Below are 288,358 nucleotides of genomic sequence, written 5' to 3'. Positions count from 1 at the left end.
TTTCACTAAGGCTGACACTTAAGTTCTTGCTGAACTTAACTTTTTTGCAATGGAAGAATCATCAAACATATTGCTGTTAAGCTTATTAGTACAATCACTAGATCTATAAGTTTGGTGATGTTTTACCGTGTGGTAGGTTAGTGTAAGCTCGGCTGTTCGAACTTCCGTCTCTTCACTTGACTGATGTTTCACAAAATAATTTTGTAGAGTTTTACTGCAGCTCGGTGCACTGTATCTGTTAATGTGTTTCTTTGACCTGATGTGATCAACTATGTCGGAACGTCCACCATGACTTATACTAATAAAACAGTTACATACGGAACACTCTGCTTCGTAACCAAAACGACCTTTCTTAATGAAATTCCATTCCTTGGAATAACATCATTGAACTTGCAGGCACGTTTCGGCATTGCGTTTCGCAGTACTGCAGCAATAATACCACTAATATGAGAAAAAACTATTGCAGTTTGTCTGACAAAACATCAACTACTACACTGTTCTGACAATGAGTGTGTGAGTAAGTGGCGCGACAATCGGACGGTTTCATAGCTCTGTTACAATAATACAATTTAGTACTTGTTGGCAAAAGTACCGCTCAAAGCAAATTATTGCCTGAGTGTATCACTACTGATACTGTGATTACTAGTATGGGACAATGGAGGTTTTAGACAAATAAGCTAAAATATATTAATTTCTTGTGTTGTATTTCCTTTAATAAAGCGAAATCCCAAAAATTTGAGAAAGTTTCACGAAATGTATTTAAAAACTGAATTCCGGGACTTTTGAGCGTCCCGAAACAAATTTTCGGGACACCTGGACACAGGGATGAAAACCGGGACAATTCCGGTTTTCAGGGACGTTTGGTCACCCTCAGCAAAAGGAAAGATTTTCAGCACACAGAGACTTATTACAATTATTAGAAATTCAGCAACAGGACTACTTATTTGTCAATAAGAACTTTAATAACGGCATTCCATAACAAGAGAAACAAAAGGTTTGATTCCGATAATGATTTTTATGGACATACTAATAAGAGACATTTTGATAACCAGTGTATTCAGCAACAGCAACAACATCAGAATTTCGACGCCAACAATACCAGTTTCCAGTTGAAATTCTTGCGGCAGCCGCAGCAGCCCGAAAATATTCAACTACAATACGGTCTACAATCTCAACCGAAGGTCAATGTGCCACCGCCCAGCTTTGCCAGTACAGCTCAGTCTAGTAATTTTACGCAACCGCAAGAGAATAACTTCTCCCACAAAAAGCAATGATCGCAGTCACATCGAAACGATCAACAGCAAAGAAATGTTCACCACAAGCATGAAGGGAATAATGAACAATTTAAGCGTAATTTTGGCAACAGCAACTCTCATCACAAACAGCCTCAGCAGTCCCAGTTCACTCCTAATGAATCTAATGTTCGTTTCCATCTGCAGCGGCATTCTGCAGACCAAAGAACCGTACAATACATATAACTGAACCATCACAGCAATCTTCTGTCACCAATCAGCCCACTCGTAATGCATGACTAGAAACTACCGACGCTGTTCAATCGGAAAACGTACATTGTTATTCTGCTACTAATGATACCGTTTAGCAAAACGCCGTAACTGCCAATGACATTAGGGACACCCTATAACAAGAGAGACATCAGACTCAAAAGAATATATCTCATCCCATAGTTGAAAATAAAATTGGCTTGTATTTATTTTCTGCAGTGATAGACTGGTTGACCCATAATGGTGATAAATGAAACAGCATTCCAAAAATGTAGCGCTGATAATACCTGTCCTACGTTTCCACTGGGTAGAACGAAAGTTCGAGGCGCAGTCCCCAACACGGGAGTAGATGTGAAACTGCAAACCCATCTATCTTTTATACTCGATGATCACACATTTTATGCAATTTCTGGATCGTTCCTCTCTTAACAACCGATGTCATACTTCGAATGGATTTCTTTGTCAAACATGACGCTGTTATCAACTTTTCTTTGTATTGAAATCCGATTAGAAACAACTATCTGTCGCTTTTCAGAATTCTTTATCAGCTGCAGAGCGGGACATTAACAGAGTGGAGGTCATTTCAGCATCTAAGAATACTAATTGGCATACAACATCCTTTACAGACACGTATTTCCGTAGTAACAATATCCCTGATGAATTTGATGACGACGTTGTGCAGACGATCAACAGTAAGGTAAATGAATGTAAAGCTTCGACCGACGATGAACGCCAACAGTTACAGAACTATGCTTTTACAGCACTCTGAAGTATTGAACAATGTACCGGGAACCATGCTCAGTTTTGTTTAAGAATTCCAAGTAAATCCGCATGATACATTTAAGGCGAAACATTATTCCTTACCGTTCATCTATAGAGCTCAAGTCAAGCAAGAACTTCAGGCTATGTTAGACCAAGGTATCATTGAACCAGCCGTTAGTCAATATATTAATCCTCTTCACATTGTTACAAGAAAGATGGCTCACTTCGTCTTGTGTTGCATTCACGTCAGATCAGCGAGATCATTATAACTGAAACCGATCGTCCGCAAACGCTGGAAGAGCTCTTGCAAAAATTTCACGAAACGTCAATCTGTTCTACTCTGGGTCTAAAATCTGGATTCTGGCAAATTCAGCTGCATCCTAACTGAGAAAATACATTGCTTTCCTTTGTTTCGGTAATTGCTATCAATTTTGTAAATTGCCCTTTGGTTTAACAATTAGCTCCGCTGCTTTCATCCGTGCGATGCATACTATTCTTCCAAATTAATTAAAAGACAGAATCACCACATACATTGACGACATTCAAATTGCAGAACCTTCGTTGTCGGAACATAATTCTGTTCTTCGCATGCTATTGCAAACTTTTCTTACAGAACGTATTACTGTGAACCTTGTAAAACCTCATTTTGGCAAGACTTCCATTAAATTTCTAGGTCACGTAATTTCGGCATCCCAACAAACTACAAGCCATCTGTGACATTACAGTTCTGTCTACCAAAAAACAACATCGCAACTTCCTCGGTTTGATCAATTTTTTTCGCTGTTTCATACGCTACTCTGCACTATAATCCGATCATCATAAGAATAAACGTGATCTAAACAAACACAAACGCGATAATTGGCCAGAAGCCATAGCACACGTACACTGGTGTTACGATCACGGAAGTTCAAAATGGCTCTGAGCACTGTGGGACTTGACTTCTGAAGTCATCACTTCCCTAGAACTTAGAACTACTTAAATCTAACTAATCTAAGGACATCACACACATCCATGCCCGAGGCAGGATTCGAACCTGCGACTGCAGCGGTCGCGTCGTTCCAGCCTGTAGCGCCTAGACCCGCTCGGCCACTCCGGCCGGCTCATGGAAGTAGGTCCTATTTATATATTAGATATCTTATTACTAAGTTTCGCTAAGATATTCAAATGTATTAACAGCCTTCAACGTTTTTCTTAATCACGCTTTACCTACGTAGTTTTTATTTCAAAAATCGTATACAGTCACAGTCTCTGCAGCGTTGTGCTCCGATTGTCGCGCTGTTAATGCGCAGTATGAAAATAGCTGAGGCTGCTTTCTGTTCCGTAGTGAAACACGCGCGTGGAACACAGTTAAAAAGTGCCGAGAAATAGGCTGTTCTTAACGCTTTTCAGAAATTTCCGGAGGTAATCGGCTTTGAAATTTTCCCAGCATTGTATATAATGCAGTTGATCCGAGAACTCACATTGAATGTGCAGCGCAGTTGGTAGCGTAATGGAACGCGAACCATGTGCAGTTATTCGTGCGTCGGTTCGCATCTCCCCCCTACTTTTCTTTCCTGTATCGAGTACCTCATACAAATGCTGCATTTTTACATTTGTTACTGTACCATTACAATATAGAATATGAACCCAACAGAACTGATCTGGAGCCAAGATACGTTATTTGGCCCGAAAAGTAACAAGACTGTTGAGCCGCCAGCCGTACTGGAACTACCGCACGCTGCTTTTTCACACGTCACTGCCGAACGCTGGAGAGATATAGAACGGCTCGTCATAAAAGGAGAAGAGAAAATGCTGCGCCTGGTTAGCTTCGTGGATTCTGCTGTTGATAAGCTCCTTATCACCGTAAGAGGTGACACTTCCAGAACTGAAATGTATTTATCGAATAAGGAAGGAGCTACCAGCTTATCAGACAACTAACTGTAAGTAATACCTTCAGTGACTTCAATATTTAAATATACGGTGAAATCCTTCAATACTCTCTTACGTTACACATAGCTTGTGCAGAAAAATTACCCTGTGGTCACGTCAGGAATTTTCATCATTCTTGTTTTTAATTACAATAGTACGATAGCTAAAAACGAAAACGTGTTGCGGTTTTCGTCTATTCGTCTAAGGAGCGTATTGTTGGAGATTTGCAGTGTATTATTTCATTCTGCTTAAAAATTAAATGACATTCGAAACTGTATTGCACCTCTGCTCGTCTCTTTGCTCGTGTGAACTGCAGCTGGCCACGTCACTGCAGGCTAGCTGTACCAGCTGACCGGCCAGTGCTGCCCAAGTTACATGCGCCGATAAAGCTGTTTTCCCGTATTATCGCTAAGTCGATGTGCGCGTAACGCACAGTACAAAACGTACCCTTAATGTCGTACTTGACAGTACTCGAGACAGCCTGGCTGCAATCCCATGTGAAACGTAAATCCAATGAGGGTCCAGCAACCGCGGAAGAATACATAGTGCAATGTTTACATCAGGTTTATTCTTATGATGAACGGATTATACAGGGTGAAAAGTATTTAAACCGACAAACTCTGGGAGGCTGTAGGGGACATCAAAACATATAACCTGTCAAGATACGTGATCTTCCCCACCTCGGTGTGGTTCACATTGGTTCACGAGAAAATCGCGAGGAAATCATTACATCAGCAACGTCAAGCACTTCATAGAATAACTTTTGCTTTGGTTCATTTCACGTAGCTAGATAGAAATTTGATGATCACATACCACAACTACTTATTTTTTCGCCGTGCTGCTCTGTATAAATTTTTTTGCTATTTTTCAGGAACTATGTATGATTCTTGCCAAATTGTTTACAGATGTCCGTATTTATTTTGCCAGCTTCCATAAATGCTTATTCTGCTTTACGTACGAGTGTATAAAATAATATGACATAACACAGATTCTCTTTCCTTGACACATTTCCGATGCTTATACAAATTCTATAGGTACCTGGTTTTCACATTTCCTTGATTATTAAGCATTTTGTTAGGTAGCGACGTGCCCAGCAGAGAGAATTTTGCATGTTGGTTCTCTTACTGTAAGCTTAGGCCTTGCATATTTTTCTGTTTTCAGTATGCATGTGCATGAAAACAACAACTGAAAGAGACACCATTTATTTTGACTTGTGTCCAGCGGATCACATCCCTTGGGTGGTCTGACCGCTGCAAACTGTAACTCAAACATTGTTTTTATATAATAAGAATTTGTGTCCCTTTTGTATGTAGCCTCTGTATATCTTACGTTCATTTATTTCTGATTATATTTTGTCTTTACTGACACCATGAAATGTGCCATTTTTTATGGTATGCTGCTCCAGTTTTCCATTATTGCACACCCTAGGGAAACTAGTGCTACTACTGACATTTATGCTATTGTCTGATGAATTATTATTAAATTTGTTGTTAGGTTAGTCACTTTTTCTACTTTAAAATGTTGCTATGTTTAATTTATTCCCAGTCTTGTGCTCTAATTTGATATATCGCATGTACTTGATGATATCAATAGTTTACTTGCTTTCACCTATGCAGATTTCAGAAATCACTGTACTCTGTAACTCATGTTCATTGCATACTCATCCAGTTCGTATATTTTGCAGAACCAATGTACCAAAGTCTCATTGTATCCAAACGAGCCATTATGCTCATAAACTGAAGCACATGGAAGTGCAGGAAACGCAGTACACACAAAGCACAACATAAGCAACTTGCAGGCTTTTATAACCATTTTCCTATTGGTGTACTAAATAAATTAGGCAGATTGCCTATAAAGTTTAGGATTAAGGATATTTTTTCCACTTTTTGTGTTAGGTATAAGAGTATTGTTAGATTATTTACGTAGTGTACATGCCATGCACTGCGCCACATTTTTGGAATAATGATGGAATATTGATGTGTAATGAGTGTTCATGCACTGAGCTGCACTCCAATAATGAGGATTATATTGATATATTGATGAGTTTTCTATAATGATACTGTATGATGTTTATATGTATTTTGTGTATGTTGTGTCCTTTCTAAGAAATCTGTCTTCCCTTGTGTCAAATGATTGGAGGTGTTTGTGGGAGACTCTCACAGCAGCTTTACACCTAGAAAACATTTTTGCACCATTCCTTATGAGATTGGATATGATACTGTGCTCTTATGTCAGCATGCATTACTTATTGTTTTTCAGGTTACTAATCACATTTACAGGTTCCACTAGTTCTGCAATTCATTCGCCTCTTTGCATCTTTATCTCGCGACTTACTGTGCTGTGTTATATTTATATAGTCAGTAAGTAATATTGCACTTAGTACTCCTTCCTGTCTTTATGCTTGCATATACTATAATAACATTTTTCTTTGCTTTAGCCATAGCAGTTCTTGACTCAAGACGAATGACGATTGAATGTTAATCATTTTCCTTACATATAAAGTGCACTGCCCTTATCAATCATTCCCATATTCTTCCCTGTAGATATGCGCATTGTTATAGATATAGGTCATTTAATAGATAATTTTATGAAGCCTTGAGGGCACTACACAACCTATAAATATTGTGTCTTCACTTACATGATACCATACTGTGACTTTATGATTCTATTTGTCTATTATGTATTCATACAAGTCATACAGAGCCGTACTTTTATATAATACTGCTATTTATGCACTTTGTTCTTGTAAAAGCCACGTTGAGTTACATACTCTCATTATGAATTATGCAGAGGCCTCTGAGTGCCATATAAAGTTATAGGTAAATGATATTTTATGATACTTTTTCAGCTTTGATGTTCATGCTATGTAAAATCAGGCCACTGTGAGCCTCAAAGAAGATTTTTCTCACCTTTGTCAACAATTAATTCACAATTACTTCAGCTAATACCACCCATAACACCAGAAAATCGAGACAAACATTCGCAGTGGCATGGTCGAATCTCATCATTGGAAAACAGCGGAAAGCACCGTACACTCGCCTCTTGGGCATAAGATACCACAGGAGAAGGACAAATGTACTCTCCCAAGTGATATTTTGGATGACACTACAACGAGAACTACATAGCATAATTAGTTGTTCACCGGTTGTTTCTTGACTAACATTATTTACTCCTTGGAGCATGATAGTGGACAGTGACAGTGCGGTCCAAAGACATAATGACCATTTGTCATACAGCTAAATTCACGTTGGACGCTGAGCTTAGTTCAGTCAACGTGCAGCGGTTATCATGCCACAGAAATGTGCTAAATAATATGAGGAGCTGTCACTACGACGGATTTCTATCAATCCTGACTTTGATTTTCAAGCAGACAGTGAACATGTTGATACGATGATGTAACAACCACGCTTCTCATTTGACCACTTTCCTCAAAGAGTAGTACCATAAGCTAACAAACGATAGTTACAAATACGCCAATTACAGAAATTCAGTAAATGGGTAATGTAGACTACACTACACAGTATCACCTAGAATTTTCTAATCCATTGAAGATCTATGTACAAATTTATTATAACCTAAATGATCTAGTATAAACACCTATTCTGCAAATGGTTTCACATGACAAATATGGTTAATACCAAGGGATTTTATTAATTTCAAGGTTTAGAGCTGCATTGTGTTCATGTGAGCGATCCTGTTGATTCGAACAGGTCCATTGTAGACAGTGTAGAATTTGTGGCACAGCTCCTTCTGCTTGTTAGATAGACAGAAACTTTTAAAAAACACATTTTGACCAATGCAGAATTCTCACACGCATGCCTTTCTGTCCCAGACATATTTTCGTTTTGCTCCCGCCTCAAGCAGCCTCCTCAGTGCCATGTCAACGATTTGGTTGTGTTGCACTCAGGTTCTCGAGGGGAAGTCTGCGACTTCACGGGTTAGATCTCTGGGTTGCCTGTTCTTGAGAACAGTCATTGGTGCTATCTTAGTGACTCCATGTGGCAACTCATTCATCACGTCCTGGAAGTGGCACAGGAAAACATCCCAGGTGATTGACTGGTTGGTGGGGCTGGAGAGAAGGGGACCAAACTACAGATTCATCAGCCCCTCCCCTGGTGGTGTGTTGTTTCGTGTAGTATATAGGGCAAAGGGTTCCCCGCCTTTTCATTATCCTTTCTGCTGTGCAATGACGATACGGCCGAGGAATTTTACTCATGAGATCCCAACGCATCACTTCGTGATGGCTTTCCATGTCGCTTCCGCAATTAAGAGGACGTCTACGTAAGTGCTGATTTTTTGTTTCAAGAAATACTTTAAGATACTATCAAACCCCCTCATGAAGACAGCTGAGGATACGTTTAACCTGATTCTATCTAAACTAAACCACCTCGCTGCAGGCCGGCCGCGGTGGTCTAGCAGTTCTAGGCGCTCAGTCCGGAGCTGCGCGACTGCTACGGTCGCAGGTTCGAATCCTGCCTCGGGCATGGATGTGTGTGATGTCCTTAAGGTTAGTTAGGTTTAAGTAGTTCTAAGTTCAAGGGGACTGATGACCATAGATGTTAAGTCCCATAGTGCTCAGAGCCATTTGAACCTCGCTGCAACCGATTTACTGGGCTTTCTTGTGCTCTCTGGCAGAGGATATAGTTACATCCTGGTAGTAATGGAACTGATATCTAAGTATGTCACTTTAACCTCCTGAAAAAGGCAGCCACACAGTCAGTGTGCAGAGCCTTCTGCAAAGATTTTCTCACCCAGGTAGATCATGTAGATAGGATTATTTCCGACAATGGATCCAACTTCCGGTCAGAGAGATGGAAAGCTATGTTAAGAAAACACAGGATTAAACCGATATACGCATCCATACGGTATCCTCAATCGTCCCCAGCAGAAAGGATAATGAAAAGCCTGGGAACCCTTTGCCCTATATACTACACGAAACGACACACCACCGGGGGATAAGGAGCTGATGAATCTGTGGTTTGATCCCCTTCTCTCCAACCCAACCAACCAGCCAACCACCTGGGATGTTTTCCTGTGCGACTTCCAGGACGTGATGAACGAGTTGCCCCATGGAGTCACTAAGATAGCACCAATGACTGTTCTCAAGTACAGGCAACCCAGAGATCTAACCCGTGAAGTCGCAGACTTCCCCTCGAGAACCTGAGTGCAACACAACCAAATCGTTGACATGGCACTGAGGAGGCTGCTTGAGGCGGGAGCAAAACGAAAATATGTCTGGGATAGAAAGGCATGCGTGAGGGAATTCTGCATTGGTCAAAATGTGTTTTTTAAACGTTTCTGTCCATCTAACCAGCTCAAGGAGCTGTGCCACAAATTCTACACTATCTACAATGGACCTGTCTGAATCAAAAGGATCGCTCACATGAACACAATGGAACTCAAAACCTTGAAATTAATAAAATCCCTTGGTATTAACCATATTTGTCATGTGAAACCATTTGCAGAATAGGTGTTTATACTAGATCATTTAGGTTATAATAAATTTGTATACAGAACTTAAATGGATTAGCAAATTCTAGGTGCTACTGTGTAGTGTAGTCTACATTACTTGTTTACTGAATTTCTGTAATTGGTGTATTTGTAACTATCGTTTATTAGCTTATGGTACTACTCCTTGAGGAAAGTGGTCAAATGAGAGGCGTGGTTGTTACATCATCATATCAACATGTTCATGTCTGCTTGAAAATCAAAGTCAGGATTGAACAGAAATTCGTCATAGTGACAGCTCCTCATATTAACTGACACCTTTTTGTGGCATGATAACCCCTTCACGTTGATTGAACTAAGCTCAGGGACCAATATGAATTTAGCTGTGTGACAAATGGCCATTATGTCTTTGGACCGCACTGTCACTGTCCACTATCACCCTCTAAGGAGTAAATAATGTTTGTGAAGAAACAACTGGTGAACAACTAACTAAGCTATGTCAATCTCGTTGTAGTGTCTTCCATAATATCACTATGGCTGGTGAGAGTACATTTGTTCTTCTCGCGTGGTATCTTATGCCCAAGAGGCGAGTGTACGGTGCTTTCCGCTGTTTCGCGATGATGAGATTCGACCATGCCATTGGGAATGTTTGTCTCGATTTTCTGGTGTTATGGATGGTATTAGCTGCCCACCCATTAGGTGAGTGGAGACGCTATGTCTGCTGGGATTCTGGGCCATCGCCAGTCGTGCAATGAAGCCTTTGGAAATTTGTGGTAAAGATTTTGGGACCAAACTGCTGAGGTCTTCATTCCCTAGGCTTACGCACTACTTAATCGAACTTAAACTAACTTACGATAAGGACAACACACACACCCATGCCATAGGGAGGACTCGTACTTCGGATGGGGGGAGCCCTGTGGACCGTGACAAGGCACCCTAGACCGCATGGCTACCCTGCGCGGCAATGAAGCCTCTCTAGAGGTCTTGGTTTTTTGCTGATGCCATGAGAGCGCAGTAAGCAACATACATTTTGAGGCTTGAGCATGTACAGAGCGAGTCGCTGTGGTGTGCCGCACTTCAGGTTTAAGAAAAGGAGGGCAGCAGTAAGAGGGCGTCCGTTGGTGAGGATGAGCATCAACCTACATCAGGAACTAATTTACCTCCTTTTTATTGCACCAGCAATCCAACAAGTGGAAATTGGAGGCATGTTTTAGCGTGTAAAGAAATAAGTAAGTGGGACCTAACGACATTTGTAAGTATTAGATGTGTGAATGCTGGAGCAATTGTCATGACACAGAGCTTCCATGCAGATGAATTGGAGCGTGGTTTCAGACCACTTCACTTGGGTGACAAGGCCGCCGAAAGTTCTAAGAACAAGAGGATTATACATAGCATAGTCATAATCTAAGAGTAGAGAGGGCTAAGATGTAAAGGTAGCAGGAGTTGGGTAAAGAAAATTAGTTAACACTAAATGTTGTGTTGAATAAGCATGTTGGGTGAAGAGTGGATACAGTACTGGCCTATCATAGAGATATGCATGGTGGAAAATGGTACTAACATAATTCTCACATACAGAACAGAGACAATACACATCATGTTTTTAAGACAATTGTAATTGTTAAGGTTGTCATGTTTAGTCAATATGATAATACATATTTCTTCTTTTCATTTTTATTACGATCACTCAAGTAACTATATATGTATCCATACTGTATTTATTCAAAGAGATTATCCTTAGGTTTTTGTGCTATTCATAAGAAACTGTTTATACAGTTAGATGTAAAAGCCTTTCACTGGACTATACTATGAGAACTGGGCAGATTTTGGGAGCTGTCAAACTCATAATCGATGCATCCTGTGGGACATCATGAGGGAGCACCTTGCGACCACACAGTAGCTTAAAGAAGAACGCCAGCAGTGGGCGGCCCAGAAACGTACCAAGTGCAGAGCTGGTCATCAGTACTGAATGAATGCCAGGACAGGACAGCTGGGGGTCTCCCTGACACCTTCGTAACCCAACAAGAATGAAAGTGGAGGGGAAGCTGCGCCATGCGCCGCCAATGTCATATATCAGGTAGCTATGAATGGAGGTGACCTTGAAAGGGTACAGTACCGCCCGACATTGAAAATAGGTACAACATTCTTTGTTATTCTTGTCAGAACAACATATTTTTTGTAATAATAACTCAATTTCACTTAATACACCGAAGCCGGATACCAGTGTAGGAAAGAATGACAGTTTATTTATTTAATTGATCACATGTGCACTCCCACAAAATAAATCCGTACATCCAATTTGGTGAGATCTGCGAAATGAATGAATGTATGGTTGTCTGCTAACCACAGATAGTGAATGTGCAATATATGATCATCTTTGAGACGGCCCTTTGGTCACTTTTGGTGGCACCAAAGAGATGAAATTTACCTGAGCTTTGAGCGCCTGAAATGTGGCTGACCAATACGGTAGCATGGTGCTCCCCCAACTTGGCGGAGGTGCGAGATCGGTCATGTTTCAGCACTCTGCCGCTGGATCTTGTGTTGGTAAGACCTGTCTTAGGTGTGCTCTGTAAAGACAAAAGAGAGGATAGAATGGTATGCATGTGGAATACTTAAGAGTAGTTTGGAATAATAATTTCTCTGTTTCAGGAACTTTTGTGGGGAGAATTAAATGTCAGGCAGGTAATATTAAGGGGATCGTAGTAATCTTCGGAAGTGACCAATGGTTACAATGAAACCACGTGTAGCAATAAGTTGAAATACTTCTGAGTGCTAACGTTAAGCTGAATTACTGGCGTGTGTACTATAAGTTGGAAATATTTAAGAAATGGAGTGTGCAGGACTTGAAATTAGAGACGAGTACTTCCACGTGGTGAGTACTGTGTGAGTCTCAATCTGTGTATGAGACAAAGGATAAGGAGAAGTACTCATGCTTGGTATCAGTTGAGGTCTCGCGTGTGTGATGAATATGTTCTTAATATTTCTTTGCGTGTTATGTTTCCGTGTGACGCTTGATTCAAACCAACGAGTTAAAATTTCATAGAGTGGCTATAGGTCCGCCATGTTTGAAGCAAATTGAAGTTCTGGCCGCCATGTTTTCTTTAGTCAAGGCATTCGTCTGCTGTGTCCCGCCCCCTTGTAACTGCATTTGACTTACTTGAAATAGCCCATACTAGCTTTATTTTTTCTAAAACAAGCAATAGACAGCAGTGATTTCAGTGTACACTGACAGCAAAAAGGGATGTTTTTGTCGAAATATGGCTAAACTTTTCGATGTAGATAACACTACAAGACAACTCAAATAAGTCTGTCCATCCGCTATAACGTTACTTGTTGACCATAAATTAAAGCAATAAAAGCAGGTACCACCAGAATATTACGGTGAAACTTCTAAACATGCTGTGGTTAACTATTAGAAACAGTAACGGGCGCAGAAATGCGATATTTTTGTCGCTATTTCAAAGTAAACAGTCAAAGCCTCAAAAACCAGTACACTGTGAACGAGAATTTATTTGAAATATGTGTTACAAGTAGTTAACACAAGGATAGTAATTCAATAACAAAGTCGAAACGTTCTTGGGTGGGGTAATTTCACAAATTTTCGTAAGTAGCTGTATGCCTTGGCAGAATAAAAGTGTAGGGTCAGGGCAAATTTCCTTATTTGCTGAGAATAATTGCATACTTTAGCACTGCACTGAAGTTCCAATAGCTCCTTCAACAAACCAACTACATGTTCACTGTTTAACATATCAGAAACTGAACTACATAGCCTTCTTCTCAAACCAGCAACTGAAGTCTGTAACTGCACTATTCTTCTTTTGTGTCGTACACTAAGTTGCTTCATTTGCTTTATCCGCTTCTTTAGTCGCACATTCTCTGCTTGTACTCTGTTATATTGTGTTTTCAACTTCTTAGGGCTTGGTAGACAGTAATTGTGGTCAGCAGAAACAGATGTGGGTCCGACAGGCACTGAAAGAATGTAGTTACATCATAAGTTTATAACAGAGTTACACCATAAGATTATAATAGAAAGTGTGTAATTCAAAGTAATAAGAACGCAGAGTAAAATTAAATTATTGACTTACTTTGTGCTAGTAATGTCACTGTAATAGCACTATCTTGCAAATTGTCGAAAGATCGCTTTCTGGGTTGTGGTCGTAATACTTTATCTTGCTTTTGTAAATGTGGCGGAAAGTTAAAGATAGTAGGTACTGATTTTGACAAAAGGCGCCTCTGGACATTTGTGTAGTGCATATATTTCTCCTCAAAATGAGCTGAACAGAGGTAACTGGCTGTAGTAGGAAACCAGTTTTCTCGCTTCATATTTATAACCCATCTTTTTGTAATTTCCTTATCTTTTAAAGGAAATCTGTAATCAACGATAAATAAATTACTTCCTGCATTTGTCTTAAACATAATTACAGTTCCAATGCAAATGACTCTTTAATAAACATTAAAAAACGTGTGTCGTATTTCGGTACTAATATACATACTTATAATATGAAGTATTTGTTGTTTTATCGCTGCGATTTGTGCAGTTGAACGCTGAACACACTGCGGGCATGTTGATTTTATATTTTGTAACAAAAAAGTCAACTAGAAAAGTTAAATATTGCGGTAATATCGCAACAGCTGACACACTTCCAACACAAACAACAGTAACGCTTTCCTAATGTTTTTACTAAGGAGAACATGGCGGCCGAGTTAGCGTTGGTTGCCGCTAGGAGCGCTGTAACTAGTATCTCAGCCACTCTATGAAATTTTAACTCGTTGATTCAAGCTATGCATGGGGGCTTAATTAAATAGAAATGCAAATAATTTTAATTTTTTCATTTAGTAGCTGTCTGTTCGGTTACGCAGTCTCGTAACCGGTTGGCCCTGGCTAGTTTTAGTACGCAATCTGACTGCATAGAATAGTAACAAAGAATGAAAGAAAATTTCCGTTAACACAATTAATTAATTAAGTCCCCAGCAACTATAAAACGTACGAAACCAAAGCACAAGTGTAACTGTTCTGTGTGTGGAAGTATGATTCAACGTACACATCAGGCACGGTTCTTCTTCAATAAGACAAGAAATTTTAAACACCATTTATACTGAAGTCATTAAAAAAAATAGAGATACTATAATTGCGCAAGAAAACCAGAATTACAATCTAATACAAGAACACAAGCCAGATGCTTTGTTGACTGAACCTGTAATGACGCATTATTTAAGACCTTGAAATAATGAAAAAAAAGGGAATTTTTTTCCCTTCATATATACTGACGAAAAGCACTCTGATCATTACAATATCTCCATTCGAACAACATCGGCTGTCTAGTACATCAAACAACTGCATAAAACATGGCCTCAAATAATACAGCTATCAATATCCTATCAGCAAGATCTGCACAAGCACTCACTACGACGACATCTCAACAACGACTTGACTCCTACTACTTCTCAACAAGCACTGACTACTGCCACATCTCGACAAGCACTCTCCACCATGACTTCTCGACAAGAACTGCCAGTGGAGGCGGCGGAATAAAACTCTTTGGCGCAATCTCTGGCGCTGTGGCTCAGTGTAGCCTTCCAGGAGTGCTAGTTCTGCAAGGTTCGCAGGAGAGCTTCTGTAAAGTTTGGAAGGTAGGCGACGAGGTACTGGCAGAAGTAAAGCTGTGAGTACCGGGCGTGAGTCGTGCTTCGGTAGCTCAGTTGGTAGAGCACTTGCCTGCAAAAGGCAAAGGTCCCGAGTTCGAGTCTCGGTCGGGCACACAGTTTTAATCTGCCAGGAAGTTTCATATCAGCGCACACTCCGCTGCAGAGTGAAAATCTCATTCCAGTGTGATTAGTGATAGTGAATATTATGGACTGCTGTCTGCACCTGTTCAACATTGCTGGGTGCTACTGATGGAACTGCTTCTACTGAAATGTCACTTGTTGGTGTCTGCACCTGCTTAACATTACTGGGTGCCACTGATGTAACTGCTTCTACTGAAAATGTCACTTTTTGGTGTCTGCACCTGCTCAACATTGCTGGGTGCCATTGGTGGAACTGCTTCTACTGAAATGAAGTCACTTGTGGTGTCTGCACCTACTCAACATTGCTGGGTGCCACTAATGGAACTGTTTCTGCTGAATGATGTCACTTGTTGCTGTCTGCACCTGCTCAACATTGCTGGGTGCCACTGATGCACTGCTTCTCCTGAGATAATGTCACTTGTTGGTGTCTGCACTTGTTCAACATTGCTGGGTGCCACTAATGGAACTGCTTCTACTGATATAATGTCACTTGTTGGTGTCTGCACCTGTTCAATAAAGCTGGGTGCCACTGATGGACTGCTTCTACTGAAAAGATGTCAACTGTTGGCGTCTGCACTTGCTCAACATTGCTGGGTGCCACTGATGGACTGCTTCTACTGAGATAATGTCACTTGTTGGTGTCTGCACCTGTTCAACATTGCTGGGTGCAACTGATGGAACTGCTTCTACTGAAATGATGTCACTTGTTTGGTGTCTGCAACTGTTCAACATTGCTGGGTGCCACTGATGGACTGCTTCTACTGAAATGATGTCACTTGTTGGTGTCTGCACCTGTTTAACATTACTGGGTGCCAATGATGGACGGCTTCTATTGAAATGATGTGACTTGTTGCTGTGTGTACCTGTTCAACATTGCTGGGTGCCACTGATGGAACTGCTTCTAATGAAATAATGTCACTTGTTGGTGTCTGCACTTGTTCAACATTGCTGGGTGCCACTAATGGAACTGCTTCTGCTGAATGATGTCACTTGTTGGTGTCTGCAACTGTTCAACATTGCTGGGTGTCACTAATGGAACTGCTTCTACTGACATAATGTCACTTGTTGGTGTCTGCACCTGTTCAACATTGCTGGGTGCAACTGATGGAACTGCTTCTATTGAAATGATGTCACTTGTCAGTGTCTGCACCTACTCAACATTGCTGGGTGCCACTGCTGGAACTATCAACTACTTGTTTTTTGAATCATTGAAAGCATTTTATGCGAACATTTGTATAAACTGATTTTTTGTGTATTGTGTAAACTATTATGTAAAATCACATGTATGAAAGAATTTGTATTCTTACTGCATTTTATATATTAGGTTATTGAAAGGTCAGTGCAAAGCCAAAATTTTATCTAATTATGTGATATTTACGTATTAATATTATCTTTTATTTTTGTCTGTATTTTTGTGGACGAATTTGGTGGTATTTTCACCACCAATGCTGGCAAAAATACCATCAAATTCTGGCCCATGGAGTAAGAGCACTTGCCCGCGAAAGGTAAAGGTCCCGAGTTCGAGTCTCTGTCGGGCACACAGTTTTAATCTGCCAGGAAGTTTCACTAATCACACTGTTCATCAGAGTTTATCAGCAGAAATTAAACATGTCCAAGTGGCACCAATCATGTAGAAAAAGTGCAAGTAACAGTCCATAATATTCACTATCACTAATCACACAGTTCATCAGCAGAAATTAAACATTTCTAAGTGTCACACATCAATGTTGAACAGGTGCAGGTGTGAACAACAGTTTGAATGCACACACAATTGCTTTTACAAAATTATTATCAATGCTCTTACACTAAACATACAAATTATAATAAACACACAAATGGTATCAGATAATTGTCATGTTAACTATTACAAATACACAAATATCAGTAAACCTATAATATTTATGGGTGTCAGTGCAAGCCACAACAAACAAGTAAAATAATATTTAGGAGATAGGTCGGTACCAATTATTTGGGATTAGGAAGGGAAAACACACAAAACACACTCACTCATCTTTCATCCACATTAAGTGCTACTGTGTAGTTGAATAGTGTTAACTGTGTAAATGCAATTCTGTCAAAATTTGATGTTCAACTTGTGTATCAAGTAGTAGTGGCACAGTGTATAACAGTCAATAATAGTTAGTCAATGTCATAGTCATCATGTCAAGACCAATGTTTGCCAAGCCAAATCAAATGTATGGTTGCTGAACAACTGTCAGTGAGCCAAGATATGCAAATGCTTCCTCTCTCAAAAAAAAGTATATACTGCTTAGTGATTTAACAAAGTGTGTGTGTAGACAATCTTCCTTCTACTTGAGTGTTCTAGTCTGCCATCTTCATCCTCCTTGTTCCATATAAACCAACAAAAAAAATATGCTCCTCACTTACTTTACCTCTTATCCACCAAACATCCAATAATCATCAGCATCACATAATCTCAATACTTCAATAATACCTCTTACGTCGATACATATAAATCTTATCATCAATATCATTTACCTTACCTCTTGTCCACTAAAACTGCAATAATCATCAACTTCACATAATCTCAATACCTCAATAATACCTCTTCAATACGTCGACACATATAAACCTTATTGCAAATATCATTTCACTTCCATAACAACTCTTTCTTATAGTCAGTCTCCTCGAACAAGTACAGATAAAATCCTAATGCAAACTTCATCATCCCATACAATCTGTAGACACAATGTCCACACACAACCTCTGTGTAATCCATCTGACCCATATCTTCTACTCATTATGAATTATAAAATACATTTTGGTTACCTTGTCCATCATTAAATAAAAGAAATGCATACATGACCTCTAACAGCCTTTAGTTTGAATAACTTTCAGTAAGGAAGTACATTTACGGAGTGTGAGTGATCATAATATTTCACAGTGTGTACACCACTTCAAGAATCATGGCAGAAGCAAACATGTGGAGTATTTTTTGTGTGAAGTGTCACTTACTATTTCAATTGCTCACGAAGAATGCAGTGTAATAACTGTCAATGGTCTAACCCTAGTGTTGGTATGTCATGTCGTTAGCTTCCTTTCTATTAGCACAAATTTATACAGCTTCCATAAAACCTCCAGCTCATGTGACTTCTATGAAGTTTCTTGTACTAATGTCGTTCGTCGAATTATAGCAGTTCATTTTCTTATCTTAAAAATATAAGGCACTGAGCGTAAGCAAAACATGCAACAGCGAGTAAGTATACCAGTAGAGAACAGAATGTCAACAAGTGGATGCAGCACAATCCCTACAACGAGGCTCTGCCAAGCGAACAATGATTAATACCATAGTGTAATCTAAACTCTATGTTCGTACACTGTACATCAGCATTGCTATATTCTAAATTGAAGAGTAGTTATGACAACAAAACAGAAATGTGTAAATATGCAATCCATACCCAAAGCAGCAAATATGTATCTTACATAATAAACAGGTCATTAGCATCATATCAGCATAAGCAAATAAATGTTCATATGTAATCTTAATAAGTAAACATGAAGGCGCAAGCAGATAAATCACAAAGTGTAACCTACATACATAACCATATCAGCACAATTAATCAGGTGACAATTATAATTTAAATAAATAAGCACAGCTGGCACATAATTAAAAAAATATGACATCAGTGAAAAGGCAGTGCAGCCAAGCGATGCATAATATATATAAGTAACAACCCTGTTCATTAATCAATCATTGTCAATATCAGTTAACACGAAGTATGAATCACGTAATCGCGAGCAGCAAATTACGTCTAAAGTACGTACCTAAGCGGAAATATGTTTCCTGAAAAATAAACTCAATTAATAGTTACCTTTTTAGTTTATTAGTTTCTTCTTCGAAATTACATTCTTCCTGAAATTTTCTCGATAGCAAGTTCTCTTAACGTAGGACAGACACAGAATTTACCTGAAGTTCTTAAATATTTTATACAACCGCATCCTGAAAAATACTGAACGTTAATAACATATTTTATCAAGTCACTATAGCTTTATACTGAATTTAATCGGAGACTTTAGACTGTGTATTTGTTTACGGCTGTCAGTGCATTCGCACCGAGCGCTCGATCAGCTGTAGGTACGCGTGACGTAAGAAGTAATTGTTTGCGGTCAACGACTGCCTTGTGCGGCGCGCAGACATGACTGTTGCTTTGAGTATATGCCGCCGCCGGAACACGGTGCGGTATCCTTGCATTCTCTGCGTGTTTACATGTAACTGTTAGTTTCTCAAAAGTATGTCATTCCACAAAAATTTTAACGTTCGATATATGATGTATTCCCCTAGAGCGCCGAGATTTAAGAGTTTCTACTTCGACAGTGTTATCATGAATAATTTTGCGAATTCTATATGGACCGTTATAAAGCAGAAAAAATTTGCGACACAAGCCTTTTCCTTTGTGAGACAAACGATGAGACTTAATTAACACCTTCTGACCAACTGACAAGATTCTTAAGCGACCAGGATGTTTAGCTGATTTCTCTCTTCTAGCAGCCACAGATGCAATATTTTGCAGAGCCAGGTTGACAACTTCAGAATGCCGCAGTTTCCGTGAAGGCGGAAAAGGAACGATTTCAGAAATGCGATTTGTCGGTGCTTTGTTTTTTAATATCAGTATAGGTGGTAAAGAAGTTGAATCATTAGGAAGTTCATTCAGAATGTTTTGAGAAATATGAAGATACTGATCCCAAGTTCTGTGATTCTGATGACAATAAAGACGACACAATTTATTGATTTCCTTCATCCATCTCTGTGAAGCGTTAGATTGAGGGTGAAAAAGTGAAATGAAAATTGGTTTAATTTTACGACGCCGTAGAGTACGAAGCCAAATTTTAGAGCGAAACTGTGATCCATTATCTGATATAACCTTATCAATATGACCCACTTCTTTAAGAAAATGTTTGATGAAAGCATTAGATACTGAACGAGCTGTTGCTTTGCGTAATGGTGTAAAACACACATATTTTGATGTCAATTCCACTGCTACGAAAATGTATGCAAAACCATTAGTAGAACGAACCACTGGACCGAACAAATCGACTGCAGCCACGTCTTTTAATTTCGCTAGAATGATAGGAAACAACGGTGCTCTGTGAGAAATAGTTGGCGGCTTAGCCTTTTGACATAATTTGCATTTGGCAAGAACAGATCGGCAATAGTTTTCTGCACTACAACGCCGTTATCTTCTATCTCTTGAAATAAGTGTGCACCTAGGCCTTTGTATGATGAGTCCGTCGCCAAACAAAGATCATTAGATAAATCCGGATGTGTAAGAAGTGGAGCAGCAACTAAAGGATCACGAAGTCGTTCAAATTCTGATTGAGCCTCTTCATCCCAACACCACTTAGAATTTTTTCCAGATAGTTCACATAAACGAGGTGTGGTCAAATTGTCCAATCTAACAAAGCATCTAAGAAAATTACCGACACCAAGGAAACTATGAACATCACGTTTTGTGGTAGGAACAGCATAATTACGAATAGCATCTAGTTTCTCTGGATCAGGAAGAATACCTTCTGTAGAAATAATGTGACCGAGAAATTTCACCTGAGAACGACCAAATTCAGATTTTTCCAAGTTCACAGTAATGCCAACTCTTGCAAAGATACGTAATAATGAATCCAAAATTTTGTTCTGCTCGCTCCAAGAATGTTTAGCAATAAGAATATCGTCAACATATAAAGTAATATTGTCACGTAGATAAACAGGTAAAATTTCGTTTAAACTACGGATGAATGCTGCTGAAGATACAGTAAGTCCAAACGGTAATTTCCGAAATCACTTTTGGGTAAAATAGTCATATCCGGTTATTATTTACTTACTCTCTAGATAGATTGATAGTCGAAGAGTTGTTTTTGACAGATGCAAAGAATAGTAAAAGAGTAGACAGCGGTGCAGAAAACTAAAAGTGAAATAGCACCACTACAGCTCGAGGCCCTATGCACGCTACGACACATATTCACTTAGTGTAGTGAATCCCCTGAGGACTTTAATAACCGCACATAATTTCCAGTTTGTGACTTAGTGGCCAGTTTGGTGGAAGTGCGTACATAAATTGCTCTAACCATGAACATGGATGTATGTCGTTCTTAGAATTGCGAATGATCTTAAATTTCTGAACAGTCAAAAAGTGTTTATAGTCAAAGTTTTCTCCTCGTGGCGACAAAGACCTACCGCTTCTGTCCCAGTCCCAATGTCGATTATTGTCAAGTTCACGCGTCTGGCGCTCTCTTGTTGCATCTCGTAAATGAAATAAATTACTTTCTTCAAACCCCGCTGCTATCGGTGATTCCAAATTTCTTCTGCTGTCTTTTCCAACGATTTCGCTTTCAATATGTTTGACTTGCTTTTGTAATGCCTCAAATTCCCTTTTAACGCGATCATTAAATTTTCCCTGATTTTCAACATGCTTATTTATGTTCTGGTACTCTTCGGTTTCTGCAAATGGCAATGGAGTTGTATCATCTGAATCTCTGTCCCCATTTAAACTAAGACTTGTCAGTTTATCTGAAATCCCCTCAACTCTTTCCGATGAGTCACCTGTTTTTTCTTTCTGTTTATTTACGTCTTCTGTAAGTGTCGCGACTCGGGATTCAGTATTGACACATTTAGTAGTTAACTGTTCACATTGTTGTGTTAGGTTATTTATTCTGTCATTTGGTACGGATTCCTCGATTCTCTCAAATATTTCTTCCTTATCGTGTGCATGTTGTAAATTTAACTCTGACAATTTTTGTACTATCACGTGATCTTTTTCTTCCTGTTCTCTGTCCTGTTCCTCTTGTCTAATTTCTATTGAAATTAAACTATTATTGTGAGCATTCAAAATCGGTTGTACTTCTTCTCTGATTTCTTTCTTTGATTCATCTTTCATGTTTTTGAAACATGTCCCTATTCGTGAGCCTAACCGTGTTACCATTGCTTCCATTTGTGATCCCAAATTTAATATTGCACTAATTAACTGCTCCATATCTTCTGTCGTTAATCTCGTATTCTGAAAATTTTTTGATTGTGAAAGATTTTGAACTGTTTCCGGACTATTTTCCCTGCTTATTAAATTGTTTTCAACTCCATTATTCATCATACTGTTGTCCTGTGTTGGCGAGTTCGCCATGTCAACAATTTCGTCATTCTGACTATCCATCATTTTTGCCTTTTTCATCGACCGCGTAATCATTTACAAAACATACAAAACTCATCACTGTACGAAAATTACACACAATGACTCTTTATCTCCAACAATACCATTTACACGAAATGTTTCCCTCAAACACGATTAACGAACAGTTGAAATAATTGCACTAAATTGTCAAACCTGTAGACAAGACAACAAAAATTAAATTCTGCAAAAAAAATACCATTAGAAGAATGACAATTACCAAATCTATACATGCAATATAGACTACAATTACTAAACTATGAATTATTACAACAATACTACTGTCTGCTATTTATTCAATCAGAAGAATTCCAAGGGACGATCCTGGCAGGATCGCCACGCGCATGGGGGCTTAGTTAAATAGAAATGCAAATAATTTTAATTTTTTGATTTAGTAGTTGTCTGTTCGGTTACGCAGTCTCGTAACCAGTTGGCCCTGACTAGTTTTAGTACGCAATCTGACTGCATAGAATAGCAACAAAGAATGAAAGAAAATTTCCATTAACACAATTAATTAATTAAGTCCCCAGCAACTATAAAACGTACGAAACCAAAGCACAAGTGTAACTGTTCTGTGTGTGGAAGTATGATTCAACGTACACATCAGGCACGGTTCTTCTTCAATAAGACAAGAAATTTTAAATATCATTTATACTGAAGTCATTAAAAAAAATAGAAACACTATAATTGCACAAGAAAACCAGAATTACACTCTAATACAAGAACACAAGCCAGATGCTTTGTTGACTGAACCTGTAATGACGCATTATTTAAGACCTTGAAATAATGAAAAAAAGGGAATTTTTTTCCCTTCATATATATTGACGAAAAGCACTCTGATCATTACAATATCTCCATTCGAACAACATCGGCTGTCTAGCCCATCAAGCAACTGCATAAAACATGGCCTCAAATAGTACAGCTATCAATATCCTATCAGCAAGACCTGCACAAGCACTCACTACGACGACATCTCAACAACGACTTGACTCCTACAACTTCTCAACAAGCACAGACTACTGCCACATCTCGACAAGCACTCTCCACCACGACTTCTCGACAAGAACTGCCAGTGGAGGCGGCGGAATAAAACTCTTTGGCACAATCTCTGGCGCTGTGGCTCAGTGTAGCCACCTTTCAACTATAATACTCTGAGAGTGAAGCAAGGTGAGTCAGCCGTCTATCCAGCAATGCCACTTGGCTTGCATTGCACAGGAAGGCGTGCATATATCCTCCAGAGTTCATAGTAGGAAAGAGAAATTACGAAGTGGGGCAGTGTTGTGTGAAACTGGGATGAATACTAATTGAAGTGGGAAAGCTGAAAGTGATGTAATTGTGACGTTGTGACTATTCCTTGTGTTGTATTCCATGTTGCCAGTGTGGTGTATTTCATGTAATTTAAGTAGCAACATTGGTTCAGATGCAGTGGGTTATGCATGTTCCTTTTTGTACCGCTCATCAGAAGGAAATTTTCGTGATGATGAGTGTGAGAGTCGAAGTGTGAGATATAGCAAAGGATCCACCACCCTATCCAGAAAGTGCACTATAGCATTAGATCATTATGAGACCATAAGATAATCACCAATGTAAAGCCATGCCCACTGGGCAGAATTTCTCATGTGTTATTGTTGTAGGTTATAGAATTTGTGTGTTTAGGTTATAGAATTTATCGGAATAAGTAAGATAGTGAAAAGAGAAAAGATTGGTGGCCTTTTCCTTCGAATAGTATGTTGTCATGATACCCAGAATTTATAATGTGTGCGCCATTCATATTCAGTGCGATTGCCACGTGTTGATCAAAGCCGTTAAATAAGAAAGAAAATGTGGTATTGCCAGTGTGTAGTGAACAGTCAGAGTTGTGTAAGTTACTAATAGTCAGATGTGCATTTCCGTATCCGTTGCGTAATATTCAAACAGGAGAATAATTTGTAATTTAATTGTGATTGCTAGAGCTCATGTTACTTGATAAATAAGAATGAATCCACTCTCTTGGGAGACCACTCACCTTGCAGGCCTGACTTCTTGATCCTGCCAGGATTGTGATGTTAGGGTTTACTGTTAAGATTTTTTTATGGTATTTGTTAATATTTTTACGTATATTGTGATAGCACTAAGAGGTAAAATTTTTTGTTTGCAATTTCTTTCTGTATTGGTGAGGTTCTTTTATTTTTTTATGTAATTCACTGCCACGTCGTCCAAGGCTGGAAGATCGTTGAATAATTTTTTTTTGCGTAATGTCCGTAGTAACTAGGTCGGAGTTGAAAAGTGTAGTCACCATGGAGTAGAGTGACTCTGGGGTGAATGTAGCAGGCGGCATAGTGGGGCAGGAAGTAATTGTCGACCTTGGGTCAATGAGCGAGATCGGCAAACATTCAGAAGAGGCTGAATGGGTCAGCGGACCGCGGCTAGGTGATCCGTTAGGCGGTAGGCTTTGTCCACAATTGGGGGCTTTCCCGACGTCACGGGCGAGCCGGGACTAGGTCATGCATGCAGTGAAAGTGTAGCTACCATTAGCGAAGCTACGGTTTCTCAGGCGAACGAGATGAGCACACTGAAAGTAGCAAATGACAATGTGCTATTGCAGTTTTTACAGAGGATGTATAGAGATAATAAGGGCAGAGATAGGGAGATTAAGGAAAGATTGGAAGCGATGGATAAAGATAATAAGGAAAGATTGGAAGCGATGAATAAAGATAGTAAGGAAAGAGTGGAGGCAATGGATAAGGGAAATAAAGAGGCAATGAGGAAGCTACACTCAGTTATCGATGAGCGTCTGTCTGCAGTTAATAATCGGTTAGATGAGGGGGAGAAGAACTTGGGTGCGTTGAAGCAAGTATGTGACGTCGTGAAAGAAAAAGCCAATAATTTGGAGATACGAATAATTGCAATACAGAGTGATATTACAGAACCTAGGGACGTGTTGCCGGATGAGCGAATCAAAGAGGTAGTGGAGGACTTACTTGCAGATAAACAAGGGGCATTAGACAGTGTGGAAGCTCAAGTCACCCGGCAGGAAGTGGCGCTAAATAAACACAGGGATGAAGTTGCGGAGGTAGTGGTAAGAATGAATACGATTAGCGCAGATGTAGAAAAGATCAGTATAAGAGGCGAAACAGGCTCTGACAGTACGCAGCGAGAGGTTTATGCCGACCAGGAGGAGATACAATCACTATTACAATTTAAAGAGGCACAATTAGAAATAAATAGGAAACATAGGGAAGAACTAGCAAGTTGCAATTAGCGTGCAGTAGCGAAGGTGAAACACCACCAAATAGGTTGCAGAGGGATAGTGAGATAAATTCAAAAAAAGAAAATAGACAGAAAGAGGAAGACGATCTCAGAGAGTTAGAAGAACGGTTGTGTCGGATAAAACAGGTGGCAAACCCAACTGAGTATAGTCCAAGGTCAGAAAACATAAATGTGGAAGAAGAATGTAGGAGGCACTTCGTGTCAGTACAAACATACACTTGTTTTCCGGATCCTGATAACTACCAACATCCATGCCTGTGGCTGTCTCAGTTTCAAGATTCATTACCTTCATCGTGGGGACCGCTCCTCAAAATGAAGTTTGTGTGTAACCATTTGAGGGACGAGGCTAGAGCGAAAATGCAGGAAGTTATTAAAGACTGTAGTAGCTACAAGATATTTTGTGACAAGTTTTTAAATGAATTCTGGTCGAAAAGTAAGCAGGACCAGATTACGCAAAGCATATTGATGAAGCCAAATTGTAACGAAGGTGGTATAAGAGATCCAGTGGCGTGCTATCAGGAAATGCTGAGACGAAATAAGTATTTGGATGTGCCATACGAACCTGGGGAGCTCATTAGGATCTGTATAACGAAGTTGCCAGTGAAATTGCGCAGAGATATAGTGATAGCAGGCAGAGGCTTGGACAATTCCGCGTCATTTCAGCACTTGTTACAGGAACTTGGTAATGAGAGCAACATCGTGAACGGAGGCACGACTCATAGGTCAGACAGAGTCGAGGATAGGAACGGCAGAAACTATCAGAATGACAGGAGAGCATGGAATCCTGGCATTTCATTCTTGTCATAATGGATTGAAGAATAGGAGAAACTAATCCAACATATCAGCCCTTAGCATCTTGCCTTAAAACACATGCAGCTGGCACTGAGAGTTGCCTATGTAGCAGACATACTCTACCGATATGTAGGAATGCAAATACCATACTTCTGATCAGAGAATAAAACACCAGTAATGGCATCTGTTAGGCTGGTCTCTCAGAGCAATATTTGCAAATTTTTATTTGGAACACTAAAGTAAAAGGACTGTTTCCTCAAAAAACCAATTGCTAAAAATGTTATGTAATAATGCCAATGAGTCCAGTTTAATTAGTGCGATTTGACTATTGCAAGTACTTAACACGTAATGTAAAAGGTCAACATTGTGATCTGTATGGCATGGGGTACATTTATACTGCTGTTACAGGTAACATCAGCAATGTGATCGAAGTTTTTAAATTAGATGCCATCTGATCTATAGTACGTCATAGTCGTGGTGACAGTTATAATGAAGTGCTGAGCATGGTTGTACGGAATCTGGTGTTAGGGAAAGAGGCCACTAGCACCAAAGTTTCTAACACTTGTGCTGTACCTTTCTCCCAGCTTGTATATTCTCTGCACACATTTAATTTTCATGTAAGCTCGGATTCATAACTAGTAAATTCTTTACTGTGTATAGTGGACCATTCAGAGTGAGGCGGATTGTCCATGAAGATGCTGTACTGATTGAGACGATCAAGGGAAAACAATTGCGTGGGCTTCATCACATTTCTAACATCAAATTATGGAAACGTTAAGGATAGGTCGAAAGTAGGCAAGTTATGGTAGATAGTCAGTGTACTTATTTGTGGCGTGTAACGTTGTGCAGGATCAAATCGAACATAAGAATTTTCAGGCGGGATGTCAGGAAGGATGACGGACTAGGCTGGTCGAATGAGTCATGAACAGGAGTCGACAGAGTGGTGTATGTACGTATTTTTTGTCATATGAATAAGGATCGAGCAGAAACGACGTGATGATTAATGAGTGGATAAAGATGGTAGATATTGAGAGAAGCGACGTGATAAATAGTAGGTGATAAAGGTGATATTTAAGGAGAGAAGCGATGTGAAGCAGTGTGATTAATAAAGAGAGATTCGACGTGATGAAACAGTGGTAAATAAAGGTGAGTAGAATTAATAATGTGGAGATGTCTTAGATGTATGTTACAGAGAGGCCTGTGTATGCTGCAATCGAGATTGATGCGAATGGCGAAGGAAGACCAGGAAATGATGGAGTGATGGATGGACGGAGAGCCGAAATACGAATGAAGAGATGAGGACAACTGCACAACGTGAAAAGACATAAATGGAGTATGAGATCCAGATGGTGAACGTTGTGGAATACTGACGTAAGATGTAATATAAGTGTTAATCTGATTATTACCATAATATTTGCAATATGGCAAAAAAAATATTTTTTTTGTTGTTGAAGCCTGGTACCAGTATAACTAATCAAAACAGTACCAAGAATGTGTACAGTTATTTTGCAGGATGAATAATTTGTGTATTTTTTGTTCTTAGATGGAATGTCGCAATTCTAAGTTGATATTTAGCAGGATGAATAATCGGTAAAGTGAATGCAGAGGTAAGCCGATGGAGAGAGGTGCCAGAGTGAAGGGACGAATTTGGAGACTGGAATTCTATCTCTGAAACAACTTCATGTGTTATGTGGTTGAGTATAAGGGAGCAAAGGTATGGTATGTGGTCGTGAGTGTGATGGTGTTAAGGTTAGCTGACTTCTAGACCTATTCTGTTGCTGTATTGATGGATTGAATGAGAAGGAAAATGTGATGTCTGGTGAGTGAGAGTCGTAGTGTGATCAATGCGCACACTCCTGTAAAGGGGATGCTACCAATCCATAACTAAAACATTATTATGCTTTATCGTTTGATTTGGATGAACCTCGATGGCAGGTCAGGATATGACATCATGTGGATGGTACATACATGTCCTAGAACTGTTGTAATATATAATAAAAGGTAAAATATGTAAAGAGATACTAATTTCTGTCTGCCACAAGCACAAAGGTGCATTGTATGTTGTAGATTTAGAGTCATCAGTTTCTAAAATGTTTATTGTGTTAGGATGTTAACGTAATTTACTATTTAACATTATGTGGTAGGTAATCGTGAGCTGTATAGAGTGTTTCTTTTTTTTTTTTTGTTAGAACACTTTCAAGGGGTATTAATTTCAGTCTGTCACAAGCACAAAGGTGCGTTGTATATTGTAGTTTTAGAATCAACAGTTTCTAATATGTTCACTGTGATAGGATGTTAAAGTAGTCTACTAACTGATATTGTAATTATGAGCTGTAGAGATTGTTTCTTATTCCTTTTTTTTTTTTTTGGAAACTTTCATGTTTTGTATGAGGGACGATGGGTACAATCAATAGCACAAGTGTGGGCTGTATATAGAAAAGGGATAAATGTTGATGCTGTATGTGTAGAAAACTAGGGTGTATGATTTTATGTTTTTTAGAACAAAGATTCTTTTATTACCAATGTATCTAATAGATCATTCATGTAATCAATGAGTATTTAAATACTGTAAGAATATTCTTTCGTCGGTAATGTTGTGAGATGCACGAAAAGGTCTGACTGATTGGGTGTTGTAGCGCTGAGGTACCCACGCAGAACGCGCCCGTACCTACATAAAAAATGGGGGAGGCCAAGCTGACGTCGCCATGGGAGAGGCGACAGAGCTGCTGCGCTCCCCACTCCACTGCCGGTCAGGGTACACTCCACGCGCTCGCTACAACAAGTCAACGGCCTGGGGCGACACGCACCTAACACTGGCTGCCATTTATAAATTGCACCACCCTTACGACTGGAGACAGTATCTCGCGGAGGCAACAGCGGGTGGTTTTTTCTGCTCAACGGCTCGCGCGGCGGCGGTGCAACGGCAGAATGAACGATGCGCTGCAGAGTCCGGCGGGCATTTCTTAACAGCAACTATTAACTAGTACTGGACTGTGGAGCCGTGAAACAAGATGACTGCTCGTATGTCTCAGTAAGGTGGAAAGTGAAGGACTGGTGTTTCCACGTTGTGAGTGGTGGAAGCCGGCCGAAGTGGCCGTGCGGTTAAAGGCGCTGCAGTCTGGAACCGCAGGACCGCTACGGTCGCAGGTTCGAATCCTGCCTCGGGCATGGATGTTTGTGATGTCCTTAGGTTAGTTAGGTTTAACTAGTTCTAAGTTCTAGGGGACTAATGACCTCAGCAGTTGAATCCCATAGTGCTCAGAGCCATTTGAACCATTTGAGTGGTGGAAAAGATTTTGTCTTTAGCAGACAGGACGACTGTTTTGTCTTGACCACTGCAGTGGGATCCATAAACTTTTGGCAGTGACTTGTTAAGTGTACTTTGTAAATTGCACATGGGACGCTTGCTATACTTAAAGAGAACAGTTGTCGTTTGGTGACTAATTATTGTCTGAACGCCAGAAACGTACAGAAAGGGCAACAACCTCAACGGGTGCGGGGCAAAGTCAGGACATGCGGGGACCAAGCAGCAATCGGTATTGTAATTGTAAACTGTCGAGGCTGCGTTGTTAAAGTACCGGAACTTCAAGCGTTGATAGAAAGCACCGAAGCTGAAATCGTTATAGGTACAGAAAGCTGGCTGAAGCCAGAGATAAATTCTGCCGAAATTTTTACAAAGGAAATTTTTACAGGTACAGGATAGATTGCATGCAACCGGTGGTGGAGTGTTCGTCGCTGTTAGTAGTAGTTTATCCTGTAGTGAAGTAGAAGTGGATAGTTCCTGTGAATTATTATGGGTGGAGGTTACACTCAACAACCGATCTAGGTTAATAATTGGCTCCTTTTACCGACCTCCCGACTCAGCAGCATTAGTGGCAGAACAACTGAGATAAAATTTGGAATACATTTCACATAAATTTTCTCAGCATGTTATAGTCTTAGGTGGAGATTTCAATTTACCAGATATAGACTGGGACACTCAGATGTTTAGGACGGGTGGTAGGGACAGAGCATTGAGTGACATTATACTGAGTGCACTATCCGAAAATTACCTCGAGCAATTAAACAGAGAACCGACTCGTGGAGATAACATCTTGGACCTACTGATAACAAACAGACCCGAACTTTTCGACTCTGTATGTGCAGAACAGGGAATCAGTGATCACAAGGCCGTTGCAGCATTCCTGAATATGGAAGTTAATAGGAATATAAAAAAAGGGAGGAAGGTTTATCTGTTTAGCAAGAGTAATAGAAGGCAGATTTCAGACTACCTAACAGATCAAACCGAAAATTTCTGTTCCGACACTGACAATGTTGAGTGTTTATGGAAAAAGTTCAAGGCAATCGTAAAATGCGTTTTAGACAGGTACGTGCCGAGTAAAACTGTGAGGGACGGGATAAACACACCGTGATACAACAACAAAGTTAGGAAACTACTGCGAAAACAGAGAGAGCTTCACTCTAAGTTTAAACGCAGCCAAAACCTCTCAGACAAACAGAAGCTAAACGATGTCAAAGTTAGCGTAAGGAGGGCTATGTGTGAAGTGTTCAGTGAATACGAAAGTAAAATTCTATGTACCGACTTGACAGAAAATCCTAGGGAGTTCTGGTCTTACGTTAAATCAGTAAATGGCTCGAAACAGCATATCCAGACACTCCGAGATGATGATGGCATTGAAACAGAGGATGACACGCGTGAAGCTGAAATACTAAACACCTTTTTCCAAAGCTGTTTCACAGAGGAAGACCGCACTGCAGTTCCTTCTCTAAATCCTCGTACAAACGAAAAAATGGCTGACATCGAAATAAGTGTCCAAGGAATAGAAAAGCAACTGGAATCACTCAACAGAGGAAAGTCCACTGGACCTGACGGGATACCAATTCGATTCTACACAGAGTACGCGAAAGAACTTGCCCCCCTTCTAACAACCGTGTACCGCAAGTCTCTAGAGGAACGGAAGGTACCAAATGATTGGAAAAGAGCACAGGTAGTCCCAGTCTTCAAGAAGGGTCAGCGAGCAGATTCGCAAAACTAGTCCTATATCTCTGATGTCGATCTGTTGTAGAATTTTAGAACATGTTTTTTGCTCGAGTATCATGTGTTTTTGGAAACCCAGAATCTACTATGTAGGAATCAACATGGATTCCGGAAACAGCGGTCGTGTGAGACCCAACTCGCTTTATTTGTTCATGAGACCCAGAAAATATTAGATACAGGCTCCCAGGTAGATGCTATTTTTCTTGACTTCCGGAAGGCGTTCGATACAGTTCCGCACTGTCGCCTGATAAACAAAGTAAGAGCCTACGGAATATCAGACCAGCTGTGTGGCTGGATTTAAGAGTTTTTAGCAAACAGAACACAGCATGTTGTTATCAATGGAGAGATGTCTACAGACGTTAAAGTAACCTCTGGCGTGCCACAGGGGAGTGTTATGGGACCATTGCTTTTCACAATATATATAAATGACCTTGTAGATAGTGTCGGAAGTTCGATGCGGCTTTTCGCGGATGATGCTGTAGTATACAGAGAAGTTGCAGCATTAGAAAATTGTAGCGAAATGCAGGAAGATCTGCAGCGGATAGGCACTTGGTGTAGGGAGTGGCAACTGACCCTTAACATAGACAAATGTAATGTATTGCGAATACATAGAAAGAAGGATCCTTTATTGTATGATTATATGATAGCGGAACAAACACTGGTAGCAGTTACTTCTGTAAAATATCTGGGAGTATGCGTGCGGAACGATTTGAAGTGGAATTTTCATATAAAATTAATTGTTGGTAAGGCGGGTACCAGGTTGAGATTCATTGGGAGAGTCCTTAGAAAATGTAGTCCATCAACAAAGGAGGTGGCTTACAAAACACTCGTTCAACCTATACTTGAGTATTGCTCATCAGTGTGGGATCTGTACCAGATCGGGTTGACGGAGGAGATAGAGAAGATCCAAAGAAGAGCGGCGCGTTTCGTCACAGGGTTATTTGGTAACCGTGATAGCGTTACGGAGATGTTTAGCAAACTCAAGTGGCAGACTCAAGTGGCCTCTGCAAGAGAGGCACTCTGCATCGCGGTGTAGCTTGCTCGCCAGGTTTCGAGAGGGTGCGTTTCTGGATGAGATATCGAATATATTGCTTCCCCCTACTTATACCTCCCTAGGAGATCACGAATGTAAAATTAGAGAGATTAGAGGGCGCATGGAGGCTTTCAGACAGTCGTTCTTCCCGCGAGCCATACGCGACTGGAACAGGAAAGGGAGGTAATGACAGTGGCACGTAAAGTGCCCTCCGCCACACACCGTTGGGTGGCTTGCGGAGTATAAATGTAGATGTAGATGTAGAACTCAAGTGGGACATTGACATTTGCATTTGTAGTAGGAGACATTTCTTTAATTAGTGCGGGAATAAGTGCTGTTTGTTGGAACTTAAGATTTAATTACACCATGAACTGAAAGGGCAGGACCGTGGATAATAGTAGTTGCAGGGCCATTTCTGGACAACCAGATTCGTGTGGATGGACTATGTGGAGTGACTATGACATTTGTGTTTAATGTGAGATACACTTTAATGTTCAGTGCGTGTTCAAAATGCCGATTTGAGTGACTTACAGACTTTCGTCCGGGTATCCATGGGAGAGCTTTGACACCGAGACAGTGTTTCTAGGAAAACTATCAGCAACTTTTTGACCCCAAGAAAATCACAGAATGAAATGATTCCGTGTGACTCGCAAGCAGGGAATAATGTATTTGTATTTGCAACTGTGTACATTTTTTTATATGTTTTATTCCTGAAGGGACAGCAAGTGTAATTGTATCTCATTAACATAAGTGTTTAGAATAGTTAGTGTGTTTTTTTTGTTTGTTCTGGGTTATCAAGTTCACGTAGCATGTTTATTAGAATATTTGGTACAAGGATGCTTTAATTATTAGCCAGTGGCGTAATACTAACGTAGCGGCTCTTGTTGTATTGGTCAGTAAGATTGTCACAGGAGACAAGAGTTTGCATTGCACAACAAATATCGGAATTAACTCATGCATTTTGATGTCGTGGACAGTAATAATCGGGTTGGAGTGTTGACTGAAGCCCTTATTTTCATTATCACAGTGGTGATATTTCACACTGAAGTGTAACGGAGGCTAGTCGTAATGCAAGTTCTTGTCGTCTAAATATGTAACAACAGAGATATGAGCAGTAGAGTAGAATACGAGAGCTACTGGTGGATTCAAGCACTTATTGCTAACTATTTACTGCGTGTATTGATCAAAGCTGATGGACTGACTAGCTCAGCAGCAGGTATTTGTACTGGTGGACAAGGATAAGGTTAAACTCACAGTCGAGTAGTGGTGGTAATTGCTTAAGTGATGATAGTTAATGAGGTATGACAGACTATATTACGTAACCAGTATGTAACTTGCGGTATATTTCATTGTTTTTTTTTTCCTCAGTTTAATTTCTCGGTAGGTTTGACGAACATTTTAGAGTAATGATATGGAGCCTGACTGTAACTAGTGTACGCAATTTTTTTCTTTTGTTGATTTTGTTTTGTATTTAGACATTGCCGTGTAAAGATTACAACGCAATTTATGAATGTCAGATTACTTGTTCTGTGTTTGGACGGTGAGCTATTTTATGAGTACAATTAGTATTTTTTTTATTTGTTAGAGAATTTGTGAAGTTTGGATTAATCCTAAAAATAACGGAGATCCTGGTAACTAAGCAAATTTTTATCTCACCATTATTTTTTATTTGTATGATGTAATGTTTTATTTGTCATTTGGATTGTTGTAAATTTGTATGAGTACGTTACTCCGGATTGTGGAGAGTACAATAATGCAACAACTGTGTCAATAATTTGGTAAAGTAACAGCATTTGGTCGTCTATTTGAGGTCACCAGGGGCTAATGTCTCCTCCTGGTTATTAGGATGACTTGCTACGTTTGTTCGATTACAGTTTTCTTAAAAAAATGTTCGGAACTACCCTCGCATTGCAAGGATAGTACCGTGCCATTTTTTCTGCATGGGTAGCCGGTGGTGAAAGGGTACAGTACCGCCCGACATTGAAAATAGGTACAACATTCTTCGTTATTCTTGTCAGAACAACATATTTTCTGTAATAATGACGCAATTTCACTTAATACACCGAAGCCGGATACCAGTGTAGGAAAGAATGACAGTTTATTTATTTAACTGATCACATGTGCACTCCCACAAAATAAATCTGTACATCCAATTTGGTGAGATCTGCGAAATGAATGAATGTATGGTTGTCTGCTAACCACAGATAGTGAATGTGCAATATATGATCATCTTTGAGACGGCCCTTTGGTCACCTTTGGTGGAACCAAAGAGATGAAATTTACCTGAGCTTTGAGCGCCTGAAATGTGGCTGACCAATACGGTAGCATGGTGCTCCCCCAACTTGGCGGAGGTGCGAGATCAGTCATGTTTCAGCACTCTGCCACTGGATATTGTGTTGGTAAGACCTGTCTTAGGTGTGCTTCGTAAAGACAGAAGAGTGGATAGAATGGTATGCATGTGGAATACTTAAGAGTAGTTTGGAATAATAATTTCTCTGTTTCAGGAAATTTTGTGGGAGAATTAAATGTCAGGCAGGTAATATTAAGGGGATTGTAGTAATCTTCGGAAGTGACCAATGGTTACAATGAAACCACGTGTAGCAATAAGTTGAAATACTTCTGAGTGCTAACATTAAGCTGAATTACTGGTGTGTGTACTATAAGTTGGAAATATTTAAGAAATGGCGTGTGCAGGACTTGAAATTAGAGACGAGTACTTCCACGTGGTGAGTACTGTGTGAGTCTCAATCTGTGTATGAGACAAAGGATAAGGAGAAGTACTCGTCCTTGGTATCAGTTGAGGTCTCGCGTGTGTGATGAATATGTTCTTAATATTTCTTTGCGTGTTATGTTTCCGTGTGACGCTTGATTCAAACTATAATACTCTGAGAGTGAAGCAAGGTGAGTCAGCCGTCTATCCAGCAACGCCACTTGGCTTGCATTGCACAGGAAGGCGTGCATATATCCTCCAGAGTTCATAGTAGGAAAGAGAAATTACGAAGTGGGGCAGTGTCGTGTGAAACTGGGATGAATATTAATTGAAGTGGGAAAGCTGAAAGTGATGTAATTATAACGTTGTGACTATTCCTTGTGTTGTATTCCATGTTGCCAGTGTGGTGTATTTCATGTAATTTAAGTAGCAGGATAGGTTCAGAGGCAGTGGGTTACGCATGTTCCTTTTTGTACCGCTCGGTCAGGAGGAAATTTTCGTGATGATGAGTGTGAGAGTCGAGGTGTGAGATATAGCAAAAGATCCACCATCCTATCCAGAAAGTGCACTGTAGCGTTAGATCATTACGAGACCATAAGATAATCACCAATGTAAAGCCATGCCCACTGGGCGGAATTTCTCATGTGTTATTGTTGTAGGTTATAGAATTTGTGTGTTTAGGTTATAGAATTTATCGGAATAAATAAGATAGTGAAAAGAAAAAGATTGGTGACCTTTTCCTTCGAATAGTATGTTGTCATGATACCCGAAATTTATAATGTGTGCGCCATTCATATTCAGTGCGATGGCCACGTGTTGATCAAAGCCGTTAAATAAGAAAGTAAATGTGGTATTGCCAGTGCGTAGTGAACAGTCAGAGTTGTGTAAGTTACTAATAGTCAGATGTGCGTTTCCATATCCGTTGCGTAATATTCAACAGGAGAATAATTTGTAACTTAATTGTGATTGCTAGAGCTCATGTTACTTGATAAATAAGAATGAATCCACTCGCTTGGCAGACCACTCATCTTGCAGGCCTGACTGATTGATGCCACAGTATGAGCAAGGCATGTGGGTGCCTCTCAACCTGTTGGAAAAAGATTACCCACCATTGATTTCATGTTACTACTTTGATAGCCTGGCAGACGGCCTGGCGTCGAGTAAATGACATCCAGCAGCAACCACCCACCAAGCAGTTGCGAACGGGACTGTTGGACTGAAGGCTTATCCCTGATGTCATGCCAAACCCCCAAAAGACCGGCAGACGAGCCGGCATCACAACAAGTTCTAGAGGGATTCCCAACACGGGCACGCATCTCTACAGATGCGGTGCAGAATCATGTGGCCACAATCTGGGGAGATGCTCCTGCAGTTGTGCACTATGATGGAGATGAGCACTGGCGACTATGGAGAGATCACAAGCTACCCACCTGCGCAGTGAGAGAGAGGAAATCATTACTAAGGGTAATGCAATGCTGCCTCACCACATAATCCAATTGAAGACTGCTCTCTTTCAGCTGCTGGATTGGGAGACAAGGCGGGGGTAGAGCATGCCAGTCTGACAATTGCTAGAAGGCCGAGAAGATGTGAAAAGCCCAGCTGATTTACTGATGCTGCCATGGACCAGATGGGGGACCAGAGCCATAAGCTGCTGATCTTACATCAAGGCCTGAGAGTAGGGCGACCCTCACTCTGACGCAGCCTCACTACACCTTGATGCTCCAGCCAGTCCAGAGACCATTTGTGTGTGTCTGTTTAGTGTCGTGTTCTATCTGTGTGACTTTGTAAATGAAAGTCGTCTCCCCAGGGACCCTTGTGGAGGGAGTGGTAGTATGTTTCATGATATTCTCATGTAATTCTCTATATTTTCTTATGAAACTGGTTTAAGTTTTGATGCAACTGGTCTAGTGAAAATAATTTGTCAAGCATTTATGCATATTCTACTTGAAAAGTGTGATTTTCAAATGTCCTGGAGGTAGAAGAAACAATTTTACACTGCCCTAGGAAATAAGCACAACAAGTGACAATGTTACTTGCTTATTTAGATTTTGAGAATGAGTGTGTTTCCTAAATTACAATTATTGTCGGTTTATGTATTCTCATGTAATTCTGTACATTTTCTGGTGAAACTCATTTAATTTTTGATAAACTACTCTAGTGAAGATAATTTCTCAAGTGTTTGCATAAACTCTACTTGGAAAGTGTGAGTTCCAAGCGCCATGTAGGTAGTAGAAACAATATTACTTTGCCCTAGGAAATAAGCACAACAGATGACACATGTTGCTTGCTTTTTTAGATTTTGAGAATGTCTGCGTTTCTTAAGTTATAAATATTGTCCGTTTATGTATTATGGGTAACAGAATCCTAGTGAATCACGGAGCACGTGTAAATCACGAAGACAGAGAATGGTTCAAAATCCATGGAACTGTACTATGATTAGGGACATTAGTCGTCTCTGGCTTCAGAAATTGAATGAGTGGGTAAAAATACTGCTTGAAAACCTTTTTAACCACTTATTAATTGTTTATCTAAAGGCTGTGGTGTAACAACGACCATAGGATCCACACGAATCATACTACTCTCAGCCATGTTCACGTTGTGGATGTTTTGTAATTATGTATAATAATTATGTGGTATTTACGATTGTTCAAAGAAAAGATCCGGCAGAAAAATACACGAAGACTCGTATTATAGGTTAAGTTAACATTTTAGAGACTTTAACAAGTTAATACGAAATGTTTGGAAGTGGTAGCAGTCAAACAAGGAGGCCGATAACCAGCAGAGTTTGCGCAGCAGCAGTCAGCACTTTGACTGATCAACGACCGAGCAGATGGGCAGTGCTTCCAAGGAGAACAACGACCAGTGCAGTTCGCACATCAGCTGTCAACGACCCAGAAACTGTCATCATACTGAACTCATGTGTGTGACGCGAAGGAGGGCGACAGGGCAATACCTGACCACGCCAGAATAGAGGCGAAAGGAAGAAGGCCAGCATGTGTCTCGACATTGGTCACATTTCTGACCAACGTGAGAAGCATAGACCAACGACCTAAGAATCAGCCACCGCCCTAGAAACTTCACGACATTGGCGAAAACACCTAATAAATACCTCCGACAAACGTGCATGCGGTGGTCCTTTGAGGGGAGAAAGAAGAGACGAAGAAACGTCGCCTGGACGAATGGAGCGATGGTTAGTCAGTGGGTATCATTCTTTGCTGCAACGACTTAGTCGCTACGCTGCTCGAGAGAAGATGATGTCGGTACCGTGCCAGTAGGTCAACGCAGAAGATGCAATCACAGATGTTACCAGAAAGAAGTTCATGTGGTACTTAGTCAGGTGACTGGTGAGGATGAAGGGACTGCGGCCTGATCAAATGAGTCACCTGTGAACCTACAGGTTGATGAACTCTGCCATAAGACGCTGAATCTGAGGGTCGCCGGTACGATTCCAGGACGGGGCAATCCGCACCACGCCGAAGCCGCTTGTTAATAATAAAACGAGCGAATTCACAAGGAGAAGACCGTGCCGCCGTCGCAGTGGGTCACAGGCATGGTAGTGAATGGGTAAACATGCCGCTGGGCGCTCCGCTGAAACACGAGCCGTCACCGCATCAGCATGCTACGATTCCGCGCCGCACCGCTGCCGCGACGAATAGAGAGAGTTAAAACACACTGTATTAATCTGTTTGTTTCTTATGTGTTAATAAATGACTGATAGTGGAACCACCAATGTTTCACTCACACCCACCCCACTGAACCAAGGAAAGAACCCATTCCCCTACCCACAATGGGTAGAATTCCGTCGCAGCATCCCTGAAAAAAATAATGACCCTTGCTCCCCTCTGTCACTGACGCTCAATATCTAAAGTTCAATTCTTTTATCTTGGCGGCTTGCGCATGCCGTCCAGACGCGGGAGATTGCTGCGTTGCCAGTTGCAAACGACGAACGCACCAAGAGAAGCAGCGCCATAGTATAGTATAGTTCGCAAACTTACGTTTAGGGGGGACCGCGCAGTTTATGAAGTAAAGCCCACCACAGCCGCATAAACCCTTTCGCTGCTACAGAGACGTGCTCCCCACATTCACGCTGTGCGCGATTTTGTCATCACCGCACTCTCGCCTGTGCAGACACATGGTGTTCCGACTTCTTTGACACACTTATCATTCGATTTCACAAAAACTATTTGGCCCAAAAATTTGATTTTTACACATCTTCTTGACTGATAACATCCCTCCATAAATGACATAATTTTGTTTCGATGTTCAACGCAGTTATTGTGCAGCATTAAATGTAGTAAACCATTGCACGAAATTTTGAAGAGTTTGCAGAGGTAGAATTCCATAGCATATATTTTCCGTACAGTCGATTTTAGTTGCAACAATGCTGAGAATGATATGTGGACAAGATACCTAAATTTCATATAAAATTTACTGTATAACAATCGCTCATTTAATTTAAGTACCAGATAGGTGTCGTATGTAATACTGAGAAACATTCCGTCATTCGCGACTGTAATAAAACTTTTATTTATTCCGGAGTCATTTCGCATTTTTCTAAAACGTTCTGATTAAAACAAAGTTGGCAAAGTATACAAAACTGAATTGTGGACATAATAAAACATAGAAGCTAAAATATATTGTCAGTGAGGTGCAGTGCGCAAACAATTTGTTTTTGTCACAACGGACAGCAAATACTTTCCAAAAGAAATATTGGAGGACAAAAGTAGAAAAACCGAAAACTTATTATGATTATAATGAAGAGACAAAGCACTAGAAATTTCAAAAAATTACATTCAAACGAATAAAATTCATGAAGTAAGACACTTCGACATTATTTTTAAATACATAAAGTATTAAGCACCAAACAAGGTTTGAACACAGGACCTGTCACTTAGCAGCCCAACACCTTAGCCATTACACTAACACTGCTCGTCCAGGAGGACTTTAAAATATTACGTACAATAGCGCCAAGCACTGTTCGTATGACTGAATTATTCACGTTTCGTCGAAGTACAATAGGAAATAAACAATTACTGCTGTTCTTTATTGCGAAAAAGCGGTTCACGAGAATGATACAAACACCTTTCCTTGCTATCGCCTGAATTAGGAGGCTTATTGCTTGTTTGGTTTAAGTAATTAATAGAAAATGAAGCAACTGGTATAAAGAATGCTTTTTCCAAACTTTCTATAAAAGGAAGTCTGCTATCAAGACATTGTTTTTGTTCAATTGTTTTATTTATGACTGAACGTTTCTAAAACTGAAGACACTCGTCTGTGCTCTGCACTGCAGTCAAGCTCTGGCAAAATTGTTCTCTGTTCATTGGCTGACTGTGTTTTGTGACATCAGATACGCAGAACGAACCTAAACTCGGCCGCCGTCGTAAATGACTCGCATTATAGTGTCACAAAACCCCGACCCACTACAATACATACTTCTTGCAGGCATGTAGCTTAGTGTGAGTGAGTGGTGACCCCTGTGGTGAATGAGATTATGTGATGGTTCTTTTTATGTGCAGTGTTGGTTGCAGAGCCACTGCCCTCACTTATGACATCACAGAGAGATTAAAAACTATCTGATGATTTCCTCTGTTCCATGTCATACTATATCATTTTGAAGTGAGAGACTGTACATGTGAAAATCAACTGTATGTGGGGGCAGTGAGAGACAAGTCACACTCACTATTTTTCAGTATCAAGGGTACTCTTTAAAGTTGATTTTACACCCATGACATCATCTTTGTGAAACAATGGGAAGTTATCAACATGAGCAGGCACTGATGGGAGCATGTACGTTGTTAATGTATATGGGATGTTTATAGTGATTATCCTTCGAATAGTATTTTCTGGAGTTGAGAACACGCAGGCAGTTTGGTCATTTAGCAGTAAATCTTGCAGTGGACGATTGGAGCTTGGAAGCCACATGCAGCTTTTAGGGAAATAAACATTTTTAAGCACTTATTGCGGATAGAATGCTGGTCCCAAGCACTTCTTGCACTGATGTGCAGACAATGCTTTCGGATGAAGAGACGAAAAAACTGCCTACCAGGAGCTAACTGTTTGGTGCCTCCAGCCACAGCAGGGTAGGGGCGCAAGAGAAATTTAGTTCTCAACAGCATTGTAAACGCCCTTTGTGAGCAGGGATCGTAACCAAAAAATTCGCGAGTTTCTGTGTTCACCATGGACTGGACGCTGCTGAGGAGGCCATCAGGTTGTGTCATCCCTCTGACTGCTGAGTTTTTGGGGAGCCTTAGGCCTTCGAAAGAATTTTAGAATGAAACACAATATTTATGGTGGCTCTGAAATGGTCTATGTTGGGACATAAAAGCATTTATCTTTGTTTAACAGAAGCCCCCGGTCGGGCACACTCTTACGTGTGGCCCATTCACATAATGATCTCTGTCTTAAGTGTGTTGTTCGCTTTAGGGCTAAATGGAAAGTGGAAACACGCTGCCTAAAGTGGTTGTGGGAAAAACAAGTTGGGAGCACAATATCTGCTCTCTTTACGCGGGAATTTAGGAGTCAGGTATTGGGGCTGCTTCTCTACAAAAGAGAAGATTATTGTTAACTTTGATTAGGACTGGCGGATGGGTAGAGCAGACAAGTTACAAGTTAGAGGGGAGACATGGAGTTCGTGGATTCTTGTGATTGGCACGAAACACTTGTGGAGGCAGTTGTGTGTGCAGTTGTGGAGTTAAGTGAGGTTTGATGGAAACCGAGGAGTGAAGAAACTGGTTTTCTGATTCAGATTCCATTTTTGAAGGGATTCTGGTCTTGAATTTGTTATGAGTGTGTTGCACTTGGGACACTCATCCTGAGGGTGACTCCACACTGGCATTGATCTTGAGAGGGGGAACCAGTGGTGGGGACTCAGTTGCACCATTAGTTTAGACCTCAGACATCTCAGACAACTCACTGTGCCAAGGGCAATTTTATTTCTGTGAAATCTGCCCCCTTGGCATTTGATCTCCACGTGCACACTGCCATATAACTGAGTCAAACTGGTCTGTGATATGTTGTCAGGGCGTGAACTCATAGTTACCTGTAACCTTTCAAATCATACCGCAGGACCAGTGTAGTCTTATAATATGACGTAAAACAGTCATTGCCTTTTCCCTAATTCCATAGTGTAATAGTTTCTTCAAAAGTAATTCATGGGTGGTTAGATCAAAAGCTTTTCTGAGATGAAGGAACGCACCTGTTTTGTGTTTGAGCACACTATAGATTTCCTCTAAAAACAATATAATGCCCCATTTATTGATCTCTCTTTCCAAAAGCCAAACTGGTGGAGACTCAGGACATAGTTACTTTCCAAGAAAGTAGTAACATGGCCATATACTGATTTATCAACGACTTTTGATATGCTTGATAATTTGGAGACAGGTCTATTGTTGTTGTTTACTTCATTCTGTTCACTTTTTTAAAAATTCTGGGGAACTGACTTGATGATAAGGAGCAGTTTATTATATCTGACAGTGGGTCATAGACCAGATGTCAGATTTGTTTTAAGAGGTAATCATATATACCATCAGAACCTGATGAGTGTTTGTTTGGTTTCTGCCTTATAATACTGCAGATTTCACTCGGTGTGACTGGATCAAGAAAATGTGATTGTGGGAGTACTGATGAATTTGAGTGACAAGTGGGTGCAGGAGTCTTGATTAAAAAAAGAAATCTTGCCACGAATGTTTATGAAATCGTTATTGACTATTTCACATAATTGTTTAGGGTCAGTGATAACATCATTTTTAATGCACATTATTGATTGGGTCTTCCCTTTTTCGCCAGTTGTTTCATTGATCAGTTTCCACATGGCTTTTGATTTATTACATTAGTTGTTGGTGTACTGCTGATTATACGTTTTTTTTCCTTTTTTCCTTACTTTGTTTAAAATCCTTTTAAACTTCCTGGGATAGTTATGGAATAACTCGTTGTATCTAGTTTTACTGTAGGTGTATAGCATCTCTTATTTTTGCAGAAAGTTTATATTCCTGGTGTTAGCCATTTATTATTAAACATTTTTCATATAAATTGTTTAGCTGCAAGTTAGACTGGGAATGCCATTTCACAGAATTGTTGCAAGACATTCATGAATTCATGAACCTTATTGACAATATTACTATCACATTAGATACCCTCCCACTCCTCTTTATGGAGCAGATATGTGAGATGTTTGTGCTGCTTCTATCTGCTTATTTGCATCTGGCATGGTCATACTCAGAATAAGCAGTTGTGATCTGATGTACCATTAGAGATATTGTCTAATCTGCAAACAGGAGACATGTTAGTATTAACAAAAAAATCTATTGCAGAGGAGGTGGTTTTATTTGTTCTAGTGGGTTTGTTGTTTATGTTTTTCATGTATCAACACTGCAACATTTTCACTATTTATCGGGAAGCAGTGGACTGTATAAAGAAATCGATATTAAAGTCTCTGCACAACATAATATGGGATATTTTGAATTCTAATGTTGCAATAATGTGTCTAGTTTGGAGGTGAATACTAGTACATCACCATCAGGTGGCTTTAGATGCATGTATCTAAAAGTTTAAGAGACTGAGTATATACTGTGTCATGTTCAAAATGCTTTTCACAATTCATATGCTTGTTTATAAGTAATGGGTTATATTCTACATTATCTCTAGCAAGTATTAGACAGCCACCTCCCTTTTTGTTAGTTCTACAAAAATGGTCAACCATCTGGAAGCCAGGAAAGGAAAAATAGGCAGCTTCATCATCTTTAAGTTAATGCTCAGTTGTACAAATCAGATGTATAGTGTCTGTGAAACTTTCTAAAAATATTTTTACTTCCAAACTTTCGTTGCTTATGCTCTGCATACTCTGGAAGAACACAAAAATTTTGATTTTTTATGGAAGCACTAGTTTTGGTCTATGGTTTTACTGCTTACAATTACGTATGTTGTTTACGACATGTGATGGGCTGGTCAGTTGAGTCTGTCCTAAAAAAGTTTTGTCATTAGAGTATTTTTGGTAGCCTAACGTTATTTTGTTTGTACTGGATATAAGATGGTGCTTTTTAGTTCTTCAAGCATTTTCTGTGACACAAGTTGCTCTCCAAGACCATTCAAATGGAGCCCATGAGAAGTGCAGAATCTACGAACAATCACACCGATGTGTACGATTCTGACGTTTTTAAAATGTTTGTGCGTAGGCCTACTCCAAAAACGTTTGTTGGCAGCATTAATTTCCTTGTTTATGCAGGTTCAGCGAGATAGGTTATGACAGTGTGGGATGGTCACAAACAGAACGTTTGTCTGAGGCGTATGATCCAGGCCCTTCTTTAACTCCTAGTACGCTATGAGTGTTTCATTTTTTGTATCTCATTAGAGCCGCCAAACAAGGCTACAAAATCGTTTGATGACAACTTACCAATTTCTTCAGAGAGTATATGCATACTTATTTCTGAGAGGGAGGTCCTAGATACAATAAAGCTTCTGGATCTCGCAGCTGATGCTTCATTAACACGAGAGGCAATGGCTATCAGCACGAATCATAAGTTTCCCTAAACGTTCGGACGTCTTCGCTGCGATGTACAATATCTGTGTAACTTTATTTAGACCTGGCTCGAAGCAATTTGATTTTTCAGCAAGTTATTAATACACGTGAATATTTTGTATTGGTTTCTTAAAAGAATATTAGGCATGCCACTTAATACTTTTCTGCAGCCATTAAATTTCCATCTCATCACAGAGTTTCTGTCCGCTTTCAATGATGGATCCACTTTTATGCATCGAAAGTGAAACTTTGCTTCACACGTAATACAGGTCGTGCCGCTTTTTCCTGTTTTCCAAAGCTTTCCACAAACACTACTGAGAAAGCTTTTATTTTCACGACTCCAGGTGTCCATTTCATTCTGCGATATAGGTACTGTTCACTTTATTTAGGTACTGTTCACTTTATTCCTTTGTTCACTTGGTTTGTTACACATAGCATGCAGTTTTACTTCACTATCTGTTTGTTGCTTAAAAGCACTTCATGATTTTTAGTTTTAGATAGATGACCGTGTCAATCGACCCAGTAACGATCTCGTTGGTGCATTCTTTGTTCGTTAGTTTTTGGCGTAATTCGTCAACACATTTCGCACATACCCAGATTTTCTGCTTGGGTTCAGCACTCATGCGGCTACTGTGGTACACTGTCTTGCATTTGAGGCAGACACTTCAGAAAACTGTGTGATTGTGATGTTGCTTGAGGGCAAAATTGCCAAATAAAGGGCTAAAAAGAGACAACAAATATGTGAAATGTTCGGTGCTGTAACGTTCTGGGATTTCAGTCTTAAAATAATCATAAATATTATGTGTTAAAGTAAAAACAAATCAACGCAGTCTATGTAAGGTGACATTCTATCGAGTAATCTGAGAAGTAAGAAAGTATATAGAATGAAATGTTTAACAATTCCATAGACCGACTTTGGTAATGGACTACTTCAGAAGATTCGAAAAAAACACATCACCGTAATTATTTATTCATTACAGTAAGATACGAATCAGATTATATATAAGATAAAACAAGCTAAATGGCTGCTTTGTGGCCTTCTGGGTATCGTAATTACACTCCAGTAATTAAGTGAATAAAGAAACATTTTCTGTTCGTTTTCGAACATCACTCTATACAATAAAGTACATTTATAAAGTCACATTCGTTCTTAAAGATTTTTACCCAAAGGGTCTGTCTTCTAGGAACTTAACCAAATTTGTAATTCATTTAAAAGGCCTCCGGAAGCAGACTACTTCAGGCTTATTTTACTGGTTACCCCCAAATTTTAATTTTGAATGGATGATACAAAAGCACGTTTGTTATCATGAGAGGTTAACATGATTAAATTAACACAATTATTTAATAAAACTTCACTCCTCCAAAACATATATCAGAAAACTTACCGTCAAATATCAGCTTAGGTTAACTGGATAAACAACGCAGTCTCAATCATGATAAGTACTGCAACTCCCTTCCTGTTATCAGTGTGACAAAAAGTTTTAAAACTTCCACATACTCGATTCTCCGTTTAACCTTCAAGGAAACAAACAAACGCTTGTTAACTGATAAGCGACCCTAAGACAAAGTCACCAGGGGTTCTTACAAAATTTTAAATAACTTGCTTATTAGGTATACTCAAGGGCTTTCATGGGGTAGTGGCAAGACTTCAGAATTCAGATTTTTTATGTAAATGAGTTGGTTACTTTCGAGACATGTCATGCTATAAAAACTAAAATGAACAAGTGACACAACAAAATTTAGTGTCCAGTTGTAACCTCCCCCTCACTTATCGACCTTAATGACAGTGAAAAATTAAACCGCATGTACCTAATGGAAATTTGGGAAAAGCAATCGTCACCGAAGTTAATCTGTCGGTGAAGATGGAGGTAAGGGTTACTTCTAAATGAAAGGAAAAATGCCAGTGAAACTGGTGGAAATTAATTTTGAAAAGGGGTAAAGTTAATAAAGAGAGTAAATGTGCGGCAATTACATTAACAATTAACTAGTGGTAATTAGATATTTGAGATTTGGGGGAAATTACGGTCGCCAGTCCTAAGGACAATTACTATAGTAACTGAAAAAGAAAGGTTATTACACATATAATTAGCAGTAGAAGGTTGACACGTGTAGTGTGAAAACTGAAAATTTGTCTGAAGTAATAAATTTCGCTACACTCTGACTTAATTTAGCAAAAGAATTAATAAAACCAGAAAATCGAAAGTTAATTTAGTGACTAAAGTTAATAGTGAGCTTTCTTTCTGAAGCACATCGAAATTCAGTAAGATACGGTTAGTCTTGGACTACCTCAACAATCATTTCAAAAGCTACTTGAATCTACGCAATTTAGAAATAAGAGATTTAACTTTGAACTTGAATTAAATGATTCTGAACAATTAACAATAGTAAATTTTAGTACGTACCAAGCTGAGCTGCAGTCACAGGTAAGCTAAAATACGGTAACAAAACTCGCACTCTTAATTTGTGCTTGGGTAATCTAAATATTGTAGCCAGCTGTGAATACCTTAACTGAACTTTGAAATTAAAGCAGTGAAATCGAATGATGCTGGCGTTTGAATTTCAACGACACTCGGGTTCATTCCGGAAAAGGAAGGGACCCTGCTTGGTAATGCATTTGTGACAATGAGCAACAAAGGTTCATGCTACGTTGCTGTAATTTTGTGATTTGAACAGTTTGAAAAGCTGAGGTCTGCCATACAGTTCTAAAACTTTACGTGCTTTCAGTCTTCCTTGTTGGTTGATTGAAGGTTTGAAGCCATCGATCGAGGAGGTGGCGACAGTCACTCATTGTCGGCCGTCGCTGTTGCAGAAGCTGGATGTTGGCGCGCCTTCTTCTCGACACGGTCACCAGGCGAAACGGGCTCTTGATGTGCGCCAGCTAATGCTTCCCGTCCGCGACACCGTGTCAGAAACAATCATAGCAAGTCGAGCGCAATTACATGCTGCCCAACCCCGAAAGCGCGGCAACTCGCGGAAGCGTCACACAACACACCTGCTCCACTGCACTACTCCAGCAAGACTCCCCCTCTGCCCGCGCTCCACGCGACAGAGTTAACACTACCAAAGATCCTAAACACTTTGGTTCTCCACACGACCTATCGATGTATTCGTTCGATAGCATAGTTTTCCCTAGGCAAGACCCAGCGTAAAAATACAAATAATATTTGCAAAACAAACCAATTATACATCGACATAAATGCATAAATATATATACAAATAGTAAAACAATTACAATAAAGAGACAGAAATGTCATATTTTCAGGTGACAAAATAAGGAAAAAATTTATAGTACAATAGATGGAAACAGGAGGATATGCATTTCTGGCGTTACACAGTCACTCATGGGCGAGACTGTAGCTGAAACAGTAGCAAAGCGAAAGCAGAAAGGCTTAACTTTCTTTTCCAGTGTTCCTTTACAGAGCAAAACCAAGGGGTATTGCCCCAACTTAATTCTCGTACCACTTAAAAGGTGAATGAAATAGATATTAGTGTCACAGGCACTGAGAAACAGCTGAAATCGTTAAAACTGAACAAAGCCCCAGGGCCTGATGGTATCCCCATAAGATTCTACACCTAATTCTCGACTCAGTTAGCACTTCTGTTAACTATGCTCTATCGCAGGTCCCTTGAACAAACAGCCGTACCCAGTAATTGGAAGAACAACAAAGGTGGCAGAAGTGATCCACAAAACTACCGTCCAATATGCCTGGCATCCGTTTGTTTTAGAATCTTAGAACTTATTCTGAGCTCAAACATAATGACGTTCATGTTAACCCCAACTCACATTTTTTCTCACTTGACGTTCTAAAAGACATGGATCAAGACAGTCAGGTAGGTACAATATTCCTAGATTTCTGAAAAGTATCTGACTGAGTATCATACCCACGCTTATTATCAGAAATACAGTCATATTGGTTTTGAGGCGAAATATGTGACTGGATCGATGATTTCTACGTTGGGAGGACGCAGCAAGTTATCTTGGATGGAGAGACAACGACAGATGTAAAAGTAACACCGGTTGTACCCCAGGGAAGTGTGGGGGTTCCCTTGCTGTTCAGGTTGTGTATTAATGATCTTGCAACCATTATTAACAGTAACTTCAGATTTTCCGCAGACGATGCAGTTATCTACAACTCAAGTACAGTCTGAACGAGACTGTACACATACTCAGTCACACCTTGACGAGATTTAAAAGTAGTGCAATGACTGGCAGCTTGCTTTAAATGTTCAAGAATATAAAACTGCGCAGTTCGGAATCAACGAGTCACAACCGGAATCAGTAAACCCAAACAAATACCTGCGTGTAATGGAACGATCACAAAGGCTCAATCGTGGGTAAAGCAGGTAGCAGTTCAGTTTATTGGTTGAATAACAAGGAAATGCAATCAGCCTTTAAGGGAAATAGCTTACAAATCACTCATGTTGATCCATCCTAGAATATTGCTCAAGTGCGTGGGAGCCGTACCAAACAGGTCAAGCAGGGGATATTGAATGTATACAGAGAACGGAAGCAAGAATGGTCACAGGTTCGTTTGACTCGCGAAAGTGTTTCACCCTATGTTGAAAGAACTGATCTGGCAGACTCTTGAAGATAGTTTCAGTCTAACCCAAGAAAATCTGCTAGCAAAGTTACAAGAACCGGCTTTAAATAATGACTCTAGGAATATACTATAACCCCCTACATATCGCTCCCACAGGGATTGTGGGGATAAGATTTGATTAATTACAGCTCGCACAGAGGCATTTAAACAATCATTTTTCTCCCGCTCCATACGCGAATATAAAGGGAAAAGGCTCTAAAAACTGGTACAGTAGGACATACCCTCAGCCATGCATTTCAAAGTGCTTTGCAGATTATGGGTCTGGATGCAGAAGTGGAAAACAATTCACAGAAAATTGACAGTCATGAACAGTAAAAACTCTGTATGGTCGGAGGGGGGGGGGGAGGGTGTGATGGGGGAAATACACCTATTACTTGCCCTTGCTGACGGCACAGATTAGAAATATCTATTGATTGAGCATTCTGATGCGCAGAATGAGGATTCATTCAACAACATCTCCTGCGGCTCAAGTCACGTGATTTTGTGACGGCGCATTTTAGCCAGTATAGTGCTTAGAGTATTTGGAGTGTTATTACTTCTGTGCAACAAAAAGATCACCTTCGGAAGCACCGCGAAACTTTGCATACACGTTTTACAGACATCTTGACAATTTCATGCCTGGAACTGGATTTGGCTTAAGAATGTGAAGAGCAATGGCATTCTGCTTGTACGTGGACGCGAAAATTCAAACTCTCAAACATAAAGCTGTAGGCGTATTAGAGACGTATTGTCAAACCCTTCTGAGACTGAACAATACACTGAATGATCGGGTTAATGCAATTGAGAAGAACTAAACGGTTTAACTGAAGGGGCGATAGCTGTCATTGAGAAAGGGACATTGTACGAACGGGTTAACGCAATTGGAAAGAAAATAGGCAACTTAACTGAAGGTAAAATAGCTGTTACCGAGAAGAGGGAGCACTATAAGAGGAAGAAGAGCCGATATATAAAACCTCACGCTGCACAGAAGTCCGATTAGTATACACCGAGATGTCGACTAAGCATAAAGTCGTCGAGGCACGGAAGGTCGTTCGCGAGAAGTTACGGCTGCTGAGGTTAGGGCATTTGATGCGGGAGCAGACACTGCGAGAAACCTTCAAACCAGTTACTGAATCTCTGGATCAACTCTCAGCGAAATTCTTCAAGACGACGATGACGCTATTGCCAATTTCATTAACCATCGCAGCGACACTAGGATAGACAAAACATTCGGTGTTAGTGGTGAGAAACCATACATGTTGGGCTCACGGCCTATAACTTTAAATGAAAAAACGATGGAGACCGGCGATAAACAATTTCAAAGAACATCCGGTGTACTGAGCCTCATTTTCTTATGACACACAAAAACTGTAAATTATTCGCCTAAAGATCTGGAAATGTATCGTGAAATATTGCTTTTAACTGAGCTGCATAGGAATGCAAAAAGTCGAAGCAATATGAAATACAAATCCATTATAAGACCTATTTTGGATGGTGAAAAAATAGAGTGCTGATTGTATTGACACTCAGCATAAAAGAATGAGCAATTGACTCCCGCAGTATATACAGGGTGATCTATTGATCGTGACCGGGCTAAATATCTCACGAAATAAGCGTCAAATGAAAAAACTACAAAGAACGAAACTTGTCTAGTTTGAAGGAGGAAAGCAGATGGCGCTATGGTTGGCCCGCTGGATGGCGCTGCCATGGGTCAAACGGATATCAACATCGTTTTTTAAAATAGGAACTCTAGTACCTTCCGCCGCGGAAGTTGAACACGCGCCAGAACAAATGGACGTGGTCAGCCCATAGAGGGCTCCGCCTCCGCGGCGGCTATTCCGCGCAGCGGCTCTCGCACAGCGAGGGCGCCACCACCGACGCCACATGCAGACAGCGGCCAATAGCCGCTCCCTCCGGTTTCGTATATAGGGGACCCACTCTGCCCTAGTCCACCACTATCTATATCCACCCCGCAGCTCCTCTCCCCTTTGACTTCATTTCCCATGTTGACCGTACCTTCTCCACCTATGTGATCTCTGCTGACCTCAACATCCACAGCCGTGACCCTGCCACCCTTCGGCGGTGGCATTAGTTCCTTGCCACCCTCCATGGTGACCTTGTTCCTCTCCCACAGCACACCCGTCCTGAAAGTATCTCCACCCCCAATGTTATCCTCACTTCCCCCAACCTCCTTGGTCGCATTGCCATTGATGTCCTCGATCCCGTTGGTAGTGACCATCTCCCTGTCCTCACCATCTCCTCTACCCGTCCCGCCGCTGCAGCCATCCACCCAGCTGCCCCTCCAAAGTCTGTCCATGACTACCACCGTGCCAATTGGGGTGCCTACCGGGAATCCATTGCCTTACAGGTCGAAAGCCACCCCCTCACCTTTCACCACACTGAGGACATCACTCATGCCTGTTCCTCCCTTCAGAAGACCATCACTGACGCTGTGGAAGCTCATGTCCCTACCAAACTCATCCACCCTCACCGCCCTACGCTTCCTCCATAGGCTGTCCTTCTTCTGCATGAATCCCGCAGGCTCTACGCTCCTTCCTCCACACTCATGACCAGGATACTCTCACCCGCCACCAGCAATTACAGCGACATATCTGGAACCTCCTTACAGCAAAGAAACGCTGGGACTGGCGCCAGACATGCACACGCCTCAACTCCACCCTCCCTGTCAACTCCTCCAAGTACTGGTCAGCCTTCCACCGCCTTACTGGTAGCCATCTCACCTATCCGAGGTCTTCTCCATTCCTGATGATCCCCATTTTGATTGCTCCCTCTTCCCCACCGTCCTTGACCGCACTGACACCTCTGTCCCCCCGCTCGCCCCTAGCTTCCAGTTCTTGGATCGGTTACCCCCCTCAGACATCAACACTCCCATCACCACGCAAGACATCACACTCGTCCTCCACTCCAAACGCAACACCGCCCCTGGTCATGATGGCGTCGCCTACCGTCACCTCAAGGAATCCCCTCCATCCTTCCTGTCTGTCCTTGCTACCCTGTACAATGTCCTCCTCTCCACTGGATTTTACCCTGACCTGTGGAAGACTTCCCGTGTCCTGCTGTTCCCTAAACCTAACAAACCCCCCTCTGCTACCTCTTCCTATCGTCCAATCTGCCTCACCTCTGTGTTCAGTAAGGTCTTTGAGGCCATCCTCTCTCGCCGTATTCACCACCACCTTAACCACCACCGCCTCCCTCCTCTTACCCAATGTGGCTTCCGGCCTTCCTTCTCTGCCGACGACCAGCTCCTTAACCTTACCAATCTTCTTTCCCTCCAACTTAACTCCCGTCGCTCCGCTATCTTTGTTTCCCTTGATCTCCAGAACGCCTATGACTGTGTCTGGCACCCCGGGCTCCTCTTCAAACTCCAGACCTATGCTCTCCCCATCAACTTCGTCCGTCTCGTTGCTTCCTTCCTCTCCCATCGTCCCTTCTATGTGACTATCCACAATTCCAACTCCCGTACTTTCTACCCCTCTGCCGGCGTGCCCCAAGGTTCTGTCCTTTCCCCTCTCCTCTATCTCCTGTACACTGCTGATATGCCCAAACCTCCCCCTCCTGTTCATCTTCTCCAGTTCGCTGATGTCACCGCCTTCCTAGCCTTTTATCCTACCCTTCAACGGTCCCAACGTACCCTCCAAACCCACCTTGACCAATTCACCACTTGGTGCAACCAGTGGTTCCTCAGTGTTAATCTCTCCAAGACCCAGGTGATCATCATAGGCCACACCACCTGCTCCTTCCGCCTCTATAATTTCTACCTCACCATTTATGGCGTACTATAGCAGTCCTATCCACGTCACTCTTACCTTGGCCTCACACTCGACCGCCACCTCACCTGGACTCCCCATCTCCTTACCATCCGAAACAAAGCTCACAACCGCCTCTGCCTCCTCAAACTCCTGTCTGGCCAGATGTGGGGTCTGCATCCTTCCACCATCCCTCACACCTACAAATCCATGATCTGCCCTATCCTTTGTTATGCCAGTGTCGCTTGGATTTCCGCCCCTCCCCGGTTCTATAAAGCCCTCCAAATCCTTGAACGCCATGCACTCCGCCTCGCATTCTGCATCCGCCTTCCGTCCCCCACATGCATCCTCTATGACCTCACCCCCTTTCCCCACTTTCTCCTTTTCCTTGAACACATCCGCACACTATATATTGTCCACCGCCTTGATTCCCCTCCCCCCCTGGTGTCTCCCTTCCTCTCCTCCCCCAACCAGTTGCTGCGCCTTTACCGTTGTGTCCCTCCCTCTCTACATCTCCACACCCTCCATCTCCTGTCCCAACACAACTTCCACCATCTACCCCTCCCGGATGATGAGCTTCGCCCTAACATCTACCCTTCCTACCAACTCTAACCCCCTCTTCCTGCCTCCTCCTCAGGGCTCCCTCTCCTCCCCCTCCCTCCTTCTGAGAGGCTTTCCCCTCCTACTCCCCCTCCATCTCTTGTGCCTTCTTTTCAGTGTCTCTGCGCTCCCTCCTAGGTCTTCCCTTTTCCTCTCCCGCCCCACGTGTCTCCTGCCTCTTCGTGAACCCACGGTTGCCCCTCCTCTCCTCATCCCACCGCTTCCCCAGCTGCCCCATGCTCTTCCCTCCTTTTCCCTCTGCAGGTCCCACCTGGTAGTTTTATTCTTCGTCGTGTGTGCTCCAAGTGGGTTTTAAGTGTGTTGTTTCGGAGTGTTTTTAATACTGTGGCCAACTTTTAACCTGTGCATGCGCATTCAGTGTCTTCTCTGTGTTTTAAAAATCGCCAACTGTGTTTTTTAACTTTCTGGTGACTTTTTTAACTGTCCCCCATGAACGTCTACATGTAAGTGCATTTTTACCTCCATTTCCTCCCTTTACTCTGTTTTATGTTCCCCTTTTTTATCTCCTTATGTATGTATCATTTTATTCTTGTTTTAGTTGTCGTGTCACTCGGCTGAAGAGCGGCGGATTGTGCCTCTGACAGCCCTCCCCTGCCCATATGGGGCAGGGGAATGAAATCACAATAAAGAAAAAAAATCCTAGTCCAGTCAGTCTGGTACTCGCTCTGGATTACGTTTCTGTCCCGGCGGTACTGCGTTCTCGTCGTTGCTCGTTGTTGACATTTTCCTGGCTCTGGTTCTGAGTGGATTGGTGTTTGGTGTTGTAGTGTTGTGGTTTCCACAAGCCTCCATTGTTTATCTCTTCCTTGTTGTGTTGGTCATAGTCGGTCGTGGTCGGTTGTTGTCAGTTGTCGTTGGTCTGTCGTCCGACTCGTCCTGTGTTTACCCGGTGGTGCGTGCTCCACCACCGGCGGCTTCCCCGCCTGGCGGCTCCGATCCGCAGCCTAAGGCGTTCCTGCAGTTGGTTTTGGTTACAACAGGAACTCCCATTTTTTATTACATATTCATGTAGTACGTAAAGAAATATGAATGTTTTAGTTGGACCACTTTTTTTGCTTTGTGATAGATGGCACTGAAATAGTCACAAACATATGGCTCACAATTTTAGATGAACAGTTGGTAACAGGTAGGTTTTTTAAATTAAAATGTAGAACGTAGGTACGATTGAACATTTTATTTCGGTTGTTCCAATGTGATACATGTACCTTTGTGAACTTACCATTCCTGATAACGCATCACCTGTAAATACCACATTAATGCAGTAAATGCTCAAAATGATGTCCGTCAACCTCAATGCATTTGGCAATACGTGTAACGACATTCCTCTCAACAGCGAGTAGTTCGCCTTCTGTAACGTTCGCACATGCATTGACAATGCGCTGACGCATGTTGTCAGGCATTGTCGCTGGATCACGATAGCAAATATCCTTCAACTTTCCCCACAGAAAGAAATCCGGGGACGTCACATCCGGTGAACGTGCGGGCGATGGTATGGTGCTTCGATGACCAATCCACCTGTCATGAAATATGCTATTCAATACAGCTTCAACCGCACGCGACCTATGTGCCGGACATCCATCATGTTGGAAGTACATCGCCAATCTGTCATGCAGTGAAACATCTTGTAGTAACATCGGTGAACATTCTGTAGGATATTGATAAAATGGGGCCCATTTATCCTTCCTCCCATAGTGCCACACCATACATTAACCCGCCAAGGTAGCTGATGTTCCACTTGTCGCAGCCATTGTGCATTTTTCGTTGCCCAATAGCGCATATTATACCGGTTTACGTTACGGGTGTTGGAGAATGACGGGTCGTCACTAAATAGAACGCGTGCAAAAAATCTGTCATCGTCCCGTAATTTCTCTTGTGCCCAGTGGCAGAACTGTACACGACGTTCAAAGTCGTCGCCATGCAATTCCTGGTGCATAGAAATATGGTACGGGTGCAATCGATGTTGATGTAGCATTCTCAACACCGACGTTTTTGAGATTCCCGATTCTCGAGCAATTTGTCAGCTACTTATGTGCGGATTAGCCGCGACAGCAGCTAAAACACCTGATTCGCATCATCATTTGTTGCAGCTCGTGGTCGACGTTTCACATGTGGCTCAACGCTTCCTGTTTCTTTAAATAACGTAACTATCCGGTGAACGGTCAGCACACTTGGATGATGTCGTCCAGGATACCGAGCAGCGTACATAGCACACGCCCGTTGGGCATTTTGATCACAATAGCCGTAAATCAACACGATATCGACCTTTTCCGCAATTGGTAAACGGTCCGTTTTAACACGGGTAATGTATCACGAAGCAAATACCGTCCGCACTGGCGGAATGTTACGTGATACCACGTACTTATACGTTTGTGACTATTACAGCGCCATTTATCACTAAGCGAAAAAAGTGGTCCAACTAAAACATTCATATTTCTTTACGTACGACACGAATATGTAATAAAAAATTGGGGTTCCTATTTAAAAAAACGCAGTTGATATCCGTTTGACTATGGCAGCGCCATATAGCGGACCAACCATAGCGCCATCTGGTTTCCCCCTTCAAGGCAGACGAGTTAACGCTTTGTAGTTTTTTCGATTGATGCTTATTTCGTGAGATATTTGGCCTGCTCACTATCAATGGACCACCCTGTATGTTACGGCGACCCTAATGAGATAATAGACCGGCCACGACTGGTCATGGCATCAGCTGCCGCTGGCAATACAGCTCATTCGAATGAAGATGTTTCAATAATTTCTGAGCTTAGAGACACAGGCATCATCGAATAAGTATGGAGACTGTAATTCGAGAACTGCACAAACCAGCACGCAAAACATACCCTCGAAGATATGTTATGATTAAGGTTTGTACGACCTGTGGCAGACGGATCTTGGCGACATGAGAGAATATTCACGTGTGAATAACGGATTCAGGTATATTTTAATGGTCATTGGTTCTTTACTCTAAGTATGCCTGGGTATTACCTGTGAAAATGAAAAGAGGGAAGGAAGTCGCGGATGTGTTTGATGGATTGCTGCAGACGGAGACGAATCAAAGCCCAGGCAGATCACGGCGGTGAGTTTTACAATAAATATTTCAAGGCTGTGATGGAGCGGTATGGAATGCATCACTACTCGACGTTCATCCATCTGAAGGCGAGTATCGTGGAACGTCTGAACAGAATAGGGAAAATCCAGATGTGGATGCAATTCAATCTTCGCGGCTCATAGAGATGGATCGATATCCTCCCACAAATAACTGCACAGTTTAATCGAACCAAACATCACACAAAATAAAAATGAGACCAATCGATGTTCGTGATAATCTAGATACGGTACACAATCACACTAAAATGGTAGATCCGAGAAAACAGCAATTTAATGTAGGTGATTTAGTACGTATTTCATAACACAAGACAACATTTGAGGAATCATACATGCCAAATTGGTCAACCGAGATATTCACAGTTTCCAAAGCGCAGAGAACAAATCCTAGAACGTGCCTTTTAAAGGAGAGCAGTGGTACTGAAATTTCAGGACGCTTTTACACACAAGAGTTACAGAAATGCTCGGAACCAGATGTGTATCTCATAGAGACGGTCATACGACGCCGAGGGAATAGAGCTTTGGTTAAATGGCTTGGTTTTCCCGCATCACACAACAACTGGATCGACGCTGACGATTTGTTGTACAACAGGGAGCGCAGACCGCAAGCACGTCAGTAGCATAACATGCCTAATAGGAGACGCATTAGGGGAGGAGGCCATATTCTTGACAAACTACCAGCCGGATTACACATTCCTGTATATAACTACTGTGGACGTGGAACAAAACTTCAAAAGCGATTGACACGCGGTGATAAGGAAATAAATCTATTCTACGAAGCGTGTATGGAATACGACATCGCTTACGCAACAAATAAAGATCGTCACACCGCCGATCTAATTTTAGCTGATAAAGCTAAGGTAATACGTACGAGAAAGGATATTGGTGGTATAGGTCAACGCATTGCAGCATTTACAGTTGAAAAAACTGTGCGTGGTAAAGTTAAGTTGGGTTTGGGTGTGAAGAAGTTCAGTGAAGTTCAGAGGGCTGTACATAAGGCGCTAAGGAAGAAGATGAAAGCCAAAAGCTGTATCCCGAAAGCGTTATATACAGCTAAAAGCGCCCTGAAGCAGAAATGAGTGAGAAATGAGTGGCTGGTGGTGCTGCAGTTATTACCAGGACAGTCAAGAATGCACAAAGCTCTCAGGAGCAACCGCAGGAGGGGGAAAAAAAAACTAGCAGTCCTACCAGACAGGGCACTTGCAAATACAGATCTGCTTAAGTTTGTTACGAAGAAATTCAACATTCCGAGGTGTGTTTATGCGGAATACATTACCGAAGACTATGTGGAAATCAGGAGAACGTGGAATTGTGAATCTGAATGTAGCAGGAGGACCTAGAACTCACTGGGTAGCGTATGTTAAATCTTACTAATTCGACTCATTCGGCGACTTGCAAGCTCCAGAAGAATTACGACGGTACTTCACAGGCAGAAGGCTTGTCTTCTACAATTTTCGATGCTACCAAGACTGTAATACATTCATGTGTGGTCATCTATGCATCATGTTCCTTCTGACTTTTGCGAATGATATGAAAGGCCGGATATTAAGCATCGATTCACCAGTCGACTTTTAGATGCAATGTCGTACACTCTAACATTAAAACAACGATCGTCTGTATTACGTGCGAAATACTTCTCACCAATTGATTTAAGCTTTGGGGATTGGAGCATCACGCTGATTGGACTGGAGGGATACAACACCATCCGAAATATCACAGTGGCTAACAATGAACTGCATCTGGAAATTAATGGTAAAGAAGAAATCGTAGAGAATGAACCTGGTGCATACGATACTGACTATTTAAACGAAGTTTTAAAACAGTCTGAAAAAGGGATTGAGCTCCGTGCACACATCAGTACACTTAAATCTGAAATAAGATCGGTGAATGCTTCGATTGACTTTAAGCAGAAAGGTTGAATAGGCCCACTACTGGGTTTAACAAAGAGATAAGTTTTGAAGACGGATCCTAATAAATTTTACAAATCTGATCAGTGAAAATTCTCCCTGTCAATAAAATTCATGTTGAGTGTAACATTGCAACGAGTTCATATCTCAATGATACGACTGGTTCATTCAATTTACGGATTCTTCCTATCAGCTGGAACAGAGTGTAAGATTGTTGAGACTTCTACCACCGCTATATACCTTCCGATGACAGTTCAGACGTTGGACTACCTGGAGCTGCGTATTGTGGATCAGATTATCCAAATTGTTGATTTTCGTGGTGACGAAATCATTGTACGACTACATCTACAACAAGATTGGCGTAAGGTATAAAACCAGCGCACGCAGCGCTCTGCATAGCACTTAGCAGCAGAACCGCAAGGTGATAACACGTGCGAACTTCGAGTTTCTTAAATGAGTAGGCTTGAAACCTCGCAATGACGTCGTCGCTCAATATATCTCACCCAGTGGAATATGATGAGCGAATCATAAGCAAAGAATACTTCTTGCATAAAACTTGTGCTTCAACGACATTTAACAGGAATGATGAAATTAGGATTGTCATCCAGCATCAAGACGCTTTAACTCTTCCGTGTAAGAGTTTCATATATTTGGATGGGTCCTTTAAGAAAAAGGATGCTAGTCATACTGTAGGATCAAGGCTTACGCGTAATGCTTTGGCATTCCCGTTCCAGGAAATACGTTATGAACTTAATGGCGCAGAGATTGATCTTACACGTAATGTCGGCATAGCATCAACCCTTAATACTCATCTCTCATCATCACCCTCGGATCTGAATGGCTTAGAAAATGCAGGATGGTTCATAGACGAGCCTGTGGGCAGAACAGCAGAAGGGTATCGCCGATTTTCTGCATGCATACCACTAAAAATGCTTATGGGGTACTTTGAGGACATGCAGCGAATTATTATGACTGCTAAACAGGAGCTTATTCTGGTACAGAGCGCAACAGATAGCAACTCATATATTCAAGGAGCTCAAGAGGAGAATCAGACCATCATCAATAAAAATATATAGAAAATGCCGTACATCACTGTGGCAGACAAGAAGCGTTTGAAGCTTTCAAAAGTTCTGAATACCGGTACATATCTGCCATTAACTGTCCGCTTGTGGGAGGTTTTTGAGTACCCGGTGCTACCGACAGAGTGTAGACAAACATTGGCTATTAAAACCTCAGTGCAGCTGGAAACACCAAGATTCTTCATACTTGCATTCCAGACCAATAGAAGGGGGAATTTAGCAAATGATTCCACCATATTTGACAACTGTAATTTGACTAATGCCAGAGTCTACTTGAATTCCGAATTCTATCCGTTTGACAATTTACTGCTACAGTGGGATCGGAATGTATACAGTCTAGCATTTGACATGCATGCAAAATTCCGTGCTTCTTACTATGCAGGTGTTGAAAAGGAAGGATACCTATGCAGTCCACAAAAATTCAAGGAGCTGGCACCAATCATCTTGATAGACTGTTCTAATCAGAATGAGATAATTAAATCAGGACCGATAGATGTACGAATCGAATTTGAATCTTCATCAAATTCCCCAGAACACACTGTAGCATATGCTCTAGTTCTACATGACCGTGTGACTAACTATTTGCCCATTTACTGGTGTTGTGCAGCGTGCTGTATAAATGACCAGGTGCTGTGGCATGCCCAGAGCATTCACAATGACAGCTTGCAGTGTGAACGTCGTTGTCGACATTCAATGTTTCTATGATAATGAGTATAGACAATTCGTATTTAAAGATGTTGCACTCACAGCATGCACAGAAGATGCTGGTATAATAGAGACATTCTCAGCAAGAATTGCATCACCCAGGCCTTTCAAGGATGTGAACTGTGCTAAAACACAGGGGAGTGCAAAGTGACTAACACGTTTCTTTCATAGACTCCACTGGGACGATCCTGGTATACCTTATAATCAAATGATGACGTCACTTCGAATATTAGACCATCCTGAGACCATCATCTACGTCAAAGGCGAGGAGAAGATCACATAGATGCAGCGAATCTTCAAGTTTACATCTATTCAAGACCTGGAATTCTACGGGTGCTCTGCTATCCATAAGCTCAAGAAGAAGAAGATCTGAGAAAATAGTGTTGTGTCTGCTTAGGGGAGAAAATGTAAAATTACTTTTCAGTTGGATGAATGAAAATAAATGAATTTTTTACCTCATATTCTGTGTTTTTCTTTCTTTCTACCTAGCTCCTACTTAGATAGCACGTAGCTTTGCCCAGATCCTATGTCTGTTACTTTGTTCAAGCACACTAGATATAATTTCAGCCATGTTTGCTATATGTCTTTGGAAGCAGAAATGATCACGCGCCACCTGTTCCCAAAAACCTATACGTGCAGCACGATAGGTGAAATCCCATGCAATCATTACATATAGTTTTTTCCCTCCTTCTTAAACATCACCTCCCTCATACTCTAATATCTTGTGCATCTTGCACAGCCTTTATATTCATTTGTAAGGGTAGGGATTTGTGAAATAACATCAAAGACATACGGTAACGAATAACAATTTTTTATTTAGTCATATATACTCATAGTAGTAATACAGCTTTACATCCACAAATCTTGTTGTTTTTACAGTATATAACACCCCAAATATAGAGCCCCTAATGACATCCCTTTTGATAGCAAAAGATATAAATTTAGTTATCCTGACTATGATGGTAGCTACTGGCAACAAAATGTTAACACTATTGAAAGTTTGACTAACAGAAATACTAGGGAATTAACACTAACAGAAATACTAGGGAATTAACAACATATATTCCACAGAAAGAACTAAATGAAGGGCTGTCAGATGATCACTTAATCTACAAAGCATGAATCTCTAAATAAAGAATACAAAATATATGCTTTATGAAGATTAAAACCCAGATGAGATAAAGTGACCAGAGATAACATTTATCCAAGAAAAGAGTTGTAGCCGCATCGAGCTGTAAGTTCGCCGCGACTACAATGGAGATGTTAATTCGCTCTCTTTTAGACGTAGCGATAGAAGCACGTTTATTGACCAATATTAGATTGTTTCACACCGATCTGGAGTTTTAAACTTTTTTAAAACTTTTGTAAGTATCGGCTTGATGTATTAGTCAAAGTTCTGAAGAAAAGTGATAGAACATTGACCGTTTATCCAAACAATGGAACAGATATTATACGTGAGGGAAAAGTAACTCGTGTAGTACTTAATTCTGGGAATTAGCTGTCGTGATCTGTGATCATCACGAACATTGAAGGACACAGCAATATACCACATGCCGACATAAACTCTACAAACAGACTTGAGTAGGAAACATATAAAAGCAATCATGAAGAATTCACAGGTACGCTATGTTGTCGGAAGCTGTGGTAAATGTCAGAATTGCTGATGTAAATCGTAGCTTCAGTTCCCTGAATGACAGATCGGTGTGCTTTCCAGTGCAGTGGTTAAATAATTCAGAAGTGCAAAAACTCAGCTATAACTTTAATACTTCATGTTGTCTACATCACTTAATTGCACTTAATTGTGTAACTGTGAAATAATTATTTTCTTGATAGAAGGCCAAAGCTGAAGATGATTGAGTGACCTTATTAACAGTGAACAGTAATTGAACATTTTGTTACGACACTTTCTGTACGTTATTTAGAGAATACATTATCTCTGGATTTACGATGTAGGAGTTGTTGAATTAGCACCGTAGCAACACATTAACGACACTATAATACTTCACAAATCAACATCCCTGCAGGACTATAATGTGACATCAGCTTGAATGGTGGAACTTAGAATTTGAGATATCATATTATCTAAGTTTGAACATTCATTTGCAGACCAGGCATAAAAACTACTGTTATCAAGTTTTGTGTAAGCTTATAAGCCCGTCGCGAACACGCGAAAGATATTTGGTTTATTGTTTCTGGTACATGATTTCCCTTAAACATACCACAATTACACATCATATCCTAAATACCCTAAAAGAAGAAGCGGGATGAAATCATGGTTGGTAGTCACAATTTATAATTAAGACAATTTCTTGACATCGGTACTCAAATAAACAAACAAATAAACAAATAACAAATTATGCGAACAGAATTACTGACAAACTTCAGAAATTCAAACTCCCATATAGGATTTCGCTCAAAATACATGTAATAAAAAGAATTACCAGTAAAGGGTGACTTAATGACACTTGAACACTATTGCCAAGTAAAGATCCAATTACATAACATGACAGAACCACTTAAATAAAAAACTACAGCAGGAATACTGATCTTTAAAAATAAATGTCCACGTGCTCAGGCGCGTTAGTAAGAAAATTACTAGAAAGAGCTGCACAAGAAACTCAGCAGATGCTATGCAGCTTAAGGTGTAGCCAGTTGCCAATCCGTAATACTTAAGGAAACAGGTTCATATGAACAGGTTACATACAATATATATTTATATATCTACCAGCTTAACCCGCCTTGGCGGAAGGAAGATAAATACTAAACTTTGGAAGGCCATATGTGAACAACTCCCGGTAGTGGCCAGGTTCCTAAAGACTGCCAAGCCTAGACCTCGGATGACATTTCACTCCCCACCATGTACATTCTATCTAGCCCTTTGCGAATTCTCACGGAGGCTCTGAGGGGTGATGGACTTTGGTAAGAGGTCGTTTATACTCCACAAGTTTGATAACGGAGAATTAATGGTATAGGGAAACATTAATGCAACGGGTATCATCTCAGTTGCCTCATGTTTGGCCATATTAAATGCCTGATTGAGCTAGGGCAAGGTGATGTCCCATCTACAAGGTGACCGGCATGGTAGATGGTTAGGGCTCTTTTCAAATTCTGATTAACTTTTTCAGAAAATGACACCTTAGGATAATAAGGCATGGTGGTAATATGTCGAATAACCTGATTGAAACAGAAGGCCTTAAACACACGGGACAGAAAGGCGGGTGCATTGTCACTTACCAATGATTTCGGCGGTCCAAACTGGGACCTTCGACAGTCGCTGGGTGGTGATTTCCGCAGTGACCCCCGAAGTAGGAAGCAGCCATGTAAACTGGGAGAAAGCATCCATGACAACCAAAATGTAACGGTTGCCATTCTTTGTCCAGGGCAACAGTCCAATATAGTTGATAAAAACTTTATCGAGGGGATACTGCTCCTGTTGCGAGAGTAGAAGCCCACGAGACACCTCGGAATCAGGCTCCTCATTTTTGCAGAGATCACACTGCCCAACCAGTCGCCTAACGTCATGAACAAGAGAGGGCCACACAAAATGTTCACAGATCCTGGCAAAGATCTTATGCAGGCCCAAATGGCCGCAAAGAACAGAATCGTGATAATACCGGAAGACCATTGGTACTAACTCAATTGGCAAACACATCCTCCATTGTTGATCGCCACTACCCTCATTACACAGTACCCCTTGTTGGAGGCAATAACCTAGCACCGAAACCACAGCCATGACCCTTTCTCGAATCGGACCACAACATGGGTTCTGTGCCTGCTACTCCTTAAGCCCATCAAACAGGTCAGGAAGGTTGGACAAAATTACTCCAACACTAATGTCCTATTCGCCTTGCTCCTGACCTTCCTGGGAGTCAGGTGTAAACATATGACTCAGAGTATCGGCAATTGCATGAGCAGAGCCTTTAACATGTCTGACTTGAAAACGAAAGGCAGATATACGGACTGCCCAACGTGCAATTCGGCCAGTCTTCTTTGGCGTAGCCAAGACCAACTTAATGCTTGGTTGTCCATCTTTAATACAAATTTTTTATGCTCTAAATAGAAATAAAACTTTTCCAAGACACAAACAACAGCCAGAGTCTCTAATTCGTATACAGAACAGTTGGATTCAGGAACAATCAGTCGCCCTGGGGCATATGCTATAGGTCGCATCTCCCCTTCATGTTCTTGAAGTAAAACTGCCGCTACCCCGGTATGACAGGTGTCGGTCTGTACCACAAACGTACTATTAAAGTCCGGTACAGCCAACAACGGGGGATTAGTAACTGCAGTCTTAATCTGTGCAAAAGTTCACTGCTGATTTTCTCCCCATACAGAAACGCTATTCTTCTTCCAAAGATTATTAAGGGGGCTGCAAGATGGGCGAAATTGGCAATGAATTTACGAAAAAAATTCGCCATGCTAATGAAGCGAGCGACACCTTTCTTATTCCGGGGTGTGGGAAAATCCTGTAAGGCCTTGGTTCTATCCTATTCGATACTTACGCCTTTTGCAGATACCACATGACCTAAGAAAGAACTCTATTGTTTACACAAGGTGATCTTAGATGGTTTGACGATGAGGTCAGCCAAATGCAACCTTAGGAAAACCTGATCCAGGTGAACAAGGTGTTCCTCAAAGGTGTGATGTAGATAACTATGTCATCTAAATAGTTGAAGACACAGGTGAACTTCAAGTCCCCTAAGACCACATCCAACAAACGGGACAACACAGCTGCACCAGTGGCCAACCCAAAAGGGAGCTGATTCAACTCAAATAAATTTCAATCTGTACAAAACGCTGTCATAGGCTTGGATGACTGGGCAAGGGGGATCTGGTAATATGCCTGATTGAGACCTAAGATGGTGAACACATTAGCACCTGCAAACCATGTAAAGCAATTGTGCAAATTGAGCAAGGGAACTGACTCCAACACCACTTTTTGTTAAACCTTCGGTAATCAACTGCCATACGAAAATCGCTACCCTGCCCTTTTGCCACTAGAAATGCCGGCGAAGCATAGGGCGAAGTTGATGGTCTCATCACCCCCTCTTGCAGCATCCTGTTGATTTTAGCTCTCAAAATCTTCAAATTCGGTGGAGACAGATTATAAGGGGCTTGACAGATGGGCACTCTATCACTTAATTGGATGTCATACTTAAGAATTTCTGTCTTCCTCAACTTATCTGATAAGACCTGAGGATAGCACTCCAAGACCTGGTTGAGAGCCTGCACTTGATGAGCCGTAAGACAACCCGTGTGAAACCGCACATTATACACATAGCTCACATTCCCTGCGCAAGACTGCTGGCACAAACACAGAGAGAGACGGGGGTGAGGCGCAAACTTAACATAAAAGACCCTCCCGGCATAATCAAATACCAAACTGGCATGCTGGATGAAATACACCCGAGCAACAAAGGGACCCTCAAATTCTTAGCTAGGAAAAATCTATGAGGCCATGAGAATTTATTGACGTGCAACCCCCCCTCCCTCCCCCACACCTCCCCTACTAGAGGTAACTCTCGGCCATCGGCGACCCAATATCTCTGAACCAGAGACTGCGGATACGAAAACCTGCAAAAATGTCTATATTCTATGTACCAGTCATAATCAACTAAGGATACGGCACTACCCAAATCCAACAATGCACACACTGGTTCCTGTCCTACCCTAGCACAGACAAAAGGGAGCGTCAGAACATGCACCGCCTGAACGGCTTTACAATTCACTGGCCAGTTAGTAAACTCACCTTTCCCCATCCTCTGGCGTCAGCTATTTGAACAAGAGCTCCTACGTACTGGACAATCCCGTACTAAATGATCGACCACATGGCAATGGTAGCAACGTCGAATTACTGGATTAGAACTGGTATTAATAGAGTTACTACACGTTGGTGCCTCAGATATTTCGTTCCCTCGTGTGGCGGAATGCTGTTCATCCGCCCAAGAAATAACGTGAATAGAATCAACCAAATGTTGAAACTGTTCCATGGAGCAAGGGCGCTGTACAACGTTCAACTTGGCGCCATTCTGTACTGGCATGCCTTCCAACAAATGTTCGATACAATCAAGCTCAGACACATGGATATCCAACACCACTAAGGCCATGCGAACCCTCTGAAAATACTGCGCTAAGGTTTCGTTACACGCTTGGACCTTCCAATAACATTTCCGCTCTAATTTGACATGCATGCCCATCGAGAACTTTCTCCTAATAATATGCTGATGGAGCTGAACTAAGGTACCCTGCTGTTCCAACTGCTCAGCTACCGTGCTACTAAGCACACCCTTAGCCATCGGCCAGATTGTGGAACATGCAACGCATCAGCGTGAATCTGGAGACGGACTAACAATCGCAGGAAGGATTGAATCTGGCTCAAATTTTCGATATACAAGACAGATATATCTTTCAAGACATTTGTAATTGGATTAGGTAACTTGGAAAATAAACTCAAATATTCTTTGCTACACTTAACACGTGTGATCTCACTCACATTTTCAGGCTCAGAATCAGTACTTAAACCTCCCCCACTCAAAGCAAGCGCCACGGCACATGACTGCAAACCTCCGGCAACACCAAGCAACTTATGACGGAGAGCTCCCATTGCACCATTGAGATCGATTGAAGCGATATCCGATAAACAGTTACAGTATTGGGCTAAATGCGCCTGCACGCGACAAATTTGTTTATGTGTCAGCTGAATAGACGCCAGAAATTCAATTGTCCGAGCTACATCACTTAAAGCTGTTTCGATATTCGACAACAAGTCACCTACCTCGCTAACGATGTCTGTCGTTAGGACGACGGGAATGTCAACCGCTGTACGAAGCCTGGCCACCAAATAAGATACATTTCCGTCTACCGGCAGCCCGCACACACAGAGTTCATAATGAACTGCTCTTTCCGTAAATAAGCTATGCGGGGCAAGATCGGAGACTCATGTTACGCAACTTCCTGAAACAGGCAGACAAGTCTCAAAACACAATAATGACAATGTTAAAACTTACTAAGCCACGACTGCCAACCATAGGAGAGGATAGGAAAAGCAAACCCCCCTCCCTTCTGTCTCTGCTACCAAGTGGTACGTAATTTCCCTTAAACGTACCACACTTACACACCATATCCTAAATACCATAAAAGAGGAAGCGCGATGGAATCATGGTTGGTAGTCACAATTTATAATTAAGACAGTTTATTGATATTACGCCTTTTCAGGACTTTGACAATTACAAATTGTGGACGAGCCACTAGATAAAGCTTTGCATATACAGTTAGAAACCCAAAGTACTCGGTACTCAAATAAACAAACAGAATTACTGACAAACTTCAGAAATTCAAATTCCCATATAGGATTACGCTCAAAATACACACGATAAAAATAATTGCCAGTAAAGGGTGACTTAATGACACTTGAACACTAGTCCCAAGCTAAGATCCAATCACATAACATGACAGAACCACTTAAATAAAAAAACTACAGCAGAAACACTGATCTTTAAAAATAAATGTTCACGTGCTCAGACATCTTAATAAAAAAAAAATTACAAGAAAGAGCTGCACAAAGAACTCAGCGTATGCTATGCAGCTTTAGGTTTAGCCAGTTGCCAATCCATAGTGTTTAAGGAAACAGGTTCATATATGAACAGGTTACATACAATATGTATTTATACAGGGTGAAAAGTATTTAAACCGACAAACTCTGGGAGGATGCAGGGACATCAAAACAAATATTTTTCCCTAATGTCATTTTTTCCTATGAGTATTATTTAAACCGGTGGAGGCTGTATTACGCTCTTCAGTTGTTAGAGGCCGTATTACGATCTTTAGTTGTTAGAGGGCGTATTACGCTCTTCAGTTGTAGGCAACTGCTGTCCACCAGTGTAGTAGTGCGTTGTCTCTGTTTACTAATGGAGCGATACACCTGGAGTGAGTACACTCATGTGGTTGGTGCGTACTACGCAGCACACCACAACGGACGAGCCGCACAACGCGTTGATCAACAACAATATCCTAATCGCCGTATGCCGCATCATACGACCTTTGCTGCTGTGTACCAACGTCTGCGTGAGACCGGGTCATTTAGCAGATTACCTGGACAGGGACGCCGTCGCACGGCAAGAATTTGAGGAAGCTGTCTTGCAGCATGTGGAGCGGGATCCTTCAATCAGTACTCGTGCAACTGCACGTAACGTAGGGACGAATCAAACGAAAGTAAGAACAGTCCTTCGAGTGCAGTTGTTACGTCCATTTCACTTACAGCGTGTCCACAACCTGTAACCAGTTGATTATCCACCCCGAGCACGGTTTTCGCAGTGGTACCTGCAACAGTGTGAAATGCATCCTACATTTCCATCCTCTGTGTTGTTTACCTATGAAGCAAGTTCGGGCGTGATGGAGTCTCCAACATGCACAATTCGCATGTTTGGAGTGAGGATAACTCACATGCCACAGTTACTAGCGCTCATCAAGTGCGGTTCTTCGTTACTGTGTGGGTCAGTGTCGTTGGGGGCTGTTTAATTGGGCCGTATCTGCTACCTAGGTCATTAAATGGCAGGCACTATTACAATTTTCTCGCCAGAGCATTGCCAGAATTGCTGGTAGACGTCCCGCTCCCTACAAGACAACGCATGTGGTTCCAAAATGACGGGCGCCAGCACATTTCAGTCGTCGTGTGCGTCGATTCCTGGACAGACGGTTCCCAAAAACGTGGGTTGGGAGAGGTGGTCCTGTACCATGACCTGCTCGATCCCCAGATATGTCCTCTCTGGCCTTTTTTTGTGTAGGGAGAGATACGCAACCTCGTTTACGCAACTCCTGTTGCATCAGAAAAGGATCTGGTGGCCCGGATAGTAACAGCAGCAGGAACAATTCAAGATACTCCTGGGGTTTTTGCCCGTGTCAGCCAGAACATGATCCGACGGTGTAAACTTTGCTTACGTGTCAATTGAGGCACTTTTGAAAATCTTCTGTAACTGAAATTGGGTTGTGTTAATGTGTTGTCTCTTGGTCATAAAAAAATGGAAAAGTGTTTGTTGCTCCAGAGAAATCTTCCTCTACCGGTTTAAATACTCCTCATAGGAAAAAATGACATTAGGGAAAAATATTTGTTTTGATGTCCCCTACAACCTCCCAGAATTTGTTGGTTTAAATACTTTTCATCCGATATATCTACCAGCTTAACCAGCCTTGGCGGAAGGAAGATAAATATTAATCTTTGGAAGGCCATATGTGAACAACTCTCGATAGTGGCCAGGTTCTTAAAGACTGCCAGGCCTAGACCTCGGACGACATTTCACAACCCGCCAAGGCGCTGGCACAATCAAAGGTTTCTGCCTGAATCACAAAGACATTCAAATAACTCTGAAACATAGAAACACTCGGCAGAACCTTTGACTCGATATATGGGTAAGAGTGTAAAGGAACACGTTACACTACTGACAAAATCGCAACTTTGATCTTTAAGTATTTTACACAAGGACAATTGTATTAATTGAGTGCAGGCTTTCAAAACGCCAACATAAATCATTTTATTACAAGAGACACAAAGCACTAATAAAACTTCTGAGAAAACTTTCAAATAATGGCCACCATTTAACTAGGCTAACAGAACTCTTCCACAACATCTTACAGTTCGACTATGAAAGTCTCACCACAATAGCAAAGTTTAAATGGCTCTGAGTGCGTCGGTCACCAAAACACGACCACTTACTCTATATCACGTACACAATACAAGGGAGAGGGTTCCACAGCTTCACGGGTTCACTTCAAATTTTGTTCTCAGTGAAATCACAGAACTTGTACCTCCAACCTGCCCATGTCGCCAAACGCCCAACCAGTTTCACACCACAACATGTAACGGTCATCACGCTCGTTCGGCAGCCGTTGACACTCGTCTCCAAGCGAATGTCATGAGATCTCGAGGGTTACAACCAACTCGCTTCGCCTGCCAACCCAGAAGATAAGATACGCGAAAAGCAAAGATAGCTTAGCTCAACCACAATCGATCTCAACGATACATGAACAAAATAACACTGACGCCAGCTCGCCACAGCTCAGTTTCAGATAATGGGAGTTGTTGCGGTACCGAGTGGGACAGTCGCTGTGTGTAGCAGTAAAGAAGACAGACATCCTTCGAACACCATTGCTTCAGTTATAAGCGAGGGCCGCTTATACATTTCGGCGTACTGCTCCATCGGTACGTGGATATCTGTTAAAAGCAGATAGTATTTGAAACTAACCAAATATAGTGAGAAATTACAGATCGGAGTTGTCGTGATGGACGGACGTCGACCTGTGTCAACCAGACTTGAACAACCATTCCCATCGAGCCGATACATACACGCACACGCCACAAGTACACGAAGTAATACTGCTTTTAAATTCATAGTTCTTGTAACTGTTTGAAATTTTTTGTTTAAAGTTCATAATTTTTAAAAATTATAGTACTGATTGAATTTTTTTTTTTTTTTGTACTTTACATTGCAATACTGGTTACAGCTATTGCAGAGGTATAGTTTCTATTACACTAATACTATTACTAGTGAAATTCCACCCAAACTTTAACTTATACTTTGAACTGGGTGGCACTATACATTTTCCACTTCAAGCAGCTGAAGTAATTTAATAATACAATGAAGCGAATGACCCTAAAATGTTCATCCTAAACAGCTGCACTAAAATGAACTGGGTGGAACACACACTTAAAACTACTATGACTTGTATAGCTAGCGGTAGGTGAAACTTAAAAAAAGGCAGCAGTAGCCGGCCGAGACACAGGCAACAACAGGGAAGTAACCGATTTTGTGGCTTTTACGAGTTCCTAACCTGGATCGAATTTTATAATATCATCTGTGTGCTTTAATAGATTACTTTCTTAAGTTTCTGCATGTTAATTTAATAGATAATAGCCACAGTTCTCTCGTTTTGGTTGGCGTCGGAAAGTAAACCGATTTTGTGACATATTAAAAGTTCCTAATCAGGGGCGAATTATTTAATTTCACCTGAGTGCTTCGGTACTTAAGTTTTCGAATCTCTACGTATTACTCTAATTTATTAGGCACAGTTCCTGAGTTTTCGTCAGGGTCTACAATAGAGTTGCGCAGCACGTGCCGGTAGTCCGTTTATCTGCATAGTTTCGTATTCCACGGTCTTTAGTATGCATTTGGACTGCGATTGTTGTGTGTGGATGCGAGCCGAGTTTGTGACACTTCGCTCTCAGCTTCAGGCAGTGATGTTTCCGGTTACACAGCTTGAGGCTCCAGTGGATGGGCACCACTGTTGTGTGCCGCCCGTGGGGATTATTGTGTCCCCAGTGAAATAATAAGAAAAGACTTAAAAAACAGTATTTATAAAGAAGAGACATTTAAAAATTGAATAATACACATTTTTCTCACATATTCGTATTATAATAATTTCTCTGCATAAGTTTCGATGGCAAAGAAATACAACAAAATGATCTAAAGAGACGACAAGATACGCTCTTTTGTTCAATTTTTAGTCGCCTTCACTTCTTCTCTTGTCTTGGTTGCGTGTAGACGGACATCTTGCGAGTGCTGGCAAATGTAAGCATGTTTGTACTAATTAAGCAGATAATAAATTCATTTAATATTATTGTTCACTTCAAATTTGTAAGAGGTGATCCCGATTTCATGTCAGCCTTCCTTGAATTAACCTGCATTCGAGTAATTTACAGTGTAACAATCGCAGCGGACGATGCAGCCAACGACGCCATTACGTGGCGATATTAACTTATAAAAATTAGCGGAAGCGAAAAACTCGCCCGCTATTAACATAATATACATTTTCCTCCACAGCCGCCCGACGTTGCAGAAAATACGTAGCTTTAAGATTCTTATTTTCAGTACAACAGCCGAGGGCTAGAGCCAGGACTCCGACTGCAATGCAATGGTTAACGGAGGTAAGAAGAAATACTCTCGAGCGTGTGTGGGCCGCAATTGTAATTAATAACTAAAGATTTTTTGCTTTAAAGTGAGCTGACTAGCTGAGGAAATTAATATGAAAAAATGTATTCCATTGTTCAATTTACATGATCATGTTTTAAGATTCAGCGAGTCTAACGTTCATTAACGTAACAAAATATTTCCACTGAAGATTGTTATTGTTAAAAAAGAGAACTTCTCAAAAGCTTTAATTGTAAATCAAAATTGAATGAAATATCATTTTCATTAAGGAACACCTCGTAAGTCGGCAACAATCACCATTACCAATCTATTTCTGCAGTAAATAATAAATTAAATTATGTTGGCCGACGGATGCGAGATTGGCGCCGCAACTTTGGGGCCCGCTCAAAGAAAATGCTAGATTTATTAATATGATACTTACTATTGTAATGAATGCAATTATGTATCTGCCTAACTGTTGTAAAATATTAATGCCTATTTGAATACTTTTACATGTACAACAACAAAACCACACCCTGGGGAGATCTGGAGAAGAAAAAGTGTAGTTAAGAAAAAGGATTACGTGAAAGAGAAATAACAAAGGTAAGGCATATTGTGCAAGCATCCTGTGTAGCTCTGTGCGGAATATCGAACCCATGTGCACATGAGGTACCTTCGGTGAAAAAATAGTAAGTAGAGTGCAAATTAAATTATGTCTATTTGTGTATTTATGTATTTATTTTTGGAGGGGATAATTATTCGTGTCTGTGTCAGTGTTAAGGATTAGTCAGTGGCTTAAAGTGAATTTATTATGGGTAAGATAGGACAACCTAAAGGATCCGTACCAGACTAACAAAATTCTGTTAACATGGAAAGTGAGGATCATTTGCAAAACGTAAACGAACCCAAGCCACCGCCTCGGATAACATAATTTCCGGAGCGGGGGGCGAGGATCTGTGGACGGTGAACGAGGCTCCACAGCAGAATGGGAATAGAATAACAACTCCACTGGCTCTGAACACTATGGGACTTAACATCTATGGTCATCAGTCCCCTAATTTAAAACTACTTAAACCTAACTAACCTAAGGACAGCACACAACACCCAGTCATCACGAGGCAGAGAAAATCCCTGACCCCACCGGGAATCGAACCCGGGCAACTCCACTGCTTGGGCAGGGGGGCCAATCGAGTGCTAGATTAAGCGGGGTACCAGTATGCTCACCGATTGCAGACCCATTTGCAGAATTTCTGCGCAGGTTAGAAGAAAGAGATAGGGAGAGAGATAAGAAATTTGCTCAGATGCTCCATGAGTAAGGGAAAAAAAGAAACGAGGAACTGGCTCAGATGCTACATGAGCAGGAGAAAAAATTAACGCAAAAGCTCAGTGAGCAAGAGCAGTGCAGTGAAGCGAAACTAGACAGCATCCAAAGCGAACTTGCCGAGATGCGGGACGCTTGCAAAGAAATACCCGATCTTGTGCAAAGCTTAGCCGGCGAGATGCAAAAATTACAGATATCGCAGGCTAGGCTTGAAGACAATGTCCAGACTTTAACCAACCGCGTGGATAATGTGGATATAGATGCCCGTAAAAGTATTGATACATATTTGGAAGTGCAAGCTCAAGAAGTCGAAAAAGATTTTAATGAATGGCTAGAAGTAAAAGATCGCGAGATATCTGCAAAGATTGAAAGCGATGTAAAAACAGTTGTAGAACAAGCGACTGCGGCTGCGATTGTAAATATTGATGCTAGCGCTGCCGCACTACACGCCGAATTAACACAGATCAAATCCCATGTGACACCGGAGTTGCCGAATTGGCAACAGCACGTCGCGCGGAGACTGTCTGTGTTGGATAGCAATGTAAACAGTGGCGGACAGATAATGAATCCGGTTCCGAGGACTGATTACTATAACAACGCTGACGGTATGCAGGGTGCGAGTGCGCAACTGCAACCTAATGTGAATTACGGGCACGAACAAGATGCGATAGCGTGCAGCGCACATCACGAAGTAATGAATGCCACAGAAGGTAGCAATCAGACGTGCAAAAAGGAGGACAACGTGATAAAACACAGGACTTTCCAACCGTTCAGTAGCGAAAAACGAAATGTTCACCCTGTGGTATTCATTAAGAGCTTTAGGAATGTGTTTCCCAGGACGTGGACGGAAAGACAAAGAATACAGTTCGTGGTCTCCTTTATTCAAGGCGACGCGGTACTGTGGGCCATCGACGTGTCCGAAAAATGTCCAATGATGCAACGGTTTGAAGGTGCATTCCTGCAAAAATTCTGGTCCGATAGCGTCACAGAAAGACTACGCAAGGAGCTGTACAGTCCAGAAATATACAATCCTAAGGTGGGAACGTTACGCAAATATTTTGAAAAGTATATAAACAAAACCAGGTACTGGGACGAGCCCATGTCGGATCGCGACATAATCAGATTAATAAAAATGAAGTTGCCCAGTGAAATTAAAAGATATTCCATCAATGTGCCAGAATATGATACAGAACAATTCATGGAAATAGTGGATTCTGTTGACTTATTGATCGAAGACATGAAAACCGAAAACAAGTGGAACCATGCAAGCTGTAATCAAAAAAAGCCGATTACAATGGCAGAAACAGTAACGGTAGTAACTCAGTACCAAATGGTAACGGGAATAGGCAAGAGCACCGGCAACAGAATCGAGGCACAAACAATGGCAATGGTTATAACGGCAACGGTTATAATTGTCAAAATCGGAAGAGACGTCATGACGGACGCATGACCAGTGGATATAATGGTAACGGCAATCCACAATGGCGGAACAACCGAAACCAGTGGCGTGGTTATAATGAACCGACACCACAGTGGCAACAAAACACAGCGCCACAATGGAACGCCAATACAGGTCCATCACTAACCATGTCAGGAAGTTACAACCGACCACCGCAAAACCAGAGCCATACACAGTATCAAAATACACCATCTGGGAGGCAGGGCAGCCAACCCAACAGTAGCAACAACAACAACCAGAACCACAATGTGAGATTAGTAGAAGTGACAGACAACTGTCAATCCACTAATGCTCATCCGCTGAACTAAGAACAGCCACAATACGCTCTCCGTTGTTGGCTGCAGGATAATGTAGTGAGGGCACATTCACGGATGACAGCCATAAACTTTGTATGCTGAGATACAATGAGGGAATAAAAATAGAAAAGGAACTTGTAGACATACCGCAGAAATGTAACCGAACCGACAAAAGTGTTGTGAGGCTATATTGCAAGTAGATATGTACGGAGCACCAATACAGATAACACAGCTCTACAAAATAAAATTTTTTTTTCGTTGCCGGGGAAGTTTGAACGAAAATGGGATATTATTATGATACTCATTCCGAGTATATTTGTACTTTTTCCAAATTGGCTCTGGTTTTTGAGATATAGGTTATTTGTGGAAATGAGAGTTTCATGTGGATAATATCGACTGCAGGGTCCATATATGGTGTAATGTATTTGCTACCTGTTTTTTAATTAGTGATATTGTACTATCTTTATTAAACAATTGTGCTCAGGGAGTGCATCTGTGTGGTTGAGGATTACATCATGCAAACATCACACTGTCAGCATGTGTTCAGTCCTGTTGTGCTGTGCGTGTGTTGAAGATATTGAGGGTTGTGCAGATTTGAATTTGGCGGTACTCGACATTCATTTGTTGGCCGAGGTAATCCCCGCAACAGCCGATAGGTAGCGTTCAGTGTAAAAAAGAAAAATGGCGATGGTCGAAAGTCACACACATGTGCAGTGCAGCTTCAAGGAGATAGAACCTTTTCATTGTGACGTAGCAAATAAGAGGTGAGTATTCATTTCACACAAAACAATTAATGATGTTTGTTGGATGTGATTGACATACAAATACAAGAAAGTTCTGCATAATATGTAGTATTTGTGCAATTTTGTTTTAGGAAAACATGAGTTCTTCACGCCGTCTTTGCGTGAACCATCCAGATGAGTTCTGCTACATTTGTGGTGAATACGTTCTTCAAAAGAACAGGAAGAATATAACTCCTTTTGTGAAGGAAGCGTATCTGGCATATTTCGGAATTAAACTTGGAGATCAAGACAAGGCGTGGGCACCCCATAAAGTTTGTAAATGCTGAGTGGAGTGCTTACGGCAGTGGACAAAACGAAAAAGGAAAAGCTTAAACTTCGGAGTGCCTATGGTATGGCGAGAGCAGAAGAACCATACAGATGATTGCTATTTTTGCATTGTTAATGTGAACGGTTTTAATAGGTTCAAAAAACGAAAGTGGGAATACCCCGATTTGGAGTCAGCAAGAAGACCGGTGGTGCACAGCAACGATGTTCCTGTACCAACCTTCACAACATTACCCACGCTAACATCATCAGATGACGATGTGCACGGCGAGGAATGTACAAGTAGTGGTTCGGAATACGAAGGACGTGAGACACAACCCCAGCAGTTCGACCAGAAGGAGCTCAGTGACTTGATACGAGAACTCAATCTTTCAAAGCAAGCATCAGAACTCTTAGCATCCAGGCTCAAGGAAAAGAACTGTCTTCATCCAAGTGTTAAAATAACAGCTTACCGGACGAGAGAAGAAAAGCTTCTTCCATACTTCAACCAAGAAGAGGTTATAGCGTATTGCAGCAATATACTTGGACTTTTACTTGAATTGGGGCTGCCGGCATATAGAGCAGAGGACTGGCGTCTCTTCATAGACAGTTCCACTAGAAGTTTAAAATGTGTTCTCCTACACAATGGCAATCGTTACGCATCTATTCCAATTGCCCACTCAACAAAACTTTATGAAGCATATGCTAACATCAAGATGGTTCTGCAGAAAATTCAGTATATGCAGCAACAGTGGTTGATTTGTGTTGATTTGAAAATGGTGAACTTCTTGCTTGGACAACAAAGTGGATACACAAAGCACCCATGTTTTATCTGCATGTGGGATAGTAGGGCAAAGCACGAACATTGGAAGCAGAAAACATGGCCTCCAAGGGAACATATGGCTGTTGGTGAAGCAATCATCATTAATGAACCTCTGGTTAGTAGGGACAAGATTGTTCTTCCACCATTACATATTAAGTTAGGACTAATGAAGCAATTCACCAAAGCTTTAGACAGAAATGGTAATTGCTTCACATACATCTGCAATACGTTCCCTGGACTCAGTAGTGAAAAACTTAAGGCAGGAATATTTGATGGTCCTCAAATTCGCAGGCTCATCAACGATACCAATTTTACAAGTGTCATGACTGTCACTGAAGCATCGGCCTGGAACAGTTTTGTCGCTGTTGTAAAATGTTTTTTGGGCAATCATAAAGCTCCCAATTACGAGGAACTGGTCAAAAACATGCTCACTAACTTTCAAAACTTAGGAGCTAACATGAGCATAAAATTGCACTTCCTTCACAGCCACTTGGATCGATTTCCTCGTAATCTAGGTGATTTCAGTGAGGAACAAGGAGAGCGGTTCCATCAAGATATGAAAGGAATAGAGGAAAGATATAAAGGAAGATGGGACAGGCATATGATGGCAGATTATTGCTGGAATCTGCAATGTGACTGTTCTGAAGAGACCTATAAAAGGAAAGCGTGCAGGAAGCGGTTCGTCATGGACGGAAAATGATATACTTATAGAGAAACTTTTCAATTATGTTTTATACGTGGACAAATGCCTATCAGGTTTTCATAGAAGCTATTTATAAAGATTATTTTCTTTTTTCATTGTAGTTTGTAGCGCTCGAGTTCAGTATTAGCAATTTTTTCTAATTTTTTGAATAAATCATGCATTATCTCAAAAACTAGAGCCAAACTGCATAAATGGTTGCTATATTCGTCCTCAGCACCACTAACCCATCCTAAAGCAACTCAAATATCCTTGGCAAGAAAATGAGTGTTGACCAGTGTAATAGTCGATACCAGTCCATCAGCCAATGTCATAAGTGCAAATCTTTACAAGTACTTGAGTCAAAATAATAGAATACCAGTGTTGCCAGTGAAGAATTGTCGTGTGACAGGTGCAATAGGTGCACTATCTCATATCATAAAGCACCAGGTGCAAGTCGAGTTTACAGTAGGAAATGAAGCAATGAAAAGCTCGTTCCTAGTAGTTAAGGGATTAGGTGTTGCTTGCATCCTGGGGATGGAATTTTTACGCCAGAGGGACGCAAAAAGCGACCTCTTCTGCGGGGAATTAAGCCTTATGAATGAGGGTAGACGTGTAATTTTGCCGTTGTTGAGGACAGGGGAAGTGCACGGTAAATATTGCTGGAGCTTTCAGTCTAGATTCGAAGGAATACAGGTAATGAATCTATATTCAGGCTTAAGTACAAGACAAGCATATTATAAAGAGTTTATTACTGAAGACAGAGAGGAAAAAAGGAAACTGATAGCCATGAAAGTCATGGAGTCAGAACATTTGACTGAAGCACAACAGAAACAATTGACTTAGCTACTTACAGATTATGGTAATGTGTTTTCTGAAAAACCCGGTGTTATCGAGGGCTACACCTATAAAAGTGGTACCTCACGATACTTTCTGTCAAGCAAACTACACCATCCCGTGGTCAAAGAAGGAGGCAGTTACGAAGGAAATAAGAAAAATGCTTGATGGGGGATAACTGAACCATCTCTGTCTCCGTACAGCAGTCCGCTCGTGGCAGCAGCGAAAGCGGACGGCAGTATACGTCTCGTGCTTGATGTGCACGATATTAACAAAATAATTGTACCTGTCAGAACGCGACCAGAAAACCTTGATGAACAGATACAGAACTTTTACGGAGTTACATATCTGACATTTGTCGGTATGCTTTCATCGTACTGGCAAATCCCACTAACTAAATCATCAAGAAAGTACACTGCCTTTGTGTTTACTGGCAGAAGTTACCAATTTAAAGTGTTACCGTGTGGATTAACTGTTAGTGCAGGTGTCTTCATTGCAGCGCTCGAAGGACCAGATTTGTTGGACCGAGTAACGTTGTATGTCGATGACTTATTAATAGCAGCTCCCGATTGGGAAAGCCAGATGGGCATGCTGAGATGCGTACTAAAAAGATTTTCTGAGGTGGGCGTAACCGCACACCTCGCAAAATCTAAATTTGGCAGGGAGAGAATAAAATTTCTTGGTCAGGTAATATCACCTACGGGTATTGTACCCGATCCGAAGAAAATGGCAGCAATTGAGAACTCCCCCCCCCCCCCCCCCTTCCTAGAACCAAGAAACAGTTAAAGGCATTTCTGGGTCTAGTGTCTTTTTCAGACGATTGATACCTGACCAGATTTTAAATGATAATACCATGTTAAACTTGTCGAGAAGGAATACACCCTGGATATGGAATGAACTGTGCCAGCAGTCATTTGAGCAAATTCGACAAGCCCTTTAAATGCTAATCTACTGTCACATCCTAACATGTCAAAGGAATTTTGAATTGCTACAGACGCTTCCACTGTCGGACTAGGGGCTTGTTTATTCCAAATCGATGAGGAAGGTGGAAACAAGAACGTAAGAATAATCGGTTTCGCAAGCCGAGTGTTGTCAACTTGTGAACGATCATATGTTGTTGTTGTTGTGGTCTTCAGTCCTGAGACTGGTTTGATGCAGCTCTCCATGCTACTCTATCCTGTGCAGGCTTCTTCATCTCCCAGTACCTACTGCAACCTACATCCTTCTGAATCTGCTTCATCTCTTGGTCTCCCTCTACGATTTTTACCCTCCATGCTGCCCTCCAATATTAAATTGGTGATCCCTTGATGCCTCAGAACATGTCCTACCAACCGATCCCTTCTTCTGGTCAAGTTGTGCCACAAACTTCACTTCTCCCCAATCCTATTCAATACTTCCTCATTAGTTATGTGATCTACCCATCTAATCTTCAGCATTCTTCTGTAGCACCACATTTCGAAAGCTTCTATTCTCTTCTTGTCCAAACTATTTATCGTCCATGTTACACTTCCATACATGGCTACACTCCATACAAATACTTTCAGAAATGACTTCCTGACACTTAAATCTATACTCGATGTTAACAAATTTCTCTTCTTCAGAAACGCTTTCCTTGCCATAGTCAGTCTACATTTTATATCCTCTCTACTTCGACCATCATCAGTTATTTTGCTCCCCAAATAGCAAAACTCCTTTACTACTTTAAGTGTCTCATTTCCTAATCTAATTCCCTCAACATCACCGGAATTAATTCGACTACATTCCATTATCCTCGTTTTGCTTTTGTTGATGTTCATCTTATATCCTCCTTTCAAGACACTGTCCATTCCGTTCAACTGCTCTTCCAAGTCCTTTGCTGTCTCTGACAGAATTACAATGTCATCGGTGAACCTCAAAGTTTTTATTTCTTCTCCATGGATTTTAATACCTTCTCCGAATTTTTCTTTCGTTTTCTTCACTACTTGCTCAATATATAGATTGAATAACATCGGGAACAGCTACAACCCTGTCTCACTCCCTTCCCAACCACTGCTTCCCTTTCATGTACCTCGACTCTTATACCTGCCATCTGGTTTCTGTACAAATTGTAAATAGCCTTTCGCTCCTGTATTTTACCCCTGCCACCTTCAGAATTTGAAAGAGAGTATTCCAGTCAACATTGTCAAAAGGTTTCTCTAAGTCTACAAATGCTAGAAACGTAGGTTTGCCCTTCCTTAATATAGCTTCTAAGATAAGTCGTAGGGTCAGTATTGCCTCACGTGATCCAACATTTCTACGGAATCCAAACTGATCCTCTCCGAGGACGGCTTCTACTAGTTTTTACATTCGTCTGTAAAGAATTCGTGTTAGTATTTTGCAGCTGTGACTTATTAAACTGATAGTTCAGTAATTTTCACATCTGTCAACACCTGCTTTCTTTGGGATTGGAATTATTATATTCTTCTTGACGTCTGAGGGTATTTCGCCTGTTTCGTACATCTTGCTCATCAGATGGTAGAGTTTTGTCAGGACTGGCTCTCCCAGGGCCGTCAGTAGTTCCAATGGAATGTTGTCTACTCCGGGGGCCTAGTTTCGACTCAGGTCTTTCAGTGCTCTGTCAAACTCTTCACGCAGTATCGAATCTCCCATTTCATCTTCATCTACATCCTCTTCCATTTCCAGAATATTGTCCTCAAGTACCTCGCCCTTGTATATACCCTCTATATACTCCTTCCACCTTTCTGCTTTCCCTTCTTTGCTTAGAACTGGGTTTCCATCTGAGCTCTTGATGTTCGTACAAGTGGTTCTCGTATCTCCAAAGGTCTCTTTAATTTTCCTGTTGGCAGTATCTATCTTAACCCTCGTGAGATAAGCCTCTACATCCCTACATTTGTTCTCTAGCCATCCCTGCTTAGCCATTTTGCACTTCCTGTCGATCTCATTTTTGAGACGTTTGTATTCCTTTTTGCCTGCTTCATTTACTGTATTTTTATATTTTCTCCTTTCATCAATTAAATTCAATATTTCTTCTGTTACCCAAGGATTTCTACTAGCCCTCGTCTTTTTACCTACTTGATCCTCTGCTGCCTTCACTACTTCATCCCTCAAAGCTACCCATTCTTCTTCTACTGTATTTATTTCCCCCAGTCTTGTCAATTGTTCCCTTATGCTTTCCATGAAACTCTGTACAACCTCTGGTTTAGTCAGTTTATCCAGGTCCCATCTCCTTAAATTTCCACTTTTTTGCAGTTTCTTCAGTTTTAATCTACAGGTCATAACCAATAGAGTTTGGTCAGAGTCCACATCTGCCCCTGGAAATGTCTTACAATTTAAAACCTGGTTCCTAAATCTCTGTCTTAGCATTATATAATCCATCCTAAACCTGTCACTCTGTGCAAAATTCTACCAGGCGGCTTCCTCTTTCATTTCTTAGCCCCAATCCATATTCACCTACTACGTTTCCTTCTCTCCCTTTTCCTACTACCGAATTCCAGTCACCCATGACTATTAAATTTTCGTCACCCTTCACTATCTGATTAATTTCTTTTGTTTCATCATACATTGCTTCAATTTCGTCGTCATCTGCAGAGCTAGTTGGCGTATAAACTTGTACTACTTTAGTAGGTGTGGGCTTCGTGTCTATCTTGGCCGCAATAATGCTTTCACTATGCTGTTTATAGTAGCTTACCCGCATTACTATTTTCCTATTCATTATTAAACCTACTCCTGCATTATCCCTATTTGGTTTTGTGTTTATAACCGTGTAGTCGCCTGATCAGAAGTCTTGTTCCTCCTGCCACCGAACTTCAGTAATTCCCTCTATATCTAACTTTAACCTATCCATTTCCCTTTTTAAATTTTCTAACCTACCTGCCCGATTAAGGGATCTGACATTCCACGCTCCGATTCGTAGAACACGTTTTCTTTCTCCTGATAACGACATCCTCTTGAGTAGTCCCCGCCCGGAGATCCGAATGGGGGAGTATTTTACCTCCGGAATATTTTACATATACAGTCACAGAACTCGAAACACTAGCAGTAGTATGGGCTATGAAGAAGTTCAGATATTATGTGTACGGAAGAAATGTAAAAATTTTCTGTAAATTAAGTTTTTTGCTGACATGCAAGTTGATACACGACAGGTTGACCAGGTGGGTGCTTGCGCTGCAGGAATATCAATTTCAAATAATGTATATAAAATGTTGTGACAACGTAGTACCTGATGCTTTGTCACGGTAGCCGCAAGGTCTGCCTGAGCTAACAATACTAGAACAGGCAACAGTGTACAAAATTTTAGTCATGAAAGACCCAACTTGTCGCAATAAGTCCCTGCAGGCGTGCAAGCAAGTGCCTAGGTTACAGGACGAAGATCCCGCCTTGGGAAAAGTCAAAAAATGGTTGAAATGGCTCTGAGCACTATGGGACTCAACTGCTGTGGTTATAAGTCCCCTAGAACGTAGAACTACTTAAACCTAACGAACCTAAGGACATCACACACATCCATGCCCGAGGCAGGATTCGAACCTGCGACCGTAGCGGTCGTGCGGTTCCAGACTGTAGCGCCTTTAACCGCTCGGCCACTCCGGCCGGCCCGACATTCTAGGGCCACTACCCACTGGCAGAGGTGGTGTGAAATATATATTTGCTGTATATGATGCCTTTCCAAATTTCTAAAATTGTAGCCTCGATATTAACTTATAAAAATTAGCGGAAGCGAAAAACTCGCCCGCTATTAGCATATATACATTTTTCTCCACAGCCGCCCGACGTTGCAGAAAATACGTAGCTTTAAGATTCTTATTTTCAGTACAACAGCCGAGAGCCAGAGCCAGGACTCCGACTGCAACGCAATGGTTAACGGAGGTAAGAAGAAATACTCTTGTACGTGTGTGGGCCGCAATTGTAATTAATAACTAAAGATTTTTTGCTTTAAAGTGAGCTGACTAGCCGAGGAAATTAATATGAAAAAATTTATTCCGTTGTTCAACTTATATGATCATGTTTTAAGATTCAGCGAGTCTAACGTTCATTAACGTAACAAAATATTTCCACTGAAGATTGTTATTGTTAAAAAAGAGAACTTCTCAAAAGCCATTAATTGTAAATCAAAGCCGGCCGGAGTGGCCGAGTGGTTCTAGGCGCTTCAGTCTGGAACCGCGCGACCGCTACGGTCGCAGGTTCGAATCCTGCCTCGGACATGGATGTGTGTGATGTACTTAGGTTAGTTAGGTTTAAGTAGTTCTACGTTCTAGGGGACTTATGACCTCAGAAGTTAAGTCCCATACTGCTCAGAGCCATTTGAACCATATTTTTTGTAAATCAAAATTGAATGAAATATCATTTTGATTAAGGCCCACCACGTAAGTCGGCAACAATCACCATTACCAATCAATTTCTGCAGTAAATAATAAATTAAATTACGACGGTCGACGGATGCGATAGGATCCAATGGACGTCCAGCACGCCCGAGTCATCCGATCTGTCCTCACCGGTCGCCAGCTCAATTACTGTTTGCACTGAGGTTGATGCCTCACCTGCAGTCGAGTGGGAGGTCTCTGCAGGACGTAGCAGGCGACGGAAGACTTCCCAGGCGGCCACAAGTAAGGCCTTCATGGTTTGTCTGACAAACAGGTTCCAGGTGCTGTCTGTGGCTGACACTGTCGCTGAGCCAGATGCTGTTTCAGAGGAAACCTCTCAGCCTGAAAGATCCAGACAATCACAGAGGGTGGGATTATTGATAGTCGGGAGCTCCAACGTTAGGCACGTTATAGGGACATGGCTGCCAAGAAGGGAAATAAACCCTATTTATACTCCGTGTGCATACCGGGTGGAGTCATTCCAGATGCTGAACGAGTCCTCCCAGATGCCATGAAGAGCACAGGGTGCAGCCAATTGCAGGTGGTTGCTCACGTCGGTACCAATGACGTGTGTCACTTTGGATCAGAAGAGATTGTCTCTGTTTCGAGCGGCTAACAGAAGTGGTAAAGGCTGAGAGTCTTGCTTGCAAGATGAAAGCAGAGCTGACCATTTACAACATAGTCGACAGAACCGATTGCGCATCTCTGGTAGAGAGCCAAGTGGAGGGTCTGAATCAGAGGCTCAGACGCTTCTGCGACCGTGTAGGCTGCAGAATCCTAGACTTGGCCCAAAGGGTGGCTGGGTTTCGGGTTCTGCTAAATAGGTCAGGTGTCCACTGTATGTAGGAGGCGGCTACATTGGTAGCAGGGGCTGTGTGGCGTGGACTGGACAATGTTTTAGGTTAGAGGGTCTCAGGAAAACACAAGAAGGGCTTCAGTCACAAAGGGTGCAGGCCGAACACAGGACACGTAGATACAGGTCACATCGGTATGACAGTTGTAAATTGTCGTAGCTGTGTTGGGAACGTACCACAGCTGCAAGCGCTAATAGAAAGCAGTGATACACAAATCGTTATAGGCACTGTAAACTTGCTAAAGCCGCAGATAAGCTCAGCCAAAATTTTTGCCAAGAACCTAACGGTGTTCTGAAAGGGTAGGCTAAACACGGTTAGTGGTGGCGTGTTTGTTGCTTAGAAGTAGTTTATCTTGTTGCGAAATTGAAGTAGCTAGTTACTGTGAGTTAGCATGGGCTGAAGTCATTGTTGGCAACCGGAATAAAATAATAATTGGATCCTTTTACCGACCTCCCAATTCAGATGATGCAGTTGCTGCAAGGTTCAAAGAAAACTTGAGTTTGATTTCAAACACGTACCCGTCTCATACAATTATAGTTGGTGGTGACTTTAATTTACCCTCGAGATGTTGGCGGAAATACATGTTGAAATCCGGATGTACGCATAAAACATCATTAGAAATTGAGCTAAACGCATTCTCTGAAAACTGTTTCGAGCAATTAGTCCAAGAGCCAACGCAAATAGTGAACGGTTGTGGAAACGCACTTGACCTCTTAGCAACAAATATTCCTGAGTTAATAACGAGCATCAAAACGGGTACTGGAATTAGTGAACACTGGTCGTCGTAGCGAGATTGAATAGTGTAACCCCCAAACCCTTCAAAAATGAACGAAAAATATACCTATTCAAAAAAGCAGATAAAAATTCACCCGACGCCTTCCTGAGAGACAATCTCTACTCCTCCAGATTAATAATATATGTGCAGACCAGATGTGGCTAGAATGCAGGGAAATAATATTGGCAGCAACTGAGAGATTAATACAAAATAAATTAACAAACGAAGGAGCTGATCCTCCTTGGTACATAAAACGGGTCAGAACACTGTTGCAAAAACAACAAAACAAACATGCCAAATTTAAACCCCAAAATCCTCAAGATTGGCGATTTTTTACAGAAGCTTGAAATTTAGAGCGGACTTCAATGCGAGATGCTTGTAACAATTTCCACAAAGGAACGTTGACTCGAAACCTGGCAGGAAATTCAAAGAGATTCTTGTCGTATGTGAAGTATGCTAGCGGCAAGAAACAATCAATGCCTTCTGCGCGCGATAGCAATGGCGATACTATGGAAGACAGTGCTGACAAAGCAGAATTACTAAACGCAACCTTCCGAAATACTCTCACAAAAGAAGACGAAGTAAATATTCCAGAATTCGAATCATGGACAGCTGCCAATATGAGTGGTGTAGAAGTAAATATCCTCGGAGTACTGAAGCAGTCTTCTGGTCCAGACTTTCAGTGTATGCTGATGAGTTAGCTCCATACTTAACAACCATATGCAACTGTTCGCTCGACGAAAAATCTGTACCTAAAGACTGGAAAGTTTTCACAGGTCACACCAATATTCAAGAAAGGTAGTAGGAGTAATCCACTTAATTACAGCTCAATATCATTAACGTCGACATACAGCAGGATTTTGGAACATTGTTAAGTACCGCGAAGAAAACGTTCAATTGACACACAGTCAACATAGGTTTAGAAAACATCGTTCTTGTGAAACACACCTAGCTCTTTATTCGCATGAATTGTTGAGTGCTATTGGCAAGGGATCTCAGATCGATTCCGTATTTCTGGATTTCCGGAAGGATTTTGACACTGTACCACACGAGCGTCTTGCAGTGAAATTGCGTGCTTATGGAATATCGTCTCAGTTATGTGACTGGATTTGTGATTTCCTGTCAGAGAGGGCACAGTTCGTAGTTATTGACGGAAAGTCATCAAGTAAAACAAATGATTTCTGGCGTTCCCCAATATAGTGTTATAGGCCTTTTGTTATTTCTTATCTATATAAACGATTTGGGAGACAATCTGAGCAGCCGTCTTAGGTTGTTTGCAGATGACGCTGTCGTTTATCGACTAATAAAGTCATCAGAAGATCAAAACAAATTGTAAAACTATTTAGAAAAGATATCTGAATGGTGCGAAAATTGGCAGTTGACCCTAAATAACGAAAAATGTGAGGTCATCCACATGAGTGATAAAAGGAATTCGTTAAACTTCGGTTACACGATAAATCAGTCAAATGTAAAGGCCATAAATTCAGCTAAATACCTAGGAATTACAATTACGAACAACTTAAATTGGAAGGAACTCATAGAAAATGTTGTGGGGAAGGTTAACCAAAGACTGCGTTTTATTAGCAGGACACTTAGAAAATGTAACAGATCTACTAAGGAGACTGCCTACACTACGCTTGTCCGTCCTCTTTTAGAATACTGCTGCGTGGTGTGGGATCCTTAACAGATAGGACTGATGGACTACATCGAAAAAATTCAAAGAAGGGATTCGCACGCTTGTATTATCGCAAAATATGGGAGAGAGTGTCACCGAAATGATACAGGATTAGGGCTGGACATAATTAAAAGTAAGGCGTTTTTCGTTGCGACGGAATCTTCTTACGAAATTCCAATCACCAACTTTCTCCTCCGAATGCGAAAATATTTTGCTGACACCGATCCACATAGGGAGAAACCATCACCACGATAAAATAAGGGAAATCAGAGCTCGTACGGAAAATACAGATGTTCGTTCTTTCTACGCGCTATACGAGATTGGAATAACAGAGAATTTGAAGGTGGATTGATGAAACCTCTGCGAGGCACTTAAATGTGATTTGTAGAGTATCCATGTAGATGTAGATGTAGAATCTATTGACACATGCACTCATCAACTCACACATGCACATGAAGTTCAAAAGCATGAAATAATACAATAAACTTTTTTTCCTTCATTTACATTTTTTAACTTTTTTGATGATTTTGGTTCAATTTCTTAAGTATTTTATATAAATTGCACATTTTTAATTTATTTATAATTTTTTCCCAGAATATACTGCTCATATAGCACTCCCTAGATATTATGGTAATTATTTAGAATATATATATATATATATATATTCACACACAGACATACATATTTACACAGACATCCACACTCAAACGCACTCACAAGCATACAAACGTACGCACATAAGCACTCACACATTCAGGCACGCCATACAGTATTTAAACTCTGATAAAAGAACCATACTATTAGGTACAAGCTCTCACTCAGCCAGTGACTCACTCACTCAATCACTCAATCACTCTCTCTCATTCACACCATTGGAGTCGCCAACCCCCTCTCACACTTCAAGTAAATAGTGTGAGTACGAGAGGGTTTCGATCTCGTCATCACAAATGGCTCTTTTATCGTCATGAGGTGGCAATCCGACTTTAGACTGCAGCACAGTGTACACCTCGTGACCTCGTGGAGGTTGTGGCGGAGCACCGCAAACTCCACTGTACAGGCACTGCAAGTAGTCTTCGACTGTTGGACACGTGATGTTGCAGGTCACACACCCTTAGCCCACATCTGGGTTGCTCCATCTATTGCACAATATAAATACATTTTGGGTCTTAGACCCACAAACTCCACAATCGGCAATCCATTCGCCTCATCTTTCATTAAGCCGATAACCTTCTTTTTCTGAGGAACAATACCGTAAGGATTATCGACTGCGTATCCAGATGTGTCGAATTCATTACCATGACACTTAATCACTTCGTATGGATTGCAGTTCTTCACCCAGTAGATGAAGCTGTAACAAAATTATGGTGTTTACGTGTACGAAGCTACATTGACGTCTGATCATGTCTTCTGGGTTCTTCAGTTTTACTGTCGGGCTGCGTATTTCATTGGTGTGCTGACATAAAAGAAAGAAGGAAAGTTGTTTAAAAACTTCTCACTATGTTGTTTGGTTTATTAATCACAATTTTCAGATTTTTGTTTTCAGTCCTCTGCCTTAACCTATATATTCCGCTATTGAGTCAACAAGCGATTTTAGCACAAATATCAACGATTTAATTTTTTTCAAAGGAAACGTATTAAACAGCCAGACCTTCGTATGTTGGAATAATAGGGTCGTTCGAGAAGATCCAACAAATAGCGCCACGTTCCGTGACTTTATCGTTTAATAAGCGTGACAGCGTTATGGAGATGATTTGCAAACTCCAGTGGCAGGTGTTACTAGAGAAGGTGTTGTGTATCATGGATATGTTTACCGTTTAAAGTCCAAGAACGTACGTCCTAAGGTGACTCGGCTAATATGTACTACATCTCACATACGTCACCGAAATCGACGCAACGAGGAAATCTAAGAAATTAGAGCTCATGAAGAGGCTTATTTACTATTGATTGTGGTGGAGGAACTCTGCAAATATTATAATGTGCGTTATAATTACAGGGTTGAACAAAAATATGGAAATGCATGCTTGAACACAAGTGCAGACGCTAGTTAAGCCTGAAGGTTGCGCTGTTGTATTTGACCGCAAACGACACCTGTGCAATGTTCTCAATACGTCGAAAGCGTCAGTGCTGGTCATAAATGTGTTCTATATACACACTTCAAAAAAGTTTTGCATCACCTCGGTTCCGAGAGATCCGGAACCTGTACAGAAAACTGCAATAGAGATCAACATAAACATCATTTCCGCCCTTTTTATTCCTCATGAAAACCACACATACAGCGAGACCTTCAGAGGTGTTGGTCCAGATTACTGTACACACCAGTACCTCTAATACCCAGTAGCACGTCCTCTTGCACTGATGCATGCCTGTATTCGTCGTGGCCTAATATTCACAAGTTCATCAAGGCACTGTTGGTCGATTGTGCCGCTCCTCAACGGTGATTCGGCATAGATCCCTCAGAGTGGATGGTGGATAACGTCGTCCATAAACAGCCCTTTTCAATCTATCCCAGACATATTCGATAGGTTTCATGTCTGGAGAACATGCTGGCCACTCTAGTGGAGCGATGTCGTTATCCTGAAGCAAGTCATTCACAAGATGTGCAGGATGTGGGTGCAAATTGTCATCCATGAAAACGAATGCCTCGCCAATATGCTGCCGATATGGTTGCACTATCGGTCGAAGGATGGCATTCACATATCGTACAGCCGTTATGGCGCCTTCCATGACCACAAGTGGCGTACGTCGTCCCCACATAATGCCACCCACAAAAAGCAGGGAACCTCCACCTTGCTGCACACTCTGGACAGTGTGTCTGAGGCTTTCAGCCTGACCGAGTAGCCTCCAAACACGTCTCCGACGATTGTCTGGATGAACGCATATGCGACACTCATCGGTGAAGAGAACGTGATGCCAATCCTGAGCGGTCCATACGGCATGTTGTTGGAAGCATCTTTACTGCGGTGCATGGTGTAGTGGTTGCAAAGACGCACCTCGCCATGGACGTCGGGAGTAAAGTTGCGCATCATGCAGTCTATTGCACATAGTTTGAATAGTAACACGACGTCCTGTGGCTGCACGAAAAGCATTATTCAACATGGTGGCGTTGTTGTCAGGGTTTCTCCGAGCCATAATCCGTAGGCAGCGGTCATCCACTGCAGTAGTTGTCCGTGGGCGACCTGAGCGAGGCATGTCATCTACAGTTCGTCTCTCTGTATCTCCTCCATGTCTGAACAACATCGCTTTGGTTCACTCCGAGACGCGTGGACTCTTCCCTTGTTTAGAGCCCTTCCTGGCACAAAGTAACAATGCGGACGCGATCGAACCACGGTATTGACCGTCTAGGCATGGTTGAACTAGAGACAACACGAGCCGTGTAACTCCTTCCGCCGGCCAGCGTGGCCGAGCGGTTCTAGGCGCTTCAGTCCGGATGCGCGCTACCGCTATGGTAGCAGGTTCGAATCCTGCCTCGGACATGGATGTGTGTGATGTCCTTAGGTTAGTTAGGTTTAAGTAGTTCTAAATTCTAGGGGACTGATGACCTCAGATGTTAAGTCCCAACGTGTTCAGAGCCATTTGAACCATTTTTTGATGTGTGTAGTTGTGAGGGCATCATGTCGGAGCTATGTGAATCCGAACGTAAGGAAAGTGTTGGTGCTTGTAACACGGTTTCTTCAGCAACCAAGAGACCCGAAGAATTTTGTGTTTCAAGAGGCACCGTATCGACGATGTATACTGTATAGAGGGAAAGTGGGAAAACATCGTCCGCTAAGTCACAGGCCAACGAAAGTGCCTGTTGAGTGATAGTCATATTCGATCATTGAAGAGAAATGTGACGAAAAATAAGGGGATGACAGCTCCAAAAGACACCGCAGAACTGAATGTGGCACTTGCGAAGCCTGTCAGCACCAAAACAACACGAAAAGACCTCCATAAGCAGGAAATTGCAAGGCGAACTGGAATTCCAAAACCACTCACCAGTGATGCAAAAGCTACTAGCATGAGAATGTGGTGCTGAAGCCATAAAACCTGAAGTATGGAGCAATGGAAGAAAGTAATTTGAACAGATGAGTCTTGTTTCACACTATTTCCAACTTCTCGCCGAGTTTACTGACAAAAGTGAAACACGGTGGTAGTCCCGTAATGATTTGGGATGCCATATCCTGGCATTCTGTGGGCCCCATGGGTACACTGTAAGGTCGCATTACTGGCAAAGATTATGTGACCACATTGGATAATCATGTTTACCCCATGGTACAATGTTTGTTACCCAATGGTGCTGCTGTGTTCGAAGATGACGGGTCCCTGTTCACATAACTCACATCGTCCAGGACTGGTTTTGTGCACACATCACTCCTGGCCACCATAGTCATCAGACCTTAGTATTATTGAGACTTCGCGGTATACTTTTGAGAGAAACGTGCGTGATTGATGTCCATCTCTGTCAGCGTTGCTTGCGCTTGTCGCTGCTATACAGGAATAATTGTATAAGATTCCTTTGAAAACCATACATGATCCATATTTATTCATTCCGAGCCGACTGGTAGCTGTTTTAAATGCCAACGGGTTTGCTGCACTGTATTATGCATGGTAACATATCTATTTTTGTCCTCCATGTATTTTGACGTAGAATCTATATCGCTTCTTGGAAGGGAAGTTTTTACGGGGAAATGAGATACTAAGCAATCAGCATCTCATTATCTGCAGCCAGATGGTAAGGTCACGCGCTACTCTGCAGTTACTCGTGAGTCAAGGGCAGCAGCAGTCCCCGTCCAACGCGAGACACTTCGTAAGAGCCGCAGCGCAGTCGTGTGCACGGTAAGGAGCTACTGTTGCAGATGGTGGTCGCGCTCACGCTGGCGGTGGTTTCGCAGCCAGTGCGCACGTTCCCTCAGGAACAAGAGGTCAGAAGCGAGGATCCGGTCACCTCCAACTCAGGTACAGTAGGCGCCTCTCTACTCATCTACAACAGCATCTGTACTTCGCAAGACACCTCATAGTGTGTGGCGGAGGGTTCTTTGTGTACTATTGTCACTTCCCTGTTCCAGCCGGAAATGGTGCACGGGAAGAACTATTGTTGGTTAGCCTCCTTGTGCATCATCTCTTCGTGAAATACACGTAGTTTGGAGCAACATATTAGTAGACTCTTCTGGGAGCTAATGCTCTATAAATGTGACGTACAAGTTTCTCTTCTGCACTTTGGTACTGAATGAGCACTTCCATGACGCTTTTGAGTTTGTTAAACAAACCTTGGCGAAACGCGTTGCTCTCGTTTGGATGTTATACATTCACACACCCATCCTACCTTGATAGAATTCCAGGCTGGCGAACAATACTGAGGTATCGGTCGAGCATGGGTTTTGTACGCTACCTGCTTTGTGTGTGTACTACACCTGAAGGTTATTTGCTTTTCCACCGTAATTTTATGTGGCTGTTCTATTTTAAGCCACTCTGTACGCATATATGCAGATATTTTATGAATGACTCTTTTTCCAGTGAGTGTTCGGCGTTCTACATCTACATATATACCCTACAAACTACCTTACGGTGTATGGCGGAGGGTACTTTTCCACCACTAATTTTTTTCCCCCTTTTCCTGTTCCAGTCGCCAATGGTTCGCAGGGAGTACGATTACTGGTAAGGCTCCGAGTGGGTACGAATATCTCTAGTTTTACCTTCATGATACTTTCGCGGCATACACGTAGTAGGAAGCAATATGTTGGTTGAATTTCGTAGAAACGTACCCTCTCGGAGTTTCAACAGTAAACCACATCTTGATGCGGATCTCTTCTCTTACAGCATCTGCCACTGGAGTTGGCTTAAGCTTCTCCTTAATGCTTCCGCATTAACTAAATGACCCTGTAACGAATTGCGCTACTCTTCTTTGGATCTTCCCCATTTCCTCTATCAATCTGGTCTAGTGTGGAACCTAGACAGACGAACAACATTCAAATATTGGTCGAATGAGGATTTTATAAGCTACCTCCTTCGTGGATGGACTACATTTCTAAGGATTCCTCTCATGAATCTGTCTGGCACCTGTCTTAGCTGCAACTGGTTTATGTGGTCGTTCCACTTCAAATCGCTCCGTACGCATACTCCTGGATATTTTGTGGATGCAGCTGCTTCGTGTTTGTTCTGCAGTTGTGGATTCGTACAATAATGTGTCTTTCTGCCTGTTTCGCGCAATACGTTACACATGCTTATGTTGAGAGTCAATTGTCAATACTCTACCGGTGTCCCTGTATTTCGCTATAATTTTCTAGCGTTCCGATCTCTCTGTATACGACTGCATCATCCGCGAAAAACGTCATGGAACTTCCGGCGCTATTTACTAGGTCATTTACATATACTGTGAGACGTAATGATCTTATGAAACTTATTAGGCGTACGCCAGAAATTACTTTTACGTTTGCAGATTTTTCTCCGTTGGGAATGAGACGCAGTGTTCTGTTTACAGGACACTTTTCAATCCAATCATTCAAGTGGGCTGTCATTGCGTACGCTCGAATTTTGTTCAGAAGTGAAGGAACACAACACTGCATCAACCTGAGCACCGGTGTTCTCACCTGGCAAGTAGCAGCAAACCCCTACGACAAGCCGATTTGGATAATCTTCGACATGTTAGTCTGGGACCACTCGAAAGTAACACGCCATCTTCAAGTCTCACCTGAGGATGGTTAAGAAGCCGAAAGCCGGTTTGTGACAAGATACGTATAATTTTGCAGAACATCGGGAAATGTTTTCTAAGTGATATTAAAATCATGTTCCGCCAAGGAGTCAGTTTTCATTCTCTAGCTAAGGAGTAAATAATATTGCAAAAAGTGCGATTAATGACTATGCCGTAGGAAAGTGATACTCATCTCAGCGCAGGCCTTTGTTTTTGTTACAGTCAGTTTTTAATCCCCGCGCCAAGCGTCGATCCTCTGCAGGTCTTCCTCATTTCGCTACAATTTACAGCCGTTTTAACTTTCAATATACGTATCTCGCAGTTTCAGTCATTACAATCGACAACTTCATAATGATATTAAAGTGTGAAATTACTATTGTTTTAAAATTCGTTATTTGTTTTATTCCTAAAATCACAGCCGCTCAGTAACTGTCCCTGTTGTGTGCTTACGACGAATATTTAATGGAACAATGTTGTGAAAAAATTGAAATTTTCGATTCAAATTTTAACGGTTATCATAAGTACTAACTCAACAACAATCCCTCGTATTGAATCGTTCAATTGTTGCTAATCGATCATCTTCGCAAAAACTCTACAATTTTATTACAGAACTAATTTTTGGCCTTGCTACCGTCAGCAATCAGTTACAACAATGTCTATCAAAAGCGTGCAATTTCAGAAAAAACGTCAATGCTGTGTGCAACATCGTTGACAACATTCTGAATGTGACTGTTTTTAGTAATTGTTCGGAAGTCGAGAAATCTAAAATAGTGGCTCTTTTTCTTAATTACGCTAAATGCATGGGTATATGAAGACGGTAGAATACTCAATTTTACTTAAGCAATTAGTTGTGGAAAAGATATGGTTCAAATGCATTCCACACAACTTGGTCTAAAAAAAAACAGGTTCGTGTCAGCTGATGTAAGGAAAACCACAAAAAAAAAAAAAAAAAAAAAAAAAAATCACACGAGGAGGTGGCGAAGTGATTGAAACACTGGGTCATATATGGTTAAGCGTGGTTTCAAATGACATCCAAATTTACTTTTTTCCTGTTTCCCTAAATCGATTAAGGATAATAGGTCTACTGAAAACGACACAGTGGATTTCCATCCATATGCTTCATCTCTCCGAGAGTTTTCTCTGTCTTTCGTGACCTCGTATGTGTCGCTGGATCACTGTACGATCTTTCTTTCATTAAAAACTGAAATCCTCCAAGATGAATTTCTGTAAAATGTTGGACTTGCACGTGGTGGAGCGATTTCGAAGCTGATTTCACGTTTATCCAGATGCATCTCGACTAACATCAATCTGGTGCAAAGTCTTCTAACTAGTTCATAACATGGAAGAATGCAAAGTGGGACATTACATTAAACGTAAATTACAGAAACGTAGCTTCCAGGTTAATTACTCACAACTAGAGTAAGCCTTGTAATATAAGAGGCAGTCTCATGGAAATGAAACATATGGAAAAAAATAAATAATCTCCACAACTGATAATACTTTTATCCGACTGTGAGACATGACATTCAATGGAAAAATGTTTACAGTTACGTACGGAACTATGACTGTAGTAGTAGAGCAAAGTTCGTTCTGCCTCACTCTGCATTGTTGTCAAATGAATTCAAGATGGCGGATCCAAGATGACAGCGATAGATGTGGCAATGTTGCAATGATGTCATTGTGAGAAGTTCAAATTTTGGCGGGAAAATAGGACAGTTGGGCTACCTCCATTACCCTAACCCCTCCCCTCTCCCCTCCACTCTCCTCCCCCAGAAAATTGCAGGAAAATTTTGGCAGGAAAAAAGGTTAATTGGGCTACCTCCACTAACTTAAGTCATCCAATCACCACCTCTTCCCTGGAACTGGCGGGAAAAGGACTCAGTCTGTGTCCAGCTGCTGGAGAGAGGAAGGAGTGTATTTATTTCCAGTGGGAAGCTGGGACAATTTATTTAGGAATGAGTTTCATGTAGTTTTCTCGTAAATTACTGAATTAATACAGTAAACTGACGTAAGACATGCAAACAACTCGTAAATTGTGAAAATAGTGCATGTAAAATGCTCTACAAACACACTCATTAATTATAAACTGTCGAATGCATTGCACAACCTGCAGACATGTTGACAAAATAATGCAGTACACTGGTGCACAGACAGGTTCACTACACATAAAATTGTCAAGAATAATGCATGTATAACACTCTGCAAACACGATCACAATGCTTAAACAGCTGATAATAATACAGTGCACAAATACTTATTGCACATAAAAAACTTTCGAACTATCGTTAAGAAATTCGACTGCAACATATCAGCAAACAGTTCCCTGCAGAGGTCCAATGCATGCACACACCAGTGTGACCTGCCCCACAAAGTACCGACACAGCCATCAACTGCCAAGCCATGTGCAGATGTCTGTTCAGGTCCCATAAGCATGAGGCGGCAGCATGTCTTTCATACTTGACACCTAAGAAATTGTCAAAACACGTGTTTACTTAGCCACTGTGGCTGATGCATCACTGTGAGATGTTTGCCTAGCAACTCATCAACGCCAGTGTAACTGAAATGTTGTCAGTGTTATACTGACATCTTATGTCTCTGTATAAACAGCCAATTCCCCTCTGCGTTATAGAAATCTGTTGCAAAGCTTTCAGAAACTAATTACAAAAATATCCAAGAATAACACAGGATGCATTCTCCCTAGCGAATGTAATGGAACAGCCCGTCCATTACATATCAGTCCCTTACCAAAAATCGTTAAGTACGAAAGAAACAGTTAACAATCGCTTTTTTTGTTGTAGGATTTAATTGTGGTAAGTTCCTATGGGACCAAACTGCTGAGGTCATCGGTGCCTAGGCTTACACACTATTTAATCTAACTTAAACTAACTTACGCTAAGGACAACGCACACACCCATGCCTGATGGAGGACTCGAGCCTCTGATTGGGGCAGCTGTTTGAACTACAGCAAGGCGCCTCAGACTGCATGGCTACTCCATGCCGCATTGTTGCAGGAGCTTTCATGATGTCTGAGCTTGTCCGCATGGAAATTCTTGTCCTAACAGAACCTGTTAACGAAAATGGCCCAGAATAACACCGATTTAATTCTTCCTCATGGTCATAACAAGGCATCACATGTTCTCTTCCCGGAAATCGTGACGTCCTGTGTTCAACATACGTCTCAGAACGATAAACATTCTCACTGCTAAAAGCCTTCATCATGTCTGTGCATTCTTGCAAAAACACTGTTAATCATAAATGTATAATTTTTATTTGGAAAGAGAGACAATGGTCACATCAAGCTCTTCCAGGAAATAGTGACATTCTATAAAGGCTTCTCATTGGCTTTCGATTCAAATGAAGCTCTCTCATTGGTCGCCTTGGCCTATATACAAACCCACAACCAACCTCCATTGTCTTCAGTTTGCTGTTGTCCACCTTGTTGAGCATACCTTCATCTCTGCGTGTGCGTCTTTTTCCTCCCCAAGATGAATAGAGGTAGCAGCAGCAACGATTCAGAGTATAGCAGCAAGAGGCATAGAGCTCTGGAGACAGAATTACCAAGTAAGTAAATAATTTGTATTTTGAGTGTAAATTTTTGTGTTCTTGTTACAGTCCCCTAACTAATTCCATCTCCTTCTTACAGTACAACTCCAGTATTTTATCTTGGTGTTTGAGGACAGATGGGAGGGGGCTGAACCATGGCAGACTCTTGAAGTCCAGCCTCCTATGGTGGGTTCACATCCAGGTTCCCTTGTCAGTATAATTTTCATTGTAATTTGTTCTTGTGTAATAGCAATTAAATTTTTTTCTTATTTCATACTTGTTTTTTCGGTTTGTTATTGTTGTTGTAGGCGAGACACACCAATTGCCAGATGCCGATTCTGATGGCGACAATGACATGCCTGAATGGGTCAGACAAAGGGCCACTGAACCGCGCGGATTAGCCGAGCAGTCTGAGGCACTGCAGTCATGGACTGTGCGGCTGGTCCCGGCGGAGGTTCGAGTCCTCCCTCGGGCATGGGTGTGTGTGTTTGTCCTTATGATAATTTAGGTTAAGTTGTGTGTGAGCTTAGGGACTGATGACCTTAACAGTTAAGTCCCATAAGATTTCACACACATTTGAACTTTTTTTTTTTGAAAGGACCACTGAAATAGAAGAAGAAAGGCGCTGTGATCTGGACCTATTAGACGACGATGATGATGATGACTTCTTTGATGATGTGATGGAGTTGCCTAATGAAGTGTTAATGCCTTCCAGCCAGGGTGCAAATAGTAATTCCTCACTCTGCTTATAGCCTTGTGATCGTCAGTATTCTTTCTTTGCGCCAGTTGTGTTAAGCAATGTACTTAACTATTATTTTTATCTCTTCTTCTACAGTGGTCACATCTCTGCAGGAGGGTACGGTGACCCTGTCGGTTTTTAAGGGCGTGCATTCCTGTCATTGAAATGGAGCTTCTCAAAATAGTCAATGATTTGTGGTATAACGCCATTAAATGCAGTGCGGTGCTCGGCATTGAAGTATCGCATCCCCCCTCCTACCCCACCAAGTTGATTCTGATATTGAAGAGACAACAACTCATTATCTTTGGGGGGGGGGATTGTATGATAACGTGGAGCTTGTCAATCGCTGAGTGGTTTCGTAAATCCACCTTGAGTGCTATACTGGCCCGGTTTTGTGACATGGAAATCAGAGGTTCAGCTAAAGCACTCAGCCAAATACTACACATGGACATCCATGCACACGTCTGTGACCCAGTAAATGGAGGGTCTAGCTATATCAAGCTACCTAACGATGCAGCTAATAAGCATGCATGTATTAAAGTCGAAAACAGAAACGACCAGGCTTGCTTTTCTTGATCAGTCCCGGCTTCGAGAGAAATTACGATCGTAGGGATCATCCTGAGCATCCCAGCACATACCATGTAGGTGATAATATTCGTGGGTGTTATAACTTTGGTTGTATCGAGTTCCCATCAAGGTCCAGTACATACCTAAATTTGAGGCGGAGAATACTGGAATATCGGTTCATATTTATGGCCTGGAGAAGAAAAGCAAGTCAAATAAGCAAGACAAGCATATTGTTGTCAGCCTCCTCCATTTCTCAAAATTTGCTGCTGAGTGTGAGTTGCATGTAAACATGCTGATCTTCTGAACACCATGTGTGAGTAAGAAAAAGCATTTAAAAAAGGGATAAACAAAAAATATTAAAGGGCATAAATAGAAAAAAAATTGTTTATTTATTTATTTGTTCATACACAACATATGTGTTGCATGTAAAAACATATATCTGCACACCAAGTGCGTCTCGTAAATAGAATAGTTGCACCTACCACTATCCATCCAAGTCAGATTAGTTTTTAAGTGGATATCTATATAGCTCACAATTCATCAGAATTGTTATTGTAAAAAACCTTTGCTATTGGGGATGTTGAAATTAGATTCTACGTGTGCACAGTCAATCAGAATTATTGTAAAAGCTATGCTATACTATGCTACTGGAACTGTGGAATTTAGTTGACGTAAAGAAAGTACCTCCACATTAGTTTTTAGTGTAGATTTATTAAAAAAAAGTCCGACTGGTGTTACTGTTGTAGCGATTAAGTTAAAAGTATTTCCGCATTGGAATAGGAGAGTCGAATTGTACCTCAAGTATACTATCTTCTACCTGAAAAACTACATGGTACCTGAAAATTATATTATACCTCAAGAACTATTTTGTATTCTTGCGAACTGAGTAAACGATGAAAAATTCGTCACCATACGCCTTTCTTGTTGTCATTAACAAAAAAACCAATCTCCTATTGCATTATGTATGTATATGTATGGAAAGGCTGTGCAGGTCTCAAATGACATTAGTGTTATGGAAGATTAATGCTGTTAAGGAGATGAAATTTAACATGGAAGATAAGAAAATATATAGAATGGATGCATGGAATTACGCCTATAGTGTGGCACGATTTGGGTTATGGGAGCAGGAGGCGCTTGACCGTGTCCGCTTCCAAAGAAATATAGCTCACATATCTAAAATTATATCTCCCTGTTTGACGAGAACCAGAGACATAGCGTCTGGTTAAAACTGTACACTCTCTAAGTGGGAACAGGGTTGATAAAAAAAAAGAACACAGAGGTTGTGAGGTACAAATTCATTTATTTCTCTTTTTTCTTTTTTTTTTGGTCATCAGTCTACTGACTGGTTTGATGCGGCCCGACACGAATTCGTTTCCTGTGCTAACCATCTCAGAGTAGCACTTGCAACCTACGTCCTCAATTATTTGCTTGACGTATTCCAATCTCTGTCTTCCTCTACAGTTTTTGCCTTCTACAGCTCCCTCTAGTACCATGGAAGTCATTCCCTCATGTCTTAGCAGATGTCCTGTCATCCTGTCCCTTCTCCTTATCAGTGTTTTCCACATATTCCTTTCCTCTCCGATTCTGCGTAGAACCTCCTCATTCCTTACCTTATCAGTCCACCCAATTTTCAACATTCGTCTATAGCACCACATCTCAAATGCTTCGATTCTCTTCTGTTCCGGTTTTCCCACAGTCCATGTTTCACTACCATACAATGCTGTACTCCAGACGTATATCCTCAGAAATTTCTTCCTCAAATTAAGGCCGGTATTTGATATTAGTAGACTTCTCTTGGCCAGAAATGCCTTTTTTGCCATCGCGAGTCTGCTTTTGATGTCCTCCTTGCTCCGTCCGTCATTGGTTATTTTACTGCCTAGGTAGCAGAATTCCATAACTTCTTTGACTTCGTGACCATCAATCCTGATGTTAAGTCTCTCGCTGTTCTCATTTCTACTACTTCTCATTACCTTCATCTTTCTCCGATTTACTCTCAAACCATACTGTGTACTCATTAGACTGTTCATTCTGTTCAGCAGATCATTTAATTCTTCTTCACTTTGACTCAGGATAGCAATGTCATCAGCGAATCGTATCATTAATATCCTTTCGCCTTGTATTTTAATTCCACTTCTGAACCTTTCTTTTATTTGCATCATTGCTTCCTCGATGTACAGATTGAAGAGTAGGGGCGAAAGGCTACAGCCTTGTCTTACACCCTTCTTAATACGAGCACTTCGTTCTTGATCGTCCATTCTTATTATTCCCTCTTGGTTGTTGTACATATTGTGTATGACCCGTCTCTCCCTATAGCTTACTCCTACTTTTTTCAGAATCTCGAACAGCTTGCACCATTTTATATTGTGGAACGCTTTTTCGAGGTCCTATGAAAGTGTCTTGATTTTTCTTTAGCCTTGCTTCCATTATTAGCCGTAACGTCAGAATTGCTTCTCTCGTCCCTTTACTTTTCCTAAAGCCAAACTGATCGTCACCTAGCGCATTCTCAATTTTCTTTTCCATTCTTCTGTATATTATTTTTGCAAGCAGCTTCGATGCATGAGCTGTTAAGCTGATTGTGCGATAATTCTCGCACTTGTCAGCTCTTGCCGTCTTCGGAATTGTGTGGATAATGCTTTTCCGAAAGTCAGATGGTATATAGCCAGACTCATATATTCTACGCACCAACGTGAATAGTCGTTTTGTTGCCATTTCCGCCAATGATTTTAGAAATTCTGATGGAATGTTATCTATCCCTTCTGTCTTATTTGACCGTAAGTCCTCCAAAGCTCTTTTAAATTCTGTTTCTAATACTGGATCCCCTATCTCTTCTAAATAGACTCCTGTTTCTTCTTCCATCACATCAGACAAATCTTCACCCTCATAGAGGCTTTCAATGTATTCTTTCCACCTATCTGCTCTCTCCTCTGCATTTAACAGTGGAATTCCCGTTGCACTCTTAATGTTACCACCGTTACTTTTAATGTCACCAAAGGTTGTTTTGACTTTCCTGTATGCTGAGTCTGTCCTTCCGACAATCATATCTTTTTCGATGTCTTCACATTTTTCCTGCAGTCATTTCGTCTTAACTTCCCCGCACTTCCTATTTATTTCATTCTTCAGCGACTTTTATTTCCGTATTCCTGATTTTCCCGGAACATGTTTGTACTTCCTCCTTTCATCAATCAACTGAAGTATTTCTTCTGTTACCCATGGTTTCTTCGCAGCTACCTTCTTTGTACCTATGTTTTCCTTCCCAACTTCTGTGATGGCCCTTTTTAGAGATGTCCATTCCTCTTCAACTGTACTGCCTACTGCGCTATTCCTTATTGCTGTATCTATAGCGTTATAGAACTTCAAACGTATCTCGTCATTCCTTAGTACTTCCGTATCCCACTTCTTTGCGTATTGATTCTTCCAGACTAATGTCTTGAACTTCAGCCTACTCTTCATCGCCACTATATTGTGATCTGAGTTTATATCTGCTCCTGGGTACGCCTTACAATCCAGTATCTGATTTCGGAATCTCTGTCTGACCATGATGTAATCTAATTGAAATCTTCCCGTATCTCCCGGCCTTTTCCAAGTATACCTCCTCCTCTTGTGATTCTTGAACAGGGTATTCGCTATTACTAGCTGAAACTTGTTACAGAACTCAATTAGTCTTTCTCCTCTTTCATTCCTTGTCCCAAGCCCATATTCTCTGTAACCTTTTCTTCTACTCCTTCCCCTACAACTGAATTCCAGTCCCCCCATGACTACTAGATTTTCGTCCTTTACATACTGCATTACCCTTTCAATATCCTCATACACTTTCTCTATCTGTTCATATTCAGCTTGCGACGTCGGCATGTATACCTGAAGTATCGTTGTCGGTGTTGGTCTGCTGTCAATTCTGATTAGAACAACCCGGTCACTGAACTGTTCACAGTAACACACGCTCTGCCCTACCTTCCTATTCATAACGAATCCTACACCTGTTACACCATTTTCTGCTGCTGTTGATATTACCCGATACTCATCTGACCAGAAATCCTTGTCTTCCTTCCACTTCACTTCACTGACACCTACTATATCTAGATTGAGCCTTTGCATTTCCCTTTTCAGATTTTCTAGTTTCCCTAACACGCTCAAGCTTCTGACATTCCGCGCCCCGACTCGTAGAACGTTATCCTTTCGTTGATTATTCAATCTTTTTCTCATTCCCCCTTGGCAGTCCCCTCCCGGAGATCCGAATGGGGGACTATTCCGGAATCTTTTGCCAATGGAGAGATCATCATGACACTTCTTCAAATACAGGCCACATGTCCTGTGGATACACGTTGCGTGTCTTTAATGCAATGGTTTCCATTGCCTTCTGCATCCTCATGTCGTTGATCATTGCTGATTCTTCCGCCTTTAGGGGCAATTTCCCATCCCTAGGACAAGAGAGTGCCCTGAACCTCTATCCGCTCATCCGCCCTCTTTGACAAGGCCGTTGGCAGAATGAGGCTGACTTCTTATGCCGGAAGTCTTCGGCCGCCAATGCTGATTATTTATTAAAATTTAGGCAGTGGCGGGGATCGAACTCGGGACCGAAAACGTTTAAAGACGCTACCCCTAGTCCACGGGTAGTTCATCCACCTTAAAAGTAATTTTACAATTTCATAAGTAGTCACAGCATCATTGTTTCCACCTTCTTCTTCCTCTTATTGAGACAACGGAGAGCAGGACAACCATAGGATTCCGGGTCTTGAAAAGCAGCAACTTGAAGATTCGCCAAATCCATGAGATCTTCTCCTTCCCCTTCACGTTGATGGTGGTATCCGTATGGTCGAATAATTGAAATGATGTCGTCATATCTTTATATGGTATGCCAGGATCATCGCAGTGAACTCCATGGTAGTAATGTGTTAACCACTTTGCACTCTTGTGTGTCTTAGCAAACTTCACATACTTGAAAGGCCTCGGTAATGCAATGTTTGCTAAAAATATCTCTATTATTCCTGCATCTTCTGTGTATGCTACGAATGCAACGTCTTTAAATATGAACTGTCTGCACTCACCGTCTTAGAAACCCTGAACGTCTGCAATGGCGTTCAAACCATCAGATGCTATTGTAGAATTTCTAGGTATGGCGCAACATCTATTCATTTGTACAGCTCGTTGCACAACACCGGTGAGCGGGCATTAGTTGATCACAGGGTCATGTAGAACTAGAGCATACTCAGCAGGGTGTTCCAGGAAATTTGTCGGATATTCAAATTCATAGGACCAGTCTTAATTATCGTTCTGTTTCGATCAGCCTTTTGCGATGATCGGTGACAGTTCCTTGAACTTCTGTGAAGTGAGTAGACACCCACCTTCTCCTTCTTCAGCTTTTTGTAGTAAGAAGCACGAAACCTCGCATACATGTCATATGCTAGACTGTATACACTTTCATCCCATTGCAGGTGTAAATTGTCATATGGGTAGAGTTCTGAATTCAGGTAGACTCTGGCATTAGTTAACTTGCAGTTGTCGAACCATTTGCTGTATTCCCTCTTCCATCAGTCTGAAAGGCAAGTATGTTGAATCCAGGTGTCTCTAGCTGCGAAGAGGTTTTATTAGCCCATGTTTGTCTGCTTGCAGTCAGTAGCACTGAGTACTCGAAAATCTCCCATGAGTGAAATGTTAGTGGTAGAAGTCTACCGGAATTCAGGACTTTTAAAAGCTTCAAACACTTCGTATCTGATACACTGATGTGAGGCATTTTCCATATTATCTTGCTCATTGTGACCATATTCTTCTCTTGAGCTCCTTGAATGTATGAGTTATTATCCATTGAGCGGTTCCAGGCGCCACAGTCTGGAACCACGCGACCTCTACGGTCGCAGGTTCGAATCCTGCCTCGGGCATGGATGTGTGTGGTGTCCTTAGGTTAGTTAGGTTTAAGTAGTTCTAAGTTCTAGGGGACTAAGGACCTCAGAAGTTAAGTCCCATAGTGCTCAGAGCCATTTATTATCCGCCGCACTCCGTACCAGAATGAGTTCCTGTTTAGCATCCATAATAATCCGCCATATGTCTTCAAAGTAGCCCATAAGCATTTTTAGAGGTATGCACGCAGTAAATCGCTTGTACTCTGCAACTGTCCTAATCTCCGGATCATCTATGAACCATCCCGAATTTTCTAAACCATTCAAATCTGTGGGTGGTGCAGAGATACGTGTTCTAAGGGTTGATGTTAGGCCGACATTGCGTTATGGTCGATCTCAGACCCATTGAGTTCATAGCGTATCTCTTGAAACAGGAATGCTAAAGCGTTACGTGTAATCTTGGATCCCACTGTATTGCTACATCGGTTTATTTCAATGGTCCCTCCAAATATATGAAACTCTGGCATGGATGCGTCAGCGCATCTTGGTGCTGGATGACAATCCTAATTTCAAAAATGGCTCTGAGCACTATGGGACTTAACTTCTGAGGTCATCAGTCCCCTAGAACTTACAACTACTTAAACCTAACTAGCTTAAGGACATCACACACATCCATGCCCGAGGCAGGATTCGAACCTGCGACCGTCGCAGTCGCGCGGTTCCAGATTGTCACGCCTAGAACCGCTCGGCCACCGCGGTCGGAAATCCTAATTTAATTATTCTTGTTAAATGTGGTTATGTGAGAAATATTCCTGACGTATAATTCGCTCATCATACTCTACTGCACTGGTTATATTGAGTGAGGACGTCATTGCAATGGTTCAAATGGTTCAAAAGGCTCTGAGCACTATGGGACTTAACTTCTAAGGTCATCAGTCCCCTAGAACTTAGAACTACTTAAACCTAACTAACCTAAGGACATCACAAACATCCATGCCCGAGGCAGGATTCGAACCTGCGACCGTAGCGGTCACGCGGTTCCAGACTGTAGCGCCTAGAACCGCTCGGCCACCCGTGCCGGCTGTCATTGCGAGGTTTCAAGCTAGTTGATTTAAGAAACTCGTAGTCGCACATATTATCACTTTGCGGTTCAACAGCGAAGTGACATACTGTGGATTGCATACACTGGTTTTATACTGTATGTCCATCCTGCCTTAGATGTAATCGTACAATGATTTCCTCAGCACAAAAGTCAACAAGTTGATTATTTTGGTCCACAGTGCACAACTCCAAATAGTCCAATGTCTGAATTGTCATGGAAGATATTCTGGATAGATAGGAATCTCAACGATCTTATGCCCTGTTGCAGCTTAGGGGAAGAACCCGTAAATAGTATGAATCAGACTGTCGTTGAGATAGGAGTTCGTTGCAGTGTTACACTTGACTCCGATTGTGCTGACAGGCAGTATGTCCACAGTCTGATCTGACTTGTAAAATTTACTACAATCCTTCTTCAAAACCTGCCCTTTTGTGAAACTGAGTAGGCGCCCTATTGAACCTTTCTGGTTGGCTTGGGAAATAGCAGGAGAGTTAAAGAGGGGAGGCACTGTCATGAGTGGTAAAATATCAGTGGTTATATGATTCAGAAAAGACCCTTTCTTAGGGTAGGGTGGACAGAAAGAAAGCAAACCTTCAGTTTGAGAAAGAAATCAAAAAACATAATTCCAGCTTATTACATCAGCATAAACAGCCATTGGTTAAGAATTTCCAACTGTCAACAGATATTTTAACTACACCCAATTTTAACTCAGTCTATCTGAAATGTCAGCTATCTGTATTGCATCAAAATATTCGAGGACTGAGAAATAAAATTAATGAATTAACTGTCTGCATAGATGAATTAGAGTCTTCAAACCCAGCTGACATAATCTGCCTCTCTGAACATAATGTGACCACTGGTATAGAACTTTTAAGTGTTACAGGGTTTAGGTTAGCATCTCACTTTTGTAGATCAGAAATGGAGATAGGAGGAGTTGCCACATTCATCAGGAACTGTCATAAATTTAAGAACATAGACAATCATAAATTTTGCCTAGAACAGCATATGGAAGCATGTGCAACAGAATTAGAATTTCACAAAAAATCCTTCATAATATTAAGTATATATCGAGCACCTGCAGATAACTTTAATCTGTTTGTAAACCACCTTGAAGCTGTACTGGCCCATTTAACAACCAAAAACAAAGAAATAGTGGTTGCTGGTGATTTCAATGTAGATTTCCTTAAAGACTCTCCCAATAAGAACTTATTTGAGTTAGTAACACTATCATTCAACTTAATTTCCACTGTAAAGTTCCCCACTAGGATAGCCACTTGCTCACAAACACCCATTGATAATCTCTTAATCTGTTAAATCTGAGCTCAAGAGGGTAATCAGTAAGCCAAAAATTGATTATTTTAGGACACTCCTCAGAGACATTCAGTGGACTGATGTTTACAGTGCTCATGGCATGAATGAAAAATATAACATTTTTGCTAATAAAGTGCTTACCTTATTCGAACACTGCTTTCCCCCAAAACTTACCAAGGTTAGAGCAAAGTCTACAAAGAAGCCATGGATTACTCGAGGAATAGGGGTATCTTGTAAAACAAAAAGAAAACTGTATCTGTCAATCCAAAACATTTCCAATGTTGATGCTATAGCACATTATAAGAAATACTGCAAAATATTAAAGACTGTAATACGGATGTCAAAGCAAATATATTACAAGGAAAAGATAGTCATATCAGATAACAAAATAAAGACAATATGGGATATAGTGAAGGAGGAGACTGGTAGAACCAGACATGAAGAGGAACAAATAGCATTAAGAGTAAATGATACATTGGTGACAGATCTGTATAGTGTTGCAGAACTTTTTAACAAACAATTTATAACTGTTACCGAAAAGATGGGGTTGTCAGGTTCAATAGATGCTGCTAAGGAATACCTCAGACCAGACATTTCAAGTAAGTTCCATAATATGAATTTGACCCTCACCACCCCAGCAGTATGATGTCCATCATAAAATCTTTAACATAAAAAAAACTAGTGGATATGTTGAAATATCAATAAAGTTAATTAAAGAATGTGATTCTGAGCTAAGTAACATATTAAGCTATCTGTGTAACCAGTCGTTTATCAGTGGAATATTTCCGGAATGGCTGAAATATGCTGACGTTAAGCCACTGTTTAAGAAGGGAGATAAAGAAATAGCATCAAATTTCCGTCCAATTTCACTGTTGCCAGCATTCTCAAAAATTTTCGAAAAAGTAATGTGCAGTCGTCTTTATAACCATCTTATCTCAAATAACATACTGTCAAAGTCACAGTTTGGATTTCTAAAAGATTCTGATATTGAGAAGGCTATCTACACTTACAGTGAAAATGTGCTTAATTCATTAGACAAAAAATTGCAAGCAACTGGTATATTTTGTGATCTGTCAAAGGCATTTGACTGTGTAAATCACAATATCCTTTTAAGTAAACTAGAATATTATAGTGTAACAGGAAATGCTGCAAAATGGGTCAAATCTTATATCTCTGGCAGGAAACAAAGGGTGTTATTAGGAAAGAGACATGTATCAAGCTATCAGGCATCATCCAACTGGGAACTAATTACATGTGGGGTCCTACAAGGTTCCATTTTGGTGCCCTTACTTTTTCTTGTGTATATCAATGACCTTTCCTCAGTAACATTACCAGATGCCAAGTTTGTTTTGTTTGCTGATGATACAAACATTGCAATAAATAGCAAATCAAGTGTAGTCTTAGAAAGATCAGCCAATAAAATATTTTTGGACATTAATCACTGGTTCCTAGCCAATTCTTTGTCACTAAACTTTGAAAAAGCACACTACATGCAGTTCAGAACTTGTAAGGGGTGTCCCAAGAGTATATGTCTAACATACGATGACAAGAAGATAGAAGAAGTGGACAGTGTTAAATTCTTGGGATTACAGCTTGATAATAAATTCAACTGGGAGGAGCACACCACAGAACTGCTGAACCGTCTTAACAAATCTCTGTTTGCAATGCGAATTTTGTTAGACATAGGGGATATAAAAATGAAAAAAACTGGCATACTATGCTTACTTTCATTCCATAATGTCATATGGGATTATTTTTTGGCGTAATTCATCAAGCCAAGCTAAAGTTTTCCAGGCACAAAAACGTGCAGTAAGAGTTATATGTGGTGTGAACTCAAGAACATCCTGCAGAAGCCTGTTTAGGGAACTAGGGATAATAACTACTGCTTCCCAATATATTTATTCCTTAATGAAATTTGTCATTAAAAATATATCACTTTTTCAAACCAACAGCTCAATTAATGGAATCAATACTAGAAATAAGAATAATCTTCACAAGGATTTCAAGTCACTTAGTCTTGTACAAAAAGGTGTGCATTATTCAGGAACACACATTTTCAATAACCTGCCAGCAGCCATAAAAAGCTTAACAACCAATGAAATTCAGTTTAAGAGAAGCCTAAAGGATTTATTGGTGGCCAACTCCTTCTACTCCATTGATGAATTTCTTAGTAAAACCAACTGATTTGTATATAAGTACAACATAACTTCTGCACAATTTCAGTGCAGTAATGTGTTCATTGAAAATTTGTGTGTGTGTGTGTGTGTGTGTGTGTGTGTGTATGTGTGTGTGTGTGTAAGTACACTCCTGGAAATTGAAATAAGAACACCGTGAATTCATTGTCCCAGGAAGGGGAAACTTTATTGACACATTCCTGGGGTCAGATACATCACATGATCACACTGACAGAACCACAGGCACATAGACACAGGCAACAGAGCATGCACAATGTCGGCACTAGTACAGTGTATATCCACCTTTCGCAGCAATGCAGGCTGCCATTCTCCCATGGAGACGATCGTAGAGATGCTGGATGTAGTCCTGTGGAACGGCTTGCCATGCCATTTCCACCTGGCGCCTCAGTTGGACCAGCGTTCGTGCTGGACGTGCAGACCGCGTGAGACGACGCTTCATCCAGTCCCAAACATGCTCAATGGGGGACAGATCCGGAGATCTTGCTGGCCAGGGTAGTTGACTTACACCTTCTAGAGCACGTTGGGTGGCACGGGATACATGCGGACGTGCATTGTCCTGTTGGAACAGCAAGTTCCCTTGCCGGTCTAGGAATGGTAGAACGATGGGTTCGATGACGGTTTGGATGTACCGTGCACTATTCAGTGTCCCCTCGACGATCACCAGTGGTGTACGGCCAGTGTAGGAGATCGCTCCCCACACCATGATGCCGGGTGTTGGCCTTGTGTGCCTCGGTCGTATGCAGTCCTGATTGTGGCGCTCACCTGCACGGCGCCAAACACGCATACGACCATCATTGGCACCAAGGCAGAAGCGACTCGCATCGCTGAAGACGACACGTCTCCATTCGTCCCTCCATTCACGCCTGTCGCGACACCACTGGAGGCGGGCTGCACAATGTTGGGGCGTGAGCGGAAGACGGCCTAACGGTGTGCGGGACCGTAGCCCAGCTTCATGGAGACGGTTGCGAATGGTCCTCGCCGATACCCCAGGAGCAGCAGTGTCCCTAATTTGCTGGGAAGTGGCGGTGCGGTCCCCTACGGCACTGCGTAGGATCCTACGGTCTTGGCGTGCATCCGTGCGTCGCTGCGGTCCGGTCCCAGGTCGACGGGCACGTGCACCTTCCGCCGACCACTGGCGACAACATCGATGTACTGTGGAGACCTCACGCCCCACGTGTTGAGCAATTCGGCGGTACGTCCACCCGGCCTCCCGCATGCCCACTATACGCCCTCGCTCAAAGTCCGTCAACTGCACATACGGTTCACGTCCACGCTGTCGCGGCATGCTACCAGTGTTAAAGACTGCGGTGGAGCTCCGTATGCCACGGCAAACTGGCTGACACTGACGGCGGCGGTGCACAAATGCTGCGCAGTTAGCGCCATTCGACGGCCAACACCGCGGTTCCTGGTGTGTCCGCTGTGCCGTGCGTGTGATCATTGCTTGTACAGCCCTCTCGCAGTGTCCGGAACAAGTATGGTGGGTCTGACACACCGGTGTCAATGTGTTCTTTTTTCCATTTCCAGGAGTGTATAATCTAACTTCTGCACCATTTCAGTGCAGTAATGTGTTCATTGTAAATAAGTATTACAGTAGTTGTATTACATGTTTATTACCTTATAAATAAATAAAAAACTTTTTTATTTTAAATTCAGTGCATTAGTATTTGTAAAATGACTCTTAGTGTTCATTAAAAAATGACGATCATTCCACTTGGGACCTGTGGAATGGTACATTAGCTTATTTGTTTTAGTTGTAAATATTTGTCATGTATTGTTGTTTTTCTGACATGTTCCACATCCTGGAGGACCTCCTCACTACGGATCAATTGGAATGAAAGTAAATCTAATCTAATCTAATCTAATCTGGTTAAAGTCAATCGTTGCATTTATAGTCCTTATTTCAGTTTTAATTGAACGGATGTTTGCACGTAGCTCAATACCTTTTTCACACTGTTTCACGTCTTCGTTTAAATCGTCGATATCGTATGCACTTGGTTCTGTAGCCACAATGTCTTTTTCGCCATTAATATCCAGATGCAGTTTGTTGTTACTCCCGGTGATATCTGGGATGCAGTTGTACGTCTCCAGTCCAATCAATGCAATACTCCACTCACCAATGCTCAAATCAATTGGTGGGAATTAATTTACACGAAATACAGACGATCGTTCTTTTAACGTCAAAGTGTGTTTGAACATTGCATCTAAACTTCAACTGATGAATGGGTGTTTAAAGCTCCTCCTTATATCTTCTTCTTCTTCCTTTTTGTAAACGTCAAGAGAAACATGATGTATAGATGTCCACGTAGGTGTGTATTAAAGTCCTGATAGCGCCGAAAATTTGTCAACACACGTCTTCTTTTCTGGCGGCTGCAGGTCATCAAATGAGTCGAAATATTAGACGATACCCGCATTTTTCATAACATATGACATCTAGTGGGTGCCGGGACCTCCAGCAACATCTAAATTCGCAATACCACATTCAGCAGTTTTCCACAAAGTCTTCCGTAATGAATCCCGCATAAACACACCACTGAATCGTAGAATGCTGACTTTTATTGAAACAATCTCAAGAAGATCAGTATTTGTGAGTGATCGATCTGGTAGGACCGCTAATGGGCTTTTTTTAAATTTATGAATAGACCATGCCCCTTTCCTGTATGGTTTCAAGTATAGTCCTTTTCCGATGGCTGTGGCTTTCATCATGCGGTTATGTCTTCTTGCCTCTTCTAATTGTGCTTGGCAGTTTTGCGCGTTCTTGACCGTTCGAGCAATAGCTGCAGCACCACCAGCGAGGGATCCTACCGTAGAGAGCGCGGGAGAGGGCTAGGATGAGTAACGGAAGAAAACCACCAGGTGTCTTGGATATTGGTAAAACTATAGGTGCTTTAACCGATGGTATTCTTCTTCCCGCACCTTTCTGCTTCCCAACGTTTTCAGCTGCATACATCGCTGTCAGGATACAGTTCTTCAAACAGCTCTGCTTCCCACCCTTCTCCTTCTTCTTGTTTAGTGTACAACGCGCAGCATTCATAGCTCGCTTGAAATTCATCATTCCTAAATCCAACTTAATTTTTTCTCGCATGGTTTTATCAACTGCAAATGCTGCAATGTGTCGACCTGTACTAATATAAATTCTTCTGCGTATCGTCTTAGCCCTATGAGCTAAAATACTATCTGAAATGTGACGACTTGAGAGATCCTTATTTGCAGCTTACGTAATGTCGTGTTCCATACATGCTTCGTCGAGCAGATTAACCCCCTTATCACCTTTTCCAAAGAGCTCCTGAAGCTTTGTTCCCGGTCCACATTAGTTATATCCCGAACATATGTAATACCACTGGCAGTTTCTCTAGAATACCCCCACCTCCTCTAATGCGTCTCCTAGCACACATGTTATGCTACTGCGGTGGTTGTGGACTGTGTGCCCCATTATATAGAAAATGATTAGCATCAATACAACTGCTTTGTGCTGCAGGAAAACCAATACATTTGACTAGTGCTCTATTTCCCAGGCGGCTGAGCTTTTCTGCAACTCCTCGGTGTAGAAGCAACCTGCAATTTCTTCGGCTTTACTATCCTTCAAGATATAATTTATAGGATTCGTTCTTTGCGTCTTTGAAATTGTAAATATCACTGTTGATCAGTTTGGTAGGTAAGATTTCTCGAATGCTGTGTTGAGATATATACCAAATCACTTACATTAAATTTCTGTTAGCGTGGATCCAGCATTTTAATGCGATAGTAAACCGTGTCCATGAGTCCATTATCACGAACATCGATTGGTCTCATTTTTATTGTGCTATGTTTGGTTCGAGTATACCGAGCAATTATTTCTGTGAGGATATCTGTACATTTGTATGAGCCACGAAGGTTAAAACACATCCACATTCGACCTGTTATTGGTCTATTCAGACGCTCCTCGATACTTGCCTTCAGGTGGGTGAATGCTGAGTAGTGATGTATTCCATGCTGCTGCATCACGGTCATGAAATACCTATTGTAAAACTCTCCACCGTGATCGGTTTGGAGGTTGTCTGCACATCGATTCGTCCCTGTCTAAAGCATTTCTACCTATTTTTGTTTTAACGGGTGGTGCCCAGGCAAATTTAGAGAATGTATCAATAACCATTAAAATATATTTTTATCCATTATTCTCATGTGAATATGCTTTCATATCTACAAGATCAGCCTGCTGTAAGTCATCCAACCCTTTAATCATAACATGCCTATGAGGGTATGTTTTACATGCTGGTTTGTGCAGTTCTCGAACTACTGTCTCCATACTTATTCGACGATACCTCTCTCTCTAAGTTCAGTGATTATTGAAACAGCCTGATTCGAATGGGCTGTATTATCTGCAGCAGCTGATGCCATGAGCAGCCGTAGTCGATCTATTACTTCGTTGGTGTCGTCATAATAACTTCGGGATTCGATAATTCGCTGGTTTAAGCTCAATACCAATACCATCACCGCTACTGTTGATGTTGTTTTTGCCATGAAGTATTGGTTTTATAATGGTTTTATATTTCATGCTGCTCAGGCTTTTTTCGATCTTGTGAATACATCAGTCAACTGCAGTATAACACGGTACATTTCCCTATCATTAACTGAATAATTTATAAGTTTTTTGGTAAGTCTTAGGACAATAAGATTCATTAACCCAGGTGTTCTCTCAAACCGCCTATCACCAATCTGTATGTGTCACCAGTTACACTTATTGAATGCATGCCCAACATGTACGGTATTCCGCTGCTAACGCCGAATGTTCTATCTGACCAGGGACGTGACGGTTAATGAATTTTTCAATGGCAGACGTGTGGTTTTGTTTTTGCTGAGAGCTGCCTGAGTGATTCAGTAACCGGCTTAAAGGTCTCTCTTAGTGTTTGCTGTCCATCCATATGCCCTAACCTTAGCAACCGTAATTTCTCTCGAACCGCTTTCCGCGCTCGAATGACTTTCTGCTTCATTGACATCTCGGTGTATACTAATCAGACATCAACGCAGCGTGAGGTTTTATATATCCGCTCTTCTTTCTCTTATTATGTGCCTGCTCCCCCTTCTCAACAATAAGGGCCTCTACATCTTTTTTTTTTCCCCTCAATAGCCTCGACCTTTTTAGTTAAGTCGGTTGCTTTCTTACCAATCTCATTAACTAACTCATTTACTGCATTGACCATTCTCAGAAGAGTCTGGTAATACTTCTCTAATTCCCTGCGAATACCTCCAACTTTATGCACAATAGCCTGAATTTTTACATCCACGTACAGGCGAATATTTTGTCCGTGTACACCCATTCTCTCGGGTTGAGAGCTAGACATTCGCACGAATTTATCCATGGCGCAGCGTATACTGATGTACTCGCCTCTCTTACCGGGCTATATACATACAAATCATATTGAAAGTTTCGCCTGTACCCACCATCATTCAGTTTTCTTGTTTTATCAATAACGAGAAACCCATACCGTGAATGATTCCAGCAACCTTTAAAAAATCATTGAACGACATGTTAGTTCCTATATGTGCCTGATAAATGTGTTTAAAACTCAGATTGTCTTGTTTAAAGGCTATAATGAGGTTTACATTATCCTTACCAATTGTTTTTGGATTCTAGAATATGTTTGGCTTAGATAAAATACATCAGCACCCATATGACGACCGAAAGAAAAATATTTTAGAATTTGGTCTTGGTTTTCCACAGCAACATCGTCAAATATGAAGACAGTCTTTGGCTTTGCTTTTTCAGGTGGGTGGATATCACCGCTTTCACTCAACGTCGTGTACACTGCGCAATATCTCCTGTAATAGCTGACACTTGAGTTGAAACAGTGTTTTTGAGAATACATGAACATGTTCAAATCGGACTCCATCTACATGCATTAGCAACGTCATGAGCACATTAGTCTTGCCACAGTTGGATAGACCACCAATAATTGCTCATATAAGCACATCAAAAAAGTTTTGCATCACCTCGGTTCCGAGATTTCCGGAACCTGCACAGAAAATTCATTTCCGCCCTTTTTATAGCTCATAAAAGCCACACATTGCATGTTGTACCACCATACAGCGAGACCTTCAGATGTGGTGACCCAGATTGCCGTACACACCGGTACCTCTAATACCCAGTAGCGCGTCCTCTTGCATTGGTGCATGCCTGTATTTGTCGTAGCATACTATCCACAAGTTCATCAAGGCGCTGTTGGTCCATATTGCCCTACTCCTCAACGACGATTCGGTGTAGATACCTGAGAGTGGTTGGTAGGTCACGTCGTCCAGGAGATCACGAATGTAAAATTAGAAAGATTGGAGCGCGCACGGAGCTTTCAGACAGTCGGTCTTCCCGCGAACCATACGCGACTGGAACAGGAAAGGGAGGTAATGACAGTGGCACGTAAAGTGCCCTCCGCCACACACCGTTGGGTGGCATGCGGAGTATAAATGTAGATGTAGATGTAGATAGTGCAGAGTCATACTACATTGTTGTAATAGACAGTGTGACACCGGTAAGGCGAATGTCTGGGGGGGGGGGGAGGGGGTACGAGTTGGATAACACTCTGTAGTCATCTGCTGACTGATGTAGTACTCTGCATGACATATTTCTTCTCAGTCGAACTCAGAAATTTACACTTTAATACCTTTCGATGCATTTTCAATTTCTGTTGTCGCTTCCAAGCCCCAGTCATGATATGCTTCTATATCCACACTTATACGATTCGGTCCACTGGGAGTTACATTCTAGATAGAACTGAAAAGCATCGGTACACTTGATGCCTTCTTATCCACAGCATCTGCACTCTGTGCCTGCACTAGTACCGAGGTGTTCTGCTAGGATGAGTTGTATGTTGGTGACCAGTACTGTTCTCCATCTTGCTGTTGTTTAGGACCACGAGCAGCATTTTATTTGTTGGGAGCAAACTGCCTGTCCTCATCACACAAATCGATGAGTGTGACAGACAATAACAGCTCATTGTCCTGCTCCAGCAAGTGGGCTATGTGCACTTTAGGACCCCACATGGTTGCTACAGGTTCAGACATGCTGAAGGTTGATGCTGCCCAAGGTCCAGGGGTCAGTCCAGGTCTCAACAAGACGGCAGCAGAGGTTGCTGCAGGTTCAGAGGTGGCAGAGTTCAACATGTAGGCTTGGACGTGTCGAGGGCTACTGCTGAACAAACGAGAGGACCAAGACACAAAAACAACCAATAATAATAATAATGATAACCACAGACAAAGATGTGATATCGTATACTTACTTTCCACTTCTTCCTGTTATGCAGGGCTGCACTTGATTGCAACTGATGTTGACACTTCATGGTTCTTCTTCTTCTTCTTCTGGTGCTCCTGCTGCCTGACTGAGTGAGACTGAAATCACAGAGCTGCTGAGCCTGCCCTATAGCCCTTCCAATGACGTTACCAGGTACCGCCATCTGACTGGTTGAAGTCTAACACGCAACCGCATTCAGGTTTCCATTTGGTTACCGCCCTTTTTTTCTCCAGACTGCCGTCTTGGATTACGTTATGTGAGGGACGAAACTGCCTTCTAGTCGCGGTACTGTGTACTAGGTCAGTTGGACTCCAACCTCATGATGAGCACACTGGATGGAGCTGCTGCCTATGACAACTCAAGTTGTTTGAAGAAACATTGCATGCAAAATACATGCATTGTATCCAGCAGTCCAGCATGGGCTGTGTCCTTTTCCCACCAATTCCAGGGAAGAGGTGGTGGCTGGATGACTTAGGTTAGTGGAGGTATCCCAAGTGACCTTTTGCCCAACAAAATTTTCCTGCCATATTCTTAGGTTAGTGGAAGTAGCCAAAGTGACCTTTTTCCCACCAAAATTTGAACTTCCCACTATTTCTTGGGGAGGGGAGGTTAGGTGATAGGAAAGGTTTAGGTTAGTGGGGGCAGCCCAATCGTCCTGTTTTCCTGCCAAAATTTAAACTTCCTGCCATGACATCATTGCGACATTGCCACATCTATCGCCGCCATCTTGAATCCATCATCTTGAATAAAGTTGGCAACAATGCCCTACTACTGATTTCACCCAGGTGTTCATCTCTTTGTCAAAAGCAAATTGACGGCCACGAATGTCTTCTTTCAGGGTTAAAAAAATGTGGAAATCTAATGGTGAGAGACCAGAACTGTATGGATCATGTGTAAGGGCCTCCCAGTGAAACTTCTGCAGTGTTGTCGAAACAGTCTTGGCAACATGTGGTTGGAAATTGTAGCTCATTTAACGAAGATAAAAAAGGTCGATTAGGGGGAAAATCATGTAGTAGCAAATTTTTGCACAATTAATTTTTCGCTGTAAGCCATTGTTTTCGTGTTATTGGAAAAAAACGTAAAAAAGTGAACTTTAAATCCTCCCCACCCCAATGCTCACACCATACCGTTCAGGATTTTTAGTATGTTGTTCATGACATTTCCTCCTAGCACTATACAAAAATTTGCTACCACATGATTTTTTACCATAATTTTCCTTCATTGACTAAACTATTAGCCTGCATTAGAATGATATGTCCGTTAAATTTCATAGGCGTTTGAACTTCATGGCGAGCTTCAGTTTTTGCAAGATGTCCACGCACCGTTGTACATTTATTGTGGCGCCGTGTTCCAGAAAGTCAGTGAGCAGCAGGTCCTTGCAGTCGAAATGAAAATTCATCACATCATTGGATTTTTTCGGTGGGGTTGGATCCATGGGCTTCCATTGTTGATACTGACGTTTGCTCTCCAGTTCAAAATAGTGACAACATGTTTTATATCCCACTACAATACGGAATAGGAAACAACATTCATCGTGATACCTACCGTTCTAGGTGCTGCTGTGGTGTCGACATCAACATCTGCTCCTCTTTCAGGCTATGGGGAACCCACTGCGCACAAACTTTTTGTAACTTCAGCTGCCCTCTCACGATGGCGTGAGTGGTACCGTGGTTGATGTCCAACATATCATGGTATACTAGTTAAAACTGCCTGCAAGGAAAAAACAAAAAACAAACAAACAAACAGCACGTCTTAGCAGCTCACCACAGCATTTTCTTTCTCGCTGTCGGCTTAAACAGAAAACCTGTACATCGTTGTTTTAAAAAAAAATTATAGCCTAGGTGCGCCTAATTTATAGCCTAGGTGCGTCTGATTGTTTATTAATGTATCGTCTAAAAACGTATTAGTGTAGCGTGTAAAAATTTCAAGGAAATCGATCAAGAACGTTTCCAGACTGTTTCTAACAGCGTTTATCCTTTGTATATATATTTATATATATTATATGTATTAAAAATATGTAGCCTCTGTCTGTACAAATGTTTATTGTAATATTCTGTAAAAATGTGAAGTAATCTCGTCAAGAACGTTTCTAGATTTTTGCTAAAAACATTTCGCCTTTACATGTTGCATACACACACACACACACACACACACACACATACACACACACACACACACACACACACACACACACACACACACACACACACACATATATATATATATATATATATATATATATATATATATATATATATATATATATATGACAATAATATACGGTGAATGCCCATTTTAATGTTTACTGGGAGATCGTGTATAAGTTTGAAGTAAATCGACCAAGAACTTATGCTACCCATTTACGTCTCTTCGAATATTCATTAGAGATTTGTGTAAAAATCTGAAGTAAATCGACCAAGTACTTTTCAAGATTTTTGAAAACAACGTTAAACAACGACTTCTCTTTCTATAGTAGTATATGATTTGCCAGTAACAGTGTGGAACGATACGAAGTAGATCGGTCACGTAGACTTGGTTGTAGGTACTGCTACGATGCAGTGGTAAGATCCTGGAAACTACGGTTTGCCTGCGTAATGAGACAGCACTTGAAACACTGGTACGCACCATACTTGAATACTGCTATAGTGTATTACATCAGATTGGACTAAAAGGCTCATCGACCTTATACTAAGAAACACGGTGCTAATGGACACACGCTTGTTTTATTGGCAACTTTGTCACACACTGTGACATACTGACAGTTTACATTTGCAGTCCGCATTGCAACCCGGTTTACCCAACTGATATGTTTCATGTAACCCGCCTTTAAAAACCAGTCGGGAGATTATCATATTCTCTCGCTCCTACACACAAACTGTTAGTCCTAAAAATATGAAAAGGACAATTTCGTAGGAAATAAAGTGTAGTTGAATTTTATACTAGGATACATTTTTATTGGTGGCCATCGTTTTCGAATCATTCAAGAAAAACGCATTTGGAGGTCACTTTTGTACTTTTTTTTTAATTATTCGAAAATTACGACATCTAGCAAAAACGTATCGCAATACAAAATGTAACTACACTAAATGTCCTACAAAGAGGTGCTCTTCGTTTTTTCCGTAGGACTAATAATTAGCGCACAATGAGCGAGAGAATACGAATCTCGTGCATGATATTTGAAGGCGTTGTGGGTACTGTTAAAATTGTAAAGCTCTAATGTTCTGCAGTATTGATTTATTTCGTTGACTGGTTTCCAGCTTACAAGGACAACATCAGACTTTTCGTTTATTGTTATGAACTTGTTCTACCAATAAATGTCCGAAGAATCGTCAACACTTTACGGAAATACTAGCCAACAAAAACTAGGCGATTTGCGAAAGTAACACACCAGCGGTTTTCAGTTATTTGCAAACCCGCTTTTTACGTAGCGGCAAGAAAGTAACTACCGGAATACGCGAGGTGAAGGTCCTACAGCATTTTAATACACTGTAATATCCCACCGTACACATCAATGAATACGTTCAGTTAATCTCGAGTGATTTACATATCCATCACTTCGACCTTTATTCGCGGTATACCGTACTCTAAAAACAAAGCTGCTCACCATTGGACTCGGATAAATCAATAAAGGAAATATAAAGTCATAAATAGGTTTTTCCTTTTACTAAATAGCAGTTTTCTGTGGGTTTTCCGTGAGAAAGTGGAACAACATGAAAAATCTAGAATTCTTGAATTCTGTCAAGATTAATTTCTTGTTCACTCACTATGGGGTCTGCCGCTCATGTATTCTATTAGTGAGGATTTTCCCTATTGACCTAACACGCCGTTTTCATCTTTTGAGTATTTACGGTTCAAACAGACGACAGGATGGATAAAAAACAGTGCGTCGGCTATGCATACAAATAAGCAGGGTGTTATCCGAAATGACCCAAGTCTGTTGCTGTAACATTTGATCTAAGAGACAGAATTTTCTCTTAGATAACTCATCATCTGTAAAAAGCCTGAGATTGCTATTCATACTGCGCGATACGTCATTATTGTTTAACATGAACAACAACAAACATTAGGAATTACTTCACTGCCTATAAATGACTGTTCGACGAGGATTGCGTTCTGTGTCTTGCCTGACATAAAATTTCCGATGCAAACTCAAAAACATATTTGGATATCTTACAGGAATGTTTTTACGTTATAAGGCGTCTATGTCGTACTTTTTGAAAGTCTAGAAGCACAGAATCAACTCAGTTTCCTCAGTACATGGTAACGAGTATGTGGTATAAAGATGAAGGTGCATTGAATTTTGTATGGTCGATGTTTTCCGAACCCTTGTTGATCTAACGGGGAAAGTTATTTTGTTCCAGGTAGGCGATAAGGACGGAACTCGGAATATGTTGTAGCATAGTGGTTGAAAAAGATGCGGCTAATATAGAAAGGTAGTTCAGTGGATCAGTTGTACTTCCTTTTGCAGACGAGTGTGATCTGTGCTCTTTTCCATTCACGAGGGACACATCTCAAGGGATTTACGTTAATTTGTGGTCAACAGGAGAGCTAATTCAATCACAAATTCTGTATAAAACTCCCTTATTGAGTTCTAGCAATTTAAGCTTCTTTAAAGATTTCGGCCCTAGCAACAGACTGAGTTTTCTTTTTGAGCGGTTGATGTAGTAGAATTATGAGTTAGCATTTCATATCGTTAGTAATTGCAGTGATTTTATTTTCATAACCTTCTTCGAGCATTACCAACCAAATAGCTTTAAAATGTTAACATTTGCCTGGACTGGGTTGACTAAATGAATTCTTGAGTTGTCTTTGAAAACAGAAGAAGCAATATGAATCTGGTTTCGAAATCTCTGTCTGACCATCATGAAGTCAATTTGAAACCTTCTGGTGTCCACAAGTATCTTCCACGTATGTAACCTTTTTTCGTAATTTTCAAACCAAGTGTTGGCAATAAGGAAATTGTGGTCTGTGCAATATTCTACCAAGCAGTTTCCCCCTACATTCCTCTCCCCCAGCCTATTTCCTTATTGCTTCTTGGCCTTTCCATACTATGGAATTTCAGTCCTCTATCACAATTAAATTTTAGTCTCCCTTAACCATTTTGATAATTTCTTTAATTTCATCATACATTCTTTCAATTTATCCATCTTCTGTGGAGCTCGTGGGTATATAAACTGGTAGAACTTTGGTGGGTGTTGTCTTCGTGCCTATTTTGGCTACTAGAATGCCTTCACTATGGTATTTATTGTAGCTTGTTTGCATTCCTATCTCCATTTTCATTATTAAGCCTTGCTCTGCATTACCATTATTTATTTTTGTGCTGTGTTGATAACCCTGTAATGACCTGACCAGAAATCCTGTTCTTCCAACTACTGCACTTTACTAATTCCTTTCAATGACAGGAGGGTCGGGTCTCGTACATAAACAGTCATGACCATTGAAAGCTGCGACGATGAACCCCCTCCTCCTCTTCCCTCGAGAATGGACTCCACAGAAAGTGCTCTCCTGAGTCTGTCATGAGCTCACTAAGTCTGAGTCTCTCAAGTGCCCACTCTCTATGCATTCCTCATTCCTTTTCAGCGAACAATAATAATTTCTGTGACATGTGTTATCTGTGTCGTGAACTCACTGAGTCTGAGTCTCTCAACTGCCAGTGTTTCATGTATTCCTTTTCAGCAGACAATAACTTCCTAAAAAAAAAGAAAAAAAATCCCACAAAGAATTGCGTCTTGCATAGTAGGGCTTAAATATTTATCACACTTCACTGTGATTTTACGATTACATGCTTAACCATCATTACAGCTTTGTGTCATCATTCGCTATTCAATTGATCATGTAATTGAATTTTTTTACTAGTGTCATATTATTTTTTTATAATTTGACACAATTTTCATTTATTACTCGTACTTTGTGTTTTTAATAGCATTTCTTTTGCTTAATGTGTTTTTTCCCTCTTCTATAACTGTAACATGTTTGCATCTCACTGTTTTTTCGTAAATATTTGCTGTCTTTTAGTGACATACAGTTTTTAATTTTCACATCAAAATTCATTTAAATTTTGAAATCAGTGTCACAGAAACTGATGACGAATTTGCAAAATGTTACTTTTAAATATGGTGTTGGTTGCCTGTTAAAAATCTTGTTTATATTTCATACTGTTCCTGTTTCTCTTGTGCAACTGTTTACAATTCTCTGTCGGTGGCATGGATTAAAGCCTGCTTGTGTGTGTCCTTGAATGGCAAAACCACTCCCTACACTGTCTTTTCTCCAGGGTGTGTGTGTGATGGAGAGTCTCTGCACGAGCCTCTTCGTGATTTTGCCATAATACACAGCTTCGTTTGTTTGCCTCTGGCATCTCAGTTGTTGGTGCAAATGGTCTATTACCCTAGATGTAAAGAAGAAAAGGGAAAAGACTGAGCATCTGAGTGTGTCTGTGGTGGCCACAGTGTATTATCCATATTTCGTTTTAACATTTCATTAGGTTATTGGTACTTGTCGAAGCCCCACACGCATGTTTGATACATTTAAGTGCCTTATTTCAATGTATCTATTCTTTCCTCTTCTTTTCCGATCAGATGAATGTATGAACGAGAGTGTGCAAGTATTTGAGCGTGTAGATCCGTGGGAGTATTGTAGTATGCCACAGTGTCAGAACAGCCAACTGTAGAAAACACGTACCAGGTAGCAACGAGGTTTCTGTTTGCCTTGGACGAACCTTTTGTATAGGTTGGCACCACAATAGGGGTTCCTCTGGCCACTTCCGTGGGTACGGGGAGCGGTTTTCGTTAGAGAGTGAATGCTCATGGAGTGTTCCGTAGGACGCGAGACGGGTGAGACCTAGCGTTAAATGTGCCTTTTCGATGAGATGTTAATGTTGTGTTTTATGTAAGTTTTTCAAAGCTAGTCAAAGTAAGTGATTCCTTTCATCGTTCATAGTTTATTATCGTGTATGACAAATTTACTTGACAATTCGCGAGTTAAAATCCATGGACTGTGTAGGCTATTGTCCAGTTGAACTGTTAATCAAACACGTGGAGCCGTGATGAGTTTATAGTGATTCAGTTCATTTTGTTTAGTATCCGTTTCTCGAGAGCATGTATATTGGGTATGATTTCCGTGATTTTATGACTGAATTTTGTGCAATTCGTCTCACTTGATAGCTTTCTTTGTGTATACTTTTGGTTGTGAGGACCACGAGGTCGTGATCTTACGAGAAAGTTTACAGTGCCAAGACCATAGTGATATTCTGCTGTAGAATATCTGAATTAATTATGATGCTTAACTGTACTCCATTTTTATAGCAGTTCACTTCAAATAGAAATTTTATTCATTAATCCCGCATGTTAAAATCAAGGGAACAGCCCCTCTTGCTACCCATGTGTGCTGAGTTGAAGGTTTTTAGTTCTTTTCCTTTCTGTTGGTCTCTCAAGTGCGTGTGAATGTAAGCGTTCGTGATTAAGCCATCCTTTTATCGTTCGTCCTCCATAGATCCATAGTTCATAGACCTTGCAGGGGACTCCGAAGTAAAGTTCTAGGGTTAATTAATATGCGACTTAATAGGTTGCAGGCAACAGCAACCATCATATTACTCACTATACACGTTCATGTGTGTAATTAAATTTAGCCATCTAATAAATGTTCTTTTGCCAGAATTTTTGTGTACGCTTTCACTGCTAAAATTCGACTCCATGCTTCATCCAGCTGTGATGTACGGCACATCCTACTGCATTCCATTTGCGCAACAGTTGTATTGAGACCACACTTTATCCCCCATATTCAGATTAATTGTAAAGATACTCCTTAATTGTAAAGATACCTTTCACTATGTTTAACTACAACCTAGCCATTTCCCTTTTTAAACTCTTACCTTACCTATCCGATTAAGGGAACTGACATTTCACGCTCCAACATGAGCGACAGCTTCATTTTTCCTGATAACAAGATCGAGGTAAGTTATGCTTGCCCAGAGATCAGAATGGAAGACTATTTTTTCAGCAGATTATTGTATTCATGTTGATGTCATCAACATTAATCCATACAGTAGAACTGCATGTCCTTTGGAAATATGATGGTTGCAGTTTCTCCTTGCTCCGACCTGTTCGCCGGACCAGTGTAGCAAGGGGATGTACTGGCATTACAACATCAGATCACTATCATCCACACCAGCTAGAGTGGTAAGAGAGGAGATGAATTTGCTTGTGCAGCTGAAGACTAGCTGTGCAGCTGAAGGACTGAGACCACGTTGCGTTCGATATTAGCCAGCTAGGTGCAGAGAGGAGTAGCGTGGCCATATGTGGGTAAATGCCAAAGCTGGGAATTTGGATGGCAGTGACCCTGCCTAGCAGAATGCAGAATGACTAGCAACGGCGAACTTTGAAACAAACTGAGAAATGGCTTCTTATACATCTTCCAGAACCTATAACAATTTATAGTCAAGTATTGAAGCAAATCTGAAAAGTTTTGCAACCTCGGGAAAATGATACACATCCAATGACACAACGATAATTTCAACATCTTTAACTCTACAGAAGTTAATATTTCAGAGAGACCAAACATTTTCACAATGAACCTGTGGGGCGGAGGGTAAAATTAGCGGTTCGACGTCTTTTTACCAGAGCCTGGCAACTATTTTTGTGGTCAGCCAGAAAGCGATGGAGAACATACTGACCATAGTTTTCAGTCTGCACGTCCACATTCTTGTCCAGCCCACTGAAAGAAATGTTTCTATTCTCTATTTGCTTTGCGGGATCAGGACTATGATTATAAATGAAGATTTCGAGTTCTAATTCATACATATATTTGGTAAAATTTCACATGCACAACATTGTAAAAGTCATTATGTTCATATTGACAGTAAATCTTTCTACCCTAAACAGCATTATTAGCAGTTCAGAGGCGACCTCTTCGGTAAGTTCCTACCAAATGTCTATCGCCCTGACTACTGATACTCGAATTAAATTAAATGTGCGCCACAAAAGTGGAAAATAATTTATCACCACTTGCCTTGTGGATTTGTAAATATCAAGGATGGCACACTAACAGTTACTTTAGCGAAAACCTAAGCAATCCAGGATGGTGTACAGTCCTCCCAAGTTCACTATCAATTATTACAGAAAATCAGCATTTTGCAGCAGCCCGTCTCTGACGTCATCCAAGGCAGTGCGCAATCTGGCGTTTGACAGACGTGGATCTTACTGTGGCTGGGTGCGAAGTGAAGCTTCGTCTTGCCTCTTGGGCTGTATTTATACGAGGGGCGTTTGGAAAGTCCGTGCGAAGTCCGAGAGATGGCACCACCGACACGTATTGAGGTCATGTTTAGTTAGTAGCATCTTTGGAAAGAACACACACCAAGTTTCAGCAATATTCGTCTATGTATTTGTGTCTGGCATTCGTGTGAATCAAGGAAGTCGAGTGATTGTCAAAAAATGGACGAAAAAGAATTTTGTGTGGTGATTAAACATTACTTTATGAAAGGCAAAACGCCCTAAGAGACTAAAGAGAAGCTTGATAAACATTACGGTGACTCTGCACCTTTGATTAGAACAGTTTATAAGTGGTTTCAAAATTTTCAGAGCGGCCATATGGGCACAAGTGATGCTGAACATTCTAGACGCCCTGTGGAGCTTACGACTCCAGAAATCATTGATAAAATCCATAAAATGTGATGGATGACAGAAGAGTTAAGTTGTGTGAGATTGCTAGTGCTGTGGGCATCTCAAATGAATGGGTAAATAATATTTTGCATAAACATTTGGACATGAGAAAGCTATCCACAAGATCGGTTCCGTGATTGCTCACGCTTGACCGAAAACGGAATCGTGTGATATGTTTCAAGGATGGTTTGCAGCTGTTCAGGAAGAATCTGCAGGACTTTAAGCATCGTTTGGTCACTGTGGATGAAACATGGATACATTACTATACTCCTGAGACCAAACAGCATCCTAAACAATGGGTTACCAAGGGAGAATCTGCACCAAAAAAGGTGAAGACCATTCCTTCGGCCGGAAAGGTTATGGTGACTGTCTTTTAGGATTCGCAAGGGACAATCCTCATCGACTATTTGGAAAAGGGTAAAACTATTACAGGTGCATATTATTCATCGTTATTGGACTGTTTGAAAACCGAGCTGCAAGAAAATCGCTGGCGATTCGACCTCAAAAAAGTCCTTTTCCTTCACGACAATGCGCCAGCACACACCTCAGCAGTTGTAGTCGCAAAATTAATGGAAATAGGATTCCAACTCGTTTCACATCCCCTCCCCCCCCCCCCTATTCTCCAACTTGGCTCCCTCAGACTACTGTTTGTTCCCCAATTTGAAGAAATGGCTGGCAGGACCAAGATTTTATTCAAATGAGAAGGTGATTGCAGCAACTAATAGCTATTTTGCAGACTTGGACGATTCCTATTATTCGGAAGGGATCAACAAATTAGAACAGCGTTGGACAAAGTCTATAGTCTGAAACATGCCCTTAGAAAAATTAATGTATTACTGTGCTAATAAAACTCTTACGTTATTTGATTTACAAACAGTTGAGCAGAATTGAACGTACTCAGACATTTCTCTCTTTATTTATTCTGATCAGCACTAAACTGACACACAATATTTTTAGCGCAACGCAGTCTGACTTTCAATAATCGCTACAAAAGAATGGCCTTGACTAACAATAACCTATACTTTTCATGCATCACTTACCTCATAAAAATCTTGGTTACTCGAACTACTGGAATACAGCGAGCGCCAATACTGCCAGCTAGATAAAAGATTCTAACTACTGAAGGCAATAACTACTGATAGGCATAGTTAGCAAATGAAAGATTTTGATAGAGAACAAACATCGTATTTACCTTAATAATGTTCAAAAGTCATCATATATATGTATATATATATATATATATATATATATATATATATATATATATATATATATATATATATATATATCAGTTCATGATATCCAGTATTACAAATTTACTCTTTCTGATGGACACACATCCAGATCGCCCGCTCTCAAAATTCTGCCATCGCTCTCCCCACATTCACCACTGCTGGCGGCTCACCTCCATCTGCACAACACTACGCACTGTTCACATCCAACTTCCCAACACTACAATAGCAAATATTCCAACAATGCAAACCAGCCACAGATTGCACACAGAACAGTAAGTGATTTTCATACAGAGCGCTAAGTGGCGTTACCAACATAAAAACATAAATAGACTACATTGTTGTTGTTGTGGTCTTCAGTCCTGAGACTGGTTTGATGCAGCTCTCCATGCTACTCTATCCTGTGCAAGCTTCTTCATCTCCCAGTACCTACTGCAACCTACATCCTTCTGAATCTGCTTAGTGTATTCATCTCTTGGTCTCCCTCTACGATTTTTACTCTCCACGCTGCCCTCCAATGCTAAATTTGTGATCCCTTGATGCCTCAAAACATGTCCTACCAACCGATTCCTTCTTCTAGTCAAGTTGTGCCACAAACTTCTCTTGTCGAAAAATAAAAAAGGTTTACCACAAAAACGTAAGTAGTTTTTATTTTTGCACGGACTTTTCAAACGCCCCTCGTATACATGGCGCAGCGGACGGCCAAGGGAACACCTGCTGTCAATCGCCTTATGCACATGACAGCAGTCTCTAAACAGCTGCTGTCTTGGACACAAAATCTTTAATAACCAAGTTTCGAAATAATTTAGAATCTTCATAATTTTTACTTGCATGTAGGTAAGTTGGTTGAAATCACAGAAAAAGTTTCAGCGTGCTTGAATAAAAACTTTGGCGTCTAGAATTTTTAGAGTGGAACTGACAGAAGATCATTATCTCTGAAATATAACTTCAAGAGACCTTGTATTGCTTGTTATTAACAGTACGGTCCTAAAACATGTTGTAGCTCTGTTATTTAATAGGTTTTATCATGTGCTGCAACCAAAATTTTCTAGCATTAAAATTGTAGATATTTAATCTACTAAAATGGGATTGTTTTATTTACAAATTTAGTTTTCATTAAATTACTCGAAAACTATTAGAGGTAGCTTAATGCAGTTACTTAGTTATGATTTTTAGGTTGAACTGAAGCTTCATACAAATTTTTACATTTCTAAGTCTAATATTTAGTGCCTTCAATTTTTCTTAAAGAAGTGGTTTCTGACCACAATTTTTATTGTATCATGTTGAGACTTGCACCAGTTAATTTTGACATACATTGGCACATTATGACCAATTTCTGGGTTTTAGCTTTATTATTTAGCACCACTTATTTTTTTCTTAAAACGATTCACTTATGAAAACTATTGATCTAATCACTCTAAGACTTGACATTTAAAACATTATTACATTAAGGCATATGTTAACAAAGTTTGAAAAAGCAATTTTAACTTTTAATTTTATTCTTAATTTTCGTGCAATACTTGTGTGCTACACACAGATGTGTTATGGTGACGTGGCACTACCAGCAGTGAACCGGGCTAAGTCCCGGCACACTCGCTCGCCTTAGTATCTCACAAAGGCTTGTTTCGCTATATCACCCCCTATTTATTTTTGTGAAAAGTTTATTTTTCACAAAATTAATTATTAAAAACAAGGGATGTTATTCTAGCTGACCTCTTTTAAATGGAATTGACTTTTTAGAAAATTCCTTAACATTACACATACAAAACAATCATGCTTATATAAACATAGAAAAACATGACATAATTGACTTTTACAAAATCATTTACATAAATGACATAGAAGCATGAAATAAAATTTTCAATAATTAGAAAGTTATTATTTTCTTTTATAAATTTTTCGGTCTTTACCTGAAAAAGAGACACTCAAAATTTTTCACTTTACATTCCTCACGTTTTTCATCACACTCATAGGAACTAATGTGAGCATCTGTACGACACATTCACTAAATCATTAGAACTATGGGTAGGAATTTTCCTTCTATTTATTACGAAAAGCAAAGGGGAAAATTCCCTGAAGATCGTGTCGTTCTTGCGTCCTTTTCCTAAACAGCTTGTAGGCTTCCTTTCATGAAGCCTCCATGTCCCTGAGGAACAGATAACATAGCCTCAGCTTCTGTTATCAACTTACCTCTAAGGCAGGACAAAGCACATTTTATTTATAATCTGTTTTCTGGTAATATTTCCAATAACTGAGAATTTATCAGAAAGAAAATTAGCAACAAGTTACATCCGAGAAAATCGAGATACTTCATAATTTAGCTCAAATCACAAACGTTGCATTTATGTTTTCCTTCTTTTCATAAATCATAGTTTTTATGTATTCAAGTTTATGTTCTTAAATAGTGACTTTTTTAGGATAATTTGCGATTTATTTTATTACTTGAGGTGTTACATTAACTTAAAAAAGTGAGTAACTTTTGTAAATTTTACCTCCATTGGGCTCAATTATCGTATGAATTAGCATACTAAAGAAGTCATTTGTTTAACAGCATTTACTTTGCTTTGTTGTACACATCACAAAAAAGCTGTTTTTATTATAACATATCAGTATTTTATGATCTGCATTTTTCAACATATTTGTAGGATTCTGTTGTCTATTTTTATCAATTAAATTTACCATCTGCCTTAAGCAAGAGTAAGCGTTTCTCAAACCTTTTTATGAGACGAGAGGGAAATTACTCATCAATTTTCCACATTTAACCGCACATGTCAGCCTACTGACTTTATTTCTCCTGTTTCCCCATTTTCATAATACATATATTTCGATGCTTCTTTCTCCCTTTTTCTCTTTGTCAGCCTACTGAACTTATTATTGATTTATTCATTTGGTGTGATCCTCAAACGACTTCCACACATCTCCTTTAATTAATATTAAAACGCTTCGGGTTGCCTCTAGGGGCACTTCATTCTGACTCTTTTCTATACCTTCGACGAACTTACTCCCAACTGAAAGTTATTACTGTATGCACATTCTAATGGTTCTGATTTTAGGCATTTTCAGCTTCAATAACTTCTGTTAATGCAAAGTGTCTTTCTATTTTTATAGTTACTAACCCTTTTTATGGATCTTATTTTTATTTATTTATTTTAGCCATGCTTTTCCTCTTATTGATGCACAAAATTTACCCCTTGCTATTTTACTCTTTTGAATTTACTCCTGCAAACTACCTGCCACATTCTTTTGCAAGTTACCATTGGAGTATAGTCATGTTTGGGAATCATTTTTACTCACTAGAAAGAGATTATAACTTAATACAATATATACAACGTGAAGACATATGTGTTTCTTACTTACCATGATAGGACAGAAGAAGGGAATGAAACTTGAAAAGGAAGTAAAGTTTCATCCAGCTGGGACTGCATGGTACGCCAAACCATGTATCCTCCAAAGTGTGTCAGACTCCCTATGGTAACTAGTATAGATAGAACAGAAGAGGAGATTGAAACTTGAAAAGGAAATAAATTTTCATCCAGCTAGGACCGTACCTTACGCCCAGCTGTGTATCTTCAAAGAGTGGCAGACTCCCTACAATAACTAGTTACTGTTAGTTTTAAATCTCTTTGTTATCATCCTGAATGATCCTTGATAGCCTTGCATAAACATCTTGTTTTTAGATCTTTCTTTAGTTTTGATTAACACTAGTTCACCAACCCAACACAAGTGGGAGAAGCTTTTGCATCATGCGTTCTTTTTCTGTACAAAGTCCTTTTATTCGAAATTTGATTTGTTGGCTGTATTTTAGCACCTGTTTCTTCAAGGATAGCGCTCTTCAGTATCAGCATCTTGCACATTATTACTGAATTCAGTGTTTTCCTGTGCGTGTGCTTTATTCTGTGTCACTCTAATAGACAGTTCCCAGTTTTCATTATTGCCACCTATGTGACTTCCTATAAAAGGCTGTCTTATTACCTGGGAGTCGGGTAGGGTTAAAAATAAGTTGGTCAAAATCAATCCTCCCTGATACTTGGTTAAACAATCTGTACCTATCAGCATTTCAACACTTAAACTTATCACTATTAAACAAGGATGATCTATTATCACCTCACCTGTACCAATGAGTATCAAAGCTTCGTGCTATACTGGTCTACAAACTTTTCAAGTAGTACCTATTATTTTCAAACCACTTACTTTCATGATAGTTAATTCATTCTTATTGGAAATAGAATCAAAAAATCCTTGGGATAAAGCACTTGCTTCACTTCAGCTATCAAGGGGACAACACACTGTTTCTCCTGAGATGCTAGTTTTTGTAATAGGGTGAGTTATTTTACTCTGAACAGGTTCCTCACAGACATCTTCTAATAAATAGCCTTCAATCTGTTTCCAGCTAAAGTAGTTTTGTTCAGTTGCAAGTACATTCACATTTAAGTTTTGGGGTTCATCAATCGCTACATTTTTAGCTGCCTTTTACAACCTGTCCACCAATTTTGAATCAAAGCACTTGACAACTCCCTTTACTTCCGTTTCCTGCACATCAGCTAAACCATTCTCTTCCTCTGAGGAACTGCGTCCCTGGCCAACACTGCTACCTATAATATTGCCGTCAGATTTCACAGTACATTGCCTGCCAATACAGCTGTCAGGTTTCTTGACCTCATTATTATTACTACCCCCTTCAGTCATCCATTTTAAAACTTTGCAAAACTGATTCTACTTCCTCTACCGCAACTTTAGCCTTTAGATTCTTAGCATTTTCGAAGATGTAAGCTTTTACCTCATCTCATCCATATCAGACTCAAACCCATTAATTACTTCCTCCCTATTAACTATAGCTTGTTCTTGTTCTTCTCTGACCCATTTTTCTAAAGTATCCAAAATGCTGTCAACTATGTTATGAGAGTGGTTTAACACATCACTGGTACTGTCTGTTCGTATTTCTTCATCCCTGTTTTCTGTTTGTCTATGTTGGCTGACTGTGATCTGTGTTGTTGTTACTGGCTGTGTCACTGTTACTCCCTTGTGAGCGCTAGTTTCTTCATAGACGGGATTTAGTTTTCCACATTGCGGATTGTTATGTCAATTTGATACGTCATTAGGTAGGGTATCATTTTGTTCTCCATCTTGTCTCAACGATACCGTATTTACATTTCTGCTTTCATCATAATAACTTTTACGAAAGTGTGGTGACTGTGTACACCCTCTTCTTCTACTACGGCCTTGATTATGATAATGAGTTCTTATATTCCAAACCTCCACACTTCTTACATTAACGTTCCCTCTTTCATTATTTCTGTTATTTACATTTATTTATTTATTTATTTATTTATTTCGTATTCAATTAATCCGTATTGTGATAAATCACAAGGATGTGGAATGAGTCATGATTACATACAACAGATATAATACACATATATAAAATGACAAAAATGTACCATAAGATTATGAATAAGTTTGTAGGTTAAAATCAAATCAAAGGTATAGCTCAAGTAATATAAAACAATACCTAAAAAGGAAATATAGTACATTTTCCAAATTAAACAAATAATACACATATATGAAATGACAAAAATGTACCATAAGATTATGAATAAGTTTGTAGGTTAAAATCAAATCAAAGGTATAGCTCAAGTAATATAAAACAATACCTAAAAAGGAAATATAGTACATTTTCCAAATTAAACAGTTAATGTGATCTATAGCAAACAAATTTTTATCAGTATAAAAAATCATTGCTTTATCTGTAGATACTCATCAAGAGAATAGAAGGAATTTACCATTAGGTATTCTCTCAATTTACATTTAAAAGTAGGTAAGACATTAATGTGATCTTTAATACCTGATGGAAGGGAGTTGAAAATTTTTGTGGCTGAATAATGAACACCTTTCTGAACAAGACTTAAATGTTTCAGATCCCTGTGTAGATCATTTTTAGACCTAGTATTATGATCATGACATTCACTATTAGTTTTAAAAAGAGATAGGTTGTTAGAAACAAAAATCATCAAAGAAAATATGAATTGAGAGGTAAGTGTTAATATTTGTAACTTATGAAACAGACTTCTGCAAGAATATCTTGGATGAACACCACTCATGATTCTAACAGCTCTCTTCTGTGCAGTAAATATTTTTTTGGCTAAAGGCTTGTTGCCCCAAAATATTATGCCATACGACATGATAGAATGAAAATAACCAAAGTAGGCAGCTTTAGTAGCGTCCTCATCACCAATGGGGGTGATTACACGCAGAGCATAAGTTGCCACACTGAGCCTTCTATGTAGGTCTAAGATATGCTCAGACCAGTTCAGCTTGCCATCAATTAGAATGCCCAAGAACTTAGATGATTCACAGTGTAGTATATTTTGGTTACCACAGTTTAAGTGGCATACTTCATTTTCTTGTTGAGATGTGTGAAATTGCATATACTGAGTTTTCTGAATGTTTAGAGTTAGTCCGTTGCACTTAAACCAGTGTAGGATGTCAACGAGTACAGCATTACATTTATTTTCTAGGTCACTGTTAGTTCGACTTTCAAGCAGAATAGTGGTGTCATCGGCAAAAAGAGTAAATTTACACTCGGTGTCTGTGCAAAGTGGGAGATCATTGATGAAGATAAGGAAAAGCAAAGGTCCTAGGATGGACCCCTGAGGCACACCACACTTTAATGTGCCCCAATCAGAAGAAATGGGACTATCATTGGCACCATTAATTATCACCTTCTGTTTTCTGTTTTGCAGATATGATTCTATCCATCTACCAATGCTACCTCGCAAGCCATAAAAATTAGCCTTATGTAAGAGAATGTTGTGGTCCACACAGTCAAAGGCCTTAGACAAGTCACAAAAAATTCCAATAGGTGACATTTTATTATTTATTGACTCTAAAATTTCATTTGTGAGAGAAAAAATAGCCTGCTCAGTTGATCTACCTTTTTGGAAACCAAACTGGTTTCTGTTGAGTATGTTGTGGCTGTTAAGATGTTCTACAATTCTTGTATACATTAGTTTCTCTAATACTTTTGAGAAACTACTTAGTAGTGATATTGGACGGTAGTTTGATAAATTAGTTTTGTCACCCTTCTTGAAAAGTGGTTTCACAACGGCAAGCTTTAATCTCTCTGGGACAACACCTTGCTGGATAGACTCATTAAAAATGTGACACAGGACTTGACATATGTGGTCACTACAATGCTTCAGTATTTTTGGTGAAATGTTGTCAATACCAGTGGAATTTTTATTTTTTAAGGCCTTGATGGTATTTTTAACTTCAGTAATAGTAACTGGGGCAATACAAATTGGGTCATATGTGTTAGGGTTAGCTCTGTGTAATAAATGCGTAGCAGCATTTAAGGAACCGTTACAACCTACATGATTGTTAGAAAACCTGTTATTATTTTATGTCTGCTCCTCAGCATTTGCTACTCTTTCTACTCGCTCTAAATATTCAATGAACCTATCCACATTATCCCTAGATGCGGAAACGATTCTTTTTTGGCAGTACCAAGGCAGCTAACCCTCTAGACCCACAATAATCATTTCCGGTTTCATCTTTTCTGTCAAATGTGACACTCATGAAATCCACTTTCTAGAGAACTCTTTTACTGACTCACTTCCTGGGGCAAACTTTTTACCACTCGAAAACTCTCTTAAAACATCGTTTTGTTTGTTTTGTGATCAGTACTCGTTAAGAAATGCAGATTTAAATTCAGAAAGAGTTTTGTATCTTATCATTACGCTAGCTGACCACCGAAAGCATCTCCTGACAAATGACTTCTTACGAAAGAAATTTTCCTCCTCTCTGACCATGCATTAGGCAAAGCATCTTCAAAATCATTCTAGAAATCTAATGGATTAATTTGTTTGTCTGGATCAAAACGTAAAAATTGACGACATCCGATGAAAGCGGCGTCAACTGAATTCATATGCTGTACAGTGTTATTACAAGAACTACCAGAGGTTACTCTATGTTCTATGATAGTAATGTTAGAATTTAGTTCTTCAGCTTGCAGTTGTTCTACTGCTCCCACCATGTCAGAACATCTTTTGTCTACACTTACACAGTCCTCTTTTATTTTCTTAATATTTGTTTGACAAGCATTTTCTCTACTACAGTAAAACTTCGTTAACACGAATCCGAAGGGACCGAAAAATTAGGAGTTCGTGTTAAAAAATTCGTGTTAGGCGAAACACACAGAATTTAACAAGAATACATGTACAGCAATACACCAATGCGTAATACACTACACAATCAATCACGTTATTGTAGACTTATAACGCTAAAAAGTGATTGTAAAATCCAAGCACTCACAAATTATATACGTTACTTTCTTGGAAAAAATTCGGTCATGGTTCGCTGAAGTTCATGGGAACGATAATATTTTGTAATTTCACAACCAATTGTAATGATAGCGTCCGTAAACCCAGCAGTGACGTCGGAAGTTGAAGCGAACTGTTCTAAAGAGTCCAAGGCTGTAAACATCTCCTGACGGATAGGTGGAATGGTATCTGTATTCTCTTCCTCTTCACTTTCTTCTGATGGCCCTTCTTGCACCTCGTTCACACTTTTTGGCAAATCCGATTCCACAGAAGCACATACGGCAACATCGTCGTCTACACTAGTGAATTCTTCGAAACTAATCCCACGGTTCGCAACGTCCTGCAGAACTGTCCATTCATCAGGTGAAGTGGCACCTTCTTACTTGTGGACATCTTGAGTGTTGCTGTCTCCAAACTCTGTTAAAGCATTTCCCTATATGATGTGGCGATACTGAGTTCCAGGCTGCTGCGATGGCTTTTATCGTGTCAAGCAGATTCCAATTTGGGGTTGCACTATTGTTTTCAGCAGCACGAATTGCAGCTCTTACAAGTCGCTTACGATAAGCTCTCTATATGAGAGGGATTATGCCTTGGTCCAAAGGCTGAAGGCGGCTTGGGGTGTTGGGTGGAAAAAACTGAACCTTCATGCAGCATTAATAATTTTTTCTCGATTCTTAATAATAGTAGATAAAGTAGATTTAGATACGGTATTCCAAACTGCTCTGCAATTGCTGTTTTCTTGGTACCCCGGTCCACTTCATCTAGAACCTTAAGCTTTAACTGTACATTTAGAGCTGTCTGTTTCCTCTTTGCCATTTTCGCGTGCTATGGTACCGGTTGTAACTATAGTTTTTATTCAGTATTCCAACTCGATACGGCTACGACTTACAGAACACCTGTCAAATCTGGCACTGAGTACATTCCCAAATGCTGCTGCACACTTTATTGAATGTCTTACAATGTACAGCATACGCTGATTGTTGATGTGATAATCGCGGCTACCGACCTACAATACGTTAAAAACGAGTCAACAGTTAGTATAATTAGCTTTTTAGCTACATTTACTACATTCATTTCGAAAAAAATACGCTTTAAAATACTCTAAGGTTGGAGGTTTGTGTTCCAGTGAAATTTAATTACGCTAGGAACTGAAACAGAGTTCGTAATTCGCCTTAACCGAAATTCGTGTTAACCGATAAAACATACCATAAGGACTAATTTATTACTGGTGGGACCATTATTTTTTTCGCGTTAACCGCGAGTTCGTCCTATGCGAGTTCGCGCTAACAAGATTACACTGTATTTACTTCCTCAAATTTATTAGAGCAAAGTTTGGATTCGTTGTCTATTATTTCTGACAATCTCTCTTACAAAAGTTCATCTGCATCTTGGAAATCTTTGCGAACTTTGTCAATTTCGCATTTGAAAGTACTATGCATTTTATTTAACTGCTGTCCTACTTTTACTAGTAGATCATGGTGAATAGCATCAATTTTTTAATTTTAAACTACTCTGTTTTGAGGTCATTTCATCCTCTAATTCTTTATTACTAGACTCAATCTTACTTTCCATTTCTTTGTTACTGTCCTCAGTTCTTTGTTACTATCCTTTAAGTCTTTCAGATTCAATCTTACTGTTTTGTTCTTTACCACTACATACAATCTTACTGTCTAGTTCTTTATGATGTGATTCGAGTTTGGCAAACAATAATTGGATCCAATTTGAAGCCTCTACAGTGCCAGTTGGCATTTCCACTGATTTTAAAGGAGTTTCTTGCCTTTCCTGAGCTGGCTGAATTTGAAACATATTAAGCTCAGTTTCACTGTCTGATAATGTTATTAATTCTATCTTTCTCTTTTTGACTCCTATTTCAATTACTTCGTCATCAGAAAATAGTTCTAACTTTGTCGTAGCATTGAAATTCAAATCAGATTCTACACTCCTGGAAATTGAAATAAGAACACCGTGAATTCATTGTCCCAGGAAGGGGAAACTTTATTGACACATTCCTGGGGTCAGATACATCACATGATCACACTGACAGAACCACAGGCACATGGACACAGGCAACAGAGCATGCACAATGTCGGCATTAGTACAGTGTATATCCACCTTTCGCAGCAATGCAGGCTGCTATTCTCCCATGGAGACGATCGTAGAGATGCTGGATGTAGTCCTGTGGAACGGCTTGCCATGCCATTTCCACCTGGCGCCTCAGTTGGACCAGCGTTCGTGCTGGACGTGCAGACCGCGTGAGACGACGCTTCATCCAGTCCCAAACATGCTCAATGGGGGACAGATCCGGAGATCTTGCTGGCCAGGGTAGTTGACTTACACCTTCTAGAGCACGTTGGGTGGCACGGGATACATGCGGACGTGCATTGTCCTGTTGGAACAGCAAGTTCCCTTGCCGGTCTAGGAATGGTAGAACGATGGGTTCGATGACGGTTTGGATGTACCATGCACTATTCAGTGTCCCCTCGACGATCAACAGTGGTGTACGGCCAGTGTAGGAGATCGCTCCCCACACCATGATGCCGGGTGTTGGCCCTGTGTGCCTCGGTCGTATGCAGTCCTGATTGTGGCGCTCACCTGCACGGCGCCAAACACGCATACGACCATCATTGGCACCAAGGCAGAAGCGACTCTCATCGCTGAAGACGACACGTCTCCATTCGTCCCTCCATTCACGCCTGTCGCGACACCACTGGAGGCGGGCTGCACGATGTTGGGGCGTGAGCGGAAGACGGCCTAACGGTGTGCGGGACCGTAGCCCAGCTTCATGGAGACGGTTGCGAATGGTCCTCGCCGATACCCCAGGAGCAACAGTGTCCCTAATTTGCTGGGAAGTGGCGGTGCGGTCCCCTACGGCACTGCGTAGGATCCTACGGTCTTGGCGTGCATCCGTGCGTCGCTGCGGTCCGGTCCCAGGTCGACGGGCACGTGAACCTTCCGCCGACCACTGGCGACAGCATCGATGTACTGTGGAGACCTCACGCCCCACGTGTTGAGCAATTCGGCGGTACGTCCACCCGGCCTCCCGCATGCCCACTATACGCCCTCGCTCAAAGTCCGTCAACTGCACATACGGTTCACGTCCACGCTGTCGCAGCATGCTACCAGTGTTAAAGACTGCGATGGAGCTCCGTATGCCACGGCAAACTGGCTGACACTGACGGCGGCGGTGCACAAATGCTGCGCAGCTAGCGCCATTCGACGGCCAACACCGCGGTTCCTGGTGTGTCCGCTGTGCCGTGCGTGTGATCATTGCTTGTACAGCCCTCTCGCAGTGTCCGGAGCAAGTATGGTGGGTCTGACACACCGGTGTCAATGTGTTCTTTTTTCCATTTCCAGGAGTGTACTTTTGACAAACCACACACCGATTTTCGATTTGTTAGTTCGACAGAACCATCCTAATTAAATTAAGTTTCTGATGCTGAGGACTCATGGTCAGAGACTGGTTCCTTTTTAACTTTTACATAGGTACTAATTTTTAGTAAACTGTTGGCAGCAACTATCAAATACTTTAATATTCTTGACTTAACTTAATTGCTTGAACTCAACGAATGGTGCTGGCGTGGTGTATCAGCAACTGTGATGCATTGCGTTGCGACGTAATGCAGCCAGCAACAGCAGCTATGACAGTGAGTACAGCTGTGGGTATCGCCTAATGCAGTAGATCCAGAAGTGGGGGGGGGGGGAGGGGGGACTAGACACCAGTGAGCACTCGCAGCAGCTTGCAGATGTCTCGCAGACCCACACAGCTCCGTGATGATGCACTGTCTTGTTCTAACTTAGCGCCGGTGGCAGCTGTGATCCAGAGTCGTCTTCTTCCCTCCTTCCATCACGATCCAGGTTACTGTGGCTGACATTCACAGTTTATTCACCACACTCGCGAGTATATTTTAGCACTGTTTTCGCACTGGATTCTGACTATTTCACTTCGGTATCCTGTTTGCAGATGATCTGACACTTTGGGAGAATTAGGAGGAGGAAGTACAAGAGCATTTGGACGTGTGGGAACGAACAGTACAAGAATATGGGATAAAATTTAGTATAAGTAAGAGTGAGATGATTATCACAGCAAGAAAGAAGGAAAGAGGAAGAACTGGAATAACAATTGGCGGGGAATGGTTGATGAGATTGGAGAGTTTCAAATACCTAGGGAGCCTGATACAGGAAGATGGAAAAAACGACAGAGAAATAAACGAGCAGGGGAGAAAAGCAGAAGCATTTCAGAAGACTGTCAGAAGCCTGATATGGAGCAAGGATGTACCCCAAATCAGTAAAAAGGTTATATACCAGTCATACTATATCCCGATCCTGACATATACATCAGAAACGTTGGTTATGAAAGGAAGAGAGAAAAGTCAAGTACAAGCTAGTGAGATGAAATTCTTGTGAAACTGTATTGGAGTGACAAATATAGGCAGGTTAAGAAATTAGAGGAGCGGAGAGCTGATGAAGGTGGAACCATTACAGGGGGAGATAGCGAAATCGAGGCTGAGATGGTATGGACACTTTAAGAGAATGGAGGACAAGAGGGCACCCAGGAGGATACATGAGTTGAAACTGGAAGGAAAGAGACCAAGAGGAAGACCAACAGACAGATGGCTCAAAGGAGCAGAGGAATGCATCCAGAAGAAAGAAGAAGACTGGACCAAGGTGAAGACAGAGAGATGGTGACAGTAGTAGGACAAAGCATGTGTCACCCCACTCTACATTATTACCAGATGTATCCAAGTTGGCGGCGATGATGTCATCCAAGATTGCAGCCTGTAGACTTGGCAACAATGCATGATCATCCAAGATGGCGGCTGTGACGTCATCTGATGACGCAAGTACCATTATCTAAGATGGCGGCTTTTGGTGGGAAGTTTGAATTTTGGCGGGAAGATAGGTCACTTGACTGATCTGGCCTTGTAACACTAACCAAAACAGCCTTTCTGTGCTGGTACTGCGGACGGCTGAAAGCAAGGGGAAACTATAGCTGTAATTTTTCCCAAGGGCATGCAGCTTTACTGTATGGTTAAATGATGATGGCATCCTCTTGGGTAAAATATTCCGGAGGTAAAGTAGTCCTCCATTTGGATCTCCGGGCGGGGACTACTCAAGAAGACGTCGTTATCAGGAGAAAGAAAACTGGCGTTCTATGGATCGGAGTATGGCATGTCAGATCGCTTAATCGGGCAGGTAGGTTAGAAAATTTAAAAAGGGAAATGGATAGGTTGAAGTTAGATATAGTGGGAATTAGTGAAGTTCGGTGGCAGGAGGAACAAGACTTTTGGTCAGGTGAATACAGGGTTATAAATACAAAATCAAATAGGGGTAATGCAGGAGTAAGTTTAATAATGAATAAAATTATAGGAGTGCGGGTAAGCTACTACCAACAGCATAGTGAACGCATTATTGTGGCCAAGATAGACACAAAGCCCATGCCTACTACAGTAGTACAAGTTTATATGCCAACTAGTTCTGCAGATGATGAAGAAATTGATGAAATGTATGATGAGATAAAAGAAATTATTCAGGTAGTGAAGGGAGACGAAAATTTAATAGTCATGGGTGACTGGAAGTCGAGAGTAGGAAAAGGGAGAGAAGGAAACATAGTGGGTGAATATGGATTGGGGGAGAGAAATGAAAGAGGAAGCTGTCTGGTAGAATTTTGCACAGAGCAAAACTTAATCATAACTAACACTTGGTTCAAGAATCATAAAAGAAGGTTGTATAAGTGGAAGAATCCTGGAGATACTAGAAGGTATCAGATGAATGAAGAGATAGTGAAGTATATTACCTCAATGAACAAGTTTATTAAATTATTATTTGTTCAGTTAGTGCACAGAGTACAATTTAATCATAGCTAACACTTGGTTCAATAATCATAAAACAAGGTTGTATACATGGAAGAAGCTTGGAGATACTGACAGGTTTCAGACAGATTATGTAATGGTAAGACAGAGATTTAGGAACCAGGTTTTAAATTGTAAGACATTTCCAGGGGCAGATGTGGACTCTGACCACAATCTATTGGTTATGAACTGTAGATTAAAACTGAAGAAACTGCAAAAAGTTGGGAATTTATGGAGATGGAGCCTGGATAAACTGACTAAACCAGAGGTTGTACAGAGTTTCAGGGAGAGCATAAGGGAACAATTGACAACACTGGGGGAAATAAATACAGTAGAAGAAGAATGGGTAGCTTTGAGGGATGAAGTAGTGAAGGCAGCAGAGGATCAAGTAGGTAAAAAGACGAGGGCTAGTAGAAATCCTTGGGTAACAGAAGTAATATTGAATTTAATTGATGAAAGGAGGAAATATAAAAACGCCGTAAATGAAGCAGGCCTAAGGGAATACAAACGTCTCAAAAATGAGATCGACAGGAAGTGCAAAATGGCTAAGCAGGGATGGCTAGAGGACAAATGTAAGGATGTAGAGGCTTATCTCACTAGGGGTAAGATGGACACTGCCTACAGGAAAATTAAAGAGACCTTTGGAGAAAAGAGAACGACTTGTATGAATATCAAGAGCTCAGATGAAAACCCAGTTCTAAGCAAAGAAGGGAAAGCAGAAAGGTGGAAGGAGTGTATAGAAGGTCTATACAAGGGCAATGTACTTGAAGACAATATTATGGAAATGGAAGAGGATGTAGATGAAGATGAAATGGGAGATATGATACTATGTGAAGAGTTTGACAGAGCACTGAATGACCTGAGTCGAAACAAGGCCCCGGGAGTAGACAACATTCCATTAGAATTACTGAAGGCCTTGGGAGAGCCAGTCCTGACAAAACTCTACCATCTGGTGAGCAAGATGTATGAGACAGGCGAAATTCCCTCAGACTTCAAGAAGAATATAATAATTCCAACCCCAAAGACAGCAGGTGTTAACAGATGTGAAAATTGCCGAACTATCAGTTTAATAAGTCACAGCTGCAAAATACTAACGCGAATTCTTTACAGACGAATGGAAAAACTGAAAGAAGCCGACCTCGGCGAAGATCAGTTTGGATTCCACAGAAATGTTGGAACACGTGAGGCAATACTGACCCTACGACTTATCTTAGAAAATAGATTAAGGAAAGGCAAACCTACATTTCTAGCATTTGTAGACTTTGAGAAAGCTTTTGACAATGTTAACTGGAATACTCTCTTTCAAATTCTAAAGGTGGCAGGGGTAAAATACAAGGAGCAAAAGGCTATTTACAATTTGTACAGAAACCAGATGGTAGTTATAAGAGTGAGTCGAGGGGCATGAAAGGGAAGCAGCGGTTGGGAAGGGAGTGAGACAGGGTTGTAGCCTGTTCCCGATGTTATTCAATCTCTATATTGAGCAAGCAGTAAAGGAAACAAAAATTCAGAGAAGGTATTAAAGTCCATGGAGAAGAAATAAAAACTTTGAGGTTCGCAGATGACATTGTAATTCTGTCAGAGACAGCAAAGGACTTGGAAGAGCAGTTGAACGGAATGGACAGTGTCTTGAAAGGAGGATATAAGATGAACATCAACAAAAGCAAAACGAGGATAATGGAATGTAGTCGAATTAAGTCGGGTGATGCTGAGGGAATTAGATTAGGAAATGAGACACTTTAAGTAGTAAAGGAGTTTTGCTATTTGGGGAGCAAAAAAACTGATGATGGTCGAAGTAGAGAGGATATAAAATGTAGACTGGCTATGGCAAGGAAAGCGTTTCTGAAGAAGAGAAATTTGTTAACATAGAGTATAGATTTAAGTGTCAGGAAGTCGTTTCTGAAAGTATTTGTATGGAGTGTAGCCATGTATGGAAGTGAAACGTGGACGATAAATAGTTTAGACAAGAAGAGAATAGAAGCTTTCGAAATGTGGTGCTACAGAAGAATGCTGAAGATTAGATGGGTAGATCACATAACTAACGAGGAGGTATTGAATAGAATTGGGGAGAAGGGGAGTTTGTGGCACAACGTGACAAGAAGAAGGCACCGGTTGGTAGGACATGTTCTGAGGCATCAAGGGATCACAAATTTAGCATTGGAGGGCAGCGTGGAGGGTAAAAGTCGTAGAGGGAGACCCAGAGATGAATACAATAAGCAGATTCAGAAGGATGTAGTTTGCAGTAAGTACTGGGAGATGAAAAAGCTTGCACAGGATAGAGTAGCATGGAGAGATGCATCAAACCAGTCTCAGGACTGAAGACAACAACAACAACAACAACAACATTGTTTACCACTGCTGGCATCGTGAAAGAAAGAATTCTGATGATCACATGGTTATAAGCAGAGTGAGTAATTACCTTTTTCGCTCTGGCTCCAGGGCATAAACAATTGATTAGGCGACTCCACTGCAGCCTCAAAAATGTCATCATCTTTATCATGTAGTAGAGCGAGATCTAAGCGCCTTTGTCAGTCCTCGTCTGTCTCGCCTAGAACAACAACAAACAAGATATATAATCCGATTTGTTACAGAAAAAAACTTACTATACTACTACCACAACTATTAGAGGCATGTAATCTTTATTTTAAACTTACAAATACGCTGCTTGAACATCTCATTATTTGCTGAAGGCAGTTCCTGCATCTGCTGATGAACATCCTCCAGCTGCCTGTACAGCAAGACCAAGTCATCTAGAGCTGCTCCTGTAACAGCACGAGACATAATTTTATTTATTTTGAATGTTGAGTTACACTGAAAGATCACACATGGATATTTCTTTCTATACTTACATGGGTGCTGTTGTCGGTTGTCGACAGCCGGGGGCTGTTCCATGTAGCGTTGCTGCTTCTGTAGTAGCTAATCGTTATCACCGCCCAGCTCTGCCTCCACCTCAATTTGCATTTGCTTCAGGGGATGTAGAAAAAAAAGTATGAAATAAGACAATTTTGAATTGCTACTATAAAAGAACAAATTACAATGAAAATTATATTCACAAAGCAATTCCGGCTGTGAACCCAACACAGGAGGCTGAACATTCATAGTCTGTTGCGGTCCAGCGCCCTCCTGTCTCTCTTCACGCTCCAAGAGAAAATCCTCGAGTTACACTATAACAAGGATATGGAATTAATAAGGCGAATTTAGCATACACACGATAATTTACACTCAAAATAAAAATTATTTACTCTCTTGGTAAACCTGTCTCCAGAACTCTAAGTCTCTTCCCACTACAGTCTGAGGTGTTACTTCTCTTTATCTTGTGGAGAGAAAGGAACTAGTAGACACACATGGACATGATGGAATGCACAACAATGTGGACAGCAGCGGACTGAGGACGATGGAGGTTGGTTGTGGGTTTAAAGAAAAATGGTTCAAATGGCTCTGAACACTATGGGATTTAATATCTGAGGCCATCAGTCCGCTAGAACTTAGAACTACTTAAACCTAACTAATCTAAGGACAGCACACACGTCCATGCCCGAGGCAGGATTCAAACCTATGACCTGCAGCAGTCAAGCTGTTCCATACTGAAGGTTGCGGGTTTATATATAGACTGAGGTGACCAATGAGAGAGCTTCATTTGAATGTGCAGCCAATGAGAAGTTTTATCGAATGTCACTGTTTGTGGAAGTCCTTGATGTGACTATTGCCTCTACCTCTCTCTCTCTCTGAGTAACAAGAATGCTTTTATGATTAACTGTACTTTTGCATGTGTGGATATCTTGCATGTCCTGTTAGGATTGCAAAGGCGAGAAAGCAGTCGAACAGATTTCTATAGTGCGAGCTGTGATATCAGTAGCCGCAGATATCGTGTCAGCAATGGTAAACATACGTGTGCTCGGCCCAGAAGATGACTTGGCATTTATTTGGATAGACTTGTGATGTCAGTATAACACTTGAAGAACTTAAACTGTAGATGTTACTTTCACATGACATTGGCAGCAGCGTGACCCGCCATTTTCCCCCACCCCAGAGTGCCATTTTCGATTATGTCATGAGAGGGATGACAGCGCTCTCTGGTGGAGGTACTGTGAACTAGGGCAGTTGTACTCTGGACCTCATGGTGAACACACTTGATGGTGCTGCTGCCTCTAATTGTTTAAATAAAGACATACATCCAGCACAGGCCGAGTTCTTTTCCCGCCATTTTCTCCCACCCCAGACCGCCATCTTGGAATACATCATGGGAGGATTACAGTGCCATCTAGTGGTGGTACTGTTTACTAGGTCAGTTGGACTCTGGACCTCATGGTGAACACACTTGATGGTGGTACTGCCTCTAACTGTTAAAATAAAGACTGCATGCAAAATAAAGACTTATGTCCAGCACAGGCTGAGTCCTTTTCCTGCATGTTCCTCGGAAGGGGTGGCGGTCAGATGACTTAGGTTGGTGGAAGTTGCCCAAGTGACCTATTTTCCCGCCATTTTCTTTAGTTAGTGGAGGTGGCTGTGGTGTGTTGCATTGGCCTGATGGAATTTCAACTGCCCATCATTTTCTGAGGAGGGGAGGGAGTAAGGTTAGTGGAGGTAGCCCAATTGACCTATCTTCGTGCCAAAATTCAAACTTCCCACCAAAAGCCATCATTTTGGAAAATGGTACTTGCATCATCAGATGACGTCATGGCTGCCATCTTGAATGACGACATGCACTGTTGCCAAGTCTACAGGACATCATCTTGGATAACGTCATCGCCGCCATCTTGGATACATCTGGCAAGAGTGGAGAGTGGAGAGACACATTCTTTGTCCTACTACTGGTGGCAAGACAGAAGATGATGGAGAGGCCTATGTTCCATACAGACCTGGCCAGAGGCTGGAAACTGTCCAAGATGATGATGATGATGATGACTTTCACTGTTCAGTTTTTTGGACAATATGCACCATATGTGGGGTTGTGGATTACATCAGTGGTGGTTCAACATCTTTTTCACACAACAGCCTGGCAACTATTTTTGTGGTCAGCGAGAAAGCGATGGAGAACATACTGACCATAGTTTCCAGTCTGCACATCCATATTCTTGTCCAGCCCATTGAAAGAAATGTCTCTATTCTCTATACGCTTAGTGGGATCAGGACTATGATTATAAATGAAGATTTCGAGTTGTAATTCTTTCATATATTTGGTAAAGTTTCACATGCACAACACTGTGAAGGTCATTATGTTCATATTGACAGTAAATCTTGCTATCCTAAAAAGCACTATTAACAGTTCAGGGGCGACCTCTTCGGTAAGTTCCCACCAAATGTCTTTCGCCCTGAGTTCAGGTCCTCAAATTAAATTAAATGCTCACCACAAAAGTGGAAAATAATTATCACCACATGCCATGTGGATTTGTAAATATCATGGACGACACACCATCAGTTACTTTTAGCGAAAAAGTACAGTCCAGGACCGTCCACGCGGTCCAGGACAGTGTACAGTCCTCCCAAGTTCACTATCAATTATTACAGAAAATCAGCGTTTTACAACAGCCCATCTCTGATGTCATCCGAGGCAGTGCACAATCCAGTGTTTGACAGAGGCGGATCTTACAGTGGCTGGGTGAAAAGTGAAGCTTCGTCTTGCATCTCGGGCAGTATTTATACACGTGGTGCAGCGGATGGCCAAGGAAACACCTGCTGTCTTCCGCCTTATGCACACGGCAGCAGTCTCTAAACGGCCGCTTTCTTGTACACATAATCTTTACTAACCAAGTTATGAATTAATTTACAATCTTCTTAATTTTTACTTGCATGTAGGTAAGTTGGTTGAAATCACAGAAAAAGTTTCAGCTTGCTTGCATAAAAACTTTGACTTCTAGAATTTTTAGAGTGGAACTGACAGTGGATCGTTTACCTCTGAACTATTACTTTAAGAGACCTTATATAACATGTTATTAACAATACGCTCCTAAAACTTGTTATAGCTCTATTATCTAATAGATTTTATCATGTGCTCTAACCAAAATTTTCTATCATTAAAATTATAGACACTTCACATTATACAAATAAGAATGTTTCAGTTACAAATTTAGTTTTCATTAAATTGCTGGAAAACTATTAGAAGTGACGTAATGTGGTCACTTAGTTATTATTTTTAGGTTGAACTGAAGCATCATACAATTTTTTACATTTCTACATCTAATATTTAGCACCCTCAATTTTTCTTAAAAATATGGATTCTGACCACAATTTTTATTTTATCATGTTGAGACTGGTACCAGTAAATTTTGACATACATTGGTACATATGACCAATTTCTGGCTTTCTATATTTTTTAGTTAGCACCACATATTTTTCTCTTAAAACAATGTATTTATGAGAACTAGTAATCTAATCACTCTAAGAGTTAACATTTAAAACATTGATACATTAAAGTATATGTTGACAAAGTTTGAAAAAGCAATTTTAACATTTAATTTTATTCTTAATTGTGGTGCAATACTTGTGCACTACATGCAGACTCGTTATGGTGATATGGCGCTACTAACTGTAAAGTGGGGTAAGTCACAGCAAACTCGCTCACCTCTGTATATTACAATCGATACAGTGCTTGTTTCGCTACCAACCTCTGAACTGACAACTTTTAAACACTTGATACTATTTCAAGAAATTGTATCTCAGATGATAGTATTGCACGATAGTTACCACTCAGGTATTCACCCACCTGTATCTATTTTATATACTGACTTATGATGTGTTTTGTACCTTTTTTACAATACAAATGTTTGTCAGAACATTGTATTCTACACAATTATTCAACAAATAAATAGAGTATGAATACCTGACTTTTGCCATACTTCTGTATTTATTTAATGAACAGTTTGCTAGTAACTTCATTTAAAATTTAATTACAGCTGATTTAACAAAATAATAGTAATTTAAGAAGCAGTCAGTTGCATGTGGTACCTGAAACAACTTTTGTAAAAGAATACCAAAAGACACTTCTGACAAGCAGGCCTAAATAATTATTTAAACAATATTTAACAACAATCTGCTGTCATTTATCGTAAGCACACATGTACAAGAATCCTAGCTTATTTATTTATCTAAAAACCTTTATAATTATTGTGAATGGTCTGAATGTGACCAAATGTTTGTAACATGTCTTTATTAAATACTGTTGCAATATATTAGTTTTGTATGGGAAGTGGTCAAGTTGAGTCCAATGATATCTGTAGAACTTAATCACCATGTACTTTTGGTGGGGATGGTCTCCAGCCAATGGAAAAGCAGACAGTGGTGAGCTCAAGGGAGTGATTCTTGTCGCTTATATAAGTTTTGGAAGGAGGTGGACCTGCCTGTGGTAATGAGTGGTATCGATTGTGGAGGTGTCTGATTCTGGGCAGTGAATGGCTGCTACCATACTTCAACTTGTGAAGGGTCTATATATTTCAGGACGTCTGAATGTGCTCCAGAGTAGGACTAATTTTTTGTACTTGTATTGCGGAACTGAGGGTAGAGAGATTGTGAGTTACTATTCTTTGTATCGCACACGGTAATTTGTAAATCATCATATTGAACTATGAACAGTTTTGAACTGGAGAGTATTTCATGTGTTGTGATTACGAAATTGACTTAGTTTTTGTATATTTTTGATTACAATTTAGTTAGGGTATTTTGCTGTCATTCTCGTAATGCTCTCAATGTAACTCTACTGCTTTTGGTAAGGCTATGTCCTGTCTGTATTTTAACTGAATATCGTAGGACAATGTCCAGTTGATTTGAGATGTCCTTTCCTGACTAAACATAATTCCTGGTCACCTAAATCAGCTACAGAAGTTAGAAGAGAACCCCTGTTATTCAATTATTCATTTAACTTTTATTTTGTATTTCTGCATATTTTGATAATTCGAAATTCTAGCCGAGGCATAGACTTTTTGACAGCTGGATCACAGCTACAGGTTATTTATTTGTAGGGAATTTAGTTGCGAGGCATGAAAGCAGATGTGCATGGCTTGACCATATGATTACATCAAGCTATTCCTTTAAACAGAACCATGCATAGCCCAAGTACCTAAAGTATGAGTAACCACAAGTAAAGACACAACCCATTCGCTCGTATGCGATGTTGTTTGCAAGAGCAACTACACTTGCAGTAACCGTTACTTACATCACCTTTGGGCTTTTACAGTCCGGGATATGAGTCTAATTCCTTTAGCATTACAATTGTAAATCTAAAACCTGATAATATTCTATGATCCAGTTTCTAAATCTACTGCATGGTAGGCAGTATGCATGGGGGCACTGAGCATAAGATTTTGCAGTAGTTGCATGGATGAGAATCAGAAGCAGATGTTAGGTGTGGGGAAGTTGGAACTTCCAGAAAGAAGAAGAAGGCTGCAGAGAAGTGTGTCTGCAGTGGTCAGTGGCAATGAGGACTTTGACAGCCTGTGAACAGCTTGGTCCAATAGTGGCGACTTCATCAGTAGTGACACTTCGGGCAGCAGCAGCACGGTAGAGGCAGCCAGCGTGACCAGTAAATTAGCCCATTATATCCCAGAATTAATTTTTTTTTTAGATTTTGATAAAATTTCAGATCCACTATCCACATGGGTTAATAATCACATTATGAATGTTAATTTATAATGGTGGCCTTAAATTCATAAACTCTTTTACGTATGATATATCATACAGTAGGCAGTAAGGGGTAACATTATTGAGGTATGATATATCATACGATGGGCAGTAAGGGGTAAAATTCCTTACACAATTTTATCACAAGAAATATGTTGAATATTTCGTGATTATCATTCATTACACGAATAAATGAAGAAAAGGTACAATAATAATTTCCAGGTATTGTAATTTTCGTTTTATTTATATTTTAAGGTTACGTTATTTGTTTATACATTAAGTAAACATGACAAATTCATATAGTAGAACAAAAAAAATAAGTGTACTACATTACATGAATTAAGTATGACATTGCAATAATAAAGGACAAATGACACAAATAATAGTTTATTAGACAACTGTCTTCTTAGCGCCAGTGATACAAAATGAAACATTGCTTTGGATGGAATCCCACATTGCATTTTACACAGTGAAATTTTGCGCGATTACTACGTTTTCCACATCTTCTTTGCATGCTCTGTTCAGTAATCATGTGTCCAGCATTATCAAATCTTATGCGTTCTTTCACCTGTGACAGAAATCTCGGCCTCATACATCTTGGCTTTTCAGTGTTGGGCGAAATCATAATTGAAAGTACAATATGTCTGGTAAATTCCAGTAAGCTTACATTTTTATTTACGTGCCAGTATAGGATCCACATATTCACAACAGTTCCATTTAGGCAGAACCTGACATTGGCCAGTACCATTCCTTTGAGTTTATTCGAATGCAGTATAGACTTCGTAGGTTGTCAAAAAGGTCTATCCCTCTCATGTGGCGATTATATTCCTATACAGGGGAAGGCTGTGGTATGGAACCCTTCTTTCTTGATTCTCTATTCCACCTCAAGCATGTTCTTTCACCTAATACACCTTCATCCAGTACATTTGACCACGGAGTCAGTTCACTATCGTCATTCCATCTTACAAGTGTGATAGAATTCTCTGTATCACGTAATACATGAATAGTACCTCGTGGTGCCTACTCCTGGCAGTCATTTCTCAGGATTTCTATGCGTCTGATTCCATTTGAAGTAACAGATTCAAGTAGGGGCAAAGAGTTAAAGTAATTATCAATGTACACTGTGCTGTTCTGAGGGATGTAATCCACACAGAGCTTTTCAACTACAGAATGTCCCAGTGGCTCATGGGGATCTCTTTCACTTGTTCCAGTATATGGCTCAAATTTGATGAGATATCCATTACATGTAGCTAAACACCACCATTAGAAACCGTAGCGAATTGGTTTGCCTCGCAGAAACTGTTTCATAAAGTGGTGGCGATAGTAAGGCTCCACGGCCTCATACAAGGAAAAATTCGACCCTAGAGGCTCTGTGTTGTCTTGAAATTTCTTATTTAGACGTAAAATTAATGGACGAATCTTATAAACTTTATCTTCTTTTTCAAAGCTTTCATTATCATTGACATGGAAAAATCCATGAATTTTGTCAAAATTATTTCTGGAGATAAAATTCGAAACAAGGGCATTATTTATGTCAGGTCTGGTCTCCCAGTATATACATCTATGCATGATCTTACAATAGCCAGACAACAGCAAAATAGCGATGTTTTTGTAGATGTCATCATGACTTATTTGTATGTTGTGTACGTTTTGAGCAGCATATTTTACTGTATCTCTCGACAGAATCTCAACCATATCAACATCAAAAACTTTACGAAAAAGATCTGTTGGAATCGAGTTGTAATGCAGAGATGTTCTATTATATCAGATGTGGGATCATGAGATATCTCAAATTTTTGTGAAGAGTCTAGTCTTTCTTCTATCTAGTGTCTCGTTTTCCTAACTCAGGACTGTGGTCGTGATTTAAAACAGTAGAGATTTTCCTCTTGAGTGGACAAAGATGTAACATTTTCAACAACGCCATCAATATTTACTGATCTTATCTCTGCAGTTTGTCCCAGAAACCTTCTTCCATAAACCAGCAACAGTGGCGGTTTGTCCTTCTCATCACGACCTGCACTATCTTTACCAGTGCCCTGACCATCGTTTGGAGGAACAAGCACAAATTCAAGGTCCTGAAATGTATCAAACATGTCAGACAAAGTTGCATCTTCTTACGTGGAGAACAGGATATTTAGAACCTCCTCTAATTGGACAAAGATGTAACATTTTGAACAAGGCCGTCAGTATTTACTGATCTTATCTCTGCAGTTTGTCCCAGAACCTTCTTCCCTAAACTAGCAACAGTGGCGGGTTGTCCTTCTGCATCACTACCTGTATCATTTTTATCAGTGCCACCATAATTTTGCGGAACAAGTACAAATTCAAGCTCCTGATATGCATCAAATATGTCAGACAAAGTTTCATCATCTTGTTCTGTGGAGAACGACATATTTAGAATCTCCTCTCTAAGTCCCTCTCCTTTTCCAAATTATATCTGGAATAAATAGGACCAACTGTGGAAAAATGACCCCTTACTGCCCACCATATGATTTTCATATGTAAAGATATAAGCCAGTACCATAACAAAGTAAATACAGTACTCTTTTCCAATTTGTGCTTATAATTGCATTTAAGTGTTCAAATTTCTAATCTGTAATAATATGAGCGAAATTATGAACCTGTACATCATAATTTTATTATTACTTACACCTGTCCATGATGAGAAGCAGAAGACTCAACTCCAGTGGAACTAATGCTTTCCACCAGGAAAAAAAAACACACACACACACACACACAAAAACAAAAAAAATCCTGATCTCCACTGCTACTGTTAGTTCCAACAATGGATTTCAGATTAACAATAAAACATAAAAGAAATATTTCAGTTCTTGGCAAAGAGTTTCTGAAAACAAATATGCCTGAGAAGAGCAAGTGTGTCATAAATCATACAATTGGAAAATAATGGGTTAAGTACTTGTGCTGATAGTGTTAGTGTGTGTGAACCCACAGAGCCATCGGCAGTGATGGAGTTTCGAATGATTAGAATGTGAGGAGCGGTCCAGTTAGTCCAAAATCTGCATGTGGGTGTTGATAGAGACGATATTAGTGGGGCAGATAGCGCGAAATCAGAGAAGGGAGATGTAATTGGGGATGATTTAATGGAATGATTAAGGGAAATTCTGACGATTTTCAATTCTAAGATGTGGTACTGGGCACAGAGATATGTTTAATAAAAACAGAGATAGGTTCTGTAGGGACAAGTGTAGCAGAAACAGTAAAAGTTGAGGAGAACAGAAGTAAAACAGGAATAGAAAGGATGACTGATTAAAAATTAGAAGCTACAATTGCAGATGTAGGCAAAATTTCTGAGGAGGTTGGCTTGAGTAACACCAGAGTCGACGCTATAGAAAAAGATTTCGAGGTCAAGTTGGAAAAGATACAGAACGAGCTGGGTGGCTATGTTAAAAATCGTGTGCTGAGGCAAAATGCACTTCAGTAAGTTACCACTAAGCCCTTTAGCAATTTGTCTGGTAGAGTGATAGATTGTGAAAAAGACATTGTGAAAAATGGACAATAGGTGGAAGCAGAGATTAATAACGAACTTTTGCAATGAGAACAGCGGACTGAAGATGTAAGAGTAGAATTAAAATTTTTAGCATCGAATCAGCCTGCTACTGTGATAAGTGTTCCGTGGTTTAATTCAGGGATGACAGAGTGATTTGCAGATGGTGGAAAATACCATCCAATTGAATTTCTTGCTGTATGTGGAGACGGTTTTGTATGAGGAATGTTGGAAGAGGCAAACATTAAATTCGCAATAATACTTATTGATGGCAACACATAATCAGGTCAAATTTAATGAGGCCTTCATTTACTGCCTATGAAGTGTTTGAGAACTGTTTACTGGCCAAGTTCTGGAGTGAAGCGAAACAAACTTGCCTTCAGAATGAGATCCTAAACGGACAAAGTTTCAGACCCAGGAGTGGGTCGCTTCAAACGCAGAAGTGGGTCAATGAAGGTTTTTTGTGTGAGTGAACTGGCTAAGTTGACCCATATAAATCGTCCGCTATCAGACTTGACAGAGATTACAATGCTCAAGAGATGCTTACCAGAACGTTTACAGTGGGATCTTGTGCATAATCCGATAGATTTCACTGACGAATTTTTTTATTTCGCTGAGAAACCTGAATAGGCGTTGAAATTCAAGCAACATAATGGGAACAATAGACAGTGGTATAGATTCCAGAATGGCAACAATAGTACTATCTGATATAATTATAATGATCGTAACAGAAATAATTAACACCATAATAATAACTTTCAAAGGGGAAATGTAAATGAGAATTCTCACAATGGAAATCAAAACCAGGGACGAAGATTTGAGAAGCAAGAGCCTCACGAAATGCAACGCTAGACTATGAGGTCGATAAATTAGAGATCGCCGCATCTCAGTTCTGCAGGTGGGGAAATAAACCGGCGTCGAAAAGACACTTTATTGTAAAAATTCCATGGGTGTCGAAAATTCGGCAAAGAAGCAACAAATGTTGGAGGTGAACTTTATACCAGGAAAGAATAAAATTGAGAATAATTTTAAGCAGCACAACCGTAAACAGGGCGTAAGAAAGGTTGTAAAATGTGTAGAGAAATTTGGTAATGAGGATATGGGGCTGAAAATTTTATTTTGTGAGAGGAAAGTGAATGATGGACTGAATGTGTGTTTATTGAAATATTCTGGAATCAGAAGTGAGACTGAAGTGGATCTGAATTTGGTGGAGGTGCAATGTATGAATAATTTTAATAAGGCAAAGGTCAGTAGCACAGTTGTAGTAAAGTACATGAGAGTAATGTAGATGATTTTGTACTGGTGGAAGTAAATGGAGCTATCTGTGAAAGGGGCAAAGCTGTAACCTTGGCAGCTCGAGATGAATTTTGAGGTATATTGAAGGAAGTTTGTGAAAGAATTTGCCAAGATGACTTAGCCATAGCCTTGTCAGTTGGTGATGAATTTGATTATGTATTGGGTTATGTGGGTAATTTATTGTGAAAAGGAGGTAATGGTGGAGTTGTGAAGGTTGAAGCTACTGATCTAGATATCTTGGAGGAAGTGAATTGATGGCTCCTGATGAAAGCATGAATTATGAGTGGATGTGAAAGGATGAATGTGAAAGTAATGTGTTAGGTAGTAGATCAGAATGCAAAATTCTGGAGAAATCTGAGAGTGGAGAAAATGTAAAGGAGGAAGGGCGAGACCTGAGTTTTTCAGAATTCATGAATTGTGATGTGCGGCGATAGTTTGTATGGTGTAGTGATGGAGCTGGCAGAGTTATTGATTGTGATTTTTGTAATGTATCGACAGATGAAATGGATATTTTAAATAATAGAGCTTATGAGTTATGGGTGGATATTAAGGGAATTAATTGTGATAAAGTTCACAGTGATTCAGTGGAAATCAGTGAGGTTTTGTGTAAAGGGGGCGAAGTTTTAAGTTGTGTGGTTATTTGTGAGAATATTGCAGCTACTGAGATCATTATTTCAGAGGAACAGATTAGTATACTTGAAGCGTATAAGGATGATGAAACAAAGCATTTTGATTGAAGTTTACACAGATGATGAAACAAAGCATTTTGAGGGTGATTAATTAGAGGTACATGGGAGAATACAGAAATGGGTAATGAGGAAAATATTTGTTCGGGAGATGATGTTAATACAGAATGGTACAGTTAGGAAGAAAGTGAATGTTCTACTAATGATTGGAAATGGTATGGAAAAATATTGAAGTTATTACCGTCACACTGGTGGGCATGGGAGAAATATAAAGCAGCAAGAGGTCTTTAAAGGAACAAAGACGAAAATGAGTTGAAGGCAGTGTTAAATCAATTGTTTGATTGTGATAATGGGATTGAGGGTCGGTCTGAAGCTGTAATATGTACCATACATATGGAGGATAAAATAACTGATGTTGAAACTGATAATTCAGGGCACAATGTTTAAGGAGAGATGAAATGAAAGCTGTGCGGCTTGTAAGTGAAATGAGCTATGTTGATGATGAAAGAAAGTGTCGTTTCTCGAAACTAAAATTGGTCTTCCAACGGTTGTCACAAATTTTGCCTCTAAACACAAGTTGACTGCCGCACACAAATTAGGTCTTTTTTTGTTACTGCACACATCAAACATCCAGTCAACTATTTGCAATGCTTATCAATCCTTTTTCCTTACTTGATTTCCAGTTTAACTTCCATAGATGTCTTGATCGGGTTGCAGTCTTGCATGTTGAATCATTGTAGCAAACTCCTCAAATATGACATTTGGCTCAGATAAATTTCTTCTTTATTCCTTAAAATCTCAGTTCACAAGTGTGATTGTGGCTCTTCTAGTTCCTATATTTTAAACTTCTTCCTTAACTTAAATTTCACTCTGTCCATTTCCTCTCCATTCTTTACAGCCATCAGAATGTCATCAATATAGAGCACAATGTAAATGGCAACTTCCTTTAAAATCATAGTATAGTAAAGACATTTATCTGCTTCTGGCTGAGTGAATCTTATAGAGATAAGAAATGTATCAATAAAATGACTCCATGATAGTGATGTTTGCTTTAAGTCATATAAAGATTTCTGTAACCTGCAAACCAAATCAGTTGTGTCTTTCAGTTCTTCAGGAACAGCCACTTGTTCAGGAATAACCATATATATTTCCTCCTTGAGTAATCCATGCAGAAAAGCACTAGCAACATCAAATTGTTCCAGCAGAACCAATCCTTGTTGGATTGCTACCATTTTTTTTTTTTTTTTTTGGTCATCAGTCTATCAGTCTTCTGACTGGCCTGATGCGGCCCGCCACAAATTCCTCTCCTGCGCTAACCTCTTCATCTCAGAGTAGCACTTGCAGCCTACATCCTCAATTATTTGCTGGATGTTTTCCAATCTCTTCACTTTCACTCAGGATAGCAATGTTATCAGCGCATTGTATCACTGATATCCTTTCACCTCGAATTTTAATTCCACTCCTGAACGTTTCTTTTATTTGCAACATTGCTTCCTCGATGTACAGATTGAACAGTAGGGGCGAAAGACTACATCCTTGTCCTACATCCTTTTTAATATGAGCCCTTCATTCTTGGTCATGCACTCTTATTATTCTCTCTTGGCTGTTGTACGTATTGTATATGACCCATCTCTCCCTATAGCTTACACCTATTTTTTTCAGAATTTCGTACATCTTGCACCATTTTACATTGTCAGTCACTTTTTCCAGGTCGACAAATCGTATGAATGTGTCTTGATTAACCACAATGTCAAATTGCCTCTCTCATGCCTTTACTTTTCCTAAAGCCAAACTGATCATCATCTAGTGCATCCTATATTTTCTTTCCCATTCTTCTGTATATTATTCTTGTAAGCGACTTGGATGCATGAGCTGTTAAGCTGATTGTGCGATAATTCTCACACTTGTCAGCTCTTGCCATCTTCAGAATTGTGTGGTTGATGCTTTTCAGAATGTCAGATGGTTTGTCACCAGACTCATACATTCTACACACCAACATGAATGGTCGTTTTGTTGCCACTTTCCCCAATAATTTTATAAATTCTGATGGAATGTTATCTATCCCTTCTGCCTTATTTGGCCTTAAGTCCTCAAAGCTCTTTTAAATTCTGATTCTAATACTGGATCCTCTAGCTCTTCTAAATTGATTCCTGTTTCTTCTTCTATCACATGACACAAATCTTCCCCCTCGTAGAGGCTTTCAATGTATTCTTTCCACATATCTGCTCTCTCCTCTGCATTCAACAGTGGAATTCCCGTAGCACTCTTAATGTTACCACTCTTGTTTTTAATATCACTGAAGGTTGTTTTGACTTTCCTGTATGCTGAGTCTGTCCTTCCGATAATCATTTCTTTTTCGCTGTCTTCACATTTTTCCTGCAGTCATTTGATCTTAACTTCCCTGCACTTTCTACTTATTTCATTCCTCAGTGACTTGTACTTCTGTATTCCTGAGATTCCCAGAACATTTTAGTACTTTCCTCTTTTATGAATCAACTGAAGTATTTCTTCTGCTACCCATGGTTTCTTCACAGCTACCGTCTTTGTACCTATGTTTTCCTTCCCAACTTCTGTGATGGGCCTTTTAGATATGTCCATTCCTCTTCAACTGTACTGCCTACTGAGCTATTCCTTATTGCTGTATCTATAGTCTTAGAGAACTTCAAACGTATCTCGTCATTCCTTAGTACTTCTGTATCCCACTTCTTTGCGTACTGATTCTTCCTGACTAATGTCTTAAACTTCAGCCTACTCTTCATCACTACTATATTGTGACCTGAGTCTATATCTGCTCCTGGGTATGCCTTACAATCCAGTATCTGATTTCGGAATCTCTGTCTGATCATGATGCAATCTAAATGAAATCTTTCCATATCACCCGGCCTTTGCCAAGTATACTTCCTCCTCTTGTGATACTTGAACAGGGTATTCACTGTTACTAGCTGAAAATTGTTACAGAACTCAATTAGGCTTTCTCCTCTCTCATTCCTTGTCTCAAACCCATATTCTCCTGAAACCTTTTCTTGTACTCCTTCCCCTACAACTGCATTCCAGCCCCCCATGACTATTAGATTTTCAGTCCCCTTTATATACTGTATTATCCTTTCAATATCCTCATACACTTTCTCTATCTCTTCATGTTCAGCTTGTATTGTGTAGGCATCATTAAAAGGCATACGGTGTAGGTTTCTTTGACAGCAGCTCCAGTCGAACATAATTCTCAAATCAATTTATCAAACAAAGGAAAGTGATTATCTATCGCATCATTTGTTGCATTAAATTTCATAGTTAACAACTGTTTTCCCAACAGGAGTTAACTAGCAGTGTCTTATCTCTCAAACATATTGTACAGAGATGTCTATAAATCAAAAGAGGTCACCTTATCTTTCGCATATTCCAAGTGACTGTCGGCAATGAATTAAATAAGATGAGACTTACATTTTTGATCTTGTTTAACCCATTCAGCCAGTCATGTTACCTTTGCAACATTCTGTGTGTCTGCCTCTATGTCCACAAATTCCACCTTTGTGAGATAATTCACTTGCACAAATGGTAAAATTTCTAGTCCCTGAAGAAGAGTTTTCATCCTGAATTTCCAGTTGATGAAATTTGTTCCATCAGATAAAGGAATATGATATTTTTCTGCTCCAGTTGATAGCTTGAAAAAACTTAATGTCAGCATTGACTTGTGGCCAGGTAAATACTTTAGCATTTGGATTATCGTAATCTACGATACTTCACTAAAAATGAGGTATACTGAGCAGTTGCATTTCAATGGACAGTGAAGATTTTTGCTGCACTCTAACACATAATCAACTTTTCCATGTATTGAGGTCATGTAGTCATTGGCTGCACAGAGCCGTATTGATGGTTTGTCGTTAAACTTTGTGAACATGTTCTTGGGCACCATATTAACATCGGAACCAGTGTCTATGAGAAAACGTGTACATGAGTTGTGAACAAAGGCACACAGTCTGCTGTATAACTGATTGCCCATTGCCATATATGTGCATCCGACATGGTGCATGTGGAGGCTGGTTGTAGTATGTGTGCAGGGCAATCTGCCTATGGCAGTTCACTCTTTGCATTTGGGAACCTGTAGGGAGGCTGGCAGTTGTGTGCTGTGTCACTGAATTGTGTATGATATGAGAATGGCTGTTTTGTAGTGGCAATAGATTGAGTGTCATAGTGTGGTGTGCTGCAAAAGTGTTCCTTTGCAGCCGACCAGACTGCACCCTGGGTCATGACAGTAACATCACTGTCAACTGTCCTCAGCTTCCTTCAGGGCAAGTTAGCATGTGCCATGGGTTGCCTCACTATCCACTACATCAAGTTTTTGTCTGTCAATTTAGCTTTATGCACAATCATGGGTAGTTGCAGATGTGGAGGAAGCTTAATGATCCAGAGAGTACAGAGCATGTTGTCCGGCATGAGTCTTGTGTCTAGTAAAGTTCGCAATCATTGCCACAACTGTGATGGAATTTTGTCAAATAACTGTTAATCATATATTGCCTGTTGCAACTTTTGTTCTGGTTTATGGGCCAGGCGTTGCAGTAAGGCAGACTTTGCTTTGTATATTTATTATATTTATCATGTGCTGGCGGCATTTTAGGTTGGTTAAAAAGTCTTCAGAGGATAGATGTGGTGTCCATTTGTGATTGTTCAGAAAACTCTTATAGTGGAACGACAGCAGAAGTGTCCTGCAACACTCATGGCATGGATGCTAAACACACAACAGCAACTAGTAGATGAGACGACCAGTCTCTTACATTACCTGGAGCAGTGGTGCTTCTGGTTGACACAATTGGCCTGGAATTGGTCAGAATGTTTTAACTTCAAGTATCGAGTCCTAGGAGCATGTTTGGCATTGTATCTTGTCCAAATAATAAGCCAGATGATGGTGACCATTGTTCTAGCATGGTGATTGCAATAGCTTAAGGCTGCATTGCTTGCACACACAAACATGGCTTCAATTTAATGACTGTTTGTTGGTTAAAGCACTGATGCAAGTGACAGTGGACATAATGAGGTGGTGTAACACCCCACCCGTCACTTATCTGGTTTTGGTGTGTGTTCACCCCAGGTAATTGACTAACAGATCAACAGAGAGTGCAAAACTGCTGCAATGTCGAATAACACAAAGAAAGTAATAAGGCCCTGTGACTCCTGATTGAACTGCGGTGGCAGTGTTGACATTAATTGGTTCAGAATTGATCCCTTTTAATTAAAAAGCGGTGTACATTGATGTTATATTCAGCTATTGAACACCAGTTGCAAATGTTGAACATAAAATTAATTAAGAAAGTGACTTGGGATTTCAGCTACTTGATTGAAAACAGATGCAGTCAATTAGCACAGATTTATTTTAACTCACAACCTTCAATCATCACATTACATGACTCTCCTAACAGGCAGTGGTAATAAATTGCATTTGCGTGGAGTAAAGCGCGATAAATCAAAAGTAATTCCTATCGACTGACCCAGGCGTAATGTGAAGTGCAAGAAGAATTCTACAATACACGGCCCATGAAACCCTTGTGGAAACTTTGCTGATGTGATCCAGCAAATTAATCAATGGTCAGAGCGGGCACAATATCACCGAATTCAGCGTGGCGGAGCGGTGTCGTTGTGCGGACGTCGGCTGACCTCATGGTGCTGCAAGGCTGTGCTCATCTACTCACTCCTAGTTACCTTGCTCAGTACATATCTGAACCAAAACTTCCTATCTCCTAGCTCAATCATTCCATTTGCTAAGTCCTAAACTGCAGAGATGCTCACTCTTTCTTAGGAAAGCTGAGTAAAGAACACCACGTCCGCACTCTAGGCAAGCTGGGAACGGAAGACCTCTACGGAGACTGCTGCCAGTCCACTCTTCGCCTCGGGTTCCCCTCCAGCAAAATCACTTACGCCAATTGCAGCACAATTCACATTAATTATGCGTCACTTCCCAGCGCCGACCAATACCTGTTCTGGGAAGTGAACAAATTCCCACAAAATTTCCCTTCCTCTCAACTTCTGCTATTTTAGCTCCTCCCAGGCCACCCATCAAGGTTGGCGTCTGCACAAACACCAAGTTTTCCGGAATTCTGACTTCCAGGAGAGTACTTCAAATTCCTTGGTCCTATATTCCCATCGGAGGTTGGCGTATTTCATTCTGTCGCTCTTCACCTGATTTACTTCAGACTCTGCGGACCATGAATTCAGCGTGAAGTTGCTATAGTCACGACCACGCATATTTTGACCTCTGTTGACTGCTCCACCGTAGCTTTGCGCGGCTTTCTCACATGTTTCGCAGAAAACGAGACGACGGACATTTATCAACAGGCGTACAAGTTCTCCGTCTGTTTCCCGGTACACCAGCATGGAGTCGGGGTCAACCAACCACTCACTGTCACTCATCTTAAGGCAGCTGGAGGCCGCGCACCGTTACCACTTTCTCAGAGCTTGAGCTGCCCTAAGCTGCTTATTGTCGCTTCCCTTAGCCACTCCCCCGGTGGCCACGGTCAATTCAGAGTATTTCCCTGGGGTAAACTAGCCTCCAGTAAATTGACACATTTCCACAAAGTTTTCATGTCATGTGAATTACTTTAAAACCATTACGCGACATTAATTATTCCAATAGGTCCATACTATACCCTCTACAAGATGCATTGTGCTTTGTCAGTCATTTTTGTCCAGCCCTACTGTTCGCTCAACGTGAGTTAGGTGATCTTTAATGACTTCATGTGAGGGGCATAGTTCTTGCCATCTTATAGTGGAACACCTATGGCATCAGCACATGAAGCAGTTGATGTGTTCATTGTAGCAAAATATGATTATACTGTTAGTTCATAGTAGAACAAAGCAAGCAAAGTTCTGTCCAACATGGTTGTCGCGTAATTGTGGGTCACCGGTGCAGTACATCTCTAATACACTCCTGGAAATTGAAATAAGAACACCATGAATTCATTGTCCCAGGAAGGGGAAACTTTATTGACACATTCCTGGGGTCAGATACATCACATGATCACACTGACAGACCCACAGGCACATAGACACAGGCAACAGAGCATGCACAATGTCGGCACTAGTAAAGTGTATATCCACCTTTCGCAGCAATGCAGGCTGCTATTCTCCCATGGAGACGATTGTAGAGATGCTGGATGTAGTCCTGTGGAACGGCTTGCCATGCCATTTCCACCTGGCACCTCAGTTGGACCAGCGTTCGTGCTGGACGTGCAGACCGCGTGAGACGACGCTTCATCCAGTCCCAAACATGCTCAATGGGGGACAGATCCGGAGATCTTGCTGGCCAGGGTAGTTGACTTACACCTTCTAGAGCACGTTGGGTGGCACGGAATACATGCGGACGTGCATTGTCCTGTTGGAACAGCAAGTTCCCTTGCCGGTCTAGTAATGGTAGAACGATGGGTTCGATGACGGTTTGGATGTACCGTGCACTATTCAGTGTCCCCTCGATGATCACCAGTGGTGTACGGCCAGTGTAGGAGATCGCTCCCCACACCATGGTGCCGGGTGTTGGCCCTGTGTGCCTCGGTCGTATGCAGTCCTGATTGTGGCGCTCACCTGCACAGCGCCAAACACGCATACGACCATCACTGGCACCAAGGCGGAAGCGACTCTCATCACTGAAGACGACACGTCTCCATTCGTCCCTCCATTCATGCCTGTCGCGACACCACTGGAGGCGGGCTGCACGATGTTGGGGCGTGAGCGGAAGACGGCCTAACGGTGTGCGGGACCGTAGCCCAGCTTCATGGAGATGGTTGCGAATGGTCCTCGCCGATACCCCAGGAGCAACAGTGTCCCTAATTTGCTGGGAAGTGGCGGTGCGGTCCCCTACGGCACTGCGTAGGATCCTACGGTCTTGGCGTGCATCCGTGCGTCGCTGCGGTCCGGTCCCAGGTCGATGGGCACGTGCACCTTCCGCCGACCACTGGCGACAACATCGATGTACTGTGGAGACCTCACGCCCCACGTGTTGAGCAATTCGGCGGTACGTCCACCCGGCCTCCCGCATGCCCACTATACGTCCTCGCTCAAAGTCCGTCAACTGCACATATGGTTCACGTCCACGCTGTCGCGGCATGCTACCAGTGTTAAAGACTGCGATCGAGCTCCGTATGCCATGGCAAACTGGCTGACACTGACGGCGGCGGTGCACAAATGCTGCGCAGCTAGCGCCATTCGACGGCCAACACCACGGTTCCTGGTGTGTCCGCTGTGCCGTGCGTGTGATCATTGCTTGTACAGCCCTCTCGCAGTGTCCGGAGCAAGTATGGTGGGTCTGACACACCGGTGTCAATGTGTTCTTTTTTCCATTTCCAGGAGTGTATATACTGGGAAACACGCTAATAACATAGTTGGCACAGATATGGTTAATAACACTTTATTCTGATTGAGCTCAGTATAGCATGACTACTCAGCATAATGCCCTAAACCAAACTGTCCGATCTTAGTTCTGCAGATATCAGACATTACGCTTGAGGCTCCTTGGTCAGTGATATTGTTGGTGCTGGCGTTCCCATACAACCATTTATCATAAGGTATGCCTGTTTCTGTATAGCAACTATTTTGTTATTAATTTTTAACCTTTCTTATGTTTGGTATTTGGGACTTAGTAATCCATCTTCCAGTTAAACCCCTAGAAAAATATTACACCACCCGCCACTGACTGCAACCGTAAATAATTTATGATGTTTTATAATAATAGAAACAGTATTGCATTAAATGATGTCCAACGTCTTACTGTACATTATGTGTACCCAAAGACCTCATGGATAAATAAATGAAGCATTAAATGAAAACTACCTTTGTAAATGAGGACTGATGTTCTTTCCTTTACATTTTACAAATATGTGTACACTATTGGTGAGCCTTTTTGTTTTATGACTGAGGGTGATGTCCCTTTATATTTTGCAACTATACAAGTTGTATGGCTTCTATAGGGACAAACAAAATGGGTGAGTAGAGGACAATGAAACAAGCAAATAATCTTAATAAACAGAGATCCAGAAAGCAAAGGTTTCCTTGATATGTGTATAAGCACATTAGAGCAGAGTCACCAAGGATCCAAACTTCAGATATGCAGATGAGGACCTCATACTGCAACAAGTGCTCCATATGGCCACCATGTATGTGAATTCAGACTTCAGCTTATATCCTCACTGATGACTATACATGTCAAAAAATCCCATGCGTGTATTAACCGCCATTCACCATATAATTGATTCACCTTAATGAGTAATGAATCCAGCACCTTCAGTGCAGATGCACAATCACATTTCACCTCCTGCAGGAATCTCAAAGTAGCAAGCATGGAGGAGATGGACAGAGACTGCCGATAGGTGGTGCTTGGTAGGAATGTGGGTTGGACAGCAGGTGTGCTGAGGTAGTCTGCACAATTGTGATAAACACTGTGTCTGGATGGCACAGTGATTAACACAACTGCTTAGAAAGTAGGAGATCCTGGGTTCAAATCCTAGTCTAGCACATATTTTTCATTCCCTGCCACTGACTCCGTGTAAAGTCCTGATGCAGCTGGCATCAATATTTCCTTCCGTTTCCCTTCCATTCTCTCCCCTCCCCTCTCAGTGTCTGTTCTTTTGGACATGTCTGAAAGAACATACACCACACACTCATATAATTGATTTGCCTTGATGGGCACTGAATCTACCATCTCCAGTATGGATGCACAATTATGTTTGACCTCCTTTGGAAATCTCAAAGAAGCAAGTATTGAGGATGTGAATGGTGACTGTGAATAGGTGGCACTATGTATGAATGTGCATTGGCTGGGAGGTATGCTGAAATAGTCCACATAGTTGAGATAGTTGCTGTGTATGGATGGCACAATGGTTAATGCAGATGCCTAGTAAGCAGGAGATCCTGGCTTCAAATCCCAGTCCAGCACACATTTTCATTCATCACCACTGATTCTGCATGAAACCCTGACGCAGCTGACATCAATATTTCCCTCCCTTTCCTTTCCTGTCTTCCCCCCCCCCCCCCCCCCCCCACTCCACCTACAATATAAGTAATAACTCTTTATTTCATTATGGAGGATTGGTGTTCTATCTTTTATATTTTGTAAATGTATAGACAACATTGGGAAGCCTTTGTATTTGATGTATTTTACTGGGTACCTAGTTATAAGTGAAATAATAGCAAAAAACTGTTTAGGGGACTGGTGCAAGGAAGACTTTGGAGGTTTCAGAAGAATGTGCAAAGATTCAAGACTTGCACATTCAGCAGTCTGCATGCTAGGACAGCTGGGCTCTTTCCCCACCATGAACACAGAGACTTTCTCCTCTAAACTCATAACTCCACTGCAACAGCTATTACAGAGCATTCATGTTGTATGATAAAATTAGTTATAAAGGTAGATATCTCATACAGGAACTGATTTGCATATAACAAGTCATTTTTCTTCAAAATTTAATGACAGTGAATTAGAACATACATAAATGACTATGAAAATTTGATAAAAGTCTTTTGTAAAACAAATTTGATTATCTAATTATTGTAATGTTTGTATTGTTTTCCAACAAAACAAAATTAGTTTCTTGCAATGTTACTGCTGAAAGGCCATTGATATGCACAAGGAAAAATAAGGCTGCTGAGATGGATAATAGTGAGACATCATACTAATTTGTTCCCATTCAGTTGAAGACTGATAGCTTAGTTCTGGACTACTTCTTATTGAACCCCTTTATTCTGGTAGATATAAAGAAACATTTCACAGAATTTCCAGTTGCGCCATAACATCCTGGTTTATGATGTTTAAAAATATGTTTGAGTTATACAGTCAAATGCAGCAGATAAAAATAGCCTAGTGAGTAGTGACACTATGAAAGTTATGTTTCATACAACCTGTCATCCTTATTTTTTAAATGTATTTAATCATTTTGACAGGTCAAGGCATTCAATAGAACCAAACATAATCAATAAATTATTTCCAAATACTTTATATTACTAGACCACATCATAAAGAATTTGTTTCCAACAATTAACTGAAATAACTCTATCACACAAGAAGTCAGGTCTTATAAAGTAAGATGCTTGAAAACGGAGATCTTCCATATAGCATAGAAAGGCGACTGCTGCAAAGCATAAAGTTGTTGATTCTCGCTATGAGCTTGGCTATTAAATGTATCAGACCTTTCTTAAATATAAAAGTGAGCAACAGACTGATACTCGAATCCAATCTCATCCTTTTTATGGGCCATTTTCTTCCAGTTGATTTCATGGATTTTAAGTAATATGTGGTGTACGAGCCAGAGATCTCAATGATTGTCTGACAGCAGTTGTGGTAGTTCATCCAGTGGTTTCCATGGTGTATATGTAGTAAGCTGCCAGAAATATAGTAAAACATATTAGCAGTAACAACATTTGCAAGTAGTTGTGCTCCTGTATTTCTGTGGTTTTGCATATTTTAGGTATTTTTATATCTTTTTTTTCCTTTTCTTGTGACCTGTATGTTTTATATGCATACTTAATTCTTGTATTGTAGACTATTTGCAGGTAATTAATTCATGTGATGTACTACACCATATTCTAAGTAAAGACTTCATTGACAAACCAGAAACTTCCATACAGTTATTGCTTCTTGAATGCTTCTGCAAAGTTCACGGCATCAGTCATAATATAAGAACTCTCACTGTGCACAGACATTTAAAAAGAACATTTCCAGCTGAACTGAATTAGGTGGCACAATGGATAAGATACTATATTATACCTGTAATGTGGAGTGGAGCTCAAATACTCCTGTTGTTGTTGTTGTGGTCTTCAGTCCTGAGACTGGTTTGATGCAGCTCTCCATGCTACTCTATCCTGTGCAAGCTTTTTCATCTCCCAGTACCTACTGCAACCTACATCCTTCTGAATCTGCTTAGTGTATTCATCTCTTGGTCTCCCTCTACGATTTTTACCCTCCACGCTGCCCTCCAATACTAAATTGGTGATCCCTTGATGCCTCAGAACATGTCCTACCAACCGATCCCTTCTTCTGGTCAAGTTGTGCCACAAACTTCTCTTCTCCCCAATCCTATTCAATACTTCCTCATTAGTTATGTGATCTACCCATCTAATCTTCAGCATTCTTCTGTAGCACCACATTTCGAAAGCTTCTATTCTCTTCTTGTCCAAACTATTTATCGTCCATGTTTCACTTCCATACATGGCTACACTCCATACGAATACTTTCAGAAATGACTTCCTGACACTTAAATCAATATTGAATGTTAACAAATTTCTCTTCTTCAGAAACGCTTTCCTTGACATTGCCAGCCTACATTTTATATCCTCTCTACTTTGACCATCATCAGTTATTTTGCTCCCCAAATAGCAAAACTCCTTTACTACTTTAAGTGCCTCATTTCCTAATCTAATTCCCTCAGCATCACCCGACTTAATTAGACTACATTCCATTATCCTTGTTTTGCTTTTGTTGATGTTCATCTTATATCCTCCTTTCAAGACACTGTCCATTCCATTCAACTGCTCTTCCAAGTCCTTTGCTGTCTCTGACAGAATTACAATGTCATCGGCAAACCTCAAAGTTTTTATTTCTTCTCCATGAATTTTAATACCTACTCCGAATTTTTCTTTTGTTTCCTTTACTGCTTGCTCAATATACAGATTGAACAACATCGGGGAGAAGCTACAACCCTGTCTTACTCCCTTCCCAACCACTGCTTCCCTTTCATGTCCCTCGACTTTTATAACTGCCATCTGGTTTCTGTACAAATTGTAAATAGCCTTTCACTCGCTGTAATTTACCCCTGCCACCTTTAGAATTTGAAAGAGAGTATTCCAGTCAACATTGTCAAAAGCTTTCTCTATGTCTACAAATGCTAGAAACGTAGGTTTGCCTTTCCTTAATCTATCTTCTAAGATAAGTCGTAAGGTTAGTATTGCCTCACGTGTTCCAGTGTTTCTACGGAATCCAAACTGATCTTCCCCGAGGTTGGCTTCTACTAGTTTTTCCATTCGTCTGTAAAGAATTCGTGTTAGTATTTTGCAGCTGTGACTTATTAAGCTGATAGTTTGGTAATTTTCACATCTGTCAACACTTGCTTTCTTTGGGATTGGAATTATTATATTCTTCTTGAAGTCTGAGGGTATTTCGCCTGTTTCATACATCTTGCTCACCAGATGGTAGAGTTTTGTCAGGACTGGCTCTCCCACGGCCGTCAGTAGTTCCAATGGAATATTGTGTACTCCGGGGGCCTTCTTTCGACTCAGGTCTTTCAGTGCTCTGTCAAACTCTTCGCGCAGTATCATATCTCCCATTTCATCTTCATCTACATCCTCTTCAATTTCCATAATATTGTCCTCAAGTACATCGCCCTTGTATAGACCCTCTATATACTCCTTCCACCTTTCTGCTTTCCCTTCTTTGCTTAGAACTGGGTTTCCATCTGAGCTCTTGATATTCATACAAGTCGTTCTCTTATCTCCAAAGGTCTCTTTAATTTTCCTGTAGGCGGTATCTATCTTACCCCTAGTGAGATAGGCCTCTACATCCTTACATTTGTCCTCTAGCCATCCCTGCTTAGCCATTTTGCACTTCCTGTCGATCTCATTTTTGAGACGTTTGTATTCCTTTTTGCCTGTTTCACTTACTGCATTTTTATATTTTCTCCTTTCATCAATTAAATTCAATATTTCTTCTGTTACCCAAGGATTTCTACTAGCCCTCGTCTTTTTACCTACTTGATCCTCTGCTGCCTTCACTACTCCATTCCTCAAAGCTACCCATTCTTCTTCTACTGTATTTATTTCCCCCATTCCTGTCAATTGCTCCCTTATGCTCTCCCTGAATCTCTGTACAACCTCTGGTTCTTTTAGTTTATCCAGGTCCCATCTCCTTAAATTCCCACCTTTTTGCAGTTTCTTCAGTTTTAATCTACAGGTCATAACCAATAGATTGTGGTCAGAGTCCACATCTGCCCCTGGAAATGTCTTACAATTTAAAACCTGGTTCCTAAATCTCTGTCTTACCATTATATAATCTATCTGATACCTTTTAGTATCTCCAGGGTTCTTCCATGTATACAACCTTCTTTCATGATTCTTAAACCAAGTGTTAGTTATGATTATGTTGTGCTCTGTGCAAAATTCGACCAGGCGGCTTCCTCTTTCATTTCTGTCCCCCAATCCATATTCACCTACTATGTTTCCTTCTCTCCCTTTTCCTACACTCGAATTCCAGTCACCCATGACTATTAAATTTTCGTCTCCCTTCACAATCTGAATAATTTCTTTTATTTCATCATACATTTCTTCAATTTCTTCGTCATCTGCAGAGCTAGTTGGCATATAAACTTGTACTACTGTAGTAGGCGTGGGCTTCGTATCTATCTTGGCCACAATAATGCGTTCACTATGCTGTTTGTAGTAGCTTACCCGCATTCCTATTTTCCTATTCATTATTAAACCTACTCCTGCATTACCCCTATTTGATTTTGTGTTTATAACCCTGTAGTCACCTCACCAGAAGTCTTGTTCCTCCTGCCACCGAACTTCACTAATTCCCACTATATCTAACTTTAACCTATCCATTTCCCTTTTTAAATTTTCTAACCTACCTGCCCGATTAAGGGATCTGACATTCCACGCTCCGATCCGTAGAACGCCAGTTTTCTTTCTCCTGATAACGACATCCTCTTGAGTAGTCCCCGCCCGGAGATCCGAATGGGGGACTATTTTACCTCCGGAATATTTTACCCAAGAGGACGCCATCATCATGTAATCATACAGTAAAGCTGCATGCCCTCGGGAAAAATTACGGCTGTAGTTTCCCCTTGCTTTCAGCCGTTCGCAGTACCAGCCGTTTTGGTTATTGTTACAAGGCCAGATCAGTCAATCATCCAGACTGTTGCCCTTGCAACTACTGAAAAGGCTGCTGCCCCTCTTCAGGAACCACACGTTTGTCTGGCCTCTCAACAGATACCCCTCCGTTGTGGTTGCACCTACGGTACGGCTATCTGTATCGCTGAGGCACGCAAGCCTCCCCCCCAACGGCAAGGTCCATGGTTCATGGGGGGGGGGGGGGGGGGCAAATACTCCTCTGACCGTCATTATTTAAGTTCTATCTAAATACTGAGATTCTTTAAATACGTTACAGCAATTTCTTTCTCCTGAACTTGTCAAGCTGAGTTAATATTTAATTTCCAAATGACTAATTAAATAACATTGTGTTTTATCATGCAACAGGTCCATGGAACATGAAAGTAACTAACTAACCTAGATGTTATTGAGGTAGCAATCTTAAAGCTTCCTTTCTTTCAAACAATTTGAAATTACGAGAGATCTGGGCTTGAACCAATTCTTGCCTGATGAACATAGTCACTTAATAACTATGTGTATCTTAACCATTATGTGAAACAGATTTTGGATTCAGTATTGCAGCTAAGTGTTTATTGTTCAAAACCTGAAAACTTTGAAAGAATTTCCACACATCACACTCACAAAACCATTAAATAAACTGTGTAATGTATTTAGTTCACAACTGTATAAGAATTCTTTTTATATGCCATTAAATACATGACTTTGAATATATTTTTATTTGTATTTCTCAAAACAAAACAAAAAATGTTGTGTACCATTTTACAATGTCGACTACTCATTACTTATAAGCAAGTTTTCTGGAAAAAGAATATTTTAAATTAAATAGTTGGTGAGACTAAGTGCTCCCTGTCTACTGTAAGTGTTGTATCCTCTCAACACCGAACACACAGCTTCACATTGGACAACAATATTTTATTTAGATGTAATGAAAGTAGAACTTTTGAATAAAATAGGTCTTTGGTTAGCATTTAAATCCAAAGGCAAGATCTGAAACAATAAAAAATTGGGAACAAAGACAAATGAGGCGACATCAGCCAGCAGAGGTCAATACAAGCAAGCAAACTTGAGGCCTAAGAACATTATATGTGTGTAATGTCTTTTGTTGTATTCTTTGCCTTTGTCTAGTTCATTTTGGACTGTGCTAATGCCTGTGTCTCATGTCAAGTGATCATTCATCTTCAAAAAAGTGGTTATATTTCACGGGATCAGTACATGCAGCAATTCCATATACTCACCACCATGGAAAAACCCACACTGGTGACCTGTGAGAACTATATGATTTTTGCAAATTCAGGAAATGCGCAGTATTACTTTCCCACCAAAAAACAATTATATCCAACAAAGGATATACTGATTATGTTTCTCAAGGATTGCAGGGCACAATGAACAGTATGGAACAGTGTAAGTATGAAGGTATGAGTGAAATTGATTACAATTCTTCTCCCACTCGTATAAGAACATGTGGACCACATGCACCACAGTTCTGAGTTACCTTCCTCAGATCTTATGGACTTCTTAATTGAAGATGAACAAAAGCAAATGACACAAACAGGTGTTCTGGACCTTTATCTGATTTTTGTTTGTAAGTACATCACTGTGACCATGCTTCTTGCAATTCCAATCATGCTTCAATGCCAGATAGTGAGGTGACAGACCCGTTTCTTCACTCGTGTGCAATCTAGCTGATTGGGTCACGAAGATTTCTGGGTTATGCAACATGTCATGACTGATCAAAGGGGTTACATTCTATGACTCACCTGGACTGAATTACTTTGTGTCATGTGGACACATTTCCAGCTGTGTGCATACAGTACAACATGTGTTATCTGAACTGCCACAGTTTTTGCTGAAACAGCCACAAACTTAATTCACCATTGTAGAATCTGTGCTTCCAATTCACAATGTACTTGATTATAAGGCAAAACATTCTGCATTGCGTTGTAACGTAGGAGATCATGCATCTATCATGAGAAATGTAATTCTGTCACCAACCACATTTCCAAGTTTGAAACAGTTAAGATGGTTTTATTGCAAAGGCTATGCAAAGCATCTGAACAAATCTGTTATGCAATTTGTTTAGAACAGTTAATTGGAAGGACAGCTTCACAATTGTGACACAATTTACAGAACACAGTGGATCCAAAGTTAAAGCCAGACAATTCATTGTGAACAATATGGGCTTGTAAATTTCCTCTCAAAATCTGTTGTGTGCTGCTTCCAGATGCCCCTCAGAGTTCCAACACAACCAGCAGATCATGTGTTGATGTTGATTTTACTTGCATTTGGTGCTGCTGCACTCAAAGGCATCTAACCTTGCAAGCACCCAAACTCCACTCACAATCTTCAGTAGGCATCATAGGTTGTGGACTCAAGAAAGTATGCATAGACCCAATGCAAGTAAACCAATCTAGTTAGCTGCATGCTTCCAAACACAATGGCCATTTCTATATTCTTAACACGAGTACAAACCAACATTTAGTTGTCGACTCAGGATCAGAGATAAGCATGATCCCAAGAAAATCTGTCAGTTCTCACACTCTTTGTTACAGTTCTGGGCTGTGAATGATTTACATTTAATGTCATATGGTTCCACCAACTGCACCATCAATTCAGGTCTCAGGAAAACATTTACAGGAACTTTTATGGTACTAACATAATGAGCCTCTCCTAGGAGCTGATTTTCTGAGTCTGCCCTGTGCCCTGATTTGAGACAAAGACTACTTTTCAACAGAGATACTGATGATACCATTTTAGGTATTGCTGGAAGACCCCCAGTTTCTGTTTCTCCATGGTAAACAGAGTGCTTAAACATCTTCAGTAAATGAGTTTCAAAAACTAAGATCCTTGTTAGCTGGGCAGCTGACTATGGGGCACCATTATATTTAGACACTAAAAGGAATCATTTTGCATTACAGGGAGAGAGTTTGTCAATCCAGCAAACTTAAAGGGGTGAGACATCAGCTATCATCATTAAGAATCACCTCAGTTACTAACATTAATCATTGTTCATCCACTTAATCCAATCTCAAATGCTTATTGCAAATCATGGAGAGCTTATGGAGTAGGATAAACAAATTCAAAGACTATTCCAAGGATGATAAAGAATTAAAATAATTGGATGACATGCTTACCTAAACTCTACTGGACTTGGGTACAGCAATTGCTAGAGGGAATGAGGACACTGAATGCTGAACAATTGTGCAGAGAGGCAGAACTCATCATCCAGAAGTGCATCACCAGCTAGAATCATTGGTGGCTACACCATTTCTTCTGTACAGTGACATTCAACCAGAATTAAAGGAACACTTAGAGGTCAATGACTGAGCACTCAGTGATAATCCCCCAAAACTAAAACCCACCAAGATATTAACCCTTGAGTGAGTGCACCTATGTATAAAGTGTCCAAACCACAAAGAACATTGTCTTTTACCATTTCACTGTTGTTTTACAATTGTGAACCTGTATCAATTTCTTCATTATTGCTTCAGCTAACATTGTGGTAAGCAGTGTCATTGTACATCCAAGAGAGCACCAGTAATATACAATAAACATCAAAAATCCAGGATGGAATAATGACAAGGATAGATAGCTACTCACCATATAGCGGAGATCCTGAGTCACAGAGAGGCACAACAGAAAAATTACTAAACACGTTACTTTTGGCCAGAAGGCCTTCTTCTGAAATAGGCAGTATACACACAATTCATGCAAACACAGATCATGCACAAATGACCGATATCTCTGACTGCTGGGGGCAGAATGTGAGCAACTGTGCATGATGGGAGAAGCAATCTGGGTGGTGGAGGTAAGGAGGAGCCTTTGATGGTGGAGGGAGAGCGAGAGTGGGGTATGGGTAGGGGACCATAAAGTGCTGTTTGTGGGAGGGTACAGGGATGAGGTGGTGAGAGAGCAGGGCAGATAGATACAGTTGGGAGGTTAGATGGAAGGCAGAGGGAATGGAGGGGAGGGGGTCAGGAGGGGGAGGGGGGCAGGAAAGGAGAGAAGTAAAAACACCATGGGTGCACTTATGGAATAGAAGGTCATGGGGTGAAAACAGGGAAGGGCGTAGATGGATGAAGGACAATGGCTAATGAAGGTTGAGGCCAGAAGGGTTACAGGAATGTAGGATGTATTGTAGAGACATTACCAACATGCACATTTTATATAAACTGGTATTGGTAGGTAGGATCCTGAATACACAGACTGTGAAACAGTGATTGAAATGAAGGATGTTGGGGCAGTGTGCTCAGCAGATTCTCCTTGGACATATTTTGTTGGTGACCATTCAAGCAGACAAACAGCTTGTTCATTGTAAAGATGCAACCTCTGTGCTTCATTCTATATGGACATGATGACCAACAAGTTGCCTGTTGGTATGAATAGTCACTGACAAACTGTGGTCAAGGGACAGCTGGACTATCCCATTGCTGAGCACACTGCCCAACACAACATTCTTCATTTTAATAACTGCTTCACAGCCATCTGGATCCTTCTGACCAACACCAGCTTTTCTGAACTGCACAGGTGGGAACTCTCCCTGCAACTCTCCTGTAACCCACCTGGCCTCGGTCTTTGTTAAGCAATTGTCGTTCACCCACATATTCCCTTCCCTGTTCCCATACCACAGCCTTCTATTCAACAAATGCACCCACAATCTTTTCACTTCTCTCCTTTTCCACTTTCATTCCACCCCTCCCCTCTCCACCCTCCATCTAACGCCCCAACTGCACCTAGTAGCGCTATCCTCTCTCCACCTCATTCCTGTATGCTCCCATGAACAGCACTTTACTGTCCCCCACCCATACCCTATTTTCCCTCTCCCTTCCTGCCACAGCCTCCTCCTTACCCCCACCAACCAGACTGCTTCTCCCATTAAGAGCAATTGCTCACAGTCTGGCCCCAGCAGCCAGAGACGTTGGTCATGTGTGTGTGTGAGCTGCATTTGCTTGAATATGTGTGTGTATGTTGTTTATTTTAGATGAAGGCCTTCTGGCCAAGTCTCCTCACCGTTTTTTCTGTCCGCCACCATTTAGTTCACATGATATGTAGTTGAACTAGGAACACAATGCCCTGTCATTTCAGCCACTTGAACAACCTGCCACACATCAGTACATTTAGTGGATTGATTGAATTTAGGGAATTGGCTAAGGAACAGGATAAAATCAACAGTTAGCATCACTCCGAGGAAGTACTGACACTGGAGTGAAGTTGGAACATGTACAGATCCCAGACACTATCTTACTTCTGTGGTGCAATATCTCACAGGACAGATTATTTTCTGTGGTCCCTGTCAAATTCTGTTGGACCACTTTTGACAGTCTGTGTAACTTATCACGTCCTGCTGTTTGTCCCACCACGAAGTTAGTGACTGAGCACTTTGTGTGGCCAGGTGCTAAAGTTGACTGCAGACAGTGGATATGTGCCTATCTTGGCTGAGAATGCAGCAAAACAGGGCATCAGGGAAACAACAGGGAAATTTTGACATGAGTGAAGTCAGACTATGTAGATGTACTACCTGAGCTGAATAGGTTCTGATATATTTTATCTGCAGTTGACAGGATGGAAGCAGTATTTTTTAAAGTCATGACAGCAGATCTTCGTCTTTGGCCTTTGTTCACATGTGCATTGCTCGCTTCTATTGCCTGTCATCAATTATTACTGACCAGGGATGTCAATTTCAATTACATCTTTTGAAAGAATTGTGTGAACCATGCAGTGCGCAACTTTTCCACACTACAGCATACCACTGGCAAAGTAACGGTTTAGTTGAACACTGGAATCATACCCTTATAGCAGCAGTGATGTGCCATGATTCACTACGGACTGAAGTACCACTATGGGTGGGACTGAAGTACTACTAAGGGTGTTGCTGGGAGTTTGAACCACATACAAGGAAGATTTAAAATCATCTTTAGATGAAGTACTGTATGGTGAATGCTTAACTCTTTCTGATGACTTCCTTCTACCATCACCACCTTTGGTACACTCTTAGTTACCATCTCCCATATCTGAGGTCAAAAAACATATTGCTCATGTCCACACACTGCCTTCCCAAGCTCATGCCATGCAGGAGGTTTTTGTATATAAGGCCTTGAAAGGAATGACTGTAGCCATGGGATGCTCCGCAATGATACCACATGAGTGGCTCTTCAACATGCACATTCAGGTCCTCACAAGGTGCTAAATTTCAAAGACCAAATGTTCTCTCTCCTGCTTGACAGCAAACAAACAACTGTCTCCATTCAGTGACCCAAGCCAGTTTGGATGCTGTGGGAACAGGAAGAGGAGGCTGACATTACATAAGGTTCTACATCTACCTCTGCTTCAGCTAATATGAGTCTTTGTCCCAAACACTATTTCTTCAATGAGGAAAATGATGTCTTGACACCATCACTATGTAATGAAAATGATGCACCTCCCCATTCTTGCTACAGCTGACCTCTATAGACACCTCCCTCTGCCCTCCTCTCCTTTACAGAATTAGAATTAGAATTTTTAGTGTCCCATAACATACAGAGTTAAATCACAAAATTTAATGTACAGGGGACTTGCCAATACTGCAATTACAATTTATGTGTATTACAGAAACAATAATTATTACTTTATAATTTATGGAGACTGTGTGTAGCCTAACAACAATATTGCTGTAAAAAGAGAGAATAATTATTACAATCATTTATTAGACATAAAACTTCTAAGCTCAATTATCAAAACATTTCAGCCACTTGCTTTCTTGCTCATATTGTTATTAAGAAATTCTTCTAAGGAATAGTGACATTTCTGTACTTACAGATGTCATAGTTTTTGCTTTAGTTGCCCCATCTCCATGCTGAGGATTTGTTTCTTTTTTAGAATGTTGTAAATTTTTGTGACCCACTTATTCTGGGGTTTGTGCAAACATCTTCAATCTATGAGTGGGAGGCATGAAATTCTCCTTGTTTCTAGTACCATATCGATGTTTGAAGTTATTGTCTACAAATAACTTGGGGTTACTGTACACAAAAATAGTTAGTTCATGAATGTACAAACATGGAGCACTTAATATTTTTAAATTTATTAACAGTGGATGACAGGATACTTTCAGTTTTGCATTAGACATATTTCTAACATTTGATTTTTGTAATATTAAGATTCTAGTCGTTTTGCTTGTGCCTCCCCAACTATAATGGCATACCTTATAACTGATTCAAAATAGCTGTGGTAAACTATTTTCTTGTCTCCATGTTAGATGAATGTGTCACAATATTCATTGCAGATATCAGGCAATTTAATTTACTTGCTAAATATGTTATGCATGAAGACCAGGAAAGATTTTGGTCCAAATGCTTGCCTAAAAATTTAATGCAGTCCGTTTCTTTCAGTTCTTGGTCTCTATGACTAATGTGGAATTCTTTTACCTTAAAGTTTTTATTTTTAAATTACAGCAAATGTGTTTCCCCAATATTCAATTTTAGCCTATTTAGTTGGAACCAGTTTTCCAAACTGTCTAATAGTTTTGTGCCAGTTGAAGGAATTTGTTCAGTATCATTGCTTTCAACAAGGGCAGAAGTATCATCAGTGAATAAAACGAGTGTGAATTTATGTTCAGGGGTAGATCATTTACATGCAGTAAAAACAAAATTGGACCCAGAATTGAGCCTACAAGAGTATGTTCAGGATTCCTGGCACCTGACTGACCCTACCCTGTCTTCTGTACTCCACACTGGAAGGGAGGGTGATAGGGGGATGGGAGGGGGGAGGAGGGCAGGCAGCTCTGTAATGACATCAAACTGTGGAGGTCAATACAAGCAAGTAAAATTGAGCCCTCAGAACTTTATATGTATGTAATGTCTTTTGTTTTACTCTTGGCCTTTGTGTAAATTGTTTGGATTGTCTGAACTAAGGCATGTGTCTCATGTCATGTGATAATTCATGTTTAATACAGTGGATACATTTCATGGAATCAATAAATGCACCTAATTTGGTGTCCTTACCCCTTGGAAAAATCCACACATGCAGTGGGTTTAAGGGAATACAGACTGCCATCACTGTTAGCTACATCAAGAAATGTTTGTTGTAAACAAGTAACTACACAACTGCTGTGACTGCATGTGAGCGATGATGTGGTCACATACAGATGTGTCAGTGTTGCTGACTGACAAGGAGTAGACTCAGTTCTAGGGGGGCTGTTTGAGTCAGGCTTTATATGCACCAATGAGATAAGGGAGCTGTATTCCAGATACCACTTACAGTTTTATAAAATTTGGTAGCAATAATGTTTCACAGAAAATGAAAATTTGTTCTTGAACTCTCTGTTCTATATCTTTTGAGGTTTCATGTTCCAAATTCTAATATTTTTAAAACATTATAAACCAATTTAATAGAATTAAAAAGGTGTTTCTTTTACAACACTGGGGGAAAGGGTTCCCATATGGTTCCCAATTTTGGATGGTAAATGTTAAGGCTTTTTACAATATAAAAAGAGACAGCTTCATATGAAAACCAATGACTGACATCTTCTTGTCATGTAGGTCATTTTTGTAGGGCTCAAAGAAGCAGAGGCATTCATCATCTACACTGTCTTCATCATCTGAAGTAACAAAGATGGGATGAGAAGAAAAGTCATCAGTGTCAGTATCACTTTTCCTCTTATTCTCCTTTCCGAAAAATTGAGAAGACAATTTCACTACTGGTTGTCTTTCTTTTAAAGTTCCTTGGAATTGTTTAAGAGGCGTTCAGCTTCATTCTTCTCTATTCAGACCTCTCCAATGAAGCTTGTAGTTGCAATTTGTCAGGAGAAGTCATAATCACAGCAGTTTTACCTACTGTGCTGGAATTTGAACTTCTACACAGAGCAGCTGGGGGACGATTTTGGGAGAAGAAACAAATTCAGAGTTTCAATTTGGTGAAGGGTTAATAGAGGATGGTGGAGCTTGTGGTTCTGGCACAGAAATCTGTGGTTGGACAGAAGATGCATGGACTTCAGCTGCACTGATGGTTGCAGAAAGTTGTGTTTCTTCAAAGAAGTTGTTGTGTCCAAATATTTCAGAGTTGAAAGGTAATACGCCACTTTTCCTGAACCCATCCAAAGTGACTTCAACTGTCGCAGGTCTGATATAAGCTCTCCCCATAAGCTCATGTACTTGATACATAGTCAGTGATCTGAAAGGATGCACAGCTATCCAAGTTTCAATCACCTTTGAATAGCGAGTTTTGAATGTCTTCATGAATGTGTTGCCAAGTAGTTAGAGTATGTGGAGGAAGAGATACTATTATCACACAATGCTGCCTAGCAAGATTTATCACTTCTATATTCTGAGTGTGAGAATAGTGACCATCGAGTACCAAGATGACTGGGCTCTCTACTGATGGCCAAACACACTTAATGAAATGCCACAGCCATTCTGTGAACAATGGAAGCAGAATCCAACCAGATGGATGGCAGACTGTGATCACGGCAGGTGGAGCACCATCTAAACAACTTAGCCTTCAGTCTTTCTTGAAAAGATTATTAAAGATAGGACAAAGTTTCTGCCAGTACCCATAACGTTACCGGTATAATCAGTTTATCTCTCACTGCAGGATTTGCTTTCTCCCTTTAATGCCGATGACTTTAGAGCATAACCCCTGGAGTGGAGTCAGCCCTGTTTCATCTACATTACACACTTTCAACTGATCAAACTTCACTTTTTCAAGCTCTGTTTTCAGAATATTGAAAAACAAATCCAGGTTTCTTTTCATGAAACCTTTCACCCTTGGTAAGGAGACTGACTGCAGAGTTCAATAAGCAAATTCTGGGTATCTTCTTGTGACATTCTGGAGCCATTTTGTGCTGGCAAGGCCCTTTTCAGTATGACTGAGATCATTAGCAAAGCTGGCCGGTGTGACCAAGCAGTTCTAGGTGCTTCAGTCTGGAACCGCGCGACCGCCATGGTCGCAGGATCGAATCCTGCCTCGGGCATGGATGTGTGTGATGTCCTTAGGTTGGTTTGGTTTAAGTAGTACTAAGTTCTAGGGGGCTGATGACCTCAGATGTTAAGTCCCATAGTGCACAGAGCCATTTGAACCATTTGAACCATCAGGCCAACCAGATAGCTAGCTGTCTCAAACCCTTCTCCCTAGGACCGTAGTAACACTCGCCCATAATCTTGCAATTGGAAACTAGTTCATCTTCTAATTTATCTCACAGAGCACACTTACTGCCAGCCCTTGACTTTAATAAAGAATCAATGTCTTTGCTCGTATGATTCATGTACTTCTCTAGTGTAGACCGTGGAATGTTAAAAAGGTGGATCTTGTTAGGAAGCCCATTTGCCTACTCTTTGAATAATGAGTTTTGAATGTCTTCATAAATGTGTTGCCAAGCCGTTAGAGTATGTGGAGGAAGAGACACTATTATCACACAATGCTGCCTAGAAAGATTTATCACTTCTATATTCTGGGTGTGAGAATAGTGACCATCGAGTACCAAGATGACTGGGCTCTCTACTGATGGCCAAACACACTTAATGAAATTCCACAACCATTCTGTGAATAATGGAAGCAGAATCCAATCAGCTGGATGGCAGACTGTGATCATGGCAGGTGGAACACAATCTAAACAACTTAGCCTTCAGTCTTTCTTGAAAAGATTATTAAAGGTAGGACAGTCTTTCTCATAGATTCTTCTGACCAGTGTTTCCTAACTCCAGGTGCCATCTACAGTAATGCTATGTAAATGATAGGAATATCTGGTAAAATCAATCAGTGGAAAGTATGATAAGCTAAATATGTTATTAACATGTTTATACTAAACATGGTTCAACTAAAAATATTTTGGCAACCCCCCCCCCCCCCCCCCCCAAAGCATATATTTTTAACACTTTTTAATTTTAGAAATTTATAAATTATTTCTTATTTAAAGTGTACATCCCATAGTAATAATTGCTTTTTGTGAAAGTAACTCAGTGCTTTAAGTACAACACAAAATAGTTCATTATTTCAGATAAAGGGAAATGAGCAACACCAGTATCTGAAAGTAGAAAAACTCAGAACTCAACAAAACATGTTTGACATTTTTAACTCCACTGGATCTGGGAATACAAATGAATAACTCCCAGCATGCTGCTCTGCCACTACTAGAAGCTAATTGAAATGATTTTCAGTAGAGAGCAGCACCTGGTCACACGAGACATCTCCCTATCTGAAATTAGGAAACTATCCAAATGCAGCTCCCTTACCTTACTACAGAAAAGTGCAAAGTGTGTGATGTGGTCAATTGTTCATTGATACCACATTCAGTAGATACACAAGATATGATAGTGCAGTTTTCCTGTCCCCCATATGTGAATGTAATGGGAAAAAGCCCTAATAACTGGTGCAATGGGAAGTACACTCGCCCAAGTGCTCCAGTGGTTTACTGACTGTAGACTCAGATTTGCAGAGGAAAATACACATTATTATTACTGTTACTACTGTATTATTATTATTATTATTATTATGCATGGATACCAGACTAAAAAAATTCAAGATCTCCACCATTTTTACAGAAGCTAGAAATTTAGTGCAGACTCCAATGTGAGATGCTTTTAATGATTTCCACAATGAAATTCTGGCTCTCAAAATCTGGCAGGAAATCCAGAGAGATTCTGGTCATATGTAAAGCACATCAGCAGCAAGACACAGCCAGTACCTTCTCTTCACAATAGAAATGATAATGTTACTATCACAGTGCATGTAAACCAGAATTACTAGAACACATTTTTCTGGAAGCAGATATTTCAGGATTCAAATCAATAGTAGCTGCCAACATGAGTTGGCTAGAAGTAGATGCATACTGTTTAGCGAAGCAGCTTAAATCACTTAATTAGGACAAGTCTTGTCCAGATTGTATACTATTTAGATTTCTTTGACAGTACACTGATGTTATAGCTCCATATTTAGCAAACTTATGTAACCACTCTTTCGATAAAAGAACTGTCATACAGCTAAAATGTTGTACATGTCACATTATTCCACAAGAAAGGAACAGAAGTAATCCACTTAATTATGGATGTATATCACTGATGACAATTTCCTGTAGGATTATTTAACATATACATTATGAATAACTTCAAATAAAATGATCTTTTGACCCACAGTTAGAATGGATTCAGAAATAATTCTAGTAAAACACAACTGGCTCTTCATTCACACAAAGTAACGGATGCTATCAACTGGTTTCCTCAAATTGATTCCATGTTTCTGTATTTCCAGAATACTTTTTACACCATTCCTCACAAGCAACTCCTAATTGAATTACATGCCTATGGCATATTCTCTCAGTTGTGCAACTGGATTCAAGATTTCCTATCATAAAGGTCAAAGTTTACAGTAGTCAACAGAAAGACATTAAATAAAACCGAAGTGGCATCTGGGCTTCCCCTAGAAAATGCTACTGGTTCTCTGCAGCTCCTAATTTATGTAAAATGATCTTGGAGATAATCAGGGCAACCATCTGAAATGTTTGCAGATGATGCTGTCATTTACTGTGTAGTGAAGTCATCAGAACATCAAAACTAACTGCAAAATGATTTAGATAAGATATTTGAGTGATGAAAAAAGTGGCAGTTATCTCTAAATAATGATAAGTTTGAGATCGCCAACATGAATATGAAAAGAAATCTGTTAAATTCTGGTTACATGATAAATCACATAAATCTAAGTGCTAAAAAGTCAACTAAATATCTAAGAATTACAATTAGGAACAACTTAAATTGGAAGGATCACACTAATAATGTTATGGGGAAGGTAAACAAAGACTATGTTTTATTGGCAGAACACTTAAAAGCTCAAAAGGTCTACAAAAGAGATTGCCTATGGTATGCTTGTCCATCCTCTGTCGGAGTGCTGCTGCATGGTATAGGATCTTTAACAGTTAGGGCTGACAGAGGACATCAAAAAAGTTCAAAGAAGAGGAGCTTGTTTGGTATAATCACAAAATGGTGGTGGAGTATCATGTACATGATACGTGATTTGAGGCAGCAATCTTTAAAATAAGTGTGGTTTTCATTGCGGTGAGGTCTTCCCTCAAAATTTCAATCGCTAACTTTCTCCTCCAAAACCAAAAATATTTTGTTGAGACTCACTTGCATAGAGACAAGTGACAGTCATAATAACATAAGAAAAATCAAAGGATGCATGGAAAGTTTTAAGTGTTTGATTTTCATGCATGTTACATGGAAATGGAACTGTAGAGAAATAGTCTGCAAGTGGCTGGATGAACCCTCTGCCAAGCACTTAAGTGTGAATTGCAGTGCAGTCATGTAGATGCATATTATTATTATTATTATTGTTATTATTTATCACACTTGTCATTTTTACCTGTTTCTAGCTTGTCATTGCAATGGCCTTAGTACTTGTGCAAATGGAACAAGTATTTGAAATCAACCCTGTGGAAATTTCACACGTGGTGCACACTGTGAACAATGTGTGAGTGGCTATTATGGAAACCCAGTTAATGGAGGAAAATGCATCCGTAAGTAGCAATATGTAGAATGATATATCATTTCATCACTATAATTAATGTGAAAGAAATTCCAGATACTAAAATTGCAGTTAAATTATTCTCTATATCCTGTTTTGTATACTTGGATGTAATAGAGTCTGGATTATGAAACACATTACTATTTGACCACAATAAGTTGAACCTCAATGTGGCACCTGTTGGGAATGGTAGGAGGTGTGCCTTGGGCATGCATCAGAATTGCTGAGGGGAGAGAAGAAGTGGGGGAAGGCAATGCCAACTCGGTCCCACAGCAATGACATCATGACCTGTGTTTTGTACTTGGACGAAAGTAGAGGGGACACATGCGAAAATATTGCCAGCATTCAGAGACATGTTATATCTCCCAGTGGTAGTACTGATTGCCTTCAATACCAGCAGCACCTGTAGAAAGGGTCAACTTATTGTGGTCAAACAATAAGTAGTGACATAATTCCTGTCAAACAGTTGTTGTTGTTTGTAGAGGTCATTATTGATGCATTTGTGGTTTAGCACACAGAATATATTCCAAAAATACCCTGCAAACATTCAGTCAGATTCAAATAAAATTTCTCAGTACATTATAATTGCTAAATTTTAAATTTAGAAATTGCTTTACAGACTGTATATTGTTAGATAGTGAAGGGAGACGAAAATTTAATAGTCATGAGTGACTGGAATTCGGTAGTAGGAAAAGGGAAAGAAGGAAACATAGTAGGCGAATATGGATTGGGGCTAAGAAATGAAAGAGGAAGCCGCCTGGTAGAATTTTGCACAGAGAACAACTTAATCATACCTAACACTTGGTTCAATAATCATAAAAGAAGGTTGTATACGTGGAAGAAGCCTGGAGATACTGACAGGTTCCAGATAGATTATATAATGGTAAGACAGAGCTTTAGGAACCAGGTTTTAAATTGTAAGACATTTCCAGGGGCAGATGTGGACCCTGACCACAATCTATTGGTTATGAACTGTAGATTAAAACTGAAGAAACTGCAAAAAGGTGGGAATTTAAGGAGATGGAACCTGGATAAACTGACTAAACCAGAGGTTGTACAGAGATTCAGGGAGAGCATAAGGGAGCAATTGACAGGAATGGGGGAAAGAAATACAGTAGAAGAAGAATGGGTAGCTTTGAGAGATGAATTAGTGAAGGCAGCAGAGGATCAACTAGGTAAAAAGACGAGGGCTAGTAGAAATCTCTGGGTAACAGAAGAAATATTGAATGTAATTGATGAAAGGAGAAAATATAAGAATGCAATAAATGAAGCAGGCAAAAAGGATTACAAACGTCTCAAAAATGAGATCAACAGGAAGTGTAAAATGGCTAAGCAGGGATGGCTAGAGGACAAATGTAAAGATGTAGAGGCTTATCTCTCTAGGAGTAAGATAGATACTGCCTACAGGAAAATTAAAGAGACCTTTGGAGAAAAGAGAACCACTTGTATGAATATCAAGAGCTCAGATGGAAACCCAGTTCTAAGCAAAGGAGGGAAAGCAGAAAGGTGGAAGGAGTATATAGAGGGTCTATACAAGGATGATGTAGTTGAGGGCAATATTATGGAAATGGAAGAGGATGTAGATGAAGATGAAATGGGAGATATGATACTGCGTGAAGAGTTTGATAGAGCACTGAAAGACCTGAGTCAAAAAAAGGCCCCAGGAGTAGACAACATTCCATTAGAACTACTGACAGCCTTGGGAGAGCCAGTCCTGACAAAACTCTACCATCTGGTGAGCAAGATGTATGAGACAGGCGAAATACCCTCAGACTTCAAGAACAATATAATAATTCTAATCCCAAAGAAAGCAGGTGCTGACAGATGTGAAAATTACTGAACAATCAGTTTAATAAGTAACGGATGCAAAATACAAACGTGAATTCTTTACAGACGAATGGAAAAACTGGTAGAAGCCAACCTCGGGGAAGATCAGCTTACATTCCGTAGAAATATTGGAAGACATGAGGCAATACTGACCCTACGACTTATCTTAGAAGCTAGATTAAGGAAAGGTAAACCTACATTTCTATCATTTGTAGACATAGAGAAAGCTTTTGACAATGTTGACTGGAATACTCTCTTTCAAATTCTGAAGGTAGCAGGGGTAAAATACAAGGAGCAAAAAGCTATTTACAATTTGTACAGAAACCAGATGGCAGTTATAAGAGTCGAGGGGCATGAAAGGGAAACAGTGGTAGGGAAGAGAGTGAGACAGGGTTGTAGCCTCTACCTGATGTTATTCAATCTGTATATTGAGCAAGCAGTAAAGGAAACAAAAGAGAAATTCTGAGTAGGTATTGAAATCCATGGAGAAGAAATAAAAACTTTGAGGTTCGCCAATGACATTGTAATTCTGTCACAGACAGCAAAGGACTTGGAAGAGCAGTTGAATGGAATGTACAGTGTCTTGAAAGGAGGATATAAGATGAACATCAACAAAAGCAAAACAAGGATAATGGAATGTAGTCAAATTCAGTCGGGTGATGCTGAGGGAATTATATTAGGAAATGAGACACTTAATGTAGTAAAGGAGTTTTGCTGTTTGGGGAGCAAAATAACTGATGATGATTGACGTAGAGAGGATATAAAATGTAGACTGGCAATGTCAAGGAAAGTGTTTCTGAAGAAGAGAAATTTGTTAATATTGAGTATAGATTTAAGTGTCTGGAAGTCGTTCCTGAAAGTATTTGTATGGAGTGTAGCCATGTATGGAAGTGAAACATGGACGATAACTAGTTTGGACAAGAAGAGAATAGAAGCTTTCAAAATGTGGTGCTACAGAAGAATGCTGAAGATTAGATGGGTAGATCATATAACTAATGAGGAGGTATTGAATAGGATTGCGGAGAAAGAAGTTTGTGGCACAACTTTACTAGAAGAAGGGATCGGTTGGTAGGACATGTTCTGAGGCATCAAGGGATCACCAATTTAGTATTGGAGGGCAGTGTGGAGGGTAAAAATCGTAGAGGGAGACCAAGAGATGAATACACTAAACAGATACAGAAGGATGTAGGTTGCAGTAGGTACTGGGAGATGAAGAAGCTTGCACAGGATAGAGTAGCATGGAAAGCTGCATCAAACCAGTCTCAGGACTGAAGACCACAACAACAGCAACAACAACATTGTTACTGTGTCCTCTTTTCTGTTGATGCATCACCAGTGCTGATCCTGAAACTGTTGTTCCAATAACAAACAACAAGGTAGTAATCAAAAAACATAATCTGTGACTGATTTGGAACAGCATAGCTACCTGGAGCCACAAGATGCCATATTGTCTTCGAAGAAAACATTGATGCACTAAGTATTGCACACTTGCATTACACAGGTTTACAGATTGAGAACTTTAGTTTAGCTACTCATTACTGTAGATCTGTTATTGAAAAAGTTGGTGTTGCAATATTTATAAAAAATAATATAGTGTATAGATCCCTAGACTTAATCAAATACTGTGATGAACAACATTTTGAGGTGTGTGGCAGCAAGTTAACAGCAGACAATGCAACTGTTATTGTTCTGGCGGTTTACAGGGCACCTGCTGGAAATCTAAATGTATTTCTAAGACAAACTGAATCACTTGTGCCCCAACTATGTAGGAAAACTAAATCTGTCATTGTTATGAGTGACTTCAGTGTGGACCTTTCGACAGAAAATAGAAAGACAACAGACTTTGAACATTTAATGTACTGTTACAATTTAGTACCAGTGGTGGACACTCCAGCTAGAGTAACTGCCAGCTCTAGCACTTTAATAGATAATGTATTTGTAGATAAGGATATTTGGAATAATTTAACCATGAAAATATTATAAATGGTCTCTCTGATCATGAAGGGCAATTCCTCACTCTAAACCAAATGAATGTGCAAAGAAAAGAAAATTTCATTTGTAAAACATTTAGGGTTATAAGCAGACACACCACTGAAACCTTTAATCAGCAATTACAGCTTGTGGACTGGTCTCCTGTATATGCTACAGTTGATGTCAATTCACAATTTAATATATTTATCAATTAAGTTACAAGCCTTTTTGAAGAAGCATTTCCTGAAAACTCAGTGAGAGAAAACCTGTTCAAATCTGGAAACAAGCCTTGGATTACTAAAGGCATCAAAATCTCTTGTAAAACAAGAAGAGAACTATATGCTGCAGCCAGGAGTTCAAATGATAACAGTAGGATTACACACTATAAAATCTACAATAAAGTTCTGAATAAGACCATTCAGGCAGCAAAGAACATGTACTTGAAGGCAGAAATCGACAACTTGAGCAATAAAGTAAAAACTATCTGGAAATTTATAAAGAAGGAAACGGGGAAAAATGCAGTTTGTAGTGAAAATATCCAAATCAAAAGGGAGGGTAATCTTGTTAGTGATCCAAAAACAATTGCAGACACATTCAACAACAATTTTTAACAGTAACAGAAAAATAGGTTTACAAGGGTCCATGAATCAAGCCATCAATCTTTTGAAAGCTAGAGTACCTGGTTCAGTACAACAGATGAAGGTAAAAACAGTCACTGTTCAAGAAATTGAAAGAGTTATTAAATCCCTGAAAAGTAAAAACTCTGCTGGAATTGACAACATTTCTAACAAGTTATTAAAATACTGCTCCAACCATGTAAGTAAAGTCCTCTGCCACATTTTTGATGCGTCACTTAAGCAAGGAATAGTTCCTGAGAGGCTTAAGTTCAAAAAATGGCTCTGAGCACTATGGGACTCAACTGCTGAGGTCATTAGTCCCCTAGAACTTAGAACTAGTTAAACCTAACTAACCTAAGGACATCACAAACATCCATGCCCGAGGCAGGATTCGAACCTGCGACCGTAGTGGTCTTGCGGTTCCAGACTGCAGCGCCTTTAACCGCACGGCCACTTCGGCCGGCAGAGGCTTAAGTATGCAGTTGTAAAACCACTGTATAGGAAGGGGGATAAGATGGATACTGCTAACTATAGGCCAATATCACCACTGACAAGCTTTTCAAAGGTTTTAGAGAAACTAATGGATGCCACGATAGTTAAGCATCTCAGTGAACACAATATTTTCAGCAAAAGTCAGTTTGGATTACAAAAGGTTTGTCAACAGAAGATGCAGTATTTGTATTTACTGGCAAACTCTTGGAATCTATCAACAAAAAACTGAAAGTGATTGGCATATTTTGTGACCTAACAAAAGCATTCGACTGTGTGAATCATCAAATTCTTTTATAAAAAGCTGCACATCTCGGTATAAGTGGTGCACCAGGGAAATGGCTTGACTCATATCTGTCAAACAGGAAACAAAAAGTTGTAGAAGATAGTAAAGATGGTGTCCAATTATCTTCAGAATGGGGTACCATCACATGTAGAGTGTCGCAGGGCTCAGTTCTGGGCCCCCTACTTTTTATTATATTTATAAATGATCTCCCTCTCTGTACGGAATATTGTAGATTCACCTTTTTTGCTGATGACACTACACTACTTATTGATAATTCAGTAGATAAACTTGAGGTAACAGCAAATAAGATTTTAAATGAAATGGTGAACTGGTTTAACATTAATGGTCTTTCTTTAAATTACTGTAAAACAAACTACATTCAGTTCCACACAACATCCAAAGATGAGGAAATAGTAGTAAAAATAGGTGAGCAGACAATAACCAGGGTAGATTCCTCGAAATACCTAAGCTTACATATTGATAGCAAACTGAATTGGTCAAACCACATCCTGGATCTATGCAAAAGACTAAGTTCAGCAACATATGCATTGCGCATTGTTTCTTCTTATAGAAATATGGAAACCATGAAGACAGCGTATTATGGTTACCTTCATGCAATTATGGCATTTGGAATTATATTTTGGGGAAATCAGCCACTGGCTAAAAAAGTACTGTGTGTACAAAAAAGAGCCATAAGGATCATGTGTGGAGTCCATCCTAGAGCCACATGCAGGAATCTTTTTAAGAAGCTTGAAATACTTACATCCACTGTGCAATATATATTCTCTTTGAGGTGTTTCATAAGGAAAGAAAACTCCATCCTTAAGCCGAATAGTGCATATCACAGTCACAATACTAGAAGGAAACATGATATCCACTATGAACAGCCAAATCTAAGTATGGTGCAGAAAGGAGTCCATTTCAGTGGCTGTAAGATTTTTAATGCCCCTCCTTCAAGAATTAAGTGTTTGGTAGATGATGATCTCTTGTTTAAAAAAACCTTAAGGCAGTTCCTATTGTAAGGATCATTTTATACAATAGAAGAGTTCCTGAACTACAGTGTCTAACATTTCTTGTATTGTAAGTTGCAAATGTATGCCCAAATTTGTATTTCTCTGTAACACTTATTATTTTGTAATCTTTATCTATCTCTAAAATGTATTTTTTGTAGTGGGACCTAAGTTACTGTTTACTGTTTTTGTTTTGTTTTATGTATTACCATAAATTCTGGCCAAAAGCTTGTAAAATAGACACATTCCATATCCTGTGATAGTGTCACAACATGGATCACTGAATAAGAGATAAATAAATAAATAAAATAAATAAATGGTTCAGTCATCTGGTGTATTTAAACTTGCAACACTTCATTCACACGTACATGGTATATTCAAATAGTTTTCGTGCAGTGACCAATGTAGACAGAGGTCTGGGGGATGATGCAGTTTTCACTGTGTGTTGAATGCTTTTGGTACATAGTATTCAAGGTACAGGAAAAGAGGCTGGTGAGTAAACACATTTGGATTACTTTTTTGAGTCAGCTATAGGCAGCCTGATATTGGCCATGACTTGAATATTGCCTGTAGCATCATTTTAAAGCTTTGGCGGAGATTCCTGGTGGCTGGCACTAGAGACAAAATGAACCCTGTACACCAAGTGACCAAAAATATCCAAGAAGCAGAGCATCCATTCTGGGTAGAAAACTCACAGAAGCTTTTGATGCTCACATTCCCTATTAGATTGTGAATTGTCTGCTACCAAAGGTTGCTCTGTGCACTAGGTGACTTCCAGGTGCATTTGTCTCTCACAAATGCACCATGATGATGATTGTATGTGATGCCTTTCCCATCATGACTGGGACTCATGCAGATGGGTAGTTTCCTGCTGATAAATTAATCCCATACATTTGGGTAGCTTCCTGCTGTCAAATTAATTGTGGTTTATTCTTGAGACTAATTCATTTTTGCTATCTGATCATCTGGCACACACCATGGGACACATTTCAGTTCTGACAGTCTTCTGGAAAGGGACTGACACAGTAATGTTAATAATGTTGTCTGGGGCTGCATCATTTTAGGGACACATCTACCACTGCAAGGGTTATCTCTGGGGCTGTAGTGGTTCCTCTGAAGGGATTACATCCTGCAACAGAACACGCAACTCCATATGGATCTGGTTTCATCTGTCCTATGATAAAGGCCAAACTCGCAAGGGTGGCGTATTGGATGAACTGTTGCAACATGAGTGACACAGTGGGATTTAATGTGCATATGCTGCCCTTGGCTGTGCTCTAAAGACTGCCTCCATGGATTCTTGCTGATCTCTAAACTGCTCTTGTCAAGAAATGGTTGTTACCTCATGTAATGCTGGACTGCTTGTAATGAACATTAGGGAAAGTTATTGGACCTTCTGTATTATCACACAAGTGCATTACACTACATCCTGAAGTTTTTATGGTTCCTTGGAAAGATGCCACACACTAAATGACACCTTTGATCCATATCAAGCTTTCCAGTATACCTTGCAGTCCCCGCATTGCTGTATCCCATACCACAGTATACATCAGGGCACCATGTAGTACATGTATAACCATTTATTACCACAGCTATGTCATTCAGGAGTAATAACTGAACAGACTGCATCAGTGTTATAAGGTTAGGATTACACAAGCATTATAATACAATAACAAATGAGCATAAGAAGGGTACAGTAGTTAATAACATTGGGAGAATTTTTTCTCAAGTACATGTTCACTAAACAATAATTAAATTCATTAAGCAGTTCATTCTTTAGAATTAAGCAATCCAATTTTCTGTTTTATTGTCAAATAATTCATTCAAACTGTATGGTGGTTTTATCATAAACTGTGTGGTATCTTTCCTCAAAATTTTGCCATTTCAATGACTGCATTTTAGTATATAGGTGACTGAACATTTTAAAAGTCACTGCTGGAAAATGGTCCAGTGTCATGGAGATTCAACAGCTAGGTATGTCTTTGTTCCTTATGGTGTGCATTATAATTGTGGATATCACTCCTGATGCTTAGTGTTTCATGGGTTTTCTTAATATACATGACACAGTTGAAGACATATTGACTGAAATTATCATCACTTTTAGACACAGTGGTTTAGTTTATTGCTTCATGTTATCATCCTTATTGCTTTTTTGCAGAGTAGTAGCACTTTTTTGTACCCTGAACAGTTATTCCACAGTAACAGGCCAGAGGTGATATGGTGTGAAAAAGTTAATAGTATACCATTAGCTGATACTGAGGAGATGTTTCAATTTTCTCAGGAGGTAAATAGCTTATGATAGTTTGTCACAAACATCTGCATTGTGTTCTTGCCAAAGGAGATTGCTGTCCACCATGAAGACCAGATATTTCACAATCACTACACAGTTCATGTATCCTTTGTCAATGAGGCTAGATAGTTTTTGCATTCTTTCTTCATTGATTTTCAATTTGTCTATAACAAACCTTTCTTTTGTCACATGAAACAAAATATCTGTTTCTTCTGGAGCCTTGCTGACATTGATGCCTTTAAAGTAGAAAGTTGTGTCATCTGCAAATTGCAAGAAGTATCCATGAGCACTTAAGTCATTTACAAAAACTAGGGGCGGAGGGGGCCCCATTAGCAAACCCTGCGTCACACCATATTCCAACTTCCATTCACATGATTGTGCTTATTGGACTGAAGCACTCTGTCTTACATTTCCAAATAAGATTTGAGGGTTGCCAAAACAGTGTCTCCAGCACCATGTTGAACTAGCTTGTTTAGAGGGAAATTAAGAGGAATGAAGACAAATGCTTTACTAAGGTTACAAAGTGTGAACGTAAAATATTCTTTTTCTTCAAATTGTGCTTTATTTTAATAACCAGATCTAGTTCTGTTGTTTTTGTAGATTTTCCTTTCTGGAAGCCATACTGTGCATCTGTAAGGAGCTCATCAATTTTGAAGTAATCTGAGATTTGACCTTTCACTGCAGTCTTAATAACTTCAGTGAAGCTTTGGCATTACTGAGATTGGTCTGAAGCTTTCTGCTGTACCTGGCTGACCATTTTTATAAAATGGCTCTGTCTGTGCAAGTTTTAGAAAGCCCAGAAATAGACCAGGAGAGAAAAACTTATTAATTACCATAATTGAGGACCATTTTCAAAAAACTCAACTACAGAATTTGCAAAAATGAGTTATATATGTATTCATGTACTTCTAAATGAGACTAATCCACTGCAGTACACAGATTCTATCAAAATGTACTATTTGCCTGTTCAGTCTTTCACACAAAATAGCAAAAATTTTTAAAACTTGACATCTACAAAAAAACAAGTTCTGCTTGTGGTAGACACTTATAACTAGTTTCCAACAATCTAGCTCACTACTTCCCAGTCAGGGTCACAGTTATATGTCCCCTGATAGGGTATTTGGTACCACTGAAAAGGAATTGAGGAACTTGAAATCAGAAGCTTACCATCACACTATCATGAGGTTCTGAGCCAGTATGGTGCCTGTATGATTCTGGGTAAGTACTGGCATGTACACAATTTCAATACCAGTGCTAACACATTAATAAAATGTAGCCACCATTCAAGATGTCTGAAGCCAGAGCTTCTATTTTTATTATTTAAAAAAGGAAAAAAGAAAAAGTAATGCCATTTGCATAGTGAAAACAACATACTTTTCATCTTTTATCATTGTTGAAGTGAAGAAACCTAACATAGATATTTTCAGGAATATTATTTGATCAGCTGTAATAAAACTTAGAAACCACACGAGTGTCAAAAAAGCTTACAATGTAAAGGAACTAAAGAAATGTTTTGATACATCATCAGAAAAAGCCCAAGAGTTCTGTGGAGAGACCCTAGATTTCTGCAATGAGGATGACACTGAAAATACATCTGCATCTACATCTGCATCATACTCCACAAGCCACATAATGGTGTGTGGTGGAGGGTACTTCCAGTACCACTGTCTGATCCTTTCAACCCTGTTTCACTCGCAAATAGTGCGTGGGAAGAATGATTGATGGTAAGCCTCTGTATTGGCTATAATTTCTCGAATTTCCTTCTTGTGGTCAATATACAAGATGTATGTGGGGGGAAGAGATATGTTGTCAGACTCCTCCTGAAAAGTGCTGTCCGAAAATTTCAATAGTAAATCTCTCCATGATGCACAACACGTCTCTTGTAATGTCTGCCAGTGGAGTTTGTTTAGCATCTCCGTATTACTCTCTCACCAGCTAAACGATCCCGTGATGAAATGCACCACTCTTCACTGGATCTTCTCTATCTCCTCTATCATTCCTACCTAATATGGATCCCAGATAGATGAACAATACTCAAGAATTGGGCAAACAAGTGCCTTATAAGCCACTTCTTTCGTGGATGAGTTACATTTCCTTAAGATTCTTCTGATGAATCTGAGTCTGGTGTCTGCTTTTCCCACTATCTGTTTTATATGGTCATTCCACTTAAGGTTGCTCTGGATACTTATGCCAAGATATTTTATGGCAGATGCTGTCTCCAGCTGTTTGTCATCAATATTGTAGCTGTACAGTAGTGGATTTCTCATCCTATGTATGCACAATATGTTACATTTACTTACATTGAAGGTCAACTGCCAGAGTCTGCACCATTCATCAATTCTTTGCAGGTTGTTCTGCAAATTCTTACTATCTTCTGGCATTGCTACTTTGGTATAGTCAACTGCATCATCTGCAAATAGCCTTAAATAGCGTCCAACACTCTCTACTAGACCATTTATATATATTGTAAACAGCAATCCCTGTGGTACTCCAGATGTTACCTTTACATCTGGTGATTTAGTTGCGTTAAGAGCGAGATGTTGAGTTCTGTCTGCAAGAAAGTCTTGAGGCAGATCTGCTCCGATACTCTGTAAGCTCATATTTTTTTCATTAAATGGCAATGTGGGATGGTGTCAAATGCCTTACTGAAATCAAGGAACACGGCATCATCTGGGTTCCATTGTCCACTGCACTGAGGATCTCATGGAGGACCAGAGTGAGCTGAGTTTCATACGATCTCTGTTTCCAGAATCCATGTTGAATTTTTATAGATGAGATGATCATTTTCCAAAAACGTCATAGTTCTTGAGCATAAAACATGTTCCATAGTTCTACAACAGGTTGACATCAACAATATATGTCTATAATTGTGTGGATCTGTCTTACAGTCTTTCTTAAAAGTGGGAATGATTTGTGTTTTTCCAGTACCTTTCATTGCTCAAGCAGTCTATCATAAATTACTGCTAGAAGGGGAACAAGTTTTTTCACATAATCTTTATAGAATCTTACAGGTATCACATCTGGTCCTGAAGGCTTTCCACTACTAAGCAATTGTAGCTGCTTTTCAATTCTGTGATTGGTTATCTGAATATCTGCCATTTTGATTGAAAGGAGGGACAGGGTTACGATCTTCTGTGGTGAAACAACTTCAGAAGACCGAATTCAGTATTTCGGCCTTGTCTCTGTAATCTTACGTTTTGGTGCTGCTGTGGTTACTGAGGGAATGAAGAGATAGTGAAGTATATTACCTCAATGAACAAGTTTATTAAATTATTATTTGTTCAGTTAGTGCACAGAGTACAATTTAATCATAGCTAACACTTGGTTCAATAATCATAAAACAAGGTTGTATACATGGAAGAAGCCTGGAGATACTGACAGGTTTCAGACAGATTATGTAATGGTAAGACAGAGATTTAGGAACCAGGTTTTAAATTGTAAGACATTTCCAGGGGCAGATGTGGACTCTGACCACAATCTATTGGCTACGAACTGTAGATTAAAACTGAAGAAACTGCAAAAATGTGGGGATTTAAGGATATGGGACCTGGATAAACTGAAAGAATCAGAGGTTTTAGAGAGCTTCAGGGAGAGAATTAGGGATGATTGACAGGAACGGGGGAAAGAAATATGGTAGAAGAAGAATGGGTAGCTTTGAGGGATGAAGTAGTGAAGGCAGCAGAGGATCAAGTAGGTAAAAAGACGAGGGCTAGTAGAAATCCTTGGGTAACAGAAGAAATATTGAATGTAATTGATGAAAGGAGAAAATGTAAGAATGCAGTAAATGAAGCAGGCAAAAAGGAATACAAACGTCTCAAAAATGAGATCAACAGGAAGTGCAAAATGGCTAAGCAGGGATGGCTAGAGGACAAATGTAAGGATGTAGAGGCTTGTCTCACTAGGGGTAAGATAGATACTGCCTACAGGAAAATTAAAGAGACCTTTGGAGAAAAGAGAACCACTTGTATGAATATCAAGAGCTCAGATGGAAACCTAGTTCTAAGCAAAGAAGGCAAAGCAGAAAGGTGGAAGGATTATATAGAGGCTCTATACAAGGGCAATGTACTTGAGGATGTGGAAGAGGATGTAAATGAAGATGAAATGGGAGATATGATACTGTGTGAAAAGTTTGATAGAGCACTGAAAGACCTGAGTCAAAACAAAGCCCCGGGAGTAGACAACATTCCATTAGAACTACTGACAGCCTTGGGAGAGCCAGTCCTGACAAAACTCTACCATCTGGTGAGCAAGATGTATGAGACAGGCAAAATACCCTCAGACTTCAAGAACAATATAATAATTCCAATCCCAAAGAAAGCAGGTGCTGACAGATGTGAAAATTACTGAACTATCAGTTTAATAAGTCACAGCTGCAAAATACTAACACAAATTCCTTACAGATGAATGGAAAAACTAGTAGAAGCTGACCTTGAGGAAGATCAGTTTGGATTCTGTAGAACTATCGGAACACGTGAGGCAATACTGACCCTACGAATTATCTTAGAAGCTAGATTAAGGAAAGGCAAACCTATATTTCTAGCATTTGTAGACTTAGAGAAAGCTTTTGACATTGTTGACTGGAATACTCTCTTTCAAATTCTGAAGTGGTAAAATACAGGGAGCAAAAGGCTTTTTACAATTTGTACAGAAACCAAATGGCAGTTATAAGAGTTGAGGGGCATTAAAGGGAAGCAGTGGTTGGGAAGGGAGTGAGACCGGGTTGTAGCCTCTCCCCAATGTTATTCAATCTGTATATTGAGCAAGCAGTGAAGGAAACAAAAGAAAAATTCTGAGTAGGAATTAAAATCCATGGAGAAGAAATAAAAACTTTGAGGTTCGCCAATGACATTGTAATTCTGTCAGAGACACCAAAGGACTTGGAAGAGCAGTTGAATGGAATGGATAGTGTCTTGAAAGGAGGATATAAGATGAACATCAACAAAAGCAAAACAAGGATAATGGAAAGTAGTCAAATTAAGTTGGGTGATGCTGGAGGGAATTAGATTAGGAAATGAGACACTTAAATTAGTATAGGAGTTTTGCTATTAGGGGAGCAAAATAACTGATGATGGTCGATGTAGAGAGGATATAAAATGTAGACTGGCAATGTCAAGGAAAACGTTTCTGAAGACGAGAAATTTATTAACGTTGAGTATAGATTTAAGTGCCAGGAAGTCATTTCTGAAAGTATTTGTATGGAGTGTAGCCATGTATGGAAGTGAAACATGGATGGTAACTAGTTTGGACAAGAAGAGAATAGAAGCTTTCAAAATGTGGTGCTACAGAAGAATACTGTAGATTAGGTGGGTAGATCATATAACTAATGAGGTGGTGTTGAATAGGATTGGGGAGAAGAGAAGTTTGTGGCACAACTTTACTAGAAGAAGGGATCGGTTGGTAGGACATGTTCTGAGGCATGAAGGGATCACCAATTTAGTATTGGAGGGCAGTGTGGAGGGTAAAAATCGTAGAGGGAGGCCAAGAGATGAATACACTAAGCAGATTCAGAAGGATGTAGGTTGCACAGGATAGAGTAGCATGGAGAGCTGCATCAAACCAGTCTCAGGACTGAAGTCCACAATAACAATAACAGGTTATAATAAGCTAGGGCATTATGGTTATAAAATTCATGATTTTTACTTATTCTTTTTATAAGCACACAAAAGCTGAAATAAATATTTTTCCACTATTGTATTATGCATCTAGAGTTTATTTGTCAAATATAAATTTGTAAGACATCAGCAATGTAAAAATTTTAGGTAATTGAATAAACTGTGTTTCCTGAAAATTTTGTTTTTTGTAGTTGTTGACTTTTGTGGAAACAGTCATCAGTTAATGATTCAGCAGTTTCATAGAAAATTTTCTTGATGACGTTACTGAACATTTCATATACATCCTGACCATGAAAAGACTGACAAAATTTTAGTCTTTATTATTTCGTTTTTTGAATCACATTCAGATCTGGGGTTGCACTTATGATGTTCTCCATGGTGACAATAAAGATAATCATTTAAGTCAGCTGTACTACTACACAAGTTTAAGGGAGAGGTGGGATTCTGCCTGTGTTTATTGATCAAGCCACAGGTTGCCTAATACAGGTAGTGAGCTTCTTCACTGAAACTATGATCACTTTTCTTCTTGGCAGCTTTTTCTACAACGTTTCTGTAAAGTGTTTTGCTTGTAAATATTTGATTTAAAACATATTTATTACCTCACCCCATATTATTTATGTTGTGGAGGTCCTTTAAGTTACAGAGATGAATGTAGCATTGAAAAACACTAATCATTTTGTGCAGTATCTAGATAATGACGGTATGCTGACCAAAAATATTGTTAAAGAACAACCCTCAAAATAATACTGAGAAGGCATTAAAATTAGATATATGAAAACGGTGGATTTTTCACAGTGTATACCACCTCATAGCTGAAATTTAACACTAAAAAGAAATTAATGATTTGATATTCACAAAATACCCTTTCCACTATTTAAATTACTGTAATATTTGTTCACTTTTATCCCAATGATTTCTCTCATAACGTTAAGCTTGTAGAGTAAACATAGGTGAGAATGCTACAGATAGAATAAGGCGGTCACAAATCAAAATGATATAGATTTTCTTGCAAGGCAGAGACACATCCAAACACATGCAGGCACAACAGGAGTCGGTCACAAATAGAGTCAAAGGTCAAAGATGGTCACTGCAGCAGAGTCACAGTGCCAATCAAAGAGTTCCCTCATTGGATCTTATGATAGTTGATAGGTCCCCCCCCCCCTCCCACCCATCCCCACCCCTTGCCCCAGAGAGTGCAGAGCACAAGAAAGAGAGGGTTGAACAAAGCTGCTGCTGATCAACTTCACGTAAGTGTGTGCCCAGCCAGTCATGCCTTGGCTCGTGGCTAGCTGTTTATTCAGAGGCACAGTTGGATAGTTCTCACCTAAAAAAAAAAAAAAAAAAAAAAAAAAAAAAAAAAAAAAAAAAAAAAAAAAAAAAAAAAAAAGGTTGGCACAGTATATGGCGAGTTGAAATCAGCCAAAATGAGAGTGAAGAGTGAAGATTAGGGTTTGTAAGTGGTGGAGGCTGAAGTAAGGTAGGCAATGGTGCTGAAGCAGTATCTTTGTTTTGCCCTAGTGATGGAAATAGGGGCTGAACATGTATTTTAGCAGCTGTGACCATGAAAAATCCATTTGCTGAAAATGTGGAAGAGGTGGAATTTGAGTCAACTTATGACAAACGTCTGTTTTGCTGAGATAATGTTTCTGGGGATGTACCATTATGGACATGTTGCTGATCTTATTCTGTCCAGATGAGGAGGTCAATTAATAATTGGATTGCGAGCTCCTCAAATTGGAACTGACTTGAACTGCCTGCCTTGGCTTATTGTTGTTGTCTTATGGCAACCAGAATGGGAAATCCACATGTTGAAAAATGCATTTTTAGTGGTTTTGGCAGTAATGTGTGTTACTCTGCCAGTTGCTGAAAGAATGTAATCATAACGATTTGAATCATAGATGGTCCTGACGAGGTCTAAGTGGACTTACTGAAAATGACCTTTGGGAATATAGTAGTGGCAAAGCTGTAGTTGTGCACGCCATTTCATTTTGAAATGCTGGCAGACAGTGCAGGCTTGCATCCATGATTTGCAGTCATTCTTGATATGAAGCATCCATGACAAACTTCACCGTTGGATGAATGCTGCGGTGTGATGTTGTCGTCAAAGGTGAGTGATCATCAGAGACAAGGACAACTTCAGGAGTGGCCCAGGGGTGTGTGATAGAACCACTCTTATTCACTATATACATAAATGATCTGACACAGGGTGAGCAGTAATTTATCACTGCTCGCTGATGATGCTGTAGTGCATGGGAAAGTATCATCACCGAGTGACTATAAGAGTACACAAGATGACTTACACAGAATTTCTAGTTTGTATGATGAATAGAAGCTTGCTCAAAACATAAAAAATGTAAGTTAATGCAGATGAGTAGAAAAAACAGCATTTGTATGGCTTTGCTTGACACAGTGACATCAATTAAATACCTAGGTGTAATGTTGAAAAATGATGTGAAAGGGAATGAGCACATCAGGCTGGCAGTAGAGAAGGTATATGCTAGACTTCATTTTATTGGCAGGACTTTGGGAGAGTGTAGCTCATTCATCAAGGATATGGCATGTAGGTTGCTCATGTGACCAATTCTTGAATACTGTTTGAGTATTTGGATTCTCCACCAGACCAGATTAAAAGAAGACACTGAAGCAATTCAGACATGTGCTGCCAGATGTTTTACTGATAGAGCAGATCAGCACACAGATGTTACTGAGATGCTTTGTGAAGTCATAAGGGGATCCTCGATGAAAGATGATGCTCTTTTTATGAGGCACTTTTGTGGAAATTTAGTAAACTGACATTTGAGGCTGACTGCAGACCTGTTCTATTGCTGCCAGTGTGTTTTTCACATAACGACTATGAAGATAAGATAAGATGCGGAAATTAATGCTCATACAGAGGCTTTTAGATATTCATTTTTCCCTCACTCTGTTTGTGAGTGGAACAGGAAAGGAAACAACTGGTAGTGGTATGCGGTACCCTCTACCATGCACCACACATTGGCTGGTAGGATATGTATGTAGATGTAGGTGAGAAAGCCAACATAATTTATTGAAAATGGCTCATCTCATGATGGATGGTACCAGCTGATGAAGGAAATTTTGGGAGAAATTGCATGGAACTTGTTTTGAAGAGTCAGAGACATTTCAGTAATTAGTGTGCAATCATGTTTAGTTGTCACGCAGGAATTCATGTGGTTGCACAGCCTCTAACTGCACTGTATCGAATTTATCAAAATCAGTACCTATTGAGAGAGTACTTATCTGTGAATTAAAATCAGTCACTACATTGTCCATGCCATGTAGATGTTGTACAATCGTTGTAAATTGTGTGATGAAGTCCATATGGTGGATGGAATGTGATCAACAATCTTTTCCAGAGATTCGAATAGATTGCACTAGGAGGCGATGATCCATGTAGACTGTGAAAGGTCTGCCCTCACTGTTATGTTTAAAGTATTGTATTGCTTCATGCACTGCCAACAGTACCCAGTCATAGGCTGATCACTTAGGTTGTGAGTTTGTCAACTTTTTGGAGAAGGAATGCAGTGATTACTGGATGCCTGCTGTTGCTTGTTGGAGAACAGAACTGATTACAAAATTGCTTACATCTGTAATGGTCATCAGTTGGGCAGTGGGTCATGGGTGAGCCAGGGTTTGTAGCGGTTCTACCTGCTTTATTTTAATCGTTTGTTGTCCTCAGTGTCGACATACCAGCTGAAAAATGGCTTGTGAAAGTACAACACAGACTACTTTAAATAATGTAGCCGACAGAGGCACAGTTGCATTTCACTGTCTTTTACTTTCACCTACCTTACTGACCCCCCCAAATAATATACAGTTATATGGCCAGTGCACTACTATTAACTTTCAATAAGCCTCATTAATAGTGTGCAGGCAAACCTCCACATACTGCTACAATAGTTTACTACTGAACATCTGCGAGCAGTAAAAACATAACCACATAATTCACAGCTCTTTTGGAATAATCAGGTATGTATGGAAGAAACGCTGTCATTGCTTTAACACACGGCCTATTGGTGTAACACTTATTTCACTGTTAAGTTAATGATGCATTGTTGTCGTTCTAACCAACACAGGTTCCTCACCTGAAACTCGGCCATGGACTGACTGTCTCGTGACCAAAAATCAGGCTCTTATTTATCATCACAATCATAGGTATTAAAACTACACATTGTTTGAAGTTAAATTTACAGAAATTACAATTAAAACTTAACGCTTTAAATTAACTGAAATACCGAAAAATTGGTTCTTTTTAACAGTTTCATCTACTACAAGGGTTAAGCCAAATTCTTTGTTTAAATGATGAAAGTAACAGATATTGTTATGCAAACAATACTTTTGACAAAACTGTTATGGTAATTACCAGGGAATTAAGGGCTGGTTTTTCTAACATGTTTTCAAAGGGAATCAAGTAGATACTTGAAGATTACTAGTATTTTGTCTTCCAAATGTTTACAGTTATTACAGAATTTATTTTTGTTTATATGTCAACAGTAGAATTTACATTACGAAACAATTACTGATTTCACTCTATAACAAAAGATATTAACTACGAAAAAAAAAAAAAAAAATCGATTACATACATAAAACTAAGCACAAAATTAGATCTTGCGTTATATTCTTTGAAACTGGAGGACAATCTTCCTCTTTTATGAAAATGCAGTGTATATTCATGTATGTTAATGGAAATTAGTTAAAAGTGAAAAAAACGAATTTAAGAAGGCAGATGGCAAAACAAGAGGGGAAGTAAAATTATCCCAGCTTGCTTCATCACAGGTTGTAGCATGAGAGTGGCAGTCTTTAATTTTTTCAAATGCTTGTTGCATCTGTGGGGTCCAGTGAACAGTCAGTTTGCCACAAGTGTACTTTGCTGCTAATGTGTCTGTAAGAGGTGCCTGGATGGTGGCTGCATTAAGTAAACATCTATGATAAAATTTTATTACACCAAGAAATCAGTGTAAATCGTGAAAGGTTAGGGGCTGTGGCAAGTGACAAACATGTTTGGCATGTTGAGATATATGCTGTATGCATAATGTGAAACCAAATGACTGAGGAAGGTAACTTGAGACTGTCTCAGCTGACACTTGACACTGTTGATTTCTACACCAGGTTTGAGATGTTTGTCATGATGTCTGCACCTACTTTGAAATGCTCACCATGTTACTTTTTGGAAGTAGAGAAAACTAAAATGTCATCCAAGTAAATGTAGAAGATGGGAATTTGAAAAGTGCAGCATATCTGAATCTTTGCTACATGTGTCCTGCATTTTTAAGTCCATACGAGATATAAATAAATTCATACGGTCCAAAAGTAGTGATGACAGCAGTCTTTGGAATTTCCTCTGGGTTCATAGGAATGTGATAATATGGTTTCTTACAATCCAATGCACTGAACACTGTGGTACCTGCCAAGTAACGTTCAAAGCCCTGCATATTCAGGACAAGAAAGCTGTCCAGTAACATGCATGAATTAAAATGCCTGATAATTGCTGCATAAACTGTAGGTGCCTTCCTTATATGGTATGAGCCAAATGGGTGGGGCTCAAGGACTATTGGACTGTCTAACAATCCTAGCATGTAATAACTCTTCTTCAACCAGCTTAGTCACAGGTAGTTTGCCTGAAACTAGCCTATCTGCTTTGTGTTCGACTGGTGGGCCCTGCATGGTATTCATCTTATGAATTGTACCATTGCTGATAGTGCACTCATCTGAACTGCACAGATGGATAAGGGGAGGCAGGGAAAACCCACGTATGAGATGTATGGGCACCAGAAGACAAATGCACTCGCCTGACCTGTACAGGTGTTGCTGAAGCTGCTGAGGTTGCGCCAGTGGTGCATGAGTGTCTACTGCTATCTGTCTCATGTCTGTTGGCTCATTCAATATGGAAAAAATGAAATGATGAGGCTACTCCCCCGTAAGTTGTTCCAAGAGTATACACACAGCAGCTAGCTCACTTACTGATGTGCAAATTTTGTCACATATAGTGTGGATATCTTTGTGTAGACAAAGCTTTTCCTTCTGTAAGACCGAGCGAGGTGGCGCAGTGGTTAGACACTGGACTCGCATTCGGGAGGACGACGGTTCAATCCCGCGTCCGGCCATCCTGATTTAGGTTTTCCGTGATTTCCCTAAATCACTCCAGGCAAATGCCGGGATGGTTCCTCTGAAAGGGCACGGCCGACTTCCTTCCCCATCCTTCCCTAATCCGAAGAGACCGATGACCACGCTGTCTGGTCTCCTTCCCCAAAACAACCAACCAACCTTCTGTAAGTCAAAGTATTGTTGGGTACTTAATTGTAATTACAGGGTTGATGACAAGAATTCTTGTAGTACTTGTTGATACTGTCTATATGTGTCAAGGGAACTGACAGTTTGCAAACTGAGGCCCACTGTTGTTGACTGCAAAAGTGATGGTGGAGTGCTGATAATTCCAGTCACAGAAAGTCTGTTGCTGTGGTGTACAAGAACCCCGTGAACTAAATTGGGACGACAGATGAAAATGTCTTATAAAAGTTGGTTCCCAATACTGATTTGTTCACAGAAAAGTCCAAGGTTTGAGGTGTGGTTCTGTACAGTGAAATATGTGAATTGTTCGCTGCTTGGAGTTGAAATAAAGCTAAAATTTTTTCTGGCAGTGGTGGATCACATGGAATGACACTCATCTCTGCCCCATATCAACCAGAAAATATTGACTACAAGTGCAGTCCAGAAGTTAGAGTCTGCTGCATGAAAGCAGTGTGGAATGAGACTGGCTCACATGAAGAGGCAGTAGGTAACTTGAAATGGTACAATGCTCTGAGGTGCCTATTGTGGATTATTCTTCCTCTTTAAGTAGTCACAGGGTGCCATGCAAGCTGAGCCTTGTCACCAAAATGTGCATGAAAGAAATCGATGAATGGTCATGTCTTTTTGTCAGCATGTGGAGTGTTGTTGCTGGCTGGCAGTCTGTCTGTCTTGGCTGTCTGAAGATTGTTGCCCAAATGGATGGGAGTGACATCATCCTTAGTGATGTCCACATGTGCCTGGTATTGCTTGGCTGCCTGATACCATGTGCCATAGCCTATACTCTGGCTTGGGCATGGCTGATAATTGTTGTCAGTGGAACTAATCCATTGTCAATGTTGTAATACTATAAGAAATATGTCTGCTAAAATTATTATTCTTCCCAATGGTTTATGCTCACGCAATATCATTGTTGATTCTAACTGAGGAGGGAATGTTACAATACACAGTCTCCACAAAGTGTGATCTGGCATGAGTGCCACATTAATTAATTGTGAGAGGTGTCTCCATAGCTGAGAAGACATTTTTATTCCTACACATTCATCATACATAATGTGACATAGTTACTGTCCCAGTGTTTGGGTAAGATACTGAATGACTGCAATCTTTGCTGCATTGTACAAACATCAGAAAAAGTTTTGCATCACCCCAGTTCCCAGAATTCCTGAAGATAGATGTTGACTGTGGATATTGTATCACAGACAAAGTCCTTTTGACTGTTCAGAGATGTCACTAAACCCAATGAAAGATTTAAAAAATCGTGCATGAGCAGCACCTATGAGATGGAGAGGGTTTGGCAGCCGATCAGCTCCAGTCATTCCACCAGGAAGGAGGTACACGGCTCGTGTTGTCTGTAGTTCAACCATGCCCAGACGGTCAATACTGCAGTTCAATCACATCTGCCTTGTTGCTTTGTGCCAGGAAGGGCTCTCATCAAGGGCAGTGTGCAGGCGTCTTGGAGTGAACCAAAGCAATGTTGTTCGGACATGGAGGAGATACAGAGAGACAAGAACTGTTTGTGACATGCCTCACTCAGGCCACCCAAGGGCTACTACTGCAGTGGACGACTGCTACCTACAGATGATGGCTCAGAGGAACCCTGACAGCAATGCCACCAGTTGAATAATGCTTTTTTGCAGCCACAGGACGTCATGTTATGAATCAAACTGTGCACAATAGGCTGCATGATATGCCACTTCACTCCTGACTCCATGACGAGGTCCATCTTTGCAACCATGGCACCATGCAGTGCAGTACAGATGGGCCTGACAACATGATGGAACGCTCAGGATTGGCATCAAGTTCTCTTCACAGATGAGTGTCACATATGTCTTCAACCAGACAATCGATGGAGACGTGTGTGGAGGCAATCCGGTCAGGCTGAACTCTTTAGACACACTGTCCAGTGAGTGCAGCAAGATGGAGGTTCCCTGCTTTTTTGGGGTGGCATTATGTGGGGCTGACATACATCGCTGATGGTCATAGAAGGCACTGTAATGACTGCATGATACGTCAATGCCATCCTCCAACCGATAGTACAACCATATTGGCAGCATATTGGCGAGGCATTCTTCTTCATGGACGACAATTCATAGCCCCACCATGCACATCTCGTGAATGAGTTCCTTCAGGATAATGACATCACTCGATGGTTTATGCTCACGCAATATCATTGTTGATTCTAACTGAGGAGGAAACGTTACAATACACAATCTCCACAAAGTGTGATCTGGCATGAGTACCACATTAATTAATTGTGAGAGGTGTCTCCATAGCTGAGACATACCACTCAGAGGGATCTATGCTGAATAGCTGTTGAGGAATTAAGGCACACAGGGCTGGTGTGAAAATTGTGAGGTGCATGTAACACTGCATTTGGTTGGAGATCGGTGATGGATGAGTTCTTATGTGAAGGCCGTGGCTCAGTTTGGTGCCTGTGCGAGGCAAAATAAGTTGAGGTGCACATCATGATGGATGTGTATGCAGCAACACCAAATGCAACATGGGAGGTACAACATGATTAGAAAACATGAGTGGCTGTCTGTACATAGTAGTATATTGAGATGCATCTTATTTGACAGTAGAAGAGTGGCATTCGTAATTAAAGTCACCCAGGAGGTTGGTAACTGGTAAACATTGTTCATATGCATGGAGGCCATTGTTGATACCACTAATGCTTGTAACAATACAGGTATCATTATGATCAAAAATAGTAAACTTTCAGGATGGAATGTAACAATATAATGAAAAGGAAAGTTGTTACTCACCATATAGCGGAGATGCTGAGTTGCAGATAGGCACAATTAAAAGACTGTCACAAATAAGCTTTCGGCCAACTAGGACTTTGTCAAAAATAGATGCACGTGCACGCAGCCGAATCCACACTGCCAGATTGTGAGTTGCATTTGCATGTGTGTGTGTGTGTGTGTGTGTGTGTGTGTGTGTGTGTGTGTGTGTGTGTGTGTGTGTGTGCGTGTGTGTGTGTGGGTGGGTGGGTGGGTGTTCTATTTTTGACGAAGGCATTGTTGGCTGAAAGCTAATTTGTGGCAGTCTTTTTGTTGTGCCTATCTGCGACTCAGCATCTCTGCTGTATGGTGAGTAGCAACTTTCCTCTTCGTAATACAGTAAACTTCCAACCATTTATAATTTTTCCATAATAACATGCATGGTAACAGTTGTCAATATTTAAGCACTTCTCTGCTCTCATGAGTAATAAAGCATGGCATCAAACATGTCTAACTATATGAATATGCCATCTAGTGGGTGTAAGATAACCAATATTGTGAAGTGACAGAAACATAAGAAATCACTGTAACATGCTGCCACTTCATGGCTGAAGTTGCAATTAATAATGCTGTTGACATTCATACACCATACTTGTGAAATATGCAAATGTATATATGTTTTATTTGTTCTATCCAGAAGATATGTTATTAAGAATATTGTAAAGTCATGTATTTCTCACTGTAAGGAGACATGGTTTTAATATTAAGCAATATTCTGCAGGGAAATATCTGCAGGTATATTGGTGGAGCTATATTTGGCCTTTTTCAGTAACTCTGGTTTCCGAACAGTAAAGTATGAAGGAGATCCTAGTTCAGACCTGGTGATATGAAGATGTAATATATGTGTTGTGTCAACCAAGTTCATTATCAATGAGAGCCTCAGAATACAACAGCAGAATGCTACATTTCTACAAGAAGAGCAGTTAAACAAATACGCATTATTATCTAAGAAGAAGTGGGCTGTGCAAAACTTCAGGATACATGATACAGACTATTACCACAAAGGGGGAAGCAGTATCATGCAGAACCACAGAAGTGTAAGCTGTGATGTGTATTTTACTGTGGAATTTTTGACTGAGGCTTGGACATAGCTCACCACACAAGTGGAAGACTTAAGTTTCCTTTTTTGTAATTTGGACTTCATACAGGGAAGCTGTACTTGAGTTGCGAAAGCTGTGCTCTATTCTTATTTTCAAGTTATTGTACATAATAATTATTTGACTTAATCTGAAAGCAAATCTCAGAAGTAAAAGCTGGTAGAAATCTGAATATATATATTTGCCAGTTACTTAGATGAAGCTAATATGTAAATTATGAACTAGCTAAATCCTCTTATAAGTGCTTTGTGTTGCTGAACCTAACAAGATTGCACTGCAAGATAATGTGAAACTTTTATTGTTCTTGATAAAAGCACTGTGGTGTTTGTAAATTAGGAATATCCTCAATGAGCACATATATGATGAAATAATACTCTGCTTATTCAAAACTAAGCTCAAGGGATAGCTTAGGCAGAAAGTATAATTTCTTGTCAGAGGTTGAGAGGTGATCTAAATAATTTCAAATTTGGTATGAAACAAATGTTCATAATAACATACTTATAAAATCTGCCACATAGTAAGCTAAGCATCTTTTATGCTTTGCAGGCTAGGTAATATAATGTTTATATAAGGTGTCTTACATTCAAAATAATTATTTGTATGTGTGTGTGTGTGTGTGTGTGTGTGTGTGTGTGTGTGTGTGTGTGTGTAGATATTCTCTTTTGGCATTATTGCACATAAAGTGTTCACATTAGTTAACCATTTCTTGTTGCCACTACTTGAAAGGCAGTTCTTATAAAGATTTATCATGTGGCATTGTGCAAGCACTGTGTAATGTAGAGAGCAATCAGTAGTTTTACTACTGGGCTGCTACTGCACATGATCATTTCCTGTTTTTTTTTCAAGTCTAAGTGCCAAACACAGCCATTAGAGCAGTTAATATTCCCAATTACAAGATAACTTAAACAAGCCCAGACATTGTACACTGCACAAAAGACTGTCGCCTTCAAATTTAATTGAAAGCCAGAGTTGTTGCTGTTGATCATTGAACTCAATGCCTGTAAATCAGTGTGAGCAAGATGAATTGAAGAACATGAAATAGTCTGCAACTGATATTATCATTTGATGCCCAACAGCACCTAACTTCAGTGCTCTGATGGAAGCTGATGTGACCACTGTGGCAAGGTTGTTGGTATGATACAGAATAGCTAGACATTATTTACACCCAGGAAGTGAAATTCTTAGTACTGATGATACACATTATAAAAATACTAGAAGCTGCCCTAATTTTCAGAACAGTTAGTTTCTTTCTCAGGGATGAAAGATGGAAAGGCTGCAGGAAATTAGAAAGGTAGGGTAAGTCACTTATACCATAATGTGAGAAGGTGAGTTGCAGATAGGCGCAACAAAAAGACTGTTAGAAAGTGAGCTTTCAGCCAGGGTCTTCATGAAAAATAGACAACACATACACACACACACACACAAACACACACACACACGCACACACACACTCTACTCACACACTCATGAGCACACAGAGTTGTGTACTTGACAGATAATTCATTGTGGAATGAACAAACTCTTCCCTTGTGAAACACTGAAGCTCACTTTGTTTTTCTTCAGCAATGCTGCTCCAAGACTGAATTTTGTGCCACTGTCATACTTTTCTGCCATACAATATGACTTAATTTTCTCCATTTTTACTGTACAGATCTGTTAAATTGAGGCATTCATTTCCAAATGTTTACTATAGTGTTTCCTAGAAACATTTTTAGTGACTACCTTCATTGGTGCTGGGTGATCTGTTTATTACGCATTGTATATGGCAGACTGAATGTACATAATTATTACACATGATTGCCGACATAAATTGTAAGTAACATTGTAGGTACTTGCAAACAATAGAAAATACAGGATGGAATAATAACAATATTATGATTAGGATAGATTGCTACTCACCATATACTGGAGATGTTGAGTTGCAAATAGGCACAAGAAACAGACTGTGGGACAAGTAAGCTTTTGGCCAAAAAGATCTTCATCAGAATTGCTGCCCCCCCCCCCCCCCCCCAACACACACACACACAAATGCAACTCACGCACACATGACCACTGTCTCTGGCTGCAAGCAGCAACCGCATGTGATGGGAGAACCGATTTGGATGGTGGGGGTAAGGAGGAAGTGGGGAGGGGAAGGAGACATATGGCAGGTTAGGTGTGGGAAACAGTAAAGTGCTGTGGGTGGAGACCGGGATGAGGTGGAGAGAGGGTAGGGGAATTAGGTGTAATCAGGAGATTAGACAAAGGTCAGGAGGGAGGGGGCAGAAAAGAAGTAAAAAGGCTGTAGGTGTATCAGTGGAATAGCAGGCTGTGTAGTGCTGGAGTGGGAACAGGGAAGGGGATAGATGAGTGTAAGACAATGACTAACGAAGGTTGAGGTCAGGAGGGTTACAGGAATGTAGTATCTACTGCAGGCAGTGTTCCCAGCTGTGCAATTCAGGAAAGCTGGTGTTGATAGGAAGGATCCTTATGGCACAGTCTGTGGAGCAGTTTCTGAAATGAGAACGTTGTGTTGAACAGCGTGCTGAGCAACTGGGTGGTCCAGCTGTTTATTGACCACAGTTTTTCAGTGGCCATTCATGTGGATAGACAGCTTATTGGTTCCAGAATGAAATTTTCACTCTGCAGCGGAGTGTGCGCTGATATGAAACTTCCTGGCAGATTAAAACTGTGTGCCCGACCGAGACTCGAACTCAGGACCTTTGCCTTTCGCGGGCAAGTGCTCTACCAACTGAGCTACCGAAGCACGACTCACGCCCGGTACTCACAGCTTTACTTCTGCCAGTACCTCGTCTCCTACCTTCCAAACTTTACAGAAGCTCTCCTGCGAACCTTGCAGAACTAGCACTCCTGAAAGAAAGGATATTGCGGAGACATGGCTTAGCCACAGCCTGGGGGATGTTTCCAGAATGAAATTTTCACTCTGCAGCGGAGTGTGCGCTGATATGAAACTTCCTGGCAGATTAAAACAGTTTTAATCTGCCAGGAAGTTTCATATCAGCGCACACTCTGCTGCAGAGTGAAAATTTCATTCTGGAAACATCCCCCAGGCTGTGGCAAAGCCATGTCTCCGCAATATCCTTTCTTTCAGGAGTGCTAGTTCTGCAAGGTTCGTAGGAGAGCTTCTGTAAAGTTTGGAAGGTAGGAGACGAGGTACTGGCAGAAGTAAAGCTGTGAGTACCGGGCGTGAGTCGTGCTTCGGTAGCTCAGTTGGTAGAGCACTTGCCCGCGAAAGGCAAAGGTCCCGAGTTCGAGTCTCGGTCGGGCACACAGTTTTAATCTGCCAGGAAGTTTCAGCTTATTGGTTGCCATGCCCACATAGATCACAGCACAGTGGTTGCAGCTTGGCTTGTAGATCGCATGCCTGGTTTCACAGGTAGCCCTGCCTCTGATGGTATAGGTGATGCTTGTGACTGGACTGGAGTAGGTGGTGGCAGGAGAACATATCTGTGTCTATTACAGTGATATGAGTCATTAGGCAAGGGGTTGAGGGCAGGGGTTGTGTTAGGTATGGACTAGGATATTGTGTAGTTTTGGTAGGTGGCGGAATACCATGTTTGAGGTGTGGGAAGGATGATGGGTAGGACATTCCTCATTTCAGGGCACAGTGAGAGGTTGCCAAAACCCTGGCAGAGAATGTGATTCAGTTGCTCCAGTCCTGGATGGTACTGAGTCATGAGGGCAATGCCTCACTGTGGCTAGACAGTCAGACTCTGGGAGGTGTGGGGTGGCTGGAGAGATAAGCCACAGGAGATCTGGTTTTGTGCAAGGTTGGGAGGGTAGTTAAAGTCTATGATGGCTTCAGTGAGATCCTTGGTATATTTCAAGAAGGAATGCTCATCACTACAGATGCAATGGCCACGTGTGGCTAGGCTGCATGGAAGGGACATCTTGGTATGGAATGGATGGCAGCTGTCGACGTGGAGGCATTGCTGATGGTTTTTAGGTTTGACACAGATGGAGGTACTAATGTAGCCATCTTTAAGGTGGAAGTCGACATTATTGACTACCTCTTGTCATGCTATGAAATGAAGAATGTCCTAACTGCTATTGTTCCCATCCTTCCCCCCTGACCTCATATCTCTGTAATAGACATAGATGCAAGATCTGCCCCACACATCTTCCCATCACCAGCTACTACAGGCTGGTTACAAGCATTACCTATCCCATCAGAGACAGGGTTACCTGTGGAATGTGTCATGTGATCTACAAGCTAAGCTGCAACCACTGTGCTGTGTTCTTTGTGGACATGGCAACCCATAAGCTGTCTGTCTGCATGAATGGCCTCTGACAGACTGTGGCCAAGAAACAGTTGGACCACCCAGGTGCTGAGCAGAAGTTCTTCATTTTAATGACTGCTTAACAGCCTGTGCCGTTGGAATCCTTCCTACCAACACCAGCTTTTCTAAACTACACAGGTGGGAACACTCCCTGCAGTACATTCTAAGTTCCCTTAACCCTCCTGGCCTCAACCTTCATTAGTCATTGTCTTATACTCTCCTATCCCATTCTCTATTCTCACTCTGGCAGTACACAGCCCTTTATTCTGCCACTGAACCCATAGTCTTTATACTTCTTTTCTGCCCCCTCCCTCCTGAACTCTGTCTAACCTCCTGATCACATTGAATTTCCCTACCCTCTCTCCATCCCATCCCTGTTTGTTTCAACAAGCAACACTTTAATGCCTCCAACCCCTACTCTGCTATCCCTCCCCTCCCTGCCCCAGCATCTTCCTTATCACACCACTCAGACTGCTTCTGCCATAATGTGCTGCTGCTCGCAGTCTGATCTTGGCAGCCAGAGACTATGGTCATTGTGTGTGAGTTGCATTTGTGTGTGTGTGTGTACATGTGTGTGTGTGTGTGTGTGTGTGTGTGTGTGTGTGTGTGTGTGTGTGTGTGTTGTCTGATTTTGATTAAGGCTTTTTTGACCAAAAGCTTACTTGTTTGATAGGCTTTTTGTTGTGCCTATCTCTGACTCAACATCTCCACTATATGCTAAGTAGTCATCTGTCCTTTTCATAATATTGTCTTTGTTGGTACTTGCATAATGGTGGGTAGCAAGTAATGTTATGATCATAGCCACTGGAGATAATATGTGTAGATATGTATCCTTTCATTAAATGCATCCCAGGATGTATTGACTGTTGAGAATCATAGTGTCCAAGAGATCGAGAGATTTGTATTGGTGCACTATTGAAGACCATATTGTGGAATATTGTTTATGGAGCTGGATGCCAATATTTCCTTTATCTTTCCTTCTTATTCCTGAGAAAACAGCAGATTTTTTAAAATTTGTGTAACAATTGTGTTCTCTTTTGCAGCATGTGAATGTCATGATCAGGCTGCTGAATGTCATCCAGACACAGGAAAGTGCTTTTGCACAACAAAAGGCATTGTCGGTGACCACTGTGAGCACTGTGACACTCAGAAATATTACCTTGGAGATCCCACAAATAAAGGCTCCTGTTTCTGTAAGTCGTCAAATTTCCACCAGAGTATTCTTTTTAATATTATTTGATGTTAGACATCTCATTACAGCATTGTTTTGAAGGAGATAGTGTCATTTTGTAAAGGTAGTGGTAGACTATGTAACAACATTATAAACATAGCCCCTTCTCCTGTATAATGTATTTTTAATATTAAGGTTTACAGTTTCTAAATTCCAAAGATGTCTGTGCTGGAGTGAAGCCCAATAAACAATGTTTACTGAAGTAAAAAGGGCAACTAAAACTAGCAGAAAGATTTATATGCTCAGTAAACTAGACAAAGAAGCAGCAGTGACATATTCAGTGAGGAACTTGATAATTTTAGCTCAGGACAGGAGCACATAGAGAAACTACAGCTCAAGTTTAAAATAAAAGTTGATCATGCACTTGGTAGATGTGTACCCAATAGAACAGTTCATGATAGTTGTGACCCTTCATGATACAGAGTCACAATAAAGAAACTTCTAAAGAAGCTGGGACTACTGCATAATAGACATAAAATAAAGCATAGTGCTATAAATAGGGATATGGTAAATGAAATTCATTTAGCTGTCAAGAGAGTAAGGCATTATGCCATTAGTGGCTACTATATATGCAGACTATCAAAAGATTTTTCACTATATCCAAAAAATTCTGGTCACATGTAGATGCTGTTAGTGGCAATGGTTATTGTCCAGAAATTCATGGATGAGATAGGAACTACTTAACTCCATTTTCAGATTTTTCTGTACAAAAACAATTCTTGAACCAGTGAAAATATGAATGAAATAAATGTTAGTATCGGCAATGTTGAAAAGCAGCTGAAATTGCTAAGATTGAATAAAGCTCTAGTGCCCAACGGCATCACTATCAGATTCTATACTGAGTGATTGAGTAGCCCTTCTTTTAACTATAATCTACTGTAGATCACACCATTAAAATAAATAAATAAAAAACTGCTATGCCCCAGTAGTTGGAAGAAAGCAGGTCACACCTACCTACAAGAAAAGTACCAGAGGTGATCCACAAAACCACCATGCAATATGGTTGAGATCCATTTGCTGTAGAAACTTAGAACATATTACGAGCTTCAACATAATGAAGTATCCTGAGCAGAATGACCTCCTTCATGTTCTCTAGCATGGATTCCATACATATTGATCATGGAAACCCAAATCACATTTTCTCACATGACAAACTAAAAGTCATCATGGATCAACACAGTTAGGTAGCCAGTATTTCTCAATTCCCAAAAAATATCTAACTTAGTACCACATCTATGCTATCAAAAATACAGTCATATCAGATATCACACAAAATTTGTGACTTGAATGAGGATATTTTGGTATGCAGGATGTATCAAGTTATCTCAGATGGAGGGTTATTGTCAAATGTAAAAATACTTCATGTGTGTAACAGGGAGATGTGCTGGAACCAATATTCATAGAAACATCAGACTTTTTGCAGATGATGCTGTTATCTATAATGAAGTACCATCTGAAAAAATCTGCATAAATATTCAGTCAGATATTCATAAGATTTCAAATGTTGGTAACATGTTTTAAACATTCAGAATTCTAAAATTGTGCATTTCACAGAATGAAAATAATTTCATATCCTATGACTATAATAACAATGTGTTACCATTGGGATTGGTCAATTCATGCAAATGCCTGGGTGTAACAATTAACAGTGATATGGAATGCAATCATCACATAGGTTCCGTTGTGAGTAAAACAGGTGGCAGACAATGGCTCGTTGGTAATTACTAGGGGAAAACAATCAATCTACAGATGAGACTACATACAAAACACTCGTGTGACCCATCAGAGAATATTGTTCAAGTATGTGGGACCTATATCATATATTGCTAACAGTTGTTGATAAGAAGCATTTACCTTAACCCTTGACAGTAAATACATTGTCATCACTGTTTATACATAAATTTACACAACATTATCAATGGAGCACAATGATCTGATGCTACACTTTTGTAAAAACAACAGTTGAGATTGCAATAACATTTGTTTATTTAAACAAATGTTTATTATAAATAAATGTTATTGTCATCTCAACTGTTGTTTTAACCAAATCACTGTTTATGATTCAAATGTATGTGAATATTCTTGATCAAATTTTATTTATGGGAAAATTTCTTCTAAAATGAAATTTTTTGCTTTTGCAGATGAGCTCACAATAGACTATCAATATGTTTTCAATATATCAAGCAAGAATGACCGCCATTATACACAGATTAATTTTAGAAATAGTCCACCAAACCTGGGTGTCGATGCTGAATTTCGTATTGCTTGTTCAGTTCTATCAAAGCTGAACATCACTGTGAAGACTGGTAAGGCAGATCACTCTAGCACATTTTAACATTTTTGTGAAAACAGTAAATATTATTTTTGCAAGTGCAATCTCACCATAACAAGAAGACTCTTCACACTGGCACTACTTTCAGCAGTGAAAATAGTGACAAGTGTTCTCCCATCATCTAGAAACATCTGTCAACATAATCTAGGAAGCACAACCCCAGTGGCCATTGTGTGAGTCCTATGTGCTATATTGTGTCATGTCTTCTTTTTTTCTACTTTGATTTGTTTCCTAAACAGGCTTTCCTCCTCATATAAGCATAGCACTAGTAGTGTTGACACCACTTTGACAGGAAGGTGGTGCTACTTCCCTCTGCTCTGCTCCTCTCTCTCTCTCTCTCTCTCTCTCTCCCTCTCCTGCAGTATTCTGTGTTCAGGATGAGTCATCCTTATTTCCTTTCTTGACAACCCTTTTCTCAAAGAGTCTTCTTAGTATGGGCTCACTGTGTAAATGTTACAGATTTTCTGAGAAGCATTTGATTAACAAAATAGTTGATTTGTATTTATTTACAGAGAGCAGATTGCGATTATAAATAACAGTTGAAGTGCTGATTTTAATACAGTTATTATTAGTGATCCATCATCATCATATTGTCATAAGGGTTGCTACATAAACCTGTTTACTGTATGTATTTTGTCTCCTTTATAAGAAGTGATAGATGTATTACTGCAGATATAATGACTTAGAGATCAGATTTTTGCCCTCAATATTTTATTTAGTTTGACTACAGCAGGGCTGGTTAAAGATTTTCAAATAGCAGTGTATGGTCAGAAGATATTGCAGTAAACCATACTACAATTAAAGATGCCATCAGTCATGCCATAACAATACCATGGTTGCTAACAGCTGCTTGAATGTACAAATCAGCTTCCATAAAACAAATGTCAGTGGGAATCAAAAGAAGCATTATTTTTTTCTTAAATTTGAGTAGTGTGTCACATAATCCATACCATTCTTTATATGACTTATTTATATACTAAGATGGTATCTGTTCTTTGAGTAGTGTGTCACATAATCCATACCGTTCTTTAAATGACTTATTTATACACTAAGATGGTATCTGTTCTTTCGCACATGTCCGAAAGAACAGAGATACCTGTTCTTTCGGACATGTCCGAAAGAACAGATACCATTGGGGACCATGCAGCTCATTAGAATGAAATTACAATGAAAATAAACACCCTTAGCTGCTTACAGGCGTTGACATACGTCAACGGGGACGGATGTAAATGTGTGCCCCGACCGGGACTCGAACCCGGGATCTCCTGCTTACATGGCAGACACTCTATCCATCTGAGCCAGTGAGGACACAGAGGATAGTGCGACTGCAGGGATTTATCTCTGGCACGCCTCCCGCAAAACCCACATTCTCAACATATTGTCCCAAACTACATTCGTAGTGCCCCCACCCATTATACTCATTACTCGCGGCGCGTTGCCAATTCCTGTAAGAGTTCGGGCACTCTTTGTGCATTCGCACAGAAGAAGAAGATGTTCAAGTGGCCGGCGAGGCTTAACTACATATATATACTAAGATGGTATCTGTTCTTTTGGACATCTGTTCCTGTTGACATATGTCAATGCCTGTAAGCAGGTAAGGGTGTTTATTTTCATTGTAATATGACTTATTTATTTAGTGTACGGCTAATGTAGACATATCATAAAATTAAATTACATTCACATATGTACATATTTACACACAAGAAAATTAAGTTTGGCTTTACAACTGAATATCCAGTCCTTCAATCCAGTGCACTGCATCTGGAATTGCTAGCAGGAAGTCCTCTTCAGCACTGTGATAGACTTGAATACTGCATTCACTGACAATGTGGTGAACAGTATGGTATGGAGCCCCGCAGTCACAGGCTGGATTAGGCAGTTTCTTCCACTTAAAGAGAACATCCCTGCATTGGCCATGGCCAGTACGGATTCTGTTGAGGGTAGTCCAGATCTTGCATGGTAGGTTGAATCCACTTGAAAGTTTAGCATCCCGAGAAGATGTTATGCAGGCACACATCTGTCACTGCTTCCCACCGACCTTTCCATTCTTCAAGGGGTTTGAAATCCTTAGCAACCATGACAGCAGCATTGCACAGAGTTGGATGAGGTGATTTCAGTCTCTTATCATTTAAAAGTGGCAGGTCACTATGCATGGGTAAGTTAGAATTACTAGAGATCTTGTGGAATTCCCTCATAAGGGCAGTGCATCTGCGTAGATCAGGAGGCATAATGCCAGTTAACAGTGGAAGCCAATAAACTGGAGTAGATCTGATTGTGCCAGATATTATATGCTATGTCATATTCAGCTGGAAGTCAACAAGCCTTGTATGATGACTGTTCATCCAAACAGGTGCACAGTACTCAGCACTTGAGTATACCAAACCCAGAGCTGAAGATTGCAGGGTGGTTGCTGAAGATCCCCAGGTAGCTCTGCATAGCTTGTGGCAGATGTTGTTTTCAGTCCTCAACTTTTGAGCTAAGTTAAGAAGGTGTTGTTTGAAGCATAGGTTGACCCTATAATAAATTTTTTTGATAATGAGAAGCTTGTGTCCACGAATCAGCGTGGTTTTAGAAAGCATCACTCGTGCGAATCTCAGCTTGCCCTTTTCTCACATGATATAGTGCAAACCATGCATGAAGGGCAACTGGTAGATCTCATATTTCTAGGTTTCTTGAAAGCATTTGACACGATGCTCCATTGCAGGCTGTTAACAAAGGTACGAGCTTATGGAATAAGTTTGCGGATATTTGAGTGGCTTGAAGATTTCTTAAATAATAGAACCCAGTATATTGTCCCTGATGGCGAGTGTTCGTCAGAGGCAAGAGTATCGTCAGGAGTGCCTCAGGGAAGAGTGATAGGACCGCTGTTGTTCTCTGTATACATAAATGATTTGGCGGACAGGGTGGGCAGTAATCTGCTGTTGTTTGCTGATGATGCCATGGTCTGTGGTAAGCTGTCGAAGTTGTGTGTCTGTAGGAAGATACACGATGACTTCGACAAAATTTCAAGTTGGTGTGATGAATAGCAGCTAGCCCTAAATGTGGAAAAATGTAAGTTTATGCAGACAAGTAGGAAGAACAAACGTGTAATGTTCGGATACAGTATTACTAGTGTCCTGCTTGACACAGTGAAGTCGTTTAAATATCTGGGCGTAGCGTTGGAAAGCAATATGAGATGGAACGATCATGTGAGAACTGTGGTAGGGAAGACGAATGGTCGTCTTCCGATTATTGGGAGACTTTTAGGAAAGAGGCTCACCTGTAAGGAAGACCGCATATAGTACGCTGGTGCGACCTATTCTTGAGTACTGCTCGAGTGTTTGGGATCTGTACCAGGTCATATTGAAGGAAGAAATTGAAGCAACAAGATAGATTTGTTATCGGTAGGTTCGAACAACACGTTAGTGTTACCGAGATGCTTCTGTAACTCAAATGGGAATCTCTGAGGGGGGGGGGGGGGGGAGGGGAAGGTGACGTCCTTCTTTTGAAAAAATTTAGAGAAGCTGGCTGCCGAACGATTCTACTGCCGCCAAAGTACATAAAGCGTGTATATAAAGTCCGGGAACATTTTGAATTATTTATTGCACAAGAACTAAACATTGTACAGATGTCATAAATATTGCATTTTGAAGATCAACTCTGAAAGTTTTTTTTACAAACATTCGATATGCGGACCAAGAGTGACCCGGCAGGCGACAATACGGCAATCGAATTCTTGCCATACCAGTCCCAGCATGGCATCGTCGGCTATGGCAATCGCTTCCCGTGTTCTCTCCCGGAGCTCTGCTACATCACGTGGTAGAGGCGGTACATAAACCAGAACTTTAATGTGTCTCCACAGAAAAAAGTCACACGGAGTGAGACCTGGCGATCGGAGAGGCAATTTCACAAAACAGCTGACCCCTTCTGCAGCATGGCCATGTTTCCGACTAGCGCCTACTATCGGCAAATTACCAAACTACGTAGTGGCGGCATACCTAAAAAAAAAAAAAAAAAACTTTCAGGGTTTCTCTTCAAAATGACATATGTTTGATATCTGTTCAGTGTTTGGTTCTTGTGCAATAAATAATTGAAAGTGTTCCCTCTACATTGGGCGTAAGGACCACCAAGATAAGATACAAAATATTAGGGCTCATACGGAGGCATATAGATAGTCGTTTTTCTCTTGCTCTGTTTGCGAGTGAAACAGGAAACAGTCACGCACTGAGCTGTGGCTTGCGGAATATCTATGTAGGTGTAAGTGCAGATGCGTGGTTGATGTACATCGTTCGATTAAATTAGGAAATACACTCTCCTGTAATTCATTTTCAGAAGTCACGATCTTGCAGAAATTGTCTGGCTTATCTTCATGCAAATGAATTTTATCGTCACCAATATCCAGCCGTTATTTAGAGAATGTGTTTGCTGATGCACTGTTTTATAACTGCACACGCTCATTTAACGTCGGTCCGAGTGTCTGAACATTTGGCCACAAAGTGGTTAATTTCAAACATGCTTTAATCTCATCTGTGTACGTAGAACGTGGAATGAATGCAGGTAAAATAAATTGAAATGTCGTGTGGCTAGGGCCTCCCGTCGGCTAGGCCGGTCGCCTGGTGCAAGTCGTTTTAGGGGACGCCACTCCGGCAACTTGCGTGTCGAAATGGCAGGTAATGTCTGCCGAAAATCTCCGCATAGCAACAATTGGGCCCTACAGAAAGTCTGGTACTGCCATTCATATCTTGCAAGAGAATGTTCATGAGCGACTGCGTATTCATCACAGACAATAATTTGGCATTTGTTGAGTAAATTAGCCATACCGGATCGATTTTTGGTGTTGTACACCGCATTTTAATTACTATGAGTGTTCAATGGCAACTTGAGCGCTGAATGTGCTGTTCTTCCGCCATCCAGTAATGTAGCATCAATGCCTGACGGTGCAATGGCTGATGCGATTTTATTTTGCGATCGTTTTCTTGCAAGTATGGGCGAAATGAGGAAGGTTTGCTGGCGCCACCTGGCGCGTCCAAATATACACTACTGGCCATTAAAATTGCTACACCACGAAGATGACGTGCCAAAGACGTGAAATTTAACCGACAGAAAGAAGATGCTGTGATATCCAAATGATTAGCTTTTCAGAGCATTCACACAAGGTTGGCGCCGGTGGCGACACATACAACGTGCTGACTTGAGGAATGTTTCCAACCGATTTCTCAAACACAAGCAACAGTTGACCGGCGTTGCCTGGTGAAACGTTGTTGTGATCCCTCGTGAAAGGAGGAGAAATTCGTACCATCACGTTTCCGACTTTGATAAAGGTCGGATTGTAGCCTATCGCGATTGCGGTTTATTGTATCATGACATTCATGCTCGCGTTGGTCGAGATCCAATGACTGTTAGCAGCATGGATCCCAATGGGCTCGTATCACTAGCAGTCGAGATGACAGGCATCTTATCCGCATGGCTGTAACGGAACGTGCAGCCACGTCTCGATCCCTGAGTCAACAAATGGGGACGTTTGCAAGACAACAATAATCAGCACGAAGAGTTCGACGACGTTTGCAGCAGCATGGACTTTCAGCTCGGAGACCATGGCTGCGGTTACCCTTGACACTGCATCACAGACAGGAGCGCCTGCGATAGTGTACTCAACGACGAACCTGGATGCACGAATGGCAAAACGTCATTTTTTCGGATGAATCCAGGTTCTGTTTACAGCATCGTGATGGTCGCATACGCATTTGGCGACATCGCGGTGGGCGCACATTGGAAGCGTGTATTCGTCATCGCCATAATAGCATATCACCTGGCGTGATGGTATGGGGTGCCGTTGGTTACACGTCTCTGTCACCTCTTGTTCGCATTGACGGCACTTTGAACAGTGGATGTTACATTTCAGACGTGTTATGACCCGTGGCTTTACCCTTCATTCGATACCTGCGAAACCCTACATTTCAGCAGGATAATGCACGACCGCATGTTACAGATCCTGTACGCTTTCTGTATACAGAAAATGTTCGACTGCTGCCCTGGCCAGATCTCTCACCAACTGCAAACGTCTGGGCAATGGTGTCCGAGCAACTGGCTCGTCACATACGCCAGTCACTACTCTTGATGAACTATGGTATTGTGTTGAAGCTGCTTTGGCAAATGTACCTGTACACGCCATCCAAGCTCTGTTTGACTCAATGCCCAGGTGTATCAAGACAGTTATTACGGCTAGAGGTGGTTGTTCTGGGTACTGACTTCCCAGGATCTATGCTCCCAAATTGCGTCAAAATGTAATGACATGTCAGTTCTAGTAAAATATATTTGTCCAATGAATACCCGTTTATCATCTGCATTTCTTTTTGGTGAAGCAATTTTAATGGCCAGTAGTATGTATATGATTGAGGGCGTTCAGTCGCCGCGGTGGTCTAGCGGCTCTAGGCGCTCAGTCCGGAACCGCGCGACTGCTACAGTCGCAGGTTCGAATCCTGCCTCGGGCGTGGATGTGTGTGATGTCCTTAGGTTAGTTAGGTTTAAGTAGTTCTAAGTTCTAGGGGACTGATGACCGCAGATGTTAAGTCGCATAGTGCTCGGAGCCATTTGAACCTTCAGTCGCCAACATAATTCAATCGTAAATGGCAGTTTTTTTCGTCAGTGAGCAACTGCTCATTAATTGCAACAACTGTAGCCAAATGGACGATATCGAACTGTTGTTCTTTCTGTATATCAATATCAATTAAATTTGCTGCCGGATGATTAGGCGATGGCATACCAGAATTGATCATTGGCGTATTTGAAATTAAAATGGGAAGATCCTCGATGTAAATCGTGTCTCATTGTATATTTCCGATGCGTCCTCCTTCGGTGAAGTACGTCGTTTTGAAGACAGATTGAGCAGGGCCTTCCGCCATTTTAAGTAGCCCCAAACATTAGCAGACTACTGTTTAGGATTGTTTCTTGTTCATTATTTTTATTGTGTGCTCGCAACAACTGTTATAAATACTGAAAGTTATAGTGCTTGCCCGAATAACATAGTGCTAGGAAGGCAATTTCGAAAGTTTTTCTCTCCTTGAAAGCGTATTTGCTCTAGTAATACAACACATTTTGCCTCATTAACGTAGCTTGTTTTTTGCTCGTATATTTCGGATAACCAGAAACAGAAGAAAGTGATGTGAAAAGCATACCTTTGTAGTCCTTTTAATTCCAAAAATGGTTCAAATGGCTCTGAGCACTATGGGACTTAACTTCTGAGGTCATCAGTCCCCTAGAACTTAGAACTACTTAAACCTAACTAACCTGAGGACATCACACACATCCACACCCGAGGCAGGAATCGAACCTGCGACCGTAGCTGTCGCGTGGTTCCAGACTGTAGCGCCTAGAACCGCTCGGCCACCCCGGCTGGCTTTTAATTCCACTTTTACTGTATTTGTGTCGATAGCAAATGAAACTAAACCAATGCTTATTTGCTTACTAGTCTCGATACTGCTTCTGGTTCTTAACATTTTCAGATTTCATCACGTATTCAATTTAAATGTTCACTTTTGTAAAAAAAACTTAGCTACGTGTTCTTTTTCCTAGCCCCTGAACGTGTGTAGTGAGGAAAGAAGAAAGCATGCTATGTATCTTGTGCACGTCAACGAAGCGAATGGTTATTGAAATGTCAAAGAAACAGAACTGCAAAGACGTATACCTCCATGTGCAGTAGAGTTCTTATCTTATTAGATTGTCAGTGCATTATTCTTACTGTACTCTACCCATCTTCTCACTTTGAAATATTACCTATGATGCGTCATTCCAGTGTGTGGCCAGTAATGGCAACTTACAGAGTAAAAAGAAACGATATAATTTTTAAAAAATCTTCCAGCATTATGGAATACTATAAACTGCAATTAAGGGAATGGTCTCAAACGCTTAAGACCCCGTAACATGGATATTTTGCTTTAACATGTATGTGAGTAACTTTTTAATAATGATAGCCTTACCTTTGTAAGATGTAAGACTACCTTTCCAACAATAACCTATTTGCTTCTTTTCTTGGAATATTTCTCGCCAGTAACTCTGCCACATTTTCGGGAATAACCATACTTAGCATAACTGGAATGTATTTCTACTTTAATCATCTGCTTCAAATTACTTTTGAACTTCATTTTGAGGTTTTCAAAGTATATAAGTATATACTAAGCTTTGTGATATACCAATACTTAGTTGCTTAGTTTCATGTTCCATATGTCATTTGCATGATAAATACGAATGATATGGAACGAGTCATATACTGACATCAATATTTTTTGTAAATATGCCCCCATGCTGAACATTAATTAGTGTTTACGCTTTTTAATTAAAGGCAGACAGATGTCACACTTACAAATTACAGTAATAGATAATCTTCTGCTGAATAGGAGTTATCAAAGAGAAACGTTTTCAGTTTAGTTTCCAATTTTACTTTGCTGTGTATCATTCGTTTTATATCAATGGGTAAGTGAGCAAAACTTTTGATTGCAGCGTTGTGAACCCCCGTGTGTGCTGCAGACAACCTTAATATGACGTGGTGAACGTCATTTTCTTCTTCTGGTATTGTTATTATGTACATCATTGTTCCTGCTGAAGTGCAGTGGATTATTTACAACAAACTTCATGAGGGAAAAACTATACTATGAAACAGTAGATTGGTACTCACACGCCGAGCACAAGGTAGGCCTGACGGAGTGTTCACATAAATATTCAGGCAAAGCCTTTTTCAGAAAGGAAGCACGGCACACATACCTAATTATACAAACATACACACAAAACTCACTCAAACAAGACGGCTGTCTCCGTCTGTTCTAACGAGAATCTTTTTTTAAAGAGGGAGGAAGTGTGAACAATGAATAATAATTATCGGCGAGAGGAATTTAGGGCGCCAGATGCTGCCCGACAATCAGCGTGGTTACGTAGCCCTTGTGCGGGGATGAGAAAGTTGATAGTGTGTGGCTTTTCGCGTCCGTCGGCCGTCGTAATTTAATTTATTATTTACTACAGAAATTGACTGGTAACAGGGATTGCTGCCGACTTACTTGGTGGGCCTTAATCAGAACGATATTTCATTCAATTTTGATTTGCAATTAAATGCTTTTGTGCAGTTGTCTATGTTTTAACAATATTAATCTTCAGTGGAAATTATTTGTTACGTTAATGACGCAAGACTCACTGCATCTTAAAACATGAGCATATAAGTTGAAAAATGGAATAAACTTTTCGTATTAATTTCCGCGGCTAGTCAGTTCACTTTAAAGCAAAATATCTTTAGTCATTAATTACAATTGCGGCCCACACACGCGCGAGAGTATTTTTTCTTACCTCCGTTAACCATTGCATTCTAGTGGGAGTCCTGGCTCTGGCTCTCGGCTGTTATATTGAAAATACGAATCTTAAAGCTACGTATTTTCAGCAGCGTCGGGCTGCTGTGGAGAAAAATGTATCTTATGTTAATAGCGGGCGAGTTTTCCGCTTCCGTTGAATTTTATAAGTTAATGTTGTTGTTGTTGTGGTCTTCAGTCCTGAGACTGGTTTGATGCAGCTCTCCATGCTACTCTATCCTGTGCAAGCTTTTTCATCTCCCAGTACCTACTGCAACCTACATCCTTCTGAATCTGCGTAGTGTATTCATCTCTTGGTCTCCCTCTACGATTTTTACCCTCCACGCTGCCCTCCAATACTAGATTGGTGATCCCTTGATGCCTCAGAACATGTCCTACCAACCGATCCCTTCTTCTGGTCAAGTTGTGCCACAAACTTCTCTTCTCCCCAATCCTATTCAATACTTCCTCATTAGTTATGTGATCTACCCATCTAATCTTCAGCATTCTTCTGTAGCACCACATTTCGAAAGCTTCTATTCTCTTCTTGTCCAAACTATTTATCGTCCATGTTTCACTTCCATACATGGCTACACTCCATACGAATACTTTCAGAAATGACTTCCTGACACTTATATCAATACTGGATGTTAACAAATTTCTCTTCTTCAGAAACGCTTTCCTTGCCATTGCCAGCCTACATTTTATATCCTCTCTACTTCGACCATCACCAGTTATTTTGCTCCCCAAATAGCAAAACTCCTTTACTACTTTAAGTGCCTCATTTCCTAATCTAATTCCCTCAGCATCACCCGACTTAATTAGACTACATTCCATTATCCTTGTTTTGCTTTTGTTGATGTTCATCTTATATCCTCCTTTCAAGACACTGTCCATTCCATTCAACTGCTCTTCCAAGTTCTTTGCTGTCTCTGACAGAATTACAATGTCATCGGCGAACCTCAAAGTTTTTATTTCTTCTCCATGAATTTTAATACCTACTCCGAATTTTTCTTTTGTTTCCTTTACTGCTTGCTCAATATACAGATTGAACAACATCGGGGAGAGGCTACAACCCTGTCTTACTCCCTTCCCAACCACTGCTTCCCTTTCATGTCCCTCGACTCTTATAACTGCCATCTGGTTTCTGTACAAATTGTAAATAGCCTTTCGCTCCCTGTATTTTACCCCTGCCACCTTTAGAATGAAAGAGAGTATTCCAGTCAACATTGTCAAAAGCTTTCTCTAAGTCTACAAATGCTAGAAACGTAGGTTTGCCTTTCCTTAATCTTTCTTCTAAGATAAGTCGTAAGGTCAGTATTGCCTCACGTGTTCCAGTGTTTCTACGGAATCCAAACTGATCTTCCCCGAGGTTGGCTTCTACTAGTTTTTCCATTCGTCTGTAAAGAATTCGTGTTAGTATTTTGCAGCTGTGACTTATTAAGCTGATAGTTCGGTAATTTTCACATCTGTCAACACCTGCTTTCTTTGGGATTGGAATTATTATATTCTTCTTGAAGTCTGAGGGTATTTCGCCTGTTTCATACATCTTGCTCACCAGATGGTAGAGTTTTGTCAGGACTGGTTCTCCCAAGGCCGTCAATAGTTCCAATGGAATGTTGTCTACTCCGGGGGCCTTGTTTCGACTCAGGTCTTTCAGTGCTCTGTCAAACTCTTCACGCAGTATCGTATCTCCCATTTCATCTTCATCTACATCCTCTTCCATTTCCATAATATTGTCCTCAAGTACATCGCCCTTGTATAGACCCTCTATATACTCCTTCCACCTTTCTGCTTTCCCTTCTTTGCTTAGAACTGGGTTTCCATCTGAGCTCTTGATATTCATACAAGTCGTTCTCTTATCTCCAAAGGTCTCTTTAATTTTCCTGTAGGCGGTATCTATCTTACCCCTAGTGAGATAGGCCTCTACATCCTTACATTTGTCCTCATAAGTCCTTACATAAGTTAATATCGCCACGTAATGGCGTCGTTGGGTGCATCGGCCGCTGCGATAGTTGCACTGTAAATTACTCGAATGCAGGTTAATTCAAGGAAGATGGACATGAAATCGGGATCACCTCTTACAGATTAACAATAATATTAAATCAATATATTATCTGCTTAATTAGTACAAATATGTTTACATTTGTCAGCACTCGCAAGTTGTCCGTCTACACGTGACCAAGACAAGAGATGAAGAAGTGAAGACGACTAAAAAATTAATAAAAGAGCGCGTCTTGTCGTTTCTTTAGATCATTTTGTTATATTTCTTTGCCCTCGAAACCTACACAGAGAAATTATTATAATACGGATACATGAGAAAAATGTATGTTATTGTTCAATTTTTAAATGTCTCTTCTTTATAAATACTATTTTTAAGTCTTTTCTTAGTATTTCACTGAGGATGGTATAGGCTCGATTGACGGAGCGTTTGTGACTTGGAAGGCAATGAAAAATTCAGGAAAGAAGAGAAAGAAAGGACACAGTAAAATAAGGAAAATCTAAAGTTAAACGATATAAATAAAACATTTACAGTAAAAGTAAACATTGCAACGATAGTTCATGCATACAAAAGAAAATACTGCTTGAATTGCTTATGAATGAAATGCGATTCCTTTAAACTTCAGATAACGATCGGATTGGTTAGTACACCCATAGTCAACGCAAGCTGGCATTTTTGATGACACAACCACCTCTCCACAGAATCAAAGCACCCAACACGGTCGACACTGGGCACGCCAGAGTGACGTCACAGGGAAGTATCAAAGTGGTGAACCACGGAGTTATGAACGCGGTGAACCTAATGTTTCGGACTAGTTAAGATGGCGGACATCGGCTTCAAGTTTGTGACGTAATGACATCTCCCTTTCTTTTTTACCTCAATAGTCAGAAACATGAGGGTAAAAAAAACGTGAAGCCACCGTCCGCTGTCTTCTAGCCCGAAGATTACGTTCACTGCATTTATACCTCCATAGTTCATTGCGGTGATACTTCCCTGTGAAATCACTCTGACATCCCCGTACCCAGTTTCGACCGTTTGGGGTATCTAATGACTTTTGCGGTCGTATCCAAAATTGCATCTGATGCTTCTATTGTGTGGAGACGTAGCTGTTTCAGCAAATATGCCAGTTTGCGTGAATTGTAGGACAAGGGGGGTGCCACCCCATATTCCATTGTTGCAAGAGGTATCCAAGGTGGCGGCGATGACGTCATCCAAAATGGCGGCATGTAGAGTTGGAAACAGCGCATGACGTCATCCAAGATGGCGGATTTTGGTGGGAAGTTTGAATTTGGGCGGGAAGATAGGTCAACTGGGCCACCTCCACTAACATAACCCTCCAGAAAAATTGGCGCCAAATTCAAATTCCAGCAGGATAATGCATCACACCACGAAAATAGCGGGAAAAATAGACCAATTGGGCTACGTCCACTAACCTAACCCTCACCCCCTAGAAAATGGCGGCAAGTTCAAATTCCAACAGGATAATGCAGCAGACCGCTCTTATCTCTATGAAGCAAAGAAAATCGCAGGAAAATAGCTCACTTGGCCTACCTCCACCAACCTAAGTCACCCGACCGCCACCTCTTCCTACGAACTGGCACCAGCTTTTAACTTTTGTGGTAAACAAAATTCAATTCCGATATGTCTACTAAGCTAACAAAATGGTGTGAAAGAGAAGACACTTTACTAACCTCAGTCGCCAGACTGCCACCACCAACTAAGGATTCATGGGAAAAGGACTTTGACATAAGACTTTATTTAAACAATTCCATGCATGTGTATTCACCACAAGCCCAGGACTCCACCTGACAAGGTCTGGACTCCAACTGACTTAGTACATATCGTCGCCACCAGAGAGCGCCACTGTGATGTCATCCTAGATGGCGACCGTGACATCAGTCAAGATGTCGGCACCCAGTGTATCCACCACGTTGTGTCAGATTATACACTTGGCTTACCCGCACTAGAAAATTGCGCCAAATTCAAATTCCAACACGATAATGTCTCGAAAGCTGTACGTCTATTTATTATTATTATCATTTATTATTTATTCAAGATGTCCGATTTCGGCGGGAAGAAAGCCATTTGCGTTACATCCATATCAAAAATCTGTCACAAGTTCAAATTCCAACACCATAATCGATCACACATACGAAATAATCCACATCCTGCGAACTTTGACTGTCACTTATATTTATCATTGCTAACCTATCAAAATCACGTCAAATAATAAACAGCTCTTGTACTAATGTAATTCACATCCTGTGATTTTGCAGGGAAAAAGCATTGAAGTCTTTATTTCAACCAGTACTGCCATTACTTGTTCTCCAACAGACTCAGTACACATCTTTGAGATCGCACCAGCATCCATGAGGTCTAGGCCCCAACTGAATTAGTTCAAATCGTTGCCACCCCTGGCGCCACCACCGGCCCATGAGCGAGCAGGCACATCGCCCTACCTCACAGCCATCGATAGCAGGCCACGCGCTCCAGTGGCCACTTGGACCGTGTGGGTCCAGCAGTGTAAACATGTTTTGCTGCTTTGAACCTGCCGATTCTGACATTGCAACTGTAGGTTGTCCATTCACTATGTGTATTTGTCCCTCCCACACATTTCGTGCCAAAATTGTTTGCCCGAGAGTGGAATCTTCCCCAACGTCAGACAACGGTTGGTTCATTGGTCCAGCACGTGATGGACAAAGAACGCCCTTCCACACTTATGGCGCCAAACTGGTTTTCCTGGACAGGTTCGAACCCGCCGATGCCAACGTCACACAATGGTTGGTCCGTTTGCGATCCACCATGTGTCTTTGTGGGACCAAGAACGCACTACCACACTTTTTGCGCCAAAGTTGTTTGCTTGAGACTGGAAACTTCCATGTCCTCACAACAGCACGTGTGTTCGCCACAAGGCCCCTTGCTAAGTTAACTGATAATGCGACTCTCATTATTCAGTCCACATGATCCCACCGCCTAATCAAAAATCGTCCCTAAAAACACACTCCTGTATGCATGGGCCATACCTCCCCAATTCAGAACTCACTCAATATAGCACCCTCCTACCTGCAAGTGAATCTAACACAAAGTTCGCAACTCAAATCCCTATCTACAGAAAATACGAACTCACCCAAAATTTTATACTGTCCCACAAATACTTAACCTTCTCTTTATTCATAAAAAATTCTCTCTTTACCAAGAAAAATTTCCTTCAGCCCTTACTAACGCCATTCTTGATACCACCAACCTCCAATTACACCTATATAACATACTTCTAATAATAAATCATTCATCCTAACACAATACCTCTTAATATTCACACACACACACATTATCATCTCGAATAGTGAATTCACTATCGTCCAGTCTATATTCTAAATAATATCAATTATTTGTCTATAATTTTACAAATTATAAAATGTTCAGCTCTCCACCATGTCCTGGAAGCATCTCACTAGTTCAGCTTTCAGCTACTAGGGGTCCTAGTGAACTCAATTACCACCCCCACAGAATTCTCAACACCCATTCGTTCATCCTAAGATCACGTGATACTACATCATCAGACTTCTATAATGAGTCATTTTTCTCACTCGTCCGTTGTCCGCAGCATCGTTGGTTTGTTTTTCGTTGCTTTTCGTTGTTCTCTGCAAAAATGAAGAGAGTTTACACCACCACCAGCAGCAGCAGGTCCTCAACACCCAAGAGGCGTAGGGTCCAGGATATGCCATTACCCAGTAAGTAAATAATTTCTATTTTTCATTATCCATTTTCCTGTATATCTTATATATTCAGCTTATTAATTATATATATCTCATTGTTATAGTGGACCTCGCGGACATGATCCTCGATTGAGAGGAGCTGACTGGGGTCCAACAGGTTCCTGTGATCGAGACACAGCCAGAATTGCCTTGTGAGTATAATTTTAATATCTAATCCGTTCCTGATTTATATTAACCATTTAAAAATTTTGTTTCTTATTATTTTTTCTTTGTTTCTAGATCACTTAAGGCAATTCCAGCTCGAGTTGAAAGCAGAGCTGGGGGCTATCCCACGTAGTCCCCTACATAATTGGATTCAGCCCCCAGCTCCATATGGCCCAAAACACCGTCACTCATGTGAGTATAACGAAAAAAAATCATCTTTCACTCTAGCTAACCTTTCAAAACAACTAAAATTATCTTTCCTTCTGTTACAGGAAACGCTATTGAGGACCTTATGGCTGTTGATAGATCGAGGCCATTCAACAGCAGATACATCATCAGCCTACTTGTAAGCTTAAAAAAAATTACATATCTCTAATAATATTAATGTACTTATCTCTTTTTCTCTAACAATCCCATTTATAAATATCCTGTTTGTTCTAGGTGATTATAAGCACGTATTGGACGATGGACTGGCCGATTTTTTTTGAGGTTGCCATTGACTGCCCGGATGAATTGTTCATGGCGTGGAGTCAGAGCCAAAAATGTAATTACTCACTCGCTTTATAACCATGTCTGTGACCATTAGAATTCACTGCGGTAGACAGTGTACTTATTTACTTTATCTCTACAGCGGTCGACTCTCAGCATGCTGTAGCGTGCGTGCCCATGGCAGCGGCTCCTAAACCGTCCAGTCAGCAGCACCCGCAGAGACATGCCTCCCTGGTGAAGACGCCTTTGGTCACCGCGCATGGAGCTGCCGCTGCCAAGGTCACGCAGCCTGGCTGTTTCCACTCGGGCTCTCCCTGGCGACCACGTGCACCATCTGTCGCATGGGAAGCTTATAACGATATGTTTACGTAATGTGTATACATAAACATACAGTTATAAATGTCCCCGTTCGTAGTCGCTAATTATAACAATATGTTACTTTTGTGCTGTAACATATAGCTATAATCAGCGGTGGAAACATATTTGCGAACGCCGACCGTGTGCGGCTGTTTCTTGTTGGATCGTCTGATCAGTCGGAAGTTGCATTGCGGAAGAGAGTAAATGCCTATTCAAAATATAATTAATTTTGGATAGCTCAACATGAATTTCATAAGGGACCGTAGTTTATCATGCACTTACCAGTAGAATATGGCGCGGAGAAAATATTTCGCCGCATGCAACTTCCGTCCGAACTCGACGAAAGAATTCGTGACTGTGAACTCTCTATTTGGAAGAAACATAAAGAAAATTAAATAACTTCATGAAGGAGTGAGACATAGATTCTATATTAAATAAATAGTCCATACACCAGTTCCATTTAAGTCTGAATTTATGGCAATTAATAGACGAACTTACACTGCAATGAAGGATTTAACATGGATGCCGTTTTGACTGGCACTTCTCGTAATGAAAACAATTCCTTCGACGTTTTCACATACACGTCGCACAATAAATCTACTGCTAGGCACTTTTAGTATTACACATTTACTTTACACAAAAGCAATATTATTTTTAACGATAATAATACGGCGGCAAGACATGCGCGTCCGACACAAGTTACAGGAGACAAGAGAAGAATGAGTAGCTGTTCATCGAGAATATCTCGTACATCAAAAAAAAAAAAAAAAAAAAAGTGTAAAAAAGTGTTCTTCTTCTGTCCGTTTTTCGCGCCGCGGTTTTCAAAGTCAATAACTCACAGCATCTCTGACGGCGCTTCGACAATAAACAAGTTACGTCACAGGTCGTTCACCTTTTACATTCTCGCAACATTATTTGCTAACTGTAGCTGTTGCCGAGCGACTGCTCAATTAGTGAATGATTTAAAATGATAAGGCAATCACATAATGTTACATTGCCTTCCATGGGAATCTTGGAAATCAAGGAGATTACCAAGATTCACATGTCGCCGTTAACATTATGGGATTGAGTACTATTGATCAAACACAGTATTCCTGTCATTTGATTATTAGGATTACACAAATATGGTGATCTCTCATTCATAGACAAAGTCAGTTCTTAAGGTAAAGACACACAAAAAAATTTAAAAACTAAGACAGTAAATCTACGAAGTTTACAATGGACATTATACATTATACTCATTACAGTCCTTTTTTTACAGAGTTCATACCGACCATCTTTGTGGCCTCAAGTTATTGTCCAGAGCTCATAGGCTCTTTGCTCCTGAAAGAAAACACATAGGATTCATCTTTTTATACACACATAATTCTCACACAATTCTCACACATGGAATTTCTCACACGTGTCCATTTTTATACACATATACTTCTCACACATGGAATTTCTCACACGTGTCCATTTTCCATTGCTCACTAGTTGTTATAATTTTTACGCTTTCATTGTCTGTGTATTGACAGGAAAGTTAAAATTTGATTCTTCTCCAGGTGAAGCTTATGCCTTGAGAAGTTGGATCGCTACTTTGCGGTCTTCGAGTAGAAAACTTTTCATCAGCTCTGGCGGGCGAGTCTCACTCGCACGTTACATGTAACAAAAAATATAAATACCCATTAGTCTAAGAACTAAGCTTAAATCTAATTTTAGGACTTGGGATTCATAGGAATTTGACTTTGTCACTATTCGCGTGTGGTTTGGCTGTTCGCATTTCATCCACGGGATATAACATTAGCATAGTATGTGATATGTTGTGAACTCATATAAGAATCTTTTATTTTGGGAGCGGCTTTCATGGAAAGTCCGTTTCGTCGAACTGCAGCGGGAGTGCTGTGCAAGTACATCACTTTAAATTTAACGCGTTTGTTGCGTCGATGGACGTTGACACAGGCTGATTGTTAGAGCTGAATCACAACTCTAGGCGCTCACCAGCCTCCACGCGGTACTTCAGCTTTTCCGCGCACGGTTCAGTGAACACGTTGCGTCGATGGTGTTGTGGTTTGCTGAGCTGGTGCGGCGGGACGAGGATTACCAGGGACAGAGACTCCATTGAAACCATCCCTGTCTCCACATTTTCCAGCCGATTTTGAAGATTTTAAGGTAGGCTAGCGCTCGCACTTTGCAAAGCAGCTAACACACTTGGTTTCCGATGCACTGCACGTAATCACATCACCGCCTTCGGTTACACAACCGGACTATCATTGTCCGTCGGCCTATCTGCACGTTTAACACTTTTTATCTTCATCGTGTCTGTGGCAGACTTCCACACCATTTTAAGCCTTCACTTATACACTACTATGTACACAATGTTTTTACAGTTTATACTCAAATAGTTTGTCTCACTTTGAAGCTTGCTAATTGAGAGCTTCGATTATCATGTCCATTTCAATTTCTGTTACTTTGTTGGTAACTATCTTTAACATTTCGCTTTACATTGTTCATCATCTTTCTCTAAGACTAATTATGCTTTTAGTTCACAGTCACAATACATTAGTTTCTCCGATCTGTTAGCAATTATTATTATTTTAATTCATTTCAACCGTTCTTTCTATTTATTAGATTCATTAAAGTTATCACTGTCATTTCAACAAAAATTCTCTTTTTACTAGATGTGAGGATCAATCAGTCACATTTGATCGCCCTCTCACATGAGAACAGAACACCATTCAAGAAAATATTCAAATTCCTTATCGCGATCTCGGTTTCCGTCTCGGATTGACTTTAAAAGGAAAAATAAAGACATTTCAAAACTAGCTTTTCCCGATTTCGTTCACGCGTTTCCTTTTGAAAATAGTATGCCAAACCAGCCTTCCACGTCAACCGCATTTCTCAATCTGTGACGTCAAGTCTACGGGACGGGTTTAGGCGGGTTAGGGTATTTAAACAAATTCAGAAGAAAGACATAGGTATAATAATACATAGAAGAAGAAATCTAGCAAACAACTCCTTGTTCCTTATGACGTAGAAATTAATTTCCCTTTGCGCCGTACGTCTGCGTACGTGCTCCAATTAAGAACTAGTTGCGTTGTTTTGCCGGCTGTTTCATTGTGATTTTATTCTCGCCTTGACGCCTGCTTGCGCTACACTGCATTGACCTCTATATATGACCTTAAGTCATCATTGCTTTCTCCTTGCCACTTACGCTCTTATACTTGGTATTTATTTCACTTATGGCTTTGAATGTATCTGTCCTGCGTATTGCAATTACAATTAATGCTACTTTGTTTATCTAGCTGAAGGATAGCGCTTTCGTGGTCATGTTGGTACTTACAAGTAACTCACATGCTTCGTAAACATTACGTTATTTTAATGCAGAGATGAACCTGTTCCAGATTTCTATGTACATTGGAACTTAATCTAGACATAGCTGACTTAGAAACTAGTTACTCGTTTTCCTTTTTAGTGGGATCAGGAACCAATAATTGTCAAGCGACCCTTGTCCCTGACGAAAATAAATTTCGTTTCTGGATCATTGCTCCTTGAACTTAAAAAAAAATTCTTACATACTATGTTTTATTTTCACTTCTTTAGCATTTCATATCGCAGAAGCCGGCTTGTTAGGCACATCCTTCGCTTTATATTTCATTTTTCTCCCTTAAATATTATCTCCTTAAAACTAAATCTTAAAACTAGAGTTCTTGGAGTTGATCACTTTCTTTGTTAAACAAGAATTTTTTTTCATATATCAGCTTGTCTGTACTTAAATTATGGCTCAAGATAACATATTTTAAATTGTCTGCTGTATAGCAAGATAGACTCACTGTCGTGTAATATATTCTAAGCATTTTTTTTAACGAAGTCAAATCAGTTGTCACTTAGTCACTAGCGGCTAACCTTCTCTTGTCATTATAAAGCTTTCCTTTTGACTTATTCTGTAGCATGATATTTTTTAAGATCAGAGTGATGGTATAAACCTTTTATTTTTCCATTTGCGGGATCAGAAATCAGATAACAACCTGTATGCGGTATACGAAGGATCTCGTAAGGTCCCTCAAAAAGACTTTGCCATTTTCGATTTTTGTGTAAGAGCAATGATGGTTTAGAGTGTGTTTTTAGCAAGACCTTTTCGCCTACTTTATAAGTTAATACCTTATTAATATGTTTGTCATACGCCTTCTTACGTAAATTGGCTTGGGTGGTCAACGTTGTTAGAGCTTGTCTTATTCTGACGTCTAAACTAGCACTTGTGTTGTTACACTTAGGAATTGAATTGACCTTGAACATCCTTGGACGGGTAATGTTGTAATTTCAATTAATGTACTAATTTGCTTATAGAAACATAATGACATAGCATTAATATTTGCACCTGTATCTAGGATTACAGTCGTCAAAATTCCGGCTATAGGAAGTTTTGTCATAGCTTGCACTTGGTCACCTATCGGTTCATCACCGTCAGTCGTCTCTTTCTCTTGTAATAATTCTTGTCTCATGTCAATCCCGTCATTGTATCTCAGTACAAGTACGTCATGGTTAGTCTCTCCGTCGAAGTGGTAGCCCCCATTCTGTCTCACAGCATCACATAGGGAGCTTTCAGATGCTGAACTTAGTTTTCCTGCTTGTGTGGTTTTGATTGGCCTTCATCATTAGAAAGTTCGACCAATCTGACATTGTGAGAACACTGAGGAACAAAATTACTGTTATGCACAAACCTCGTGTCAAAATGTTGCTGCGTTTGTTCTGGTGTCCAATACGTGTTACTGTCTTCCGCGTTTGCGAAAAATACAGGGGGATTGTAATGCCTTCGCGGGGTCTGATGATTTTTATTACTATTATGATTTCCAGAATTGTTACTGTGAAATCCACCTTCACACTGTGGTTTGCCGTTAAACTGTGTGTTTCTGTACATTCCCTGCGCTTGATTTTTACTAGGCGCGGAGTTGTATTGGTATGAGTGGGCATTATCAGCTGTTTGTTGCTGCCCATAATCTGAGTGTTGGCTGCGCGAGTACGGTGCATTCCATTGCGATCCGCTCTGCTGTTGCCAACTTTTTTAACTGAAACCGTTTCCAAACTTCTGCTTTTACGATTGATTGCCGTACTGGTTACCAGTCGTGTTATACACGGGATTGAATCGGTTGTGTTGATTATTTCTATTCCTTTTGTGCGGATACCCACTGCCTTTATTTCCGTTTTGCCAATCGTTACTATTTTTTGAATCGTTCCCTGGCTTTTCATAGCCGTTACTGTCGTAATGTTGTGGCCAAGAATTGTGCGGAGTATTCCGCGGTTTGTTAGCTCTCATGTCCTCATAGATCAGGTCTAGGGAATCTAATATCGACAGAAAGGTATCTGGATCATCATCTGGTATGGCTATCAGCTTTTCACGAATCGAAATGGGTAATTTAGACTTGAGAATCATAATTACATCTTTACTATTGATAGGGTTATCCCAATACCTAGTCCTGGGTTCAAATTGTTCTGCATTATAGACTTCTTTACGAAGGCGCTTCTGAACACCTTCGCTCCAAAATTTGCTGAGGAAACAGTGCTCCAACTCCTCATATGTTCGACACTTATCAACCATTTCTGTTCCCCATATTGCCGATTCGCCACCTATATATCCGGTAACAAATTGGATACGCTGTCTATCAGTCCACGAATTTGGAAAAATGCCGGAGAATCCACGAAGAAAAACAATTGGGTGGATATTTCGTTTTTCCGGGTTAAAGGTTTGAAAAACTCGATGCTTTATCATGCTTTCTTCCTTCATCATTTTTAATACTGAGTCAGATTCTTGGTTTCGGTGACTAGCTGGAATATGTGGTGGTGAAGTGTGTTCATTAGATACAACAGGTATTCGGAATTGACGAAATAATTCATCTTCTTCCTCTGAGGCTAAAGAGTTAGGAAAATTCGGTCTCTGTATTCGGGAACTACTACTCACTTGTGCCTTCAGGTTATTTAGCTGTTCCGTTACCTCTTGCTTCCAATTTGGTAATTCTTGTTGAAGGGTACGCCTAATGCTACCGAGTTCAGACATTACGGTATCTCCGGAGCTTCCAGGAGCTGACAAGATACCAAGAGTGGTTGCTTTCACAGTCTCTACTAGGTCTTTGTTAATTTTATCTTCGACAAATTTGTCCTTTCCAGCAATCCTGTTCTCATACTTTTCTCTAAATTCTCTCTCATGACTATCTAGCCTCTCCTTTACTTTCGTTTCCGTTTCCAGAGTCAAGTTTGACATTCCCTCGGTTAATTTTTCTACCTGCGTAGTTACTCAGTCTAACCTGTGACTAACCGTGGTTATGGTGGAATCAAGATTCTTGGTTGCGTTTCGGATGTCAGCTGTCTCGCTTTGCATGGTAGCTAAAGTGTCATTCAGTTCGATAATTATTCCACTTCGCATTTGAGAAACAGCATCCTTAACTTGGTTTGCTACTTCTTTGGCTACGTTTTCTCTAACAGTTTTTATTTCTTCGCTTACTGTAGACAGTTTATCTTCAAGCGAGGCTAACATTTGGCGATTTCCGTCCTGCATCATTTGACTTATTTGACTCAGTAGCTGTTTGAATACATCGTCTGTCACTACCCCTGAATTGCTTTCACCTGCCTCCCTTGTAACCGGTATATGGCTACGACTACTAGTGGCAGAAACTATGCTGGCATTGTCTAGTTCAGTACCAGTAACATTATGGTGTGAGGCATCAAAGTCCGTAAGATTTCCCACTTCACTTTCTACAATTGTTTCGATTGGTGTCTCAGCCCTACTAATTATTGTGCGGGACCGTAAGCGACGCGACACTTCACTCGTTTCATTCTGTTCATTTGAATCTAGTGATGACATTTTATCGTCTGCCATAGCTCACTTATTTATAAACAGTAAGTCAATGAAGTTAGTTTGAGCTACGGCCGTCAGCTGTCGACAGAGATGTAATTTATCGGTTGCGAGTCGGTTGTCACTGCTACGTCCAAGTTCGGAATGTCGGGAGTTGCACGTCACGAGAACAAGAGACTATTCCGGACCGTAAAGAAAGTATGGCTGCACACTGGTCAAAATAAATGAAAACTAAGGCTGGTCAGCTCCGTGAACAGGCAGCGGACATTTAAAAACAATTGATATGCAATACACAACAATGTAATTTAAACAATACTTGAAGAAATTTCTACTCTACTAAATGCAATCTACTGAATTCAAAGCAAATTTTTACTGCAACTACTAAAGATCGTCACAAATTGATTAATGTCGGATGAAATTAAGGAAGCTTGGCTATGGCTAACGAAATTTTAACTTACGTTGTTGATGACTGCCTTGGGCGTTGCAACTAGATTTTCGCACAAATTCCGTTCAAAAAAAAATCTCTCTTCCGTAATTTTCTCTGAATATCTCGTTTCTTTCGCTCAATGGAAATTTTATTGGATGGCGTTTGATGTCATGTAACAAATAAAAAGCACAAGATTAGCTACAATTATTTATGAATATTTCCACAATGCCTATCTTACATAAATTTTTATTCCTTTAAGTTTTTTTTTTAAATTCGGGTCCCTGTTCGGGTGCCAATTATAACGATATGTTTACGTAATGTGTATACATAAACATACAGTTATAAATGTCCCCGTTCGTAGTCGCTAATTATAACAATATGTTACTTTTGTGCTGTAACATATAGCTATAATCAGCGGTGGAAACATATTTGCGAACGCCGACCGTGTGCGGCTGTTTGTTGTTGGATCGTCTGATCAGTCGGAAGTTGCATTGCGGAAGAGAGTAAATGCCTATTCAAAATATAATTATTTTTGGATAGCTCAACATGAATTTCATAAGGGACCGTAGTTTATCATGCATTTACCAGTAGAATATGGCGCGGAAAAAATATTTCGCCGCATGCAACTACCGTCCGAACTCGACGAAAGAATTCGTGACTGTGATCTCTCTATTTGGAAGAAACATAAAGAAAATTAAATAACTTCATGAAGGAGTGAGACATAGATTCTATATTAAATAAATAGTCCATACACCAGTTCCATTTAAGCCTGAATTTATGGCAATTAATAGACGAACTTCCACTGCAATGAAGGATTTAACATGGATGCCGTTTTGACTGGCACTTCTCGTAATGAAAACAATTCCTTCGACGTTTTCACATACACGTCGCACAATAAATCTACTGCTAGGCACTTTTAGTATTACACATTTACTTTACACAAAAGCAATATTATTTTTAACGATAATAATACGGCGGCAAGACATGCGCGTCCGACACAAGTTACAGGAGACAAGAGAAGAATGAGTAGCTGTTCATCGAGAATATCTCGTACATCAAAAAAAAAAAAAAAAAAAAGTGTAAAAAAGTGTTCTTCTTCTGTCCGTTTTTCGCGCCGCGGTTTTCAAAGTCAATAACTCACAGCATCTCTGACGGCGCTTCGACAATAAACAAGTTACGTCACAGGTCGTTCACCTTTTACATTCTCGCAACATTATTTGCTAACTGTAGCTGTTGCCGAGCGACTGCTCAATTAGTGAATGATTTAAAATGATAAGGCAATCACATAATGTTACAAGCTGCCGCCACCACCTCCACGAAGGTCACTGAGCCAGCCCCAGATGCTCGCACTGGGGCACACCTGCTGGTCCCTCACAGCAGCCACTGCGTATGTCATCCCCACCGTGCGAGGTACAGCACGTACCATCTAGTTGCACTAGCTCTAATTATAGCAGTAGTATTAATGATGATCCTGTGGCTAGTGGCAGTTCTCTCGCCCGTTCGTTTAGTCAGGGTCATCAGGTCGGTGACACCATACCGCAGTTGCAGTACTCAGTGATTGCAGACGCCTTTGAGGAGCGAATCTCATTCACTAGGATCGAGAACCTGGCAGGGGGGTCCCGCGATCCTGTAGTATTTCTAAACGCGTGGCTTCCTGTCGTGGAAACAGAGCTCCTCAAGGTAGTCAATGATCCACAGTATCCCGTCATTAAATGCAGAGCAGCGCTATGCAGTGAATTATGCCACCCCCCCAAAGTTGAGTCTGGTGATGGAGAGATTAGTATCCATTATCTTTGGGGGGATAATAGCGTGATAATGCGGAGCACATCAATCGCCGAGTGGTTTCGTAAATCCACCTTGAGTGCTATGTTGGATCGGTTTTCCGAGATGGAAGTCAACAGCTCAGCGAAAGCACTCAGTAGAATTTTACACCTGGACATCCATATACATACGACACGATACGATCTGGGAAATGGAGGGTCTAGCTATATCAAGCTCTCTAAAGACATAGCTAATAAGCAGGCATGCATTAATGTCGAAAATAGATAAGATCAGGCTTGTTTTGCATGGTCAATCCTGGCTTGCGAAAGAAAGCACAATAACAGAGCTCACCCTGAGCGTCCCAGTACATACAATGTAGGTGGTAATATTAATTTCTGTTATAACTTTGATGGTATATTGTTTACTGGCAAGATCTAGGACATACCTAAATTTGAGTCGCAGAATACCGACATATCGGTTCATGTTAATGGCGTGGAGAAGAAGAAAAGCAAGTCAGATGAGCAACACAAGCATATCGTCGTCGGCCCCCTCCATTTTTCAAAATTTGGCCGTGAGCGTGAGCTGCATGTAAACATGCTGCTCTTCTCTGAAGGTGATAATTATCATTCTGTTTGGATCACAGACATGTCCCGACTCCTTTATTCCCAGGTAAGTGACAAATGTTGTAAAAAGCATATTTGTTTAAGGGGCTTCAATTATTTCTCCTCTGAAGAAGTATTAGCTACCCATTTAGTAGACTGTACCTCCAAGGATCCGGTATGTGTTATCATGCCCACCGAGGAAAACAAATTCATAATGTTTAAAAATGCTCACACCAGGAGCGGTGTCCGTTTGTAGTGAACGCCGACTTTGAGTGCTTCCTCGCTCCTGTGACCCGCTGTGAAGGCGACCCTACAGTCTCACACACCACCTTTACAGTGAAACACGTTCCATATGCGGCAACATACCAAATTGTATCGTCATCTGACTCCAACATTAACCGATACAAATCTTATGTCGGGGATAATCCTGTAGTTTGCTTGCTCTCTGAGCTTGAAAAATTTTCACGGGAGGTTGAGCAGCTTTACAGCGGCAACGTTCCCATGACCAAATCGATGGAGAATGAAGATTTGTATAATAACGCCACTGATTGTCATATTTGTGGGCTGCCTTTAGACAGAAAAGTGGAAACTCCTCGTAGGGACCACTGTCATCTTACAGGGAAATCCCGTGGCGCATTTCACAACGCATGCAACTTGAAGTACCATTTACTTAGACACATACCCGTTTTCTTCCGCAATTTAAGTGGGCATGACGCTCACTTTCTAGTTGAGCACTTGGCTGATTTAGGTTGGGAGAGAAATCAGGTCAGTGTCCCACCTGAGAGCGTCGAGAAGTATATTTCATTCTCCAAACGTATAACGCCAAGAATTGCGCTCCGCTTCCTTGATACGTTGCATTTTATGCAGGCACCACTACAGAAACTTGTTGAGACTACCTCTGGGGATATGCATATCACTCGAGCTGCATTTCCTGATGAGAAAAAGTTTCAACTTGCGACTAGGAAGGGGGTTTTCCCATATGAGTATGTGGATAGTATGGCCAAACTCAACGAAACCAAGATACCCGACATAACTGCATTCTCCAGCAATCTCACAAGCGACGCCATAACGAATGCAGAGTATGAGCATGCCGTGAATGTCTGGTGGGAATTCAATATTTCCACTTTAGGAGAGTACGCATGGCTTTACATGGACACAGTTGTGCACTTACTTGCGGACGTTTTCGAGAAGGTCTGGAGTCTATGTATGACCACATATTCTCTGGACCCCGCCTTTTATTACATGGCACCTGGGTTGTCTTGGGATGCAGTGCTCAAGAAAACGAAGTGCAGCATCGAATTATTGACTGATCCTGACATGCTTCTTTTCTTTGAGCGAGGGATCCGTGGGGGACTTTGCCAAAGTGTGCATAGGCATGCAAAAGCAAATAACCCACAGATGGGTGACAGGTTCAGCGCATCCCTTAATGCAAGTTATATAATGTACCTTGACGTGAATAACGTATACAGGCACGCCATGGGGCAATCACTGCCGATTTCTGAGTTTCGGTGACTGTCTGAAGATGAATGCAAGAGATTAGGTGGAAAAATCATGGGGGTATGGCAGCTGATTCTGATGTAGGGTATGTGGTGGACGCAGAACTCACATACCCTTTTAGTTTGCATGATACGCATACCGATTTGCAGCTGTGTCTACAGCAACCAGTTCCACGAGGAGGTTCCACACCGAAACTGATTACAATGCTGGGGAATAAGCAGAGGTATATAATTCACTATCGTAACCTCCAGCAATGCCTCAGTTTGGGTGTGGAGCTGGTTAAAATCACCCGGGCCATCTCCTTCAAGCAGTCCCCCTGGTTGAAGGAGTATATTGATTTGAATACGAGACAGAGAGCTTCTGCGATGTGTGACTTTGAGAAAGATTTTTATAAATTAATGAATAATTCAGTTATGGAGAATTTGAGGGGGCGACGTGAAATTTTTATTAGAACCGAATGGGATGGGCGTTATGGCGCAAGAAAATGCATTGCCAGACCAAATTTTAAGCGGGTCATCATATTCAATAAGAACTTTGTTGCTGTGGAGATGGCGAAGACTGCAGTAGAGTTTACTAAACCTATCTATGTGGGGATGTGCATACTAGACCTGTACAAACTCCACATGTACCGCTTTCATTATGAGTTCACGAAAAGTCATTTCGCAGCTCCTAAATTACTTTCTATGTATACAGACAGCTTCATCTATTGGGTGAAGAACTGCGATCCATATGAAGTAATTAGATGATGTGTGTGAAATCTTATGGGACTTAACTGCTAAGGTCATCAGTCCCTAAGCTTACACACTACTTAACCTAAATTATCCTAAGGACAAACACACACACCCATGCCCGAGGGAGGACTCGAACCTCCGCCGGGACCAGCCGCACAGTCCATGACTGCAGCGCCTTAGACCGCTTGGCTAATCCCATGCGGCTATGAAGTAATTAGGTACCATGGTAATGAATTCGACACGTCTTCTTATGAGGCTGATAATCCTTATGGAATTGTTCCGCAGAAAAAGAAGGTTATCGGTCTCATGAAAGACGAGTCGAATGGGTTGCTGATTGTGTAGTTTGTAGGTCCTTGGTCAAAAATGTATGCATATCGCACATTGGAAGGTGCAACCCAGAGGCGGGCTAAGGGTGTGCATCGCATGGCATTGAGAGCTCTATCTATCGAAGACTATTTGCATTGCCTACGCAGAGGTGTTCACGGTGCTGCACTGCAACCACTGCATATGGTACGGCAAACCAGTATTCCATCGATAGCGCATGAGATGTATACTGTGCTACAGTTTAATATCGGTCAGTCGCCTCATGATGATAAAAGGGTCGTCTGTGATGATGGGACTGAAACTCGCCCGTACTCACACTACTCACTTGTAGCGAGAGAAGGGGTGGGGGATTCTGATTGAGAGAGAAAGAGAGAGAGAGAGATAGAGAGAGATAGAGATAGCGTCTTCAGAGTAGTAGTATGACCGTTTTATTATATAGTGTAAATATTGAATATTGGATGAGAGTGTTTTGCAGTGTGTATCAGTTTGCGTGCTTCCGTGTATGTCTGAGTGTGTGAATGTGTGCGAGCCTGTGTTAAGTGTGTGCGTGTGTGTAAATATATATTAAGTATTCTCCGAAAGAAAATCATAAAAAAAAATTAATAACAAATTCCAATAAATTATTTAAAAAAGTCTTTATATATATATATATATATATATATATATATATATATATATATATATATATTTGACGAATATTACTATTTATTGTATATGAGCAAAAACATAAATTCGACCAGTTCACTTGTACCTTTTATATTGAAGAAGAAAAAAAAATAAAATTTTCGCAGTCCATATCTGCTTCGATCTGAGTTCTTGTTATAGAAATTACATTTTAGTTTGTAAGTTGCACTTGCCACTAGCTGTCCAGTAAGAAGTAGTTTTAAGTATGTGAATTCCACCAATGTATATTCACTTGGTCATTGTGATGGAAAAAATGTTTATAACAAGTTACTTGAGAGAAATATGTTTATGTTCACATGCTTGTTGTAGTGGAAAAAAGTTTAGACACACTGACTTGAATGAAATATATTTTTAATTGCTTGTCATAGTGGAAAATGCTTTAGAACTACCCACTTCAAACAAATACGTTTGCCTTTAGTTAAAAGTGTTTCCAGTGGAACTTCACTAGCGATAGTATTTATGTTGCAAGATAGTGTAATTAGGTTGTAGTACCTCTGCATTAGTTTTAAAATTATATATATATATATATATATATATATATATATATATATATATATATATATAATTTAACTGAGCAGAATGCTCATATTTCTGAATAATACAAAGTCTGAGAAAACGTATCTTCAAACAGCATAATGTTTATATTTTTACGTCAAAATCCAATAATGTTTCTTTAAACCCATATATATATAAATGTGAAAAAAACAGAATCATTTTACTGTAAAGTAATATTTCGCAAAGACTGTTAAAAAACTGAATCATTTGACTGTAAAGTTATATTTCGCAAAGACTGTTAAAAAAATTCCCAATTCAATAATAAATTCACTTACTTTACTGTTAAAATATTCAATTTTGATATTATTATTTCACCCTCAATGATGATCATTTTTTTGTATACAAAACGTGGATATAGCCACATTGCACTGCAGAGAGAGGTTTTACTGCTTTAAAGACACAAATGAATTCTGAATGACATGTGCTGGACTTAGTCCACCAGTCTTAAACACGCAGCGCGCCTCAGCACTTTCTTTCAGCCCCTGACGCCAGCAGCCACCCGGCTGGTATCTGACGCATTGCCACGCAGGTGAGGTGGAAGCTGGTCTGTTATTGACTCGGGTAACGTTACTCAGCGCATCAAGGCTGTGGTATGCGCCTCAGACTGTTCGTTGGAATTCGCTTCATATACAATATCCGCCAATAACCTTACATTCTACGAACGTTGGGTGCCATAGAAAGAAAGAAAAAGAACAAATTTTATAAATAATTATTTATTTGTAATCCAAGTTAGAGTAATTTTACATTCTCGTATGCAGATACAAAAGCACTTTTTTCGTAAATGTTCTTGAGTCGATGGATAGATGGACATCCGCACAATTCCAGGTCTTGAATAGAAGCAAATTTAAATATTCGACGCAGCCAGGTAATCTTTGCATCACCTTTAACGTAGATGATTATCTCCTTGTGATGAAATACTCGGAGCACTCGCGCCAAATCTTTATAAGAGATGCCAGGGTGATTCCAGTGAATTCCATGATAAAATTGTGTCAGCCACATTGCACTTCTACATGTTTTAATGCACTTCACTTCCGTGAATGGTGTCGGCGAGGCAACTCTTGGATGCAAATGTTCCTATTATTCCATCACTTTTTGTGAATGCTATTAATGCACAGTCTTTAATTATGAACCGCCTCCTTTCGTCATAGTAAAATCCTTGTACGTCCTCTACGATCCCCACACCTTGGGGTAACATCGTGATCTGCCTTAGAGCTAGCAGAACACGTATCAGTTTATACAACTCGTTGCAGTACACCTGTGAGCCGGCAGTAGTTAACAACACGATCATGCAGAACTAGAATACGCTGCAGTGTGATCTGGGAAGTTTGTTGAAGATTCAAATTCAATCTGTACACCTACAGGCCTAGTTTTAATTATGTCATTCTGTTTTGAACAGTCAATCACTGTTATTGGTGCTAGCTTCTTGAATCTCAGTGGATTCAGTAGGCATGTTCATTTTCAACACCTTCGTAATAAGGTGCTCGGAATCTCGCATACATGTCAAATGCAAGACTGTATACATTTCTGTCCCACTGTAGATGTAAATTCTCGTATGGGTAATATTGGGAATTAAGGTAGACTCTGGCGTTAGTTAACTTGCAGTGGTCAAATTCAGCTGAGTCATTTGATACATTCCCACACCTTTGAGTTTGAAATGCGGTTATGATGAATCGAGGTGCTTCCAACTGCACTGATGCTTTAATAGCCCAAGTATGTGTGGATGCCGAAGATAGTACTGGGTATTCAAAAAGCTCCCATGATCAGAAGGTTAGTGGTAGATAGGTGCCGGCATTCAGAATTTTTAAGAGCTTCAGACGTTCCTCGTTAGCAACAGTGATGTGAGGCATTTTCCATACTATACTATTAATCTTTATTTGAACATTCTCTGCAGCTAATTGAATGAATGAATTCGCGTCACTTGCACTCTGCACCAAAATAAGTTCCTGTTTAGCCTTCATAATAATTCGATGCATGTCCTCAAAATAACCCATGAGCATTTTTAGTGGCACGCACGCGCTAAATCGGCTGTATCCCCCCTCACCATCCGGCGCATCTATGAACCATCCCGCATTTTCCAAGCTATTTGAATCAGAGGCTGAAGCTGAAATGTACGTCTTAAGTATTGACGTTATGCCGACATTATGTGAGCGATCTATTTCAATATCTTTAAGTTCATAACGTATCTCTTGAAACAGGAATACTAGAGCATTTCGCGTGAGCTTCGATAGCGTTACCACAGGGCTGTCAGCTTTCTTAAATGTACAGTCCAGATACAGGAAGCTCTTGCAGGGCAATGTTACAGCTTCCTTATGCTGGATAACAATCCTAATTTCATAATTTTTTAAAAATGTGCTTGAAGTGTAGGGTTTGTGTGGGTGGCATTCATGATCATCATACTCTACTGACTGAGTTACGTTGAGCGACGTCATTTTGCGGTTTGAAACCTGCTGAAATAAGGAATTCGTAATTAAGGCATGTTATCACCTTGCGCATCCGCGATACACATATAATTCCATCCTTACAACTCACACCACCCTCGAACATTCAGATTGTGCTTTTATGGTTGACAATGAGGCCATCTATGACATCTGTCGCCGAAACCTGGACATTGAACGCCCTACATACCCCACATACACAAACCTTAAATGTCCTAACTGTGACCGGGGGATACATAGCGTTTGTGGGGGCTTGATCTATTTTATACGCAGTACCGACCGTAGGGAAGAATCCGTAAATTGAGTGAATCAATTTATCATTGAGGTATGAGTTTGGGGCAATATTGCAATATTGAGCTCGGTGTGCTAGCTTTATACCGTACTCCCATCTCGCCTTAGATGCAAGCGTACAATGATCTCTTCTCCTCGAAGGTTAACAAGGTGATTATTCTGGTCAACAATACGCAGTTCTAGGTTATCCAATGTCCGAACTGTGACCGGGGGATACATAGCGTTTGTGGGGGCTTGATCTATTTTATACGCAGTACCGACCGTAGGGAGGAATCCGTAAATTGAGTGAATCAACTTATCACTGAGGTATGAGTTTGTGGCAATATTGCACTCAACGTGGATTGTGCTGACTGGTAGTATATCTACAGATTGATCCGATGCGTAAAATTTACTCGCGTCCTTCACCAAAACACGATCCGTTGCAAAACTTAGCAGTGGACCTATTGAATCTCTCTGTCTAAAGTCGATCGTAGCACTCTCTGTCCGTATTTCAGATTTAAGGGTATTGATGTTCGCCTGTAGTTCAGTACATTTTCCTGACTGTTTTAAGACTTCGTTTAAATCATCAATATCGCAGGCACCAGGTTGAATTTGTAGAATCTTCTTCCGACCGTAAATTTCAAGATGAAGTTTATTGTTGTTCTTTGTAATATTTGGAATGACCAATTGGTGCAATACTCGATGTGTGCAGCTAAACGTGTGTTGAATGGTGGGAGCAAGAAGAAGAACAATAACAGGACTTCAATTAAACCACCTAGGGTCCTACCACTACCAAAGACTGCACTTAAATCAATCGGCGGGAAGTAATTTGCTCGTAACACTGATCCTCGCTCTTTTAAAGTCAGAGTATACGACATTGCATCTAAACATCAAATGATGGCCGTGCGTTCAATGACAACTCTTTTATATGTCGCACAGCTGGTCTCACGAGGACAGGAGAAAGCGCACAATCTGGACTTCTCAGTCTAAATATAGCGCACATTCCGGGGGTTCGCCGTCGCTGTGATTAGGAACATAACGCAGAGGTGGCCGCAGAGGTATGTGCTAAAGTCCTGATACCGCCGGAAATTGTAGAAGACGCGTCTTTTGCTGGTGAAGTAGCGATGTAATACTTCAGGCGGCTGTAAATCCCCGAATGAATCAAAATACTGTACTGTATTTGCACTTTTCTTAACATACGCCACCCAATGGGTCCCTGGACCCCCAGCAACATCCAAGTTTACAATTCCGCACTCATTAGTCCACCAAGTGGTCTTCGGTAATGTATTGCGCATAAAGACGCCGCGGAATCCATGAATGTGAAGTTTTTCTTTAGGAATTTTAACTAGATCTTTATTCGTGAGCGCGCGGTCGGGTAGGATAACTAACGGACTTCTTTTTTTTTAATTTATGAAGAGACCTAGTCCTTTCCTGTATGGTTTCAAGTAGAGAACTTTTCCGATAGCTGCTGCCTTCATAGTGCGATTATGTCTTCCGGCTTCCTCTACTTGTGCTTGTGCATTCTGCGAGTTTTTGACCGTTTTGGCGACAGCTGCGGCCCTGCCTGTAAGTGAACCTACAGCAGACAGGGCTGCAAGGGCTGGAACAAGTAACGGGATAATTCTACCTGAAGACTGTGGTAGTGGTAGGACCCTAGGTGGTTTAATTGAAGTCCTGTTCTTGCACTTCTTCTTGCTCCCACCATTCAACATATGTTTAGCTGCACACATCGAAGTGAGAATACAGTTTTTCAAACAACCGTGTTTGTTGTTGTTTTTCATCTTCGCTCGCAAAGCTGTTTGCGCTACTTTCATAATTCGTTTGAAACTCATCACCCCCAAGCCCAACTTAATTTTTCCACGCATGGTTTTATCAACTAGGAAAGCAACAACGTATCTCCTGTGCCAGGCGTTTCTGAAGCTTTGTTCCAGGCCCACAGAAGTTATATCCTGGGATGTGCAATTCAACGGGCAACTTGTCGAGAACACCACCTCCACCGCTTATTATGATATGCCTCCTATGTGCATGGTACGCTACTAAGGAGATAGAGGTCTACGCTCCCTGTTATATACACTACTGCCCATTAAAATTGCTATACCACGAACATGACGTGCTACAGACGCGAAATTTAACCGACAGGAAGAAGATGCTGTGATATGCAAATGATTAGCTTTTCAGAGCATTCACACAAGCTTGGCGCCGGTGACGACACCTACAACGTACTGACATGAGGATAGTTTCCAACCGATTTCTCATACACAAACAGCAGTTGACCGGCGATGCCTGGTGAAACGTTGTTGTGATGCCTCGTGTAAGGAGGAGAAACGCGTACCATCACGTTTCCGAATTTGATAAAGGTCGGATTGTAGCCTATCGCGATTGCGGTTTATCATATCGCGACATTTCTGCTCGCGTTGGTCGAGATCCAATGACTGTTAGCAAAATATGGAATCGGTGGGTTCAGAAGGGTAATACGGAACGCCGTGCTGGATCCCAATGGCCTCGTATCACTAGCAGTCGAGATGACAGGCATCTTATCCGCATGGCTGTAACGGATCGTGCAGCCACGTCTCGATCCCTGAGTCAACTGATACGGACGTTTGCAAGACAACTAACTGCAGAAACAGTTCGACGACGTTTGCAGCAGCATGGACTATCAGCTCGGAAACCATGGCTGCGGTTATCCTTGACGCTGCATCACAGACAGGAGCGACTGCGATGGTGTACTCAACAACGAACCTGGGTGCACGAATGGCAAAACGTAATTTTTTATGATGAATCCAGGTTCTGTGTACAGCATCATGATGATCGCATCCGTGTTTGGTGACACCGCGGTGAACGCACGTTAGAAGCGTGTATTTGTTATTGCCATACTGGCGTATCACCAGGCGTGATGGTATGGGCTGCCATTGGTTACACGTCTCGGTCAACTCTTGTTCGCACTGACGGCACTTTGAACAGTGGACGTTACATTTCATGTGTGTTACGACCTGGGGCTCCATCCTTCATTCGATCCCTGTGAAACCCTACATTTCAGCAGGATAATGCACGACCGCATGTTGCAGGTCCTCTACGGGCCTTTCTGGATACAGAAAATGTTCGACTGCTGCCCTGACCAACACATTCTCCGGGTCTTTCACCAATGGAAAACGTCTGTTCAACGGTGGCCGAGCAACTGGCTCGTCACAATACGCAAGTCACTACTCTTGATGAACTGTGGTATCGTGTTGAAATTGCATGGGCAGCTGTACCTGTACACGCCATCCAAGCTCCTTTTGACTCGATGCCCAGGCGTGTCAAGGCCGTTATTACGGCCAAAGGTGGTTGTTCTGGGTACTGATTTCTCAGGATCTATGCACCCAAACTGCGTGAAAATGTAATGACACATCAGTTCTAGTATAATATACCCGTTTATCATCTGCATTTCTTCTTGGTGTAGCAATTTTAATGGCCAGTAGTGTACTAACTTGTCAGCGTCAATCCAACTGTTTTCTGATGATGGAAATCCTAACAATTTAACTAGCGCTCTATTACCGCACGTCTTATCACACGTTCGATGAGAAATACATCTGGTTCAGAACTCTTCTGGAATTCCTCTGTGTAAAAGCATCCTGCAGTTTCTTCACCCTTGCCATCCTTTGAGACATATGTCCTAGGGTTCGTTCTCTACACTTTGGATACTGTGAATATCTCCGTCGACCAGTTTGGTAAGTACGATTTCTGGAACGCTGTCTTGTGTTTTGAAATAAGTTCTAAGTCACCTGCACTGAACGTCTGTTTGCGACGGTCCAGCATTTTAATGCGGAAATATACTGTGTCCATGAGTGAATTATCGTGAACATCGATCGGTCTCATTTTTATTGTACTATGTTTGGCTCGATTATACCGTGCAGTTATCTCTGGGAGGATATCTAGCCACTTGTACGAACCGCGAAGATTAAACTGCATCCACATTTGAGCTTTGACTGTTCTGTTCAACCGCTCCACGATACTAGCGTTAAGGTGGGTAAGCGTCGAGTAGTGGTGAATACCATACAGCTTCATCACAGTCTTGAAATGTTCATTGTAAAACTTCCCACCATGATAGGTTTGAAGATTGGCCGGGCATCGATTCGTTCATGTCTGCAGCAAACGCTCAAACACCACAGAAACATCTCTACCAGTTTTAGTTTTCACAGGTAATGCCCATGCGAATTTAGAGTATGTATCAATAACCATTAAAATTTGTTTGAATCCATTATTATGATGTGAATATCGATTCATATCTACAAGATCAGCTTGCCACAAGTCATCCAGCTCTTTAATCATGACATGCCTGCGAGTGTGTGTTTTGCGTGCTGGCTTGTGCAGTTCTCGAACTGCGGTCTCCATACTTATTAGATGATACCTCTCTCTCTCGAGGTTCAGAGATTAACGAAACAACCTCATTCGAATGAGCTGTGTTGCCAGCAGCAGCCGAAGCCATCAACAGTCGAAGTCTGTCTATTAGTTCATCCAGCTCATCGTAATATATATACTGAGGGAGTTGATTGCTCACTCCTGTATACTGGAAGTCTACACCTTCACCGATGCTTTTAGTTTGCTCATTCAGTAAAGGTTGTATAATGGTCGTGTATTTAGAGTTTTGCGGCTTTCTCAGTGCTATAGACTTTGCGATCATTGGTAGAGTATTTTAAGTTTTTTGATGCCCTTGGGAAGAATAGGTTCATTAAGCCAGGCATTCTTTTAAACTCTGTATCGCCGATGCGTATTGTGCTATCGGATAAACTCACAGTTTGAGAGCCTAGCATGTACGGTCTCTCCCTGCTGACACCAAATGTTCTATCTATCTTAACGGCCGGATACTGGTTGGTGAATTCAGCGATTGGATCATTATCACGTGAAGCCCATCTTGGTGATAGATTCGGTAACAGGTTTAAAAGTTTCTTTTAGTGTTTGCTCGCGATCGACATGCCCCAACTTAAGCAAACGAGATTTCTCTCGAACTGATTTGCGCGCCTTAATGACTTTATGCTTTGTCGACATCTCGAAGGATACTAATCAGGACTCTGAATATCATGTGGTTTTATATATGCTTTGTTGTTATTATTCTTATTGTTTCCTACAGCACCTTTTTCAATAACAACAACCTCGGCTAGTAACTTCCCCTCAATGGCACTTATTCTATTCTCTATCCGGTTTTGATTAAGTGCAAGAAGTTTCTGAGTGTCCTTTAATTCCCTTACAACTTTAGCGAGTCTCGCCTCAAGATTCTTAAATTTGATATCGGTGTACATGCGTGCATTCTGTCTTTGCACCCTAACCTCTGAGACTGAGCGTCAGCCATGCGTGCGAATTTGTCCATGGTGTAGTGTCAACTGACGCACTAAGCTATATTGCACGTTTATATATGGAGAAAGTCTTGGAAGTGCCGGCTATACCTACCGTCATTCAGTTTGTGAGTTTTATCAATAACGAGAAACCCGTATTGTGAGTGGTTCCAACAATCAGCATATATCTTTAGAAATTCATTGTATGACATGTCAGTCCCTACGTGAGCATGGTAAATGTGCTTTAAATTGAGATTGTCTTGTTTGAAGGCTTTAATGAGGTTGGCGTTATCCCTCACCAACCGTTTTGGGATCCTGGAATACGTCTGACTCAGATAAAATACATCAACACCCATATGACGACCAAAGCAGAATTATTTACGGATTTGATCCTGATGACATCGTCAAATATGAAGACAGTGTTAGGCTTCAACTGTTCAGGTGGGGGATGTCGTCGCTTTCACTGAAGGCTCTGTACATTACACGATCTATTCCATCTAATAATTTCTTCAGTAACTGATACTTGGGTTGAAAGAGTGTTTTGGAGAAGATGAAAAGGTGCTCGAAGCGGACTCCGTCTATGTACGTTAACAGAGCCATGATGACATTTGTCTTACCACAGTTGGATGGACTTACAATTATAGCTCGTATGCTGTCAGGAAGGAGGGCTCCATTCTTGTTGGCCTTCTGGTCTTGGTCATCACAGGACCAGTCACCTACAACCAAGTCCTTGCGGCGAGGGTGTTTCACTGAGCCTGCCATGATACCTACTGTGCGAGGTCCAGGCGTGCAATAGGCTTTTATATAGTGAACAATACGTGTGTGTAGCCCCTATAGCGCAGTCATCTTACCAACTGAGATACAACAGGTACACGATATAGTGAGCTAAAAGTCATATATTTGAAGGTTGTCATATAAATTAAGGTTGGTGACATTTTGTCTTGACAAATAAAAACACAAACACAATTTTAAGATTATAAATGTATTTATTTATAAAAAGATTTACAAATATGATCAGCATGAGAAAAAATTACTTGATTGTTTTTAAATGGTGCAGCAGAAGTACAGTATTTGGAAAATAGTTCTTCTTGTATGCTTCAAATTCAGCACGTATATCTCGTAATGTTATCGGTGAATTGCAATAGTCTGGTATTCCATCAGTAAATTTGAGCTCGACATTTTCAACACTTATTCGAGGAATAGCACAAGATTTGGGCACTGGTGTTATACACATACTAAAACAATGTTCTATATCATCTATGTGGATGCTACATTTGTGAAGCCAGTTAATGATGTCACTGTATACTGCCTGAACATATGGGCACCATCTATTTAGTCTCTCTATCGTAATAGTTACAGCCATGAGCAAGTTACAGCCATGAGCAAGTTATCAACAGTGGGGTGCTGCATGAAAATACTATAACTGTCAGCACTTTTAATTTTTAGTGTAGCATCATCATACATTGATAGAATACTCACAGTTAGACTGCCACAGTACACGTCCTGGTGGGAGTGGGATGGATAATATTCGGTAGTCATATGATTCTTGATGTGTGTTTTTAAACAACACAGTTTATCCCACTCGTAGTCAGAAAATTTCACTTTAATATTTTTGAGCACATTTTCCAGCATTAACACAGTTGACGGGCTACCGCATCGTGAAACTTCAAGTCTTACATGGGTACGTTTTAAACCACTAACTGTTAATACATAGCTTGAGGCGAATAGTAAAGATTGAGGTGCACTGGTGGTCAGTATCTTCCCATCCACGACCGCATCCTCTGGCATCGACATTAACACCTCGCTATCCTGCTCCAGCATGCTAAGACGCTGCACTACAGGATCCTGTGTGGACCGGGACAGGTTGGGACCTGCTGATGCTGTTGTCACAGGTGCAGCTGCTGCAGGACAAAGACGAATATTGATAAGAATCATGTGATGTTGATAGAGAAATAATAATAATAATAATAATAATGATAATAATAATAATAATAATAATCCAACCAGTGGAGGCCCAGGAAATGAATATGTTCTGCCAGTCGTAAAAGGTGACGAAAAGAACAAACCACTAATAGTGCTAACCCCCCCTTTTAGTGTGATTAGTTGGTTCAGGAAAGAACTAATAAAGCCTCGGACAAGCGCTGTCATAGTCGGGGACCATGCTTGAACCCTATGCCCGTCCACAATGGTAACGACACTGCTGGCCACACGGAAAATGATTTAAATCCAAGTAGAGGTGTTTTGCCGGAAATGCTTCCTGCAACCACTCTAGAAGGAAAACAAAGACAGAGGATGAGATGGTCAGATGAAGTTAAGCGACACCTCATGTTCTGTTATTACCAAGCAACAAACTTAGGAACCAACACAACTGGATACAAAAAAATGGTTCAAATGGCTCTGAGCACTATGGGACTTAACTTCTGAGGTCATCAGTCCCCTAGAACGTAGAACTACTTAAACCTAACTAACCTAAGGACATCACCCACATCCATGCCCGAGGCAGGATTCGAACCTGCGACCGTAGCGGTCGCGCGGTTCCAGACTGTAGCGCCTAGAACCGCTCGGCCACTCCGGCCGGCCCCAACTGGATACAGATCACGAGTATACTCAACATTTATTACAAGATACCCAGAATTAAAATTTTTAACAGCACAACAACTAGCTGATCAGATCCGTGTAATAATAAAAAATAACAGGATACCCCAGTCAGAATGAGAAAACATCAAACAACAAGTACAACAAATACTGGAACAAAATAATGTGCAATCAGAAGAAGAAGCAAATACAGTAATGGCCTCAAACATCCCAGAGTAAACAAACAAAGAACAACATGCATCAGTTAAACAATCAGAGGAAAACGAAATCTTAAGACAGCCACCAGAACAAGCACAAATAGAACATGAAGTGACACACATGTTAGATATAGAAGAAAAATTTCACCTGACATATATAGAATACAAAGACACAAATACAGACATTAGACCATTCTTGCATAGACCCCCAAATAACCCACAAGTAGAAACAACAATAACAACTATCAACACAATCATACACAACAAAATAAATGAAAATACGACTATGGAAGTTACAACTACTGGTTTATATAAGAGCACTCACTACACTAAATATACACACTATGCAGAGATCAGAACCAACCAAAACACAAAAGAAACCCACAAAACCAGCATGGCAACACAGGCTACAGATCAGAATAGAAAAACTGAGAAAAGACATCGGACAGCTAACACAATTGATAAGAAATGAAATATCAGACAAAAAACGAAAAAGATTGGGTAAAATCTCACAACAAGAAGCGATAGTGCAATTAGATGAAAAGAAACAGAAATTACAAGCATTGGCCAAACGACTTAGAAGATACAAACAAAGTGAAAATAGAAGGAAACAAAACCCACCAAACATAACAGACATGGAACACTTCTGGAGCAACACATGGTCAAACCCGATACAACATAACAGACATGCACGGTGGATACAAGCAGAAACAGACACATACAAGATGATACCACAAATGCCTGAAGTGATAATTTTGCAACATGAAGTCACCTGAGCAATTAATTCTACGCACAATTGGAAAGCTCCTGGAAAAGGTAAAATAGCAAATTTCTGTGTAAAGAAGTTCACCTCAACACATTCACATCTAACTAAATTATATTATTTAACAGTTACATTCCAGACCCATACACAGTCCCTGATACACTTACACATGGAATAACTTATCTGAAACCTAAAGATCAAGCAGACACAGCAAACTCAGCTAAATATCGCCCCTTAACATGCCTACCAACAATATACAAAATATTAACTTCAGTCATTACACAGAAATTAATGACACATACGACACAGAACAAAATTATAAATGAAGAACAAAAAGGCTGCTGCAAAGGAGCACGAGGATGTAAAGAGCAACTGATAATGGATGCAGAGGTGACATATCAAGCTAAAACTAAACAAAGGTTGCTACACTACACATACATTGATTACCAAAAAGCTTTTGATAGTGTACCCCACTCATGGTTATTGGAAATATACAAAGTATATCCTAAATTGATACAGTCCCTAAACATATTAATGAAAAATTGGAAAACCACACTTAATATCCAAACAAATTCAAATAATATCACATCACAGCCAATACAGATTAAGCGTGGAATATACCAAGGAGACTCATTAAGTCCTTTCTGGTTCTGCCTTGCTCTGAACCCACTATCCAACATGCTAAATAATACAGATTATGGATATAATATTACATGAACATACCAACACAAAATCACACATTTGCTACACATGGATGACCTAAACCTACTGGCAGCAACAAATCAACAACTCAACCAATTACTAAAGATAACAGAAGTATCAGCAATGATATAAATTTGGCTTTCGGAACAGACAAATGTAAGAAAAATAGCATAGTCAAGGGAAAACACACTAAACAAGAAGATTATTTATTGGATAACCACAGCGACTGCATAGAAGCGATGGAAAAAACAGTTGCCTATAAATATCTAGGATACAGGCAAAAAATAGGCATAGGTAATACAAATATTAAAGAAGAACTAAAAGAAAAATATAGACAAAGACTAACAAAAATACTGAAAACAGAATTGACAGCAAGAAACAAGACAAAAGCTATAAATACTTATGCGGAGTTATGAAATGGAGTAACACAGAACTAGAAGCACTCAATACTCTTACACGATCACAATGCCACAAATGTAGAATACATCACATACATTCAGCAACAGAAAGATTCACATTAAGCAGAAAGGAAGGAGGAAGGGGATTTATCGACATAAAACACCTACATTATGGACAGGTAGACAATTTAAGAAAATTCTTTATAGAACGAGCAGAAACTAGCAAAATACACAAAGCAATCACTCATATAAATACATCGGCTACACCATTGCAATTTCATAACCACTTCTACAACCCTTTAGATCACATACAGGGTGTTTCAAAAATGACCGGTATATTTGAAACGGCAATAAAAACTAAACGAGCAGCGATAGAAATACACCGTTTGTTGCAATATGCTTGGGACAACAGTACATTTTCAGGCAGACAAACTTTCGAAATTACAGTAGTTACAATTTTCAACAACAGATGGCGCTGCGGTCTGGGAAACTCTATAGTACGATATTTTCCACATATCCACCATGCGTAGCAATAATATGGCGTAGTCTCTGAATGAAATTACCCGAAACCTTTGACAACGTGTCTGGCGGAATGGCATCACATGCAGATGAGATGTACTGCTTCAGCTGTTCAATTGTTTCTGGATTCTGGCGGTACACCTGGTCTTTCAAGTGTCCCCACAGAAAGAAGTCACAGGGGTTCATGTCTGGCGAATAGGGAGGCCAATCCACGCCGCCTCCTGTATGTTTCAGATAGCCCAAAGCAATCACACGATCATCGAAATATTCATTCAGGAAATTAAAGACGTCGGCCGTGCGATGTGGCCGGGCACCATCTTGCATAAACCACGAGGTGTTCGCAGTGTCGTCTAAGGCAGTGTGTACCGCCACAAATTCACGAAGAATGTCCAGATAGCGTGATGCAGTAATCGTTACGGATCTGAAAAATGGGCCAATGATTCCTTTGGAAGAAATGGCGGCCCAGACCAGTACTTTTTGAGGATGCAGGGACGATGGGACTGCAACATGGGGCTTTTCGGTTCCCCATATGCGCCAGTTCTGTTTATTGAGGAAGTCGTCCAGGTAAAAATAAGTTTCGTCAGTAAACCAAATGCTGCCCACACGCATATCGCCGTCATCAATCCTGTGCACTATATCGTTAGTGAATGTCTCTCGTGCAGCAATGGTAGCGGCGCTGATGGGTTGCCGCGTTTGAATTTTGTATGGATAGAGGTGTAAACTCTGGCGCATGAGACGATACGTGGACGTTGGCGTCATTTGGACCGCAGCTGCAACACGGCGAACGGAAACCCGAGGCCGCTGTTGGATCACCTGCTGCACTAGCTGCGCGTTGCCCTCTGTGGTTGCTGTACGCGGTCACCCTACCTTTCCAGCACGTTCATCCGTCACGTTCCCAGTCCGTTGAAATTCTTCAAACAGATCCTTTATTGTATTGCTTTTCGGTCCTTTGGTTACATTAAACCTCCGTTGAAAACTTCGTCTTGTTGCAACAACACTGTGTTCTAGGTGGTGGAATTCCAACACTAGAAAAATCCTCTGTTCTAAGGAATAAACCATGTTGTCTACAGCACACTTGCACGTTGTGAACAGCACACCCTTACAGCAGAAAGACGACGTACAAAATGGCGCACCCACAGACTGCGTTGTCTTCTATATCTTTCACATCACTTGCAGCGCCATCTGTTGTTGAAAATTGTAACTACTGTAATTTCGAAAGTTTGTCTGCCTGATAATGTACTGTTCTCCCAAGCATATTGCAACAAACGGTGTATTTCTATCGCTGCTTGTTTAGTTTTTATTGCCGTTTCAAATGCGGAGCATCAAAATTTATGTTAGTTCAAATATTGTCATGTTGTTTTTCTAAATAAGAATGAAACCTTGTAAAAAGAAAAAATGTTTATTTGCATGATGTTTGGACTTCGTGTATTTGAACTGTTTGTTATTCTGTAGAAATTAATTGGCTCTTATTTCGCTATGAATTTTGATTGAGCCATGTATATTATGTGCATGTTGTTCATTGTCATCATTTACTCTTTCTCAGTTTCCTTCACATGAAACGTCAGCTGCTGGACTGATATAGTATATTATTGTTTTGTTCTTTCTGTTATTATTAGCTTACTCATATTGAATTTATTCTTTCTAATAGGTAATTTATGGTCATGTCAATACGAATTTGTAAATAAAATGTAAACTGAAAACATTGTTGGGATACCTACTGTGGCGAGTAAGTTAAGCAGGCATTTGTACTATCTTGCAGTTAACATGAAAGTGAATTTAATTATTTTTGCTTGCCTGCATGATGTGCTTTCAGAGGTAAGAAATGTGTGCTTTTAACATTTCAAATTAGTGATGCACAATAGACTGAAGTAAGAAATACTCTGCAAATTAACTACAGAAGTCATCACTCCCTGTGTCAGCAATGGTTTTCATTACTTTAGAATTGGGTGTCCTGTATATACTTAAGTATTGCAGTCTTTCTGACATTAAGGTAACTGCCTGCAGTTACGTTTTGTATACGTCCCTTTCCATCATCATCCTTCTTGTAATATTATGAGACATACTTGGAAGACTCATTTGGTTAGTGTACTTCCCAGGAGAGACAAATGTCATGGTTTCAGTCATGTTCCAATACACATTTCAATGATAACAGTGTTTTTAAAATGTTTGTGATAATCCTTAATTCACTTCCCTTGCAGCCTTTGAAGCATTGTGGCTTAGTTGTTTAAGTACCATTCCAAACTTTTTCCATATATTCTGGTACTATACTTGGAGCTAAAGATACCTCAAACTGTGCAAAATTTTAGAAACATATTAACTTTTTCTTGTCTCTGGTTTATGAGGTGTATTCAAAAAGTATCAAGCCTTCTTCTTTCGATATAAAACAGTAAAGTGCAGGACAGTTTCCCTATTGGAGATGTGGGGTCATTCATGTGCAGTTGCGAATTTTTTCTCACCAGTAGAAAGCATCTGTAGCTGGCTGTCAGTCCAAGAGTGATGATGTATAGTGAACATTCGCCACATTCCAGGATGCTGTAAAATGATGGAACAAACAGAGCAGTGATATTGTAGCAAAACTGACAACAGCTTGGCAATATCCAAGTGGCAATCATTCTCAACATTCAGCAGGCTTTTAGGGACGATATGAGTAACTCATGGATGAATGAACAGTACAACCACTTCAAAGACGTTCGCATATCAGTGGACAGCAAACTACATTCAGGCACACACTCACCAAGCAGAAACAACAAGAGCGGCTTTTGCTCATGAAAGAGGAGGTGTATCACATTAGGAAATACAGCTAAGTACCAGATCAGTACTTTCAATTTGGACAGATGATTTGTGCAGGAGGAGAGCATCGTCAAAATTTATACTGATACTGCTGTCAGTGGAGCAGAAGCAACACTCTCAGGAAATTGGATGGGGCACACTGTACAGTGCAATCCCCACCTTCCTGAATACTGTGATTATAGGAAATGAGACATCGGCTTATGGGTAGCACCCAGAGTCCGAGATTCAGTCATCACAGTGAAAAAATCGGATGTCCTGATGGTACAAAAAATACAACAGATCTGCCGCAACATCAAGGTCATACTGACAGTTTTCTTCAACTCTTATTGGGGTATGTACTCGTCAAAAGACCTAACCATCACAATGAAATACTACTATGAGATCTTTAATTACGTCCGTGATGCTGTGCAGCACAAATGACGATCTGTGAGCTGCAAAAACTTCGCAAGTCTATCATCATAGCGCACCCTCCCATTCAGTGCATCCGACTCTTCCCTCGCCAGAAATAATATTCCTGTGGTTAATTAGGCTCCCTATTTCCCATGACATGGCTGGGTATGACTTTTGGCTATTTCCCAAGCTGAGAATGCCGTTGAAAGGAACATGATTTGAACTAACAGAAGAAATACGGACTGTGATGATCCAGCTGATTGCCATTCCAAAAGATAGATTCTATAATTTTTTCGAACATCACAGAAGAGCTGGGAGAAGTATGTGTCTTAGCAAGTAGACTACTTTGAAGGGGATTAGGGTTCTGTACCTCCAAATCTACAAGTAAATCTTCTTCAACACCCCTTATATTCTGAACAGCCAGATTGCCCATATCTTGAAGAAATTCTCAACATTTATTACAAGGGAACATTCCCCAGTGTCAATAAATGGTCTTGTGTTTAGAGGGGGCAAAACAGTGCAATACGTATTTTTTTTGTTTGTGCCCATTTTCATTTTTAAGGGGTAAACACAGTCCAAAACGTAATTCGGAATTTAGGCTTAGAGCGAATATCTTCAAAATGATGATACACAAAAAAGTTTTTCATATAAAAGTTGGTATGTAATTAACGTTCTTGAAAACTTCTTAAACAACTTTTGTAAAGCTTTGAATTTTTGTAGAATACTGCACCACCATTAATTAATTTTGAAAAATGATAACATTTGTTACAACATCAATTAAAGAAGCTTTCAGGCTACAAACATCCCTCTGTAATAAAGGCAGTCTCTGAATTACAATTTTTGGAAAATAAGCTATACACAAGTTCAGTTAGAGTATTTTCAACATACCAAATTAAAATGTCTAAACTTTTATTACAATTCAAAATATTAATTTTACTTATATTTCATTTATTTTTTAAATTATTGTTTCGCATTTTACATTGATGTTTCTTTTTGTTTTTAGTTTATTGTTTACATACATGTATTTCGTTAATTGAAAATAATAAGGAAGTAGTTATTATGACAGAAAAATTGCAATAATGATAATCTGCAAGGAAATGCTCCAAATATAACGTTTTTTACAGCATGCACATAAACTGGACGAAATTTCCTCACATATATACATGAAAAAGACAATATGAAACATAATTTAGCAGGATTTCGAATTGTCATGGGTGACCCTCTAAATATGCCGATTTCATTAATTTTACATGCATGGTGTGAGGAAACGATATGATTTAAGCACTTCTGTACAGATTATTATTACTGTAATTATTTTTTACTACAATAATAAGGTGCTTATTATTTTAAATTAACAAAATACACATATGTAAACAGTAAACTATAAAGTAAAAGGAAACATCAATGTAAAATGTTAAATCCCAGTTTAGAAAATAGAACAAATATAAGTAAAGTAAGTAATTAGAACTGTAATGAGTATTTAGATATTTTTATGGGGTACATTGAAAACACTCCAACAGCACATTGTGTACAGCTTATTTTCCAAAAATGGTATTTCATAAAACAGTTTTATTACATAGTGATGGCTATGATGTGAAAGCTTCTTTAATTTATGTTGTAACAAAAGTTTCATTTTTCAAAATTAATTAATAGTGATGTGGTATTCTGCAAAACTTTAGATCATTGCAGAAGTTAATTTTATAGTTTTTGAGAACAGTATTTACATGTCAACTTTTATACGAAAAACATTTTTATATATCACCATTTCGAAGACATACCCTCTAATCTGGAATGCCAAATCACCTTTTAGGCTTTTTTTGCCTTAGAAGTGAAACTGGTCACAAACAAAAAAAATACATATTGCACTGTTTTGCCTCCTCTACACACCCTCCAGGTTTCATCAAGATTGTTTATTGTGACTAGAGAGTATTCCCTTGTTAATTTTACATAAAATTAAATGAAAGTACACGATACTAAACATACATTAGACCATAGCAGAGCACAGTATAACAGTCTATAACCTGAACTCATAGACAGGTCTCACTGACTACATTTGTTCTCACTACGTGAATAAAATATTCAGTAATTTAATTGTCTTGTTAGCTTGTGACTCAGAAGTGGACAACTAATATTTTCATTTGGCAGGAGTGCTATTATTGTCTGTGCTGTCACAGGACTTGGAACAAAGCTTCAGTCTGGTCACTCTCTCTCAATCTCTCTCTAGTTTCCATTCTCCACAAGGAGAATCATTTTTAATGTAATCCTTGGCTTGTGATTAATAGTAATAATTATGATCAGACATGCAATGACGAGGACCTTGGAGGAGTAGAGTTTTACAAATAGGTGGAAAATTGCAACATGTCAGGCAATGAAGAGGTAACAAATTCATGTGAAGAACTAAGAATTAGAGAATTATTGGGAGAGCCAAGTAAGCAGAATGTTGATGGTATGTTAACTGTTGAAGGTTTAACATTAACTACTCCCACAGATAATGTTGAAAGACAAATATGTGTGGATACTGTTGACAAATGTGATACTGGGGAAGATGAAAGTTGCAGTGACTTAGGGATATATGATGAAGAGGAGAAATATTTGATTTGAATAAAGGAAGGAATAGAATCATTGGCAGCAGTTGTGGATATTATTAACAGTAAAAGTGTAGTAAAAATGCCTCAAAATTTCCCTAAAGGTTTAATTAATATCCATGATGGTATAACAGTTAGTAAGTTTTGTAAATTAATTACTTGTGAAAAAACGTTTGTAGATAATACATAGAAATACCAATACCGACAAGACACTGAAAATGGTTTATGTTACGGAATGGGAAACAACGAAATATTTCTTTATAATCTATGGGTAACTAATGGTGCTATCAGTAATGATGAGAATTGCAGAAAAATGATTATAAATATGTGGAAAACTTAATATCAAGACCAGTGGAGTAGCAATATGTTTGAAATTGCTGAATGACTTCGAGGTAAGTGTTGTAGTGATGAGCAGTGTCAAACATGATATCATCTGGATAGATGAAATTATTGAGAAAGGTAATGATAAGGAAGATGATGATTACTTTAGTCTAATGAAAGTGTATGGTAAAAGTGATAATGACAACAAGAGGTACAATAGTAACTTTGAAGACCTGAGGTTTATGGTAATACAAGATGATTTATCATATGACAATACTAATTCCGAGAAAAGTGTTGAGGTTTGTAGTCCATTCGTGAAAGTATAAAATGGTTCTTAGGACAGTAGATGCCTTATAGACAATGGTAACCAGATATCAGATGTGTAAGGACCATTACATGAAAAACTGAGGCATGAGATGGATTATATTGAGACATCCATGGTTATTATAAAAACCAGAGGTACGACAGGATGATACAGCAAGGTAGTAAAAAAGCAGACTTCATTAAATTTCGTTATTGCACCAGTAATCCTTGCGTATGGATGTCTGACAACAGCTGAATTTAGTGAAGATTTTATATTAGGAATGTATTGGATACAAAAACGTTTTGCAGTGACATAAAATGGGGCATATATTTGTAACTACTAATGTTATTAAAATAGCTGTAATTTGTAGTGAAAACAATATTAATAGCCAAAAATATTTAAAGGAGGGAGAGAAATACCAGTATTAGATACAAATCAGTCTGAATTTAGGAAACTCATAGATACAAAGAATTAGGAAATAAGGGAACTTACAGACAAGAAAAATGATGTTACTGGAACTAAAGGATATTACTGTAGATTACAGTTAAAGCTATATCAACTGTTTTTCATAAAACAGTCTAGGGTACCTACAGCAAATCTAGCTGCTGCTGAGAAGACTTACAAAAAATCGAAGTATCTGGAATTATTGACAGACGTGTCAGTCCAAATAAGTTCTCACTTCAACGTTCTTAGTCCTGTCTTCCTCAGTTGCGTGTAATGTTACGGTATATTGATGATTTTTACTTATGGACCGTCTGACAGCAACTGAATAAAACACAATTTTAGTGCCATACGCATTTCGCCTTTTTTTTCTGCAAGGCATCATCAGTTGCAAAAACATCTGACAGTCGGCAACAGAAACCAAAACATTGCATTGAAACAAGCGTTCAGTTCATAGTGCTGTGGAATGTGGGAAAAAAACCGGAAATTGGCATTCATAAGAAGAACAACAATACCAAAAATGCAACAGGAGTGTAATATGTAAGAAATTGTCCACGCAACCTGCCACTGATGATGCCTTGCAGAAAATAAAAGGCGAAACACATATGGCACTAAAATTGTGTTTTATTCAGTTGCTCCCAGACGGTCCATAAGTAAAAATTATCAATATACCGTAAGTTCTCACTTACTGGTGTGTGAAAGAAGCATGGAAGAATGGGATTAGTTTTGGATTCCAGCTATTTAAATACTTATTATAGAGAAAGAGATTAGTCTTAAAAATGGAAAATATTTTATAAATTAAAAAAAATTCAGACTATGTCAAGTTTAGATTTAACATCAGGTGTTCATCAATTTTCACGTGAACCAGAGTCCAGGAAATAACCTGCTTTTCTCTATGCTGAACGATGTTAGCAATATTATTCTCTGCCATTTGGTTCAAACACATATGTGGCAGAATTCATTAGAGCATTAGATCATGTACTTGGACAGGAACTTATATATAAATCAACAGTCCATGTAGATGACTTTCCGTTACTGGTTGGAAAGAACGAACTGAACTTTTGAAACTGATGTATGAAAAACTTAGACAAAGTGGAAATACAGTGAAATTGGATGAAATGTAAATTTGCAGTACCTGAATTAAAATTTTTAGGACATGTAATTACTAAGAAGGAAACTCTTGCTGAAAACTACAGTTTTTCTAGCTCCTAGAAATACAAAAAGTGAAGTCTTTGTATGGCTAATGTGGTTTTTACAAGGAATTTGTAAAACGAGAAAGTTCAAATGTGCTCTGCCCAGTAATCATTTGAAAAAGAATGCTGTTTGTCTTTAGAGTAAGGAGTGTCAAGAAGTATATGAGAAAATTTAGAGAATTAAATAATCAGAATTTATTACGCATACAGGATTTCACTTCACTGGTTTGTTTACACAGTGACTGTAGCAATATTGGCTTTGGTTCACAACAGCTTCAGGAAAAAGAAGCATAAGCATGATACCTACAAAACATAAGAATCTAATACAGTTACTGAAAAAGAATTGTTGGCAATACACTGGGCATCCACTAAATTTAGAACTTATAGACACTAGGTAATAGCATATTCACATCATAAGGCATTAAGGTATCTCCAAGTGTGCAGACTTTACCATAATAGAGTAAGTAGATGGGTGATGTTCTTACAACAATTTGACTATGAAATGAAGTACATTAAAGGATCTGCAGGGTGCTGTTGCAGATGGTTAATCAAGGCTGCAATTAGCAGGAATTAATGAAAATTAAAATGATGTATGTGAATGATATACATAATGAAAATTTCATGAGCAATACATGCAAAAAAATAGGAGAAGTGAGAATCGTAAGTAAATTTGGTGAGTAACTGAAAGTTGTTAGGTAAAAAGAATTATAAAAAAATGGATAAATACTACAAGATACAGTGAGGAGCCAAAACATTGTGACTACCTGCTTAATAGCTTGTTTGTCCATCTTCTGAACAAAATACATCACTGATTCTGCATATCAGGGATCTAACAGTATGTTGGTACATTTGTGGAGGTAAGTCACATTAGATGTCTATGCACGTCACATAATTTGCATAAATAACAGGCCACTGATTTGCTTACATGGTGATGACACTGGATAGGAAACTAGATGGATTCCATATGATTTACATTGGGCAAATTTGGTCGCCGAGACATCACAGTTAGTGCACTATAACACACCTCAAATCATTGTAGCCCTGTTCAGGCTACGAGATAGAATTATGCTGCTGAAAGATGACATCGCATGTTGGGAAAGAGATCAAGCATTAAGTTATGCAAGTGGTTCGCAATTGTCAGTGTGTTTTCCATTACTACCACAGGCCCCATGCAAGCACAGCATAATGTCTGCTCTAGCATAATACTTCTCACACCAGTCTGCATCCAAGGAGTGCTGCGCGTTTCAAGCTGCTATTCACCTCGATGATGGAGTTTGTCGAGATGACCATCAATCTAATGTAGCAAAAATGTGATTCATCCAAAGAACCATCACGTTTCCATTGATCAACTGTCAAATCCCGATGGTCTCATGCCCACTGCAATTGTAACTGACGACGTCGTTGGTTCAAAATGTGAACATGTAGAGGTGGTCTGCTGTGGAGCCCCATGTTCAATAATGGGTGAATAGTGTGTTCCAAAACACGTGCATGTGCTCTTTCAGCAGAGATGCCACAGGTCACCATCTATCCTACTTCATGGAGCAGACAAGCCTCAGAACACAATGTTCTGTGAAGAGTGGTAATGGTAGTTTCACTGTCCTACGTTTTTCCGCAGATCCTTGTGACAGTAGCATATGAACATTCGACCAGCTTCGCCATTTTGAAGGTACTCGTTCACAGGCTCAGTGTCATAATAATCTGCCCTTAGTCAAAGTCGTTTATCTCAATGGATTTCCCTGCTTTCAGCCCACATATTCGGCAGGGTGATTCCCCATCCTTTTCTGCTCCACTTACATACTTTTGTTGTCCGAAATGCTACCAGATGGCATCCAACGTCGCAGTAGGCAGTGATCATAATGTTTTGGCTGATCAATGTATACAAGGAGATGCTTTTTAGGAGAACAGCTGCAGATCAGGATAACTGGAAATTAAGATGGCCAGAGGAAGATGCAGAAAGATTGATTAAATTTGGAAACGAAAGTTATGATGATTATGGTATGCAGAATTGCATGAGGAAGATAAAAGAGAACATCCATTTTTATACCCTGCCTAAAAAGGTTGGGAAATAATTGTTAACGTGTGATATGAGTCAACACGTTACAATAGACAGTAAAACATGCCAAGGAGAAATGCAAATCATTATTTCTGACAGGCCATTTGATATAATTGCCATTGATTTCTATGGACCATAAACAAAAATTAAAGGAGAATAGTGCTACACTGTAACTATGGTAGAAGCATTAAGTAAATTTATTATACTGTATCTAGTCAGAAAAGTTACATGCAAAAATCAAAATCACAAAAATTGAAAAAGACTATTTTAAGCCTGTTTGCAAACCAGAAGTTATCAAACAACAGGTCACAGTTTCTTTTTAAGAATTGGATCCTTTGTAGAAATGGGAGGAATCAAGCATATTTTAATTTCTGTACATCACCAATCATCAAACTGACCCATCTGCCAAGTCATTATTGCACCGCTTTTGGGGTATGAAGAGGCGAGCCTGTCTCAGTGCGAATCCACCTCGTGGACTAATGATGAGGGCTGGTGAGCCCACCAATCTGCATGTGGTTCGTAGGCAGCTTCCCCAATTCAACTTGGTAAGTACTGGGCTGGTATCCTGCCTCAGATACATGCTTCACAAGCATTTAGAAAATGTTTTCACACTTGAACACAGATTAGCTGCAGACACATGGGGGACATTGATACCATCCTAGGGGAAGTGGTGGCATAAGGGAGGGCATCAAACCACCAACTACCACTACCTCTAACATGTTATGTCACTATATAGCAATAAATACTCCATCAAAGAAAGAGGAAAAAGCAAAAGAAGAAGAACTAGTGGAAGAAGAAGAAGAAGAAGAAGACCCATCAAAAAATACAGCAGGAAGGTATGTGAATGAAATTAGTCTTGTTTGTCACATTTATTGTAGTCATAAACTTCCTGCACTATTAGCACATGAATGATTTTGTAGATATTACGAATAGTCTATAGCACAGTTCTATAGGACTTTCAAATTTTGGAATTACATTCCCTGAAAGAATGTGCAACACCTTTGAGGACAAGGTATTTTTATTGACAAGTGTGGTAACAGGTAGTTCATCATTGTAGAAGCAAATGATAACAAATTCAGACGAAATGAAACACACATGTCACAGTAAAGAGTAACCAGTGGCGGCAATGGAAGCAGGTATTTTCATATTCAAACGATTATAAAACTGCTGAAAGGAATCCTGTGATAGATTTTCCAAAGCATCTTATGTCTTTTGTTGTAATTCGGCAATGGTGGCTGCAGGCACTGAAGTACGAATAACTTGCCACTTCATCATGTCACATACATTTTCAATTGGCAAGAGTGATAATGTTGACGGCGTAGTTGTTATACATCATGAAGAGCACAGTGCGTCACTGCACCCACGTGTAAACATGCGCTGTCCTGCTGAAAAAGCTCAAATACTTCCTGTTGAAGAAATAGCAGTAGCGCAGTGATAACAGCCTGTGCAATGTAGGGGGCACTGGTCGCTTTACCCTGCAGCAGTCGTGTGTGATATTGTTGCAGTTTTACACAACTCCCAATAATTTTAGACGTAATATGTACATTTTCTTATTTTCTTTTTGTTTAGGAAGCCTCATATATACCACGAAATATACTATAAACAGGTGTCTTTGGTCCTCCCGAAGGTTGGACCAAAAAAGCTTCAGGACTCGGAGCGAACTCAGGAGGTTTGCGTTTCTATGGCAACGCCCTGGCAGAGAGTGTGGGTCATTCTACTTCGAGCAGGGATAAGTCGAAACCGGCCCATAGCCCCAGGTGACATGCTTGTCACTGACGTTACAGGGTGTTGCTGTCGGCATACAAACTTCCTGACTAGAAGCAGTTCAAAATGCCATGTTTGCTAGCATCACTCTACAGATGACACTTCTCCCAGCTTTCTCTCTTCCTGCAGCGTTAATGAGTCATACAAATAGGTAGTTTATTCCATTCCACCAGCGACAATATTAACGGTAGTGATCTCTCAACAGCAATCATAAAAATTTTGCTTCATTCACTAATTTGTATTGAGAACAGAAATTTGTAGGAAATGTTTCCTCAATACCATAAATGCATTTTATATTTGTGTCAATTCTAAATACAGCTTAGACTTAATGCTAACATTGTGATACTTGGGCAAGTACTCTAACTAGAATATTGCAATTGTTGGTGTTAATGCAGCGTAATGTTTATATTTATCAAGTTTACGAAGTTATTTCTAAGAACCCTGCATGTAAATGTTGCGGTGTTCTGAGGTGACTGAGTTTTTTGATTCTTGATACCGCAGTTTTCTGTGTTGCTGTATCTCACGCGTTCTGTACAATGAGAAGTAGCTGATCACATTGTTTATAGGTTGTGGAATGCGAGTGAAACGAGTGACATAAGTAATTTCAGACTCTTCCACCTTTTTTATGTTGAGAAACTTGCTATGGAGAGACTAAGACGACCGTCACCAATTTTAAATATTGTGCAAAATATTAATACTGCGATTCGACAATTCAAGATAGCATATGCAATAGTTATTTTGAGAACAATGATTGATTACGTGGCTTTAAAATAAAAAACGCGTTATTCTAGTACCCATGCCTGTAGTTTGGTGGGGCACCCCTGCGGAATGCAACTAAGAAGCTACAAAAAAGGCATGTGTTAAATACTTTAATAAATTGTATTTGTTACTGCGATTTCTTTGAATTGGCCTTAAGGGGTCACAATGAACTGAATGTCATCAGACACTGGTGTTTTCATAGGACTGATTAATTTTAGCACTGAATTGGATGCAGCACTGAAAGATCATCTGGATAATGCAACTGTTATCAAAGGAGCATCCAACACAGTTCAAAATGAACTTTTGCAACAATAAAATATAATCTGTTTTCAAACGGAAATCCAAAACAATTCAAAATGAACTTTCGCAAATTATGTTGGAGGTATGCAAAGAAGACGCTTCAAACCAAATAAGCGAATCAGAATTTTTAGCTGGTATAGCAGATGAAACTAGTGATATCTCGAGTGTTATACATCCCTGTTGTATACCATTGCACATTAAGAGGTAAAAAACATTGAAAGGTTGTAGAGCTTGCTGTCTCCTCCAAACATGATGGACAGACGTTAGCTGCAAGTTTTCTAGAAGAATTAGAGAAGCAAAAAGTAACTGAGACTCCCCAAAAATTAATTGTACAGACCTATGATGAAACATCCATTATGGATGGTTCCTCTACTGTGATAAAGCTATTGTGAAAAAAATTCTATCTTAACATAGAATATGCACATTTCTACGTCCATCAAATTAATCTTATAATGAGCAAGGTGGAATCAGTCAAAAGAAATGTGAAAATATTTTTTTCGAGTTTGCAGGCACTATATGCATTCTTCTCAAACAGCCCTCAGTGGACCGTGATCCTTGATGAGGTGGGGAGAAAACGTTTTCCTTTGATCTCTTCCTACTGGGAACTTTCAATCTCTCTGTAAACAGTTCATGACTGCAGGACAGACATCACTGAGTGTATGAATCACATATTGGAAGGTGCCTCTATAACGACTGAAGATACAATTTGCCAGGGTCTTGGTCACAAAAAAGTTATTTACAGTTCTAGTCTTAATTATTGATTGGAATACTTCGTTAAAGTTATACCATTAGTTTTAGTTATCTTTGGCCAGCAACAGAATGGAGACACTAATAAGTACTCTGTCCATAAGGCGATTTGAACATTTGAAATAAATGTAATCAAGGTTCAATGAGGAAATGGTAGCTGGAGAAGACAAACTGGAAAATAAACAAAGGACGTTTGTGATGTGATAACTTTTGAGGCTAAATATCGTTTTAGTTTCTCATGTCACCTTGTAGCTTCATCATTGTCTCTTCCAGAAGAGTTCTCCTGTGTATTCAGTGCACAGGTTTTTGGATAAGCTGAAACGACATCATGAACAATCTTCTATCTGTCAAGCATGAGAATTTAGATCATTGCCTGATGCTGTTGATCTAACGGATTTTATAAGAACCTACAACCTAGGGAAGACGCTCGCCGAGGGATCTACACTTTTGACGCTAATCCTCACAATTCCCATGACGTCACATGAAGCAGAAAGGTGATTTTCAACTTTGAAAAGAATAAAATCGTTCTTATGCCACTCCATGAGCACAGTCGATGAATAGACGAATGCTCATTGCCACAGAATTTTTTCTGTCATAGATTTATCTCTAACTTTTCGTGTGATCTCATCATGTAAATCGCAGACTTCAATCAGCAGGTGATTGACAAGTTTGTATAAAAAAAAAAACAGGTGGGCAAATTTTCAGTACTAATGAGATAAGAATAAGTGTACTTATAACGTATGACTTGTCTCATATTTCCAGTATTTAAATGAAGAGTGTATTTCAGATCTACTAGGAATGTAGCTCATTAAATAATTATCATATTCTGCACAGTCGATGAATAGACGAATGCTCATTGCCACAGAATTTTTTCTGTCATAGATTTATCTCTAACTTTTCGTGTGATCGTAAATTGTATTTAAAAAACGGAGTTTTGTGACCTCCATACACCATGAATTCTAATGTGTTCATATAACAACAAATGTCGGGAAGCCTGACACTGAAATAAACACTTTTCTCCCACATAGGCGTCTCATATAAGACTGCAACATTTAAACTTTGGAGCAACACCCAACTGGCCGTCACTACCCTGCAGAAACATCAAACGTGACTGTGAGTTTTAATTGACGGTCTCCATACTATGAAGCTTAAGTTGGCACCTGTGCTGCATGAGCGAATGCACTCTGGAGTGGACAGTTCACATGCCTACACCATACATGTACACTTCCATCACTCACACACAGAGGGAACCTGCACTCATCACTGAAGACAGTAGAATGCCTTTCCAATCCACAGTCAGCTATATCACAAGACCAGAATAGCCGTGCTTGGTGGTGTCGTGGTGTTAGCAGCAGTGGTCAGAGGCACATGTGATGTTAATCCTGCTGGAAGCACACAGTTCCAAGTGGTCCCAGACGAAATAGCAGGTCCAACGCACTCCCAGATTTCGTCCTTGGATGATGTTTGGTCGGTCACCACTGCACTTGCAACGCATCGGTCCTTAAGTGCGTCTGTACTATGTGGAATCCAGGATTTGGTCCGCAAGTATGGGAATATTTCACAGACCCTGCTGAACGCAGCGACACAACACCAATACATGGCGCTCATCATGTGCAGCAGTCTGTCGAAACATCTATCCACCTTCCTCCAGGCCCACAATGCGACTCCATCAAAATGGATGAAGCTATTTAATAGAAGTGCTTATTCATCAGCGGGACGTGGTTATGCTCTAGTATGAACATTCCAAACACGATTCACCTCTGAACTTAGCATCTTATGGCCTGCAGAGTCAAAACAGAGGATGCACCGACAGGCCTCCAGAGTCCAATCTGACTGTCGATGAACATGAAAAATGATTCACGAACACTACAACCCCTCAGTATCAGGGCTGTACTGAGGCGGTCCTGCGTCCTTGGGAGAACTGCGAAGTTTGCGCCCTACCACCCCCCCCCCCCCACTCCTCCAGGAAAAAACAATTTTTTTTCAGTTATTTCTGCATTGTTTAAGAAAATTTTGTAATTTGTAAGGCAGGTTTAGTAAAAATGAAACGTTGTTGAAAAATATTACTTATATGAGTTATGCAGATGAAACAATAGAGATAGCGGCACCATAGGTGCAACCAGTGAGAGAGTATCTGTGAAGAGGCAAGGTTCCTGAAGAGGGCAGCAACTTTTTAAGTAGTTGCAGGGACAACTGTCTGCTTGATTGACTGATCTGGTCTTATAACTTTAGGTAATATGCCTTGCTGTGCTGGTACTATGAACGCCTGAAAGAAAGGGGAAACAACGGCGATTACTTTTTTCACCTGAGATTACTCTGCTCTACTGTGTGCTTAAACCAGACGGCATCCCCTCCAGAATGTGGAGGTGAAATAATCCTCCATTCGGATATCAGGATGGGGCTACTCAGAAGGATTTCGCCATCAGGAAAAACAAAACTGTGGCATTCTATGAATCGGAGAATGGAATGATAGATCTCTTAGACCGGTAGGTAGGTTAGAGACTTTAAAAATAGAAATGGGTAGGTTGAAGCAAATATAGTGGGAATTAGCGGAGTGCATTATGAGGAAGAACATTTCTCTTGGGTTGGTCGGTGCAACATTATCAACAAAAAATCAGATAGGTCTAATGTAGGAGTAAGTCTAATAATTAATAAGAAAATAGGGATGCAGATGAGCTGCAGTGAACAGCACAATGAATTCTTTTCCGTATGCAAGATAGACACAAAGCCAAAGGCACTACAGTAGTACAAGTTTATATGTCTATTAGTTTTTCAGACTGTGAAGAGATTGTATGATGAGACAAAGGATTTTATCTTGATAGTTAAAGAAGATGAAAATTTAGTTGTGATGGGCACTCGGTAGCAGGAACAGGAAGAGGTGGACTGGGGGAAAAGAATGAAAGGGGAGGCATCCTAGTAAAATCTGAAAGTGTATGTAACCATACCAAAAAGCGATGGTATTCAGCCTGTATATCGAGCAAGCCATGAAGGAAATCAAAGATAAAGAGAATTAAAGTTCAGAAAAAAAAACATAAGGACTTTGCAGTTTGTTGATGACACTGAAATTCAGGCAGGGATATCTGAGGACTTTGAAGAGTAGTTGTATAGATTGTACAGACTGGATAGTGTTTCGAAAAGAGCTTATGAAATGAACATCAATAAGAGTAAAACAATAGTAAAGGTGATGAGAAATGGTGTCTTTATTGCAACCAATAAACAGGTATGTGCCACACTATTGTATGTGACGCATACCTGTTTATTGGTTGGCAGTGTCACAGAACAGCTGTGCTATAGAGTCCAGAAATGAAAGTCTGGAACTTATTTAGGCGTTTCAAAGATGTTCTCACTTTCACTAATGACAGATATGGACTGTAGACTAAATATGCTGACAAGGACTTGTAATTCACAGCACTCTGATGTCTTTTGACATATAAATAACTTTTTGTACTTGACATGGCCTTAACCCCGAAATCTGGATTGTATGAAAATAAAATAAAAAATTATTGCAGTCAAATAGCGGGAGCATCATTCAAAAAATTTACCATGACTGTGGTTCCAGTCAAAATAAAAATTATCATTACAGAATGGGTCATGTGATTGTTCCCTGTGCAAGATAATTCGGGAATTTACACAATGACTTATATTTTCCTTTTCAACTACTCTTATGGAGTATAATTACGTCATTTCGGCATTTATTGGTAGTAACTCATTGCTATTGCTGGTGTAATCACATTATTTTCCGCGTATTATGACGTCGATATCTTTGTCTCTGAAATCCAGCACTGTTATTCTATCATGCTGCATTGTTGAGGGGCCATACCTCATAATATAGAGCCATTTTGTTAAAGCTTTGCTTATTGAAGGTCCAAGCATTAGCAATGTGTTTGAGGGCTTGACATTAACCGTATGTTTCAGCTGAGGCAGCGTTACGCGTTGGTAGTATAATCTCTAATATCATTTCCTATTGTGATCCACAAAATTTTTAGAATATGACGACTTTCACATCTACACATACATATCTATACGTTATAGATAATAGCAGCACTTTAATATGTGTTGTGGCATTGGTTTAGCACTTAGAGCAGTGAAGGTCATACAATGCCTTGCTTCAGACATATTATGATGGCTCTCTGTGTCTGCAAGGTGTACGAAATCGAATTTTCACAGCAGCTTTGTTTATATGACAATAAACATGTATTTTAATGAGTTTAACAGACAATTTAGATGCGGTAATATTTAATTTGTGCTCACGAAGTGTGAGACGTCTCCCAATATATGATAAGTAGTTTTTTACGAGTTTGCAGTATTGTTTAGGAATGTACTTGATGACTTGCGTCTTTGTTTTCAACTACCATGTCATGAAATATGATTATGTCACGTCTACAGTTATTGACAATCCGCCTCCGCTGCTGTAATCATATTATTTCGTCTCTGTTTTCCGCGTATTACGACGTTGGTAGCTTCGTCTCTGCTAACCGACACTGCCATGCTGTCACACTGAGATGTTGAGTTACGTTACATTATAAAAATTGAAGCCATTTTGTTTGATCTATGCTTGTTGGAAGTCCGAACACGAACGATGTGGTTGGGCACTTGGTATTAAGCGTGTATTTCGGCTGTAGCAGCGTCAAGGTTTAACAGAATCTCTAGCGTCATTTCCAGTTGTGACTCACTAAGTCTTAGAATATATCTACATACCTGCACATTATAGAGAATAGTACGGAAACAACATCACTTTAATTCATGTTGCCCGAGATTGCGCCTCTGGCACTGTATTTTGAAATGTTACATCTTTCACTGTTATTGGCAGTGGTTGTCTTTCCCGTTTGTATAAACAGTTTAAGTGATATTTCTCAATAAAGCACCATATTACTTCCTTCTGTAATATGATAATTGTGTTGTGCGTGTGTTTGGACAGTTATTCATAGTTCCCCAAAATGATGCTGCTTGGATTGCGTACAAGCGTTACTACTGGAACGTTAATTTTAGGCCTTGCGACGCATTTTAGAATACTGTGACCACTTAGATGAATAAAATAATATGGGAAAAAAACACGTGCAAAGGTTTTAGGGAGCCTTGTCACCATAGTTCTGATCGTAAAGTGCTGTCATTCTACTTAGCCTCCTCTAGGTTTGTGCCATTTATAATAATAGTAGTTATTTTCAATCAGTGGTGTGGTTAATATTTTTTCTATTGATTAACGTGAAGCATTATCTTTCTCTCTCCTAAGATAGTGTTTCAGACCAAATTAAATGTTGAAACATTGTTTTGTGACTCATATCAAGATTACGCCTAATTACTTACATTCAGTTCGTCTATTTACTTGATTAGCAGTTTTATGACATTGTATTATTGTACCAACATCCTCAAATATCAGCTGCTGTTGGTGTGGGGGTGTATTAGAATATTTAGCTCTAATGTGGCGAATATGTGTATATGTCCAAATTAACTTACACATTATTTTAAAATGTATACATATTTTTCGCAATATTGTAGCATCACATTACTTGATTCGAATCTCTCAGCATTTTTTAATGTATTAACCTCAACCAGGTTGAGGCATAAACAATAATTTGCATATTTCAAATTTGAATCACTTGTAACACTTAATTTTTATTATTGTGATATGTTTCCTACAGTAGGTGCATAAAAAATCACATTAACAACAAAATATTCGCAATAATGTGCTCACTGAAGATAACCATATCTCCATTATGGGTAGATTGTCGTTCAACTTTTGTTACTCACTAATGAAGTAAATTTTTTTCTTAGCAATAACTTCGATATATCTTTCAACAATGTCTGGATCAGTGCTCCTTTAATCTCTGTAGCTAGTTTTTTAGTGATTCCCATGTATCGATTTATTCCAATAAAAGTTTTTATTTCATGTTCGATGGTGGGGACGAAAGATTTGCCTGACTGTGTTGCATACAAATTGATTTAAAAAACTATGTGGTTTATTAGTGTTCCATCAAAAAACTCGCAAAATAAGTCAATTGGCTTTAGGTTTAGTCTGTTCTTTATTTCTGCAACCACACCACCTTGTCCAATAAATAATGGCACTTGGTCAACACTTGTTTCTTGGCTCCAATTTATCATGACTGTTGATGGAACAGCAAGCGGGACAGCATTGTTTTCACTTGTGTCATCACTTTCACTGTTATTCTTAGAATCACTATGGCTCAACACATGACTGTAATCAAGACTAGAGCTTGCACAATATGTAGTGAATGTTGGCTCACTGTCATCACACTCATCACTGCCAACACTGTAGTCTCTAGAAGAAATTTAATCAAACGATATTGGTAGCATTCTTCCTCTGTTATTCTTTTTTAGGCGAGATATACAGGAAGGAGAAGAAAATATACTGGACGGGAAGAAGACCAGTGGTTAGTGCCACTAAATTTGAGTGGGTAGCCACAGTGACTACCTGCCTTTCAAAGCATCTGCGTAAGAAGTAATTTGAAATGATGCCCATGCTTCAAAGAATTAAACGAATTTCTGGAAGTCAGTAATGCAAACGCAGTTGCAGAGTGAAAGCACAAGGCATGCGGGAGGGTGGACACTTAGGGTGCAGGGCGCTGGGTGCAGGGGGTGCAGGAGGTGTTTCATGTAAGTTGCTGCAGTGCAAGGAATAGGGGATGGGTGAACTCATGTCAGGGAAATATGAGACACATACAAGCAGTAGTCAAGTTTCAGTCGCAGAATGCAGAGTGGGGTGGTGCTCGGGGCACGGAGTGCTTCATGCAAAATTTGCAGAAGTGGAGGGCACTCTCCTCCCCTCCCCTCATTGAGCTCAGCATGTGCCAGGATGTCATGATTCCTGTAATGACCTTGAAGAGAAGAAGGTGCTGATGTTACTGACAGTGAAATATAACACATGAAATTGTCTCAGCTGTAATGACACCACAGATCAGAAAACACAGACACTGATGTCAGCACTTTTCTGCCCAGAACCAGTCCTGCTCTGCTACTAAGGGGAAGTAGCAGATGGACAGAGAGAGGGGGAGAAGGAGATGGGTGTAGAGGATGGTGGAGCAGTTGTAGAGAGAGGAGGAAAGAGATGGACTGGAATAAACAGATACACTGCAAATGGCAGGTACTCATCTAGTGATATTGTATTAAGTATTAGATGCATTTAACACATAATTTCTCTAGTTTTCTATTAAAAAAACATCAAACACAAAGGGGGGGTCTGGTCTACAGTCTTAGGCTACTACGTTTTAGCACTTTGTGAAGTGCACCATTTTATGTATCTGAACATTTAAACAACAAGAATACATATTTTCCTGGGGAACGCTAGAAGTTATTTCTTTGGTTATCGGTGGCTTCTATTACAACAAAAGAAGCTGTGTTCTCTCTAAAAAGAAACTGTAGTACAAGGTTGTGGACACAGGGTGCAGAATATTATGAACTGAAGACTAAACATTAACGTTCTAACTGATAACAGTTTTTCCATTTATGACGAAACATCCGGTGGTAATGTCCCTAGTAGAACATCAAACTTCAATTCCGGTGAAGAATGCAATTTAAAGGGACCAAACACTGCAGCAAGGGGACGTATAATTTCAACCCAGATCTCTTCAGTGGCCAAATCTTCCGTCAATGTAGGCGTAATTTATGACTCTAAACCCTGCTCTTTATTTTTAAAGTTTCCTGTTTATTTATTTACATTGGCCGCTTTCCTCGCTCTCGTCCAGGTGAGGTGTGAAAAATTCGGAATATGTCAGAGAGGCTACCCTGCGGGATGTTGGACGGGCGAGGCTGCACTAGCAGTGAATATTCATGGCGGCCATTAGGCTGACATCAGGCGGCAGGTCCCGCGCTGTCACACTCACAAGCGAGCGCTACCTGTCTGATTTGCACCAACCTCCGTTACCGGCGATACCTAACACACAATGGCGGCCGTGCCTCTCGCGGCCGCAGGAAGCTCCTCTGTGCATAAATGTTATCGGGCAAAGTTAATGACAGTGTGAAAATGATCAGTGACAATGATGTCATAACCAAATATCAAGAGTGTCTAAAAGTTTATTAAGGGCTTTTGGTCATCACCCATTCAGCCACTCTCAGAATGGATTAAAGAAAATAAAATTCGTTGCGAAGATCACTGATAATAAACTTTGTTCTCTATATCGGGTTTCGCTAATGAACTTAACCATCTTCAGGTCTTGACAGAGAGGTTATTGCAAATTTCTCAAAATGGCATTAAGGGTAGTCATTCTCATGAGTTGATAGATATTTAACAGACTAGAAAACTGATGCATCGGAGTGTCAAAATTAAAACAACTATATACACAGTGAAACAGGTCTAGTGGCAGTTTGTTATTTGCATTTCTGGAGTTTGTACAGACTTTGGACGTCTCAAATCCTAAGCGACAATTTTGAGTTGTTATTATTCGTGTGCAGGCTTTGGTCAGAGTAGCTGTTTTGCTGGAAGATGTGTTTATTTATTTATTTTTTTATTATCGCTGGTTGGCAGCGAGGAGCGCGGCAGTCCTATCGTTAGTGTGGTAGTGATATAGATGCCGAGCAGAGGACTCGAAGCGACGTAAAGTTAAGTGCATATGCGTTTCAGTAAAATGATTTGTGCTTGAATGTTGTGAAACAGAGGAGAAGCATCTGTTGAGTGGTTTAGAATGAACATACTATGAAGAGGAATGAACGTAATATTTTTTATTTAGGAGCACTGCAGTCGCGTGTAGTTAGGTTTCATTGTTGAATTAGATATTCAAATATTTAATTTTCACTGTAAATTATTTTTCATGTTTATTAATGATTTGTCAAACTTTTGGCATCGATGTTGCCCTTTGCCAATGCTAATGACTGTTGTGACGAGGGTTGCATACACGTAATAATAATATGTCAGATAGTTTAAAAACAGTTTGTCAAAGAAATATTGCACATAAGAGCATTGTCCACATTTTCGACCCATGTCATTTTTATTTAAAGGAGTGTCTCACTCAGTGATTTGTACAAAATAGTTTAGTTGCTGTCTGGAGCATTGCACTAAGCTCTCAACTACTGTAGCTAGAAATTTGCAGCTGGCGCACAGAGAGCAGCAAGTACTGCACTTTCTAGCAATTACATTATGAGGTAGGGTATTTCATTTTAGGATTAGTTGCTACGAAAATTATCGACGTACAGGGACTATTTCATCAACAGCATTATTAGGCAGATCATTAATACACAAGGACCACTTTGTTTAATTAAAGAGATTAATAGTAAAGTTCAGGGTTTAATCAGTTTGCACATCTTTTAGAAAGACTATAAAACAGAGCCAAATTAATGTTGTTTTCTGGCAGGCATACATATTTGGCTTCTCTGACAGTTGGAAATGCACAAAGTCACCCTAAACTAAACAACAGCAAAGTTACAATCAACCAAGCAAACCAGTACGAAATCTCAAATCCAATGAAAAGAATTATGTTAAAGGAAACTTTCAGCAGCCATTCATCACATACATCTATCATACGCCACAGATGTGTGTGGTGAATAACTGGGTATGTAACTGTTTAATTCTGACATGCCAATGCATAAGTGCTAGTCTGTTACGTACCTGCCAATTCATGAGAATGAGTACTCTTACTGCTATTTTAAGAAATATTCAGTAACCTGCCTGTCGAGATCTGAACATTGATTATTGAAACCTATTATCGAGCATAAATATTATTAGCGATCTTGCAAAGAAGTTTATCTTCTCTACTCTGTTATCACAGATCGCCCCTTGCGGCTCAAAATGAGTAATAAAAAAAAAAAAAAGTCTCAGAATGATGTCTGCTGAAATGTTTGAGCGGAGCGAAAACAAGACTCCCTCGAAATTCCTCAATAAAGTTTTGTCCGAAGTTAGAGAGCCAAACCAAAATTTCGGAATGAACAAATGGGGCTATCATATGGATCAGCGTGAGATCTTGTTTTGTAAGAAAAGGTTTAATTGCTTGAGAGTAATAAGCACAATTACGGTAATCAGTGTTGAGGGAAAATTTGTGTCTGAATTTAATCAAGTGAAGTGTCACATATGGATGTATTATGTATGAAATAGACCAGCGAAGGTATGATTTTGCGAAAAAGGTTTAATTGCTTAAAGTAATCAGATTAATTAAAAATCGTAATTAGTAATCTGAGGAAATACTGAAATATTTCACAGACACATGCTGCTAATGTCAAAAATACAAAATCATAACATAAACTGAATCTTCTCTGCTTTCTGCTGGTGTATAGTCTCTTAATAATAATAGATTATCGATCAAATGTTTCGATAAATTATATTTCATGTTTTATGCACAAAACATGAAAATAAGGAAAATTTTTGGAATAAAAACGGTCAAGTGTTGTGTGAAATTATTTTTCTAAATGTAAGAAATAAAATAGATTAGAGAAACATTTGACACAGCTTTGAATGATGTACGAAATCATGTACAGCAACTGCGGCGCCGATTCAGAATTTAAAGCTCAATGTTTAATTCTTAATTTCAAATAGTACATCTACATACATACTCCGCAATCCACCATACGGTGCGTCGCGGAGGGTACCTCGTACCACAACTAGCATCTTCTCCCCCTGTTCTACTCCCAAACAGAACGAGGGAAAAATGATTGCCTATATGCCTCTGTACGAGCCCTAATCGCCCTTATCTTATCTTTGTGGTATTTCCGCGAAATATAATTTGGCGGCAGCAAAATTGTACTGCGGTCAGCCTCACATGCTGGTTCTCTAAATTTCCTCAGTAGCGATTCACGAAAAGAACGCCTTCTTTCTTGCAGACACTCCCATCCGAGTTCCTGAAGCATTTCCGTAACACTCGCGTGATGATCAAACCTACCAGTAACAAATCTAGCAGCCCGCCTCTGAATTGCTTCTATGTCCTCCCTCAATCCGACCTGATAGGGATCCCAAACGCTCGAGCAGTACTCAAGAATAGGTGGTATTAGTGTTTTATAAGCGGTCTCCTTTACAGGTCAACCACATCTTCCCAAAATTCTACCAATGAACCGAAGACGAGTATCCGCCTTCCCCACAACTGCCATTACATGCTTGTTCCACTTCATATCGCTCTGCAGTGTTACGCCCAAATATTTAATCGACGTGACTGTGTCAAGCGCTACACTACTAATGGAGTATTCAAACATTACGGGATTCTTTTTCCTATTCATCTGCATTAATTTACATTTATCTATATTTAGAGTTAGCTGCCATTCTTTACACCAAACACAAACCCCGTCCAAGTCATCTTGTACTCTCCTACAGTCTCTCAACGACGAGACCTTCCCGTACACCACAGAATCATCAGCAATCAGCCGCACATTGCTATCCACCCTATCCAAAAGATCATTTATGTAGATAGAAAACAACAGCGGACCTACCACACTTCCCTGGGGCACTCCAGATGATACCCTCACCTCCGATGAACACTCACCATCGAGGACAACGTACTGGGTTCTATTACTTAAGAAGTCTTCGAACCACTCACATATCTCGGAACCAATCCCATATGCTTGTACCTTAGTTAGGAGTCTGCAGTGGGGCACCGAGTTAAACGCTTTCCGAAAGTCAAGGAATATGGCATCCGTCTGATACCCTTCATCCAAAGAATATTTATCTGGTGGGGATTTCGCTCATTGGTCTCCTTATGTCACTAACGTATGAGCAGCTCATCTGCTATGTATGATTTCGAGCATAATTCAAAAATGCGATAGATGTTTTATTTACTTTGTCTCTTACTTTCAGAAAAATAATTTTACAAAGCATTTGACCGTATTTTGAAAAACTCTTTATTTAACATTTAAATGTATAACAGCCTGAACTGTTAAAGAAACAACACTTTTGGTTATTCATCTAACTTCGAATTAAGTCTATGATACAAGGAATTTAAAATACATTCATTAATATAAAATAAAAGAAATCATACCTATTAATCTCTCACAATGGAAAAAATTTAAAAAATGAAAAAAGCACCGTTCCTGTATTATTATTTGTCCTTCTGCTATAAAATCAAATTTATACATGTTTATGTCTTTTGTCGTAAAAAGAGTCTGTTCTTTGGTAAAACATTGTCAAAGAGCAGCACACACACAGTTAGTTTCGTAGTTTCTTGAAATCTTCTGTCGCAGTCGGTTCACTGCAACATGAAGTTGTGATCATGTTCAGGCAGTAGAGATGTCAGAAACGCCTGTGTTCGAATCGAAGTTGTGCCGATGGCACTAGAAAGAGTCTGCCGTATCTGCAGTTTTGGTGCTAAGAACGTGACGGGAGATAGGCACCACTGCAGCATAGAGTCTCCCTTTAATTTCGTAAGACTGTTGGAGGTCCATGATTCTAGTTCTTACAGTAGGAAGGAATCTTCTTTCTCATGAACCAGTGTACATAGATTCCTTGGACAGAATGTCTACTTCCTCATCTCAGTTTATTCCGTTGTATGCCTTTAGCAGAAACATAGCGGTAGTCTTATTTAGGCGGGAAAGCTCCTGAACTGCTTCTGTAATGTGATGTACTAGATAAGCTTTGCTGTTGTTAACCTTGTAGCATTTTAGCAGCATCTGTGCTGAGTGTGAATCTGATAAAATAAAAATTATTTTTTCCTGAACTTCTTTTGCGTATTTAATTCTCTCTAAAATTGGTATAGGTTGTGTAGAGAGTATGGACACTACTTCAGGGAGCTTGAATTTAGTCTCTCAGTTAGTTTTGGCATTTACGATTGTACTTCTTGCTCCTACTTCTTGTTTAATCCCAACTGCGTTCTTTAGGATGGTTTTACTGCTAACTGTCAGCAAACACTCTCAAGTTGATTGTACGTCAGTTGAATGGAAGGTGCATTTCAATGATCAGCTTTGCAAAGATGTCAGCATCCGGGGCAGTGGAGACGTATTCACGCAAAGGCGAAGCATCAAAATAAAAATCTGCTAAGGAAGCAATGAGACAAACAGAAATGATACTTTGAATTCAAAGACAAGAATTATACTGCACTCACCTCGATACACGATGATCCCCTGGTCATTACAAGCGGAGGGAGATGGTTTATTAGCTGAATGTATGATCACCACGGTCGGCAACGCATGCTCTGCAAGATGTTCCCATGCTAGCCACGTGATTGGTACGTTCTTCTGGTAGTGCATTTCACTCCTCCACCAGCGCATTTAACGACTACGTGTGGGCGTACGGCAGTACGACTTCTCAGCGTGTCGCACACGTTCTCGATGGGATTTAAGTCAGGGCAACGGACAGGCCAGACCATTCGCCGAAAATTCTCTCGTTCCTAAAGCCCCACCACCTGCGGAATTCGATGCGGTCGCCGATTGTGATCCACGAAGATGAAATCAGGGCTGAATGCGCCCATGAAAAGCCGCATGGGGATGGAGTGAGGTCTCACGATCATTTTGACTGGTGACTGCTCCGTGTTCGAAGACTTACGTCCATGCAGTATTACGTCTCTCCCCACCATTACACCTGGAGCGACAAAACGATCATGTTCGACAATGTTTCTGGATGCATTACGTGCTGAAGCTTACGGGCGCTAAATGGCGTGGTTATCAACGGCATTACGTGTAACCATCTTTCGTCATCCGACAGTACGTCCAGCATTGCGATATTGCGCTCCTTCTTCTTGTGTGTCCTTTCAGAGCTGCATTCGGTTCAAAAATGGTTCAAATGGCTCCAAGCACTATGGGGTTTAACATCTGAGGTCATCAGTCTCCTAGACTTAGAAATACTTAAATCTAACTAATCTAACGATATCACAAGCATCCACGCCCGAGGCCGGATTCGAACCTGCGACCGTAGAAGCAGCGCGGTTCCGGACTGAAGCTCCTAGAACCGCTCGGCCACAGCGGCCGGCCTGCATTCGGTCCAGACTTCGTTTTTATGGATGACAACTCGCGACCGCATCGAACAGCTTAGGTGTAGGAGCTCTTAGAATGAGAGGATATTCGGTGAATGGACTGGCATAAATCTTCCCCGACTTAAGTCCCATCGATCACATATGAGATGCGTTGGGAAGATGCGTTACAGCACGTCCACCTGCACCAACGACCCTCTAGCAGTTGTCAACAACATTGGAGGAGGAATGGAACGTCCTACCACAAGAACTCCTTACCAACATTGTGTCCATGATGACGTACGTTGCAGAGCGCGCACTGTCGTCCATGATGATCACACTTATCCTATAAAGAGCCACGTTATACGTTTTTGAATGACCAGGGGACCATCGTGAATCGCGGTGCCTTAGTGTAATTATTGTCTTCAAATAAAAGTGTCATTTCTGTTCCTCTCACTGTGTATTTATTTCAGATACCTTCTGTACTATACTGTAGCAGTTCTTTCTATGTATGATCCAAGTTTCATCGAGGCATGTTACTTGGCAGTGACACGTCATTCATTCTCAGGTTTTGCACACAAGTGCTTAGGGCACAGTGGCGATAGGCCACAGTCTCACCGATGCAGATTTCCGGCACATGCTGGCAGATATTTCTCCTTCTTTCAAGATTTACAACCCGACCTTCTCAAAAACAACAAGCTTCCAAATGAGATCTCTGATTCAGAAATCCGTTGTCTAACCTCTCTGCATCTACAAAATGCAGATGACATTACATCTATCTACGCTGCACAATTCCACAGAAATAGGAATCATTTGTATACCCAGACATGTATAACACGTCATACCAATTCTTTGTTACACGACTCCTTCAGCCTTTTTCAGCTTTAATGATCAGTAGTGTAACTTAATTCTCAAGAAAGAGAATAACAAAGGCGCTAATAACTACCGTGGCAATCCTGTCGCCAACTTTGATTTGAAATTAACAAATTTTGTTCGTAGAAAATCCCGTTCTACTCGTGGTCACAGTTCGCTGTAGAACCGATGTTTCAGACATGATCGCTATGGGTACTTGCTTCCTTCAGACAACCAAACTACAGCTTTTCTCAGTAGCTAAACGAATAGTTCTAATCGTGTGACTTCCCTGTAGATCTGTGATGAATGACGGTCTTCGGCAGGCTCATTTGCCTTTGCACTTTAGACATGGTTGCTAACTTCTTTTATATTTGAGCAGATGATGGCTACCAATCTGTTAGGCCTTTGTCAGTCACACCACCTTTGTCTTTAGTAAATCTCATTCTCCTCCAGTTCCAAAGAGCTTGATCCAATGTGTGTGGGTGGACTTCATCTTGGGTGGAGACACCTAGTAACCTAAGGACAGAAGGAACCAATTTTCGCCCTTAATTTATCTGATATTCACCTGCTAATAATGTTGCCATGGACACTGGAATCTAACCCCCCTCCACGTTAAGCGTTTGCGCACTGAATATCTTTTAGTCTTAATAACAGTACACAGACAATTTTCAATAATCTAGACAGGCATTCTCTCAGAAACAGAGAATGGCTGCTGAACAGCTAATCAGATTATATGTTTACAGCTTTTGTTGTTGTTGTATAACGCAGATGCCAAAAACGCTCCTTTGTAAAAGAATTTCAGAATAATTCTTAGTGTGACAATATCTGGTAACTGTAACCTTTGAATCGATAATCTTGTCGTCAGGCTTGTTCATTCCGCA

The 288,358-nt window shown here is 40.4% G+C and overlaps 2 long non-coding RNA genes across 3 annotated transcripts; both read left to right on the top strand.

The window, feature by feature from the left end:
* Positions 1-92,433: 92,433 nt before the first annotated feature.
* On the top strand, positions 92,434-216,467 carry LOC126474906 (uncharacterized). Its single transcript, XR_007586597.1, has 4 exons — positions 92,434-92,612; positions 184,217-184,360; positions 213,980-214,129; positions 216,309-216,467. It is a non-coding gene; the product is annotated as an uncharacterized LOC126474906 (long non-coding RNA).
* Positions 216,468-228,849: 12,382 nt separating this feature from the next.
* LOC126474907 (uncharacterized) lies at positions 228,850-232,769 on the top strand. Of its 2 annotated transcripts, XR_007586599.1 has the most exons (6): positions 228,850-231,540; positions 231,630-231,716; positions 231,805-231,921; positions 232,002-232,075; positions 232,171-232,273; positions 232,361-232,769. It is a non-coding gene; the product is annotated as an uncharacterized LOC126474907 (long non-coding RNA). The 2 variants fall into 2 exon arrangements; XR_007586598.1 differs by having other exon boundaries at positions 228,855-231,716.
* The last annotated feature ends 55,589 nt before the right edge of the window (positions 232,770-288,358 follow it).

Source organism: Schistocerca serialis, chromosome 4 (genome assembly GCF_023864345.2).
Source record: "Schistocerca serialis cubense isolate TAMUIC-IGC-003099 chromosome 4, iqSchSeri2.2, whole genome shotgun sequence".
NCBI lineage: Eukaryota > Metazoa > Arthropoda > Insecta > Orthoptera > Acrididae > Schistocerca > Schistocerca serialis.
This window is presented reverse-complemented; position numbering and strand designations above follow the sequence as displayed.